The sequence below is a fragment of the Talpa occidentalis genome, unplaced genomic scaffold, assembly GCF_014898055.3.
Source record: "Talpa occidentalis isolate TD23 unplaced genomic scaffold, MPIMG_talOcc4v2.1 talOcc4.9, whole genome shotgun sequence".
Lineage (NCBI taxonomy): Eukaryota > Metazoa > Chordata > Mammalia > Eulipotyphla > Talpidae > Talpa > Talpa occidentalis.
This window is the reverse complement of record NW_023605305.1, coordinates 107,391,539-107,644,057: the sequence shown is the minus strand read 5'-3', so window position 1 is coordinate 107,644,057 and position 252,519 is coordinate 107,391,539. Positions and strand designations below refer to the sequence as shown.

Here is a 252,519-nt window from a genome sequence, read left to right as displayed (position 1 = left end):
AGAAACAAACAATCCAAGCATAATACTTTAGCAAGATGAAAAACCACATATGTATTCCTTATGACAGAAATATCTACAGATAAGTGTCCCCTACTAAAACTCAAGTATTTATCAGCTCCCACTGAAATCCCAGACCCTGCCACTGTGGAGCTGGGCTCATTTCCCCTGAGTGATTACAGTGGAAACCCTGGGCTGCCTCCTGCTCTGACTCCCTCCCTCCAGCACTTTGGATGCTTGCCTCCTTGTTACCGTCTTTTCAACTAAGCCTAGAAGCCTCTCTCAAGTTCTTTGAGAACAGAACTGATATAGAAGGTCTGTAGCTCGGTTTTCAAAAACAGGTTATGATTCTGGTCTGAAATGCTCCTTCTGTATTTTAGAATGTACCCCACCAGCTGCCAATACTTGGTACAACTGGCCAGTGGCACCCAGAAGCAACGGTTGGGTTTCTGGCGGGTCAAGGTGGAGAAAGCGGTGGCGAGGATGGTAACGGAGGAATTGGAGGTGGTGGAAGTGATGGAGGGGTCTGCTCCCGCAAAGCAGATGACCTCTACAGCAACCCCGAGGACAACACCAAGTTCTATCAGTGTGTGGGAGGCAAGACTTTCCATTCCCATTGTGCCCAAGGCCTGGTTTTTGACCAGAACTGCAAATGTTGCACTTGGCCTTAAATAAAAAGTCAATAAAATTCTTTGTCACAAATTCTCTTCTGCTGTTTATCAAACTACATCTTCCAATATTCCATGTAGTCTATAGATATTAATCAGTCACAAGTCCTACTCTACTAAAACAGCATTATGATAAGATTTTACTGTATTAAAACCAAAAAGAAACTGTCACCCCCTCTTAATCATATATTAAAACCAAAAAGAAACTATCACCCCCTCTTAATCATATCTACTGCATGTTTTATTCTTATATTCACTTGTGTTCTTCCTTAAGTACCTGTGTGTACAGTTTTGCATGTTAAGGGACCCTGAAGGTTAACTGGAGCTATATTAAAAAAATTATTTTTTATCAAATGAGGTTACTATTTTAGAAAAGAAAGTCGCCTTCCATGGAAAAAGCCCAGGGTATAGGTACCAAACAGCAGGGTGAGTCATGTTCTGCTACCTCATTGGTACCCCTTAAAGAAGGGGTCCATGATCCTGGGCCAGAAGAAATACTGAATGCTAAATTATCGCTCTAAAAACCTGAATGCTAAATTATCACTCTAAATTCCATGTGAGTGGAAACAAAGCAGGAAAAAGGGAGGGACATGACAAGTGAAAAGACTTAACCCTGACTTATCTCAGGTCATAAACACTTCTTGACAAAATAACAGAAATCCTTAGATCAACTTCAAAGGAGCATTTGTACTGCGTGAAAGTTCTCAGTCTGAGGTCTTTATCATTAATATTTGAATTTGATTTCTAATACAGACTTTTCCTTCACCATTATTTCTTCAGAAGACTTTGATCATTAAGGAATTAGGCCTCTCAGCATCAACACGCCCAGGGGGGTTTACCTAGTATACCTCCTATAGCCTCTTTCACTAGCTAACCATTTCGCATGGGGTGCCCCTGTGGTTACAGTGGGGTTTGCTTTCCTGCAGTTCCTGGCAGCTCCTCACTCTCTAGTATCCAAACACATGCAGATGTACCACTTTCTGGTAATTGCTAAAATGCCTAAATAGGTACTAAAAGGCCATCCATTAAAAGACATGAGGTAGACCACACTTAATGCCCTTCTTGAAGGAACTAGCCTTGAGTTTTTTTTTTTTTTTTTTTTTTCAGTTAGTGTTAGCAAGGGGTCTATTTCCCAGGCCAGAGGGTTTGGGTTCATATTTTCAATGTGGCTACTGTGAGTTCTGACCTTATACTCCTAGCTTAACTTATAAGGTTTCAGGGGGTCATTCAGATGGGGAAGGCCAAATGCAATCCACCAGCCACCTAAGAGAATTCTCCTTATACTTTAGGCCAGACCCCAGGAATCAGCACATGAGTTTATCTGGATTCCTGTTGTATCCCCAGTGCTTGTTGCTCTGGCTGACTCATGGCAAAATCTCAATATATAAAACACGATGACATGCAGACTACATAGGTGTAATGGAAAAGGGGAATTTTTGATTCTGTGAGTTTGATATCAATCTGAGGAAAGCAACCAAATCAGGACCTTCCCACTCCAAGCTGGGAACTTAGAAACTTGGCAGAGTTTCCAGAACATGCCTTACCTGCCTGTAAATATCCTCTGTATGTGGCAAGTCCAAATACAAATCAAAGCAGTCCCAAATCCCATCCATATCCTGTATATGTCTAGGAAACAGCCCATTCCTAGCGCTCGTGGTAGAATAAATAAAACTGATACCTGATCATTAAAGCTGGGTACCCATCAGAATTTTAGTGAAATGGAGCCACCCCAATGGACAGTCAGTAGGAACTCCCATCCATGTGTGGAGACAATAAAACAGCAGAGAGATAGAATACTCTGAGCTAGATTTTATGTGCTCATGAACCACTTGCCCTCTCCCGGGGCCCATGCTGGAAGACAAGAGGATCTCAGCAGTGCAGAGGGAGACTTCTTATCTCAATCCTGGAGATACTGTGGTCAGGAAGAGCTCGTGGCAGTCACAGCTCCTCAATCATAATACAAGCTTAGATAGGCCACACGGTTCCGATGCTTTTTAAAGTCTTTGTCTGTGGACAACTGCCATGAAAGAATATTGTCAAGGTCAATATTCTAGTAAGAGCTCTCTGCCTGTCTTCCTCTCTGTGCAAAATAGAATTATATAGTGTAGCTGTGTGGTTTAGCTAAACCCCAGCCCCATGATAATCTAGTCTTAGTAACTCAACATCTGTGTTGTGTTGTGACAAATGTTGTGACTCAACATTTGCACATCAACTCCTTGTATACTGTGGTGTATACCATGCTAGGAATTACCTTCCACTTGGTCAATCCTCAAAATCAAAGATTATATATATTATTTCCTGAATGCTACCAAAGGCCGAAGCCCAATATTATAATTATCGATACATTAGGCATTTAACCCATATCTGTAGAATTAATACATAGTTCCACTAGGAAAAAAGAAGGCATTTCTAGAATAATGATGGTTAACATGGATTAAACATTTATAATGTTATAAACACTGTTAAATGCTTTTCTGCACTTATCTCAATCTTTACAACCACGTTAGATTGGTCTGTTATATCTATTTTGCATCAAGAAAACCAAGATTTTGAAAAATTAAGGATCTTGCCCCAAATTACAGCACAAAAACACTGAACCTAAGAGGTCTGCCCCCAGAATCTAAGCTCTTCCCAAAATGCTCTCCGTCCCCCAGTGAGCAAATGCTTAAGTGCTACAATGGAAAGAGACTGACTTAGGATTCAAGCTGAGCAACCTGTATAATTCAGTCCACCAGGGCCCGATTCCCTCCTCCACTATGGGGGTTGAGGGGGTGTAATTCTCCCGTATCTACCATAGAAGATTATCTAAGGATTAAATGAGAAAATGTGACTTGTTCATATGCATCTTTAAAAATCTAATAAAATCGTGTAACTCTTCAAACAGATCCCCATCTGCACAGAGACATCAAACTGTGCATATATTTTCAAGTGACAAGTCTCCCTGAAGTCCATTTATAACTAGTGGTTAAGGATGCTCGATACACGTGAAAGTACTACATGGAATGGTCCACAGATGTCCAATATTACCTCAGCTTTTAGAGTCCTTTTCTGTAGACATGGAACCTGAGCCCAGTCTGGGGATCCAAATTTCATTGGCCAGGTAACTTTTGGGGGTGACTTTTTCTCTGGGTTGTACATACCAGGGCTAGAATCAAAACCACAAAACATCACGTCAAATGAGTCAGTGACTATGCATGAGTCCACCAGCAACACAGCAGTCCCTGAACTCAGACTAGCTCTTTGGGAAAAGGTAACAGACTGACTAGCTTTTTAATGTAGGGAAGCATGGGGTTCCTCTGCCTGGTAATGTACTTCTAACTAGATGTTAGTATGGTAAAAATAGCTAGACTTGACATCCAGCTATTATAAAAATTGATTCTAGTTTAAAAATATTTCTGTAACTCAATGCAGATAATAAAAGAGATATACCACAGCCATGAATCAGTACTGTCCAAGATTTGAAAATGGGGATAAAAATACAGTGGCAATTTAATATACCTACTATCTAGGGACAGTAAAGCAGAACCAATTAAATTTTCTTGACAATGGAAATATATCAATTGCTTTTGTTCATAACACTTTTTCTTTGGTTGTAGACTCTTGGCTGTGGTGGAAATAATAGAATGGACTTAGGGTTGGAGTTCCACACTTCTACTTTCTTATTGCAACCCTTGAGAAAGTTACGTTCACTCTGACCCTTGGATTTCTCATCAGTGAAAGGAAGACCTTGACTTTTTGCCCTGCATTTCCCTATACCCTGATGGCTTCCTAAAGAACTTAGAATATCCCCTTGGTCTACAAGGTTTAAACTCTAGCCCTGCCCAGCTCCTCCTCTGTACTCACTTCTACTTTGCTCACCACACTCTATTATCACTGACTTAATTTTTTCCCTTGCACCAAATTCCTTCCCAACATGCCTGGTTTGCCCACTGTAGCCCTAGCTCATTATGACTACTGTCTTGGTGTAATTAAGAAAGACACCTTTTATTTTCAGAGGCATCATGGTCTAATAAGTGACTTGGCTACTCTTCTTATTACCATTGATATTTTCCTATTTATTTGCTTCTCATTTGCCTGGACTCTAGAATGTAAGCTCCAAGAAGGTAAACTGCTATGCTAAGTTTAATGCAAACTCTCTTGAACCTATATAACCACCTTGCATGTTTGCAAATATTTTTTGAATGAACCACTAAGATTTAAAATTCTATAATGCCTGAGATCTGGAAGGCAAGAAATCAAATCTTTTAAGATAGGTGGTTTCTTTTTTAGCCTCCATGGATTGCATGTAAACACTTCTTTTTCTTTCCTATTATTTTGTATTCAAGTGTACCAAAAAGAGACGTACCAGAGATAACCAGAGTCCTTAGAGTATGTCCTAAATCGAGGCAATAAGGTATTAAATGGAGCAAAATTTTGTTTGTGTTTTTGTTCCCGAGGATAGACTGTCTGGTACATGCCTGGGTAAGGAGTCACATCCTACTTACAAGAAAAAGATCAGTTATAATACAAGGTGATACACACACACACACACACAGAGAACCCTCTAAGTAAAAAGAACAAGCCTCTTCCTATTCTTTTATCAGCTGTGGTTAAACCACCTCAAGCTATAGAAATAGTTCTACAGTAGGTGAAAAACCTAGATAAGGGCACAGTTCCTTTACCTAAAGATACAAATGCTTAGAAATAGAAACAGACCTAGAGTTGTTGGAGAACCATGCTAACTTGTTATAGCTGCTTCGCCCAACTTCCCACTCAGATTTTTAGAGCCAATGTCCCCAGTCCTGATCTTAAGTGTCAGCAAAATGCCCAACAAGAGATTAGGCTGGACTGTACTGAAGATGTTTAGATTTGACACTCAATCATTTAAAAGGATGGAAAAGTTTCTTAGGCTGCGTCTTAACCCCTTGGGCCACCAGGGAGGCCCAAGTTCACATTTTTTTTAGCCAGCAAGGTAATGTTGATGCATATCCACAAAGTTTCTAGCAGGTTAACATCAGGTGTGTCAGGCCTAAAGTCCTGCCTTGCTACCATTTCCTCTGAGAATTGTTTTCCATTGTCCCAAGAAACACATACACACACATTTGCATTAACTCCCAAACTTTCTGGATCAGTTTTTTAATAGTTAAATATCGAGTTTTCTTCAATTTTAGGGCCTATTCCTTAGGCAACCTCCCGCTTCCTGTCCTTTGCTCTGCAATGCACAGCAACTGAATCACATTAAAATCTAAGGACATTCAGTCATTTCTAACCTTGAAAATTGGCTTAAATCTCACGGCTGTTCTGGCTCCACATGTATATCCTTTTTTACTGGTTGGGATCTTAGCGAGGTTGTATGCCAAGCCATTTTTCTTCCGGTGGTGTATATTAAAAAAAAGAAAGACAAAAAACACATAGAGAACATTATGTGAACTATCAAAGCGAACTTAGGATGTTCCTATCAATCTCGGCAAAATTTTCCCTTTGTTTCTTACATTGACTTGCCCTAGTCAAGACTATACAATTACCTGGGTAACACAAGCACATCTGCAAAGGAATGTGGCCAGAGAGGAGGTTAATCAATGACACTTGTGAGCATTCCAGTTCATTTAGTTACTGAGTCCCACAAAGCTGAATTTGTTCTAATGCAACAGCCATTCTGATTAGATTAGCTCATACACTGAACTGCCAGGCTTTGGACTAGTGTGATTAGCATTGGCTCCTCACAGGTAGAAATGAAATAAAGACTAACCTGGGAACTAGAGAAAGCAAAGGTTTGCATTTGGTGAGGATGCAAAGGGAAGGAAGCAATGTTTTTTTTAAATTTCTGACAGCTGGTTGCAGAGGACCCTGAAGGCCACAAATCATAGTTTTTCTTCCATGAAACTTCGGTATGCTTAGATAACCAGGAAATTGACCCACCTAAAAGGAAGGTGAATACTCACATCCTCTGAAAAGTAGCATCCAGGTCCTCTGTGGGGCGCTCCCCTAACCGGAAGGTACTTGTGCCCCAACAAGCTTAGGGCGTGGCCAGAAGGAAAGATCTTCCTGTGTTGACATGTTCCAAAGGGGTACTTAATCTGCCTTTCTGAAGATCAAGAAAGAGGAGAAACTGCACATGAGTAAAGGCCCCTGCATCTGAGTGAGCGGGTTTGGGGATGGTAAGGCAGAAGGCAAGGTCAGGCGAGCTCCTAAAGGAAATCAGATCCATCTCCAAGGAGGGGAGCGCTTGTATCCCGTCCCAGCCCCCTCTTCTCTCCCAAACTCCCTACTCTTCCTTCTGCCCTCTCTTCTCCACTCCTTTTCTGCAGCAACCCTCCTCACTCTTTTTCTTGAAGCACATCTCACACGAACCACTCGGCCTAGCCTTTGTGTATCGCGTTGCCTAGGAAACGGCTGCGCGTGTCCAGAGGCAAAGCTCCGGGAGGGGAGTGGCTCCAGGTGCCCAGGTCAGCAAAGGGGGGTGCTCTAGGAGCCACCAACAGGGCAAGAATCTGCACCTCCCAGGGAGCAAACCCAGGGGAGTGTGGACTCTGCAGGAGGGGCAGAGGAGGCTGGGTAGGTTTGATGCACTTTATGGGGGTGACGGAGTTGGGCAGAAAATACTGCTGCGGACAGAGAGACACGGTTCAAAATGCTTCCAAATCTGGCAGCTGGGGTCTGGGAAGTGGGGAAACTCAGCTGCTGTAAAGATCTCCTGTGGGGATGGGTTCCTGGGCAATGCCCCTAGTCAGAGAATTGGTAAACAAATAGAACCCACATAATACTGCTTGAGGTGTTATGCCGCAGACCAGCACAGCAGTGAACGATGAGGCCGTCTCAGGGTTGAGAGACTGCGCAGGGTGGTCAGGGATGCGGCTAAAGAAATGACAAACAGACACACTTCAAGAGAGAGTGTAAATCTGGGTGTAATTTTTTTTGAGTTTGTGACCAGTATATATATGTTTTCTAAAAGCATAGGAACAGTGAATATCAATGAAATTAGCTTGCTCGTGGGTTTAGCTTATCACTGACAGGGCAGTGATTTACATCTGGACCTAGCCTCATTCCTAAGTAGACAGACCATTAGTTTTGTTTTTAAACTATATAATTGCATTTTTTTGTTTTACTAACTACTTTTCACCTAAACTATATTTTAATTATTACAGGGTTAGTAATGTTTTATTTGAGTCAGCCTTGTGTTAAGGATTTTATATGATTTTTTAATTAACAACCAATGACCTTTATAGAAGAAAGAAGGAAGTTTAGAAAGACAATAAGGGAATAAAGTTTGTAGTTCTAGAAAGACGAGATAAGGTTTTTTGTAGTAGCATTCTTGTAGTGGTTCCTGGTGGTCCTTATCTTTTGATAAGCATCTGTCTTATCTATGTTTTTAGGGAACTTTGTTGTACTCCCCTGTGCGCTGGTTTCTTGCCCAGCCGGACCTAGGGACCGTGGCGAAAGTCATTAGCCCTAAAGGTCACTGCAGGGGGAGGTGCAGCAGTGTTAGGCCCCGCTTAGACCCATTTTGCCTTTCCTTAACTCCTTCCAGTCAGCTCCTGCCCTCTTCTCGTAAGCCACAGCCACGTGGCTTTAGGAGGGCTGAACAGAGAGATGTCACTAATACTTCAAAATTTTTGAGCAGTCTCTCAAATATAATAGCCCCACTTCCTCATCTCTAAATTGGAAATAATAGTTCTTTCTATAGTTGTTGAGAGGATTAAATAGCAGAATTAAAGCATCCAGTGCTCAGTACTTGGTAGGTAACACTACAAGGGATTATTAACACGTCTAAAGTATTGGAAGATAATAACCAGCTGGCGCAGGCCCTCTGGTTTGAAATCTCTTCTTTACCTTTGCTCTGGATATGAACACACACACGTTTTCACTTGATTTGGAGTTATTTTTAGGAGTTAGGTGTGCAAGGCAACAGAACACACAGTGTGACTAGTTCATGTTACCCTCAGATGCTGAGGATGACCTGGGGAGACACATAGAGCCTGGGCGAGCTCTGTTCAGGGATGATTATTTTACTCCAGTTTTATTGACTTGCCAATCATTTACACAACTATGTAATTTGGGGATTACAACTTCCTATGTGCACAAGTTTCAGCCTCCATCAAAACTGTGGTGCCAATATCTCATCACTTTGCCTGCCCCTCCCTGGCCTGTCCTCCCTACCGCTCTATCCCCTGCCATGACCCTTATTTTTTCAGAGCCTAAGAATTATTTCTGTTGTGTTTTCCTTTGGTTATTTATATTCTACAAATAAGTGATATCTGGTAACTGTCTTTCATGTTCTGCCTTACTCCACTTAGCATAGTCGCCTCGAAAGCCATCCATTTTGCCCCTAAAGACACTATTTCCTCTTTTTCAATAGCTGAGTGATATTCCATGGAGTATATTCCACAATTTCTTTATCTAGTCACCTTTTGATGGGCATTTGGGTTGGTTCCATGACTTGGCTGTAGTAAAAATGCTGCTATGAACACAGTCGTGCATTAATCTTTTCATTGTAGTGTCTTCACATTCTCTGAGTAAATAGCTAGCAGTGGTATTGTTGTAGAGCAGCCCCGATACAAAACGGGGTGCCTGACTGTGGGTCCTCACCCGCGCGCTTAAAAGGACTTATCAATGCTCCCCCTAACAGTATTGCTGTGCCATGTGGTATTTAATTTTTTTTTTTTTTGAGAAACCTCTATACCTTTTTTTCCACAGAGGCTGCTCCAATTGACATTCCCACCAATAGAAGATTGAGTGTTCTTTTCTCCACATCCTCACCAACACTTGTTTCGAGACACTTTTTTAAAAAAAAAAAAATTATTTTATTTATACAAGAGCCGGGATATAGGCTAGAGTCACGGGAGGGTGAGAGGATTCACCAGAGACAGAGCAGGGAGCAGAACAGACAGACGGACCAAAAACACTGCTGAGGGGTGTAGTGGACGAGACAGTCTTGCCACGTGGGCTGCTCCCTGGCTGGCCAGGAATTGAACTGGCACTGCAGAGGCTGAGGACAGCCTCACAGCACTGCGCTCAACCTGCCATGCCACCCGGGAGGCCTCCAGCCTTTTTGATAAAAGCCATTTTCACAGGGGTGAAGTGGTATCTCGTTTTTTTTTTATAATAAATTTTATTTTTATATTCCCCATACAATTGCAACTCCCTTATTTTGACCCCAATCCCTCCCCTCCCACCCCCCACCCCCCCATAGAGTGTCTCTGGTTCATAGTTTTTTTGTTGATTTTGATTTTCACTTTCTTATAGTTATTCATTTTCCCAGTCCCTTATTTAAGTTTTCTAGATTCCTGCTATGAGTGAGACCATCCGGTATTTTTCTTTTTCTTTCTGGCTTATTTCGCTGAGCATGATCCCTTCCAGCGCCATCCATGTTGCTGCAAATTGCATGTGTTTATCTTTTTTGAATGCTGAGTAATATTCCATGGTGTATATGGACCACATCTTCTTGATCCAGTCATCTATTTTTGGGCATTTGGGCTGTTTCCAAAGCTTAGCTATTGTAAATAGTGCTGCTATAAACATAGGGGTGCAGGTGCTCTTTGGAATGGATGTTTCTGTGTCCTCTGGGTAAATACCTAGGAGTGGAGTTGCTGGATCATATGTAAGCTCTATGTTTAGTATGTCCAGAAATCTCCACACAGCTCTCCATAGTGGTTGGACCAGTTTGCACTCCCACCAACAGTGCAGAAGAGTTCCTTTTTCTCCACATCCTCGCCAACATTTGTTGTTGCTAGTTTTTTTAATATGTGCCATTCTCACTGGTGTAAGATGGTATCTCATGGTAGTTTTGATTTGCATTTCCCTGATTACAAGTGATGTTGAACATTTTTTCATATGCCTGTTGGCCATTTGCATTTCCTCTTCAGAGAAGTTTCTTTTTAGCTCTTCTGCTCATTTTTTGACTGGATTATTTTCTTTATTTTTGTTGAGTCTCATCAGCTCTTTGCAGATTTTTGTGATCAGTCCTTTATCATTAGTGTTGTGTGCAAAAATGTTCTCCCAGTTGGTGGGGTTTCTCTTTGTTTTAGTTATTGTCTCTTTTGCTGTACAGAAGCTCTTTAATTTGATGTAGTCCCAGCTGTTTATCTTTGCTTTCACTATCACTGCTTTGGGTGATGTGTCTGTAAAGATGTCTTTGATGTGAGTATCACGTAGTGTTTTGCCTATATTTCCTTTTATGTATTTTATGGTTTCAGGTCTTATGTCTAGTTCTTTAATCCATTTTGAGTTGATTTTTGTGTATGGTGTGAGGTAGTGGTCAAGCTTCATTCTTTTGCATGTAGCGACCCAGTTTTCCCAGCGTGCTGGGAAAACTGGGTCATTGTGATTTTGATTTGCATTTCCCTTATAAATGATGTTGAGCATTTTTTTCATTTGCCCGTAGGGCATCTGAATATCTTCTTTGGAGAAGTGTTTTATGTTTTTTGCCCATTTCTTAGATTGGGCTGGTTTTGTTGTTGCTGACTTGTGTAGAAAGCTGTGTGGAGGACCCTTAAAACACTAAAAATGGACATACCATATGACTCAGCAATTTCATTCCTAGGTGTCTACCAAGGACTATAAAAATGAATTCAAAGACTTGAACATTTACACACTGTATGAATAAATTTGAAAAAAAATAGGCAAAACTTATCTGATTGTTAGAAGTCAGAATGGGGACACCTTGTAAAAGTGGGAAGGGTAACTGAGGAGAGATGGGGGGTTCTTAGGAAATTATGTGTGGTAGGTTATTTATCCACGATTGGAATAATAAAGGAGATATTACAAAATAATTTGCTTTTCAAAGTACTTGGATCTGAACAGGATTGAGAATGCATGATCCAGAGAATAGAGATTCTACTGAAGAATTGATATGTGTAGAAAATGGTGAGGAAAATATATTTTCTGAATCCCACTTTCCGGACTATCTCAAATTCCGTCTTTCTCATCTGGTGATAGAGGAATGAAAGCAGTCTTTGAAGTCCATCATAACTGGTTTCAAACATTGGTACTGCTGTCATTTACCAGCTACATGACCTTATGGAAGTTATTTAAACATCCTATACCCCAGTTCATCTACATTTTTGCCTCTTAGGATTGACATGAGAACTTATGAGCTAATGGGATAAATCTAGCATAACAAATGACTAACCTATAACTGGCATTTAATAAATCTTAATGAACTTCCAATCTGCCACCTCTGTTCCCAGGAAGCAGCCACTCCAAGGGTACCTGAGTGCAATTAATTAAAAAATAAAAATAAAAAGGTGCTCTTTCATCTGGATGGGTGTGAACCATAGGCTCATGACTTGGTGAACAAAGCTCTGCTCCTGGGGCCTCCCTGGTGGCGCAAGGGGTTAAGACACAGCCTGTGAAGCTGTCCACAGCCTCTGCAGCATGAATTCGATCCCTGGCTGGCCAGGGAGCTACCCACATGGAGCAGCAGACCTCTCCTGTCTCGCCTGCTGCTCCCCTCAGCAGTGTATTTCAGTCAGTCTGCCTGTTCTGTTCCCCACTCTGTCTCTGGTGGATCCTCCCACCTCCCACAACTCTGGCCTGTACCCCAGCTCTTGTTTATGCATAAATAAATTTTTTTTAAAAAAAGTGCTTCTCCCACCCCTACTTGGAGGAGGGCCCTGATATCATGCCCCACCTGTTTCCAATTAGACTCAAATATTGAAGGAATGAATTTTCACATATGTAATAGAGCCCCAGAACATGATTACCATTATTAAAGTGCCAAAAGACTGGCTGGGTAGTCCAAGATGGGGTGATCTTCGAGCCACGAGATAAGACCTCTGAATTTCTCCAAGGAGCTTGGTAAATGGGTGGACTCTCAGCGGAACTTTCAGAACTACTCTCTCTCTCATTTGTTATCTCCATGAGTCACCACTCTCATAAGCTGACTTTAACTAAGAAAATGAAAAGTGTAACTAAAATTGGCACCTAAGCAACAGCCCCACCCTTGGTGTCGTTCATCAAGTCATTGTGACACATGTTTCTGTAGGGCAGTATAGAGGGAATCAGGGTTAACTGTGCTTTCTTTTTAGAGTACACATTGCATGTTTTTGTTTATATGAAATTTTTAGAAAAGGCAAAATGAGAGATGTAGAAGGCAGTATAGTGGTTTCCTAGAGTTAGGGATGGGTACAGATACTGGCTACAAGAGGACACAGAGGAATTTTCAGGTGATGGGAGTGTAATAAAATACTTCAATGATGTCTACACGATGATAAAAGTTTACTGAAACTCAAGCTATATGCACAAGACACATGAATTTTATGGAATTTAAATTATACCTCAGTAAAGTCACTTTAAAAAACTCATCAAAGTGACCACTCAAAATTAGTGAATTTTGATAGGTTTTATCCATTGAGCTGATTTTGAAAGAAAATAAAATTCTCAAATTATATACATAAAATTGTATCTTATTCACATAAATTATATCTCAACAAAACCAACTTCTAAATAAACCACTGTGTATTCCAAGAACAAGTCATATACTGATATCACACACAAAAAAAAACATTTACTCAATGAATTTTAGTTAAACTCAATGCCTGCATAAGTTTTCATTTCCAACAATGAATGACCCACACATCATCTTCACAGAAAAGGAACTTAGCTATTGTTGAAACTAAGCAAATACAAGTCAAAAATGAAATATACTTGAGCTAGTAGTGCAAGTTATTTCTAGCTCTGAAATTGTTACTTTGTAAAGATAACTTAAACAAAACTACATATTTCCCAGAGATTATTTGAAAGCATTTAGAATTATTTTTTATAGAGAACTAAGAAGCCATTTTTAAAATAAAAATTGTATTTAAAGTAACGCAACTTGTTTAAATAGGTGCTATGTAAAATAATTTTTAAAGCTATTACACAAATTTCTAGTACTGACAAATCAAGTGTCTTAAGAAAGAGACTGAGTGCAAATATCCTGGGTTTGTTTATTTTTCTGTCCACCACATGGTTTGCTGAAAATTTTAAGCCCACTGTTGAGAACTACCACTCAGAAAAAAGGTCCTTTCAAAATACTGCTGCTCATTGACAATGCAACTGGTCACCTGAGAGTTCTGATGGACATGTACAAAAACATGTACGATGCTTTCAAGTCTGCTGTGACAACATCCCTCTGTAACTCGCAGATCAGGTCTTATTATTTAAGAGATATATTTCCTAAGGCTATAGCTGCCAGAGATTGTGATTTCTTCAATGGATCTGGACAAAGTTAAATGGAAACCTCCTAGAAAAAAATTCACCAATCTAAGTGCCATGCAGAACATGCAGGATTCATGGGATAAGGTTACAATATGATGACTTTGAGGGGTGCAACACCTCAGAGGAGAAAGCCACTGCCGATGTGGGGGAAACAGCAAAAGAACCAAGATCAGAGGTGGAGCCTGGAGATGTGAAACTTGAATGGATGAGGAGCTGCACTTATGCCCTCGTGTCCCCTCCTCAGTGCTATTTGCTTTAGTAGTAACCAAAATAGGAAACATCCTCCAAAAAAAAAAAAAAAAAAAAAACTCCCCCGAATTCCTATGTTCCATTTTACTCCAAACTTTATCATTCTTTGGCTAGAAATACAATTATTTTAATGACAATATGTAACTTTACTCACTCTTGCCTTCACTTCCACAATGAGAACACGTGTGTCCACATCTGTCTTCTAGCTCCAAGAAAGGTCTCAAAAGTGCCCAGAAGTCAATACATCAGCTACCACCACCAGGGTCCTATTTCCCCATGTCCTTTAACCCTATTCCAGCCCCATCTCATCAACATGGACATTAGATCATGTCAGCCTTCCTCTGTCCCTGCTAAATTCTTCCAATGATTTCACAGCTCACTTAGTAAAATCCATTTTTAAAATTGTTTTAGGATATGATCTGACTCCTGCCTATTTCTTCCCAGTGTGCACTAATTCACTACACCACTGGTCTTTTTTTTTAACATGTTGTTGCACCAACAAGCACAGGGCATGTTCTTTGTTGATTATGATGGACAGATAAAGGAGAGTCCTGGAGCTGTCAGAGGCTTTTTCAGGCTTTAATGCTCTTTCAGGGGCAAGCCTGTAGGCTGGTGTGATGGCAGGAATGTCAGAGTGCAGGTTTTCTATGATCCACGCAGACGGCGTAAGGAGGAGTCCTGGAGCCCTCCGTGTTTTTTGCAGGCTTTTATTGGGATTTACCAGGCACACGGCACACAGGGGTGCCTCCCTGCCAGCCTCCCGGCCCCCAGAAAATCTTCACTCTTTCTGGGCTCTCTGGCGGCCTTGTTCTCTGCTCCTCTCTCGGTTCTGCTTCTCGGCTTCTCCTGGTGTCCCCGTGATGCTGCCCTTATAAGCACAGCCTTAGCCCAGGTGTACCCGCTTATGCATGCCCACACCCTACTCCAGGTGCCCGCCATCAGGCATGCATTCAGGACCACAAGGATCCATCCTCAATCCTAATGGCGGGAGGGTAGAAAAGCCTGATACTTTTTCACTTACCCTTACAGCTGGCAAGGCAGGGAGGTTGGGGTGTTCAGGAGGCTGGCAGGGCTCCCAGCCCCTAGGGAGTCTGCACACTTTCCTGTTTGGGTTCTCTCTGGCATCTGCTCGTGGTCCTGCCTCTCTGTAGTCACTCATCCTCCTGTAGCGATTCCACCATAGCCTTCTTCACTACACATGTTCTCTGTGTGATGCCGCCCTTATAGCCTCAGCCTCCAGGCTCAGGTGTGCACACTTATGCATGCCCACATCACACTCCAGGTGTTCACAATCAGGCATGTGTGCCTCTGCATTCAAGGCCACAGGTGATAGCCACAGAGGCCAGCAGCGTAAAAGCCTGACCATTTCATTTACCCTACCCTTGCCATGTTCATTTTTAACTTCAAGGACTTTGAACTTGCTGTACCTCTACCTAGAATGCACTTTTTCCAGATCTGAAAACCACAGGCTATTTTTGGATGTTAAAACTCATGGGGTCCTCCTCACAGAGACCTCCCTGGACTCCCGAGACAGAGGAATTGTCACTAGAGACCATTGAGATTAAGATAACAAAACGTCGACTGGTTTGCAAATGGCATGCTTCTCTTGGAAATTTGAGATAAGAATGAAAAAGCATGGAGATGTAGTGTGAGGACTGCTTCATGGCTGCAAGATCCAGAGAGAAAAAGAAATCAAGCAAGAGGAGGGCTCCATCTCTGATTATAGACTAACCTGTAAGGACAATAGGCTTTGCCATGATTGCCATCAGTACTGGTCCAACAGAACCTGCATTTGCATGTTATACCCTCTGAGTTCCTGGTTATCATGAAAAGTAGCATTTAACCCAGCTAATCAGTTAAATTAAAGCTAATCAGTTAAATCAGCACATCTCCTCATGTAAAAACACTCTTTTGACCTGCAAACTATAGGTTCCTACCACCACTACCACCGCCAGCCCCTCCTTGATCGGCAGCAACAAAACAGTATTTTATTTGTGTGTGTGCATTCCCCAGAAAATTCCCACCACCAGTTCACCCGTGAACCTTCACCATAGTCCCGTGTGCTCTTCCCTCCCATTTTGATCCCTTGTCTTTCCTCTCCCTCCAGAATGTCTCTTACTTATGGTTGCCTGCTAGTTTTTTTTTTTTTAATTGTTATTTTCCCCCTGATCTCTTATTTGGTTCCCCTATATTCCTCCTATAAGTGAAACCATTCCATATTGTGATGTTTCTTAATGGGGTGGTTGAGCCCATCACCATATTTACTAAGAGCTGAATAGCCCTTTTGGCAGTTCCCAGGGTTGATAAGCATCTGTTTAAATGTTGTGATTATTTCTTTTGTGTTGTAAACATTTCGTGCCTGGCAACAAAACATGTCTTTATTGAAAAGTAAATAATGAGAATCCTTGGGAAATATTGGTGTTCTTAAGTTTATTTTCTTCATGGAATTATTTGTATGTAATTAGTGCAAATCAGTGCCTTAGGAACTTTCCCTGTTTAGGGGTACTCGCTGAACATTTTACCGGCACCTGTTCTTTGGAATGACTGGAAGTCATGATTATGTGATCATTTTATTTAAGGACATATGGTTTCCCAAATGTCCCCTTTGAAGTCCACCTCTAGTGTTCCGAAGTTCTAACTTACATCCAGAAGATTCTAAAAAGTATTTTGTATTGCTGATGGACAAAGATGGTGAATTATTGAAGAGAGCCTTTTATAGAAACACTTGCAACTTGTAGAATTTTATGTTTAAAATTAATTTCAGTTCATCTTTCTAAGCATTATCCACTACTAATATCCTACAACTAATTTCTGCTTCAACCAAAACAGCCTATTCACTGTCCTCAAACATGTCTTATCTACCTTTGGTCACACTCTCTCTCCACCCCTTGTGTGAATATCCTTCCTTTCTTAGCACTACCTACAAGCCCAGCTCAAATCCTCTCTTAAATTATTTCCATTCACATCATGATAATTAGGTCCTGAGTATTTGGGTCTCACTTATAAGACCAGAGAAAGTCTGGCAGATGTGTTGTCAGGCAGAGTTTCAATTGTGGGGGAAAAATCCACAAACACTGCAAGCACCTACTGTGTGCCAGAGAGTATATACATGGTGTTTCTATCATTTAGAATTTATTTTTGCAAATGACTAAAGTCAACTCTAGTAAGCTCAAATCAACATATTGAAAAAATATAAAGGAAGCTTACAGAATCAAAGATAAGAATATAGGACTGCCTCTGATAGGACAGAAACCAGGCATTTCCCAGAGCAGCAGAGAGGGAGGCAGGATTAAGATGAATAAAGCACAGTTTTATTTTTCACCCATGGATCACTCACACAAGAACCAAAGTCCTGGGAGAAAATGTCTGGTTGTGTAGCTTTGAGCTTTCCCCAGATCCTTGGATTGACATGCCCATCAGTAGCCATCCTAAAATGAAATTCTACAAGGGAGAGTGAAGACTGAGTGAAAAACAATGAAAGTTCATTAGCAAGACTTACTTCGTTATTTCATTAATCTTTGAAAGAGAGTTGCTACTGTCACTGCAGCTATGCAGAGGAGAAAGTTGAGCAAGCGGCTCTTAAGTACCAGAACCAAGATTCAGTGCCAAAACTGGCTGCCTCCAAAATGGAAATCCAATATTTACACTGTCCTATGTCCTTATTTTAAGTGGACTGGCTTGTGGTTCAGGTTGAACTGAGACATTTCCCTGAGGTACCCCAGAGAATATGATTAGAACGAAGAGCCAGAATTGTGTCAAATCAAGGTGAAGTCGAGGATTTGCAAAAACGAGCAGCCAGGCAATAGTCCCATGTTTATCCTACTAGCACGATCTGGTCTTAATGCTGTTTAGACTTAGGAAAGTATTTTGTATTGAAGTTGGCACTCCTGATCCTAAACAAACTTCAGATTAGTCATTCCTCTTTAATAGCTCCTTAGAGCTCCAGGTGAGTCCCCACCCAACTTGCTTTCCAACTGGGCCCTTGGGAATTGGAGAGACTTACTGCTATCACAAGAACCATGGAGTAAATAAAGTTTTGAAAGAGTTGGCATTATGTCTCTTTTAATAATGTTCTATTTTTTTCAATATGTATTTTTATTCTCCATTGCGTCGGGCAACACCACACTGATAAAGACCCGGGAGTCGTGGAGCAAGCTGCACAAGGCAGGATGATGCTAAGAGCAAGACCCTGGCTGTTTTGATTGATAGAATAATCACAGAGCATCAGCTACATGCGGTAGGAGGACAAGGAGAAAAGGATGGATGACACTCAGGAATGTCATCTACGGCTTGGTGGGACATGAGTCTGCTGACCATGTTATCAGCTTGATGACCAAGAGTTGTCATCTAAACTAGACCCCAGACCCCAGGCCACAGTCCGATCAACAAGGCTTTCCATAGATCAGCTCCTGCGGTCCCTTGGCATACATCAGTCCTAGGTCCCCTGGGTGTTCCCAGAGTGATCAAGCATTCTGCTCTTGATTGATATGAAAGGCACATTGCAAGGTTTGGCTCCTATGACTGACTGGACAATTCTGACCTTTGTATAGGAATGCAGAACTGCAGGAAACCACAATGGTGGCTGAACAGGCAGCTTAAGACTAGCAGCCGCTTAAGTCCAGCAGACCCACAATTCTCTTTCAACTTTCTGGTACACTATACCATACATGAGTTTAGATTTACATTTGAAGAAAATTATTAAAATAAGAACCTCTGTCCCACCGCCCCATTTAAATAAGATAGTGTTTTCTTTGAATATCATCATATATATCCTTCCCCAGTTAGATGTTCCTCACCGGCCTGGAGGGAGCAACTCTCCCAAATTTAATGCTAACCATTTCCTTGCTTTGTTTATAATTTTATCACTTTTGCCTGTATCACAAAATAATTGGTTTCAGAGTAGTTTACAGTAATTAATTAAATTGCTTTTAATATGTTGATAGTTTTGACTTTATATAAGTAAAGTAATACTTTATATAAGTAAAGTATTACTTTATAAAGTATATAAAGTAATACTTTATATTCTCCCATTTCTTGCTTTTTTAGCTCAGCATTAATTTTTTGAGGATTGTACTTGTGGCAACTTAGCAACTGCTCACTTATTTTCACATAAGTGAAGTTATACAATATGAACAGGCAGCAATTCTTATCCTTTCTGCATAGAACATGTTCATTCCCAGCTTTTCTCTGTCCTGTGCTGCTATAAGCCTTCCTGTACATGTCTCCTGATGTACATTTGCAGATTTTGCCAGTGTTTACACCTCCTAGGATTTCTGGGAGAACCAGCATATGCATCTCAGCGTCACTCTGCAATGCCAACAGCAACGTTAGGAGAATTCCTACTACTCCCCATTTTTGTCACACTTGGTATCATCAGACTTTAAAATTTCTGTCTTTGTGGTGGGTAGTTTTAGTTTATATCTCTGAGGTTACAAACAGTGTTGAACATTTTTTAACATTTACTGGCACTTTTGTTTCCTCTTCTGTGAAGTGTCCATGGCTTTGCCCACTTTTTTTTTCTATTGAGTTGTTCAAAAATTTATTCATCCTTAACAAGATACTTTACATGTTCTGTATTGTAGATATATCTTTCTCCTGGATGGCCTACTAAACTGTGGAATGTAGGATTCTTCACTGACAGTCAGTTATATTGATAGATACTGGGTGGTGTAACGTGATAGAATATTCTAGAAAGATTGTGACATTAGAAGACACCAGGACGGTCACTGACTTTCCATGATTGCACCCAATTCTAGATGGTAGATTTAATATCATGAAGGTTAGTAGGAAAGTCTACTGCCTACAAGCTTTGCATCAAAGAATATGGGGAAATTGGGGTGCTAGTTCTCCTGGGAGGATCTAGTGTCAGATAGTGAGACTGTATTACTGTATTACCACCCTATATCCCATGGTTTCAAATGTTTCCTTCCAGCCTAGAAAAGATTTTTTTCTTCTTCCATAAATATCCATGGCATTTTGCCTGGGATCATCATCTCAGTGGGAGTCCTACATCAACCATTCCTATTCCTACATACATGTAATAGAGTACCTCCTTGGTACCAGCACTACATTAAGAATGGCTGTTCCGATCAACACAGTTGATTATTGCACAGCCGACATTGCACAGCTTTGGGCTCACATCAGGGTAAAATTGAGGGTGTAGTTACAGTGGGTAGCCCACTAACAGCCAGGTAGAGATAGCAGTGACTCAGATTAGTCTCTACCCATTTCTTAGCACAGGATGTAGTCCCGATTTCACAGTTGCCAAGAGAGTGAGTGTTGGAAGAATAAAAAAATAAGATTAGGAAGGAATACCTGGATTGGTTCCCCAAGTCACAGTTGTTCAGCTCCAGAAAGCTTCCTGTCTTCAGGCTCCTAGGTTTACAACAGATGGTTTAGAACAGATGGCCTTGTTGGGAATGGCTCTACTTAGGATATTTTTAGCACTGGGCAAGCAATCTAGTTAACCTACCAGTTGGAAGTGATCAGGCTTAAGCAACTTGTCTTGGAGCCAATTTTTCTGCATTCTCTTGTTCTCATCCTCTGTGGGTAATAGGAGACATGAAATAGTCATCAGATTAGGTTAAGACATTGTCTTAATCTGTTTGGGATTCCACAACAAAAATACCGTAGGCCGAGTGACTTAAACAAAAATTTATTTTGTCACAGTCCTGGAACCTGGAAAGCCCTAGATCAAGGCTCCAAGAGGTTTGGTTTCTGGTTGGAACCCTCTCCCTGGCTTGCAGATAGCTGCCTTCTGACTGTTTTCTCCTATGGCAGAAGCAGAGAAACAGGTGATGTCGCTTCCTCTTTAATAGGGGCACTAGTTCTGTTGAATCAGGGATCCAACCTAGTGACCTCATTTAACCTTAATTAACTCCTTAAAGGCCCTGTCTTCAATTTAGTCCTATGGTGGGGGCGGGAGGTTTAAAGCTTCAACACATGAATTTTGGGAGATATGGTTCTGTCCACAGTAGGCAGTGCAATAATAAATGGAAGTATCCTTTCCATGCTTGACATGGGTGTAGGTTTTCTCCTGTTAGAAAGCTAATGCCTCTAATTCATCAAGGCAAGAGGTGCCTGGGAGTGATGGACTACAACAACCCCTAGCACTGCCCCATGGTTTTGAGTCCTCACAACTGTATGTTCTGGACATGTTGTCCCTTAATCTTCCCTTTGTCTTACTAAGTGACCAGTCCAGTTGCACCTGTCACTTGGCAGTCACCTGAAGGTCCCCCATGAACAAGGGGGGACTTTTCCCATGTTCTTTTCCCATGAACAAGGATAGGAACCATCATTGCTTTCATTATGTTTGAGCTCTTTATCTAAAAACCACAATCACATAAATTTCTAAGATCAGACACCAGCGGGAATCCACACAGCAGTTCTGCTGGTGGGGTCCTACTTGGGGTCATTCTCTTCACCTATTGTGGGGAACTCATTATACAGATCTCATGGCTTTAATTCTTTCCTCTCTGTGCACCATTTAACAGGGCCATGTAGCACGCTAACATCTTAATAACCTGTGCTGTCTTAACTGACCTCACTGGTCTCAGAAAGAGAGTAAGTGGTCAATTTGCTTGATCCTGTTTACATGAGGTTTGTAGGGGCAGGAATGGCAGAGAGCAGGTTTTCTGATCCAGCAGACGGGTGAAGGAGGATAGAGTCCTGGAGCCCTCGGTGGCTTTTGCAGGCTTTTATTGGGATTTACCAGGTACACAGCATGCAGGGGTGCTGGGGGGCCGGGAGGCTGGCAGGCCTCCCAGCCCCCAGCAAGTCTTCACTCTGTCTGGGCTCTCTGGCCTTCTCTTGCATTCTCTCTGCTTCTCTCGTGGTTCTCTGCTTCTCTGCTCTCTGCTCTTCCATTTGTTCACCTTCTTGTGGTTCTTCTCCTGTGGTTCTCCTCCTGCTGGCATCCGTGACGCTGCCCTTAAAAGTACAGTCTTAGCCTAGGTGAATCCCATCTACATATGCCCACCCCTACTCCAGGTGCCTGCCATCAGGCATGCATTCAGGACTGCAAGGATCCATCATCAGTCCTAATGGTGGGAGGGCAGAAAAGCCTGATGCTTTTTCACTTACCCTACAAGGTTATATAAAATTACATCATTTCACATTCAATCAATGAGAGTTTTCAAATTGTAATTTCATCAGAGATACTTATTCAAACTTCTCCTTTGGCAACATCCTCTCAGGTCATTAAGAACAGCCCAGGAATATTAGGTTGTGTGATTTTAACCACCAATCTCTTTTCACCACTTTGGCCTTTCAGGAATTTGGGGAACCCCCATTACTGCCATAACAATTTTTGCAGGCAGTTGACCTCAACATTTCAAGAGGACTTTAGTGCAGCCATCACAGAGTGGGTAGGCTCACTGTGGATTTGGGCAGATGGGTTAAGGAATCTTGGAGCCCTTGGTGGATTTTTACAGGCCTTTAATGTTGGAGCAGAGAACAAGGTCCATGGGCATGCCAGGCAGGGAGGTTGGCATGAAAGAAGGCAAGCAGGGACTTAGGGCTGGAGGACCAGGCAGGAGGGCCAGGCAGCCCCCCAGCCCCCAGAAATCTCCACACTTTCTCTTGCCTTTCCCTGGCATTCTCCCTGGCATTCTCCCTCAGTCTTCTGTCGTGTCACCTCGTTTCGCCTCACCTAGTAATCTCATGATCTCACCTCAGAGTGAAGCCATCCTTTTATCCCACCCTTCTACACTTCAGTGCTAGTCTAAAACAAAATATTAAATATTGACTTAACAAAAATAAAAACATAAAATCAGGAGATAAAAGATACCGAGTGTTAGGTACTTATTTTTCATACCTCTAAAGTTGAAGTATTGGCTTAGCTAAGATAATTATGAAGGTGATTACACTGAAAAACTTATTTGCAATGTAGACAGAACAGACTTCTATTAGAAGACAATGCCATCTAGGATTTTCATAGCTAGAGAGGAGAAGTCAATGACAGGTTTCAAAGCTTCAAAGGGCAAGCTGACTCTTAATCCTAAATCCTGCTTAAAACCACTTTCTTATTTTCACGCTTAGAGACCTCCCAGTCTCCACTCCTGCACCCCTTGAACACGTAGAGGTGTTTCTCCAATAGAATGAACTTGATACTTTTTATAATGGATCTTTATCTGAGTCTTACCTCCTTTCTCCTCCTGCCCTCATCTGAGTATATGTTTTGAGAATAAAAGGAACAAACATCTCTGAATCCCTCTGAGCCTGCCACCTACACCCAGGATAGGGCTGTGCACGCTGCTGCAGGTGGTCCATAGAAACCAGGTGGACTGATGGAGCCCAAGTGTGTTGTTGGGAGTCTGGGATTAATTACATTGAAGACCTCAGTAAAGAAGCAGTAGTCAGTACATGCAATGCTCAACCCTTTATTGTACAATTTCTGGGACGGAATGAGTGAGGTGGTATCTGGGAAACATATCACCAGTTGCAGCAGGAACAGGAAGGATCAAAGACAAGGCCAGCCTGGCAGTGCTGACTGTAGGTCTGCCCATTCAAGCAGTTGTAGAAGGCATTTTTGTTGGTGGGGTCAGGGTACAGGCCGTTGGACTTGCCAGCACAGAATCCGCTGCCACCGGCGCTCCCTCCAGAGCTGCTCCCCCCGGAGCTGCTCCCAGAGCCACCACTGCCACTGCCTGAGCTGGGGGTATCTGGGACGGGATCAATGGGCTGGCTTGGGGCTTTGCAACCTGAAAGAAAACATTAGATCCTGAATCCCTTGCTTTTAATCAGTGATGCCTTACATGTGAGAAGTAATACCCTAGATTTTGTTCTAAGTTCTTCCTTCCATGTCTCTGTGTGTTTCAGCCTCTTCATGCAGTAAGCCTTCCCACCACCCCGCTCTTCTTTGCTCATCAACTCCCTCTTTATCCTTCAAGGCACAGTTCAGTATTTTCTCCTTCCTAGCTCAACCTGATACTTTGATTCTTCTCATTGCCATGAATTTGAACACAAGAAAGCTTATTATTCCTTATCTGGTACTTAATTATACAATATCTTCTGTGTTGTTATCTGACTTTGTAATTGCATCAATCCTCTGTAAGTCGATTGTAAGTTTCTATGGAGTAGAGACTGTAAGTTATGTATTTGGGGTCCCCTGGGTTACCTGCAGAGAGCTGCGTACATAATGGATGCACAAAAAGGCTCTTTTAAATTATGAAGTAAATGAATAGATTCATTTGTTTGTTCTCTCCACCATTAGGGAGTCATTGCCAAACATGAATGGAGCAAAAGCCATAAAATCACTTGTACAATGGTTCTTTGACTTCCAAAAAAGTCTGAAATTTCTCACAAGTTTGAGGCTCAGGGTTCCTTCTCACCCCCTAACTCACTTGCACTCTGCAGACCAAGGGCATTCTTCAGGGTACTGATCAGGGGGTATCGGCCCTGGTTGCAGAAAGAGCCTGTGAAGTCATCCAAGTCAATGGCCCAGACCATGGCACCTCCAAAGTTGTTCTTCTTCAGCCAATCAGCCTGGGGTAATTAGAGAGAAATTCAGTCAAGTTCAAACATCAAGGTCAACCTGTGGCTCCGGGTTACAAATGGGAACAAACTCACAGGCAACAACAGCCTGTTGAACACATTCTACCTTGATTTGGAAGCTCTTGGTGTTGTCATATCCAATCCACTCATTGCCTTTGTAAGTATAGGGAACTTCCTCACTGGCCTCCCACACTTCAGTGGCCCCATTCTTCAGGAAGGTACAGATCTAAAAAGATATTAGGACGCAGTCAGAGGTAAGCAAATAGTCTACATAGCAAGGGGAAAAGTGTATGGGGTGGGGAAATAGATGACAGATGTGTAAAAGCTACTTGAAAAGAAGACTGAGAGTTCTAGAGTTCTTGATTTATTTCGGATTCTGTTTCTTTGTTATATTTGGGTCATTTATTTTCAATGTGAAAAAAAAAAAAAAAACAACTTAAAAATGGGCCTCCCTGGTGGTTCAGGGGTTGAGCACAGCCCTGAGAAGATGTCTGCAGCCTTTGCTGTGCGAGTTTGAGGCCCGGGCGGCCGGGAGCAACCCACTTGGCACAGCAGACCTCTCCTGTCTCTTCTGCTGCTCTCCTAAGCAGTGTATTTTGGTACATCTGCCTGTTCTGCTCCCTGTTCTCTCTGGTGAATCTTCTCACCCCCCATGACTCTGGCCTGTACCCCATTTCTAAAAAAAAATGGGCCTCCCTGGTGGCACAAGGGATGAAGATGCACCCTATGTAGCTATCCACAGCCACTGCAGCATGAGTTCAATCTCCAGCCAGGGAGCTACCCACATGGTGCAGCAGACCTCTCCTGTCTTGCCCGCTGCTCCCCTCAGCAGTGTATTTTAGTCAGTCTGCCTGTTCTGTTCCCCACTCTCTCTCTGGTGAGTCCTCCAATCCCCCACACCTCTGGTCTGTACCCCAGTTCTTGTGTACATAAATAAATAAATCTTTAAAAAACAAAAACTTATAAATGAGTTAGAAGTGTTTATAAATGAGTATAATCTCATTGATTATACTCTTTCTGTATTTGGAATTCAACCTAAAGGGCCCTAGTGTGGGCCCAACTAAAGTAGCAAACACCAGTGTGTATCTTGCCTCTCTTCCAGAAGCTAAGCGCATCCACTTTTAGCTTCAATTGTTAGTTAAATGAGCCAAGAAGGGGGACTATTGTTAACATTGTTAAATCCAAGGACAAAGGGAAATTTACCTTCCCCCTTTCTAAAATTCCTAGGAACATACCTCATAGTAACTCAAGAACCCAGACTGCCTGGTGTAGGGTCCAGCAGGGCCAGCGCCAGTGGTAGGAGCTCCGATTCCATTGTTGGCGGGGTTGCTTAGGAGGAAAGTGTGTCCATAAGTTGGGAATCCAACAATGAGTTTCTCAGTTGCAGCTCCATTAGCCTTCCAGTAGTTCATGGCGTACTCCTGCAACGGGAGGGAGTTAGCTAGAGCTCCCACCCAGATGACGGTCTAGTAGTTAGTTACTAGCTAGGGTTTTTCGGTTTGGTTGCACCAGCTATCCAAAGTATTTGCAGTGTGTTTCAGAGCATCATTCACATATCTCTGTTGAAGTGGTATGTCCATATTTCAACTCACTTCTTTTTAATAACACACCAGTATGGGACATTAGATATACCCTTCCCTTCAAAAACACATGTGAGGACAAAGTTTTTTGTCCCATGACTTTCTTGGTACGATCCACTGGTGAATGACTGAAATTCTGTGTGGCAGACATGTGCAAGAAATTAGAATAACAGAAAATAGAGTAAACAGAAGGGGAACTGGAAGAAGAGAAAGCTGGGAGAAAGATTTTGTAATTTATTGAAATATGAGTAATGGGATCTTATTTTTTAAAGTCTGAATAATATCTTATTTCTTATCTGATAAATTACTTTTTTGGTGACTTTTTAGTAAACGGAACTAGTTAAATTAGTGATACCAGCCTAATTTCCCTTTTGAGAAAATTTCTACATTTATAATGCTTTCTCCCTCTAATTACTACATTCACGATGCCTTTTCTCCCCAAATCACCCTGTGATTTATAACATCATCTCTGGTCTGCAAATGAGTCTGTGCAGGGACTCACCACGTTGAGGTAAGCATTGCTGCCAGTGTCAGTTGGGTATTTGTAGAGGGGGCTGTTCTCTCCAGTGTAGCCTTCCCAGGAGCCGTGGAGGTCATAGGTCATGACATGGATGAAGTCCAGGTACCTGAGTGGGGTGAGGGATTTGGAAACATTTCTCATGGCCACTTCCCACACCTATGCAGGAAAAGATACCACTTCCAGAGCCTCCTAAACAAGGCCCCTGAACAGCAAGACAGACTAAGGGCGAGACTGTCCTTCAAAAGTGAGGTCTATAGGAGGGTAAGGAAGAGGTGCCTACTCACTGGGACAGCTGGGGAATCTCATAGCCAGACTCGATGTTGGAGATGCCAGCAGCTACGGCAGCGGTGACCAATAGCCTGGGCTTGTTGACCTGCTGGGCCTCCTGCTCAAAAGCTTCCCTCATTTCCTAGAGGAGTAGGAGAAATCATATGCACATCAACTCTACTCTGCCTCCTACTCTTTGGATTAAATTCCTCTTTTCCCTCCTTCACCCTGCAGCACCCTCACTAGAATAGGGTCTCCAGGTGCTTCATCTCCACTGAGACCATAAGGCACTAAGATTTCAGCCTCAGTTATCTTCCATATGAGGTTTGGTTGTGCATCTCCCACACCCAATGCTATGCAAAGCAGCGCACCTGCACCAGGACAGTGAAGAGGTGCTTGTCCTGAGGAGGACTCCCACGAGAGCCGGGGTACTCCCAGTCAAAATCCAGCCCATCAAACCCATACTGGCGCAGGAATTTGATGACCGAGTTGATGAAGGTCTGGCGGTTCTCGGGAGTGGAAACCATGGCAGTGAAGCTGAGAGAGACCCAACAAAGACAGGGTGAGGCTTTGGAGCTCCTGATACCACATAGTGAATTCCCTGTACAAAATCATCTTGAAAAACTTACGGGGCAGTTCCAAAGTTCCAGCCGCCAATAGCAAGGAGAGTTTTCAGTTCACTATTCCTGAGGGAAAAGAAGCAAAGCATTGTGTCAGAAGAGATGGAAAGAAAGGTAGATGGGAAGGTAAGTGGACAAAAGCCATGGTAACATTAACGATCATAGTGACTGAGAAGTCAGAAAAGTCTCTGGCAGCCTGTCAACACTGGTTCTCTTCATTCTTACCTTCATTTCCAAAACAGTAGGTGATCTAAGGTTGGCAGGTTTCAGTGTCTCAATAGATCTGATTACTTCCCTTGGGGTGAAAGGCCTGACTCAGGACCCTGAATGTTTCACCAGTGCCAGCTTTGGGTTGCTCCAAGTGCGAGGCTGTTTTCATCTGCGCTCACAAGTACTGGACTTTTCTAAATTTCCCTTGGCAACTGAACTGGACTCCCACTGACAATCACCTCCTGTGAGCCAGGCATTCCCCTTACAGCACCACTGTACTGACAATAATAAGGAAGCTCAGAATGTTTGTGTGTGCTGCGCATCGACCTGTCCTGAATGTCAGTCTGGAGGTCACAGTAGGTTTTATACAAATGGTTCTTAAGAATGTTTTGAACATCAGTTCTTTCAACACTTACTTGTTTTTAAGACCATTGAAAGCTTGGTAAAGCTCAACATCGTTCCATTCGATGGTGGTGATCTCGTTATTACGCATCCCAGCAAAGGCATAGATCAGGTGAGTACAGAGGCAGGGGTCGATGTCATCAGGCTTGAAGCGTCCCAGGCCAGGACGGTACTGGGCCCAGTTGGTGAAGTAGCATGTCAGGTGGTAGGCAGAACCTGTTAGCAGGAGGGATAGGGTGGAACACTATTACCAAGAACCCTCCTGTAATAGCAGTCATAGATTGTTTAGGAAACCAAGACTTTCCAAACAACTTTCCTATCAAAGTCTCAAAGGGATGGGGAGATTGGAATGAGAACTTTGTGTACTTCAGCGAACTGATAAATAGCAGGCAAATTCAGAGCTGAATTATCTTAGCGGCAGCTCTGTCCCTTCAAGAGAGAATTAAAGAAACTTAGAAATCAGTGCCTTTCGGTGAAATTAAACCTCAAAACTAGTAAGCTCTGATTTATACGTAATCTAGTTCCCTCTACATGCTAATAATAGCAATCACTAAGGCCTATTTATTTATTTATTTTTTTAAAGATTCATCAATTTATGCATACAACAGCTGGGGTACAGGCCAGAGATGCGGGGGATGGGAGGATTCACCAGAGACAGAGTGGGGAACAGAACAGACAGACTGACCTAAACACACTGCTGAGGGGAGTAGCGGGTGAGACAGGAGAGGTCTGCCTTGCACTTGGTTTGCTCCCTGGCTGGCCGGGGATTGAACTCATGCCGCAGAGGCCACCGACTGCTTCACAGTGTGGTGCTTAACCCCTTGTGCCACCAGGGAGGCCCCTTGTTTATTAATTGTCCAGTTACTACACTGATTAATTTACTTAAAGTCACTCATTAATCCTCACCAAAACACTAGAGGTAGGTACAATTGTTTCCATTTTACTCATTTGTAAAGGGAAACACAGAAAGAATGCAACCTAAGTCTGTTCAGCACTTGTAGCTGTCTCCCTGGGTAATAATTGCACTCAGAGGGAAATGAACCATCCACTAGGTGCCTGGGATCCTGGCTTCTGATTAGACTCTGACACGAACTCTCTGTATTTTCTGGAACAAGTCATATCACTCATCTGCCTCAGTTAATTGGTCTGGGGTGGCCAATTAATTAGTTGGGGTGGCCCTGCCTTTCCTCTCCGTCTCTCAGAGGAGACCTGTTTTAAAGACTCATAAGATGACTGATTTTAAAAGGGTTTAACAGAGCAGAATGCATGTAGATGCTTCACCAAGTTATTTTTTTCTTGTTAACATTTATTTTTAAGACCTCTGTCTAGGCAGTTTCTGCTTTGGGATTTTTTTGGTCAATCATCCCTTTGTCAACTTGGTCAGGGATTTTTGAACTCCCTTTAAAAGAAGAAATTAATACTCTTTGCTTGAAGAGGGACAGAGAGCCATACTGAATTTCCACATTGTGAAGAAATAAAGCCAAGGAACAATATGGCGCCCGTGGGAGAGGAATACATACCTATCTCAGCCGTCAGCACGAAGAGCAGACCTTAAAGCAACAGAGAAAATAATGAGCTGGAGAAAGACATCCGTGAACAGGGCAGTGAAGTCTAGCGCTTCACTTAAGCAGCAGGAAATTTTCCTGCCTTTTACTCTGAGTCCTTTGAATACTCTCTGTAGATGCCCAACCTACTGAGGCTGACAAAACCTCAAGATTTCCTTCTGAAGCTCACTTCCCTCTGCTCCCACTCACAAGACCATTAAATTGCCAAGAACCTCTGAGTTTTGGTACAGGAATGGAGACTCCAGGGGACAACAAGAGTCATCACCAGGGAAGGAATTGTGCGCCTCTACTTTTCCCAAAAGCAATCGTCTTGGCGGATTGGGTTGAAATTCATTGGTGAAAGAATGTGTTAAAGGGGCAGGAAAATAACAGGCTGAGAGGGCCTCAGAGGCAGAGTTGCAGGGGTCCTTACCCGTGAGCAGGGTGAGCTTCGTCATCTTGCCTCTGTGGTAGAGTCTCCTTGTCCAGCCTGCTTCTGTCTGGTCTTCCTCCTCTCCTGTCCCCTATAAGAAGCTCCTCTGTCCTGAAAGCCTCCAAAGTAAATGTTGGTATTGGCGGCGCTTTCAAAGCTCAAACCCACTGAAGAACCACCTACTGACAGTAAAACAATATTATCTTGATTTCTTTTTACAAAAACAAAAGATTATGCTTAAGTGCAGGAGTCATACTAAAAAGCCCCATGATGGAGAGGTTTATGCACAGGGCAATGTACTCTGGATAGAGAAACAACTAATTGGCTATTTCATGTTTTTTTCTGTTGTTGTTGTTATTGTTTTCACAAGCAGAAGCATTGAGTAACTTTGTATTTCTTTATTCTTTTAGGTCATTCATTTCTTTTATTGTGAGGAGAAAATTCCCCCCTTAAGCAAAGGACAGAAGGTCATAACCTACTCCATTTCCTTTGCCTCCAAATTCTTTACCTTCTTTTCTTCATTTCCTGCTCCTGTTCCTCCTACTTTGTCTCAACCCTCTGCTCCTGAGGCAGCCTGAGTGTGGTTCCTTACTGCTCTCATTCCTCTCCACTATGAAACTTTCCTGGCTGCAGTCTGGCTTGGCTGTCCCCACATAAGTACCAGGCAACCAGGCCCTGAGCAAAATGGGTGACACTTTCCAGTAGGTTCTTTTCCAGCTGCCAGCACTTTATTCTGTGAATGGTTCCAAACTTCTCTAGATCACTGGGGCTCTGACTCTATGGTCTTCTTGACTTGTCACTTCCCTCTGCTCCCCACAACCCCCTGGTCACTGGCATCTGCAGGGCTCTTCTGCTGCAGTGCTCCTGGGATGCTCCTGCCCTCAGGACTCTTCATTCCCCTCCCCCTCCAGCAGTACTCTTCACGCTTATCGTCTGTAACCATGTACATGACCCTCTTCTTTTCCTTCCATGTCTATTCTATAGACAATCCCAAGTCCCTGAGAGTGGGGCTTTCGTGGCTCCTTTTTTGCCTCATAAAGGGAGTCCTTTCTCCTTCACTTGTGAGCAAGACTAGCCTCCATTGCCTTTCCAGCCTTGCACCCTGCTAGCCCCTCAGTATAAATCTTGTGTTTGAAATTATACCATTTTCCATCATCAAAACCACTCTCATCCTCATACTTTTGCTGCAACCCTTCCTCCCTTCTCATTACAAGTAAAATAGCTAAGCTATGAGTAGTGATAGTATAGGATATGGTATGTTTTGTAGGTGCCTGTGGATCTGGACTTAGTCTTAACTCTGATTTGTTTGGGGCTTGAACTATGTAGAGATCTTGAGGTCTTGATGCAGATAGTATTCCCAGATCTTAAAGATCTCAGATGAGCTCAAGAAAGTTCAAAAAAATTTGTGTTAAGAACAGGTTTCTTTGAAAGTTTCTCAATTCCATTGTAGGCTTCTGGGCAGTCTCAGAATGCATCAATATTCTTTTATCCTAGTTTCTCTTTCAATTGTAAAGCAGGCCATGATCTCAAAGCAGTGCTGGCATATCCTCAAAAAACAAACAAACAAACAAACATCTCTAAGGTCTAGGATCACACAGGAGTGGAGGCAGCGTGGAGGAGGCAGGCAGATACAACCTTCAACTCAACTCCAAGATGTAATGGATGAGCAAACATCTTGGACTTCACAGTGAGGAGACATCTAAATGTGAGCTCTACCACTAGCATGCTGAAGGTCTTTGGAAAGTCAATCTCTGACTTTTTATCTCATGTTATTATAGTAAATGACTTCAATGGTCCCATCCTGACATAGATGAACATGTGTTCTTATTCTGTTTCTTTTCCCCCTGGGCCTTCATGCCTGGTGCTAGAATATATAACATCCCCTTTAATAAAATAAATAACCACATCTCAAATTCCCTATGTACTCTTTGCTAAAATTTATTTGCCTGAAATCTAGTCTGCAGCCTGAAAATTTTCTTTCTTTGCGTCTCCTTTCACAATTGATATTCTCTCCAAAGAGAGAAAACACATGGGTCAAAAAGAATTATAGATGTAGCTCTTTCTCTTCAAGGAAGCAATCAGCCAGCAGATGCAAAGACACAGATATTTTATAAGACTCTGATGGGCAAGACCATTGCCCTTGAGGTTGAGCCCAGGGCCACCATCAAGAATGTCCAAACCAATATTCAAGATGAGAGGGATCCTATTAGCCAGCAGTGCTGGATTTTTGTGTGTTAACAACTGAACACACCTGCTCAGACAATAATGTCTAGAAAAAGTCCATTCTGAATTTGGTGCTTTACCTGTCAGGCAGCATTATTAAGACTTTCCTCCCTTTTTCACCTAAAAACGTAACTTTCACCGGAAGATCTGGCTCAAATGTTTTGGTCACCCACACCCCCATGCTGTCAAATGTTCTAAGTCATGCCAACAAAAAACCAAGTCCTCTTATCCTGAAGGTTGATCTTCTGCACACAAGTCCCATGGCTTTGAGGACCTCAGTTTCCCTTTAATGGACTGGTTTGGTAAAAAAGGGGGAGAAAGGATGGCAGATTTAAACCTAAATATTCCAGTAGCTACATAAAGTATAAAAGGGCTAAATATTCTAGTTTTAAGTCAAAGACTGCCAGTGCTTTTTCTTATTTAACAAGTTATTGAGTATATGTGGCCTGTAAGAGACATATCACAAAGACAGTAATATTGCAGTAAAAAGATGGGAAAAATACGCCATGCAAACATTAACCAAAGGAAGTTGGTGAAACTATTCTGACATCAGATAAAGCAGTTTTTAAGACAAGAAACATTCTTAGAGATTTCTCGGATATTTCATTATAATAAGGAAGTAATCCAATAAGATGGTATCAAAATTTGAAGTCTCTATGATTTTGAAAGTCAGTAAGATGGTATCAAAATTTGAAGTCTCTATAAATTGACAGGGCTGAAAAGAGAAATAGACAAGTCTACAGTCATAATGGAACAGTTTAAAGTCCCTTTCACCATAACAGAATGATTAATATATCTGACCTACTTGACATACATAAAACACTGCTTCCATGGTTACACAATCATTTTATTTCAAGTGTTCATAAAAAAGGCAAGAGGTCAGGGGCCCTTGTTTCCAGAGACCTTTCATCACTTAAAGGACATACAAAGAAGAAATGCTCTAATGAAAAGACAGCATGTGGCAGGTGGTATTCACGGAAAGATGAGAGTGTGACATAGGGATTAGCACATGGGAGGCCAGGTAGGAGCTGTTAAAAGAAGGCATTCTTTCAGTAAAAGGTGAGTCACAAGTTGGAAGGAAGAAAGGGAAAAGGTGCAGTTCCTGTCCCTAATAACCTGGAGTCAGACACTGCTGCTCTGTGATAAATACCATGGCAATGCCTCTGCGTCAAACTATTCATTTGTTAATGTTGATCCACTAATTTAATAATGAGCTGATAAATGCTTGCATTGTGTAGGTACCATGTAGGTGTTGGGCTATATGACTATTCAAGACACAGGGCTTACTGGCTCTGGTGCAGATAGAATAAATGGGAAATTGTGACTGGATGAATTAAGTGCTACAGGACAAGTTAGTCAGTTAGTGCTACAGGACAAAAAGTCTTGACTATTGGAGCTAAGTGGGCAATAATGCATCTGATTCCAAAGAAAATGGTCAGAGGTGGGTGGAGAGAATCAAGAAAATGTTTCTTGGCCTCCCTGGTGGTGCAAAGGTTAAAGTCTCAGCACTATGAAGCTATCACCAGCCCCTGCAGCATGAGTTCAATCCCCTCCAGGGAGTAGCCCACATAGCACAGCAGACCTCTCTTGTCTCGCCCGCTGCTCCCCTCAGCAGAGTATTTCAATCAGTCTGCCTGTTCTGCTCCCCACTCTGTCTCTGCTGAATCCTCTCACCCCCCACACCTGTGGCCTAGAATTTATTTTATAAATAAAAATAAATCTTAAAAAAAAGAAAGCATTTCTGAAGAAAATTGTTTAGTGTTGGGGTAAAGGCATTGGAGAAGTAAGAAGCAACAACATTCCAACAAAATGATAATGCAAAAATTCACCCCAAAGAAGTCTAGAATAGCTCAGGGGTGCTAATGAGATAGAAAGGTATCTAAGAAGGTGAAAAAAATGAAGCACAAAGAGTATGTTTCTATACATACAAAACACAAGAAACAGATAATAATGAATCATTTTTGCAAAGTGGGACTACAGAGCAAGTGTGGACCATTGTAAAAATGGCCACGGAGCTGTCAGGACATGGAATCCCTAACGCCACCCTGGAATATGAATTGCCCTTGTTATTTGCTTTGCTGAACAGAATGCAGCTAGAGTGACTTTGTGTGTGTTATGTATGATCTGGGCCTCTGGGTATGTTGGACCAGAGCAGAACAAAGGGGTGTAGTACGGACACAAGGACCACTCTGCCAGCATTGAAGGGCATTTTCCAGCCTATGACTTTAGGCACTTTCTTGCCTCTTTTTGCTATTTTTCTCTCTGTAAAGTAGAATAATTATCACAACTACTTCATGGGGTCCTTATAAAGATTCATGAGTTGATGTTTACAGAGTGCTGAGGACAGGGTTACCATGTAAGTGCTGGTGAAATAAATAAAGCAGCATGAAGAGATTTGGAGAGAAGACTGGGGGCAAAAATCGAGGGTGAGCCCAACAGGGCTTCCTTCCTGTTCTAGCCAGAGCAAAGAAATGAGGACCCATCTAGGGGTGGGAACACACACAGCAAGACTACAATAAGACACGTGTCCAAGTAGCTAAAGCACAGACCACAGAGATCTGGGGAAACCAGAGCCAGAGAAAATGTCCATTAATTGTGAAAATACGTCAAATCCAAGAAAATCAAATCCAAGGTTTCTTTTGTTGGTAGATCACAAAATGTCTGCACTTTGTGCAAATCTTGGGTCTTTTTTTTCTGCTGACTTATGAGAACATTGAGTACATATGGAATGTTTGATAAACAACTCTGTCCCTTCAAATAACTCATCACTCAAACCCAGATACATTTGAGAGTAAAAGGAGCATTAGAATTATGTATTATTTGAAATATTTATTTCTGATTGGCAAATGTTTTGTTACACAAATGTACTTATCACTAATTCTCTTAAAATTGTTTTCAAAAATACATATTTTTAAAACTAAAAATTTATTTTATCAAAATATATTAAATCAAAATTTAAAATTCTGGATAATTATTCTTGCTACAGCTTCACAAACTTTAATCATTTTCTTAGCTATATTTCTAATACTCTGTCAGTGGAATTTTTATGAATGAATTTTTTCCAGATGGTTTTATTATTTAAATTTTTAATAATATGCCATATCTTCTTTAAAGCTGTTTCCCAGGGTCAATGTAAATATGCCAATGTTTTCTGTATTAGTTTGCTAGAGCTGCTGTAATAAAATATCACAGTGTTAAATTTCTTTGCTTAGCACAGAATTACATAGTTCTGGAGGCTGGAAGAATCAGGGTTGGTTGATTCTGGGTTGGTTCCTTCTGAGGCCTCCCTCCTGGCGTGTAGATGGCCATATTCTGCGTGTCTGATCTCTGCTTAGAAGAATACCTCATTTAGCTTAATTGCCTCTTTAAGTGTCTTATCTAAAACACAGTCACCTTATGAAGTACAAGCATTAACAGTCCAACATAAGATTTTTGGATGTACACGATAACACTTTTATACTTTTATTGATTTCAGTCCATAGACCTTTTTTTTTTTTTTAATTGAGAAAAAACCCATAGATGCTATGAGAAAATTCTGCCACAGAGGGAATAGTCTCAATTCTATTTTTTTCTATTAACATAAATATTTCAACACAAGCATTTTCACAGATGCTAGTTTTTGGCCTCCATCTCTCGCACCTTTCTTTAGCAGATAGCTTTATATGACAAAACCCATCAAGTAAGTTATTTTTTATGACTCTTTTGATGTTCCACCAAATTCAGATGCCACAAGATGAAAGCTCTCTTCAGTTTCTTCCTAATCTAAGCTCAATAAATATACCCGATTGAAATAGTACTCAAAAATGGTAGTTCCATGAAAAGATTTCCCCAAATTGAAATCTTTCCAAATGAGAATTTCAAAAATTTATATTCTAATGTATTTGAGCACTCCCCATTTAATTTGTTTAGTGATTCTGCCAGAGTCTTTCTGTATGATATTAGTGATTTATTCAATAGTAACTTACTAAAGCTTCAAAAATTTAAATGTTCTGGAGCTTCATTTATTGAATACCTTGACCAAAAATTTAGACTAAAGAATATTATTTGGAATAAAATACAATGAAAATTTAGAAGGCTTGTATCCAAAGAAAAGGTTCAATACCATTATGAAATATTTTGAATTAATTAAAAAGTAATTCCAAACATTACTAGAATTAATATATGATTTTCTATCTAAAGGATCTGATCATATTGAGATAAATATGGTATTACTCAAAATCTTGTGAATTTGTTCTGTAAATAGGGTTTGACTTTTGTACATTTCTGGAGAGAAAGAGAGAGAAGCAGACTGGGAAAAGAAATTAATTTGTCACATCCATTACTTGATTTTCATAAATGAAAATTTACACTTTGCGGAGGGATATAAAAAACATCTTTAGCAACTGCCTTTGTCAAATCATCATCTTTAGGTAAAATTCCCTTAGAGAATATTTACTGCTTTTGAAGTAGCTGCTGATGCTGATTCAGCAGTTTCGTGTCATCTGGTTTTACTGAATATCAAAAAACCCCATAGTGGATGGTAGATGTCACGTAACATCCTGCACATTATCTATTCCTTCAGTGTCCTTGGACAATGGAAATGCACACCAAATTTTCATGATGTAGGCACTTCAAACTTAGCTTAGCTCCCTGCTGACAAAAACATTTACTTACAAAATGAAAGTGTTGTTAAACAATAAAATCAGTGATTGCAGATTGAAGCCATATCCCCACCCCCAAAGTGAAAACCATCCTAAACGGAGCATTTAGACTACTCTCCTCAATCTCAATGGTAGGGAGACTTGTCTATTTCCCATCTCACAGTCCATGTACCCCTAACCCATGTGTTCCCGAATCTCCCACTTCCTATACCCTCCTGGGGCCTGCGATCAGAGGAGACAGCTGTACTTAGCCATGCCATCCACGCAAGGTCAGTTCACAGCACACTCCCTCGAATGCTCCCTGACAGAGGCTATAATTTAAGTTTTATAGGACAAAAGTTTTATAGGACACAGCTCTCTTTAGCTCTCTTCAGGGAAAGAGAGCTGTGTCATCACAAGTGATGTTGATGGTTTTAACTAAGGTGTTAAAGTAAGAATTCTATGTGCAGGCCATGGTGGAAGTCATGTGAAAAGTCCATTCCAAATAACTTTCTACAACTGGTAACAAAAATAATTGATGATAAAATTTAAAAACCAGTACAGCTGCCAAAGGAATGGGAGGCTGGAGCGGCAGTTAGCAAGCAGGACTATCCCAGGCAAGCAGACACAAATAGACACCCACTCTTATTCCAGCTGATGAGGTGGGAAGATGCAAGCTTTATACTAATTGGATCTGTTCTATTGTAAAGGACTAATCTAACATCCCCCATTGTGAGCTGACTTGTGTGGAAGGGCTTCCTTGATTGGTGAGCTGCATCCTGCCTCAGTTTCTTCAGCTTGGTTAATGGTTTGAGGAAGAGCAGAGGGCAATCTCCCCTGGAACTGGTAGAACAAGAGACAACCCCCACCGCACCCCTGCCTGGGACATACGTGCCTTTTCCCTTCCTCTGGAATTGAAGGGTGCATCTGACTGTGCTGTGGTAATAAAGATGATAATGAGCTATTTTTTAACAGCTGAGCTAGTTTGACAGCCGTGCTGATGGTCTCTGTTCCTAACCTGACAGGTGTGACGTGGAGAGCACAGGCTGTCTCACAGGCCGTCACGCTCTGTCCTCACACAACAATATGGCTTGTGTGAGGCTGTCCAGCCTGCAGTGAGGAGATGTGTAAAGGCAGTGAAAGAAGAGCTCCTGAAGGAAGTGTGATGCAAGGACTTCAGTGTCCCGTATCCATCCACTATTCTAGGTCCCTCTGCAAGACTCTTTTGAGACATAATATGTGAGAAAGAACAAGGATTTGATCTTTCTTGCTCCCCCAGTTCAGAAAAGTCCCATCCACTTGCCTCTGCTTCTCTTCCAGCCCTGAACTCTGGAGAATGGAAGGCACGGGTTCTCTGCTACATGCGGGGAATGATTTAGAAATCGAAATGGACAACTTGGCATTCTGATGCAAAAGTTCCATGTAACCATTCTTCTCTCCTCCCATCCCCAGTGGGTCCAATAAATAGACAAATTACTTAAGCCCAGTTACAGCAAGAGCAGCTGGGGTCAAAGACCAGGCCTATCTGACAAGCCTCCTCATAGGTGCGCCCATCCACACAGGTGCAGGGGGCGTGCTTGCTGGCAGGCTTGGGGTAGAGCCCCCAGGGCTTCCCAGCAGTGCTGCCTCCACCCAGAGCTGCAGTGCCTATGGGGGCCAGACATGTGCCCAGGGCTGTGGTGGGCGCTAGGCAACCTGAGGAGAGTGAGAGAAGGATCCCCAGAGGCTCTGGAAAGGACTCCTTTGTCAGGAACAGCACCATGTCTGTAGGATTAGAGTGGGTTCTCTTGGCCATGACACATCCTATTTGAACCAGTGGGTAAATGCTCTGAACCTGAACCAATAATATTTAAGTTGACAGCCCCGCTATGCCATAAGCTAAGTGACCACGAGCAAGTCATTAATTTCTCTAAGCTTCAATTTCCTTCCTCTAACTAGGAGACAATAGATGATCTCAGAGTCATTATGTAAAACATTTTCCAATGTGCTTGCCCATGACAAAGTAAGTGCTACTCAATAACCAGCTTTAATTTAATTTAATTTTTAAGGGGAAAATTCTTTTTTTTTTTTGAAGATTTATTTATTTTTATACAAGAACCAGGGTACAGGCCAGATGCGTGGGAAGGTGAGAGGATTCACCAGAGACAGAGCGGGGAACAGAACAGGCAGACTGAAGAAATACACTGCTGAGTGGAGCAGCGGGTGAGACAGGAAAGGTCTGCTGCACCGTCTGGGATTCTCACTGGACAGCTGGGATTGAACCTACACTATAGAGTCTGCAGACAGCTTCATAGTGCAACGCTCAACCACATGAGCCACCAGGGAGGCCCTTAAGGGGAAAAAATCTTATTTATCATCTTCATCACCTAAATGCATGACCAGATGTGATATTCCATAACCACCCCCCCCAAAATCCTACAAAGTTAAGGAATTTGAAAAATCATTTCATTCATGTTAGCTAAGGCAAAAGCTGAAATTCAAAACTAGTTCTGAGTTCCAAGCCTGTGTTTGGAATAAACACTTTAGAGAGGTACAGTTGAGCCATGAAAGGCTGTTCAAGTGCAATGCATGCAACCCCGATTTCCACAATCGACACCATCAACTAGCCAGCACTTCCAAACATCACCAGGCAGAGGTGGGCATTAGCAGGCAGGCATTCTCAGGCCTCTTATTGTTATTGTGTGATAAGCACAATGTAGGGGCAGGAAAGACAGGGCACAGTGCAGGTTTTCTGATCCATCAGACCGGGTAAAGGAGGAGTCAGAGTCCTCAGTGGTTTTTTGCGGGTCTTTTATTGGGATTTACCCGGTACACAGCAGGAAAGTGTGCTGGGGGGGCCGGGAGGCTGGCAGTCCTCCCAGCCCCGAGCAAATCCTTACTCTATCTGGGCTCTCCGGTGATCTCTGCTTCTCTCTTGGCTTCTGCTATCGTCCCCGTGATGCCGCCCTTAAAAACCCAGTCTCAGCTCAGGTGAATCCCATCTACCTATGCCCACACCCTACTCCAGGTGCCCGCCATCAGGCATGCATTCAAGACAGCAAGGATCCATCATCTATCCTGATGGCGGGAGGGCAGAAAAGCCTGATGTTTTTCCTTACCCTACACACATGCACCATAAGTGCTACCCTCTAGCAAGGGTTTAAGTAGACAAGACAGGATTGTCTGCTGTAGGTGCCACACTGTACAGGAGGATTTATTCATCATGTGTAACTGAAACCTCCCCATTTCTCCCTCCTAGTTCTTATTTGTAAAGACAGATACTCCTGCCTCCAGCATACCTGTGAGGTGCATACCTGTGGGGAGAACAGGTGAGCTGGAAGAGCCAGCAGGCCTGGCGTGGAATAAAGCCCAGAGTCTGCACCAGCACACCCCAGGGCTTCCCAGCCCTTTTTACTTTCTGGGCTCACCTGGCCCTTGAGGCTGGGGCAAAACTCTGTGTTGAGACCAGTCGTGACTCTGGTCCTCACTCTGGGGCATGGGCAGGCTGGACTCTTCAGGGTTCTCTTCTCATCACCTTTTTGCCTCCAGCTTTCGAATCCTTCCATTGCTTTGTCTTCTCTGCTCCTCAGAGTTAATAAAGGCTGGAAGTCGGCAGGTGGGAATGGGGGAGCGAGGTGTTCCTGCCGCCTCTCCTCCACAGGCTCCAGGTGCTCAGGTCACCTCACTGAGCAGCTGCCGAGACCCTCGGGAGGGGAGACAGGCCCTTTCTCTCTCACCAGGGCCTTCGCCCATGGCTGCCCCTCAGAAGGCCACTGGGGTTTCTCTTGCCGGGTCGCAAATGCCAGTGCCATGCGGGCATGCCAGTTCAGATGGGAGGCCTGGAGGGGCCTTCCTTGAAGCCAGGTTGGAGGAGCCCTAGACAGCTTTTCGCTGCACTTCACGACTTACTGGGTGTGGAGACACCCAGTGCGGACTTGAGGGCATTCGTGAGCAGGTATTTGCCTTCTCCATAGAACATGCCCGTGAAGCCGTTCAGGTCACCGGCCCAGACCACGGCCTGGCCAGAGCTGTTCTTAGCAGCCACTTGGCCTGTGGGAAAGAATTGGGGGAACGTGGGGTGTCCTTGCACAAGCGCAGGGAGTAACTCTGGCAGGACAACAGGGATCTAGTCATGGGGAAGAGAGAAGGAGGCCACGGCTTGCCCACAGAGACTCTCAGGGACTCATGGATGTATGTGTGTACAAGGAAAGACTCTAGGTCTATCCGTCTGGACAAAGAGGACTGCAGATGGGGAAGGAAGGTGGGGGCCTGGGGTTGGTCAGAAGAAACACGCAGATCCTCTGGCCCACAGATCTCTGGTGTCCTGATTCGGGTTCAGTCTGCACGGATTTGCTATACGCAGAGAGTAGCAGAGAAGAGGCAGAAACGCTGATGCCCACCGTGGCCCTCTTGCAGCAAAGTACACCATCCCAAGGGGCGTGAGTCAGAGAGCTGGATGACCCCCCACAGTGCAAAGAGGCACAGGGTGGCCTCTGTGAGCAGAAAGGACAATAGGGGCAGGAGCCAGGGGAGGAAAGATGTCAGCTACAACTGACCTGGAGCAGAAGGGCTGCTCCAACTGCAGCAGGGCACTGGATCCCCTTGAGACCTCGGGGCGCCCCTCACCTCTCCTGGGTATCTCCTGAGGTTGCAGGCCAGTGCACTTATAGGGAGGTTCCCTCTCTCCTAACGCTGTAGGAGGGAGGGTGTGGAGGGCATTACCTGGAGGGTGAAGCTCTTAGGGCTGTCATACCCTATCCACTGGCTCCCCTTGTAGGCCGGGGCACATCCTGGGGAACATTCCACACCTGGGTGGCCCCTTCCAGGAGGCAGCAGACTTGGGGCAGGTGTAAGAGGAGTGTGAGGACTCAAATGGGCCCTGCCTGCTGGCCCCGCCTCTCCCCCATCCTCTGTCCTTTTTGGGTTACCCTCTTCCCTCTCCCCTTTGCTGGAAATAAGAGTGCCTGGTTCCAGTTTCACCCCAGCTTCCTGTCTTGCTTCCTGCCCAGTGCCACAGTGGAGAAGGCACTGGCTGGAAAGAGCAGACATGAATTCCAGCCCAGTGTGTGCCGACACCCATCTGCGAAACAAGGACAGGGCAGTTTCTTTGTGCCTCATGCCCCAGTTTCCCTGTGAAACGAATTGTTCTGCTTATTTGAGTTTTTGCCACTGAAGAGCCAACGTAGTGAGAGTAGAGCATAATGGCTAGGCTCTGAGATTCAGGAGTGGACGACTTAAGTGTGAATCCCAGCTCCGCTACTTGCTGGTTCTGTGACCTTGAACAAATCTCTTAATCCTTCTGTGCCGCAGTGTCCTCGTGAGGTAACATTGGCACTTCATTGTTACGGTGAGGGTTAGATAAAACAATATATAAAAATCACTTAGAACAGAGCCTTGCTATTCATTTTGCAGTCAGTAAATGCTAACTACTACTAGTATTAAAGATGCACATTTACTTCAAAAGGTTGATATTTGAGATATTTTATCAATTGTTAGCTCTACCCCGCCCTCCCTAGAAATTAGAGTGTGACTTCTCTCTCCATGGAAGTACCTTCAATCCTTTAGAGCAGAGAGTGGATCTTCCTGGCCTCCCAGATCCTCAAAGTGGGCAAGAGTCCCAGACCTCTGAGTGCAGGGTCCAGCAGTCCCCGGCCCAGAGGTGGGGGCATCCAGACCATGATGAGCAGAGTCAGTGAGAGCGAAAGCACAGGCATAAGCCCCAAAGCCCACCATCAGCTTCTCAGCAGAAGCACCTTGACTTCCAGGAGTTCGTTGCATAATCCTGAGGGCAAGGTGAGATATTGACAAGCAACAGCTGAGGACGTCACCAGGAAGTAATAACAGCTGTCATTCAGCACATACAATGTGTCAGGTGCCTCACATGCTTTAATTTATATAATCCTCAAAACATCCTTTGAGGCAGATGCTGTTATTAGCATGTTTTATGGATTAGGAAAACCAAGACACAAGGCAACTAAGTAAACCACCATCAGTCACAATGAGAAGAAGCAGAGACGTAATCCAGGGGAGAGCCTGCCTCTGGGGCCCTGCTACCTTTCACCACCCCACCCAGGGAAATCCTCGCTTGGGATTTGATAGAGCACTCTTAGCCTTAAAAGATTCCCTTCCTGGAGCCTCCCCAGCAGTGCAGCAGTTGAGCGCTGGGCTGTGAAGCTGCCCGCAGCCTCTGCAGCGCTGGTTCAATCCCCGGCCGGTGAGGGTCCCACAAAAAAAAGAAAAAAAAAAAAAAAAAGAAAGAAAGGACTCTGCAGAGTTCAGAGCTTGGAGCAGAGCACACAGACCTTCCATGGGCTCTGAGGTTCCATGCAAGGCCAAGGTCAATGTCAGGCAGCTGTTCAGACTCCATTGCAACAGCAGGATAATTAGGTAATAAACAAACACGAAATCCCATTCATGACGCATCAGGCACTAATCTAAATGCTTTGCAAATATTGGCTAACTTAGCCTCACAGCTCTGGTATGCAGGTACTCTTATTACCCAGCCAGTCTGATGCCAAACTGTGCTTTCTTCTCAAGAATGCAAGGTCCAGGGAAGCAAGGATCTAACCCAGAGGGAGAAAGCCAGAGAGGTACCCCAAATAACACCTCCCTTATAGTAAGAAGGTGTGCACACTGCACTGTTCTCCTAATCTCCAGCAGGGTCTGCCCTGCCACCTGCTTTTCAGTACTTATGTCTGGCATTTGTTTGGTCATATTCAAAACAATAGTTCCACCCTCACTCCCCATTGGACTATGTAGCCTTCTTGAAACCCTTCCTCTGTAGAAATTCTGGTGTTGCCACCACTTATCAAGAACTATCTGAGCTCCAGTTATCCCAACTGCAAACTGGGCTCACAGACCTACTTCCTAAGCCATGGGATTAAATATGTACATAAATGTGTCATTCAAAATTTAGGATAAAAATCATTTTCCTAGAAGGGGAGGATGGAAGAGGTGGGAGAAGGGAGAACACATAGTTTATCCCCCAATTAGGGTGTCTGAACCCTAAAACAACCTCAGATCCTGGCAACTCTAGTCCTGCTTTGAGCACAAATCTTAGAAGAACTGGGCCTCCCCTCGTGGTGCAGCGGTTGAGCGCTGGGCTGCGAAGCTGTCTGCAGCCTCTGCAGCACCAGTTCGATCCTGGCCACTGACGAGGGTCCCACATGGTGCCACAGACCTCTCCTGCCGCGCCCGCTGCTCCCCTCAGCGGTGTACTTCGTCAGTCTGCCTGCTCTGTTCCCCACTCTGGCTCTGGTGAATTCTCTCACCCTCCTGCACTTCTGACTGTACCCAGTGCTTGTATAAATAGATAAATAAATCTTTAAAAAAAAAAAAAGCTTAGAGGAACTGCTAAATTTTCTATCAAAAGCCATAGAGTAAACATTTTAGACTTCACAAGCTACACCATCTCTGTTGTATCTTCAAGACCCCACCATTGTAGGGAGAAAACAGCCATGGCAATATGGGAAAAAATTGACCTGGCTGTGTTAGGACAAATGTTTATTTACAAAACCAGCAGCAAACTCCGCCCCTGCTTTGGAGGGTCGACTGCAGGCCTTGAAACACATCACCTGGAGGTCACCATGACACACGCTCTCTGCACAGTTCTCCACCCACTCCAGGCCTGTCCTGGGCTCTGTTACCTTCATAGGGAGCCAAGGTTTCTCTTAACAGCTTGGACAAAAGGGTAAAAGCCCTGACTGCAGGATTTGCCTTAAAGTCATCAGCCAATAGACCAAGGCCATGACCCCTCCCAGCTTAAATTCTTTAGAAGCTGAACCTGTGAGTGGCACAAACAGACACAGAGAGGTTGGAAGAAATCCTGAAATGTCCATGACCCAAGTCAGGTCCAGAGGTGGGCTTACGTTTAGAATGTATCCTTAGACTACAGGTTATAGAGTCAGGGTTTCCTAAAGGGAAGGGCTGCTCAGGAAGACTTACAAAACAAGAGAGCCGCCCACTATTAACCGCCTCTCAGTCTGGAGCCTGGAGTCACCACACCCCGATCCAGTATTCCAGGGGTTCTGAAGTCTTCCTCAGATGAGGGTAGAAACCAGGAAGACAACAGCAAGATAAGTGATCTGGGAGGGTCAGTTACACCAGTGCCTCCTTCCTGGAAGGCAAGCAGATGTCCTACCAAGATCCAAGTGGGCTCAGAAAACTGGACCCTCTTAGAGAGGTAACCCATGAGTTGTGCTGCAATGCGGGGTGAGGTCGAGAACCCTCTGCTCCCTCTCCCATCACCTTGCTCCTCCTTTCTCTCCACCACCCATTTCTCCCCTTATTCTCAGTTCTTTCTTGTATCCTTTCTACTCCTCCGGCCTGGACCACAGGTGTTCACAGGTGTGGCCCAGAGAACAGAACCACGAGGCACTGTTTACCTTAAGGCGTCCTCAGGAGGAGCCACAAGTTAGAAATCAGATACATCTGAAGTCGAAATCAGATGGCAGCACTGACCAGTAACTTTTTTTTTTTTTTTTTTTTTTTGTGGGTTAGCTTCCTGGCCGGGGATTGAACTCATGCTTTAGTGGTTTGTGATAGCTTGATAACTCCGAGACTTAACCCTTGCGCCACCAGGGAGGCCCCTGGATTTAATTTCTTTAACCTTTCTTTGTACTTGATAGCAAACAGGCTTACTTCTTTTTAAAAAGGTATTATGAATAAGCTCTGATGCATATTTAATATACTCTAACAATTTACTATTTTTTAACTTTTTTCCTAATTTTAAACAGTTTGCAATTTCAAGTGACAAAATTGCTGCACTACAAATGCCACTTTTAAACCTTCATCTAGATTTAAAAGAAAATGATGACGTCAAATCTTATTCTGTTGAAATGAACAAAGAGCTGCAGAATCTAATAAGTTCCTTGGAAGCAGCTAATAAGGTATTTTAATTTTGTCATATGGTTTTAAGTTTTTTTTTACTCAAAATATGGATTTTTTTAATATAATTTTTTTATTTTTATATTCCCCATACAATTGAGACCCCCTTATTTTGACCCCAATCCCTCCCCTCCCCACCCCTCACCCCCCCATAGAGTGTCTCTGGTTCATAGTTGTTTGTTGATTTTGATTTTTACTGCCTTATAGTTATTCTTTTTCCTGGTCCCTTATTTAAGTTTTCTAGATTCCTGCTATGAGTGAGACCATCCGGTATTTTTCTTTTTCTTTCTGGCTTATTTCACGGAGCATGATCCCTTCCAGCACCATCCATGTTGCTGCAAATGGCATGTGTTTATCTTTTTTGATTGCCGAGTAATATTCCATGGTGTATATGTACCACATCTTCTTGATCCAGTCATCTATTTCTGGGCATTTGGGTTGTTTCCAAAGCTTAGCTATTGTAAACAGTGCTGCTATAAACATAGGGGTGCAGGTGCTCTTTGGGATTGATGTTTCTGTGTCCTTTGGGTAAATACCTAGGAGTGGAATTGCTGGATCATATGGAAGCTCTATGTTCAGTAGCTGACCAGTAACTCTTGCCGTGTTTTTCATTTGCGTAATGAAAATAAGGAAAATGATGTCTCCTATATACCCACTTAAAAAATTGTTGTTAATACATGTGTGTTTTTTTAATCTTTGAAAGCAGTAAAGTGCTTTACAAATATACACTTCTGTAGTGGTCATCACACCACTCCCCAGTTTGAAGACCATGTCTACTTCCACCCCATCACTCTGCCTGTGCCCCTTCCTTTCCCGTATGCCCTGTCCTGGGAACCCTCCTTCTGTGATCAGCTATTTCCTCTTCCTGTTAGCATAAGCAAGTTACCAAAAGAAGATTAATAGCCAGTGGAAAAATGCATTTCAAAGTCACATAGAAAATGAATTTTGGATTGCTAACTCTTTGGGAATTATTTGCACTCATGTCTGCCTCAATGAGGGTAGAAAATAGAAAGCTATGTATTTAAGAAAACACCAATTTGTCAAAGTTATAATGACCTGGAGCAATAAACTGAATAAATTAAATTTCCCTTGAGATGAAGGCATCTCTATCCAGCAGTCCATACTAAAAGAGAGATTCTGGGCAGTCCAGCTGAGGGGTCTGGGAACAGCCTGCTGCTGGATCTGTGGGTGGATCTAGTGCAAAAGTCCATTGGGGCCAAACTAGGCCCTGGGTGCACTGGGGCAGGCTGGGCCAGGGCTGTGGCAGAGTTGGGTGCACATTTGATTCTCTTTCTCCCATTGGAGATCTTCTGACTTAAGGGCATCTCTCTTCATACTGCCCAGGCTTGGGAGAGAGGTGATACAGGTACAGTGAAGGTGTCCTTCTTACCCAGGTGTTATAATCTCTTGCCTAGATTCTGGAATCCTCATGAAGGTATTTTTACATGTGGATGTTTGTCAAATTGGTATTTCTGTGTGTGGATGAGGACTAGGATCCCCTGTTCTACCATCTTGGTGACTCATTCATTTTTTTAAACATTTAGCATGGAACTTGATCTACCAAGAGTTCAGTCCTACCTACTCTGGTTCTCATCCTACAAGGCTACTGAACCTGGGTCCGTTACCCAGTTCAACCCACTGACAGTGGGCCAAGGAAATGCTGGTATCCCTGTAGCAGTTAAGGAGACCTAGTGTGACGGATCAGAGTTTGGGGGCCACTAGGAACCAAGAATTGCCAGATAGGTAGGAGGGTGAGGATGTCATTTCATGATGTATAGGATCAGAATTAAATGACAGCTCTGGGTAAATTTGACATGCAGAGAAGTCAAGATCCAGCTCTGATCCAAAGTCCAAGGAGGACCTGAATTCCTACAAGTGGGGACCACTATACTTATTGACCCCAGGATTGTTCAAAAAGAAGCTTCAGGGATTTGTTTGAGAGAAAATTCAGAACCCAGTTCTGCCAAAAGGAGGAAATAAAAATGATAAATGACTTTTGGAAAGATCACAGAAGAAACTGAGGCACTGTCTCTAGTCTAGGCAGAATCTTGGCTCCAGCCCCTTCAGCAAGAGCTTCTGAATCACCTCCTGCCTGGACTGGGGACTTCTCAGCAACAGGTGACCTGAGGACATAGCCCCCTCTGGTGGCTGCTGTAGGAGGCTCAACATCAGGAACGCGGGGGCTCTGCTCCAGGGAAGGGAAGGTCTCCCCTAACTGCGTCTCCTAGGATAGGGACTACCTCAGAAAAGTTGGTGGGATAAAAAGAGAAGGCAGAATGTGTTCATGTCTGGCTCACTGTGGAAATAGTTACGGGCCCAAAAAAGTAGAGTCAGAGGGAGAACTCCAGAGAAAGTGGAAGGGGAAAATGCCGTAAAAGGAAGAAGAAATATCCCATTCTAAAAATATGGTGAAATGGATTTTTTGGTTTGTCCCAACAAGCACAGATTCCTGAGGCTTGGCACCTTGCTTTTTTGGGGCCTGGTTCAGGCCTAAATTTGGTGTGACAGAAAGGAGCCTTTGTTAATATGCCTCTAGCCAGAGGAAGAGAGATTCTTTCAGTGTATCTCAGCTTAGAAAGCAAGGGGTGGTTATGTGCTAAGAGAGACCCATCTGCAAGAAAGACCTCTGGGAGGGAGGTTAGATGAGGTCAAGTATCCTTTGGGGAGAGGAGAGAGAGCAGGTTCAAAGAGATGTACCAGCTCCTTAGAGAGCAGAGTAGGCTCTGGGGTACCCAGAGTACCTAGCTAGAACCAGGGCCTTCCTGGTGGCCGTGGGCCTAAGTCTCAGCTCTATCACCGCTGCAGCCTGAGTTGGATCCCCAGCCAGGGAGCTGACCCATACACGGCACAGCAGACCTCTCCTGTCTCACCGCTGCTCCCCTTAGTGGTATATTTCCATAAATCTACCTGTTCTGCATCCTCCGCCCCCATGCTGTCTATGGTGGATCCTCTCACACCCCACGCACCTCTGGCCTACACCCCAGTTCTTCTTTCTTCGGGGGGAAGAAAACAAACTGGAGGGCACACCCAAATGCCCACCTTGACTGGGAAACTTTCCCATGAGAAATTACTATCAAACCCCCAACTAAAAATGTGAAACTGAACTAAAGTCCAGCAGGTCCTTGAACAGCATCTTTCATCCAATGTCATTTCATGATAACATTGATGACACCATTAAAGCCAATTCCCCGTCAGGGAACTGTCTGTATGACGTTCGCACGGTCTGTGAATTCTGTGTGGGCTTTTCTCCACATACTTGTGTTTTCCCCCCACATCCCAAAGATGTGCAGTTAGGTTCACTGGCATGTCCAGATGGTCCCAGTTGGAGTATGTATGAGTGTGTGAGTGCGTGTGAGTGTGTGTGAGTGAGTGTGCTCTCCCCTGGAAGAGCACCCTGTCCGGGGCTGAGTGCTACCTTGAGCAGACTCCAGCCTGCCCAGCCCCAGCCCCTGGCCCTGAAATGGAATAATTGGGTTGGAAGATGAATGCAAATAGATGATTGTTTCTTGTTAGAAGTGTTTGGGGTCGTTATTTACATGTTTGGTGATTTTTTCCTGACCAGCAGCCTGCCATAGGAACTCCACTCTCGTTTATATCAATTAGCCTATGGTCAAAATTGGTTTCATTATATTTTGTCATTTTGCTTGAAGTTGCAGTTTCCTCATACTTCTCCACAGCATTAAGTAAGATCTTACTGTGGTTTAATAATGGACAATAGCCAGTCTCCCTTCTACAAAGCGGAAGGAGAGGTCGAGACCTTTTCTTGTTCCCCATCCCATCTTTAGAACTTGTGCTTCAACCAAAATAGGATCTCAGCAAACCATTCTTTAAAAAGAAAGTGTGAGAATAAATAAGTAGGTCATTCATCTGTGTGGCTGCAGCCAGTCCTTGCACACGGTGGGACCATCGATGACAGCCTGTCATTGATGAGTGGGTGAATGCATGAGTCACCTGTTCGGAGCCGGATTTGATCATTGCTAGTCTGGCTCTGAGATGAAAGAAATTGCATAAAACTTTGCCTCCGTTAAACCACTGGTGGAAACTTCGCTCAAATACAGGATGTGGCGAGCATCTCATCTTACTTTTGAAGGTGTGGGTTGTGCTTTGCAAGTTTCTCTGATTTGCTAGTGGGGGTTGTGCAGGGACTGCCTCATCTGAAGAATTGAGAATTGGGGGAGGAAGCGGGAACAGGGGAATGCAAGCATGTTCACCCAGTGGGAGATGCGCAGGAAGCTGTGTCCAGGGGCTCATGGTCAAGAGGACCCAGGATCCCGGATGGGCAGGAGATAATCACACAGCGTCTACCTATGGACCTGCCTCTCTTTTTCCTAGACAGAGGTAAAGGAGGCTTTGCCAGAATAGGGATAATAAAGTTACCTTCCCTGTGGAAGATTTGTGGGGGTTAGGTGTGGTCATGCATGTGAAGCAGGCCTGGATCAGAATGTGTGTGTACATATAGGTTAATATTCATGTTAATATTAGTGTTTTCCAGTACTTTCTAGATGTTCATTTCCATTTTCTGACACCTTGATAAAGGGGGTGGAGAATTGTGAACCCAACAGTGATGGTACCAGATAACCTTCCTGTGGAGTCACCACCTACAGCTTGACTTTGAGGCTGCAGAAAACAGAACGGTAAGTAGCTACCAAAGCCTGGTGGTGGTTCTCAGATCAAGTTCTCTGACAACAGATGTGGAGTCAGAATATGGGTAAATCATCACCAGTGTAGGGGTGGGGAAGGAGGCAGGAGTGGGCAGGGGTAAGCTGAGTCGCAGGCAGCCCTGACAAACTTTGGCCAGTCGGGTGAGAAGTTCTAGAATAAGTGGTATCCATGGAAGTTATCCCACCGCAAACTAGCATGTGTGGGTCTTTATATTCCCACCTCATTGAGTCACCAGAGGAGGCTACCCAGGTAAGGGTGTGACCTCTGGAAGGAGGATATTAGCAACTGAGGCAGATCCTGAGAAAATACAGAGCAGGGGCCTCAGGGCAGCCTGCAGCTTAGCAATAGGTCATTAGAATGAGAACATCTTAGAAAAGAGGCCTTTTCTCTATGGCCCTCAGCCCCTCGTGGCCTGATGCAGAGGTCGATGTTCAAGACACTGATGAATCTTCTATACTTAAACCAGCTGTTCATAACACAATTTCACAGACATGGTCTCATCTTGGGGCACGTCACTGCAAGGGGCCGTGGGAGCAAATCTGGGGCAGATGTCAACATGGGGAGAACGAGAAAGCACATCCGACTGGCTTGACGGAGCGGGTCTTAGTTTCACTCCCCCCAGGTAGATGATGGGTGATTACCTCCCGCCCCTCCAGGATCCTGGTTCATCCTCTATAGCCTGAGCCCCTGGGGACTGCTTCCTTCTCATCTCTAGCTGGTCCTTACGTGTCCTGATTCCCTTGGGCCTGAAAGACCTTTCCCAGCTAGTCTAAAAGGGGGTGCGGGGACCTGGCTGTAGAAGTGAGCATCTGAGTATCTGAGGGCAGGAAGCCAGGGGGGCAGAGCTCAGAGGAGCCAGGCTGTGGAGAAAGCCATGTGACTTTAGCACAAAGAAGAGTCTGAGAATGCAAAACACCTGCACTGTCCTGCAGCTCCAACCACTCTTTGTCTCACACAGATGATTTCCCCATTGTGAGTTTCAGTTCCTCTCCGGCTCTACTGACAACTCCAAGTGCTCACGTCTCTCATGGAGGCTGAGACTCACTGCACATTTAAGAGTTTTGCTGCCACTTCTGGTGACAACTGTGTAACCCTCATGCCATGAACTAGAAAACTAGTTTAAGCAGAGGCAACATTGTTTCTAGGCATCAGGCAACAGCACTGCAGGACTGTGATCCGAGAAAAAGAAAGCAAATAAAGTGAACCCCACTGCTCCCCCAGCTTACTGCCTGGGGACAATTTCTAGATGGGGAAACTCTGCCCTGTGACAAGCAGAGCAGAGTCAAATATGGGAGTTAGAAGAGGCCAGGTGTGCGGAAATTGTGCAACAGAATGCCAGCAATGAGAGAGCAATACAGAAAAGGAGCTTCAGGACGGTTGTGTGTTCCCTTAGAGTTTAACGAAATACTAAGTTGTACATACATAGGATGACACTGCAGAAAAATGGCTAAAAGCGATGACCAAGAAGACAGCAGAGAGCTGAAACTGAACAAACACTAGAGCTTGCACAGAACGAGGAGGACTTCATGTAAGAGGCCAGAGTGGGATGTCTTTGTTGAACAGATGGGAAATTTAAGCGGAACCACAGAAGGTTAAAACCTTAGTAAGAGCACCCTGAGCCTAATCACAAGGCTAGAACTTCTCTAAAAAACTTAAACACAAGCCTCAAAATTCTCAAGTCAACAGCAAATAAATTAACCACATGCCAACAAAATACAAATATGTGACAGTGTAACCGCTATAATATGCAGCTCCCAATTAAAAAATTACTGGGTGCACCAAAAAACAGGATTTGTGATTCATAATTGGGAGAAAAGGGTGTCAACAGAAGCAGATCTAGAAATGGCAGCGATTAACATACAGGGCTTTCATGTAGATTCAAGGATTTAAAGGAAAACATGAATATAATAAAAAGAGAAGTAGGAATGGGGGAAAAATGGATCCTCAAGAACCAAAAAATACATTTAAAAAATCTCACTGGATGAGAATAACAGTAGATTATTTTAAAGTTAATTACATGAAGAAAAAAGTGTTGGTGAGCTTAAAAGCAAAGTAACGGAAACTTAACCAAAATGAACAATAACAAAGAGAGAAAGGAACTTACCGTGCAGGGCTTGTGAAGGTCTTTTCAAGGATTTTGGCTTCTACTCTGAGTAACATACACACTGTTGGGGGATTTTGATGAGAGTGTTAGGGGGAAGGATGTCCTGAGCAAACTCCTACGGGTTTTGTGGACTCCACCCCCACTGCAGACCAAAGCCATCAAGACACTGGAAATGACAAATCCCATCATCACCAAAGGGAGGGTTGCTGGGACCTGAGGGTGGGGTTAAGCTGTCAGGTTTGGTATAAAACCAGACACGTGGGCCTTGGGGGGTCTCTCTCTTGGCCTCACGGCTCTTGGCTCTTCCCCAGCTCTTGGCATGCCATTGGGATTCCAGGTCAGCAAAACAGGTAGGATGCATTCATGAGTTTATCGCCCTCTTTTTCTCCCTGAGTTATTCATTTCTTCATTTTTCCCTTTCTTTGGTAAATAAACCTTTATTAACCTTTTGTGTGTGCCTGCAGTTGAGTATTAATAAGTCCCTTTTAAGCGCCGGTGAGGACCCACAGTCGGCAACCCATTTTGTGTTGGGGTTGCTCTGTAACAAGAGGACTCCAGCTACTCTGTTAAGAATAGACTGAAGAGGGGAAAGGGTTAGCCTGTAAAGTGAATGTTACAAAATATCCCAAGTGAGAGATGGTGGTGGCTTAAAACAGGTTAATAGCATGGGGCAAAAATAAGTGATTGAAATATGGGGCGTATTTCAATAGGGGAGATTAGATTCTTTCCTGCACTAGATTTAGAATCAAGAGAGGGCCTCCCCGGTGGCACAGGGGTTAAAGACACAGCGCTATCAAGCTATTGCCAGCCACTGCAACATGAGTTCGATCCCCGGCCAAGGAGCTGACCCGCATGGTGCAGCAGACCTCTCCTGCCTCGCCCGCTGCTCCCCTCAGCAGTATATTTCAGTGGATCCACCTGTTCTGTTTCCCACTCTGTCTCTGGTGAATTCTCTGACCTCCCACACCTCTGGCCTACACCAGTTCTTGTATGCATAAATAAATAAATCTTTACAAATTAAAAAAAAAATAGAATCAAGAGTGATGTTGACATATATATATATATATTTTACATGCCATTAACTGTTAATTGAGAGCAAGAACTGTGTATCGGTTGGGACCACATTTAGATCTACATAACAGAAAACCAGTCACATAAGGAAAAAAGTGGAGGCTTATTTGTTTCACAAAATTGGCTAGACCAAGGCTGGTCAGCTACTCAAGGTTATCATCAGTATCCCAGGCACTTGCTATCATCCTATTAAACCATACTGTAACAATTATTTTATTGTCCTTTTTCTTGTGCCTCGTGGTCTCAAAGTAGCTTCTGTCCCTCTGGCCAAGGGAGACAGAGTGGCCCTGCCAATTTGTCCCTGTCTACTCAAAAAGCCAAAACTTTCCTGGAGACTCCATCCAGCAAGCAGACATCCCCCATAGCTCACTAGGCCTCAGAGCCAACCTCAGAATGAGATAATGTGCATGTTCTCATTGTAATACAGGTGACTTGCAATTCATTCCTTAGAGCCAAAGTAGGGGGTCTTTTCCCCCTAAAGTCTAAGGATTTCTTTTTGTAAAATTTTTTTAAACAATATTTTCTTCCCCCCACCCCTCAGGTTGAGTCTCCATAGAGTTTCCTTCCCCAAGGCACCCGGGCACCATCACCACAGTCCCCTGTGCTTCTACCTCCCTCCCTCTGATCCCTCTCCCTCCTCCGCCCCTGCAGGATGTCTCTGATTTATAATTGCCTGTTTTTGCTTTGCTGTGTTTTGTACTATTATTAATTTTTTCACACTGATGTTTTATTTTGTTCCCCTATATTCTAAGTGAAACCACCTGATATTTTTCTTTTTCCTTCTGGCTTATTTCACTGAGCATAATTCCTTCTAGCTCCATCCACGTTACTGCAAATGGCACCTCCACATGCAAAAAAATGAAACTAGACCACTGCTTCTCACCGTGCACAAAAATCAACTCAAAATGGATAAAAGAACTGGACATAGACCTGAAACCATAAAATATATAGAAGAAAATATAGGGAAAACACTACAAGACATACATCTCAGAAATATCTTTAAAGACTCATCACCCAAAGCAGTGATAGTGAAGGCAAAGATAAACACCTGGGACTACATCAAACTGAAAAACTTCTGTACAGACAAAGAGACATTAACCAAAACAGAGAGACACCCCCCTGACTGGGAAAAAATCTTTGCACTCCATTCAACTGATAAGGGACTGATCACAATGATATACAAAGAACTAAAATAAACAATCCAGTCAAGAAATGGGCAGAACTCAAAAGATATTTCTCCAAAGAGGAAATGCAAATGGCCAACAGGCATATGAAAAAAATGTTCAACATCCCTTATCATCAGGGAAATGCAAATCAAAACCACAATGAGATACCACCTTACACCAGTGAGAATGACACATATCAAAAAACAAGAAATGTTGGCGAGGATGTGGAGAAAAAGGCGCTCTGCTGCACTGCTGGTGGGAGTGCAAACTGGCCCAACCACTGTGGAAAGGTGTCTGGAAGTTCCTCAGTCTACTAAAAATGGGGCTACCTATGACTTGGCAATTCCACTCCTAGGGATCTACCCAAAGGACACAAAAAGTCTAAGGATTTGTAATGGTAACAAGTCAAGGTCCCCTGCAGTGCCAGCAAGCACAGGGCAGGTACTGGGCAGACGGGTAAAGGAGAGCCCTGGAGCTCTCAGTGGCTTTTTCAAGTTTGTAATGATCTTTCTACACCATTTGTAATGAGGCAACCAGGTGCAGGGCAGGCAGGGGGGTAAGAGGGGCTCTCAGCCCCCACTGAATCTTTACCCTCCCTGGGCTCGCTCTGACTGTCACTCGGAGTCTCTCCTCTAGCAGCCAGTCTCTGCCACGCTCTGCTGCAACACGCTCAGCCGCACCCCATCCTCTGTGACGCTGCCCTCCTAGCCTCAGTCTCTCGGCTCAGGTGCACCCACTTAAGCATGCCCACACATACTTCAGGTGCCCACCATCAGGCACGCGTACCCCACGCCCATGCTCCCAAGCGCCTCCGGCTTTCAAGGCCGCGGGTGATAGCCACCGAGGCCAACAGCACAAAAGTCTGAGCAATCTTCATTTACCCTACAGCCCCTTAGCACCGAAGAAGGGAATTGCTTTGGGACGATTGTGAGGTTGGTGATGGACATTTCTGTCATTGCTTCGTTTCTACAATTTTCCTACAAAACAACCCCATCCCCCCTCTCCTCTCCCCTCTGGTGTCTGGCAGTTATCTATAACAACAATCACAGTGGCCTCCCTGGTGGCCTAGGGGTTTAAGTCTCAACACAATCACCGCCACGGCCTGAGTTGGACACCGGACCAGGGAGGTGACCCACATGACAGAACAGACCTCTCCTGTCTCACCCACTGCTCCCCTCCGCAGTGTATTTCAGTGGATCCGTCACATCTCTGGCCTACACCCCAGTTCTTCTATGCAAAAATAAAAAAATAATAATAAAATAACAATTACTGCTACCATGCTGTCGCAGTGGCACAGTGACTTTGGAAGACGTCATAAATACATGGCTTGAAAGAAAGACCTAGAGAAAAGGGGTGGGCCTGGGATTGTGCTGGGAGCCTCTGTGACTGACAGAGTCCGTAGACGATGGCAGGCCCGTTGTCTCTCTCATTTTAGGACACCTTGGGCTATCCTAAGATTTCCCGAGCCAGCAGTGAGGAGAACAGAAGCCAGTTAGAGGAAAACTGGAGAGAGACTTTTGGAGAACTTTGGTTGTGGTGGTTGCTGCTAGCAAAGCATTTGCATAATCAGTCCAGTCTGAAAAGTCAAGCCCCCAGGATCTGGGGTAGAAAGCAGAAAAGAAAAACAAGGAAACCAAATTGCTCTGCAAAATAAAGTAAGAAGAATTTTAGGGTGTCCGCAGAAGAGGGGAGTAGGGGATACAGGTTCCTGGGGAAAAGGGGGAGATTGAAGTGCACGGAAGAGCATGCTGGGGGTCCTCGTGGTAGTGCCTATTACACCCACTTCCGTTTCACAGGGAGGCATCTTGCAACTGTTAAATGACAGAGCCAGGATTTAAAGTTCATAGCCTGGTGCTCATTCTAAGTGCCCCCCCAACCCCATCCCTCCTCGCTATGCACTCTCCCAAACCCCAGTGAGCATGAAGGAGATCAGGTTTGAGCCTGGAGGCCGTGGGTTGGATACAAAACCCTCCAGTCTCCATCTGTGGAGATATTTTGAGTGAAGGTCCACGTAGCAGTGCACTGAAGTATCAATTGCTCTGCCAGGAAATCCCTCAGTGACTTTGGGGGACAGGCTGCTTCCTCTGGGTAGTTCTGTGGGCCACACACACTTCCACCCCTGCCCCTGAAGAACTGGTAAACAACCTTAGCCCCACCTCCTGCCCTCAGATCTCGCCCACTAGGCCTCTGTTGCTCAAACAACGATACTTTCAATTTCCTGATAAGTAGGCCACTGCTGTCTAGGCCTATCAGAATGTACATTTACTCTCCATTGTCGAGTTCAAAAAGAAAGAAAGCAAAAGCAAAACAAAGCAGTTTTTAATTGCACAGCCCCACTCACCCTGGGAACCCGAGGCCCAGGCTTTCTCACGTCCTTACAAGCTGATGCCGCTCAGACCTCACATCCCGCACATGCGCTCAGCTGCAAAGACACAGGGGCCGCCATGGCAGTGGCTCTAGCGTGGACACTCCAGTTATTCAAAGCATTTTCCTGGGCCTCCCTGGTGGCGCAGGTGGTTGAGTGCAGTTCTGTGAAGCTATCCACAGGCTCAGCAGTGTGGGTTAGATCCCCGCTGGCGACAGAGATACCCACATGGCGCTGCAGACCTCTCCTGACTCGCCCGCTGCTCCGCTCAGCAGTGTATTTTGGTCTGTCTGCCTGTTCTGCTCCCCACTTTGTCTCTGGTGAATCCTCTCACCCTCCTGCACTTCTGGCCTGTACCCTGGTTCCTGTATACATGAATAAATAAATCTTAAAAAAAAAAAAAAAAGCATTATCCTAACCAAAGTCTCCCCTGGTCGTCCCAAGACTTATGATAGTTCCGTTGAGTGTGAAGACTCCTCTGAGGGTCTCAGTGCAGCCCTTGGGGCACAGTTCAGGTTTGTGTGGTTCAATCTGCAGCCACTGGCAGTGTGCCGGGGCCCTGGAGACATTCAGGAGGTGATGAGTCCATTAGAGTAAGACGTAAGTGAGCAGAGAAGGGAGAAAAGATGAATAGACTGTGGCTTTTTATGGCTCTTAGAAAGTCTGATCAGGCAAATGGAGGCCAGGCTTCCTTCACTCTGAGGTCAGGTGCAATTTCCAGGGTGCAGTCTCCCCGCCGGCACCATGTTTGAGCTGCTCTATTCAGCAGACCCAGTTTGGGGACAGGTGCCCATTTGGTCCACATAGTGAAAGAGGCACGCAGGCACCTATGTAAGTGTATGTGCACGTGCACACCCCTACGTACATCCATTCTTTAATGATGACCAAGATATGAGGACAAACGCTATTCTCTGTGGCAGCCAAAGGAGAGAGGAGTCTCTGAGACCCAGTGGGCAGCCATGTCTGTGAGAGTGATGCCAGTCCTCTCCAACCTCTCTCTTCCCTCCTGTCCTTGCCACTATGACCTTCCTTTATTCTTCAAGGGCATGTCTTACAAAACCTTTCATTTCCCTAACTTCCCCAATGCAAACACAGCCCTTCCGTTTAGCTAGGCTGTCTAGTCCTTCCTGGGCTGGGCAGGGGCAATAGATGGGATTTGTGGGGTGTGGGTTTCATACCTTCCCTGGGCTTGGTATTAGGGTGAATGTGGTCAGTGCTCTTAATCAATGAAGAGATATTTACTAATCGCTGCATTCCAGGACTGTGCCAGTTGCTCACTGCTCTCAATGGTCTCTGCTCATTAAGAAAAAAAAAACAGGGACAATTATCTATCAGGTCCCTTCGCTGGGCTGAAGATGGGGCTTAGACAGGGCCACCTGCTGGGTTCTGGCCTGACAGCCACTCCCTAGCTGTGTGATATGAGGCTTTACCCTCAGCCAGGGAGGACAGTGTCTGGCAGACTCCAAATTCTTTAGGTGGAAATTTTCCTGTACCGAGAACATGCCAGCAGAGGCTCCAGTGCTACCAGGGACAGCCTGGGCCAGAAGAGTGCCTGACACTCTCCCTTCTGACATCCTACAATTTGAAGTTCTTTAATATCAACAAATGGCCAGAATAGGGTGGCTAATGAGACATATGGGCTGCAGAGAAACAAAGAGGGCATGGAATCCAAGAGGAAATTAAGAGATTTCTTTGACCTTCAGGGATGAAGAGAATTTCTATTCAAACCAGTCAATTAAAGTTCATGGAAGAGATACGTTATAAATGGTTATGTTCAAAATATCGAAATGTTCAATATTACAAGGAAAGGCATAGGGTAGAGCAGATTTTATTACTCTGAGAAGGGTGCAGCTTATTAATTTACAGCTCATCTACTATGACTTGGAGGTAACTCTGTTTCTCATCCAGAGTCTCAGACCAAACCCTGATGCTGAAATTGTCAGTCACCGATGGCATGGGACTGAGCTGGTGTTTAAGTTTCCTTTAGTTGAATGAGAAAAATATGTTGTTCTAGGAAATTGTACAAATAACCAGGAAGGTTGGTAGGTAGGTAGGTAGGTAGGTAGGTAGATAGATAGATAGATAGATAGATAGATAGCAGATAAATAAATACAGAATCAGTACTTTGGAAAACTGAGTTTGTTCAGGTGAAGCACTTTATCTTCATGATGCCAAGTTGGTTATATTTTGTCTGCTTACCACATTCAGCAGGCTGACATATTTGATTTATAAGACTCATTTATATGTTTAAAAAGATTTTGCTTGTTCGATTGATGCCTTCCCTAACTGAAGTTTGGAGAAAACCAGGCATTTTGCATCTCTAATGATAGCTAGAAATGTCTAAGTATCTTTGATGAACTATGACGACCCCCATGATGTTGAGACCCATGCTTTCCTCCTCTGGTGCTGAGTGGTGGGCTTGTTTACCCAGCTTTACAGTAGAACTCTACTCTGCCTTCTCTCGGTGGGGGGGACACTTATATCTCTGAGGTCTTGCTGTACCTGTGAACCTATTATGATGAGTCTCTGTCCCCTGTAGGGAAAAACCACATGCATTTGGGTGGTTCCTCAGGGTGGATGGAAGAGCCTCTTGGGAGCAGCGAGCAGTCTGACCGAATCCCAGAGTGTGTCTGAGGACACCATGGACCACTGGTCAGCTACACAGCAGACTCCAGGACGAGTGCTGCTGGGCTCACCAGCTCTGCCTCAAGAACCCGGAGACAAGGCTTCCCCTCTGAGGGGGAATTAGAGGCTCACTACCCGTGTTGTCACTTCGGGCAAGTTGACAGTCTCTGATCCTGTTTCTTCATCTATAACTCAAAGGATTGTTGACGATGCTGATTTGAAATAATGTTTGTGAAATGCTTGGCATAGTGCCTGAGACTTGGAGAGAATGCAATCCGTGACAGCTGTCTTTTCCTGTTACGGGAATGGCCAGGGAGCAGTGGGAAACTTCTGAGTGTAAGCAAAATGTTAGGACTAGAGTGCAACTTAGCAATTTCATACTGAGCATGTGCTGATGTTGCAGTTTTTGAGGTGGGAGGGGAGCTTAACTCATTCATTTGTTCAACAAATAATTATTAAGCAAGTGCTTGATAAGAAAATTACTTGTACCTACTGGTAGATCAGAGCATTAGAATGCTGAAAAGACCCTTCCACATTCTTACTCTTCATTATTTTTCTTCTGAATGTTTTCTGTATTCAGAGAGATTTTTAAAAACTAAGAAGATAGGCTCAGTGAAAGAAGCCAGTTGAAAGAGCTGCATCCTGTATGATTCCAATTTCATGACTTCCTAGAAAAGGCAGAATAATGGAGACTGTAACAAAGTGGTTGCTAGGAATTCCAAGGGAGGGCCGGAGGGAGGAACAGGTGGAAGAGAGGGGGCTTTTAGGACAGTGAAACTATTCCACATGATACCCTCATGGTAGAGACATGCCATTATACATTTGCCAAAGCCCACAGATCATATGGGGCAAAGAGTGACTATGGGTGTTAATTGATAACAGGATATTCACATTGGTTCAATGTGAATGTGCCAAATGTTGTGCCAAATGTTGTGCCAAATGCAAAATGTTAATAATAAGGAAAACTGCATGTGAGAGTTAGAAGTGAGGGAATATGTAGGAAGTCTCTGTACTTCTCATTTGGTTTATCTATAAATCTAAAATTGCCCTAAAAATTAATCTATTGCTATTTTTCAAGGAGAATTTTCACAACACATTTTTTTTCTCCCTGTTCCACCTCCTGGAAATTAGATTTGAGTCCTCAGACTGGATGCATCTTTCTCCTTCATGTTCCTGCTCTGCTTCGTGTTTTTCTTAATCCCAGTAGCTCCACACTATAAACTATCTTCCCCAAAGAATGTAACCCTGAAAACAGGAACCAGATCTCATTCCTCTTCATGAAGTTCTACCAGCCTTCTTTTCAGATCTCCCAAAGGAGGTTGAACAGAATCACTCAACAGAATCACTCCAGTCCTTTACATGTATTGACTCATTTAATCCCTTAAAAAATCCTATGAGATTGGTGCCATTGTTATTTCTATCAGATGTAAGAAAACTGAATCACAGAGAGGTTAAGAAACTTGTCCACTGTAACAGTGTGAGTGAGGGCAGAGCTGGGCATCCACCCTGAGAATCTGCAGGAAAAGTACCAGAAAGCCCCAAAATGTTTTAAGTTGCAGATCACACACATTTTTGCATTGTGAAATCATTTTAGGTTGCCTTTAATAGGATTTTTTTAAATAATGGAAGAAAAAAAAAGGGGAAATCCTCATACATAGTAGAAGGGATGTTTTGTGAAACTTCTGGTTTTCTATATTACATGTATGTGTGTTTGTGTTGGGATAGCATGTAAAATGCAACGAGAAAGCTCCCTGCCTTAACCTGGAAGGAAAGATATTACCTTGGGCTATAAGAATTACAGAGCTGAGGCAACTCTGGCTGCCAGCCATCCCTGGCTCCAGCCCCCTCACCCAGCATGCCATCCCTGTTCTGCTGCAGGTGCTGGCTCCATCTCAGCATTTCCTGTCATCATATCCAAACCCAGTGAACTCCAGAGGCAGAAAAACACCATCGCTTCCAGGGAAACCTATGCCAAAGTTCCCATCAGATTTTCCCTTGACTAGGAAGGACATCTCCCTACATCTCCCTGGCCAGAGTTGAATCACATGCCCACTATAAATCAATCTCAAGAAAGAAGACTTCCAGGATCAGATTCTGCTCACCTGATACACCTCTGATCAACAAGTTGGCCAGCAAAGATAAAAAGCAGAGTGAGTAGGGCCTCCCCGGTGGCGCAGCGGTTGAGCCCTGGGTTGCGAAGCGCTTGCAGCCTCTGCAGCGCCGGTTCGATCCCCAGCTGCAACCCGGCCACTGGAGGAGGGTCCCACATGGCGCGCAGACCTCTCCTGCCGCCCGCTGCTCCCCTCAGCAGTGTCCTTCGGTCCTTCTGCCTGCTCTGCTCCCTGCTCTGGCTCTGGTGAATTCTCTCACCCTCCCGCCCTTCTGACTGTACCCAGTGCTTGTATAAATAAATAAAAATAAATCTTTAAAAAAAAAAAAAAGCAGAGTGAGTATTAAGCAACCAGCCTTGTGTAAAATCCAAAAAACCAAAACCGTTTCATGGAATTTTCTGTCTCCTTAGAGATGAAAGCTTAAAGCAGACAACCCATTTGTTTATTCATTCATTTATTTACTCAATAAATGGTTACTAGTTACCTAGAGTGGCCTGCCACTTTGCTGGAACACTAGGAACACAGAGATGGCAAGACACACATCCCATGCCTCCTGGTGAACTACGAAATCTCAGAAATAAATACATAACTACAAATCATTTTAAGTACTAAGGAAACAGGAAATGGCGTGACTTGAGTTAGTAACAGGGGGATCTGATTTACATGAACTCAGGTCAAGGTTATCCAAACACAGAGTAGAGACCCTTGTTAAGGAGAGGGATTTGAGAACAGAACTGTTGTCTGTTTCCAGTATTGGGATGTTCTTTCTTTTTTCTTTTTTTTTAAGATTTGTTTTATTTATACAAGAACTGGGGTACAGGCCAGAAGTGCGGGAGGGTGAGAGGATTCACTAGAGACAGAGCAGCGAACAGAACAGGCAGACTGACGAAATACACTGCTGAGGGGAGCAGTGGGCGAGACAGGAGAGGTCTGCTCACCATGTGGGTTGCTCCAAGGCCAGCGGGGATGGAACCAGCACTGTAGAGGCTGCGGACAGCTTCACAGCGCTGCGCTCAACTGCCTGCATCACCAGGGAGGCTTCTGGGATGTTCTTTCTTAATCTCGGCTAGTGTGGCTTGCGCCAGGCACACATGTGGCTTATTGTTCCAGTCATTTCTCCCAAGTGATCAGAAGCCAAGACTCCAAGATGGCTTGAGAGAATGATAGCTGAGTTTCTGTTCACTCAAGTTATTGTTGGTGTGCAGACTGAGGGAGTACCCGGGGGCCTCCAAACTTGCACACTCTAAAGGGATTCTGCCATCTGCCGCATAGAGACAAAGCATACTCTTAGTGCGAAAGATCTTTAATAGAATGATTGTGCATAGAGAGGGGAGAAGAGAAAGGACATAATTTCCCAGTGAAACACCCAAAGTTCCCCATCCCCTCATGGATAAACGCCCAGCCAGAGTTGGCCCAAAGTGGAGCCACTGAGGCCTAAAAGGTTGCCAAAAGTCTAGGGCACTTTCTGGGCCAAAAGGAGAAAAATCAACATAACTGCGTCACTGTCAGCCTCCCCACGTGTCTCTCACCCACGTCTTCAACATTTCCCATTTCCAATACTGCAGTCCAAAACCAAGAAGCAAGTGAACCCTGTTCTCCACATGCCTCAGCCTCACCTGACTCCTCTCCTGCGTGTTCTTCCCCAAGGACTCTCCTCACCTGGCCCTCCGCTCCGCCCCTCTTTAGGTGGGGCAGGGAACATGGAACCGCCCCTTTTTATGGAGATGCCTCTGTTACCTGAAGAGGAGGAATTGTGCCAGACTATCCATCCTGTTACTCTGTGATGGAGGGTTCTTTGGAGTTTTTTGTTCGTCCTGTTGTGCTGTTGTGTTTCCCGCTGTTGTGCTGTTGCATTTGTACCAAAGGACAACATCACTTCCTGTGCTGGGGCAGGGAGCCCCCCACATGGAATATGCATTGCCATTGTCAATCATTCTGGAATACATGGTTACACAGGCAGAGTTGGACTCGAGGGCATTTTCATTGCAGGCATGTCAGCTGGGGCAGGTCTGGGGCAGCCAGAGAAGTGCTTGGGACCCATGAACCATGATGCTTGGCTTTTAAGTTCTCTCTTTTGCAATATCGTTCTCTTAACACAGCGCCCTTGGCAAAGTCTTAACAAACCTTATTTTTTGATCTCAGCGTCACTGTACAGAACTGGAAATAAGGCTAAGTTGGGCAAGATGGCGCAGGAGAGAGCAGCAGTAGCCTGTCTCGAGACAAACAGACATCGCTGCAGGAGGAGCAAGTAACACAATGACTCTCAGATGGATTCTGACAACAAAGAACTACAGGAGTTGTTCTGTGGAGCATGTGGGTGATGGACTCTTACAGAGGGAAAACTTAGAATGGAAGGTCTCACAAGGACAAAGAGAGATGGGGGTAGGGATGACCAATAAATCTTAACTAAGGCAGCTTTGGAAGGTTCCAGGAATCTAAAGTGGGGTCAGAGAAGATTATCAGCCAGAGGTGGTGGCAGAGAGGATTGTCCATCTTAGAAGACCAACCCAATCTGAAGCCAAGGCAATACTATCCACAATAATTCCATCGAAGAATGTTATGAAAGAACACCCCTTGCTCTGGCAAAATGCGGTTCTTGTTCGTTAAGACTGCCTGCCTGTGTCTGTGCAGGCATCTCTCCTTTCTCCTTTTCTCAATAAACAGGCATGTGCTGACGAATGGGAACATCTGCTTCGATTCTTTCTCAGAGGGACCCAAGACCCCACACACCAAACCCCATCATCTGAACTCCAATATCAGCAGCTCTTAAGTGTTTCGCAAAATATCTAGAAACAGCATCCTGGAAAAAGACAGGGCTTCTGCAATAAAAAGAGATCAAGTTGACTAATAGAGTGATTCGGGCATTAAGGGGATGTGTGTCACTTAGACATTTGGATTACAAATACATTCTTTCTCTGGCTCACAACCACCCTGCGGGGTGATTTTATTATCTTAGGAGAGTGAGGCCCAACAAATGCCTAACCGAAGGGTGCAGGGCAAGTAGGTGGCAGAGCAGAGGAGTGTGGGACTAAATCCCTGTGCAAGGTCACTCAGTTATGCCATGCTGCCTCTCTGGATACAACTTACCTGTGGCTTTCCTTTCAAGACCCGCAAGAAGGCAGGCTGGGGTCATTTTCTCCCACAGCCAGACTGGCGGAGAATGGCTCAAGGGGTAGAGAGGAGATGGCAGCTGTAAGAAGAAAAAGGGGGACCTTATCTCTCTACCCATTCACACCCACTTCCCCTATATTCCCTCAAATTTCCCTTTTTTCCATTGGAAGCCAGCCTTACCCAAGCCCCTGCTTCCACCTTCTCCCCTCCTCACACCTGTTCCATCTGCTCCTCTGGGGTCCTTTACATCTCATCCCTGCTGGTGCCTAATTATTCCCACCTTAACTCACCACCTTAAACTCCAATTTTCTTCCAACTATGGATCAGTTAGCTTTTTCCTCTTGTTGTCTTTCTCAAACATATCGATTATTTTTGTTAATTTTTACATCAAAACAATCTCTAAATTCATTCCCAACTCAACTAGCTCATGCCTTCCTTTATGTCAACCTAGCATCCTAATGCATACCTAAAAAAATCTTTTGAAATAAAACTTTTACATGCATATAGAAAAGCACATGGAAGTATACTGTGCAAAAGAATGATCACAGTGAGCACATCTATGTATCTGCTGCTAAATTAAGAAATAGGGTATCACCAGCACCCAGAAACCGTATGGCAATCTGCCAGTCGTGCTTTGAGCTTTCCTCCCTAAAGTCTCTTATCACCCAGATTTCTCATTGTCTGGTTTTAACTTCACATAAGTGGAAACTTACACTACATACTCTTTCATGGCTGACTCTTGCTTGAGATTATGTTTGTGTGATGTACCCATGTTATTGCATGCAGCTGTGATATTTAATTTTATTGCCAGGTAGTACTCCATTATGATAACATACCACAAATCATCCACATTGATGGGAACTTAGGGTAGAAAAATTTAGGATGACAGGTCTCACAAGGACAAACAGCAGAAGTGGGGCTAGGGATGATTAATGAATGTTAAACTAAACTGGCTGTGGAAGTATCCAGGAATCTGATGTGGGTCAGAAAAGATTATCAGCCAGAGGTGGGGGCAGAGAGTTTTACGGCGTGTAGAAGACAGACCCAACCTAATGCAAAGGAACTTAGGAAATGTTGAAGACGTGGGTGAGAGACACGTGGGGAGGCTGACAGTGACGCAGTTATGTTGATTTTTCTCCTTTTGGCCCAGAAAGTGCCCAACCTAATGCCAAGGTGATAATTTCCACAATAATTCCATCAAAGAACATTGTAAAAGAATGCCCCTTACCTGGCAAATGCATTTCTTGTCTTTTAAGACAGCCCGGCCCACCTGTGTCTATGCAAGTGTCTTTCTTTTTTCCTTTTTCTCAATAAACTGGTCACGTGCTGATGAATGGGACATCTGCTTGGATTCTTCCTCAGAGGGTTAGGGTTAGGGTTAGGGTTAGGGTTAGGGTTAGGGTTAGGGTTAGGGTTAGGGTTACGGCCCGTCTGTGTCTCTGCAAGTGTCTTTCTTTTTTCTTTTTCTCAATAAACTGGTCACGTGCTGATGAATGGGACATCTGCTTGGATTCTTTCTCAGAGGGATCCAAGAACCCCACTGAATCCCATCATCTGAACCCCAACACCTAACTGCTCAAAGACATTATGTCCAGTTTGAAGCTCTTTCAAATATCATCACCAAGTATTTATGCACCTGCATAAATGTTGGAGGTGGAGGTGTGCGTGTGTGCACAAACTCACTTGTTTTTAATGGAGGGATCACTATAAAAGGTTGAAAAAATTAAGGCATGATCATATTCAACCGATGGGACAGATTTTTCACAAACAGCTACTGACATAGAAAAGCATAAGACACAGGTACAACCAAAGAGTCCTTGGGCAAGGGGTGAGCGCCGGTGTGGGGAACACACAGAGAATAGGAAACAGAAACACACTGTAATTAAGTACAGAATTGCATGGGCCCAGAGTCGAGCAACTTTTAGAAGTCACAGGCTAAGACTAGACAGTTTAATACTAGGGCTGGATTTCCCACTTCTGCTCAGCCCAACCCCCACCGGAGAGTCCTAGGGCTGCATATGGGCAGAGCGAGGATGCTGTGGGCCATTCCTGCAGATCCCAAACCTTTCTGCAGGAGTCTCTTCTCTCTGCCTCTCACACTTGAAACAGAAGCTAAAGACTCTGAATGGAGAAATTTCAGGACTCTGTCCTCCCTCCACGCGCACCACCCTCCAGATACAGGTCTTGGGAGGAAGTGGGAAGCTAGGGCAGATCCCCCAGGGCCAAGTGGGGCTTATCAGCAAACCGAAGCTTGCAGTCTGGGCAGCCTGGAAGCCAGTGCAGGTGAACAGGGTAGAGGAAGAGCTGAGAGGCTGAGCTGGCATTTGGGCAAGCGAGGGAGTGTGCACAGCGGCGGCCACCATCCCCAGGGTCACCCCACCCCCACCCCAGCAGCAGCAGCAGCCACCACCTTAAATCTGCATCATCTAAGAGTTTACGAAGAACTTTCTAAACGTCCCTATCTATGGGGGGGGGGGTGTACAGCGCCGGCGGGTGGGGGGCGGGTCAGGATCGCAGCCTGCAGCCATCTCGAGGTCCCCCCAGGCCAGGCCGCGGGGTTCCTGTCACTTCCAGTTCCTTGGGGAAGTGAAATGGGGAGAAGAGGCAGACTGGGCTCGTGCCTCGGGGGGTGGCAGCTCATAAAAGCCAAGAATCTGGGACTGTCCAGGGGCTAAAGCAGCTGCGGGGGCCGCGCGCGCGGCGCGGCTGGAAAGGTGCGACCCTGGAAACTCCCCTCCGGGGCGAGTCGGGGGCGCCTGGAAGGGGCGCGGGCGGCGCAGGGCGCTCCCAGCTCCCGCGGTGGAGTCGGAGTCGGCGCGGGCTCTTCGGGGTTCGGAACCTCCGCGCTCCCAGGGCGCCCCACGCGGGGTGGGGGCGAGGCGGCGCCGCCCCGCCCCGGACGCCCGGCGCGCGCCTCTGTCCCCGCGGCCGCCCAGCCCGGCCCAGGCAGGCGCGCCCGCGCAGGTGCGCCCAGGGCCGGCCGGGCCGGAAGGTGCGCGCCCCGCCCCGCGTCCCGGGTCCCCGCGGGAAAGTGAAAGTGTCGGGCCCCGGAGGGCCGGCGCGGGGGGCGGGGCCGGCGCGGACCTGGGCGCGGGCGCCGGGGACTCCAGGGGCCATGGACGGGCTCGGCCGCCGCCTCCGAGCCAGCCTGAGACTGAAGCGCGTCCGCGGGGGTCAGTGCCGGGCCGGGGCGCAGGGCGCGCGGGGCGCCGGGGCCGGGGTGGAGCGGGCGGCGCGGGGGGCCAGGTGAGGGGCGAGGGCGCAGGTGGAGCGGGCCGGGGCAGGTGGGGACGGGGCGGGCGGTCAGAGGAGTGGCCGGGCCTGTGGGGCGAGGGGAGGCGGCGGCTGGCCCTGCGGAAACAGTTGTGGGGCCCCGGGGACACGTGTCCTTTCAACCAGGAAACTTGTGCAATCGCTGGGTGCCTGGGGCGCGCGGGCTGAGCGCCCTGGGGAGACCCCGCCCCGCGCGGCTGCCGCGTCCGGGGATCCTGGGAACTCGCGCTGCGGGGGGCGGCGGGGTGCTAGGAGCCGGTCCTGCCCCACAAATAGCCGCCGGCTCCAAAACTGGCTTGTGGACAGTGTGGCCAGCCCTGCCCGAGGAAGCCTGGGGGCCAGAGATAGAGCCTGCTCACACGCCACAGTGTGAACCCCACGAGTCACACCGCCCCCACCCGAGACCCCTCATCAATGAAGTGACTGATCCCCTCCTTTCTGGGGTTGTGGGAATTAAGTTAGAAGTCAATATAGTTTCCTTTTTTTTTTTTTAAAAGATTTATTTATTTATTTATTTATGCAAGCCCTGGGTACAGTCAGAAGCACGGGAGGGTGAGAGAATTCACCAGAGCCAGAGCGGGGAGCAGAGCAGGCAGAAGGACCGAAGCACACTGCTGAGGGGAGCAGCGGGCGGCAGGAGGGGTCTGCGCGCCATGCGGGACCCTCCTCCGGTGGCCGGGGAGCAGCCGGGGATCGAACCGGCGCTGCAGAGGCCGCGGGCAGCTTCACAACCCAGCGCTCAACCGCTGCGCCACGGGGGAGGCCCTCCCCCCCTTTTTTTTTTAAACAGCGGCGCTGGACTTTGGAAGGAAGGCAATTAGGACTACTTTTTTTTTTTTTTTTAAAGTATTCAGTCAACAAATGCTTATTGCTGTTTCCTAGCCAGTGCCATGACCGAGCTAACACAACCCTTAGATGCTTTGCCCAGAGGTCCCCTTTCTGCGGAGAAAAGAACAGATTGGAAAGTAAAGTCATTTGCAGAACCCCCATTCCTTCTGACATTGGGGTTGAACGAGACCCCCCCAACCCACACGCACATTCTAAGCCCAGATTTGGGGAGCTCAGGTGAGAATAGTGTTCCTTCTGCAGCACCCCCTGCCCCTCCCCCAGCCCTGGCTGTTCTCCCTGAATGCAGGTTTCCAGTATCTGCTCACCCCACCTGCAGGAAGCAGAGAGGTCAGAGGCCTGGAGCTGTGCGGTGGCTGAGAGAAGGCGGGGTGGGCAAGCATCCTTTCTTCTCTGGAGAGCCCTGCCTGGTTTTTCCTGGTCCCCCTCAAACCTCAAAAGCGAGTGTGGATGGACGAGACCTGCTCCCTGTGGCCGCAGGAGACATGGCCCAGGGGAGACATTCCCACCCACCCCAGCCCCCAAGGGAGGAGTGAGACCGTGGAGGAACTGTGTGATGACCAGCAGCCCAAACCAGGACCCTGCGCTCCGGCTGGCGGGCCCAGGAGAGCTGGCGGGCCCAGGAGAACGTGCCTCCTCATAGGTGCCATCCTCCACCCTCCACTTCCTGGGGCTTTGCTTCCTCATCTTGTCCTTTTGCCCCCAGGACAGCTGTGTGATTGGAGGGTGTGTGTGTGTGTGTATCCTGCTGGGGGCAGAGCCAGGGGGGGTGACCCTAGCTTGAGAACAGCTGAGCTGGAAGAGGGAGGGTCACCTTTCCAGATCAAGGTTCAGAACATCTCACCTGTATTCTAGACAGTTCTGGGACTTTCCTCGGGTGATTATGGGAGGCGTTTCCTTGTGGAGGAACAAGTGTAACCAGACTCCTGACTTCCCTGGAAAGGGTGGCTCTGTCTTCAACTAAAAACAAGACAATAATTCTTTTTTAGGGCATTGGCGATTCAGTGAGATGACTTAATTAAAACACATCCCTTTTGTGGACAGTAGTTTTCTGTTTCTCTCTTCTTCCAGAGGGCTGCTACTCTTGACAACTCCCTTGGAAAGATTTGAGAGAACCGTCCTTTGGATTTCTTGGTTCTTAAGTCTAGTGACTGTTTTTGAGTTTGTGAGTTTTGCTATGCTCATGGCTATCTTGATAAAGCAGGAGGAAATAAGCTGAAAATGGAGGATTTGGGGAAAGGAATAATTTCCCGTGGTTCCGGAATGATGAGCAAAAAAATTGGGGGATCTGAAAGTTCTTTGCAAAGAAGAGGCATTGCACACTTGAGGGATTTTGGTGTGTACCACACCCATAAGGCAGGGCCATGGCCTTGGACTGCAGTCATTTCTACTGTGCATTCTGGAAGTCCCTGAATTACTCTGTGCCTCAGTCTCTCCAACTGTATCAGGAAGATGCTTGCTTCTCAGACACGTGCTAAGAATGGTGCAACAAGTCTGTGCAGGCTGTGAGTAAGGCGTGACAGCAATTCCGAATGTTCCAGCTCACTGTTCTCACCGGCACAGCACTCATAACATCCTTATGTACCATGACGGGGCTCTCCCAGGAGTCATAGCTTCGCCACTGAGTGCTAGCTTTTTCTAGTCCCACAAAAGCCAAGTCTGGAGCTCCTACGAGGCAGCTATCTCCCCTGTGCCAGCACCCAGAGCACTGCTAAATCTTGGCAGGAGAGGAAGATACTGGCACAAACCTTTCTGCCTCCCGGTTCTTAGGTCTTCTTTCCTGGCAAAAGTCCTCTTTCACCCTGTGCATTTATTCTTTCCGGGGTTTATGCGAAATCCTAGGTGATTTATTGCTATTCTTTCTCCCCCTGTCTCTAGACACAGGCTCTTAACACCTTGAGAGCCCCAGGGGCCAGCTGCTCTGCCTTTAGCTTGAGCAGAACTGTTGACCTGGCCCAAGAGGGAAAAGAGATTGAGCCGGAATGGGGGTGGGGTGGAGATGCTTTCCACTGCCACCCGGCGACCCCCGGTCTGCTGACTCAACCAGTCTCTTTCTGTAGGCCAGAGAGAATGTCCTGAGTCAGTGCTTCCTACTTGGGAAGAGGGATTCTTGCTGGGGCCTGGATTAGGCCCCAGCAAGAAAAGCCTGTATTAGCCCAGGACATGTTGCAGGAGGCGAGGGATGTGCCACGTGGATAGGCAGGAAGTCTGCCTCTCCCAGCTCAGAGGTGGCCTTTGCTCTGTAATTCAGCAGCTGGTGAAGAGGCTTTTAGGTTCATGTTGATCTGCAGGACTCCTTTTCTTGCTAGAACATCTTCTCCATTTAGATCATGTCTATTTACCCCTTTATTCGGGGAGGTGGCGCGATCCCGACCGTGGGCCTGATGCTCTTGCGGGCAGGCCTGAGTTGCAGAAGTTCTCTTGGGCAGCGGGGGCCTTGCAGGAGCTTTCTGCGCTGTTGAGCAAGTCAAGAAGTGAAAGGTCAGGAATCTGTATCGCAGAGATGTAAGATCCCTGTCTGTGGCCAGCGCCTGCTGTTTCCAGTCATCTGTGTGGTCCCGAGGAAGTTACTAGCCCCCTTGCACAGCCCGCAGCCCAGAAGTCAAAGCCCAAGCTTGCAGGTGTTTGCTGTGACCTTTCTCTCACCACACCCCGAGGCTCTTGGGAGGAGCTGAGGTCTGAGCTGCAGTGCCAGGATGCTGCCTCTGCTGGTGCAGGCGCTAAGCCGCCTTGCTGGGTCACGTCACTCACAATCTTCTTGCTCCAGCAGTGAGTGCACAGCATGGAAACTGCTCTGCGCTTTCTGGAAGATGACGCATGGCTTGGCTTTGTAGCGTTGTGGCGGGAGACTGAGGTGGCAGCCCTTTTCTCGGGCTGCCTTTAGCTGGTCTGTGTTGGAGGAGAAGGGACGACTCCATGCGCCGCAGGCTCGAGAAGATGGAAGGACAAGTGATAGGCGGGATGCTCAGGTTCTTCCGAAAAAAACAGCTGCCTGGACTCCGAGCAGGTCTGGACTGGATCACCTACTTCCTTTCTTCCGGGGTGACCCTCTTAGATGGGGCTGTTCTTCCTCGAAATGTTTCTTCCTCTTCTTCCTTTTGTATCTTGACCTCCACTTGGTCCCCCATGTGACTGGGCTGGAAGTTTCCCCTGGTGGTTTGTAGAGTGGGCCAGACCTCTGTGGGGTTGGTGTGGTCACAGGCCACATGGCCCTTGGGCCTCTTCTCTCAGTGAATACAAGTCTGCTCGGGCATGCAGTTCCGGGTGCTGAGCACCCTTGGGGAGGCAGAGTCTGTGTGTCCTGGGGCTAGCGCCTCCCGGGCGGCCTCCAGTACTTTTCCTTGGCTTCCAAATCAGTGGACTCTTTCTTCCTCTTGGCGCCATGTGGTTTCACGTCTCCCAAGCACAGAAACTGCCTGGTTGGCTCCGATCCTATCTGTGACCCAAGATGCCGGGCAGGCTCCGAGGACCTCAGTGTGTGCAAGGCGGCCTTGAGGGGCAGAAGTTGCCCAGAGTCTCGTAGACCTCACTCGTGAACAATGAGATACCGAATGTGCCTTGTGTCTTGCTTTCAGCACCTTCCCAGGACAATGTGGGGGCAGCTGGAAAGGAACCGGAAAGGACCCAGGAGTACAATCTACCCAACTTTGCTGGAGGACAGCACTTCTTTGAGTACCTTCTCGTGGTTTCCCTCAAAAAAAAGCACTCAGGGAATGATTATGAGCCCACAATCACCTACCAGTTTCCCAAGGTAAGGACTGAAATAGGTTCCAGGGGAGACAGAGCGCTGGGACTTTTGAGAGGTGGAGGGGAGGGTGCCCTCTCCCCACCCTGCGAGGACTTGAATCTAGAAATGCCCTGAGCTGGCTGTTTCCTCCCTAGCCCAGCCCTGTTTTCTCTTATCACCCACAGAATCTAGGTCTGACTTCTTTGAGAAGCCTAGCTGGGAAACTAGGCTAGTGCTTTTGCCCCTGTAGAAACACCTAGTTCCTCCAAATTCCATCCTCAGTCCCCCCTCTTGGTGGATAAGCTTACCTTCTGCCAGAGTCTTGGAGGAACCCCCTCCCTGGGCTGGGCAGGGGAGTCACACAGCTGGGGGGGCAGGCTCAACCCATGGCCACAGCCCAAGTATCAGGTTCCTTCTTGTCTGATCTAGCATGGGGCTGGGGGAGGGCATACTTTTCCTTAGCCCTGAGGGTGTGGCCACCGAGCTGGTGGCTTCTCTTCTCAGATGTGGTATTTCTTTGACGTGGTCCTTCTGGAAAGCCAGGCCATCTCTGGGTCTTTCTGTATTCGTTGTGGCCCTGACCCCATTCCTGACTGTATAGCTTTGCAGGATGGTCAGTCAGCTTCATGCAGTTCTGGCCAGGTAGAGCTGTTTCCGGCCTGGGGTCATTGTGGCCAGACCCAGACCCAATGTGCAGAATGAAGTCTACAGGCAGAGGCTCTCTGAGTCTCAAATCAGCAGAGAAGCTACTCTCAGGCTACTAGAGCCCCAGAAAGCCACCAACCCTCAGCCCTTCCTGCCTCTACCCCCATAATCCACTCATCTCTTTTCCTATTCCCGTAGCGGGAGAACCTGCTTAGGGGCCAACAGGAGGAGGAGGAGCGGCTGCTTGGAGCCATCCCCTTGTTTTGCTTCCCAGATGGGAATGAGTGGGTCCCACTCACTGAGTATCCCAGGTAACTGCTCAGCCCTGGGACAGGAGGCTCGGGGGCTGGGGAGAAGGGACGGTGTGAGCCATGTGGTTCCGGGGCCCCTTCACCTCGTGTGTGTGCTGACTCGCCCCAGCTCCCCTCCTGATGCCGAGGGCTGGAATTGATTCATATATAAATGTCTTGCCTGGGGTTCCTCAATCAAGGCTCTTAGCTTACGGCGTTGGCCAGTCACCTCTGTCCACACATGGGGGAGACTCTCCCGACTGTGAGAGTAACTGTGTTTTGACTCTGCCATGGGCACAAGCTCGTGACCTCAGGTCGGCCCTCTGGCCGGCGCCTTCCAGCACGAGCCCTGGGTTGGACAGCACGAGCCCTGGGTTGGACAGCACGAGCCCTGGGTTGGACTGCCCAAGTTCAGACTTTGGCGTTCCCACTTATGGCCTGATCTTGGGCAAGAAACACCTTCTCAGATCCTCAGTTTCTTCATCTTTAAAGTGGGAATAATCACTGAACCCGGCTCAAAGGGTTGGCTTGACACCAGGAAGCACTTAAGTTACTGGTGTTATTATTGCCCTCGCGATTAGTCAGCAGCTCCCCTTATCCCTCTGACCCGCCCTCCACCCCCACTGCACTCCTCTGGCGCTGACCTTCCTGTTCTAGAATCTAGGGAGACCGTACAAACCAGGTCTTGTCTGCTCTTCCAGGGAGACCTTCTCCTTCGTTCTGACCAACGTGGATGGGAGCAGGAAGATTGGATACTGCAGGCGCCTCTTGGTCTGTGCTGCTCAGAACTGGCCCCTCATCTCTGCAGCCTGCTCTTCTCCGGGCTCGAGCCTCAGCTGCAAAAGCCAAGGCTCCCTGGCAGTGCTGCTTATGGGGACCACTGCCCAGCCCCCACTGCCACGTCAGTGTAAACCCGCAAGAATTGGGAACATGCCCCCTGGCTTCCGTCTTTGCGCACCTTAGCTTTCAACAGCTCCCCTCTGTGGGAGGCTCCCAGCCCCTATCACCTTGGCCCCTGGAATCTGAGAGCACACACTGGGATTTGGACAACTAGGTTCAATTCTTGGGTCTCAGGAGGCTTCTTCAAGCCACTTTTACAGTGTCACCTCCCTAGCCATTCCCTCATCGGTACACACTTGCTCACTCTTTACTGACCCCCGTGGGTGGTGCTGGCACTGATGGTGGTGGTGCTGGCAGTGAGCCCACCCAGTCCCCTCCAGGTCACCTTTTTTTTTTTCACTTTGGTGCCCATAGTGTTGCCTTTCCACTGAATGAGTGGGGCCTCTGACAACCAGGCCTTTCTCCACGAACCCCCTTCCACAACCACCAGCCTCGTGCCCCATCTGTCCCAGTGGGTGAGTCCCCTGGGGAGCTGTGGCACTGAGGGGGCCTCTCTGTCCCTCCGCAGCCGGCCGGCGGTGGCCCTCGCCTCCCTAAGGTCTACTGCATCATCAGCTGCCTCGGCTGCTTCGGCTTGTTCTCCAAGGTAGGGGTGGAGCAGGATTCCTCGGGGCCTGTTCAGCCTGTTTGGCATCAGGTCCACCTGGCAGCCTGCCCGCCTGTGCTTCCTGGGGCCTCTGCAGAGCTGCTGCTTCACAGCTGGGGTCGCTGGGTCACCCTTGGGGAAACTGAGGCAGAGTGCGGCTGTGGCTCAACTTGATCTTAGGGGCAAGTGGAAGCTGAACTTTGGGGACTGTCTCCCTTGCAGAGGGAACGCTGCTCCCACCCTAGTCAGGGGAGAGAGAGCTGGAGAAGGGCAGATGGGAGGAGCCCAGGCTAGAAGGTCGGGAGATGTGTGCCTAGAGGTCTGTTTCCTCATCTGTCAAATGCACAGAATGACCCCTCCTCACCTTCCTCCCTCAAAGGTCGGGGTGCGGCTCAGGGGAGGTGACAGGTGAGAGAGGCAGAGCTCTAACCCAGATGCCCTCCAGCTCCTTGGAGGTGGAAAAGAAGTTGAGGGCACCGGCACTTCTGCCCAAGCTAATCTGAGTGTCTGTCCAGCTGGGGGTTGGGGGGGGGGGCGATCAGCAAGGAATCCTCAGAGAGCTTGGGGCACATCTCGGTGGCCAGGGGAGGGCTCTGTGCCCTCTGCGCTGGGCAGGCCCTTGGAAGATGAAGGGAGGGAGCTCCCCTGGGTGACTGGGGTGGCGCCCATCACGTGCAGGCGCCATCAATAGCAGGCGATTCGTTGTTAGGTTTTTGGGGAGTCAGAAGCTACATGTGGGCTTTTGGCTGGACTTTTGGCTGGGGGTCAGCGCCCTAGTCTTGGGTGTTCAGGGGGCAGCTGTACTCTGGGGTGACTCCCTGGGCAAGGTAGTCACCATGGGAAGACCATGGCTTGGTAGAGGCAGGAAGAAAGGAAGGCCAGAAGAAATGGAGTCTCTGTGCAGGAGATAAACAGCAGATTGTCTGGCGGGAGACCAGTCCCCTGCAGGGAGGGGAGGAACCAGTCGGTGGAGGAGCCCAGAGGATGTGTAGACGTGGCTGGACCAGTGGGGAGCCTCGTGGGAGGTCTCTGCCGCACCCCCGGGAGCCCCTGTGAGCCCTGCCTCCCGTGGGTCCTCTCCCTGCAGATCCTGGATGAAGTGGAGAAGCGGCATCAGATCTCCATGGCCGTCATCTACCCGTTCATGCAGGGCCTCCGAGAGGCCACCTTCCCGGCTCCTGGGAAGACCGTCACCCTCAAGAGCTTCATCCCCGACTCTGGCACCGAGGTGGGTTAGCAGCCTGGGCGGGGCCCTTCCTGCCAGGAGAGGGTGGGCTTCTGAGGCACCAGCTTAGGATGCAGGGGCTGGGGCTTGGTAGAATTATTGGCAGAACTGAAAATTAAACCCACATTTTCTGATCCTGATGCTCACAAGGACCTAGTCTCCATTTAAGCAAACGAAACTTTCACTTGTGATAAATAAAATCCCATCAGCTTGGGTTCCTGGTGCTAGAATGGACTTCGCCCCCCGGGCCCAAACTGCTGCTGGCCCCCAGCCCCACCCTGACCCTCCTGTGTCCCTCCATGACGGCCTCCATCTGTCTCTTATCAGCCCCACCCCTGGCTTCCCACCCTTCCAGCATAGGGATGCCTTTGTTTGAAGGCACTAAGCAGGTAGAACATTCTTTTAAGAATCTCAGTCCTGACCCCTTTTACTCTGGATAATCTCTGTGTCCTTCTGGACCGTGACTTCCCTCTGTAAAAAACAAGGGCTGGAATAGGCTTTTTTGCTTAAAAAAATAAGTGTGGAGTGCCGCTGTGAAGCAAGGTCTGCTGTTTTCTGAAAATATAAGGAACGTGGCCCCTGGCCTTGTGGAGCTGAAAGTCCAGGGGGAGAAACAGACATTAAAGGAACAAAGCATCAAAATGAAATTAAAAATTGTATGATTGTGATGAAAACAACAGGATGCTACATGAGAAAATGAGGGGCAGGGCCTCCCTGGTGGCACAGCCGGTTGAGTGCCGTGCTGTGAAGCTGTCCACAGCCCCTGCAGTGCTGGTTCGATTCCCGGCTGGCCAGGGAGAAACCCACATGGCACAGCAGACCTCTCCTGTCTTGCCCACTGCTCCCCTTAGCTGTGTATTTCGGTCCTTCTGCCTGTTCTGCTCCCTGCTCTGTCTCTGGTGAATTCTCTCACCCTCCTGCACCTCTGGCCTGTACCCCAGCTCTTGTATAAATCTTTAAAAAAAAAAAAAGAAAATGAGGGACAGACATGCACCATATGAGGCGGCCAAGGTGGCTTCTGAGCCTGTAAGGAGTAAAGGGCCGAGGGCCAGAGTGGGCAGGCCTGTGAGGGGCCTGTAGGGGGCAGGAATGGCCACAGTGCAGGTTTTCTGATCCAGCAGATGGACAAAGGAGAAGTCCTAGAGAGAGTCCTGGAGCCCTCAGTGACTTTTGCAGGCTTTTAGTGGGATTCACCATGTACACAGCAGGCAGGGGTGCTGGGGGGCGGGAGGCTGGCAGGCCTCCCAGCCCCCAGCAAGTCTTCACTCTATCTGGGCTCTCCGGCGTTTTCTCGTGGTCTTGTTCTCTGTTGCTCTCGTGGTTTTGCTTCTGTTTGTTCTGTTGGCGTCCCCGTGACGCTGCCCTTATAAATTCCATGTCTCTGCCCAGGTGTACCCACTTAGGCATTCCCACACCCTATTCCAGGTGCCCGCCATCAGGCATGCATTCGGGACCGCAGGGATCCCTCATCAATCCTAATGGCGGGAGGGCAGAAAAGCCTGATATCATTTACTTAACCTACAGGCCTCAGGCAGGTGTTGATGTGGAGAAGCACTGTGAGGAAGGTGGGGTGCACTCAGCAAGGCAGGGCCTTGTGGGCCACACTAGGGATGACACCCCACAGAGCAGAGGGAACCAGAGGTGGGCCTTCAGCAGGGAAGAGACATGGTCATTAATGCCGGTGGGCAGAAAGCAGTGGAGACCGGGAGAGGCCCAGCATCCTACTCTGCTTTCCCCACAGTTCATCTCACTGACACGGCCCCTGGATTCCCACCTAGAACACGTGGATTTCAGATCTCTGTGGAATTGTCTCCATTTCGAGCAGATCCTTCAGATTTTTGCCTCTGCGGTGATGGAGAGAAGAATCATCTTCCTGGCAGAAGATCTCAGGTGGGTCCCGCCTTGGAACGGATCCCCTGAATTGGTGGGCAGCTCTGGGTTCCAGGGAGCAGACCGGCAGGTTTGTGAAGGAAACCAGGCAGCAGGACCTGTACTCACCCTCCTGCTCCTGCTCTTATCCTGCACTCACCCACAGAGACTGTCGCCATTTGTTTTGCCTCCAAACTTGATTGCTGCTTAAGCCTGGAGAATGTCCCTGATTCAGCTCCGAGAAGGCATGAGTGTTCCCGAGATAGCCAGGTGGAGACCAGTTAGAACCGATACAAGTGTAACTCTGCCCTTGAAAGGCGGAGGGAGAGAGAGGCAGGAAGGTAATGGTATGGAGGTCAGCACCCCGCGTCTGTCCATCTGCCCACTCATTCAGCTGGCATTTATTGTGTCACTTGTTGCCAGATGCCAAGCATTGGCAAGGCATAGACAGACCAGGCCATTGACCTTAAGAGGTGTGGAATTCTGTGGCCGAGGGCATCGTGTTGAAATCACCAGAGGGTCAGGTCCTGCTCTTTTACCTTTAGCTACGTAGTTCTCCTGAGGTTGGTTTCTTAACTTTTTGGAGTCATGATGCCCTTATCTGTGAAGTGGAGATAATGGTTGTTCCTACCTTCGAGGTTGCCGGTGGGGATTCACTGCAGCCTGGGGCCCTGCAGGTGTGGTTGTTAAATGCTCACTGTTATTCTTAATAAAGAATTCACAGTTGAGATCATCCCCGCGGGCAAGTCTTGGGCCTTACCTCTTAGGTATTTCAAGTCTGAGAGAGGCCGGAGGAGTCGGGAGAGATTGGGGAAAGAAAAAACAACACAGTCAGATGGGACCTATTCATGTCCAGGGAGGGAGAAAGCCTGCTTCCGTCCTTTAGGGAAGAAGAAGACCGCCGACGAGAAGACTAGAAGGAGCCACATGTTAGGCCAGTGGTCAGGAGGATGTCGTAGGTTTTAGAGGAAAGGAAGTTTGGGCGGGGAGTGAGGTCTGTGGGTTAAAAGTTCATTAAAAATCGGTGCTCACCAAACCGAACTCATTATTGGCTAGTCCTGAAGACAAGTGGCATAAAACCTTTGCTTTAGAAATCGCTCTTGTGCTCTCAGCTCTGCAGGGGACTATTCTTGTGGCTGGAGCGGGGGTTCTGGCCTCGCTCCTGAGAGAAGTGTTTGGGAAGTAAAGGTGACTGAGGTGTCAGTGCCTGGACTTGATGGAGGCCGGCAGGGCTTGCTGCTCAGGCCTCGACACTCCAGGGAGCGCCCTCCACTCCACACTTCCTTCTCACAGCCAGCTTTCCAGCTCTCCAGGCAGGGAGGGGACTTCCAGGCAGCTGAAGTCTTGGCCACACTCTCAGAGATGCCATCTTTCTAGCTCAGGAAGTCCTAGCTGGATACCAAGAATTGAAACGCGGTTTCCGCCTGTGTGTTTTTATTGGCCTTGACTCTGGAGCGTTTTGGAGAAGTGAAGCGCCATGGGGGGCAGTGCAGACAGAGCAGACAGAGCAGACAGAGCAGGGCTGCGCTGTGGAACGGGAAGGGGAGGAGTAGGGCTCCGCTGGGACCTTGGCAGAGACTGCACGGGCAATGCTTTTCTGGCGAGGACAGAGGAGTCTCCTCTGGGGGACTTTCCAGGTAGGAATTGCCAGGAAGAGCTTCCTGGAATGCAGGAATTTCCCAAGCCCATTCAGGCACCAACCTGGTAACTGTAAAAACACCAATATGGCCAGAGGGAGCCATGGGAGGTGAACGAGGGATGGGGATACTGAGACAAGAAGGAAATAAGGCCCAGCTGCTGTTGCACCCCGGTGTTGACAAGTTTTCTCCCTTAGCTACACCGCCAGTTCCTTCAAAGCAGTCACGTCATGCTTCCTGGCACCCGCCTCGTTAGCACAGTGACAAGCACTTGTTTGGGTGAAGACATTTCTTCTTCCCACCTGTAGTGGCAGGAAGACACGGAGCAGGTTCTCTAAGACCGAGCAGATGGGGTAAAGGAGGAGAGAGAGTCCTGGAGCCCTCGGTGGCTTTTGCGGGCTTTTATTGGGATTTACCAGGTACATGGCAGGCAGGGGTGCCAGGGGGCTGGGAGGCTGGCAAGTCTTCACTCTACCTGGGCTCTCTGGTGGTCTCTGCTCCTCGTGGTTCTTCTGCTCGTGGTTCTGGTGGTATCCCCATGACGCCGACCTTATAAGCCCAGTCTTAGCCCAGGTGAACCCACTTACGCATGCCCACACCCTACTCCAGGTGCCCACCATCAGGCATGCATTCGGGACCACAGGGTTCCGTCACCAATCCTAATGGTGGGAGGGCAGAAAAGCCTGATACTCTTCACCTTACCCTACACCACCTCTCTCTCTCTCGAGCCACCTTTATTTTGGGCCAGGAGTGAGTCAGGAAGACTAACTGGGAAAAGAAGTATCAACTCGAGGCGCCATCCCTGATGAGAGGAGCCCAGCCCCTCTTGGTTTCTGCCCCTCCCCTGTAGGGGTGGGCAGTCCTTGTGGGGGGGCCATGTGGGGTTCTAGGGGTGGAGGTGCAGAGTGGCCCCTCTGACTCTCGTTCTCTGCGCCCTGCCCCAGCACCCTGTCTCAGTGCATCCATGCGGCCGCCGCACTGCTCTACCCTTTCAACTGGGCCCACACCTACATCCCGGTTGTCCCTGAGATGCTCCTGGACACTGTCTGCTGCCCCACCCCCTTCATGGTTGGAGTACAGATGCGCTTTCTGCAGGAGGTGATGGACAGCCCCATGGAAGAGGTAGGATGCGCAGGCAGGCAGGCTTTGGAGCTGGACGGCCCTGGCTTCCCACCCCAGCTCAGCTGCCAGTGGCTGTGTGATATGGAGAAAGTTGCTTAACTTTTTTTTTTTTTTAAGATTTATTTATTTATGCATGCAAGAACTGGGGTACAGGCCAGAGGTGCAGGGCGTGAGAGAATTCACTAGTGACAGAGTGGGGAGCAGAACAGGCAGATCTATTGAAATACACTGCTGAGGGGAGCAGTGGGCGAGATAGGAGAGGTCTGCTGTGCCATGTGGGTAGCTCCCTGGCTGGGGATCGAACTTGTGCTGCAGTGGCTGCGTCTAGCTTCATAGGTTGCGTCTCAACCCCTTGTGCCACCAGGGAGGCACTGCTTAACCTGAGCATCCTCATTTGTAAAACGGAGATAACAGTGCTCAGTTCGCAGGGTCATGGAGGGAAATAACTTGCATGAAGTGCCTAGCCTGGTGCCTGGTACATAGTTGATACTCAGTGAGTGTCTGCTCCCCGTTTCTGGATGCTTTGCCTGTGGCTGAAGGGACAAGGCATGTCCAGAGGTCACCCAGCTGTCCTAGGCCAGCCAGCCTGGTCTGCAGGCTCAGAGTCTCGGCTTTCATCTGAATGGAGCACAGCTGTCTGTACAGCATACACCCCCCTGGAATTCACTCAGTTCTGTGGAAGTGAGCTGACAATGCATCTCTCCTGCAAACCATGAGTCTTGAAAATGCAGACTTTTGCAGCAATTCAGTTAATCTCTGATTTTTTCAGTGCTCAGTTGGGTAATGAAGATTAGTTTCCAGCCCCTTTGACTTTGTGAACTTCTCGTTTCTTGGCGATGCCCCAGATACAGCAGAGGCCTCCATGGTGAAACTGGCCATGAATAGCATAAGCCTATCCTGGGGCTGGAAGAATCACACACACATGCGTCCTGAAGGCAGGCTTGTTACTATCATTGCAAGCCAAAATTGCTGACCACCGCCTCCCCTGCAGACAAGCACCTAAGGGGAGATGCAGGGTCAGAGTAAGCTACTTAAGAGGCTTGGAACTAGCCCTAGTGGGAGGACTTGCCTCCATTAACAGGGAGTCCAGAGAACTCAACCCAGAGGCAATGCTGGAACCTACCACAGGCTACACAGTGTTGCTGGAAGCAAAGAAGCAGGCAGACTGCTTTCCTCCCCTGCTTCCCAGCCCTCCCAGGCTCCTCACACACCCTTTGACCGAGTCTTTGCCTTGTAACTAACTGGGCCAGAGGATCAGCCCTGTGTTTAGCAATAAGGCCTAAAGTGTCCCAATGCCAGAAGTTACGAAATTTCCTGATGCTGCGGCTCCTCAGAAGCTGTGGCTCCTCCCTCGGGAAGACACCCCAAAGCCAGCCCCACTGCAGCTCCTGCACTCCAAGGGCTGAGGCCTAGACCAATGCTCGGTAGCTGCCCTGTGAAATGGGCAGGGGATGACTCAGGGCCCCAGTCAGAGTAGGGGGTACCTTGACTCCCCATATAAACTCTCTGGAAGGGGTTACTTGACAGACACTAATAGACCATACTGGAAAGATTTCTGGGAACAATTTCACAAGAAAATTCTTCACACACACGCTTACCTCCCAGCCCCCAAGATGAACAGCCCTCCCTGCGCCTGTATATACAAGTGATTTCAGGCCTGGACTAGTTCAGCTCTTCTCCCCAAGTATGGATAATTGCAGTGCCTGCTCTGTCTTTTGGCACATTTTCCAGCCCCTTTCTATTTGGAAGAAGGGCACAGAGAGGGAACATTTACCCCATTGTCGAGACCAAAGGTCACAAACCGAAATGAGGTTCCAGCAGGAATTTAAATGACCAGAACAAGCTTGGGGAGTGGGGGTGGTTTATGGCAACTGCAGAAAGGGGGTGGCTGCATTCAGTTCCAATTGAATGTTATCCTTCAGAAGCCAGGGGTAGAGCTCCTGACTTTTCAGAAGTCTCAGATCCAAATTTTATGTGAAACTTTGCAGTGTAAAGATTGGAAACAAATTCAATGATTTAAAAGTTCTCTGAGTATCAAAGAAATAGATCTGCAGGTTGGAATCCAACCAAGCGCATGCTTCTTTGTAATCTCGGGTCTAGACCGAAGACCCCTCGAGCAGTGATGGAGCTGATTCCAGAACTCAGGTCTCCAGGTTCCAGTCCTTGCTTGGCTGTCTTGCAGGTGCAGACATAGATCCCCCCTGCCTTTTCTTCCCTCTTCCTGCTGACCCTAGGCTCCTTACCTTCTCTTGCTGTTTCCTGCTGGAAGACACAGAACTCCGAGGAAGTTTTAAAAATAGAACTCTAGGCAATGGTACATAAAGCTTATAGCAAGAGTTAAACAATCAGGGCCTCCCTGGTGACGCAAGGGGTTAAGATGCAGCGCTATGAAGCAATCCGCAGCCACTGCAGCACAAGTTCAATCTCTGGGCAGGGAGCTACCCACATGGCGTGGTAGACTTCTCCTGTCTCGCCCGCTGCTCCCTTCAGCAGTGTATTTCAGTCAGTCTGCCTGTTCTGCTCCCCACTCTGTCTCTGGTGAATCCTCTCACACCCCACACCTCTGGCCTGCACTCCAGCTCTTGTATGCATAAATAAATAAATTTTTTAAAAAAATAAACAATCAAAAAATGCCACACCTGTCCTAAAGCTGACCAGAGGGAGGGAGTTGCAGGAGAAAGCTGCAATCCCAAGGACAGCACGATCTCGGCTTGGGAGTTGGTTTCTACTGTGTGTTAGCAGCAGGACTGCAGGCCATGGAACTTGGGGTCTGCTTCCTCACTGTAAAATAGGGATGAATGGTACCTGCCCCTAAGGGGTGCTGGGAGGATTAAAAGAGAAAACTTGCCAAGCACTTACGTGTGCCAAGGACCGAATAACCCATAGAGAAGCAATTACTGTGACCCCTGTTTTATTCAGGGAGTGACAGACCATGGTTTCCACATGTTTCCCTTCTGCCTGAGCTCTCTCCTCTGGCGCCTCTCCTACACCCTCATCCTCCTTCTCCAGGAAGGAGACTGAGATTTCCAAAGAGAGAAGAGGTGAGGAAGTAGATTGTCAGACAGGAAATGAGAACTGAAGATGTTGATTTTGTTGCTATTTGGGCTGAAAGGCACAGCCGTGGGTAGCAATGGCGATGGTGGAGGCCTCCTGAGGTCTGTGAAGAAAGGGGAAGAGAAAAAGCTGTTCTGTGTTTATTTCAGGTCCTGTTGGTGAATCTTTGTGAAGGAACCTTCTTAAAGTCAGTAAGTATCTGGATTTGATCCCCTTCAGGCCCATCATGAACTCAATCACTCTCGTCTCATCCCTGATCCACTTATTTCATACTTTTGTGGTGTGAGAATCCACGCAGGTAACACCTCTCTTTTCTCAAGGGCCCTGTTGGCAAATGGCTTTCCAACACAATCAGTGTTAGTGCCTTTAGAGCAAGGGTGTAAACCAAGGACCCCAGGATGAAAGAGGAAATTGTTAAAGTTTTGAGTCAAACAGAAGACCGGGAAACAGCTTCTGCTGGGTCTCTGTGTGGCCACTTACTGGGGATGGAGAGGGAGTGTAAATTCATGCCCTCCTCGCGCTCTCTGCCAACACTTCACCCCTGCCTGACCTGAGCTGCCTCTGTCCTCTCCTAGGTTGGTGATGAAAAAGACATCCTACCACCCAAGCTTCAGGATGAAATCTTAGACTGTCTTGGCCAGGGCATCAATGGTTCACAGAGTAAGTTCTAGGCCCCACTTACTTTGGGTTTCTCCGAGGATCTTGAAGCCATGACCCCTAGCCGTGCTTTTCCAGAACAAAGATAAACTCACTCAGCAGTACTGAGCCAGCCCCACAGGGCTAGATTTTAGGGCAAGTCTGAGTATGAGATTTTATCCATCCTGAGCCCCCATAAAGAACCCAGACTCAGCCTGCCATTTCAGTCAGCGCATCCACAGCGACGCGTCCTACCCCAGCCCCTTCCCAGCAGTGTTCAGTCTGCAGCGAAAGGCACTTGAGGTAAGAGCGGGTAGCTTCGTCCGCCTGCTTCCCTGACGCAGCCTGTCCGTGTCGCCTGCAGCTTTAGAACAAACCAACGAGCATGTGTCAGGCCCTTTCGTGAAGTTCTTTGTGAAGACTGTGGGCCACTACACTTCCTACATCAAGAGGGAGGCAGACGGGCAAGGCCACTTCCAAGAACGGGCCTTCTACAAGGCGCTCAACTCCAAGGCCAACCGCCGATTTGTGAAGAAGTTTGTGAAGACGCAGCTCTTCTCCCTCTTCATCCAGGAAGCAGAGAAGAGCAAGAGCCCTCCCGCAGGTAGAGTAACAGCCTCCATCAGTCTCGGCCTGGAGGGGCCTCCTAGTCAGGCGTAGCCCTGGGATGGAGAGGAAGGGAGGGGTGCAGTGGGCTGACACCTTGTAGCTGTTCTACTCATGGTCAGCAGGACTGGGCCCTTTTCTCTTTTAGTCTGAGGCAAATTCCTGCCAATTCTCTTGTTTGTAGGCCCTTACTTTTGAGTCTAAGTGGGTACCCGGCTCTCTAGAGGCCTGTGAGGGCTTGGGAATCCAGGGCGGGAATGTGGGGTGCGGGGGGAGCATGGGGAGCAGAAAAGATTTCTGATCCTCACTCCTGGCCTCTGACATCTGGCCTGGCCACAACATTAGATGCTCTAACGTGCATATCTGAATCTACAGGCTATTTTCAACAGAAAATACTTGAATATGAGGAACAGAAGAAACAGAAGAAATCAAGGGAAAAGACTGTGAAATAAGCTCTGCTTAACAGGACTGACTCGACTTATTGGCCAGTTTTGGACTTGGGCCCCTGCCACCCTGGCAGGATCCACGGCCTTCTTCGGACTCCTGGGAACCAGATCTCTCATCATGCTGGTGTCTGAGTTTGGATCCTGGAGTCAGCTTTCTCAGGTCTTTAGAAGGCTCTGACCTGGTGCACAGACTTGGGTTCGAGGCTGCATTTTCTGCAGAGGTGACATGGAGCGGGCTGTGCAGGTGTCGTAGAGGCTTAGTTAGAAGTTGCTGCAACTGTCCTCTCCCAGGAACCACTACTACAAAATCCTCAACTGAGAAAATAGCTGTGACCTAAAGATTCAGTCTCTTCACATAAAATAAGAGTTCTGTGATCATGTGAGGAGAAGAATAAAGACAAAGCTCTTGTTGCAGCTTTTGTGTGCATCTTTGGATTCCACCCTAGGGTGAGAACCAGGAAGACGAGGCAGTAAACGTGGGAATACATTGGACAAGGAGAGGAAGGCCTGGTCAGCGTGGCCCAGAACTGAGCCCTGGGAGGAGAGGCGGCTAGCCAGGGTACCGTGCCTGCAGGCAGAATCTCAGTAACTGAAGTATTTCCACAAATAGGTCCGTGTGCCCGTCACAGTCAGTTTGGAGCCTTCAGTTAGACATCCTCCTTCCTCTGTGCCTGGTTCAATTCTTTGGGCAAAGGTGGGGCTCCTGCACTGACATTTTTTTCCCTTTAGAAAAGAGAATCACAGTCCTTAGCATCCAAAGGACCTTAGTTGTCCATCTTTCCTCTGTACCTACCTCTGCTGACTGCTTCTGTTTAAACATTGCAAGAGATAGGAAGTTTTTAGAAAGATCTTGACTTAAAAATTTCATCTTTCGTTAATGTGTCTGTGAGTGCTGTGTTCTATACAAAGAGCACAGATGTTTTTGGTCGGTGGGAAAGGAAGCAGGGATGACCAGAAACAAGTTAAAGCCAATGTAATTAGATTTGGGGGGCATAGACATCTACCGCAGGGGGCATAGAGATCTACTGTCTTCACACCACCCCTATATGCTGCTACTCTTTATAGCTTTTTCTTTTTTCATGTGAAATTACAATTCTTTTTTTCACATAAACCTTTTGTTTTAATAAATATATTCATGGCTTAGATTTTGAATCACACTTACAGAAAAGGAAAATATGCCTAAATAGGTAACAGTGAAGCTTCCACTGCTGGAAGGAAAGCCTGCCTCACATGCCTTTTGAGTGTGCAGAGCAGAGATTTAGTGGCTGAACACCACACACATCACCCTCCAGACTAGACAACTGGAACCAGAGAAAGCAGAAGACTCGGCAAAGAGCATGCAACCACCATCTGATCCCTTCAGCTGCAAGCTGCATAACCAAGTAAAAGTTGTCTTACTTTTTGACAAGCTAGAGGTAGCTTTCCTGATCACATGGGGTGAAACTTTCTCCCTTTATTAACAATCAGGCCCAGGGCATCAGCTTACTCTTCATCGCATCTTCTTGGCTTATGGCAGTGGCTCCTAAACCTAGTTGCAATTCAAAAAGTTTTAGAACAAGGGTTAGACTTCCGTCTCCAGACCTCAATTTCCACTGGAGGTAACTGACACATGTTGTGTCTACTAAATTAATCAAGTAAGATGGTAGAGGTGCCCGTGCCAAGTAAGTTGAATCATCCTTCTTTTGCTTATTTTCTCTTACTTTTCAAAACTTAATCTGTCCTCACATTTTTCTGTGTGCCTTTTATAAAACCCCAGATGCTAGAGAATTTGCTAGCAAGCAAAAGTGATTGAGTTCCCTTTCCTGCAACAGAAAAGAAATGCAGTTTCACTGTTGCTGCTAATCCAGATAACATGGGACTGATGGGGTCATCCAAAGTATGAGAGAGTAGAGTTGTGGCTGCCAGGCAAGACAGTACAGTATAATTTACCCATGATTATGGAAACAGGGTCTAAATAAAAATCACTAAAATGCTTCATTGTGGCCAATGGTTGAAGCTTTTCTGCTGTCTCCCTCTCTTCAGTCACACAATTGAACTACCTTCCTTCATGCAATGGAAAGCGATCTGGTTTATAGTTACTGAGGACTCCTGGTTCTGATTTCAAATTGTAGTAAAAATACTGAGTAGCCAGAAAAGGAGTGTGCAAAATTGCAATATAGGTTCAGGCAATTACTGAAATGTCCGGGAGAGCTTACAAAGTCCCAGAAGACTTGTAATTCTCAACGGTGACAACTACGATGAAAAATCTATCTAGAGAGAAAGGGAACAAAGTTCTGTTTTAAATTAAACAGTTTATACAAAGGTCACAGGACACATAATGACAAAGCAGCTGACCTAATTTATTTGTTAGAGAACAGAAAATTCACTTGGATTTTAGAAAATGACATTGAAATTTAGTCATCCAATGAATGAAACTGAGAAAAAGTCTGGCTTTCAGATCATATATTTATTTAAAAAAATAAAATGAATCGACAAAATTACCACATTATTCTGCATGCTAAGAGGATTTCCCAAGCCCACGAGAGATACCATTTCTTGAGCAATTAAAAAAAAAAAAGAAAAAAGACTTCTTCAACAATGTAAAGATAAGAAACCTTTCGATCCAAAATTCAAGGTCTTTATCACTAGTTCCATCTCACAAGCTAGTGGGATACAACAGTGCCACAGCTGAGCTCCTTAGTAAAGAAAGCTTGAGAAGACACTAAATAAGGATGTCACTGAAAGATGATTTGTTAAAATAATAAAGCAACCATCTTTTGGCCTGCAGATATTTTACATTAGAAATCTCCACCATTGGGGATCTGCTCCCCATGACAATTTTCTTCTGAATCCAGAATAATTATAAACTCATGGCATTTTTTCCTGCATGCTTCCCAGGGCCAACCCCTGTACAACACCATGTACGATTTACAGGATGGGACTTGAAACTCCCATTCTCGCACAGGATAATTAAGGAGTGTTACCAATAACAAAGAAGAAAAGTTACACAACATTGATTATTATAAATTATATTTGTTCTTATCCACGCCATCCTCCTTAATATGTTCAGATTCTTCCCAGCAGAAAACGTGACTTTCCTACATGACACCAATTACATCATTAATGGTGATTAGAATGAGCTGCAGAGACCTTGATTCTGAAGACATGTATGTGCAGGTGAGACGCAATCTGATTGCAAACACTGACACAGTAGCGGATCAAATCAAAGAAAGAGAAAACCTGGAAAGAAAAGAGACCATTAGATTCTCAGGACCCGCTCAGGGCTTCCCTAAACTTCTTGAAGTAAAGAGTGCGGCTTCTGACTTTCTCCTCTCTTCACATTCCCCTTCAATTCCATACAATTCAGTAATGCAGTTTCCTCACAAATCTTTTTATTTACACAAATGATCAGCAAACAAAAGACAGTAAATAGGTTAGGCTTGGAGAGCCAAATTGTCATTGGCAAACTGCTCAACTCTGCCACTAGAGGTGAAAGCAGCGCTAAACAATGCATGAATGAATGACCGGCTATGGGCTACACTGGCCCATATGGTGTAGTCAGCTCCAGCTGTATTAGTCAGAAATCTGAAATTATGAGCTCCGGTGAAGGCAGAACTGGTAAGAATAAGGCCAAACATGTGTCAAAGACAAAGCCACGAGGAACTCTCACAGAGTCCCATTGGTGTGTTTTCTGGTACTTCAGATCATTACGTGATGTGCTGCTTGGGACTGGCTCACTGAAACGGGAATACAAGTTGCCGACAAATCATGAAAGAGGACAAAGTACAACACTTACCAAGGCAATCCAAAGCACAATGTATTCATCAATAAAGCTGTTAAAATATTGGTCCAGAAACAAAAGTGCTGGGCCTATGAACGCTGTGTCATGCAGATGCATCTCACTTTTCGTCATGTGTGCCACCTGGGGGTGAAGAGTCCATAGGTCAGCGTTTTCATATTATGTGATTATGTGGTACACAGTAAATTAGCTCTGAGCTCAAACACTAAGTTTCAAGAATTAGCCAGAAGTACTTTCTGAATTTCCAAAACTGAACAACTGGCAGCGTCAAGTGGGTATGAGAACTAGACTCCAAAGGGACATGCCGTCAACGAAGGCCACCAAAGCTGTGTTAGACCGGAGCCCTGATCGAAGCGTGGAGGTGAAGACTGAAGTGTGCAGATAAGCTAAAGACCAGATTAAACTGTGGATTGAAAGGAAAAGAGTTGCAGAAGCTCAAGGAGCTTCTGGGAGCCTCAAGTTGTAGCTTCACAGAAGGGTAAAGACAGTTTTCTTGTTGATGTAAAGAGATTTAACTGAAGGAAAGCCAACTCTAGAACTGCTTAGGAAGTAACAGAATAAAATCTAGGATCATAAAACCAAAATAAGATAAGAGTTAAAAATAGAAAAAATTAAAATTTTTGGTGCTTACCACAAGTTTATTAGTGATTTTAGCAGATACAAAACCAAATGTCAGTATATAAAGACAGGGATGCTTTTCAAAAAGCTGAACTGCTGATTTCTTGTAGATCATCGCAGCTAATGTAATCACTGATCCAATATGGAGGAAGGGCGAAAGGACACTTGTTCCCTGAGCAGAGTAAAGAAGAGAGGAATTAATGGCATTCAATACCCATCAGACACGACATAGACCTGCTGAAAGAAAATTCGACTTAAACCTTAAAGAACATCTTGGTGCCTGGCAGCCAACAGTTTTTATGAAGTAGAATACCAGAACCATTAATGAAGGTCAGTAGCTCTGGATGGGTCAGGCCCAAACTGAGAATTTTATTTCAGAAGTTAAGCTTGTTTTGGGGTCTCCTTGGTGGCATAGGTGTTAAGTCTAAACACTCTCACTGCTAAGGCCTGGGTTCGATCCCTGGCCAGGGAGCTGACCCACACATGGCACAGCTCACCCTAGCAGTGGATTTCAGAAAATCCGTCTGTTCTGCTCTCTACTCTGTCTCTGGTGAATATCAACCCCACCCCACTCTGGCCTACATCCCAGTTCTTCTATGTCAAAAAAGAAGTTAGGCTTGTTTTACAAAGCAGATCATACTTTTAAAAAAATGTGTATAAAAGTGTGTGTATGTGGGCTTCCCCTGGTGGCGCAAGTGGTTGAGCAGAGCGCTGTGAAGCTGTCTACAGCCTCTGTGGCGCCAGTTCGATTCCCGGCCAGCTGGCAAGAGTCCCACATGGCGCGGCAGACCTCTCCTGTCTCGCCCGCTGCTCCCCTCAGCAGTGTATTTCATCAGTCTGCCTGTTCTGTTTCCGGCTCTGTCTCTGGTGAATCCTCTCACCCTCTTGCGCATCTGGTCTGTACCTCGGTTCTTGTATAAATAAATAAATAAATCCTTAAAAGTGTGTGTGCGTCTGTGAAGAGTTTTACTTTAGAGGGTTATACGATGAGATTTGTATTTATAGTGTATTGAAAATGCCTATACAAGCATATAAATGTCTTCATGTATTAAAAACAACTAAGTTTAGGATACCACTTTTTAAAAAAGACTATGCACAAATTCTAAATTAGGTGATTACACTATTTAAATAAAAAAACAAAACAACACAAAACCAAGTTCTAGCACAAACAGTTGCTGGCAGTCTTAAGAAAAACTTACTGCTATTGTTGATCCATTTTTTCCAACACCACCTGTGAAGATTACACGGAAGTAATTTGTACAGGAAAATATGGTCCCTGCCACAGTACAAAGTGCAGGAAAAATTTTCATTTGAATATTCAGCACTGGAATCTTTAATGGGTAGAGAGAAAGAATAATTAAAACCATACGAATTAAAATAAACAGATCAGTATTTGATTCATGTTCCAAATAGTCTTCATTCGCATCAGCTTAGTAAATGCCTTAATTAAAGAAATTTTCCCTCTTCTTCCCACTACAAGATTTATGACAAGTGTCAAGAGATGAGGCTACATAGAGATTAATCTCACTTCTGACACCAATGTTTAAAAAAACAGCTGATCCACCCTCATTAATCTGTGTCCTGAGCTTTAGCAGTTCATCTAATGTATCCCAGAAGCTGGTGACACTAAATCAGGCTCTTCTGGCTGTTTTATAAAAGAAGAATACCCTGCCTTTGTCTTCGTGCATCTTTTGAACTCTACCTCTAACTCAGTAGTTACTAATTGTTATGAGAGAAAAAGTGTGTTGATTAAAGACTAGAAATATTTGCAAGAAGATTTTAAAAATTTGTAAGCTAGAAATGAAAGACAAAACTTCCACTCAGAAAAGTTCCCGACTCCAAATTGTTAGGATACAGACAGCTAGTAAAAGCAGAGGGAGCTAAGAAAGTGTTCAATATGTGTGGGGGGGAAAAACATAAACAAGTTGGCTCACCTCTACAATTGTGTAGAGAATTTCAATATATAAGTTTGCCTTTTAGAAGAAGTAAATAATATATTTTATAATGTACTGAAAGGATACATTTACTTACCTAAAGTAAGGGGGTGCTAAGTGGCTTAAGATTGTGTATCTAACCTTGCAAGTATAATGCCCATCATTTAAAGCGAAATGTACTTGCCCACAATGGTTTAATAAACAATGAGTTCTCATAATAAAAGCATTTCTATTAGGGCTGTTTACACTTTTGGGGGCTACCATCTGCCTACACTTTTCAAATCAAATAGAAAATATGGCATTTCCTAACTTTCTTGTATGTATAAAACCTCAGTAAAATTGGTAGATCTCGGCCTTAATGTTTAGCTGCTCTGTTTCTTTAAGACTCTCAAGAACTCAGTTTGTTTACACAACTCTATGATCTCTTGCAAAACTGCAGCTCTAAAAAGCAGTTGAAATCAACTGTTCAAATTTCAAGTAGTACTGTTGCAGCATTTAATTTTCTTAAATGAACTTGGTCAACTTAAAAAAAATAATCAAGCCCAGAGTCTTATGAAGCATCCTAAATGGTCATCTTCCTTCCCAACTCCTACAGCCCAACTCAAAACTTGTTTTCAACAAAAGGGAAACTCAAACCATGATTGCTTTCAAGGCCAAGAGATTTTTCTGCTCTAGTTCAGAAACTAGGGCTATTACAATCTCAATCTGATGCACCTGGCTGAAATTCAATGCTTGGGCTAGTTTTCTTTCCCTCTAGAGACAAAGAGCTTGTCTGGCAAGGGAGAAATACAACACTTGCTCAGATTTCAAAAGAAGCTAAGAATTAATCCACTGGAGGGGCATCCCTGACTTGGACCTAGGCCCTGAATGAGTGCCAACTCTGGGGCGGCAGCAATCTGTGCCACCTTTGAAAATGAACAGCACCACACCTGTATTTAAAATTTCGTGAAAATGTTTTAGGATCATGGAAACTGTTGCCTGCTGAAAAACGAAAGAGTAAACAGAAACGCTAGAAAAGCAGGCAAGTTAGTAAATGACTCGGAGCACAATCCAAATAAGTGAGCTTCCGACTTCAGAGCAGAGCGCCATAAACATTCCTGGGGCCCTGGTTGCTTCTGTCATAGGGACAAGCCATATTCACCAAAACACTAGCTCCTGAGTGCAGGATATTCTGTGAACTGATTTTTATGTTCTCTCTAGACCCCTGGACTCTACAGGTGCTCGATATCCACTTGTTGAGTAAAGATAAAGATCTTCTCTCTTTCTCTGCTCTCTATGCAGAATTGCTGCTTGAGAGACTGTAAAACACAACTCCTGCCACCCACATGAAAAAGTAAAAAGAGTGAGTCAACTACAAAAATAATCTGAGGTAGTGCAGAAATAGCTGGAATCAGAGAATCCCAAGACTCACCAGGTGACCCCTAAAAAGTGGCAACAACCGAACCACTTATAAAAAAGCATTAAAAGTACTTTTTCACCTCATATCCCAGATCAAGGAGGGTGGGCACAGTCTGTCTTTCCTAATTATTCTCTGTCCTCATCCAAGGTGGCAAAAGTGCACCCACCTTGTAGAAATAGCCAGAAAGCTGTGCACCTGGGTCTCAGGCCTGCCCAGACCTCAGAAATCTTTGAGACTGGGAACAGGAAGAACTCCCGTAAGGTTCATGGACTCTGCCCTAGAGATAGGGGACACTCCTCTGGATTCATGCCAGGATATTATGCATCCAAATGACATTAATGTAACGTAATTCATTTAATGATGGGAAAAATAAAACCTTAAACTGTCAGATTTAGCAGATTTATAACAGGCAGATTTTGTTCTAATAGTTTGGACTAATGTAGAAGACCAGTCACTAAACAGACTAGTTTTATTTTGAGCATAATAAAATGTCCCTATAAGCTTTGTAAATTTCAGCAGAAAATAGAAACATTTTGAGATTAGGTATTAATGTTCTTTCAAAGAATGTGAAAAGCCTGCTTATAAATACTTTTCAATACAAGTGAATTCTATCAAAATACAACACGACAATTATAACAGAGTCCACCTAATGTTTAAAGAAAAATCACTGTGTCTGAATTTAGGTAAAAGTGTACTTCTTAAGCTTTTTATTTTAAAAATGATGTACAAATAAATTACACTACATAGCAAGCCTTCAGCTCTACCTAATTAATTCATCTGTTTTAACATTCATCATTTGCTTTAATGGACTCCAGAAGGTGTTTCATGCTATAATACACATTTATTCAACTACTATATTTAAAATATTCAAACATCAGTGCAAGTAACTGAGAAGATTATATGTGGGTATCTTTCAAAGAGATGTCTTTCTCAATTTTTTTTAAGGTAATATGACAGAAGATAGTTCCAAGATATTCCCCAAAGGAAATATTTTTGTGGGGGAATTAACATCTAAAAAATGTATTGCTTTATTTCTTGCCTCGTATAAACCATGTACTGACTTTTCCACATGAAGAGAATGTCTTTCCTTAAAAAAAAAAAAAACTATTCATAAATAAAAACTATTCATAAAGGAAAGTGACTAATATTAGCTATAAGTCACTTACCTTGGCAAAATAGCTGATCTTCTGGAATCATTTTGAAGATATTTGCACTGCTTTTTACCATAAAACTGCTTTCTAAGTATCAGTAAAAATCTTTCAGTGAGAAACTGGAAATCAATTTCCATTTTGTGGCTTTCACCTCAAAAGATGAAAGTTTCAACTCTGGCCCTATGTATCATTCTGGCACACAGTCAGGTGTGCACATCTCATGTAGTGCTCTTCCCTGAACTGACAGGATGTAAATCAAATAACAATGAAGCCATAGAGTCAAGTAAAAATAAATAAACACAATTCACCTGAGCCAATTGTGGGACTTGCTCAAAGAATGATCACCAGAGAAGTCAACTCCTGCACTTTAGTTTAATGATGGTGACAGGAAGAGCAGCAATGCTACTAAGGCTATGTCAAGGGCAAGGAGTCTGTCCTCGTGCTGTATAATCTAACCTCACTGGGCCTGGTGTGGGACTGCCAGGCCTACGCACTCTGTGTTAGTCTCTGATCTGAGAAGTACTCAGAATACTTTTTGAAACATAACAACAACAACAAAAAATTGCTTTATGTACCAGAAAAGACAAAACATTTGATCCTTTTTAAGGGCTCTGTTAAGTACATGTTATCTGCATGTACAGGTTATGTACGTAATTCCTGGTAAAAACAAGGTAACAAGTATACCCGAAGCATCTCTACTGCCAGACAGCACGTAGAGATTAAGGATATGTGTATGCATCACTTCTCGTGGAATAACCTTACCCTTTTCCATACTGAGAAGGATAATTAGGCACATATACCTGATGCTGACTTGACTCTTGCTGATCAAGCCTGAAGCTCCAGTATTTTTTTGGTTATTGGCATGTTGAAACTCTGTAGGTAATTTATATATATTTCAGATAATCAAAGTAATTTATAAAAGGTAGAGATTTGTGTATAAAACACAGTTTATGAAAATATAGTTGAGATATATAAAAAATTTAATTGGAGACAGACTTCAGGCTTTATGATCTACTTTCAGAAAAAGAAAACCTTTTCTTTTTCTACAACTAATTTATTTTAAAAAATACAGTTATTTTTATATATGTAAAAGTTAGATATATAAATAACTTTTTAAACTATTTGGAAAACAAAAGTAATAGAACTCTTTGTGTCTAACTCTAGATAAATATCTATAAATTCTGTCTATACAGGTACATATCTAAAGAGCTCAGATTTCACTGGAGATTTTCTTGGTTTTTGAGATTAATGTGTAGGAAAGATGTGAGTCAAATATTGTACACAGAATTTTCCTGATTGTCTATAGATTATTTGTATTCTTTCATTAATGTCCTCCACACAATCCTATCCTCTGAACAAGAGATATTAAACACTTTATGATAGTAAATACTTAGGGAAGTGTGTCCATTACACTTCCTTAAGTATCTAATTTACCATCATAAAGTGAATTAGGTAAGGGAAAATCCCAAATTTGCTGTTGAGTATTGCAAAGGACAGAAAAACTGTAAACTCACGTAGTTCTGAATGAGAGCAAAAGGTCTGACTTAATCTTGTCATTGGTTAACGTGCTACACTACCTACCTGCTGTTTCCTAAGCTGTAAAACAGAATGACAAATAATGATTCAAAAATAATAGCCCTGGAATGGATCTAATGTACTGGATAATTCTGAGTAGTAAAATTCACCATGCCCTAAAGGAAAAATCTGTGTTCTACTGTTGTTGTGACTTTTCTTTTTCAGGAAAGAATATAATTTGCTTATACCAACCGTTAATTGGATTATCCTATATTAGAAAACACAAGCAAAGGACAACATGCAGTATATGGGATACACAATTTGAACAAAATTACCATAGATTGCCAAAAAGGTGGTCCTCCAATCACTGCCAGCAAATGCATGATTATTATGAAGATTTGCACTTCAGTCACATCAATTCTGATTAGGTACAAAAAGCCAAAAAAGCAGAGTTACTCAAAACAATATCAAGTTAATTACTTGCAAGCTTAGCAGCATTCCTCTATCATGCACAATAGAAAAAAATCTCAAATATTGAGGAAAGGGGAAAAGGAGGTGTCAAAAATTTGTTATGAGCAAAACCAAATAAAATCCAGAGCTTTTTAATTTAATTTGATGAATTTCACAGAGCAATAAAAACCCCTCCTTTCCAAAGGAAATTTCTGACTCATTGACGTTGGGTTGAAACTACAGCTTAACCTTTCCCACCAAAAAAAAAGGGGGGGGGGCTATGCATTAAATTTTGAATATCAAGTAGAGGATTATATAATATAAAATCCTGAAATAAGTGCTTTGTAGTATCAAATGGAAGAAATGGTGAGCTTTTACTCAAGTAATACAAATCATTGAGACCTTGTAAGACTCTCTGACCTTAGGTATTATTCATTTAATAACTTCCATGTTATGGGTGTGGAAAAAAATTTTCACCCAATTCGCAAATTCTTGTACTTACTAGGTCAACTACCCTAAGAGTTCTTGAAAGAAGATACTGAAAATAGTCAAGAATTAGTTTGAGGTTGCTAAAAATGACTCTATAGTCAAGAAGAGACAAACCTGTTGCAAAAAATGGGGGGGGGGCGGGTATAGATATTAGAAGTCTGAAAGTCTGGAAAAAAGAATATGGGCTAGGAGCAAAGCATAAACCTGTGTTCCTTTCCTACCTTAGGCTAGCACTTTGTAATAATCTCGAGACTGGCATTCTCAGATTATTGGATACAAGTATCTTTTAGTTTTGAGAACTCAAAATCCTACAGATTTTGATATCCTACAGATATGATTGTACAAAATATTTGTGCAAGGTTATCCATTACAGCATCTGTTATAATAGCAAAATTTTAAACATATCTTTCAATGAGGGGGTTGGTTATAGGAATTATGGTACTTTCATATACTGGAATAGTAGTTTTTAAGAGTAGGGCAGTTTCCTACATAGTGATACAGAACAACAGCAAAGATTTATTGGGTGAAAAAAAGTTGGAGAAGGTATATATGCTACTTTTTGGTTAAAAAAGAAAAATAATATTCTACTTTTATTTTTGCCAAGAATTACATAACAAATTTCTGGAAGGATACACCAGGAACTAAGAACAATGGTTATCTATGGAGAGGACAGTGTGGGAACTGGTCAGCTGAGGGGTGAGGATGAGAGGGAGACTATTCACTGCATACCTTTTTTATGATGTTAGTTTCTAAACAAAGTAAACAATTTAGCTATAAAAGAAGGCAAATTTTTTAAAAAGTAAGTAGTCTCAGAAAAATAGATATCAACGGCAGCAAAGGGGTTCAATTCCCAGAGCAGAATAGAGTCCCCATTTCTAAAATTGATACTTAAAGCAGACAATCTAAACTGTGAGCTTAAGGAAGCTCTCATGCGCATTATAAATAAGGAGGCTGAAACCAATTTCTCACAATTGAAAAATACTGATTGAACTTTGTTTGCTCGAGAATGTTTTTTTAAACAGAAGCTTATTAAGCTGCAAACAAATAGTGATGTAATTATCTTGCTACACACATTTATTAGGAAAAAAATTGGACTGAATTAGGCTAAAAAGAATCTGTAGCGCTGACCTGGTGGGTGGTGTTGCCAATAAGGGGAATTACACTCAGTAGCAGATTCAGGAGACTAAGCAGGTGTCAAAGATGATCGACTCTGTCTTGGGTGGAGGAGGGTAGACATCTTACAACATTTTGCTGGATATATGAAGTAGCCTTTTGGGAGGGGAAGGGCCAGAAGTATAGAATTACAAAATAAAAATGGAGGGAACCTCATGCAGTTAATCTTTGTACCTTGGATGAATGTAAAAGGAAACATGAGACAGATTTTCACCAAACCCCAAGCTGGGATTCCTAGGGAAGTGTTATGGATTTGCCTATTGGAAAATATGAAAGATACAATATTCTAAACCATTCAGATATTGTCATTGTGTTTAGATCAACAATGCCTTAAAGTTCAGAGGGAGGGCCAGGGAAAATTTACTTACCAGTTGGTAGTTAGTTAGGACTGTCTTTTCCTGTTTGCTTATCTGATTTAGAAGAAAGTACTCCAGGAGGAGACCCTCCAGCTCTGAATCACAAAAGTGCCTATTACCACTCCGAAGGTATGGCTTTAATCTCCACTATCAGTGGAAAAGGGTGGATAGAAGCCGTCCCACAGAAAGGAAATACCAGGAGGGACAGACAGATGGCAGAAGTGATTAACAATGAACAAGAGTTAATGATTTTGTTTAGAAAAGAGCTGGTTACATGACATTACATTTTCCACCTTTTCAACAAGAAGTCTCTCAGTCTGGGCTGGATTTACTGGAACACATATGGGGGGGGGCTCACTTTATTCTTTTTGGCTCTGCCAGAGAGAAATGGTCCTATTGATATAAGGGACAATATTACATAAAAGCTGGAATTGAGAATTTCTGCAGTCATTTCCCTTTTATTATCTTCAAAATATTCCCAAGTGTTGGGACTATTTCTCAAAACAAAAAACAAACAAGAAAACCAACCTCCAAACTACGCTAAAAACAAGCTCCCATGGACACTAGAGATATGTGGTAGAAGAGCACCCAAAATACCAGAGTGATTTTTTAATAAGGTGTGGGAAAACAAATCGATAGCATTTGATTTCCATAGCCTCAAAATTTCAGAGAGGGCGAAGGAAACAGTATTAAACAATTTTTGTGTAACCATGAAGGTATTTCAATATTTTGACTTAAGTAACTTCCTATTTCTACTGTATTTTAGTATTGGGTGCCAAAAGGGAAAAAGAACTTCCCCAACTGCTGTGGACAATCCATAATGAATATTTTGATCCGGACACATTTAAATAACTATAACAAGCCAGCAACAAACAATGTTCTGATGACTGTCACAGAAGAAAATGGAAAGAAGCAAACCATTTGTGGGAACTACTCTCCCACTCTTTTGACAGGGAGACTCTTCAGTCCACAGTCAAAATAAGCTTTACCACACAAGACAGATTCCTTGGACCTAACACTCCATCCTACTGGAGAGTCCCCTCTCTTCCTCCTTCCTATAGATTTAGAGGTAAAGAGATCAAGGTGTCCTAATGACTAGCAGTAACTTTAATTTCTAAAACAGAGAACAGAGACTCTTGCTAGTTAGACTGAGGGCCTCAGGCTCCTTCATCACCTAAGAGAGGCAGATCAGAAAGTTCCTGCTCAGGGCAGTTACTACATCAGAAGCACAGCTTTTAAAAATGATTATGCGGGCATGATTCCAAACTTAAGTAGGCTTGTGTTTGCTTTGGCAGCACATATACAAACTAAAGCTGGCTAACTATGAAGAAGATTTCTGACTATTTTGAAACTTTCGTTTTTATTTCTGTGTTCAGAGAGCTACCTAACAAATGCATTTGGCTTCATTCCTGCAAGAGTCAGCTTTAATTGAAGGGACCTAACTGACCTTCTTTGAAACTGTTAATAAATTTTTTTCAGAATTTTTTGTCTTTCTTCCTTATTATCAGACATTAGGACAGCTTACTCTACTTTAATATGTGATTTGCATTTCAAAGATTATATTTGCAATTAATTTGTAAACTTTTTTTTGTTTAATTATACATAGTAAATATAACTGTGTTGTAATTTGGATTGGCTACTACCTTGGTCAACACAGAATATGCACTAAATTCAGTGTCAAAGAAGCCCTGATTTGTACAATTTGACTTGCGAACTATTATTTAAAAAGAAGCATTTTGTTTAAAAAGTCATTCATTAAAAGTGTATGAAATACTATTCAAGGATTAGATTTCAACAAACTCCAGACTTTCAATTATTTGTAAATGGACACTAAGTTCTGGAGAACTTATGCAAAACTAGAGCATGGCACTACCAGGAAAACCAAGTGTAGGATGAAGTACTGAAATGAAGATTGGCCTAGAAATTCAACAAACCACTTCCCTATATTTTACTTTCTATTTCTGATTAAAACGGGGCAGAGAAAGATTAAATTAATATTAAATACATCAAGGTGATAGCTGAGTGATGACTGAATATTTTAAATTCAGGTGTTAAATACAAAGTCTAAGCATTTATTTTTTGAGCTATACTGATTTAAACAGTATTACCTACCAAATGAATGACATCTGGATCTTTATATTATCTGAGAAAACTAAAAACAACCCCAACCCCTGACATTGAGTTAAAATAGCAAAATAGCCAAAGGCTAAAATAGAACAAATCCTCTAAGAGAAACTAAAATTTAGGTCTCAAATTTAAGGGGCAGCCCATTGTTACACTCTTCGGAAACAGAAGAATTATTAGGAGAGTCCCCTCTCTTCATTTAGCTATACTCTTGGAGTAAATAACCTCTTCCTCTCAAACATACACAATTGATTTTGGGAGAAATCCGGAGGCTATTAGGTATGACTAACACAGGTCTTAAAATTAATATAATAATGATAATGAGCATGGACTATAAGCCAAGCACTGCAGTTACTATTAATCAGCACATTACATTTTGACTTTCAATCTTCACACCTACTCCAGGAGGTAGGAACTATTACCACCGTACTATAGATGAGGAAATTTAGTCATCTAGGTTAAATAACCTTTTCTAGGTTAAGAGATAGTAAGTGGCAGAGCCTGGAAAGAAATTTAGCATGCAGTGCTAAAATTCTTCTAATTTTTAGTCTACCAATCAACTGAGCAAACATTCGTCAAAAGCTTTTACCTTGCTATCTCTCAGCTACCTATACCGTATCTTTCAGGACGTTGCTTCTCATATTCTGACATAATTTTCCCTAAAAATGGTAGAATACAATAGGCAGTTTAGATGCTGATAAATTCATATGGAAACAAACTAGAAAGAATAATTTTCTGAATCTTAGTTTTTCCCTAAAATTTCAAAAAAAGTACATCTGACAAGTTTCACTTTAATGACCAAACCAGTTAAAGCAACAAATAATAAAAGTAAAAGAAAATCCCTCTAAGTCAGTAACTGGCAAAAGTGAAGACAGCATATGTGGAGAAAAAAAAACGTATTTCTAAAATATTTTTGATGATGGCAAAATTTAAATGCCAAAAAGATTAAAATACGTTAATTTCTAGAAACATTTTAAAAGAAGGGGCGCTATAAAGATAGGGTACACAAACAGGGAGTAAGTAAACTACATAATTAATATCCTCACTGTTAATTTTACTAAGAACACTGGTAGAATAGGCCTTTGGTGAGTACAAATTAATAAAATGATAAATGATCCATCAAAAAAGCTAAATCTAGGGCCTCCCCTGGTGGCGCAGTGGTTGAGTGCTGGCGAGGCTGCCCGCAGTGTCTGCAGCACCAGTTCGTTTCCCGGCTGCTGGCGAGGGTCCCACAAAAAAAAAAAAAAAAAAAAAAAAAAGCTAAATCTAGACAACTGCAGTGAGCATATAAAGCCTCAGGTTTTTGGAGAAAGCACGAGGAGACTCTGAATGGTAAAATGGTACTGAAGGAAGCATCTGGTACCACGCACATTATTCTACCCTGGAGGAGAAATCCACAAGTAATTAGGTAAATCACTATAAATTCAATTGAAAGTGACTTTAGTTTTGCTGCCATTGTACTTTTCAATATTCTTCATATTCCAAATGTATTGTGAAAAAAGATGTAGAATACCCTCACTGTTAAGCTGACTCCAAAGCCATCACCACTGCCATTGAAAAAGTGGATTTACACCCCTGCCAGGAACCTTTCAGAGAGTTCTGCTACCAGACCTATATTTCTGTTACATGAATGAAGCATTTTGGGGTGTGGGGTCTCAAAGGAGAAAACGCAACTGGTCACTGCTAGGATCTGTTGGGTATCCATATGAACACCTGACATAAAATAAACGGAACCTGAAATAAACGGAATCTAAGTTCCATTTTTCTTGTAGATAAACCTTCTCATACTAATATGTAAAAGAGTCTGGACTATTCTATGGGGAATCCATATCCAAATCAAATTTTTTTTTTTTTCACTTTTACGAGTCCTAAGGTCAAAACTACGATTCTAATACAAGAAGGAAGAGACACATTATTTACTTTTATCATTAAGGAGATACGTATTTACTAAAGGAAAAAAATCTGAAAAAGGAGGGTATTTAAGGATGACTACAGTAAAATGAAAAGCTAAGGATACTTAGTTTCAAAAGCATAACTAAGAGAGGAAAATAGTAAACAGAAATGAGAATAGCTTCTAGAATTAATTTTTTAAAAAGAATAAGATCATTGAAAACCCAAGCAAAAGAAACAGAACTAGACTGTTTAAAGGATTTGCAAAAGAAGTTAAGAGAATAAACAGAATCTTTCCTGTATTACTATAGAGTCCTCTCAATTTACCTATGTAAGGAAAACTCTGCTGGCTTTATTTTGCTTTCAAAACATAAAATGCCAAAAAATTTCTACTTAATGGTGGAAAGGTATTTGTTTTAAAAATAGTATACATAGCAAAACTGATATTAGGTACATTGAATAAATGGGAGAGAGAAAAGTTTTCAGCATCAAATGACCAGAAATATTATTTTCCAAAAAATTTTAATAGGGGATTTTTATTGCCCTATTACATATAAAAATGATTTGTTTCTAATGGCCTGTTTGTCTGTGAAATACCACCAGGAGGACTTTTTATTTTTTAATTACTCTGTGCATGACAAAGGTGCTGTTTTTATTGAGTTCACGCCATTGTTCACTGGACAGCATGAATGTTCTAGCAGTTACCGTCAAGTTCCAGAACCAAGGTCCCAGGGTTCCTGTGAGAAGCTGGCATATTATAATTAGGATCTGGGACTCTGTAACATCGAATCTATGCATAAGGAAACAAACATTTCAAAATAACTTTACTCAGAACTTTTGCTAAACAGCCCCACTAAAACAGGTAGCAAATAGATTTAAAAGGCAGCATTCTCTTTATAAAGACATCTAAATTCAGTGATATGATTTAAACAGTACTGTAACTATCCTTATGCATATTTATATTTCTTATCCAAATCAAAATAGAAAAGTTTAAAAATCAAAACTGTCACACTAAATAAAGAACTCATAAATAGGTAGCTGCAAACACTAAGCCTGAAAACGCACGGTCGACTCTCAGTAACCCAGGAGTGGTAAACACTCCCTAGCAAATATGAACAAATCAGGATCTACAACATAGGTCCTTTGGGGGCCAGAACCTATCCAGACTTCCCTGTGGATAGAAATGTTTCCAAAACCCCTAATGGATAGTCACTTATGTGTATGAAAACTCACTGATTTTCTCACACCTGTTCCTTCCCCACATTTCATCCTGCTCCTAACTCTCTCAGTAAAATAAGCTTATCTATGTGCAAGGGCAAGTGGGAAGGGTGACTTCTTTGGATTTGGTTAAAACAAACATCAAATTTGCCATCTTCTTGTCCTGTTTCCTGATAATCTCTAATCAAGAATCTTAACTTTTTCCTCTTTCTCTTCCCTTAATTTCAAATCAGCATTGTAACCATCAACTATATTAATTTATTAGTGGTAAACATAAAGTAAAACATCCAGTTCAACCACTATCGATATTTTGGAATACAGATGGTGTCAGAAAAAAAGCAGCAGTAAACAATAGCCTTCAAATAAAACTACATAATCAAAATTCAGAACTGAGGCATGCTAATGAGATAGAAAGAGGTCCATGATATAAACTGATGATCTGAGAGTCCAAATTGCAATCTGGGTTTTACATTAATACAAAGTGTTTCAGGGTTCTTATCTATTATAACAATTTGATAAAACAAAATGGGCAGAGTCCAAACAAATGAATCATTGCTGAGAAAAAAATACTAGAGAAACTAGAAAACTGAAAGGAAAAATTCTGGTACTTAAAAATTCAAGCAATACATCTTAAACATTTAAAGATATGCAGATCCTATACAGGCATTGGGCAGGAAATTTCCTAATTCTTAATCCACAGAAAGTGGTTTACACATTAACAGACAACACTTTAATTACTAGGAAGCCACCTTCTTTAGTGGTTACTAGATAAGAAAATGAACTGGATTTGTCAGACTACTAGTAAAATACATAGCCAGAAATTATTTTATTTTCATTTACTTATACAAAAGAAAAAGTCAGAAGTATTGATCGACATAGAAACATTTGCTATCAGGGTTTTTAGGTAATACAAATGTAAAATCTTAAAAACATGAATCAAGATGTAATAAAGATAAATATTCTGGGCCTCCCCTGGTGGCACAGCAGTTGAGCGCTGGGCTGCGAAGTTGCCCGCAGCCTCTGCAGCGCTGGTTCGATCCCTGGCCACCGGCGAGGGTCCCACATGGTGCGCAGACCTCTCCTGCCACGCCCGCTGCTCCCCTCAGCAGTGTATTTCGTCACTCTGCCTGTTCTGTTCCCCCCTCTGGCTCTGGTGATTTCTCTCACCCTCCCGTGCTTCTGTCTATACCCAATGCTTGTATAAATAAATAAATAAATATTAAAAAAAAAAAGATAAATATTCTGCCTCCTGTAATTATAAATAAGCACACTAGAAATAACATCGATAAACTTAATAGACTCATAGAAAGAACTTGAGATATCATCAAATCCCAAACTTTTATTTTATGAATTGGGATACTAGGCCCCTGAAAGTACTGGGCCTGCCCAAGTTGATATACAGACAGGGTAACAGATAACACTCGAGGCAAGATATAATGGCCTTAGGTCAAATAATTGTAGTGTCTTTCTTTTTATCTCCTGAAAAGATACACCTAAGAGTTTTGTTTGTTTGCTTTTTGAAATGATAATTACCTTTCACACTGTAGAAGATTTTTTTAAGGACCATATTTTGTGTATACTTTTATTACAATTATTTAGGATTTCTAAGAATTTTTAAAAATTATTTTATCTCCACATCTTAAAGTCACATATTTAATTCTTATCTTCTTTTACAGACCAAATCCATCTATGAAACTCTAGCCTCTCAGTCCATTTCCCTCCCTACATATATAAATTAGTAAAAATCAAGGGCTAAGCTAGGTCTGGAAGAGTCCCAGTTCAGAAGCCACTGTCTGAACGGGATCTATCTAAATGTGACAGGTAAGCAATTCTTTGTGTGAGGCAGTTTTTAGCTGTGATCAGAGCAAAGTGCTGAAAAGACATACATTATAACTTCAGGGAAGATGTATCCAAATCACATTTGCTTTCTCATAACACCTGACTCTGAATGGAAATTATTTGGTTATGGATGAATTACTGTGCCAATTTTTATTCAAGATACTATGAATAAATTTCATAGCAACTAAAAATAGGACATTAGAATACTAAAAAAAGCACACACAATCTTATTTGGCAAACATATTATTTTATACGGTTATTAGATAGATAATAGGGCCTCCCCTGGTGGCACAGCGGTTGAGCACTGGGCTGCGAAGCTGCCCTCAGCCTCTGCAGTTCCGGTTCGATCCCAGGCTGCCAGCGAGGGTCCCACATGGTGCGCAGACCTCTCCTGCCACCTGCTGCTCCCCTCAGCAGTGTATTTCGTCAGTCTGCCTGTTCTGTTCCCTGCTCTGGCTCTGGTGAATTCTCTCACCCTCCCGCACTTCTGACTGTACCCAGTGCTTGTATAAATCTTTAAAAAAAAAATAAATGAAAAGATAATAATGAATCTATTATATACAAAAAAGAAATCTTCATTTTTTTTTTTACTCTGGTAAATATCAAAATAATTCTAAAATGTTTTTAAGAAAAAGCAAATAATTTTAAAAATTGGTTTCTTCAAATTATACCTGAGAACTGACACTGTTCTTTCTTAAACAAAATAAAATTTTGACTTTTCCCTTCACACATACAAACTTTATATTTCAATATATAACTGATTATACATCTGCCTATTCTATGTGCTCTTAAAAAAATGTGTGATATCTAAACACTTTATGATAACTTTAGGACTATCTCTAGCAGTCCACATGCCTCCATTATATTGGTATTTTGATAAATAACTCAAATACAAAGGACTTACAGCATATTTCTATGAATGCTATAACTTGCTTTTAATTAAAAAAAAATAAACTCAGTTTCTTAGGATGAATGCATGATGTCAGAAAACTGTGTATTATTTTCCCAAATCAAAATCAATCTCTTATAATACTAGTATTTAAGTTGAGAAATGAAATTCAATCTGACCTCAATAGTTATAGACGTTTTTTCCTACCATTATAAGGAAGCACTGCAGTCTGGGTGGGAGAGTGACTGCCTATCTAGTACCTCTGTCATTTTAAATTCGGTCCTGCATATTCAGCAATCATCCTCTCTTCTCTCTCTTTTTCTCCCAGGTATCTTTAATTTTTTCTGTGGTGAATTTCTTAAACCTTTCCTATTAAAATTTACTAAAGCCTTCTTCCTTTGAGCTATTTTCTCCTCCGTGATGGAGGCCTTGCTCCTTCCCATTACAGCCACACATTTTATAAGTAACCTGTACTAGCTGTGTACTTATTCACCCCCTTCATTTCTCATTCCTTGTGATCTGGCTTCTACCCCTCCACAGTAGAGAAGCTACTCTGGATAGCCTCGTACTGCCAAATCCAAAGTACAATTTTCTGTCCTCATATTGAATTTTGGCAGCATTTAGCATTCTCTTTTGGCTTTTTTGTTCTAGTGTGCCTCCTCCTATCTGGTGCTCAATGATTTTCATGGGCTTCTTTCTAGGTTTGCTTTCTAAGTTTCCTGCTTTTTGGATGTCTAAAATTCCCCACATACATGTTCTAGATACAACTCTTCCAATAGGTTCCTCTTCCTGCAGTGCCTTTCTCTACCTTCCTCCCAACTACCCAAGGAGAAGAACTGGAGTTATTCCAGTGTGCTTGGTCAGTGATTCCTCACACCAAAGTAGAGACTTCATCCTACAGTGTTTACCTATTAAGTCCCTCTCAAAACCCACCCCTTTCTCTTCAGCAGCCCTGTCACTGTGCCAGTTTAGGCCTCATCATTCCTCATGTTAATTATGCAGATGCTTCTTCTGGGTCACCTTACGTTTGTCACAGTCTCCTCTAGCCAACTCTGAAATGTTATGAAACAGATCTTTTCAAAAGGCACTTCTGTCATTTCCCTGCTGCAGGCTCTCCACAGAATCAGGAGAATAGCCCATGTTTACTGGCAGGACGCAGCAAGTCCCTGATTTTCTGGATGTCTTCCAGCTTCTCTCCTGTCATTCCCCTACAGGCATCTTCTGATACAATATGAACTTTTGCAATTCTCCATGCACATGTTTCATCAAAGGACTACACCACGAGAGAAATTCTGAGACTGACACATATAAGCTACAACAGCAAATCACTTCTAAAAACACTGTTTACTCGCCCCCTATTTCCTTCAGTTCTCACACCACAAGGTTAGTGTTGCTCTACTACTTGAAAGAGAATGAGAATCAACTAGGGTTGGATGATAAATAAGCTTTCAAAATAAGGGCTTGAAAGTTAACTGTAGATAATAACCAATGAAACATAAACTGTAAAATCCAGACATTACAAATCCTGCTATTTTCGAAAATACTGTCAGTAAAAATTAAGACTGAATTAGGGCAAACCAAATGATCTTAGATGTCCATTGTATTTTGTGGTTTTACCTTATGCAGAAAAGTCTATGAAAACATTACTGAGATAAAAGAGCTATGAAAACAATTTGAAAAAAAACATCTGCATGTATTTCAATCACTGTTTTTTTTTTTAATATCAGAAGTCTTTAATATTTTCTGAGTATTGACCACCTTATAAACTGCTGATGAACAGGCATATAGTTTTCAACTGAACACTCATGTCTACTAGGGGCACTTAGAATAAGTTGGGTTCTAAGATGAGCCTTAAAGCTTAAAATGAGTCTTAAGTGTGCTCTCTAAATCCCTTCATTTTCAAATTCCTAAAGACATGTCTTTTAGTTAACATGCAAAATATTAGCAATAATTCAGCTAATATCACAAATTAGAAACATCTTAAAATCTATTTACAAAGTTTAATGAAAACCATCTGAACCAAAGTTGTAGAGACAAGACCAGATAAATTTCTGTGCATTCTGTCTTGTTCAAAGTCTAAAAAGTTGTTAGCAGAAATCTAAAATTTCAAGAATCTATTAATGTGTCATTTTAGAGACTAGATTAAGATGTTCTCCTATCATTTGCCATCAGATTTTGTTTGACATCCCATGAAGTACTCAGAGTCTTCTCAAATTCTTTCTCTCTTAATCCTACACCGTGTGAACAGGATCTGTGATATTTAATTAAACACCAGTTCATGAATTCCATCCTTTGCCTGTTCCAAGATTGGTTTACTGATTAATATTCATGGAAAAGTGCTGTTCACCAGGTAGGAACAATTCATTTTAGAGTTTGAATGGAGTTTGTATTTCATTTTTAAAATGCTTAAGCATTTTGTTGTTGGTAATAATCTATATTACTAACATGTCAGTTCATGTCAACTGATTATCAAGAGCTTAAATTTTTATAAATCCCTGAATGAAACAGTATGAAAAGAATAAAATTATTTAAGCTATGGTTATAGAGATGAAAATTGCTCTTTGCTTTCATAAACTAGCTTATCTTTCCTGAAAATGCATGTGTTTATGTCACAATAAAACAGTTAAAGAAATATTATATTAGTAGAATGAAAAAATGAATTTGTCTAAGAAAAAGACAAGTGGATATGACCGAGGAGCAGCCATTGCTTTTCAGATTATTTTAGAAATATTGGTTGGGAGGTTCTAATAAATTCTTTTCAAAAGTATGACAGAAAAACACATAACAGAAACATGAGATAATTTCTACAATAATGAGGTTTTTCACTTCTTCTATTTACTAAACTAATTCAGTGATTTTATCAATTGCTAATATGTGAATATCTATCTATAAGCAACATTCACCATATTTGAAAGAGAAAGCAAAATCACTACTAAGTGTTACTTACATCCCAAACCGTAAGGTTCCAGAAACATATGTTTGCCAGTGTGCACAGTAGAACATGAAGGTCCCAGCAAAACAACAAAAAAACATCCAATCAGGATTTGTCCCCAGTTGCACTGCAATACACGTTCCAAGAACCACAAAAACTGCAAAGGAAAGGCCACAGTGTTAATGAACAATGTGAATTATATCAACGAGCTGGAGATAACTGTGGGTGAGGGGAAAGAAGATACACTGTGGATGTATAATCTCTCTGTTCTTTATGGAGACAGGAAGACAGGGTGTCATCTGTTATCTTTTACCCTAATTGCAACCTCTTCTTTCATCACCACTCAGTGGAATCAAACTTCTTGAAAACAAGTATTTTAGAGTATTTTTGAGTGAATTCACCCAACTTAGTGACATTAAATCAGCAGTAAAAAAAAAGATGGAGGGGCCAAAAGAAATCAAAATAAAAGATCAAGATAATTCATAAAGGGACCTACTTGCTTCAGATTGCGAGCTGTCTTTTCTTATTCAGCAGCTATCATTATGGGTGACATATATAGAAAAAGACTTCTTATAAAAGTTTGGAAATCAAACTACAGCACAAAATGACTCGTGCACAATAAAAAACAGTGGCCTATCATTCTGCAGTCACCTAATTAAATTAGAATAAGCTTTCAAGATGCTCCATTAGTTTTTATTAAGTGGAAATTTTGAGCTTTTCTTAAGTTAAAAATTAGAAGCCTTTAGCTGGCCCTCCTGTTCCACTAAGCAGGTGGTTGTCAGATACACTGAAACAAAGACATTAACACCCCAATAACTGTGAGTCTGAATCCAGAAGAAGAAACTATCAAAAGTTTCTGTTTGTTCCTTTAAAAATCTTAAGTGCTATGCTGAATGGAAAGAAGCCACCTGAAGAGGTTAGAGAGGTAGACAGGGAGGGGGTTGGGGGTAGAAAAGGAAGTGGGGGAGAACTTCTTGTCAGGAAGACTTGTTAGAAACTCATTTAGTTTCTAAATCTTTTTTTCCCCTCTTAAAAAGTACTCAATAATTATTTTATTATTTATTTATTTATTTTTAAAGATTTATTTATTTATTTATACAAGCACTGGGTACAGTCAGAAGCGCAGGAGGGTGAGAGAATTCACCAGAGCCAGAGCGGGGAGCAGAGCAGGCAGAAGGACCGAAGTACACTGCTGAGGGGAGCAGCGGGCGGCAGGAGAGGTCTGCGCGCCATGTGGGACCCTCCTCCAGTGGCCGGGGAGCAGCTGGGGATAGAACCAGCGCTGCAGAGGCTGCGGGCAGCTTCGCAACCCGGCGCTTAACCGCTGTGCCACCAGGGAGGCCCTCAATAATTATTTTAAAAGCAGTACAAATAAAGACAAAGCACCTTAAACCTGTAACTCATCTATTGCTTGCATTACAGTGTATTTAATACATTTTTCTAGTTTTTTTATCCAAGTCCATCATCACAGTTACATTCCAAGTTTGCAATAAAATGATAAAAGTCCACATAAAATCCATTTAAATATAAAGACCATGACTTCCCTAGTCTCATTATTGTATTTATATGTGTAAATTATGAGATTTTTGATGATGACAATGTCGTAAAATTTTAAAAACTAAAGGTGCTAAAATGATAATATTTAGGGTTAAAAATAATTTAAGTAGAAATTAATTTAATTTCTAAATTTCCCAATACTCCTAATAATGAACAAATATTAACCAGGTTTACAATCTTTTGAAATACTCAAACTTAAAAAAAAATTACTTATTCCCACAACTGGTACAACACCCTAGGCCTCTTACTTTGACATTGTTTATCACATTCTTTTTATCATTGTTAATTATTAACATTAAAAAAAAAAACCAGCAGTACCTGTTGATAGGGAATCACAACCATGATCAAAAAGTTCTCCCAAAGGAGAACTACTATTGGTTCTTCTTGCTTGTTTCCCGTCTATAGCATCCAAAGACTGGTAAATGAAAAGGCCACATGCACAAGCAATATATGCCCACAGAGGTGCCTGAATAAGACAAGAGGATTGAGACATTAATTAGCTACTATATTTGCTAATATAATTCTACTTGGAGATATTTTATCTTCATTCTTCAAAGAAGTAATAGTGTTTGGAAGTCTATGAGAGAGATGATGCAGGTGCTATCTATTGAAAAACTTCGAAAACAATCAGCATTGTAAAAGGATTAAACTTCCTGCTTTGCAGAGGTGTTGAAACAGATGCTAACAACTATGCTGCAGGGATATTACGGAAATCTCACGTGAGATTAGGTAGCTTCTATAAGATTCCTCGTCACATTTCAATTTTAAGAGTCAATTAGTGAATAATCTAGGATAGCTTTCCCCAGATTGTATCTTTCAAAGACAATTATCGCCCACTGTGGGGAGCAGTGGGCTAAACAATGGTAAACAGATTTCTCTGCTGCAGAGACTCTTGTCAGTCCTTAATAATGCCAGTGCAAAACAAGAAGGGAGACACACTATGCTGGAAACTTTTCAAATCTATTTGAGCATGTAACTTATTTTTAAACACACCTCTTCAATGTTCCATGGAACTAGAGAGAAATGATGATCTAGTACACGGAGTGCTCAGAACATTATTTTTCAAGTATTTATGGTCACATCTTCAAAGAATAGTTTCTCTTTTCCCAGAGAGGAACAACCACTAGTATTGAATTTAAATGTTGGACATTAGAAAAGGAGAGCTTCTAATTGGTTTATTCTCTTTTAGAATGTGGAAGAATGTTTGATATCACTTTTTACTATTTTCTCATGCCCACGCCATGAAAATATCAGGCGATATTGTGATTATTAAATACTTAAGAGTTGCAAATTAAAACTACTCAGAGCCACAAATAATAGTCGGTATATTCTGCATTGCAGAGATGTCGCTCTGATAGAGATATATTTAGTTCTCAGTTAAAGATAATAATCTTCTCTTAAACATCTTCTTGGAGTCTTATATTTTAAACAATGAGGCTGTCAAAAGGACCATAGTATGTCTTCCCCTAAGTCAGAATTACAAACCCTGAGAGCAGTATTCATCTGACCATTCTTGATATGTAAGCAAACTGGCCTATTAAGTATGATTAAGAACCCCTTGTACTAGACCTTGGGTCTATTGCTTTTTGCCACTAAAGCAAGCCAGCAATTTTCTCCAGTTGCACTGCCCCTTTCAGCAGATATTAGCCATATATAGCTATTTTAAATTCATTAACATTAAATTAAAAGTCAGTTACTCTGTTGTACTAGGAACATTTCAACTGTGCAAAAGTCAGATATGGCTATGTTTACCATACTGAACCACAAAGACATTGAACACTGTCAGCAAAGAAACTTCTACCAGACAGTATTGCTTTAATAGACCAGACACTTGGGAGTTTCTGGGTTCTAAACTTAGAATTTTTAATTGAGCAAAGTGTTCCTTTGGAGCAGATACAACTTTAACTATTAGTGAAGACACAATCTTAAAATAGATAGATATTTTATATACATGAGAGTCACATCTGGGCCTCCCTGGTGGCTCAGGGGTTAAAGTCTCAGTGCTATCAAGCTATGGCCAGTCACTGAGGCATTAGTTAGGCCAGGGAGCTGACCCACGTGGTACAACAGAACTCTCCTATCTCGCCTGCTGCTCCCCTCAGCAGTGTATTTCAGGAGATAGTCCTGTTCTGCTCCCCACTCTGTCTCTGATGAATCCTCTCATCCCCCTCACCCTCGCCCTACACCTCAGTTCTTGCATGTATAAATAAATAAAAAATTTTTAAAAAGACACATCTTCCCATTTGAATTTTTCTATGTAATTTCCCCCCATTCCTTTTTAATGTCAATGGAGTTACTTGGCAGTAAGGTCGTGAGCAATACACCACTTTAATTTTCTTTCCATTTTCCTACATTAAAATTTCTTGAAACAAGTTTCTTAGTGAATTAAATAAACAAAAAAACTCTTATGACCAAATCCCAAAAAGCTGTATTTCAACCTGAGAGCTCTTACTGGTAACAGCATGTAGCTTAGTCTGGTTTTCCTGTGTATAAAAAACATAACACCAAATTCTTTTATCTATCTTATATGTAAAGGGATACTCAAGAATATTGAACATATGTCAAGGTAAAAGATAAATCCCAAATAAACTTATACTAAAACCAAACTACCAGCTGAGGTTTAAATACTTAGTATGAAAAATAGATTATGAGAATATTTTAATGTTCCATGTAAAAAAAGTCCACATTCCTCCCTCAGGAATCTGAAAAACATGAACTAATTTTCCTTTCTTGACTACTAGAAAGTTGTTTTTCTTAATGAAAAAGGCAAACTCAGCTGAAATCATTACAATAGTGACACTCTTTTCTACCAGAAAGACTGGACTCTAAAATTTATTAATGCATTAAAAAAATCAGTTAAAAATATATGGAAAGTTCATAATACCTACAGACATGAAATTTAATGTTCACCTACTGGTATAAGGTTCAAAAGAATTAGAGCTACCATGAATAAGAATTTCCCTGGATAATATAACTATGGAAGCCTTTGATAAACACTGATAGAGGAAAAAATATAAGAAATTAAGTAGACTTAGATGAATTCATGAATCCATGTATCACATGTTATTTATTTAAGGAAATCAGAAATGGGAGGAGGGCTGGGGGGGAAATAGTTTTAAGTTATCAACTTAAATCTTTTTGAACAATGAAATAATAGCCATTTGGCAAGCATAATATGCTAGGTTCTCTGAACCTGTGATCTTACTACTTAACCCTCATAACAATAAAAAAAAAAGGTAAAAGGATAAGTAAACTGTGACTTAGAGAATTTATATAACTTACTGAGTATCACAGAGATACTAAGAGCACCCCATGGAAGACAGCCATGACCTATTTTAATGCATTCTGATCTAAGCCTAGCAAAGATTTCTACCACACAGCTATAATCGCACCTCAGCATAGCCTTTGTTGGACACTACCTGCCCTTGCAGAGCATCTAACAGTCACGTTCCGCCGTTCCGCCGTAATTACTCTCAGGAGAGAGTCTGAAAAGTTCTCTGTGATTTCGGAGGTTTCCCCAAAGATTTAATTTATTATAGGATTATGCCAATAATTCCAAATCATTCAAGATTTGGCTGAGGAAAAATATTACAGGGGATCACGATGACTTCTGCAAACTGGGGTGTTTAATAATGACTATTAGTAGCTGAGTTACCTTTGAACCTGAGCCTCACCTAGAATTAGCATAGGGATTCCACTGGACTCAACCTACATGCTGTTGTTGTGCTGTGCTTCTAAGGATGGTACATAATAGGACGAAATTTCTCTAGAAGTAGCTGCAGGTCCCAAGTAAGCCACAGGTAAAATAGCTCATGGGACACATGGTAAAGAATCCCAGGACATGTTTAAACAATTACACTGGCTTTTGTTTTTTAAGATTCCTGATTGATGTAAAGCAAGATAGTTCAGAAAGTGAGGAAAAATCAGAAATATATACAATCTATTTAGACTTCTTCTTTGTATTGTAAAAGAGGAATTAAAAGAGAGGTATTTGAGGATGAGGGGAAAAAGGAGCATCTGGAAGAAGACAAAAATAAAACACCAAATAAACTGTGGTTTATAGGTAACAGGGACCCTCAATAGCTATTTGCATTAGGAACTATATGTAGAAATAATGAACTGATGAAAATGAAAGGTATAGAGGATCAGATGGTGATAATTTTATCTCAAAGTACAAGTTGTCTAAAAAAGACCACTTTTTTGAAAAAGGTTGTTACTTCAAGCTTAAAACAAGACAGGGAATGTAGTGGCCATTATGATTTCATACATTTCAGAGTCACTTTTGACATCTCCTTCTATCTTCTTGGGTAAACTGAAACTGATCATTCTGATTAACAAAGACATAACAAATGTTCCTGATTCACTTTCACTTTCTAACTGCTTGAGTTCATTTTTTGACAGAAATTTTAAAACTAAAAAATTAAAACACCAATTTACTCAGTTTTCATTTTAAGTAATGGGTACCAAGAATAAAAGAGGGAACAGCAGTAGAGAGACCTGTGTTTGAGAAGGTCCCTGACGGCAGTCTTTGTAAGCAATGCCATAGTTTCTCGATGGCAGCCATAGCAGCACACAGTACAGGAATTACATTGTATTGACTTTTGCTTACACTTCCTTTGCCTTGTTGGAATAATAGAGATATATCTGACATTTATCAGTCACCTGTGTTTACAGAAGAGAAAAGGGGTATTCAACCATTCTCACAGGAATGGAGAGGAAAAATATTTTTGATAAGATTGACTTACAGCTGTGCTATCTCCAAAGACTTCTCTCTCTGATTATTTGAAACTTTGCTAAGATTTTATTTGGCCATTTTTAAAAAATGGGATAAAATTCTTTGGCAAAGAATTGACACTTTCTGATTTCAAAAGGAACATTTTGCTAGCAATCCCTGCCAGCATTAATTTACTGACTAGAACCAAAGTCCACCCTTTGCTCCTGGTTTCTCATAAGCCTAGTCTATAAAGTAGTTTGTAGTTATGAACTTTATTACCAGTAAGTGTGATAGGATATTTGAGAGCAGTTGCCAAATAGCTGTCAAATTATCTTATCTTTAGCTAAAATGACCCAAATCCCAATTATAGTGCTGCCGGTATATAATGGTCATATCTGTTGTTAAAATATTTTTCTTACCTGCTCTGTTGCTGTAGGGCAGTAGAAGACTAATAAGACAGTTGTACAGATATTTATTGACAATCCAATGATGGTGATGAGATTTGGGGCAATCCAGGACGGAACTCTTCCAACTAGCCATTCCCAATAACCTTGCATTAAGGGTTCAAGCAAGGACCGTCCTGCACTCTGATATCTGTGTTCTTCCAGCCGCTTTAGTTGATGTCTCGACAATGGAGGTGTAGGCAACTGAAACAATTTATTTAATACACACCCTGGAGTACTCATATGCCCGAAGCCCACAGGGGACTCCGGGTGAGAGTCTCCACATCGTTTTCTTGTTGACCGATGCCCACTCATGGATCTTGGCTTTCTTTTATTTGGAGAGAATAAATGATCTTCTTTTATAGCTTTTTGTGGCTGGTCTTTACTTAAAAAAAAGAGAGAGAAAGATGTATCTGTCAGTCACTAGTTATATCAACATCAGTAAATTAAAAAAACAAAAACAAACTGGTAATGGACTAATACATATTGAATAGGAATCAGAAAATCAAGTATCTGCTTTTAGTTCAAGTTCTTACTGATAGAGTGAGTGAAAAGAAGTCATATAACCTTACTTTTAAGTGAAAAACATTAAGGGATTTTAATAGCTATATGCTTCCTGTGACCTTAAAGTTTGTCCCATGTCAAAGTTCATGCTCTATTTTCCCTATCTTCTCACACCGCCTTCAACAGTATACAGAACAAATCTTAGAAATGAACTGATCATTTCACATATGTGAAAACAGGTGCAAAGGCATACCTAGCTAGCCAATTAATATTAGTATCAGAGGAATGACTTGAGTAAAATGTGTCTAATATTAGATTTTTTTTCTTTAAAGATTTATTTATTTATTTATTTATATATACAAGCAATGGGTACAGTCAGAAGCGCGGGAGGGTAAGAGAATTCACCAGAGCCAGAGCGGGAAGCAGAACAGGCAGACCGATGAAGTACACTGCTGAGGGGAGCAGCGAGTGTGGCAGGAGAGGTCTGCGTACCATGTGGGACCCTCGCAGATGGCTGGGGATCGAACCGGTGCTGCAGAGGCTGCGGGCAGCTTCGCAGCCCAGCACTCAACTGCTATGCCACTGGGGAGGCCCCTAATATTAGACTTTATATGTACTGCTAATAGCTAACATTTATTGCACACTCACTACGTTCTCAACACTTTAAAAGTTTCATATATTAACTCATTTAATCGTCACAATGACCCTACATGCTAAATACTATGAAATTATTCCCATTTTTATAGAAATAGAAACTAAGGCACAGAGAGACCGATGAACTTATCAAAGCTCATACAGCTGGTAAGTAAGTTTCAAACAAACATGGGGCTTCTGTATAAGCTAAATTAAAAGAAAAAAAGTCATTATTGGGAAGGGATACAGAGGGTATCCCAGGTGAAGTTAAAAGGCAATGAAAAAACTAACTTTGACCTGATGAACCGAGGTAGTAAGAAAAAGTATTAAGTGCAATAAGTAAGGACTGTTCATAAAGGACTCTGAATTTAATCACTGAAGCATCTGCACTTGACTGAAAAAGATTAGCAATAACATGATTCTTAGAAGCTATGAAGCAACATAAGATAATAATGACAAAAAAGTATTTTCAAAATTAATAAGTTATATATATATATATAATTCATTGGAATGGAGACAGAGTGAGAACACTTAAAAATAAGTATGATCTCAAAGACTGAAAGTGGTGAGAGCCTAGAGTAGGATGGTAAAAATGGAAATATGAAGGAGAGCCATAGCTGCAAGTAATTTCCAGTTAGAAAGAAGATGCAAGAGAAGGCACTTAGGGATAGATCTGCGGGATCTGAGGGATGAAGGAACAAAGAAAAAAGGCATCAACAGAGACTAGTGGTACCACTGTTGAAATGGAAAATTGGGAAGGAAATCAATTTGTTACTTTGGCTTTTGGTGGAGAGTAAGAGGGAAGACACACAACTTTTAAGCAGAGATGTTTTAGACAAAATCAAATAATTGGAGTTTGAGTAAGAGATAAACACAATGTGGTCTCAACTTAGAAGCTAAAGTCTAATAAAAAACTAGAAAGTAGAAAAGTTCTCAAAGGGACTAATAGGAAAGAAGAAAAAAACCTTGTGGGAAAATCAAGGTTAATGAGCAGGAGGAAGAGAAGCCATAAGAGGATTAAAAAAAAAAAAAAAAGGAATAATCTTACAACTAAAAGGGTAATGGCACTGAACCAAGAAAGGTGAACTTTGATCTTCTGGTAGAAAGCCAGTCAGAATACAATTCAAAATTCCCAGCAATGATCCACTATGGGAAGACAGAATGTGATACAGGGCCTAGGACACCTCTACGATGGACCTACTATCAGAAGATGCCCAGGATTTTGTGCCTTGATTCCCACATCACATTCCAAAATTTCACTGTTACTATTGATCTAAGTGGCATCCAAATCTGGGTCCATAAGGTATCTCAGTAATTAGCTCAGATAATAGATGCTGAGTCATTAAATACTTTAAACGAATTTTCAAAAACCTCAAAAGAATCATCAGTGTCACAATTTACGTAATGGAAGTGCTCTAATACAAAAATATTGGAATAATTTTCAAACCAATGAGGAAAATTAAAATGAATATCCTACTATTTCAAAGAATTCTTTCATACACCCAACTGTATCACGCAGCAACTGATTAACTGCTTTTAAAGAAGTATTTATAATAATGCTAAACAACTGGTGACAAATCATGTTAGATCAAATAACAGACTTGATAACCATCAAAATGCTTATTATAGCAGCCCATTTTTTTACTGTGAAGTTGAATGATGCATTTTCAAATACAGTGCGCTATAATAAATCAGATGTTAGGAATTCCACTTAATAAGGGAATGCAAAGTTTAGTCGACTTGCTTTATACTTTATTATGTAGAATTCCATTTTACTGTAAAAAAAATTGCAATATTGAAGGTGCTGATCTGCTTTTGGCACTTAACAGTACAAGCAACTGATCCTAATGGTTTTAAGTTTGGGCAGCTGGCAGGACTACAGGATAAACTGATACTTTGCTTCTGAGTGTTTTCCCCCTCTGACCTAGATTCTCTTTTAACCTCCTATTTCTCTTTTAGGAAAATTTACATTTTGAGAAACCTTTCTAGATGTAGCCATTAAATAATTAATATTTAAAAAGTCAAATGAATTTTTTGAAGATTTTGTCAACACTGCCAACATTTCTGTCTGGCAACACTGTCCCTGTGAAGCCATTAGCAACAAACTTGCAAATACAAATTCAAACACTTGTAGCTCCTGACCTGTAGTAGCTACTTTGCTTCCCCCCTCCCACCCCCCCCAACACACACACACAGAGGTAGAGGCTGCCTCAGCACTGGGGGTGTCATCTGTACTCTTCCTTCCTCCCATCACACCTGAGAACGGGAAGCTATTACCGTGAAAAGTATTTCAGGGAAAGAAAAACAAAACAAAACCAGGAGTTTCTGAATTTCAGCAAATGAAATGTAAACATCTCTCAAGGAAGAAGGAAGAAGGACAGGGGAGGTGGTCACAATGGGAAGATCATAGTGTTGAGAAAGGGAAAAAGGAAATGGAATAGGAATGTGGAAAGGAAATACAAATACTAGAAAATTACTTTAGCTACTTGAGATTTTTATCTGTAGTCAGGCCCATGTCCAAAAGGGTAAGGAGAAAATGTTCTTTTCTTGACTCACCAGAAGGAAAAATTAATATAAGTAATAAAAATTACTGCTGTCTAGCCTAAAAACCTGACGGTCAGTTATATGTTCTTATGAGAAAACTAAAGTTCCAAAAGTATCGAGCCCATTGACAAGTGCAACAAGCAAGATAGACATGGTTCCAGCTCCATGCTCAATGGGAAAATAGCTTAAAACTCATAAACAAGCAAATAACATTACACACTGTGACAGGCACTACGAGGAAAACAAAGTGTGGGGCCAGAAAATAGGTTGGGGGTGTACATTTTAGCAAACGTGGCTGAAGTATATGAAGAGATAACATTTTTACCAGAGTCAGAGGAAGAGAAAGAGCAAGCCATTCTAAGAGAGGAGTGACCAGGCCCCAAGACAAGAAAAAAGCTTGTCTTAAACAGTTATTTAAGAAATCATGACAGGACAGTAGTAACCCATACAGGAGGTCAGATTAAATAGGGAGGTCAGATTAAATAAAATTTGAAAAGCCAAACAATGCAGCAATTTATAGATCACAGCTGGGAGCTGAGATTTTACTCTGATGTAAAATCAATGAACTTATTTAAGATATGTTAAATTTTGTAGCACAGTCTATTTGTTAACTGAGGATATGTTTTCACAAATCATAATAGTAAAAATGAATAGTCTTTAAACAGTAACAATTCCCATCCTCTGTAATCCATTTACAACAGTATATAGATCACAGCCCCCTAGCTATGGTAACTTTTCCACTTGTAGTCAGCAAATTCCCTTCCTCTGATAGAACCTGGCTCTAGTTAACTGTTCCATTCATAGCATTCAGCATTATTTTGAAAGTTTTCTTGTTTGTTTGTTGTTGTTTTGGTCTTTCCCTCACACTGGTGTGTAAATTCCAAGAGTGCAGGGGCCACACCCATCTTAACATTTTTTCCTGATGCTTACATCATTCAGAACACCATATAGGTAACTATTTGTACTTATTTGTGGAACAACAGTGAACAAATAATGATTCATCTGGTATTTACTGAGCTCTTAGTGGTCTTAGACCCTGAAGGAACAGAAAAATTGAAAGTGACCATGCCCTCAGGAAGTTCAAAGGGGGAAAGGGCTGTTGATGAGGTGTCCTTGCCAACAGCTAAGTTATAACATGTTGCAAATAAACTACTGTGGGAGCCCAGAAGAGGAGACACATATGGTCTAACAAAGAATTTCTCTACGTGGATGCGAATCTTTATATGAAAAGTCAACAAAGGGACAAAAATAAAATCAGAAATATTTAATGAATACCTTTACTAACATTACACATGATTTGTGGACCTTAAATATATGATTTGGAACATCTGGGCTACAGCAGCCAGGGATCATGGCATGCTGCCTATATTATTCCTGTGTTCCGCATTCGGGGACATCTGACAAGTAGCACGTTAAAAAAGAAATCTCCAACTGTTCAGCAAAGCATAAGGTGAGCTTACACAATACCTAACCTGTAGTGTGAAATTCCAGAATTCCCATCATCCCATGTTCACTGCTGCCAAGTTTTGAGCTGCACTGATACAGCACTCTGTCTATAATGCGCTCACAGGAACTGGTGACTACATAGCTCTTTCCAAACTTTATGACACTAATAAAGGAAAATACTTATGATCAGCACTATTTGGGAAAGGGAGTAAATTATAAAAAGGAAAACTAAGAGGATCACAGGATTCCATCCAACATTATTTAACAAGTGATACAGAGAACAAGCCTAGCAAAAACAAAAGCCTTTTCAGCAGACTTGGAAGCAGAAACAATACTGGGTAATACAATTTAGAGCTACGATTCCCTTCAAGTGAACTCTTGCATTCTTTAAAAAAAAAATAACCACTTCCTCTTGAAAACAGAAGCAAAAAGAAGGCATTTTATAGACTTTCCCCCAATCCCTTAAAAATAAGACAGCACAACAGGAACTTGAAGAACACCAGTACTGTGGCCAACTTAAAGAAAAGTCTCCCTCTACCCACAAAATAGATTGACTATGCAATAAAATTTAACTGTTGTTAGAAAAAGTTTAGTGTTATAAATCAAACATTTACTAGTGCTTATAATGTAAACTTAAAGAGAGACTGGGTGTGGGAGAGGAAGGCAAATGAATTCATCAGACCATAGTTGTAAATAGTTATTATTAACTGGATAAGAAATAAAGAAGCTTCTGTCAGAACGGGTTAATACAAGAAGCTGATTTATCTAACTTATTTCTTAAACGGGAGGGCTGTAAAGACAAGTTGTACGAGAGGCTTTGACCTAGTTTTCCTCTGTACAGAACCACCATGTGCTAAAATGCTTTTAGAACGTCGATTTCCAGGATTTTATGTGAACACCAATGATTCTAAAGTAGTAATGCACTAAATGACCTCTCACAGCCTAACTTGTGAGTCGATGTAATAACACACTCCACACATTCCTACTAGTTGGAGAACAAAAACTTAATTCTTTAAGTTAGGGTCCACAAAACCCTACTATTTGGTGAGCCACAACTATGAATTTGCCTGCCACGATAACACGGATAGAGTCCATTAGAGAATGGCCTCTAGGAGGGTTTGAGAAAAATGCTCTCTTCAATACCAATGCTCTAAAACGGCAGCTATGACCCAAAACACCAAACTGCAGAAAACACGGCTAACCCTGAAAACATCCTATTCGTCCAATGTCCCCGGGAACACAAGCCACCACTCACACTCCCCTGTCCTCTCTCCTTCCAAGAACACCTCTGAAATAAACCCTAGCTGGCAATCTTCTGAGTTTGTCAATATACGTTGAAATTTCTAGAAAAGTTGCTGACCAAGAAAGCGTGGCCCTGCCCGAAACGCCAGCACCGCATTCCGAAGGGAGGACAGCCCTGGCACAGGATGCCACCCAGTTTGTGGATTCGGCAGCCCTGGCAGGAGGGTCTGCAGCTGACAGCAAGGTCGGCCCCGCGCCCCCAGCCCACCCCGGCCCAGCCGGGTCCGCCGGGGCTCCGCACCCCGACTCCCGGCGCCCGCCCCGCAGCTCCGGCTCCCGCGCGGCGCCTCGCCACCCCAACCCCCCCTCCCCCCGGCCCCGGGGCGGGCGCCCCCGGCCCGCCCCACACCCCGGCGCGCGAGGCCGCCCCTCCAGGAAGGACGGCGTCCGCGGGGAGTCCCCACAGCGCCCGTCCCGGCGCCCCACCCAGGGCGGGCGGCGCTCCCCACCCCTCCCGGGGCGCGCCCCCAGCTCGTCCTTCGCCCCCCCGGCACTGTTCCCCAGATGGAGCCCCAGAGTCTTACCCGACCCCCCCACGCACACCCCTAGAAATAAGACCTCCGCTTCCAGCCGACTGGGTGACTCTGAGCAGCGGCAGCTCCTTTACGACACTTTCGCGATTGCCGTAAAGCGCGGCCGGGCGGGCGCGCGGCGGCGCGTTCCTGCGTCGGCGCGCGCGCCCGGGCCCGGGCTGGCCTCTCGGGAGCGCGCCCCGCGCGGGGCCCCGCCCCGTCTCCCGCCCTGAGCCGTCCCCCCGCGGGCTCCCGACCCGCGGCCGGCGCTGGCGGGACGTGCAGGCCAGGTAGGCCGAGGGGGGCGGGGGCCCGGCTCCCCGGGCTCTGGAGGCGCGTGGCAGAGGATGGAGCGGGGGGGGGGGGGGGGACGGGGCGCCCCCGGGGCTGACGCTGCGGAGCGCGGGTGCTGGGCGCGTGGGGACCCGGGCCAGGGCGGGCGCCTGGGCCCGGGGGTGTCCAAGCTTCCAGCCTCGCCCTCTCCGCACCCCCACCCCGCGGCCCACCCACACCCCGAGCCCCCCCGGATCGAGCCGGCCCCCGCCCCGCCGTGTAGGCCCTGCCCTTGGCGGAAGTGGGGGTCCGCGCTTGGACCCCCTGCGTCGCGCCCCTGCTTGCTGCAGCGGCCTGCAAGGCCCCCCCGGCTTGTTTTAAGCGGCCACCTCTGCCCCCAGACCCAAAACACTGCTGAGGAGTTTGCCTTGCAGTTGTTACCCCCGAGGACTCAGATTCCTCGGTGGCTGGTAGAGGGGAAGGTTTGAAATTGAGGTGCCGGTGACCTTGTGTTTACACCGTCAGGTCTACACTCGCAGTTCTCACGTGCACGGGAAGGCCCGACTCACCGTGTACATGGCCAGTGCTCTGTGCCCGCCAGCCCGTGCTCTGCGGGAGGACTCGCTTGCAAAACACAGAAAATACAGCAGCAGCGTTTTGAACGCTAGCCCCCCAAATTATCTTTTAACTTTGTATCCAAATGCTGCTCTGTAATTTGCAGTGTATATGCAGATTTATTCCCCTGTGTATTCCTTGTCATTTAATCAAGCTCCTTTAAAAGCTGCTTAATGAAATGCTGGGCTTTTTAGATGTAAGCATGACAAGAGTAGTCCATTTGTCAGGCCAAGTTCAAGTTTAGGAAAACAACCATTTTCTGTTATACTTTGATTCATTCTGTGTAGACTTTCTCTTCACTTGGAATATCCAGGATTTAATTTCTTTTTGTTTCTTAGTCACCTCTTTGGAGAGACAGCTTAAGGAATTCATCTTATTACCAGTGGCATTTAAAAATTTGTGAATTTTAAAAATTGTAACTGCAGTTCTGGTTCATGGATCTTCAGAGAAGCAGAAAAGAAAGATAGGTGAGAGACGCAAGAACATTTTGTTAAGCACTTTTGTTGCTGTGTGAAGGTTGTTTCTGCATATTTTCAAGTATTGAAAGGTTTTTTAAATATTAACTATTAAAATTCAATTTTGCTTGCTTGGCATTCAGCCAGCCTGCTTCCAGCTTTCCAAGGTCACAGTTGTATATAATCAATACATCAGCTTTCATAATATTGTTTGCTTGTTCTGTTGTACTCTAAGAAATAACTGTTTGAAATGGGTACTTTACAAATCATAATACTGCAACTCAAAGAAGTTAAGTAACTTGCCTGAAAAATATAGAGGTGGTGAAGCTAAAATTTCCATTTAAATAAATCTGATCTCACAGTTGTGTTTTCCTCACACAGATTATTGAACACATTATTTTATTTGATAATAAGCTATTATTCTTTGCTGTTTTTTTGTTTGTTTGTTTTGGTCTTCCTTGGGAGGGAACTGTTCTTTGTTTTATTCTTTTTGAGGTCAGGGAAAGGTATCTAGTAAGAGAAAGGATAAGAAAATCGATATCTTGATTTAAAATATTTTTAATTTCAGATGGTACAACATCATTAGAAAACACCAGTTTTAGCTTGTGTTTAGTTCTTTAAAGAAAATAACCTGTTAACAATGTGAGCGCATAGTATCCTACCTATGCATAATATTGGTATTTTGATTTGAAATTATACATATTTAAGCAGGTGAGTTGAAGCAATCTCTTATTTTCTTTGTATATGGATTTCGGGATTTACAAAAGGTGTAAATTTGGACAGATAGGAAAACTGATATTCTGTGAACTTGTAAAACTAATCGTTGGTCTTTTACATTCTAAAAAAGGAACAAACATTTATTGACCACCTATGAAAATATCTAATATATGTTATTTGGTTTATGAATAAATATCTACAAAATGGGTGCTATTTTATATCATTTAATAATTAATCCCCAAATCTATTCTAACATTTATTACATAGCAGCAATGTGTTAGGTGCTTTGCTTCCCATATGTCAGTGCAGTCCCTGCAATAACTGCCCAGCACAGCCCAGTAGAACTTTTCCACAACCCTGGAAATGTTATTTTCCACTGCCCTGTATGATAGTAACTATAATCCTGTGGTTTTTGAACATTTGAAATGTGACTAGTACAACTGAGGAACTGAACTTTTAAATTTTATTTCATTTTCATCAGTTGAAATTTTTATTTAAATAGCCACATGTCACTCATGGCTACTGTAGTGTACAGTACAGCCTTTGTAGATATTATTACCATTTTTCAAAAGAGAAACTAGTTCAGATAAATTCCTGAAGCTTGTAGAACTTCATATAGTTTTATATAGTTTTTGAGCAAAATAGTATTATAGGAATGGTAATTTGTGGTGCATAATGAATAAATGGAGTAAATGGAAGAAAGCAGGTAAGCAGTTACACTGGGAGCTGCCAGGAAGTATGGTTACAAATGACTGGAGATAGGTTTACCATCACTTAGTGACAGAGTGCGAGGACTATGGAAGAGAGAACCCAAGCTTACTGTGAGGTGTGAGAATCTAGGTAACCTGGAAAAAATGATAATAACTATTTACTGAAACAGAAAAATCATGCACCTTGTTGAGGCTTAAGAGGATTTGGTTTTGGCTGTTTATTTTGATCAAAAATATTTATTGAATGATCATTATGAACAAGGCCCTCTGCTATGCTGAAGTAGAGGAATGTACTCATTCAGCAAGGATTTTATCAGTTAAGACACTCTCCTAAGTTTTTATGCAGGTGGAAGGTAATGAGCTGTAAGAGATGTACAATTCAAGTTTTCTCAGAGGAAGGGATACTGCATTCATGATGCAGAGGGATCAGGGCAAGGTGTGTATGGGTAATGATATTTGAGCTTGTTTTTGAAGAATGAGAAAGATTTGGACAAGCTGAAACAATTAAAGGAGGGGGAGGCTGTGCTTTTTTACCAAAACCTCTAAAAGCTGAATATCTTGGTCTCCTAAATATGTGGCAAGTTTTGCATAGTAGGAAAGAAAGGAAGATCTCCAAGTTTAAAAGTCAGAGAAGTCTGTTATTAGAGTAGTAAAGTGTCGATTATGTCTTCTTTGGGGCATTTGGCTGATAGAAGTGTTAATACATGACTGTGGGGTACCCAGGGATCCCAAACAGGAATTGCATACTCTCAAAAGGGTCTGACCATCTGCATAGACAAGGGCAAAGGAAGCATACTCTTAGTGTGAAAGATTTTTAATAGAATTGGTGTGCAGAGAGTTGGGGGGCCCAAGATGGGGGAGGACTTCAAATAATGTCCCAAATTACCCAACCTCATATGGGAAAATGCCCCGTGAAACAGGCCCAGCCTGAAGTAGGGCCACTGAGGCCCAAAAGCTTGCCGTAGATCTAAGGTACCTCCTGCCTGGGAATCACAAGACAAGGGCTAGGCAGGTCCCAGAGAGTTGGGGCAGAAGGAGAGACTCAAATTTTAAAATGTACCACATCATCCACTATAAAGTCAAGATAGTGGCTGCCACTGTCTCTGCCAAGGACCAGGAACAGCCTCTACGTTTACCTCACATCTCTTCCAGGTGTCTCTCCACATCTCTTTTTATCCACCTTGCTTCTTCACAGCTTTCCCCCCATCCAGGAAGTCTGCTGGGAAGTATAGTCCAAGGCAAGTGTGTGTCAGTGGTGGTGGGGAAAATGGCATCTGTTCTGTGCATCTCCCCCTTTCATAGAGATCTATAGCAAAAGGAATAAAGCCCAATTAGGGACAGGGCTTTCCCTGCTCTCCACCCAAGGTAATGGCAGTAGAACTCATGTCCCTTTGACCTCCCAGGAGCACAAGTCAGGACACACCATTCACATGGAAGTTTGTGTAAATGAGGCCTGTGTGTCAGGGATGACTTTTTCATAAAAAAATAAAATGCAAATATTTTCCACCTGACATTGTCCAACTCATGGCCTTGGAGAACCACTTCTCCACTTCCCTGCAATTCAGTCAGGACCCTCAAAAAATCTACACACTTAGGAAAAAAAAAATCTCGGGCCTCCCTGGTGGTGTAAGGGGTTAAGCACTGCACTATGAAGAAATCCATAGCCTCTGCAGCAAGAGTTCGATCCCCGGCCAGCTAGGGAGCAACCACATGGCACAGCAGACCTCTCCTGACTCACCTGCTGCTCCCCTCAGCATTGTACTTCGGTCACTCTGCCTGTTCTATTCCCCACTATCTCTGGTGAGTCTTCTCATCCCCTGCATCTTTGGCCTGTACCTCAGCTCTTGTATGCATAACTAAGTAAATCTTAAAAAAAAAAATCTCCTTCCTGGGAAATGGAGATCACAAAGAAATGTGTTCATTTTCACTACAGCTCCAAGCAGGGGAATAAGATACCACCTGAGGACTTGAAACTCTAGGATCTGCCATCATTGAGAGTCAAGCTTCAAATTTACTTATTCTTATGGCTAAAAAATCCTGCAAACAAAGAAATTAAAGTCTGTCCAGGTTGTTTGTGTGCTAGAGTGCCTGACAAAAATAAACACAGACTCTCCCTAAAATGATTCACTCTTAACCAAGCCTTTTAGGACACTACCAGATTAAGATCATGTAAATATTGAGATCAAGGCAAAAGCCATGAAACACATCTGCAGGGGTCAACAGAACCTACACGGGAACTAGAGAACTTTATGTTGCAATCTTCAGAAACAAAGTCAGATTTGAAGAGAGGAAAGATGAAAAGTTAAAGATTTTAGAAATTGAAAATTTGTTAAAAGTGAGAATGATCAGAAAGCACTATTGGAATTTGGCAAGAAATTGTCATGAGTACCTAAATAGAAGAAAAAAGTGTTGATGGAATGTTGTAGACTGACAAAAAAAAAAAGGAAGAAAGGAGACCGTTAAGACAATGCAGGCAGGAAATTGCTTACATCAAGCCTATAATGGTCACTGTAGGGAGGAGGGAGAAGCTTATTTAGCAAGATTTGAATGTACATATTTAGCAACAAGTCAGCTGATGAGAGTTAATGACATGTACAAGTCAGAAATTGCTGAGATTTCATTTGGAAGGTCAGTCTGAGCTGAGGAAGCTGAGTCCATTGGAGGGCTGTAGAGGTAAGAGTTGGGGATTTTTATAAAGTTCTTGGGAAATGCATCGGTCCATCCTATGAGAAGATGTGTCTCCACCAACTATGATTTTCACAGGCATAGCAGATTTCTTGTAATTTGAAAGTATTTCTCTATCCTTAAAAATTAAATGCATGAAGATCGACAAATGTTTTCTAATTTGTATTTTTATTAAATTATTGTGACTCATTATCGCTTACCTGTGTCCTCAGTCTGAACGTGAAGGAACAGAGTACTGAGGTGTGGGGTATACATGTGTATTTAGGCTGTCTTTTTCTTTGACCCCTCATGTAGGAGCTAGAAATGTAATGGTGAACAAAACAGTTGGTTCCTGCTTCACAGAACTACAAGTCCAGTAAGGAAGTAAAACTGAACAAGTAAGTAACTATTAAGTGTGATGAGCATCCTGGCTGGGGAAGTGAGGGCCACAAAGCTGGACACTCCGCTGAAACCAGTAGAGTCAGGACTCGCAAATGCGGGGAGCTGGCTAGTGGTGGTGGGGCAGCCAGGGTGTTGGCTATAGTCTAGCCCTTGCACAGAATGGTGTGCCTGAAGGGTAAAGTGGGCAAGGCAGCATGACAGTGGTTTGGTTAGAGTGGAACTGCTGAGTTTGAATCCTCTCTTCAAGTTCCAACCCTATGACCTTGGGCAGTTTTTTCAACCTCTATAATTCTCTTAAGAGGAGTAAATGAAATTATGTACTTAAGGTGTTTAGTAACATTGTTGACAGGATACAAACACTGTGTTTTTATGATGATGAAGATGGTGATAAGTAGAGCCAAGAATTAGAAACAGAGTGGCCAGGGATGAACATACAGAGGTCAGCAGAGATCAGACAACACAAGGACCTTATAACCATATGAAGATGGAAAGACAATTTGTAAGGGTATAGGGGCGTCTTCGTAGATACCAGTGGTCCGATTGTTACTTTAGAATTAGAAGCATCACTCTGCTTTTAGGGTGGCGTCTAGATTGGTTGTAGTACAAACGAGAGGAAGACCGTTTAGAAGGTTACAATTATAGTGTGGCCATGAGATGATGGTGGTTCCGATAGGGTGGTGCAGTGAAGACGGAGAGATGGGTAGATGTGAATGAAGTTTAGGAGGTGGAATAAACAGTACTGGGTACTTGATAATGTGTGGAAAGATGGGGAAGAGAAGTTCTGGGTATGGCAAGTGAGTGAGTCTTGGTTCCGCTTACTGAGAAAGGAAAGGGGAGCAGTTAGTCCATGCTGTGTGGGGGATGATTTCAGAAGCTCAGGGTGATCAGTAGAAGGTTGTGGGAGAGGATATCTAAAGTAGAATAGATGAGCTCTTATGAATAAATGTTTCAACTTGTCTTTTTATGCGTGAGAAGACCTGTTTGAGATGTGGTGGTTTCAGCAAGGCCTCAGTTTTCTCCCTTCAGCCCTTGTCATTTGGACAGCTGCCGCTTTCATATTTTCTTACATCACTGCTGTCATCCTCCACCACGTTGATCCCGCTTTGCCTTATATCAGGTCAGTGAAATGTCTACTTTTTATAGGCCAATCTTTATGTCTCATTTATATTTTAACATGGAAGCCAACATCTAATGTTCATATCTTTAGTTCATATTTTATCCTTGGCATTATATGCATAAAAGAAACATTAAAAGGAAGTTGTGTGGAGCTCTTTCTATGTGAGAGAGTAATGTGGAGAGAGGGGGTATGATTCAGTACTGAACTGATGAGTGAACTATGACACTTCAGTGCCTTGTCTTCCAAATCAGTATTTGAGGTCTCAGAACACAGCACTGAAATTATTCTCTCCTTAAAATTCAAAGCTGCTGCAAACAACAATTATGATATTAAAAGGTAATGACAATCTTACTGATCTGCTTACTGTGTACGAGGTTGTGTTCTAAGCATTCCACAGTTCTTAAATAATTGAATTCTTAAAATCATCCTTTGAAGTAGAAATGAGATCGGGAGATTGAACTATTTTTTCAATAGCAGCACAGTAAGTGATGGATCCAGGATTCCATTTGGTCATTTAGTTTCACTCTAAAGGCCATGTTCTTACCCTTTACGACACGTTGTCTAGATTTTCCTGCCCGTTAAGTATCAAAATTGATTGGTTATATTTTTGAGATTTCAAAATTACTAATAATGCAAAGCACAGCTACTCCATTGCAAGTTCTCTATCTATAATCCTCTCTTTAAAAAAAGTTATAAAGGCAGTGTGTGCTTATAACAGATTTTAAACACCACTAAAGTATTACAAAAATAAAAAGTGAAAGTCTTTTCCAGTCCCCCTCAGTTCCTGACCCCTCTCCTGGGGGTGACTCATGGTTTAGTTCATTTCCTTCCAGCATTTGGTTTGGTTTGTCATCCTGTTTATACAAAACTCTCTTCCTTTTCTTTCCCTCCTTCCTTCCTTGCATCTCACTTTTGAAGTTTTTTTTTGGGAAATTTTGATTTTGTCTGCTTCGTTTATAAAAAGTGATAAAGCTTGTTGCTAAACAAATTGCTTGTTTCCTTTCTTCTTTCCATTGCTGAAGGATGACCCTGTAATGTATGACTTTACACACGTGTAAAGATGAGGGAAATTCCTAGAGGGCGGGATGGACAGATGGGTATAGTGCATCAGCAATTTTTGTTTTTGACTCTGTCAGCTCTCCCTGTATAATACTCTAACGGTAGTGTATCAATTTGTGGGTACACAGAGAGTATGAAAAAAATTCTAATCATGACTATTTCTGCAGCTTTTAAGTTTTCAACTTTTATATAAAGAAGTTAAAAGAATTACATAAGGAGGGAGTAAAGAAAAAATAATTATTGAAATAACAGTATTAAATATTATTTAGCAATTACCAGTGTTCTAACCTAAATCTGTCTGTTCCACACTGGATATGATCAAGTTTTTAAAAAGTTCAGCTTTTATATGATGCCTTTGAAACATCTCGCCGTGGAGATGTCATACTTCTTTTTTTTTTTTTAAATTGTGGTAGTTGTCTCATTTATTTGCTTGCTTACCTTCTGAAAAATGACCTTTCCAACACAGAAAATAGTAAACTTTAAACGATGATAAAGTAGGAAGTTAAATTTATCTTTTTAAGATGTTAAGTTCAGAGTACTACACTCTCCATTTGTCACCACCTGGTGTGGCATGATACAAAGAATATAAACAAATTGGGTACATTTTAGCAAGACTTACAAAACTCAAAGATATTTTAGAATTTAAGGTGTCAATTCTAGGAATAACTTAATGACTAGTCCCACGGTTCAGAGCTGTGGTGAGCAAACATGTAGCTCAAGGAACCACTTCATTCTTTAGTAGCGCCAAGAGGCTGCCTATATGATTCACAAGGGTGCTTTAGCTTTTTTATTTTCCTTCCTGAGAACTTCTGGGCTTTCATTTTGAAGAGTTTTTAATAATTTAAGAGGCCATTGAGTTCTTATTCAGAGTTTCATTATTCTGATGGTTCTGCATGTGATTTTCTGGTCATGCCCTAGATACTTCTGCTTCTGTCCCTGTCCTCTGCCTTACATTCCTGCTAATAAGCTTAGTATTATTCTGGGATCTTTCTCCAACACTCTAATATATTTCAACTCAATGGTACTATTTTTTTCTCACCCTTTTCTGAGGATTATTTCCTTCATCTGGAAAAATGGTTAAGTAAAACAAGGTATTTTGCAAGCTTCCTCTTAGCTCATAGGCCCTATCTAAAAGGTTTAATTGTTACCGCCCAGAGGACATAGCCAGATGTAAATTTCACTTCAAAGACAATTCCTCTGCAGTTATGTTTCAGGTGTCCTCTTAGTTGGTTCTGTAGTGGGTACCGAAATAGGGTGTGTGAGAGTAGCCCCTGGGGTATGAGAATACTTGATAAGGACAATAAAATTTTAAATTTATATGAAATATCTAGAATAAAATATGATTGCATCTGTTTTGAAGTTGAATGATCAGACCTTTTTTATAGTGGGATAAATACAGTGTGATGACCCCTGGGTTGAAGCGCTGTGCTGATGAGGTGGTGGGAATGGCCAGTGCTGTCCTTCTGTTCCAAAGCAGAGGAAGGCGCACACTGAGCAGCTATCGTGAAAGCACGTGCTTTCGTTGACTTACAGGGTAATCCAAAACTGAAGCATCTTTTGGATTACATCTATTGAAATGGTGAATTTTTTTTTTTTATCTAACTATGAGAATAATACACAGGCGTTGTAGAAAACTTCAAAGGTAGCAGGCACAACAACAAAACCCAGTAAGCCCACTTCCTGAAGATGATATGAGTAACAAAATCTTTCGTATCTGAAGATACATTTTAGAGTCAGAAGGAGCAACCTTACAGTGCCTGTTTTTTCTGAAACTTTTCTGAGACCTCCTACTCCAAATATTCACCACACCCAGGGATTCCTCACCAGACATGCCACTCTTTATTCTCATTATGTTAGCTTAGTTGAGATCCTTATTATCTCCTTCTTATGGTACTCCAGTTGCAGGTCAAAAAACTTTGTCATTTTAATTTTCATAGTAGTTTGAGGGGAGGGAAAGGAACGAGCACTTACTGGGTGTCACCCATGGTAGTTACTTCACACGCATCATCACATGTTTTATTTCATCACATTGATCCAGTGAGACTGGAAGAGAAGGAACAGCTTCATTTTGCAGATGAGGAAACATTCTTAGGGAGATACAGAGAATCCACTCACGATTCTAGTTAGCAATTACTGGCCTGAATCTGGGATCTCTCTCATCCACAGTGGACTGAAAGAGCCGTGTAAGCAGGTAATTGCAGTACAGGCCAGTGAGTGATTCCTGCAGGAGCTGGGACAGGATGCTGTGAGTCAGCGCTCTGCTGAGGGGGTGGCCAGGACTGTGGAGAGGCAGGGTCTTAAAACAGGTCTTGAATGGAAGTTCCAGGAGGGCAAGGACTTGTCTCACTCACCACACTGTATTCATGTCCTTAAAATAGGGTCTGGCATGTAGAAATGCTTGGTAAATATTTCTTAATTAATCAGGAAATGATTAGGTGTTAATTGAATTACAGGCAGAGTCAACAACAGATGCCAAAAGACTGGTTGTACAAGGACCTGTGATTATTTAGGGAATATTCAGGTGAAACGGATGAACATGTCTGCCTGACAGATTAGACAGTAACTGAGACTTACTATGTTGGGATAGCTTCTGTTTTAAAAACCAATTTATATTGATTTCTATCAGGTAAAAAAAAAATTTTAATGATGCGAGAAAAAAATGAATGAGGTTAATATTGTGCCAGTTGTTGTGTTCTTATAAAATTAAGGGTTGGGCCTCCCTGAAGTCATAAGGGATTAAGTCTCAGCACAATGAAGCTGTCTGTGCCACTGCAGCATGAGTTCAATCCCCGGTCAGGAGCTAACCCACACGGCACAGCAGACCTCTCCTGTGTCACTCACTGTTCCCCTCAGCAGTGTATTTCAGTAGATACACCTGTTCTGTTACTCACTCTGTCTCTGGTGAATCCTCTCACCTCCCCACACCTCTGGCCTATACCCTAGTTCTTGGATGCATAAATAAATCTATAAAAAGAAAATAAGTATATATGTGTGTGTGTGTGTGTGTGTGTGTGTGTGTATATATATATATATATGGGTTGGTTTCATAGGCTTATGAAAAGATAGAGGATTTGAAGTAACCCATTATTTCTATTCTCCATAAGAAATACACTTGTATACCTGGTGTGACAAACCACATACCTTCTTCTTTTCTTTCAGTGACACTGGTACAGTGGCTCCAGAAAAATGCTTGTTTGGGGCAATGTTAAATGTTGCTGCAGTTTTATGTAAGTAATGGAGTTTTAACCATCAAAATTGATTGCTAAATGACCTTTCCTTTAAAAAACCCTGTTATGTTGCTGCTTTTACCTCCTAGTTCTGCATGAGGGAATGTTATCACTAAATTGCTTATTGCAAATATACTCCTTTAAAAAACACCAATTTCTAGAAATGCTAAATTATGGAAATAACCTTAAAATATCTACAGACCTATTTGACTCATCCAGATAGAAACTGTAAAGTACAGCCAAGTATTCCTCAAGGCCCAAAGTGGATTCCATAAGCATCCAGTCAAGGACAAAGAGCTGTAGACATCTTGACCACAACTAATCCCAACTAAATCCCTTTAGGATAAACAATTTGGAAGCTTGAGAATAGCAGTGAAACCAGGAGTTTGATTTTTGAGCAGTATTCAAATGCCAAAGTAATGCCAAATTTTTACATTCCTGCTCCTTATTTATATTTTGAGCTAAGTTTTTATTAATAGTTTACTAAAATAATACTTTTCCATCAGTTGTTATTGTTTAACCATTTGCAATCTTCTGTATCATAAGTATCATTTGGTGGGGTATCAAATTGAGGTCAGTTTCCCATTTGACTACCACATTTTCTCTTATTCATAGATTTTAGTGGCTATGCTTGTGGGATAGATTAAAATTGCCATGATCTGAAGAGGGGGGATTTATTTGTGTCCTTCTCCTATATGAAATGGCTGAACAGGAAAAAGAAATGAAGTCAGGAAAATGACTCAGTGTAGAAGCTCATCTTATGAACAACTCTTTGGAAGATATGTCTACAAAAGCAGATTTCTATTATGTTTTTTTACATTTCTGCATTCTTTGACAATGTTTTTGTGATGGGAATTGGTCCTTTCTTGACTAATATGGATGGTAAAGTGGGTCTCTTGTCTGTATCATTGACTGCCATATCTGATTGGGCCACATTGTTGTAATTTGAAATAAAATGATACAAGAGTGAGATAGGGAATTTTTGACATTTTTTTGTGTATGCCCATCTTACTCCTGTACTAGAAATAATTATTTTAAACTTTGATGCTAATCATGTAGAATTTTTTCAGTTTAATATTAACACCATCATTAGAGATTTTCAGAAAACATGAAATTTATCTGTTATGTTTTGACCTAAGTATTTGTAAAGATGGAGGTCCACGGAAGGCAAATGACTCAAGTAATCACACAAAAATGTCAGTAGCTCAATAAGGCAGTCTTGAAGTTCTTTAAAATCTATAGCTTTTTTTGTTTTGTTCTGTCTCAGGTTAATATTAAAATGGAAATCTGTGTGTCTCGGTATCAGTGACCTTTGTGAAATCTTCCTTGTCCACTTTCTTTGTTATTTATTGCATTGTTGCTTCTCAATGATCTCTTCCCAGGCATCGCTACCATTTATGTTCGCTATAAGCAAGTTCAAGCTCTGAGTCCTGAAGAGAGTCGGATCATCAAACTAAATAAGGCTGGCCTTGTGATCGGATGGCTGAGCTGTCTAGGACTCTGTCTGGTGGCCAACTTTCAGGTCTGTGTTTTAGGTCAGCGCAGGTATTTGCTGAGGAACATATATGTGCACATTAAAAAAAGGAAACCTGAATCGTTCAATGACATGTTATTTTCTTTTACTTTAACAAGGTTGAAGCCACTGCCTTTTAAAATGTTTTGTTCTTCGTAGAAACAGCTACATTCACAATCAGAATAACTATTTCTCAATAACCTCTTTAACAAATACAAATAATTCTGACATTTTTTAGGACTCACAGGACAATTACTAGATTCTTAGTTGGAGATTACTCCAAGACCAGAGAGAATTTTTTTTTTTTTAAGATTTATTTATTTATACAAGACCCGGGGTACAGGCCAGATGTGTGGGAGGGTGAGAGGATTCACCAGAGACAGAGTGGGGAACAGAACAGGCAGACTGACGGAATACACTGCTGAGGGGGACGGTGGGCAAGACAGAAGAGGTCTGCCGTGGCACATGGGACCCTTGCCGGCTGGCCGGAATCGAACCAACGCTGCAGAGGCTGCGGACAGCTTCCCAGCACTGCGCTCAACTGCCTGCACCACCAGGAGAGGCCCCAGAGAGATTTGTTATACATAGTGTGACAGAAGTACAGATTGAAACTTATTTTTAATATGCCCAACAATTTACACACATTTGCCTGTTTTATATTCTCGTTTAGATGTTGACATTGATTGTCTGCATTCCGAGGTGCCAGACCCTTCCTCATATGAGAGAGTTAAGGGAAACCAGTAACCCTTGCAGCTTTTTTCTCAGGGAATTCTTCATATTAAAGTAGTGATTTCTCTTCACTAAATATTTGCAAACTCTACATTCGTTTTCTGGTAACATTGTTTCAGATGAGTGTTTGGTAATATTGGCTGTATCCTAGGCATGTGGTACTTTTCTCATTAATCTCTCTGCAGGCTCTCTAAAGTTTCAGTGTAGGCATTTGACAACTTACTTAGACATCTGATAACTATTTTGACATGCAAATATTAACTCATATATATATATATAGAGAGAGAGAGAGAGAGAGAGAGAGACAAACCAGACAGACACACACACACACACACACACACACACAACGCAAGTTTACTTTTTACATACATGCTTCAGGAGCAGGTGTTTTGATTGGTAACCAGCTTACCTCCCACAGTGACTGGAGACGTGGGTGCAATCCGTATGGGGGCACTGATGTTCCCAAGTCCTGTTGTCTGCTGTATCGCCACCGGCTGAAATAGTCAAAGAACATGGTCCTTAAAAGCCTTCACCTGGCTGTGAGTCACATCCCACTGGCATCCATTTCTAGATGTTGGGACCAGGGGATAGTCTTTCTGGGTACCAGTTCCCAGGACAGTTCTATACTATGGGAAAAAATGTAAAATTTTTGGTGGAAAGCTTGCTAGCTGTCTTTGCCACAAGTAGGGCCCTGCCTTCCCTAGACATCTTCTATAGCTCAGTTAAAAATATCTTGTTTTGGGGCCTCCCCTGGTGGCACATTGGTTGAGCGCTGGGCTGCAAGGCTGTCCGCAGCCTCTGCAGCACCGGTTCAATTCCCGGCTGCCGGCGAGGGTCCCACGTGGCGCGCAGACCTCTCCTGCTGCGCCCGCTGCTCCCCTCAGCAGTGTATTTCGTCAGTCTGCCTGTTCTTTTCCCCTCTCTGGCTCTGGTGAATTCTCTTACCCTCCCGCGCTTCTGACTGTACCCAGTGCTTGTATAAATAAATAAATCTTTAAAAAAAGGAAGAAAAAAAAAAACAACTGAATTTCTTTCTCTAAAAAAAAAAATCTTGTTCTGAATTTTTAATTTATGGAAAGTGATTCTTTGCTCCAGTTTTCCCTAGATCGATTGACCAATTTAACAGCATCTCTCAGCACTGTTGGACAGAAATGAATCGCAAAGTGACTGCCGCAAACTCCCTGAAGTAACATAGTGTTTACACACACAGTAAATTCTAGCAACAATTCTTGATAACATCTATGCAAGCTGCCTGTTTACCTTTTTCTTTTTTACCTGCTAAGACAGTTTATATCTAATGAATCAGCTTTCATTCTAATTCACCTTCCCCACAGGAATTCTCGCCTTATAACTGTGAATCAAATTACTTTTTCTCTGCGGATTCTGAACTCTAAGAAATGACCCTGAAAGTGTAGTCTTTCTCTCTCTGGATCACATAGTCTTGGACCTGTTGAATGTCTCTACACCTTTCCCTGCCAGCTGCATTGCTGTTTATAGCCAGATCTGATAACATTACCCACATAGCAAGCATTTCCAGTGAAAGTAAGCTTTTACTGTTCTTTGAAGTGGAGAGTGCATTGCCCTCTCTTTTTCCTTCCTCTCCATTACAGAGACAGACTGTAGTTGATTCACATAGAATTACAGGTACTTGATTCGTATAGGGAAAAGGTTTGCACACTAGGCCTATCAGTGGTTTCCAGCTATGTAGCTGGATGTGGAAGAGAGGCTAGCACTGTATTTTAAAGTAGGAACTTGATGGTTTCACCTCTTCAATATTTCTTGAAAGCAGGTGCTCCTCCATTTCTACCTTCACTTCTCTCCCTACTTCTTCCTTCCTTTCCAATTTAGATTTCATCTTTCAGATGAATGACTGCCAGTCTCCTTAGTGGTTCCTCTGAATTTATTCTTGTATCCTTTTAATTTAATTTATCCTTTTAATTTAATTTAACATTGCAGCCAAAATTATCTTTTGGAAATAGACATTCCACTGTACCCCTTTGTAAAGCTCTGCTGGTCCAAAGTTGTTTGAATAGTGATCTAATCAAGAGAGAAAGAGTAATTTGATAAACTGCCAAGATGCTCAATTAACTCAAACATCTTATGTAATCTGGCATCTGTCTAGCTCTCCTGCCTTGTTCTACATCATTCTTTTGGCTGATGTGTCTGTTGTACATTTCTTTGTTCCCTTATTTAACTCCATCTCACATTCTGTTGACTGTCTACAGGTCCAAGCCTCAATGGTTTAGGCATCTTTAAGGTCTCAGAGCAGACTACTTTTTCAGGGAAAGCTCTTGGTTTGCCCAAGGTCCAAGACTATGTTATCCAGAGAGAGAAAGACTACACTTTCAGGTGTCATTTCTTAGAGCTCAGAATCCACAGAGAAAAAGTAATTTGGTTTTTTTTTTTTTCTCAAATGCATTTTATTTTTTTTTTAATTTTATTTTTATATTTCCCATACAATTGCAATCCCCTTATTTTGACCCCAATCCCTCCTTTCCCCGCCCCCCACCCCCCATAGAGTGTCTCTGGTTCATAGTTGTTTGTCTATTTTGATTTTTACTTTCTTATAGTTATTCTTTTTCCTGGTCTCTTATTTAAGTTTTCTAGATTCCTGCTATGAGTGAGACCATCCGGTATTTTACTTTTTCTTTCTGGCTTATTTCGCTGAGCATGATCCCTTCCAGCGCCATCCATGTTGCTGCAAATTGCATGTATTTATCTTTTTTGAATGCTGAGTAATATTCCATGGTGTATATGTACCATATCTTCTTGATCCAGTCATCTATTTTTGGGCATTTGGGTTGTTTCCATAGCTTAGCTATTGTAAACAGTGCTGCTATAAACATAGGGGTGCAGGTACTCTTTGGAATTGATGTTTCTGTGTCTTTTGGGTAAATACCTAGGAGTGGAATTGCTGGATCATATGGAAGCTCTATGTTTAGTAGGTCCAGAAATCTCCACACAGCTCTCCATAGTGGTTGGACCAGTTTGCACTCCCACCAGCAGTGCAGGAGAGTTCCTTTGAGAAAAAGTAATTTGATTCACAGTTACAAGACGAGAATTCCTATGGGGAAGGTGAATTAGAATGAAAGCTCATTCATTCATTCATTCATTATTTCAGTTTTCTTTCTTTGTTTTATCCAAGCCTCTGTAAAACTAATTCTTCATAGCACTGACTATAATTTTATATCTGTGGTTTATTATGTTTATTTAAAAATTTTACTTGATATACTTCTCATTAATTATAAGAACAGTGGTGCTGTTCATAATTGTTATCTCTAGCAGCTAACATAGTACTTAGCATGAACGTGTCTCATTAAATTTTTTAGAAACTTATTGAGAAAGACAAGAGGACTAAACAGGATGGAAAAAAATATTCCCTTGCTGTTACTATGGTTATTTGCATTGAAAAACATGCCTGGTGGTCATAAAATGATTTTGTTCACTTAGAACAGTGTCTGATACACAAGACGTTCCTTAATAAATAAAAATATTAGATGACTAAGTTAATTACTATCATAGTTTCCGTAGTGACCTGTGAGATCATTTAATTTTACAGTAATGCTCAGGACAGTCAGAGAGAAGAGAACTCAAGAAGGATCTGTTAGACCCTCAGAGCTCTTCTACTAGCGAATGTCCTATTTAAAATCTCTGGTTTGTGCTGTTAAATACTGTGTTGGCAATGTGTTTTGAGTGGCTGTTATTTACTAATTTCTTCTTTCTACTCCTCAGAAAACCACCATTTTTGTTGTACACGTGTGTGGAAGTGTGCTCACCTTTGGGATGGGCTCCTTCTATATGTTTGTTCAGACCGTCCTTTCCTATCAAATGCAGCCCAAAATTCACAGCAAACAAGTTTTCTGGGTCAGGCTGCTGATGTGTGTCTGGTGTGGAGTAAGTGCATTTACCAGTATCCTTTGTTGTAAAATGTGGCTATACTTGGAAAGGAATTGAATCACAAAATTTAAGTGAACACTGTTGATACACAGTAGTCAAATTGCTTGCCATATTGTGGCTGAGACTTTTGAATTAGTAACCCCAAATTAAAGGATTTGAAACATGAAATTCAAATTTTTACATAGACCCTTATAATAACTGAGCTAAGAATAAAGATAATGTTTAGCCTGATTATACCCATTACAAGAAAATGAAAGATGAGTTAAGCCCTCCTTGAGAACTGTTCTGTAGCAGAAGCTTATGCTGGAACTGCTAATTTACTGAGCAAAGAGGGATTGACTATGCAAAACAGTCCGTAGTAATTCTGTGCGCACGTTTTAAGTTTCAGGGCTGCCATCTGACAGTAAGCCTCTAGGAAATGGGCATGGACCTTGGCAACAAATGTCTGAGAAATCCTTTTGGATCTTCAGAATTATTTTTGGTTTAAATCTAATTAAAACTCCTAGGTCTTCTCTGAGATTCTTCCTTGACTGACTTTTTTTTATAGTGCTCACTTGCTCCTCGCTTTTGTACAGTGGCAGTTTTGGCACTGACATAGTACAGAAACTCCATTGGAACCCTGAAGACAAAGTAAGAGTTAAAGTCTGTCAAGCTTAGTTTTATGTTAAAGATGAGCATTTTGGTTGATTTTTGAATAGATTTCATTTTATCCTAACAATGAAAGTTTTGGGTCAAATAATCAGATATATTAGGATTATTTTCTAAGTATGACAGGGGTTATGTAGAAATATCCTGTCACTTGTGATCTGTGGACATTTTCAAGATATAAGGAGAATTACATTGAGTTTTTGCAGAAATTGACTCTTCTTTATGTAGATATTGTATACAATGTACCATACTGAGATATTTTATTATTGGAACACATATTTTCTGAATTAAAAATATGTTATCTCCCACTTTTTGTTACATACAAGTTGATTATTATGGACTCTGCTTGGGTTCAGCAATAAGATATCAGAGTGGAGATGGCATCTTTGATTGAGAAAATAAGAGGGATATATTCTAAATGGATAATAAATGAGTTCATTCATTTTTACAAAACACTCAGTTGCAATTGAAATTATTTTTAGAGAAGCACCCCTATGTAGATGTTTGTGAGAATGAATGAATTGAATAACCTAGTAGATTCTCTGATTACAATTTGTATATTAGTGCACTAAAATATAAGATGTATTAAGTTTACCATGTGCAGTTGGCTTAAACTTTTTTAAGGGTATTTTAAGGATGTTTGATAACTCTTACAAGTTTTGAGAAAGGCTAACTTCTTGATTGTAATTGTCTTGTTTGCTCTAAAAGAAACTAAGGAGCTAGATCATTTAGGAGGCTGTTCCTATTGTCTGCCTTTATCAAGATATGTTGAGTAAATCAGTGGTTGGTGATCAGAAGTCATTAATATAGAATTGTGGTTTTATTTGAGAGAAATTATAGATCACATGGATGAATTTTAAAGAATGATCCTTTTTCCATTGCTATTCAGGGTTATGCGCTCCACATGATCACTACTGCGGCAGAATGGTCTATGTCATTTTCTTTCTTTGGTTTTTTCCTGACTTATATCCGTGATTTTCAGGTAAGAAAACACAGAGTTAGATTTATGCAGTCAAACTTCCTTGAGGAGTAATAAAGAGCACTTATCCGTAAGCAAGTCTCCATGTGCGGAAATCATCCTTAGTGTTTAATTTTACTGATCCTTATGGAAACCAAGGAAAACAGGAAACTTCTGAGTAGAGAAGTTGGATTCCCCATTTTACTGGTACAGTGGATGATATTGCTGACAGTAGAGCAGCTGTCTTATCTGTGTTACTCAGAATTGATTTGCATCCCTAATCACAGAAGGTAGGCTGCAGAAGACATTGAAGATATGACCTGTCTTTATGGAGCCAACTTCTATGTATAATTTTCTTTTTTGTTCTAGAAAATTTCTATACGAGTGGAAACAGACTTAGGTGGATTAACGCTCTATGACACTGCTTCTTGCCCTGTTATCAATGAACAAACAGGACTGCTCTCCAGAGATTTATGACAGAAGGATAAATTCTATATGTGATGATTATGATTCTCAGGGATTCAGGAAACTATCATGAAAGTTACTTATTCTGCTCTGAAATTTTCAACCAAGTATTCAAGGCTGACAGTAACAACCACAAATGCTGGTAATCAAGAGATGCGAAATAAGCCATGGAAAGGATGTCATCAAGAGGAGCATATAAATACATGTATCATGTATGCCTATACTTTTTTTTAATCCAGGAAATAATACCAAAGGATTACAACACTAAGTTTTTTCTACCTTAAGAGAAACAACTAGAAGTCCACCAACCAGTCTGCAAAACCTGGTCTTCCACATTTTGTAAATCATGGTAAAGTATACAGAATGTTTGTTTGGAGCACTTTTATGAGAGACATTTTCCAGGACCCCCAAATCATCAGCATTGCTCCATTGCTCTTTTAGAAATGAGTTTTGAATTAATAACTATCATTTTAATACCTTTTGTATAACCATTATACATTTTTTTTTCCTTCTGGACTCCACTTATAAAGGGAAGCAGATGTGCATTCATGATAAGCGCTTTCATTGCTTAAGCTTTGCACAAGAGATTCTGAAGTATTGATTTGACTCCTGCCTAAGGCTAGACACTACACTAACTCATCTGTCAGATGTGCTTGCAATCGTTTCGTGCAGCTTAATCTCGGGTATGAGTTTTTAATCACTAATCAATGAGAGAAATAGCTGTAGGTTAATTTACTCCAATCATGTTTTACATAAAACAAGGCTGAGTATTTGTACTTAAGACTAAGAGGTTTGTAAATAAAAGGATATGTGATTAATGTTATACAAAAGTCGCTCCAGACTGTAGTGAAAACTGTCTTAGATTTTCATTACATCAAATTACAATTATGAAACCTATTTCTCTCAGCAAATATTGAATCTTTTTAATCGGATATGATCTTATGAAATCCAAATTCTAAAAGGGCAAGATTAACAATTAAAAAAAAAAGCTAGATACAAAATAGTTGTGATACATAGATACAAACTGTGATACATAAACATGTTAAAACACTTTTCTATCTGGTGATGTAAATGATTGGAGACCTTCTCCTTGGATCCCTTTCTGTGCAGATAAAGGATGTTTTACAGATCTCAAATAAAGTTCAAAAGAAAAATACTGATCTGGAAGGTACCCAGGGGAAAATTGGTTTGCAAAAGAATCTCTGAAGATTAAGATTTCATCTTTTAGAAGAAATAATTCCATAGCCAGAATAAAAGATGGTGAGAACACAAGTTAAAAGTGTAAGAAGGAACAATTTAAGGGAAAATGTTTATATAGTGGAACCAGAGATCTCAATTATGAATAAGTTGCTAGATATGACTCTATAAATAATATTTCTGAAAACATCTGGACTAATAAGCAGAAAATGGGATAAAATACTGTTTACCTGTATCAAGGGATAGTGAACATGGGAAACATTCTAATAAACTCTAATTGAGATTTGGTGTCACTAGAAAAAAAAATTGTGCTTCTGAATATCATGGGTGCACCCATACTTGAAAACAGTATCTTCTCCTGATTGCTATACATCAGAGAAGCTGTGTGCAAGTTATGAAGGATCACAGTATGGGCAGAAAGAACTTGATAGGATCAGAATTTACAAAATTATAGAATGTGTAGGGAAGACAGCACAGAGAAGAATGTGGACTTGCATGTCATACTTAGAATACTTGGCTTAGAAATATGTGCTAATACATTAAAGAAAATATTTCAAGAAGAAAATCAGATATACTTGAATTTATTACTTTACTTTTAGAAATAACATAGGTGGAAAGATATTAATAGGTTCCAAAGGGATTATAAATAGAAATTTTGAATGTGTATTCATCTCTCACCTTAAGGCTGAAATAATAGAAGATAATCACCCTCTCTCAAAAATATGCCTTTCATCATCTGATAGAGTTGTTTGGATAAACAGCTAAGGTATTTCTCTTTAATTCAATCACCAATTTTGTATTGAATGTTAAGCTTTAAGAGGTTCTAAGCTGACACATGGAGATACTCTTAACTGTTAGTGAAAAGTCTGTCCTTCTTGTCCAACAAGACTACATTTCCCAGCCTTAAGTATAAGGATGAGACTGAATTTTAGCCAGTGAAATATAAATGGAATGGATATACTTGATATTTTCCTATTAAGGTTTTGAAAAACAGGAATGCTACATCCAAATTTGTTTCCCTGACTTTCACCAATTGGATATTTTAGGAGATGACAGAAACACAAGGTAGGAAGAGCTCAACCACATACCCATTTAATCATATTTTAGAAAGCAAATGAGATATTATTTAGGAACTCCATTTTTATCCATTCCAGTTACTAAGATTGTATTGTATATAGACCAGTGTCGTGTTGTAAATACTCAAATGAATTTATAAAAGAGAAAGACAGCTTTACTTGGTTCTTTTGCAGTGTTTTGTACAGACTGAAATGAAGTTCAGTAAATGGTTTCTTAGTGTCCTTGTAAATCTGTGATGTACATTTTGCCTCTTTTTAGTCAGCCAGAATGCTGATTTTAAAAAGAATGTACTGATTTATTAGAAAGGTAAGGCTATGGTATAGACCTAAAACAAAGGAAAAATCTTTACGGTTAGTGTGAATCTTGACAACATAAGCAACTTATATTGTGAACTGTACCACCCAAAGCCATGGTATTTTGAAAGTGTGAGTTCAGCAGAGGCACAGAAGGATGGCAAAGAACAGAGAGAATGCCTCAGAAACCAGCAAATATGCTATTGGAATGCAGTACAAAGCTCGGCTGAAAAGCAGATTCTATTAGAATGTTAACAGTGCTCAGATCCCAATGTCTGCTGAAAGGAATTCCTGTGCACTTAAAATATTTGGAGCAGAAGGGTGAAATAACTCAAAGTAAAGCAGCAACAAAGCTCATCTCAACTACAGATTAGCACTGAGCCTTGCAATCTAGGAGTGGACTGAAGAAGGGGTTTGCCTTCCCTGAAAGTAACATTTTCATGCCTTCTATTCTTTTCTAAATATATCCAGCATCCAGCAAGCAAAAAAAGATAAGACATGCAAAACAGTAGAAACAATTATCCAGAGGTCGCCAATAGAAGCAAACTCAGTTGTCCAGATGTTGCAGTTATCAGGCGTAGGTAACTATGACAAAAATGCTAAAGGAGCTACTGAAAAGAGTACAAAACATTCATGAAGAGATGGAGAATTTCAAGAGACATACAAACTGAAAAGCAAAATTCTAGAATGTGATATGAGTATACATAGAGATCAATAAACTCGTGATGGCAATTGCAAGAATGAAAATCAAGGATTTGAAAGAAAGGAGTGAACATTCCCAAAGTTGTTGGACATTAACAGAAAATGAAAATTAAAAGTGAGTGGAAATGATTAAGTTGATAAAAACCTAGCAAAACTAATATACTAGTATCAATAGTATTCCCCCAAAGTCATGTTTACCTACAACTTAAGGATATGACCTTATTTGGAAAGAGTGTTTGCAGATGTAGTTAGATAAGGTGAAGTCATACTTAGATTAGGATGAGCCCTAAAATCCAATGACTTGTGTTCTTATAAGAAGGCCCTGTGAAGACAGGAATAGTTTGGAGCAAGCAATGCAGTTGCAAGTATAACATTGCCAACAACCAGAAACTGGGAAGGAGCAAGGGAGGATCCTGCACTACAGCCTGCAGAGGGAGCCTTAGAGGAGGGCCAACATAAACCACTAACAAAAATTGACAAATATGAGAAAGGAAAATCAAAGACTAATATCCTTCATGAATAATGAATACAAAAATACTTAAAATAGTAGAAATTTAGCAATGTTAAAAAAAAGATTATGACCAGGTGGGCTTTATGATTTAAAAATCCCAGTAAAACAATGGAAAAGGATCTTCTCACTTGATAAAGAACATCTTTGAAAACCTAACAGCTAATATACTTAATGGTTTAATACTAATTCCCCTGTATTAGAAAGAGACAAAGATAGCTCTTCTATTTCCTTGTATTCAACAATCCAATAGGAGTCCTAGTCCATAAAATTAAGTCAAGGAAAAGAGGAAAATAGGTTAGGAAAAAGGGAAAGTGTGCTTTTACGAGTACTCTGAAATTTTCAAAACTAATTTTGGACTAATAAGTGAATTTAGCAAGGTCACAGGGTAAAAAGTCAATAAAAATGACAAAAATAACATAAAAGCACAATATCATGAAACTGTCATATACAGTATCATGTAACTGTCATACAATATCATGAAACTGTCATATACATTACAACAAATCTGATAACACTAGAATTTACAGAAGTTACTAGGAAGAATTTTAAAGTAAATGGCAAGGTATATCACATGCATTGGAATACTCAAGAGGCACAATATCTTCATGATGATTTCTGGCTCTAAAGTAAATCCTAACAATTCCAACAGGGTATTTTGAAGAAGTTGACAAGCTGATTCTAAAATGTGAAATTCACGGCATCTATAACAGCCAAAGCAAAAGTTGATGGACTTAACACTATCTAATTGCAAGATTATGTTACAATAAAGAAGACAATGTAGTGTTGACATAAGGATAGGTGAATACACCAGTGGAACAGTGTAGAGTCGTAAAATATAGACTAAACACTAATTCAAGTGATTTTCAATCAGAGTCAAGAAAATACAGTGAAAAAAGGGAAAAGTTTAGCAATCGTGTTCTAACCAAAAAACCCGAATGGAAAACAATGAACCTCAATATTTCACTCTTGTACAGACATTTTGAGTGCATCACATACCTTCAAGAAAGAGCCAAAACTATAACACTTCTAAGTGAAAACCTAGCAAGCTATCTTTGTGATGTTTGAGAAGACAGTTTTCTTAGGAACAAGAAAGGGAAAACTTATAAAAAGGGCTTTTTCGTATTTAAGATTTCTGTTTATCAAAAGATACCCTTAAGAACCTGACTAGGCAAACCAGTTTGGTTTGTGTACAAATGTGTATTTTACAAGGAACTTATGTACAGAATATATGAAGAATTTTAACAAATCAAAGAAGATAATGGATTATCCACTTTACTAAAATGAGCAAACAACAGATACTTCACAAAAGAAGATATATGACTACACAAATTGCTCATGAAAAGATATGCAGCATCAGAATGTTAGCTGCCTCAAGATAACTACTACATACTCACTAGTATGGCTCTAGTACAAAAATAGTGACAACAGCAAATGCTGATGAGAATGTGAGAAACTGGAATTCTTGCCTTGCGGTGAATCATTTTGGAGAACAGTTTGGTAGATTCTGTTAAAGCTAAACATACCTACTTCGTGACCCTGCAGAATCTATTCACAGAAATTTACCTAAGGAATAAAAACATTCACTAGAAGACTATAACAAGAATCTTACCAGCACTCTTACTCATAGAGCCCAAGTAAGACAGTAATCCTAGAAAGACCATCATTAAGAAAATGAATAATCATGTTGAGGTTTATTTATGCAATGGATAACTACTTGGCAAAACAAACTACAGACATGGACAATACATATGAATCACAACAATATTATATTGAGAAAAAGAAACCCCATACAGATGCAAATAACATGCTATATGATTCTATTGGAAGCACAAGAGCAGGCAAAACTATGACAATACAAGTCAGAAAGTTAATGTTTTGGGGGAAACAACCAGAAAGGGGCATGAGGGATTGTTAGGTGTTAAGTTGTAGTCCCCTCTGCCCCATTTATATACTGAAGTGCTACCTCCCAGTACTTCAAAATAAGGCTGTATTTGGAGATAGTATCCTTAAAAAGGTAATTAAGTCAAAACAAGGTCATTAGGATGGATCAATATGACTGATGTTCTTATCAGAAAAGGATATTTGGACATACATATATACAGAGGGAAGGCCATATGATGGGATGAGGGGAGATGGTCATCTGTAAGCCAAGGAGCGAGGCCTCAAGAAATAACCCTGTCAAAATTTTAATCTTGGATGGCTTCAAAACTGAAAAATTTGTTTAAGCCACCAGACTGTTTCTTTGTTATGGCAGTATTAGCAAACTAATACAAAGATCTTACTGGGAATGATGTGAACATTTTCCATTTGGAAGTAGGCAATAATTATATATACAATTGTCAACTCATACTGAACACTTGAGATCTATACTTATTTTAGTTCAATTAAGGAAAGATAAAAAATAAGACAACCTGCTGATGCTTTTGGTAGAAATTGGTGAAATAGATGAAAGTAGCTAACCTATTTTTTTAAAACAGGAAAGCATAAATAAAATGACCATGAAGGAAAATAATTCAAAGAGAAGAAAGTTTAACAGGAGACTTTTGCATAAACTTAAAGAAATTGATATATTCTACCAAACGTCCAGTCTCAGTAAATATAACTTGTCAGAATTGTTCTAATTTGTGGTCAAAAATTTAAACCAACAAATTTTCATGGAATAGAGAACCTCAACATTATATGTAAATTGTTTTGATAGAAAAACAATCAAGATTTTGTGTGGAATATAACATAGAAACAAACTATTCATTTGCTAAGACTGCCATAACAAAATACCACATTGGCTTAAATAGCAAAAATGTATTTTCTTGTGATTCTGGAGTGTCAGCAGGTTTGGGTTTGAAACCTCTATCCTTGCCTTGCAGATGAGTGCCTTCGTGCTGTGTCTTCATACATGTCCTTATAAAGACAGCAGTCAGATTTTTTCAGAGCCCACACTAATGGCCTAATTTTAATTAAATCACCTTGTTAAAGGTCTTATCTCCAAAAAGTCACATTTTGAGGAATTGGGGATTAGAACTCAACATAGAAATTTTACAGGTATACAATTCAGCATATAACACTCCACCCTTTTCTTGAACTACCAAAATTCAAAGAGAATACTCAGGCAAGTCAATGTGATATGAGAACTCAGAAAAGCTACTCAGAACAAAATTCAGAAAAACAAGTCAGAAATAATAAACAGAAGGTAAAAATTGAAGCTTAAAATGACAAAAATTTCAGGGTGTAAGTAGTTGAATAAATGAGATCAAGCACTTAAGGGAAAGCTATGAAAGCAGAATGGAGAATCAAACCAAATTGAAGATCATAATGCACAAAGAACCTAGGTGGAAGAAGAGAGAAATAAGATGAAAAATTAAGGAAGAAGCACTTTGAGAAATATCTGACTCCATTAGGAAAGACAGCAAAAGGATAATGGGCATCCTAAAATAGTAGAAGGGGAAGATATTTTGTGAGGGGTGAGGGGGACAAAGAGTTTATTCAAAGAAATATTAGAGGGAAAATTCCAAACCTGGGGAAGGAACTAAATATAAAAGTCCATGAAATTAAAAGAACACCTGGTTAAATGCACACATAGTGAGACTACCAAGAGTTAGAGACAAAAAATGTCAAAGGTGGCTAGGTTAAAAAAAAAAGTATAAAGATACTCCCATCAAGTCTTCATCACACTTCTCAGGAGACTCTGTAAGCCAGAAAGAAATGGAAACATGACCAAAATACTCAGAGATAAAAATTACCAACCCAAAACACTATAGCCTGCCACACTCTCAAGTATAGGAAATAAAGACCTCAGGAAAACAAAAGCTGAATAAATTTGCCAACACTATACTTCCCCTACAAGAAATGATGAAAATAGTTCTCCAATGTAAATTGAAGAGATGAAAATCCATAAAAATATGAACAATGAAAACTGAAGACAAAATGGAGTAGCAAACCCTCATATCAAAGATCACCTTTAATGTAAATGGACCAATGATGAACAATCAAAATGCACAGAAAGACTGGTTGGTTGAGAAAAGAAAATCCAGTGTACTGTTGTCTCCAGGAGACCAATCTGATCTCCAAAGAGAATCATAGGCTCAAAGTAATAGATTGGGAAACAATCCTAAAATTAAATTGTGATGCTTACAAAGGCATCACAATACATCAGGAAGATATAGCACTCATCAAGATATATGCACAAAATGAAGGCGCAACAAGATATATAAAGCAAGTATTAACAACACAATAACAATAGCAACACAGTAGTAGTAGAGGACTTTAGTACCCCGCTTACAACAATAGAGAGATCAACCAGAGAGAAAATCAACAAGGTAACCACAGCCTTAAAAAGGGAATTAAAATAGATGGGCTCAATAGGCACTTGTTTATAGGGCATTACACCTCAGAAAACCTGAGTATAAATTCTACTCAGTGCACATGGAAACTTTTCAAGGCTGGACAACATGTTGGGACACAAGATAAGTGTCCATAAATTCATGATGATTTATCATACCAAGTATCTTTTCAGATCACACTGGTTTTCTTTTTTTTAATTTTCTTATATTGTTGTTGATTTTTGTACAGTAATTGCTTTCTTCCCTCAGGTGTAGTCCCCATAGCTCTACCGCCATAGCACCTGTGAACAATCACTATATTTCCTTGTGCTCTTCCCTCCCCTGTTTAGACACCCCTACCTTTTCTCCCTTGCTGTATGCCTCAAATCTGGTCAGCTTGCAAGCTTTGTCTTTTTTTTAAAGATTTATTTATTTTATACAAGAACTGGGGTACAAGCCAGAGTTGCGGGACAATGAGAGGATTCACCAGAGACAGAGCAGGGAGCAGAACAGGCAGGCGGACTGACAACTCTGCTGAGGGGAGCAGCGGGCGAGACAGAAGAGGTCTGCCACGCCATGTGGGTATCTCCCTGGCCAGCCGAGAATCGAACCCATGCTACAGAGGCTGCAGACAGCTTCACAGCACTGTGCTCAACCCACTGCACCATTGGGGAGGCCGGCAAGCTTTGTCTTTTTCTTGACCTTTTGTTCAGTTACTCTATATCATGCATATACATGAACCCTTCCAATATTCATCTTTTTCCTTCTGATTTATTTTGGTTAGCATAATCCCTTCAAGCTCCATCTATGTTGCCACAAGTGGTATGTATTTTTCTTTTATGATCATTTAGCATTCCATTGTGTATATATATCAAACTTTTTGATCCATTCACCTATTTTAAGGCATTTGGGTTGTTTCCATATGTTGGGTATTGTAAATAGTGCTACAGTAAACATAGAAGTGCAGGTTTCCTTTCAAATTAGTGTTTTCAGTGTTCTTTAGATAGATTTCTAGCAGTGGATTCACTGGATCATATGGTATACCTATTTTTAGTATTTTGAGGAACCGCCACACGACTTCCCATAGTGGCTGGAACAATTTACATTCCCACCAGCAGTGTAAGAGAATTCCTTTCCCACCACATTCTCACCATTTGTTGTTTCCAGTTTCTTTTTAATAATGAGCCATTCTCACTGGTATATAGTGAGTGGTACCTCACCATGGTTTTGATTTGCATTTCCCTGATAATTAGTGATATTGGCCATTTTTTACATATGCCTGTTGGCCATTTGCATTTCTTCTTTGGAGAAGAGTCTTTTTAATTCTTCTGCCCATTTTTTTGGACTGTGTTGCTTGCTTTGTTTTTGTTGAGTTGTGTAAGTTCTTTTCAGATCTTTGATATCAGTCGCATCTGCTGTATGGTTTGTAAACATTTTCTCCCATTCCGTAGGATGTCTCTTCATTTTGATTACTGTTTCTTTTGCTGAAGCTTTTTTGTTTGATATAGTCCCAGCTGTTTATCTTCTTTGTTTTCCTTGCTTCTGGAGATGAATCCTCAAAGAAGTTTCAGATATTTATGTCATTGAATGTTTTGCTTATGTTCTCTTCTATATATTTTATGGTTTCAGGTCTTATATTCAAGTCTTTTATCCATTTTGTGTTGATTTTTGTGTATGGTGTGAGATAGTAGTTTAATTTCATTCTTTTGCATGTCTTAGTCCCAACACCATTTATTGAAGAGGATTTCTTTGTTCCAGTGTATATGCTTTGCTCTTTTGTCATAGATTAGTTGGCCATGGATAACAGTGGTATTAAACTGGAGATCAAAGATAAAAAGACAGTGGGGAAAAAATGATCAAATATGTGGGGACCAAACATTCAACTACAGAATAAGTATTGAGTTGAATCAAAATAGAAATTTAAAAAATACCAGGAAACAAATGAAAATAAAGATATATGGTACTAGAAACTGGAAGCTATACTAAAAGGAGAGAAGTATGTATAACATAAGTGCCCATCAAGAGACAAGAAAGGTCTCATATAAATAATCTAACCTTAAACTTTAAGGAAGTAGAAAAGAACAAGACCAAAAAACATTGGAAAGAGGTAATAAAAATCAGAGCAGATATAAACCATATCAAAACAGTACAAAAGGTCATTGAAACCAAAAGTTGATTTGTCAAAAAGAAAAAAAAAAATAGCCTCTAGCTAGGCTCACTATGCAAAAAAGGAAGAAAAATTTATTAGCATCAAAACCAAAAGAAGTTACCAGTACCAGTAAATTGGTTAAGCTACAAGAAATGGACAAACTTTTAGAAGTATACAATCTTCTTAGACTGAGTCAGGAAGAAACAGAAAGCCTGAATAGACCATTTAAGGCAATGAAACTGAAACTGACTAAAAAGCTTCCCAAAAAAAACAAAAGTCTAGGACCAGATGGTTTCACTAGTTAGTTCTACCAATCCCTCAGGGACAAATACCTATCCTTCTCAAACTCTTCAAGAAAATAGAATGCTTCCAGATGTAATTAGGAAGTCAAGAAATATACAATGGAGTAAAGAGTCTCTTGAAATCATGTTGGGAAAACCAGACAGTCACATGTAAAATACAAAAGAAAAATTAAGAATGAAACCCATTTACAATAGAATCTAAAAGAATTAAATGCTTACAAATAAATCTAAGGAGGTAAAAACTCATATGCCAAAAAATACAAAATATTGTGAAAAGAAAGATCTTTATAAGTGGAATTGTTTCCCATGTTCATGGATAAGAGAACTTCATATTGTTAAAATGTTACTACACAAACCTTGTACTAAGTACAAAAATTGTACTTAAGTGCAATACAACCCAAAGTAGTCTACAGATACAACACAATCCCTGTCATCTCCCAAGTCATTTTGTTCAGAAACAGAAAAGCCAAGCTCCAAATTCATATGGAATTATAAACGTTCCCAAGTAACAAAAACAATCTCAAAAATGAAGTTTAAAGTTGGAGGTCTCATGCTTTATTACTTTGAAACTTACTACAGCATTATAGTAATTAAAATAATATGGCATTGGCATAAGGACAAGCATCTACACCAATGGAATAAAACAGTCTAGAAACAAACCATCACCTAGGGAGCAATTGATTTTCAAGTAGGATGTCAAGATCATTTAATAGGAAAAGGACAGTCTCTTCAACAAATCATATCTGAAAAGCTGTACAGACCATATGCATAAAAGTGGAGTTGAACCTTTACCGTATCATATACAAAAATTAACTGAAAATTGACTGAGATCTAAATTTCAGCACTTAAACTAGGGACTCCCTGGTGGCACAAGGGGTTAAGCACAGCATTGTGAAGCTATCTGCAGCCTCAGCTGTCAAGTTCAATCCCCAGCTGGCCAGGGAGCTACCCACATGGCACAGCAGTCCTCTCCTGTCTCACCTGCTGGTCCCCTCAGCAGTGTATTTCAGTCAGACTGCCTGTTCTGTTCCCCACTCTGTCTCTGGTGAATCTTCTCACACCTCTGACCTGTATCCCAGTTCTTGTATGCATAAATAAATCTTTAAAAAAAACCCTGAAACTATGAAGTTCTTAGAAAAAAAATGAAGTACTTCATGGCATTTCATATGATGCCAAAAACACAGAAATAAAAGAAAAACAGACAAACTGGATTTCATCAAAATTAAGAAGCTTTGCATCAGAGGATCCTATCAAAAAAGTATATTGTAAACTTTAAACTCGTCTATCCTGCCTCAACATACCAACAAACAAGCTATGAGCACTTCACCCAGATGATCAGAGTCACCATGTGATAAGGTTGCATCTGCCACAAATTTTGCTTACAATTCCCTGTGACCTAGTAATAAATATGCCGATGAAATTGCCTCCGATTTTTGCTTGTGTACTCCACTGGGACTCTTAATAAAGGTATCTAACCACAGATGCTCCCTACCTACATGCTGAGTCCACTTACCTGGTGTTCCTCTCATGTGACTTCTTAGCATGCAATGACTGTTTCTTTAGGATCTGTCTGTACAGTAAACTTTCTTTCCCTGAGCTGCTCCTGTTCCTGCTCTTGTGGCCACAACTCATTGAGCATCACCCAAAACAACACAAAATAAGTGTCAAGAACAGGAAGACTTAATCATCAGGAGATAGCAAAAGAGACTTAAGGGATGCCCCCTGACTACTCTTAGCTTACTAATTCAATATCCCAGTTGGACTCTTCCATCTGGGAAAGCTTGATGTAGTATGGCATCACTGTGTGCTACTTTGCACCTGGCAGTTGGGGGACTGCCAATGCTTCCTGTCCTACATTGTAGACCTCTTTCTCCTAAAATAGCACAGGATTCCAATTTCAGCTAGCCCTGACTTGACGAGAGGGAAAAATATCTTCCCAGCTTTTTCTACTTTACACATAGTGGCACAATTGACTAAAAATATTAAGAGGTCTCCACCAGAATCTAGGATATCAGGCTAGTTATTGATTCATCAGCATATAAAGGTGGCAGCAGTACAGGAGTGCTTCCTGTTGTTCAAGTTTCTTGTCTTTGTGTTCTGCAAGTTCCTCCACATTCCAAAATAGTAAAGGGGCAGCCCCTACAAGAGACCTTCACCAGGCACTCTCTAAGGCTTGATGCTGCTGGCCACCTCTTTTCTACCCCTTTTCTGTTTCATACCTTACTACTGTAGTTTTTTATCTCCTCACCGCAGGAAATATTGAAAGCCCCATCCCTGGCAATTAATGGCTCAGGATCTGATATGGTGGAGATAGGAATGTTTGATTCTGGAAACTCCCACATACCTGGGGAGGTTAGCCAATGACTCAAAAAATGTAAAACTGCTTTGCAGTGTGGCTACGCTCTCAGCATGCCAAGGTAAGGTCTAAGACCTTTTCCCAGACCTGCATCTGCTCTCAGATGCAGACCCCAACCCAGCTGAAATCAATTTGGGCATCCTCGAGATCGGGCGTTAATGAGGCCGATCAAGAGAAGGACTCATCCAAGGTCATTCTGGTCACAACCCAGTGAGTAAAAAGGATGGGGATGCTAAGGAACTAGAAATTGTTACTTACACAGGACTTAGTAGAAATTGTTACTAGCAATTGTTACCTACACAGAAATTCAAAATATTCTCAGAGATGATGTTCAGGGAAACAAAAAGAACAAAGCCAATAGGTTACCCAGAGAGTTTAACCTGGGCTCGGACGGAACTCCTTCCTTTGATCACAGATGAAGCAGCTTGTTGTTCTGTTTGTTATTCATTGTTGCCTAAAATGCAAATTCACTTAAAGACTTTTTGACCCTCTGAACTCTATTTTTACGTAAAATTTTGTGATGTCCCCTTTGAAACAAACCCCAAGGAGTTATTCTTGCAGATTGTTCCTCCTGACTACACCAGTAGTTAACCTTACCTGCATTTCCTGCACTGTATGGAAGACCATAAATGGAATTGACCTTCTGGCACTGCATGAGAGCTCCACCCAGCTTGACTCAAATTCTGACTACTAAGCCCTGCTTTCTGATACAAAAGGAACTCTCCACCTCCCACCTCCTGCACCCCACCTATACCACGTTGCCTACCTTTTCTTGTCCAACTCATTGACTCTCCCTAATGGTCTCTAAGTGACCCCGTTGGCCCTATTCAGGATTAGAAATTGAGAGGCTGTCTTGCATCTGTCCCGGCCTGGGTAGGTTCACCATCTGTTCGGGCAGCTTAAAAGAGAATCTTGGCTCCTTCGGCATCATCCCCACAGGTTTTTTTTTTTTTTTTTTTTTTTTTTTTTAACAGTATGCAGGGGAAACAAGCCAGCAGGGAAACAGCAACTTGGGCCCCCTGTGAATCTTTACACTCTCATTCCTCTGGGCTTCCTCTCTCAGCTGTCGCTCCTCCTTTTTATATTGGTCTTAGAGTAATGCTGCCCTTATAGTCTCAGCTTCCAGGCGCAGGTGTGCATACTTACGCATGCCCCCCTCATACTCGGGGTGGTCTGTTTTATGACTTAAAACTAGTTGCTCTTAAATTGCAACAATTAAAGGAGATTGTATTAAAAGGACCTCATTCCTTTCCCACATATCTGGCGGCTTAGCGTTATCCATCTCACCCGAACCACCTGAGATACATCTAGTCAGTATTCAGACCTCTGAAATTGGCAAGCCCTGCAACCTCTTCAACAGGCATTCTGTTATTCCTGAATCTTGTCCCACTACCTACGGACAGTAGCCCATATACAACTCTAGTGGTTAATCAGAACTCTAAAATTAAATATTTTCTTGCTTTACTATATACGAAATCCCAAATTACCATCACTCAACAGCAACCCATCCAAAGTTAAGGGAAACATCTCAAATTATGGGGTAGTTCCTGTAAAACCATTCATAGCAAACAGATTCCACTAGATGTCGCTGTTGGAACACTAATAAACAATTGCCCTTTGAGGCGCCTCTGGCTTTGAATTCCCTATTACAGGTGCTATTGCATGCTGGCTGCAACACTGAAACGAGCGAAAGTCTTTGGCCTTACTACTTACAAGTGGGATCTGGTGGAGCTGCCCCCAACAGTAAAGATACTAAACCTTCCGCAAAACCCTTGAGATAAAATTATTCAAAATAATTCAAAATAATAACGCTTGAGACATTATTATTCAAAATTTACTAAAATAAATGGGTCATTAGTCCTGTTTTCCTCCTTTCAACAGTCCTATTTGTCAAGTCTTAAAAGATTCCACCAACTAGTCATGCTTAACTATTATTGAAATCTCAGAATTCAAGTTCTCCTCATTAAGGCTCTAATACGTAATTAACATGATCAACTTAATTGAAGAGACTCAATGGTCACCTGGTGACTATTTCATCATAAAGTGTCTGGCCAGTAGGTTTTATTCATTGCCTGTTATCAACTAGTCACACTCTTAGTTTACCTTTATCTTTAAAGAAACACAATGTACATTTGTCCTACTGTCCATGACTTAAACAACAGAGAGATTGCCCACAATTTGTGCCGCCAGGACCTGTTCATACTCTGCTCTAAGACTTCTCCTTGTTGGTACCACATAGATGATATTCTGATACAGGACCCCTTCAAGGAGAATTTGGATGCCCTTACAAATCAGAAACAGGCTGCACACAAAATCCAGGGATCAGTGGATATAATCTGGTCTTCTGATGCTTGCCAAATGCCATATCACAACTAAATATCAGCTTTTACAGCTCAACTCAAACCAGTTCCTCTCTAGGCTCATACCTGTTAGGTTTCTTCAGGTCTGACAATGTCACATTCCAAAACTTTGAATTTTACTTTAGCTTATTTACGAGATGACTCTAAAGGCTATCACCTTCCTTGTGGAGGGAGTAGCAACAACACTCATTGGACAAGCAGGTTATACAACCAGGTCTGGTTCTCCCTGAATCAGTTTTAGACTTGGGGCATTGGTCATTCCTGAATATTCCTCCTGGGGCTTCTGGTCTTAAGCATGATGAAAAGTACCTCCCAATTGGGTTTTGGATCAAGAGGCTGCCATAAGTCACTACCTGTAAAGCATCAAATATTAACTGCCTCCTGGACCCTTATAGAGACAGAGATTTCATTGTCCCAGACAGATTTCCATCCTATGATGGTGAAAGATTTTTCCCAGCACTGGATTAAGCAAAAAAGGAAACTTCTTTGCTTAAGTGGAAATGTAACCTACCATAATGGGTCAAATCTGAGAAATAGGAACTTCCCAAGTTGCAGAAGGATGTGGTATCTCCCATACTCAGCCCTGTGCCCACAGACCTTAGAGACAGTAATGGTGCTCCCATTGCCTCCTCCTGTGATGAAATTGGGACTAAATAAAATTCAGGACTAAATAAAATTCAGCATCCATTTATAATAAAAAGCATTGAAAAATTGGGAGTAAATGGAATGTATCATAACATAATAAAAGTCATATATGACAAACTCACAGCTAGTATCATTCTCAATAGTGAAAAACTGAAAGCCTCTCCACTAAGATCTGGTATACAATGGTGGGTGTCCACTTTCACCACTACTATTCAGCATAGTATTAGAAGTCCTAGTAGAGCAATTAGGCAAGAAAAAACAATAAAAGGAATCCAAATTGAGAGAGAAGAAGTAAAGTATCAATATTTGCAGATGATATGATAATATACGTAGAGAACCCCAAAGGCTCAATGGAAAAATTAATTAAAATAATCAACCAATTCAGCAAAGTGGCAAGTTAAAAAATCAACACAAAAAAATCAGTTGGCTTCTTATATGCAAACAATGAGATTGAAAAAGAAGAAATCAGGAAAGCCATCCAATTTATAATCTCACACAAAAAAATTAAATGCCTGGGAATAAATGTAACAAAGGAGGTGAAGGATCTATACATGGATAACTGTAAAGCTTTGCTAAAAGAACTAGGACAAGACACAAAGAAATGGAAAGATATTCCATACTCATGAATAGGAAGAGTCAGCATTTTCAAAATGGCCATCCTACTCAAAGCAACTCACAGATTCAATGTAATCCCAATAAAAAATCTGAATGACATTCTTCAAAGTAGAAGAACAAACATTATTAAAATTCATATGGAACCACAAAAGAGCCCAAATAGCCAAAGCTTTCCTGAGTCAAAAGAGGAAAAATGGAGGTCTCATACTTCCAAACCTCAAACTATAATGTAAAACCATGATAATTAAAACAGCATGGCACTAGAACAAAAACAGACACACAGATCAATGGAATAAAAGTGATAGTCCAGATGTAAAACCACACATTTTTTTGTACAACTAATTTACGCAAAGCAGTAAAGTGTATACAATGGAATGATGAAAGCCTCTTCAATAAATAGTGCTGGAAAAATTGGATGGTGACATGCAAAAGAAACTAGATCACTATCTTACACCATACACAAAAATCAACTCAGTGGGTAAAAGACTCGGATATAAGTCCAGAAACCATAAAGTACAAAGAAGAAAACATAGGTAAAATACTCCATGACATAAACTTCAGAAACACCTTTGCAGATTCATCTCCAGCAGCAAAGATAATAAAGGATAATATAAACAATCCAGATTACATCAAACTTAAAAGCTTCTGTACAGCCAAAAAGACAGTGATCAAAATGAAGAGCCACCCACTAAATGGGAAAAAATATTTTCACACTATATGTCTGACAAAGGACTGATATTAAAGATATATAAAAAGTTCATGCAACCAAACAAAAAGAAAAGAAAAAAAATCAATTGTAAAATAAGCAGAAGAAACAAGGAATGAGGTACAAACCCACACCTGTGAGAATGGCCCATATTAAAAAAAAAAAAAAAACAACTAAAACAAATGAGTGGTGGTGAGGGTGAAATCTCTCATCCTCTCACTTTATTGGTGGAAATGCAGACTTTGAGATGCAAGTCCCTTTGAAAGAAGTGTGGAAGTTTCTCAAATACTGAAAGTGGATCTTCCATACAACCCAGCAATTCCACTTATAGGTATCTACCGAAAGAACACAAAAACACTAATTCATAAGAAAACCTGCATGTCCATGTTTATAGCAGCATGATTTACAATAGCTCAGATAAGGAAACAACCTAAATGTCCAGAACAGATGAGTCGATCTGATCAAGATGTGGTATGTGTGTGTTTATATATATATATATATATATATGCAATAAGATATTACCATAGCAAACAAAAAAGATAAACTTATGCCATTTGCAGCAACCTGGGTGGAACTGGAAGGGATTATTCAAAGTGAAATAAGCCAGAAGGAGAAAGATAAATGGTAAATAGATTCACTTATATATGGACTATAGAAAAACCAAACAATGTATCAGATAAAGACAAAATTTAGAACCAATCCTTGAAAGCTGACAATTCAGCATATGTGAAGTATCCAATAAGGGAACTAGAGTGGGCAGAGAGGAAGAGGGAAAAAAAGAGGGGGAAATCACAACCGACTATGGGTCAGCATTATGGATGCTTTGGTGGTGGGAGAACTATGGTAACCACACCTGGGGGAAAATCCTATAGTGCAAAGAAAACAAACATGGGTGTAAAATAATGGTAGCTCAATAAAAAATACATTATTGAAATAAATCTTAGTCAATGTCAATTCCTGGAATAAAACATTCATGACGTCATTTTAAAATACATGCATACATACATCTCATTGGGGTTGAGAACAATATAGCCTTTCTGCTATAACAGTTGCTATTCAACCAAACTCTAGAAGTCTTCAGTAATAAAGTAGTTAGCAGATATTTTCCGTATGATTAATAGACACATTGATGTAAATTTTGATATGAAAAACTTTATCAGAAATATGAAATACAAAAAATAAAAAGTTCTAAAACTGAAAAATACTATAATTAAAATTAGGAATTTAATGGATTGGTAAAACAGTTTATTAGATATTATTGTATAGAGGATTAGAGAACTGGAAACTAGAATAGAAGACAATATGCAGAAAACAACAGAGAAAAAAAGGATTGACAATATTCAGTAACGCATAAGGGACATATGGGACATTGATAAAAGGTCTAACACAGGTGTAATTGGAGTACAGAGTGGTCACACTGCAATTTTCCTCTCTGGAAAAATTTATTTGGATATTTAAAAATATCTTCCTTGTCTTTAATTAAATTCTTGAACATGTAGGATACAGTTACATTATTTGCATTAAAATCCTCGTTTGCTGTTTCTAACATTTTGGGTCAGTTTGGGTTGATTGATTACTCTCATTCTGGGTCATATTTCATTGCCTCTGTATGCCTGGTAATCTTAGGTTGAATTCTAATATTGGGGCTATTACCTTGTTGGGTGCTGCATATTTTTGTGTGTTGAACATTTTGTTGAATTTTACTCTGGCATATACTTATTTTATTGGAAAACAGTTTGATTTATTCAGGTCATATTTTTTATGATACATTGCATGGATATGGAGTGTAGCAGTTTCATTCAACCCACATAAAATATGAGGTTTTTCAGTCCATATGTGATAATAGGCACTTCTTCTAGCCTTGTGTGTGTTAGGTATTTCTTCTATTCCTTTTGGATGGTTCTTTCTCCAGCTTTGGATAGTTTTCTCATAAGGGAGAGCTTTCTTCCTTGCTCTACTCTCTACCACATGAGGATACAAGAGGTCAATAGTCTGCAACCCAGAAGAAGTTTTTCACCAGAACCTGGTCATCTTTGCACCCTGATATTGCACTTCCAGGCTCCCTCCCTGTCCCAACACAAACAAAAAAAATGTGTGTTGTTTGTAAGTTACCCAGTTTATGGTATTCTGTTTTGGCAGGCTGAGTGGATTAAGACATTATCCGTCATTGACTGATTCCAAAGTCCTGAAAAGTGTTACTCCATGTTTTCTCATCTGGTTGATATTACTCTTGTCACTTTTGGTAGGAGGGTAAATCCAGTCCCTGTTATTCTATCTTGGCTAGAGTGGCTTTACAGTGGTTTTTAAAATTATCTTTGCACTTATTTCTGATGTAACATTCCTTAAAAATTATCAAACAATGCAAAATTACACAAAACCCATTATACTCATGGGAAAATGAGGTTAGGCACACATCCCCAAAAAATTCTGAAACATTAAATGAAAAGATTAGGACCAAATAAAAATAGAAGTACAATTTTTAACAAGTTAAGTGGTTAACAAATGCATAAGTACTGCAATATACATGGCATTTAATATCATAAAAGAGCTGAAATTTCCTTGAGGAAAAGTATGCCCACACTACTGCCAGACTGTCCAGTTCCCACCCCACCATACTGTAGGTGCAAGAAAGAGAAGAAAAGAAAAAATAAGAAAAAAATGACAGAAAGTGGGAAATAGAGAAAAATAATGAGACTTTAGTGAAAAAGTCAAATTAAACTGACAAGAAAGAGGGGGATATTAGAGAGAATGCACAAGACTGAGCAGCCAAAATTGTCATCTGAACTGCAGCAACTTGTGAATTACTGTGGAAGGAGGGGTTATCTGAAACAGGATTAATAGTTGTAACACCAGATGTGGATGTATGTGGCCCATTACCTATAAGGTATGTGGGAGCATAAGTTTTATGTACTGTACTTCTCCTGGGTACAGTCTTTTGCATTCATCTAGTGTTTCTTAGGTATGAAATTGTGCTTAAGGAAAAACAAAATTCATGTCATAGCAAATTCTTCCATAATACACCAATTGTAGAGGAACAAACATGTTTTTATTATTTTTTAAGTATTTATTTATTTATGCATACAAGAGCTGAGATGCAGGCCAGAGGTGCGGGGGGTGGGTGGGGGTGAGAGGATTCACCAGAGACAGAGTGGGGAGCAGAACAGGTGGATGGACTGAAACACACTGCTGAGGGGAGCAGCAGGCGAGACAGGAGAAATCTGCTGAGCCAGTGGGTTAGCTCCCTGGCTGGGGATCAAACTTGAGCTGCAGTGGCTGTGGATTGATTGCTTCATAGCTCTGAGACTTAACCCGTTGCACCACCAAGGAGGCCCCAAATCATATTTTTAAAAAGCAAGCATTATAGGGTCTCCCCTGATGGCGCAGGCAGTTGAGCGTAGCGCTGTGAAGCTGTCTGCAACCTCTGCAGCGCCGGTTCGATCCCGGTAGGCTGGCGAGGGTCCCACATGGTGCAGGAGACCTCTCCTGCCTCGCCCGCTGCTCCCTTCAGCAGTGTATTTGGTCAGTCTGCCTGTTCTGTTCCCCATTCTGCCTCTGATGAATCCTTTCACCCTCCCGCACATCTGGCCTGTACCCCGGTTCTTGTATAAATAAATAAATAAATCTTTAAAAAAAAAGCAAGCATTATAGAAAAATTAACCATACTTTATTTTTTCAAAATTTTCTGCTTTTGTTATTATTTTACTATTCAATCAAAAATATTTTAATGTATGTTTTAAATGATAATCCTTATAAGAGCTTATGTGTTATAGTAAGTAACAATTTTGCTGCATATACATTTCTTGGTACTTTCAGGAAAATTTGCCAAAATTTTGAAATTGAAAAAGATGATGGGTATTCTGTTAATAGAATACTGGGCACTGCCTAGAAGATCCTTTGTGGTTATCATATTCTGCAGGATTTTCACTTTCCATTATCTTTGGTCAATTGTTCAACTTTTTGATGATTGAAGTTAAATTGTGGAGGGAGGCTGCTGCTGCTGCTGTAAATGGTTCCTGTTCATAGAAATAAAGTTAACTTTGCATGAAAGAGATGCAAATGATTCCATACTTGCTCCCAAACCTTTGTGGCAGAGATGATTCTAAAATTACATTTCATTTAATTGCTCTATTGCCCAACAGGTGTCTACTCTTAGGATTCCATTTTCAATAAGATTTATCATCTTAATGTTTCCCTCATTAATCAATGAGTTGCATATTTTCATTTAATTTTGCTTGAGACTCATAATTTTATCCTTTAACAGCTTAAAATTCTGTTGTATTTTTGCATCTAATATCCTGTTGAGATATCTAAGTATCATTTTTTTCAATGTTTGCTTATTGCAGCAGGTAGACTCTAAGATGGCCGCTCAAAATGCCCACTTCCTAGTATTCACACCCTAGTGTAATCAACTCTTTTTGAGTGTAGGTTAGCCTACTGACCTTTTTTCCCCCTAAATAACAGAATATAGCATATGTAATGGTATATCACGTTGACATTTAGATTACACAAGATTGTGACCCCTATCTTGCTACTAGACTCTCTTCTTTGTTGGCTCTTACAAAGCAAGCTGCCAAATTATGCGAAATGCGAAACTTTTGACACATAAAGGCTTGCTCCAAACCTTTGCACTAAGAGATAACCAGAGTTCAGCATGACTTCCAGCAACATAAGTCTGGGTCCCTGAGATGATCCTAATACCCCATTAAAATGCCTTCTGGAAATGCATACATTGTGCAAAAATGAAAAATGATGTAAAAAATATATAAAATTAAATAAAATTTAAAAAATTAATTAAAAAATAAAATAATAAAAAAGAAAATGCATACATTGTGCAAAAATGAAAGATGATGTAAAAATATATAAAATTAAAAACAAAAACAAAAATGCCTTCTGGAGAGAACTCAGTGCTCAAAGATTAATGCTGCCTGGAGAATTTACTGTTTATTTTAACGAACACCAACTTTCCTATTTTATTTTCTTAAGAAGGGTTTTGCAATTATGACTCCTTCCTCTGTCCCTTTGACATGTATAGTGTCTTTTACAACCCAGACTTCGTCTTTCTCAGGAAACTGCAATCACTGCTTTGAAGTGTGATCATCTGGAAGGACAGCTTGGTCTTTATGGGAGGATGGAATCCTAACTTTGATAGTTTCAGTTGCTGGCACCAAGGTCTAACTGCATTAACCTGGACCAACCCTTTGGAATTTTTTTGTTTCCCCTGCCTACTCCTCTCTATTCTCCCTTTAAAATAGCCAAAGACTTCTGCTCAAATTGAAATGGAGCTCAGCCCTTTCTCCTACTGTTAGGACTTACTGAATAAAATCTATTTTCACCATTTCCTGTAGTCCTACTGTTTGTTTTTTAATAGTCCACACAGGAGGAAACTGGAAGCAACCTCTGGCAAAAGAACCAGCCACCGAAGGAAACAAACTCTCCATCCAACAGTTGCAAACACCTGGATTCTGGCAGCAACATGAAGAGTTTGGATTTGGATCCTCCCCTAGTTGGGCCTTCAGGCAAGACCCCAGCCCTGCCCAACACATTAATTTGTGACCTTGTAAAATACTTTACGCAGATGACTCAACTAAATATGCCTAGACCTCTGACTCAGAACAACTGGGAGATAATGTGTAGATAATGTGTAGTGTTTTTTTTAGCAGCTACATTTGTGATTTTTTGTAACTATATAACTAGACTGCCTCTCTGAAAGTTTAAATTATTTTTCATATTCTTAATTTTTATTTCTTTTTAGGCATGGAAATTTATTTTCCCGATTTGATTCTTGTTTTTTTTTTTTAATTCATACAAGCACTGGGTACAGTCAGAAGCGCGGAAGGATGAGAGAATTCACCAGAGCCAGAGCGGGGAACAGAACAGGCAGACTGATGAAATACACTGCTGAGAGGAGCAGTGGGCGTGGCAGGAGAGGTCTGTCGCACCATGCGGGACCCTCGCCAGTGGCCGGGGATCGATCCGGCACTGCAGAGGCTGTGGGCAGCTTCACAGCCCAGCGCTCAACCTCTGCACCACCAGGGGAGGCCCCCGACTTCATTCTTTATGGTCCTTTTCATCTGCTATCTTTGCACTTTCTTAAATTTAGGACAAACAGTCTCTCTCTGTGTGTGTGTGTGTGTGTGTGTGTAATATATATATATACATTTCTAGATATATATTTGTTTTAATTTTTCTCTTCTGCAACTCCTATTATCCAGAGGTTGACACTTCTACTTCTAACTTACACAAATGTCACCTTTTCTTTTGATATTTGCTTTCTTTTTATCATTTTTCCTACGGCCTTCCAACCTTTTCCTTAATCTGTCTCATCAGCTTTTATCTGGATATGTTCTACTTATCTCACCTACTGTGCTTTTTTTAAACATGTATATTTTAGGCCTAATGTGTTCATTTTCTAAATTGTTGTGATTTCATTGATATGGATTCCTACTATCTTAATTTTCCTTATAACATAATTTTTAAGTTGCATTATATTTATTGAGGTAATTTTGGTTTACAACACTCTATGTGATTCAGAGGTACAGATTAACTCCTCTTCAGATATATGTTACTGCACCACCACCTAAATTTGATTGATATGCATATTTAAAATTTTCATTATTTTAGTAACTCTTTTTCAGATTGCATTGTCTCAGTTATCCCATTTGTTTTCTTTTAAGACAGGTGGACTAAGTTTTACTTTGATTTATAATATTATATTCTCTTGTTGGTTTTCAATGTTTTGGGGCAGGGATCAAAGAATCCACCCTTCTCTATGTCATTTTCCATTAAAATGAAAGGGGTGGGTGTTAAACTTTGGGACGGTGATCTTCAGGTATTATCAGATCACTTCATCATTCCCACTTGCTGCCTCTCCACAGATTAGTTCCTCAGGTTATAATTTCATGGATTTGAAGAAGTTGGAATTTTGGAGGAGGCTATATGCATTAGGATTTTGGGGAGGAGAGAGATGGCAAAATGAATGTTTATGTCCCTAAAACTAACTAATTTTATTGATCTCCTCACCTCACCAGTGCTGTTTTGCTGACCTAATATTACAATCATGACCACTTACATCAGGAAACTGGACTGTTTCCTTAAATTTCTTTTGATTAGACCCTTGGTTGTCCCAAGGCAATGTGGGAGACAACAAAAATAACTTTATTTATTTATTTAGTTTTTTTTAAAGATTTATTTATTTATGCATACAAGAACTGGGGTGTAGGCCAGAGAGGTGAGGGGGAGGTGAGAGGATTCACCAGAGACAGAGTGGGGAGCAGAACAGGCAGATCGACTGAAATATACTGCTGAGGGGAGGAGCAGGTGAGACAGGAGAAGTCTGCAGCGGCATGTGGGCAGCTCCTTGGCTGGGGATCGAACTCGTGCTGCAGTGGCTGCTGATAGCTTCATAGGTTGCGTCTTAACCCCTTGTGCCACCAGGGAGGCTCAACTTTATTTTGTAATGTGCTTCCCCCCCCCCCTCAAAATTTTATTAATTTCTCAATCATTCACATAACTAGATAATTTTGGCAGTACAAATTCACATAACCATATGTGCACATGATTCTCACACCTTCACAAAAGCTACTTTGCCAATGTCCTATCACCTTTCCTCCCTAACAACTTTACCCTCCTCCTCTTCTGAAAACCAGTATGTTTTTTACAGAATCTGATCATCATTTTGCTGTTCTTTGCTTTGATTATTTATAGTTTGCAAATGAGTGGAACCATCCAGTAATTGTCTTTTACTTTCTGCCTTATTTCACTTAGCACAATCATCTCAAGGTCTCTTCATTTTGTCCCAGAAGGCACTATTCCATCTTTTAAAAAATTATTAAAAGATTAAATTATTTTTTATTGTTTTATGTGCTTGTTAATATTTTGACAGTGTAGGATTTCTCCCCTCAGGTATGGTGACCGTGGCTCTCCCACCACCAAAACACCCAGAGTCCTTCTTCTCAGTCGATTGTGTTTCCCCTCCTCCACCCCCTTTCTCACCCTTCCCCCTTTCTCTCCGCCTCTCCTTCTCCTCTTTGATGCCTCACATCTCTGTGCAACTTTCAAGGGTTGGTTTTAAAGTTTGTCTTAGGCTGACCCTGTCTTTGGCTTTCTTTACTCCACCTGTAAGTGAGAGCATCTGTTATTTATCTTTCTCCTTTGGTTTTCTTCATCCAGCTCTATCCATGTTGATGCAAATGGCATGAATTTATCTTATTTTGATCACTGTGTGGTATTCTATTGTGTATATCTACCGTCTTTTTGATCTGCGCATCTATTTTGGGTCACTTAGGTTATCTCCATCCTTGGCTATTGTAAATAATGCTGCTATAAATATGGCAGTCCAGATTTCTCTTTGAATTAGTGTTTTTGTATATTTGTGGTATACACCTAGGAGTGAGATTGCTGGGTCATACAGCAGATCCACATTCAGTCTTTTGAAAGACTTCTACGTTGCTTTCCATAGACACTAAGCCAGTTTACAGCCCCACAAACAAGGTATAAAGATTCCTTTTCCTCCACACTCTTAGGGACGCTTGTTTCTGGTCATTCTGATATGAGTCATTCTCACTGGTGTGAGGTGGTATCTTATTGTGGTTTTGATTTGCATTTCCCTGATAGTAAATGATGATGAATATTTCTTCAAGTGCCTGTTGAACATCTGTTTGTCTTTGGAAAATTGCCTGTTTTAAATCCTCTGTCCATTTTTGATTGGATTATTTTCTTTTTCTTGATTTCTCTGAGTGCTTTGTAGATCTTCAACACCAGCTTTTTGTCTGATGCTCGATATGCAAATGTTTTCTCCCATTCAGTGGGGTATCTTTTCATTTTGGTTACTGTCTCTTTCACTGTACATAAGCTTTCAGGTTTAATGTAGTCCCAGTTGTTTATATATTTTTTTAAATAAATTTTATTTTTGTATTCCCCATACAATTGCAACCCCTTTATTTTGACCCCAATCCCTCCCCTCCCCGCCCCCTACTCCCCATAGAGTGTCTTTGGTTCATAGTTTTTTGTTGATTTTGATTTTCACTTTCTTATAGTTATTCATTTTCCTGGTCCCAGTTGTTTATATTAGTCTCTGTTCTCCTTGCTGCTGGGAATGAATCCACAAAGATATTTCTGAAGTTTATGTCGTGAAATTTTTTTCTATGTGTTTCATGGTTTCAGGTCTTACATCCAACTCTCTTATCCAGCGTGAGTTGATTTTTGTGTATGGTGTGAGATAGTGATCTGGTTTCATTATTTTGCATGTGGCAGTTAAGTTTTCTTGACTTATATTTTGTTCCAGTGTATATTCTTTATTCCTTTTTTTTTTTTAAATCTTTTTTTTTTTAATTTTTTTATAGATTTATTATTTATTTACACACACAAGCACTGGGTACAGTCAGAAGCGCGGGAGGGTGAGAGAATTCACCAGAGCCAGAGCGGGGAGCAGAGCAGGCAGAAGGACCGAAGTACACTGCTGAGGGGAGCAGCGGGCGGCAGGAGAGGTCTGCGCGCCATGTGGACCCTCCTCCGGTGGCCGGGGAGCAGCCGGGGATCGAACCGGCACTGCAGAGGCTGCGGGCAGCTTCGCAACCCAGCACTCAACCGCTGCGCCACCGGGGAGGCCCTCTTTATTCCTTTTTCATCAACTAGTTGTTCATGTATATGTGGATTTATTTCTGGGCTCACAATTCAAATCCATCAGTCTGTGTGTTTGTTTTTGTTCCAGTACCATGCTGTCTTATTTATTATGGCTTTATAGTATATCTTGAGATTGGGATGTGTGATGCCTCCACTCCCTTCTTTGTCGAGATTGCTTTTGCTATTCAGGGTCTTTTGTGATTCCCATATGAATTTCAATAATGTTTGTTCCACTTCTTTGAAATATGCCATTGATATTTTTATTGGAATTGCATTGAATCTGTATATTGCTTTGGGTAAAATGGCCATTTGGCAATGTTGCTTCTTCCAATCCATGAGCAAGGAATATTTTCCATTTCTTTGTGTCTTCTTATATTTCTTTAAACAATGTCTTATAGTTTTCTTTGTGTAGCTCTTTTACCTCCCTTGTTAGGTTGATATAAATTTTTATTTTGGTGTAATTGTAAATGGGATAACTTCTTAATTTTTTCTTCTTCTATCTCATTGTGTATAGGAAGGCAACTGATTGTGTGTGTTGATTTTATACCCTGCTACTTTGCTGAACTGATTGTTTCAATGGAATCTTGTGGGTTCTCTATGAATATTGTCATCTGAAAATAATGATAACTTTACTTCTTCTTACCCAACTTGGATACCTTTTATGTCTTTCTCTTGTCTAATTGCTCTACCTAGAACTTCCAATACTAAGTTCAATAGCCATGGTGAGAATTGACACCCTTATCTTGTACCAAATATTAGTGGAAAAGCTTTCAGTTCTTCACTATTGAGAATGATACTAGCTATGGGTTTGTTATAAATGGCTTTTATTATGTCAAGGAATGTTCCATTTGTCCCCAGTTTTTTGAAGGTTTTCAACGTAAATGAATGTTGGATCTTATCAAAAGTTTTCTTAGCATCTATTGATATGATCACATGGTTTTCATCTTTCTTTTTGTTGATGTGTTGGGGTATGTTGATTGATTTTCAGATGTTGAGCCATTCTCATGTTCCTGATTTGAATCTCACCTACTAATGGCATATGATACTTTGAAATTCATTGTAGGATTCAGTTGGCTAGGATTTTTATTAAGGATTTTTGCATCTGTGTACAAATTGGTCTGTAGTTTTCTTCCTTTTTGTCTTTGTTTGGCTTTGGTATTAGAGTAATGTTGGCCACATAAAAAGTATTTTGAAGCATTCCCTCTTTTTGGACAATTTGAGTAAGATTGTATTAGTTCATCTTTGAAGGTTTCGTAGAATTTATTTGTGAAGCCATCTGGTCCTGAACTCTTGTTTGTGGGGTTTTTTTTGGAAAGTTTTTTTTTTTTTAAAGATTTATTTATACAAGCACTGGGTATAGTCAGAAGCGCGGGAGGGTGAGAGAATTCACCAGAGCAGGGAGCAGAGCAGGCAGAAGGACAGAAGCACACTGCTGAGGGGAGCAGCGGGCGGCAGGAGAGGTCTGTGTGCCATGTGGGACCCTCCTCCAGTGGCCGGGGAGCAGCTGGGGATTGAACTGGCGCCGCAGAGGCTGCTGGCAGCTTCGCAACCCAGCGCTCATCCGCTGCACCAGCGGGAGGCCCTGGAAAGTTTTGATTACTGTTTCAATCTCCTTGTGATTGGTTTGTTCAGGATCTCTATTTCTTCACTATTCAGTCTCAGATGATTGCATAATTCCAAGAATTTGTCCATCTCTTCTAGGTTATTGAATTTGCTAGCATATAGATGTTGATAATAGTCTCTACCTTGAATTCCTGTAGTGTCTGTTGTTGTAGTCTGTTGTAGTGTCTGTTGATTTCATTTTTTATTCTATTTATTTGAGATTTCTCTCTTATTTTCTTGGTGAGCCTTGATTTTGTTTATTTTTTCAACAATCATCTTTTGGTTTCATATATATTTTGGGATGTCTTTTAAATTTCTATTTACTTCTGCTTTGATTTTTATTATTATTTATTTTTTATTTATACAAGAACTGGAGTACAGGCCAGAGGTACGGGAGGGTGAGAGGATTTATTAGAGACAGAGTGGGGAGCAGAACAGGCAGACTGACTGAAAACACTGCTGAGGGTAGCAGCAAGTGAGGCAGTAGTGGTGTGCTGCTCCATTCCTGGCCGGCCAGGAATCGATCCCGCACTGCAGAGGCTGTGGATAGCTTCACAGTACTGCACTCAACCCGCTGTGCCACTGGGGAGGCCCTGATTTTTATTATTACAAAATGTTCTTTTACTGGTTTTTGGATTTGTCTCTTCTTTTACTATTTCCTCAGGTTGACAGAGGTTATTTATTTGAACTCTTTCTTCTTGATGTGTGGTCTCTATTGTTATGATGTATTTCCCCCTTAGTACTGCTCTTGTTGTGAACCATAGGTTTTGGATAGTTGTGTGTTCATTTTTGTTTATCTTGAGGTATTTTTAAATTTCTTCTTTGATTTCCTCATTAACTCCATGACCTTTCAATAGTGTGTTATTCAGTTTCTATGTATTAAAAGATTTCCCTGCTATCTTTTGATAGTTGATTTCTTGTTTGATACCTTTATGTTCTGGGAAGATGCTGGGTATGATTTCAATTTTTGTGAAATTATTGATATTTGTTTTGTGTCCAAGAATGTGATCTATTCTGGATAAGGTTCCATATGTGCTTGAGAAAAATGTGTATTTGGCTTTTGGTGATGTAATTCCCTGTATATATCTACAAGATCCAAGAGGTCTAATTGTCTATTTAAAGCTATTGTATCCCCGTTTATTTTTTGTCTAGTTGATATATCCATTTTCAAGAGTGGGGTATTGAAATATCCTACCACAAATGTGTCTTTCCAATATTTGATTTTCAGAGTTGATAGTAGTTTCCTAATGGTTTTTTAAAAAATATTTATTTATTTATGCATACTAGAACCAGAGATGCAGGGGTGTGTGTGTGAAAGTATTCACCAGAGACAGAGCGGGGAACAGAACAGGCAGACTGACTGAAATACACTGTTGAGGGGTGAGATGGGCAAGACAGGTCTGCTGTGCCATGCAGGTAGCTCTCTGGCCAGCCGTAGAGAGAATTCCTGCTGCAGAGGCTGTGGATAGCTTCACAGTGCTGTACTTAACCCCTTGTGCCACTAGGGAGGCCCCTGCCTGATGGTTTTGATGCCCCTTCATATGGTGTATATGCATTGATGAGTGTTATATCTTGTTGATGTATCATTACCTTTATCGTTATATAGTTTCCCTCCCTGTATCTTGTTACCTTTTTTAACTGGAAATCTATTTTGTCTGATATAAGTATGGCTGCCCCTGACTTCTTTATTTAGTGTCCCATTTGCTTATAGGATTGTTTTCTAACCCTTTTCTTTGAGCCTTTATTTCTTTAGAGTTTAGGTGAGTCACCTAGAGCTAGCATAAGGTTGGATTCTCTCCTTACCCAATTAGATGCTCTGTGTCTTTTAATTAGTGAATTATTTCTAATTGTATTTACAGTGATTATTGATAAGCGATAGTCTGTTGCTACCATTTTATTCTTAATTTTTGTGGATCGATCTATTTCCTTATTTACTTTTTTCTGTATGTTCCTCATTTAAGTTTCAACATGTAAGTTTTGATATTTCTTGGAGGGGTGGTTTAATGTTTGCAAACTCCTTCAGCTTCTCTATGTCTGAAAAGACCTTTATTCCTCCCTCATATCTGAAGGAGAGTCTTGTAGGATAGAGTATTCATCGCTGGTAGTTTTTCTCTTTTAATATATGAATATATGAACACACCATTCTATACTCTCCTTGCTTGCAGTGTTTCTTCAAGGAAGTCTGATGTTAGCCTGATCAGGGTATCTTAATATATTATCTGCTGCTTCTCCCTTGCCAGCTTCAATATTCCTTCTTTGTCCTGAATTTTTTTGAAAATTCACTATGTCCTGATGTCAATCTTGTTTCATGGTGATCTATAATCATTGATCTTTGGTGTTACTATTGTAAATTATTTTGGGCTGCTGCCGCAAACTACATCCATAAAAGATGATTGGCTGATGGCTCAGATGACGTTAGCATTTATAAACAATGAGGTACTTTAAATGAAGGTATATGCATTTTAAAAGACACAATGGGGCCTCCCCTGGTGGCCCAAGCGGTTGAGCATTGAGCAGCTGAGCATTGAGCGGTTGAGCGCAGAGCTGTGAAGCTGCCTGCAGCCTCTGCAGCACTGGTTCTATCTCGGCTGGCCAGCGAGTGTCTCACATGGCACGGCAGACCTTTCCTGTCTGCTCCCCTCAGCAATTCCCCCCTCTGTCTCTGGTGAATCCTCTCACCCTCCCGCGCATCTCGACTTAGATTTAAATAAATCTTTTAAAAAAATACACAATGCTGTATTAGATTTAATAGACCATGTAAGAGTGTAAGTATAACATTTATATGCACTGGGAAACCAAAAAATTTGTGTGATTTGCTTTATTGTGATACTCATTTTTTGGAGTGATCTAGAATTTAATCCACAATATCTGTGAGTTGTGTCTGCACCATACATGCTGTGATGCCTCCCCTAGAGCTCCCTTAAGGAGTGAAGACCTGGAGTGCTGCCAGCTTTTAGCTGTCAGCCATCTTGAGCAATTTCCTTGGTTAAAGAAATCCTCCTTGCTTCAGGTCATATCCCCTTCCTTGGCAAAGACTGCACCCCCCACTGTGGGGGAAAATATCTTTAAAATTTCTACTAATTTTGAGCAATATAAGGGATGTCCTATGACCTTTATTGATACTGGGCATCACAACCTACTTTTTCCCAAGTCTGCTTCCTTTCTTCTCTTCCATAGATATTACTCCCTAATGATCTTCCTGCATACCAAAATCCATCACAAGTCTGCTTCCCAGTGAACCCAAACTGAAGCATTTCATTTATAGGAAGTGGTAATAAACATGAGAAGTAACATGGCATAAGGTAAGAAATGAATAATTAGAAATGGACAGAGAGATTCGGCAGCTCCTTTACGGAATTTTACTTTCACAGCTAGGATGACCAAAATCAAGTTTTAAGGGCTCATCACCCTACTCCTTCTTTAGTATGGGAGATAATCAGTTAAAATATAAATTCCAGTCACATGTACAGAATTCTGTATCTTTGAAATTAACCTTTTAAAAAAAAATAAGCCGTAGGGCCTCCACTGGTGGCGCAACAGTTGAGCGCTGGGCTGCAAAACTGCCCACACCCTCTGCAGCGCCGGAGGGCCCCACATGGCCGCAGACCTCTCCTGCCCCGCCCGCAGCGCCCCTCAGCAGTGTATTTCGTCAGTCTGCCTGTTCTGTTCCCTGCTCTGTCTCTGGTGAATTCTCTCACCCTCCAGTGCTTCTGACTGTACCCAGTGCTTGTATAAATAAATAAATAAATCTTTAAAAAAATAAACAGTAGCCACAAACTTAACATTTTCTGACAGTGGATCAGAATATTTTCTTTTATCACCTCGTTAAGAACTCATGGCAATGAGTAACTGGCAGTTTTAAAGACCAAAAGAAACCTTTAAATTGGCTATCTTCTGTTGAGCTCTTAAATATGAACAACATGAAGCAATTTACACAGGCACCGTCTATACCTGATAAAACTCGGTTTTCTAAGTCACCTGCCCCACACTTGACTTCAATCCCTTGCTGAACTAGGTCTACTGCTTGGCAGAGACTGAAGCCTTCCTCATATAAAAGATTTAACAACAGGAATTAAGAGACTTTTGAAATTATTTCCCCTGGATATATAATTAAAAATGCCAAAAAACACCACCACCACAAAACCCATCAATAGGGGGAGGAAACTTAGAAAATGAATGATTAAGTAAGAATGAATGGAAGTTTTGGTCGAGGCTCGACGGTGGGGCGGTGGGGGGCAGCGCCAGCTCTGGTTACATCTAGACGCAACGCTTCGGTAGACAAGAAAACGGAGAAAACGCCTCAGGAAGCAGCAATTACGCAGCGCTGGCTGCTGGTAGGCACCGAGAATTGCCCCACGCCGTGAACGCAGGACGACTCCAAAGGAGCCTCCTCTCGTCTTTCAAAGCACTGACGGGAGAGAAAAACTCAACAGCGGCGACAACAAAAGGCAGAAAATTTACGATTGACCCCGGAAATATTTTATTTTGCGTAGATATCTGCAGAATCTCCTTTTGCGATTCGCTACTTGATCCGGAAGAAGAGAGCGCCACTCTCCCTCACGATTGGTCGGCGTCATCAAGGCGGGGCTTCAGCGAGCCAGTCACCTTGGCCGCCGGATGTGACGCTGCGGAAGTCGCTGGCTGAGCGCCGTTCGGCCGGCGGCTGCGGTGGGTGGGGTCGCTGATTCCTTCTTGCTGTCTTCCCCACAGGCCCCGCTGAGGGGGTGGCGCCACCGAGAGCCCCGCCCCCCGCGCCGAGCGCGGCGGCTCCGGCGTGGTGAGGTAAGCGCTGGGGGCGGGGCGGGGACTCGGGCCGATTCTTTGAGCGCTCGGAGCCGGGCGCTCGGCGTCACCCTCTCCGAGTCTTCCGGTTTCAGGGCGCGGAGCCGCCTCCCCCTCAGCCCGAGGTTACGCCCCATCGGGAGCCGCCGTCGCCGTCCTTTCAGCACCGCGCCCCTCAGAGCCGCCCCGGGCCGCGCCCGCCCAGCCTCCCCTCTGGTTCTTGCCCCTGCGGGGGGACCCCGGCCCCACACTGCCCACCCGGCTGGATGCGCCGGCCCCTTCCGCCCCCCTAAAATGTCTCATAACCTGCAGAGGGTCTTCCTGAACCCCGCAAAGGAAAAGTCGGGCGACTCCTCGCACTGGTAAGTACCGGTTTCGAACTCCCCTGGACCAGCCGGCCCCGCCGTCTCTCAGCAGGTGGCGGACGGGCCGGCGTCCGGGACGCGCCGCCGCGCGGAGGAGCTGACGCCGCGGGGGCGTCGCCCGGGCCCGCCGCACCCCGGGGGCGCCGGCGCGTCCCCCGCGAGACGTGGACCCCACCCCGGCGCCGGCGCTGCCAGCGCCCGCCGGACTCCGCGGGACTCCCGCGTCTCCCGTCCTTAGGCCTGCGGCGCGGAGCTCCACGGGCGAGGAAGAGCAATATGGCCGACGCTCCTGTGTGCCCCAGACCTTCTGGAAGATTCGCGCGCGCTCGCAGAAAGACACGCAGAGACGGGCGCGGAGCAGGAGCGCCGCCCGGGTGGCGCTGGACCTTCCGCGCGGAGACGGCCCTGGCTGGGGTTAGGGACGAGGACGGACGGCTGCCCTGTGGTGAGGGAGAGTGAGCACCTAGGGGCAACCTGTGTCCAGGACAAAGGTGTTGGAATTTTTTTTTTTTAATTTTAAATAATAGCTTTCTGTGAAGAAAAAGAAAAGTCAAATTAAGGGAAATGGTGTAAAACCCTGTGGAAGAGCAGAGCTGCAGGGGCCGCGAAGAGGGCGCCGTCGCTGACCAGTGTCCAGGCGGAGAAACGCTGTGAGGCGGGCAAGGCCCGCGTGTCTCAGAAAGGCACGCTTGTGTGTAAATTTAGGAAACGGTTTATCTGGAGCTTTAGAAACACCTGACACGCCCCAGTATGATGCCTAACGGGACCCGAACGGCTGGCGAGGGCGCCGTGTTCTCGGTTGTGCCCTCCACAGTGCAGCCCTGTCGTGAGGGTGAGGAAGGATTTTATTGGTTTTTGCAGAAAGTAAGTGGGAAGACGGGATCGTGGAAATTAAGGTGTAAAATACATGGAAGAACATTTACGTTTAAAGAAAACCAAGCTACTGCGGCCTCAATCTGGCTGTGCCACGTTTCTGTTGGTGAGACTCGGCGCCCCCTCCCAGCCTGGGCCCAGACGTGCTTCGGGACTCAGTCCCTGGCCCTGGCCTTGTAATTCTTAGTTCCCGAAAGTGTAACAGGGTGGTCCCCAGGAAAGGGGGAGGTTCCAGGTTCCCTCCCTACCCAAGGGGCATGGAACCTGGAACCTCCCCCTTTCCTGGGGACCACCCTGTTACAAAAGTAGAGACTGAGGGAGTGGATTTCCTTTAGTTACAAACAACTACAAAGCGTAATTGTAATAAAGACTTTTTTAAAAAGGCGAACCCGTTATTTTAAAGTAAATGCAGTAGTGAAGAACTGCCAAGAGCTGTGCCATTGCCAGTGGTAAAGCGCCAGCTTAATGCATGTATTTGTTGTTTTATTTTTGGTGCAAGTTGGGGGAGCAGAGCTAGTGCCCTGTATAGATGTGTAAAAGTGGGATTACTTTAAAATGACTGTTCATTTCTTCTGTCTTGTTTTAGTGTGTTGGTATTTAACGATGTTTGACTTAACTCTAACATGCAGAGTTTATTTCAGGATTGCGTTCTTTTTCAGTATCGGAAATAGGAATAAGAAATTTACATTTTAATTCATTGTGTACTCTAACTTTCATCCTTTTGACGACATATTTAAACATTACAAGGAATCATGTTTTGCTTACTCCAGATAAGTCATTTTGATTTCATTGACACATTGGTTTAGTGTTGTTTTCATCAACTTTGGAATGTGTTTTTCAAATTACTGAAGCTTTACATCACATATTTGAGATGGATGCCTCTCTGAACCAAATTGACACTTATTTTCATGACTGGTTACGTACTTGTTTCTGTTGTTTTGTAAGTGACATCGGCATGATGTCCCAACATAATTTTGTAAGTAACTATTAGTTTATTTGGAAGCTTAGTTTTCTTATTTTCTGATAATATTTTTGATGGTACTTAATCATTAATTTTCTTCATAAAATTAAAATAACTATACAGTTGTCTCATTTTCTGTAGATACTTGAATTTTTTTTTGAATTACTGCTATCCTTTTGTAGAAATTTCCAGTAATGTGATACAGAATGTTTATTGTTAAAAACTTAATTTTGAATTCATCAGGGGATGAAATGTAACCGAGTTTAATTATGTATTATGAAGGGACGATATGGAAGATATTTATGGTGATAGCTATTACCTTTATTTAGATTTGGGCTTTATTAGCAAAGAACAAAGTGGGAGTGAGAATGTCATAGTGAATTAAAGGTAAACTACAAAGTACGAAGACCTGGATTCATATCCTAGTTCACCACTTCATATCAGACATTTGGTTAAAAAACATTCACTAGTGCCTACTGTGTGATGGACTATGCTAAATGGAGAGACTGACTAAAGAACAGAATATGAGCAGTGTCCTTGAAAAACCTCATTGTCTACAGGGGTGATCGCCTAATACGTTTTTTAATAGCGTCATGTTCAAGATACTCTGCATCTTAGGGAATTGTAGGAAAGGTTTCTGGAGCTTTGGGGGAAAGTATCAGCTGGGTACTTTAAGGTGAATTCAGGGTGTACCTAGGCAGGGGGAATTGGGAAATAAATTTAAAGTGCTGGTATGATGTAACACTAGAAGTACGTATGGTATAATTCCATACTACTGGAAGGATACATGGCTCTTAAGGGTTTGATTTGCACTGCTAAAAGATTACAACTCATTCACTGGAGATCGTTCAGAGGATTTTAGGGAAAGGACTGTTAGATTGAGATGTGCAAAAATCTGATGACTGTGGCTTTTGGAGGAGTGGCGTCAGGCCTACGAGGGTTCTGTTTCAGTTCTCCTTGCAGTGATTCTTAGGACCTGAACTAGCTGAGATATAGAGTAAGGGTTGGATTCAAGAACTATAGAAGGGGGAAATGAGCAGACCTCGTAATAAATTGGCACAAAGAAAAGGGAATCAATTAAATTAATTGAGATGAGGAGCTCACCAAAAAAAACAATCGAGCTATTTGAATCTGAACTTTAAGAGTCAGACTTGAAAATAGAGACTTGTGAGTCATCAGTTTAGAGATATTATAATAAAAGCCTGTGCTAATGCATCCCATAATAATAGGAATTAGGATGACATGTGATTGGCAGTTGGCGTCTATCTGCTTTTAACTCTTAGTTCTCAAATAGGGAGCTAAAAATGAATGTCCTCTAAGAGGCTTGATTTGGTTAAAAAGATAGCGTTTCTCAGTTCAGCGTCCATTTAGTTTTGTGCAGTGCGTTATTACCTGTGTGTGTGTGTAATATGGAAAAAGCTAACTGAAATGTCTCATTAACCACTCCTTTTATGCAAATGAGGTTTTTGGACCCTGTAAAAATTGGGGTTGTGCTAAAGTAAATACCACAAAGTGGATAGACTTGCTGAAGAGAGCATGTAATTCTGAGTAAAGCAGATCATATTTCTAAACTGCCATTTTCTCTATGTAATCGCTGGGCTCTTTATTAGGATTAGCTTTACTGACAACTATTTATAATAACGTGTACGTGATATTATATGTTATATATTATTACATTATGTATTTATGTACATTATATGTGTAAGATGGAAAAATATTTTCTAGCAATTGAAAAAATATATTTTGTAAATATATCTTTCTGCACTTCTACAGTGTTCATTAGTCTGAAAATGTCATTCCATTTCTGATGTGAATGCTTCATATCAATGTTAGAACAGTCAAAAATGTAAGAAGTTTTTAAGTGTTTTACTATACCTTTTATTTACGTTCTCATAACTTTTTACTAAAATGCTCACATGTTCAAGACTTTACCTGATTCATTTATTTTTGGATACGAATTGCATATTTAAATGAAGCTCGTAACTAGCATATACTGGGAACTTACCATAATCCCAGGTAGTTATTTCATCTACTTCTCATAGCAAGTCTTATTGTCCACATTTTAAAAATGAAGAACTAGATATTCAAAGAGGTCAAGTAATCTCTAAAGTGTAAGTTCTCTTCTAGATACGGAAAAATGTATATTGATTAACGAATGACTTGCACCCTGATTTATCATGTCTTTCTTTAGCATTCTGTATTTTAGTTTTATTTTTAGAATTCAGTAGCATTCTGATGTTGGGAAATTATGGGTTTTTTTTCCTTATAGTATATAGGAGTCAGTTCAGCTAACATTACTGTCAGCAATGTGCCAGTCCTTTCAGGTCTAGATGGCATAGATATGACTAGATTAACTCACCCCTTAAGGATTGCATGGTCTTTGGGACATTATGTGAATCTCTGTTGATATGTTGACTTGGAAAAAGCTGTATTTTCCTTCAATTTTTGGAGGGGAAATGATGGAGAAGTGGGGGTGGGGGCAGGGAAATGATTAGATTTGAAAATGGCTTGTGTGATGAGTGTCTTTTGTGAAGCAGAAATAATAGAGGCCATATAATGAAGTAAGTAGGTGACTAAAGTATCAGCAGCCTGTGATTTGTTTAAATCCCATGACTATTAAAACACACTTGTCCCATATAAATATAAAATCATGGATTCTGCTCTGTGAAGCTCTAATCTGCTAGTCAGATGTTACGGACAAGTCAAGTAAATAGGTAAATGAGACTAGAGACATTTACTTGAAATGGGGACTTGAAAAAGCTGCATTATTTTCTGTAGAATTTTTTTGAGGGCTTAATGATCTTGGTATTGGAAGACCTGTTATAAAATAAATGATGTAGTCTCTGAATAAAAACTTTAACTCTCATTAAGGAAAATGATACCTTATTTATTTTTTAAAATTAGCAAATAGATGAAAGACAATGTAAAAGACTTTGTATACATCTAAGTTGGAAGAAATCAGTGTGGTTTGTCTGACTAGATTGAATTTGAACCTCAGCTATGTTTTATGTTGTTGAAGAAGAGAAAACCTGAAGACTATTCAGAGTAAATAAATACATGGAATATTCCAGAATAGCAAAAAGATCTCCTAGTAACATGGAAGATGTTATGTTGAAAAATTATAGGTGGTGGTATTATAGAAGTTAGATGGTACTAGTTTGTAGATGATTTTCATGTCAAGTTGAATTGACAATGATGAATTATTGAAATTTTGGACACAGAGTTAACAGGATGAAAGCAATGCTTTACTATGCCAGAGATACGTAATAATAGTGGCTGCATTCAGAAAAACTAGTTTAAATGTCAGAGTAAAATACTGGGATGAAATAATGAAATCTAGACACAAGGTGATGATGCACATGTGATCTAGGTGCTTGAAGTGGCAATGATGAAGGAAGAGAAGAGGAGTAAGCTATAAAAAGGAAAAAAAAAACTATAAACTTGGTGAATCATTGATTATATGTTTATTAAATGTTTGCTATTTGTAAGCATCATAAATGGTGGTGCGCATGAATCAGATGAGTAAGAGGGGCAATAAAAATAAATCAAAGTCACCTTAAAACCTGGGTCACTTTGAAAATAGTTTTGCCACATGATTGAATGGTAGACTAGAGTGCTCATTTTCAGTAGAGTAATTTTAACATTAAATAGTATTAAAAATGAAAATGTTTGGTAAGACATAACAATATGAAATTGAGGTCTGTTCTAGGGCGTAGGAATAAAGGGATATAGCTGTGATGATTATTGCAGAGGAGATAGTTGAAGTCATGAAAATTGGTACAGGAGTAAATGAAAGATAAACAGTCAAGAACTATTATGAGAATATGCTTTGTTGAATGCTTAAAATGCAGGAAATGAATAAGAAAGACAAAAGAAACAAATTGTACATGATGGGAATCATGCTAGGAAAACGTTCAAGATGGAGGGATAATTAGCACTGTCAATTTCAGTAGAGCACCTAGGGAAAGGGGATAGTGTAAAAACAAATTTAATAGGGCCTCCCTGGTGGCGCAGCGGTTGAACGCTGGGTTGCGAAGCTGCCCGCAGCCTCTGCGGTGCTGATTCAATCCCCAGCTGCTCCCCGGCCACCGGAGGAGGGTCCCGCATGGCGCGCAGACCTCTCCTGCCGCCCGCCGCTCCCCTCAGCAGTGTACTTCGTCAATCTGCCTGCTCTGCTCCCCCGCTCTGGCTCTGGTAAATTCTCTCACCCTCCCGCGCTTCTGGCTGTACCCAGTGCTTGTATAAATAAATAAATAAATCTTAAAAAAAAAAATTTAACAGTGAGGGCATATTTGGTAATCTTTGAAGAAGAGGTACAGCAGAATAGTGAGACATGAAATAGACTGCTTTGACACAACTTTTTTGGTATGTCTGTGAAGTTGGTAGATAGTATTAATTGTGGTTCATTAACACCATCTACCAACCTTCCATCACTGGACTGACAAGTAGATCAAAACCTTCTCTCTAATCCTACGTGATTGCAGCATCTATATAGATATCAGCTTTATCTCCTGGTCTTGCAGTGATCTTCTTCCCTATTTTATACATAGCCGTCCACTTCTGTAATGCTAGTTATCCGATGAAATTTCTGCTTCTACAAAGTTTATGATTTAGGCATCCTGCTTTCTAAACACCAGTTCCTGTATTTTCTAGCATACTCGTTTCAGTATTTCCATTCCGACTTCCCATCTGGTCCTCCAGTTCAATAATCCATTTGTTTTCTCTCTATACTGTAGCCTTTACGTACTTATTTCCTTCTCGTACATTGGAAATTTCATCAGTTTAATAATTTTTTATCAGTAACAAACTTTTTGTTCCTCTGATTTTCATTGTACCCTTTTTCTGAAGCTACCCCAAGAAAACTCCGATTTGCTTTCTCTTTGCCTATACCTGGTGAGCAAGGAAAAAATCTCAAAACAGCACAGATTGGTATCACTATACATTCATAATCATTATCTTCTTCACCATCAGCACTGCTTGAGGATTTTTTTTAAGATTTATTTTTATTTATACCAGAACTGGGGTACAGGCAAGTGGCGTGGGAGGGTGAGAGGATTCACCAGAGACAGAGCGGGGAGCAGAACAGGCAGACTGATTGAAATACACTGCTGAGGGGAGCAGCAGGCGGGGACATGAGAGGTCTGCTCACCATGCGGGACTCTCCCTGGCCAGCCGGGAATCGAACCCACGCTGCAGAGGCTGCAGACAGCTCCACAACGCTGCACTCAACCCACTGCGCCACTGGGGAGGCTCGGTTTCCTCCTCGTGATGGCTTATACAGCATTAGCGTGTGCGCTGGTTCTTTAAAAAAGAAAGCTCTCCTTTTGGCCTGTCTCCCACCAGCTGCCAGTCTAGCCCTTTAAGTCAAGCTTCATGAAAAAGATGTCTTTGCTTGGTCTCCTCCTCAACTTGTCTCGTGTTCATTCCTTAGCGACGTCTTCCAAGCCAGGCTGCTTTTCCTCCAGCCATTCCTAAGCCTCATGCCAGTAATTTCAGTGTACATTTTTAGTCTCCATCCTGCTTGCCTCTTAAACTTTCAGTCAAATTTTCCAGTTTCCTTAAGACTCTCTCTTTGGCTTCTGTGCATCAAAATCTCTTGGTTTATCTTTAGCACTCAAAGCATAACTGAAAGCCGCGGTGGTGTTTCCGCCATGCGCTGACTGAGTTGGCGGGGAGAGGATGTGCCGAAGAAAAGGCCAGTTACAAGTTAATGTGAATTTAAGCCAGAGTGATGTTGGCTTCACTATATTGGACTGGTAGCGATTTTAGGAGATAATATCAACAGAATTTTGTGATAGATGGACTGTAAAGGGCGAGGAAGCAGAAATTACTTGCTCTGATCAAGGCTTCTGTGATCAATGGAATGCCATTTATTAAAAAAAAAAAAACTAGAGAAGGAATTTGGGGGGTAGGTGGGCAGAGATTTTCTGGTCACATTGGTGCGTTTGAGATTCTGAATAGAAATGTGAAGTGGAAAGTTAGATATACAAGCCCAGATCTCAAAAGAACTAAGATATTGGGTTGTCGGAAAAGTCATGATGTATTTTTTTTCTGTTTTCAAGCAAAAATGCGTCATGTACCGACAACCCAGGATGTTTGAATGTTGATCTGTAACTGGGTAATTTAATTGACAAGAATCATCTAGGGAAAGAGTACAGAGGGGGAAGAGAAGAATTCAGACTACACTTTGATGAATTCCAGCATCTGAATGTAGATTCAGGTAGGATGAGTTAGTTAAGAAAGAAGACTGAGGAATCACTCCAGAGGTAGAAGAATGTCATATCTAGGAAAGCTTAAGAGAATAAAATAGGAAGAAGCATTTTCGTCTTCATCCAAAGGAGAAGGTGTGGGTCAGGTTGAAGAAATTAGGCCCAAGAAGGGTTAAGTATGGCCCAAACTCTGCAGGCCATAGTGAGCAATAGATCTCACTTCTGTCTGCAAAGGTCATGGCCCTAAATAGGGAATCTCTTCCCTGGGCATGCAGAGCCATCTTGAACATCCCTGTTGAGAGCCCCTTGGCCTCTCCTATCCACCTCTCATTTATCTCCCTTAATGAAAATTGCCTGTTTACATGTCCACGTACCCAGTAGTTTAAGTTCTTGTACGGGCTGTGGGTTGAACTAGTCTGAGTATGAGCAAACATTTTCTGTAAAGGGCATATACTAAATATTTTAGGCTTTGTGGGACAGGTGATCTCTTTTGCAGCCAGTCAAGCTATTCTTGTAGCATGAGAACACATATATACAACATATTAAAAATGAGTGTGACTGTGGCTAATAAAACTATGGATACTAAAATTTAATAACATTTTCATATATCACAAATACTAATGTGTTTTTACAAATAACTTAAAATAAAAACTGTTCTTAGCTTGTGGGCTACATAGAAATAGGAAGGGGGGACCAGATTTGGCCCACAGGCTATAGTTTACTGATCCTTTCCCGCTAACTGAGCTTTGTTCTGAACCATAACAAACTCAGTAAATTTTTGTTTAATGAATTCAGGTTGAGTAAGTTCTGATTCAATTTATTTGTGCTTTTGGGGATTGAGGAGGTGATGAAGGTGGGTTTTCGTCTTCAAGCCCTGAAAACAAGAATTCATACTTTTCATTATAACTTTTTAAAAAGGTTTAATTTATTAAAAGTATAACATTTTGAAGCATTACCAAGTGGCCAGAAAATCTGTAAAACTAAATATTTGTAAGGACAGAATTACATTGTCTTGGGTTGTCAGAAGGTAAACCTGAGTTTCTGTGATTCCTAGATTGCATAGAATTTTTAGCATTATTAATACCTGAGGCTTTAAAAAAAAAAAAAAACACCTATAGTTAGTAAAACATAGCTTTACATTGTTGATAATTATAATTATTATTTTTTTGTCCTTAAGTTGTTTGTTTGGTCTTAGCCATATAAAGCCATGCTGGTTCTATAGGACATGTATTCTGCATTCATGCATGTTAATAGATTTAGCATGAGACATCATCTATACACAAGCAAACAGATTAATATATGATAGCAATTTAACATGAAGGGAATTAACAGGTGTGATATACATTATTTATGAAGGAGAGGCCAGAGGTAGTCAGAGAATGTTTATCTTACAAAGTATTCTAGGTATAAATATCCTGAGGTGTCTGCATTGCAGAAGTCCACAAAGAATTAATTATAGGAACAGAGATTGGTATTTATTGGTGTTTCTTGAAATCAGGTACTCTGTACTAATAGCTGATAAGTTGGCTAGAGAAAAAGTTAAAAATAGTGACTTCCAGTGTATTCCATGACCACTGAAAATCATTCCGCTGAAGTGGCGATGCTTTTATATATCTTAGATTTACAGACAATTGGAATAAATGAGTTATTTTTGCCATTCCTGGGACTGTTTAGCACCAAATTTCAAATGTGCCGAAATAAATGAAAGGAGAAAATAGTTACTGATGTGTTACTCTGTCTGAAAAAACATGGCACACTAAGTTATCCCCAAGGCGACAGTAGAACTTGTGAGTCATTGTCAGTGGGACGAAAGAATGCAGAACAGATGGGGGAAACAAAATAAGCATAAGTGGAGGTGAAATGAGAAGCCTGGTAAGAACAAAGGAGAGGATAACAGGAAAAAATTCAAGGGAAAAAAGAAGAAAGGATGCTAATAGTTTAAGGAGCGCTTGTTCTGGTAGCCATGATTTTATATAGGTAGAGCCTTAGACAAGTCTGTTTTTAGTTTTAGGAATAAATGTTAATATCTCATACCCATTGCCTAATCATGTGAAAAGATCTCTAACCATATCTTCACTTAGCACATCTACTTCAAAATCTGTTTTGCAGTATTTCACTTTGAGGACTCAAAGTGAGAAATTATATACTTTTATTATATTTTATAAATTTTTATATTTTAACATAATATTTGAAAATATGTATTTAAATAAAATGTATATACCATGTAGTATGTTGGATTATTTACTCATAATGTTCTTTTAAGTGTTTCAGGCTGCATGTACCAAGTAGTTCAGACGATTGGCTCGGATGGAAAAAATCTTCTGCAATTACTTCCAATTCCTAATTCCTCTGGAAATCTTATACCAGTAGTTCAATCTTCAGTCATGTCTGATGCTTTGAAAGGGAATACAGGAAACTCAGTTCAAGTTACTTTTCAGACTCAGATTTCCAGCACTTCCACAACTGCATCAGTTCAATTGCCCATTTTTCAGCCACCCAGTTCTTCAAACTATTTTCTTACAAGAAAAGTAGATACAGCAGAAAAAGTTAGAGTTACCTCTGTGGGAACTGAAAATGTTACCTCATCAGTTTCTAAAGTTCAGAGTCATGGTGTGAAAATTGATGGACTCACCATGCAAACATTTGCTGTTTCTCCCACCTCAGCACAAAATGATTCATCTTTTTTTATAGTAAATACTCAGAGTCTTCCAGTGACTGTGAAGTCTCCAGTTTTGCCTTCTGGGCATCATTTACAGATTCCAGCCCATGCTGAAGTGAAATCTGTACCAGCGTCATCATTGCCTCCTTCAGTTCAGCAAAAGATACTTGCATCTCCAACCACAAGTACCTCAGGAACAGTTGAGGCCTCCCAAATACCAACCGTTATTTACGTATCTCCTGTAAATACAGTGAAAAATGTAGTTACCAAGAACTTTCAAAACATTTACCCAAAACCTGTTACAGAAATAGCAAAGCCAGTGATACTAAATACCACACAAATTCCAAAGAATGTTGCTAAAGAGACACAATTAAAAGGAAGTCAGCATTCTCAAACTGCTCCAGTGAAATGGATATTTCAAGAAAATCTACAGCCTTGCACTCCATCTATTGTTCCTGTTAAGTCTTCAAATAATGTGGCTTCAAAGATTTTAAAAACTTTTGTAGATAGGAAAAGTTTGGGAGATAACACAGTAAATATGCCACCTTTGAGTACCGTCGGTCCTAATGGGACACAGACCAAAAGTATACTTATTAAAGATAATGCTTTGGTTATGTTTAATGGGAAAGTCTATCTATTGGCTAAAAAGGGGACAGATGCTTTGCCATCACAAATTGACCAGCAGACCTCTGTTTCTCCTGATACTCTACCAAGAAAAGATACATCACAGATAGTGAGTTCAAGTCCAGTCACAGAAATATCCAGAAAGGTTGTAAATATTGTTTTGGCTAAAAGTAAATCTTCCCTGATGGAGACAAACTCACTTCCAGATACCCAGCTTGCTTCCATGGCCAATCTAAGGGAAGAGAAGAATAAAAAAGTGGAGACACCATCTCTTTCCACCCCAAACCCACATAACATGAACCAACCCATTAACTTCTTAAAGCAGAGTAAGACTTTATTAACAAAGCCAGTCTTTCCAGATGGATTTAGTACAGGACAGAATGCCCCCAGAAAAGAAAATATGCAGACCATAGAGAAAATAAGTTCCTCTGTTGATGCAACAACTGTTACTTCACAACAGTGTGTTTTCAGAGACCAAGAACCAAAGGTAATTTTCCCATGTTAGGGTGTTCTTTTGTATCTATCTATATAGAAAATTTTTCTTTCTTAATTCTCAAAGTTAGTTATCTGTGATACTTCTTTCTCCCCTCCTCTGCCATTCTCCACTCCATTACATACATACCATGTAGGCATGAATGCTTAATTGAGTCAAAGCTTTTATCTGAAGGAAATGTTTGAGGAGTATCATTGAGCCACTAGGCCAAGCAGTATCTTTCTCTTGAATCATTTGGCTTGCCGAGTCTTTAAAGCAAAATCCAGCAAACAAACCACAGAGTAACATGGTTTAGAAGAGTTGGAGTAGGATAATGCAAACTCAAAGCTTAGAAAGTATGTAGACATGCATATATACATCTATACATAATATATTTCGTAGCCACTTTTAATGTATGAAGGAATTGATACGCATGTAGAAGAATTGGGGTTTTTGCTTTGTGGTGGTAGGAAGATAATCTAGAATTTTTCTAGGTAGGTGCTAGATGGGGTAAGATAGGAAATAGTACCTTTCAGTCGGCAGTCGCTTGTGGAAATAGTATTAACATCTTTAAAATTTTTTTTTTAGTAGACAAATTTCCTTTTCCTTTTTTTAAGCCCTTATTTCTGACTCCTCATCTAGTTACCCAACATCTCCACATAGTTAACCTTTCTCTTCTACTTAAGATATGTATGTCTGTGCCCGCTAAATATTTGTACCTACCTTTTCCTTTTTTAAAAATCTACTTAGTAATGTGTTTCTCCCCTTCAGTACAGAAGTATTGAACTCCAGAAATGTAAGGAGGTAAATTTTGTTAAATATAAGGTTGATTAAAGGCATAAGACTTTTTCAGAAACCTACAATTTCCAAATGATGTCATAGATTATTTTTAACTTGTGATTAGTCTGTATTCTCATTTCAGTTGTTTGAGAATTGACTACTTGTTACCTTAGTGCAAAAAAGTAAAGTAAATGAGAAATTGTAGGGAATCATTTTATGTTTGTACTCAGTTAAATTCAGTATTTTAAGTATGGATGGTAAGACAAGTGTAATGCAAATCAACCATTTAGTACTTTAAAGCATGATAAGTACAATAAGGTAATCATTTAGTTGCTAGAGTGATAAAAATTGCTTAAATAATTGACAAAGTTGTTTGTGTGTTTTCCTAATTCCAGATCCAGAATGAGATGGCATCAACATTAGAAAAAGTTACTCAAGAAAGAAATGACAAGAAAAATTCTGAAGGGAGAAATGATAAGGCATTATGTTTGAAGAATGAGGCTGAATTAAAAAAGATATTTGGTCTCACTAAAGATGTGAGAGTGTGCCTTACTCGGATTCCTGTCAATTTGGGCTCTGGAGAAGGCTTGGAGTCCTTTAGCAAATTGATGAAGTGTGATGCTTACAAAGCGACAGAGTTTATTGTAAAGGAGGAAGAGAGAAAAAAGGTAATAGATTTTTAAAGTGTTATTTGTAGGTACTCCAAAGAAATACAGTATATTCATTTTCTTGTTTTTTTAAGTCCTGTGCACTGATATGAAGAATTGTTACCAATTTGCATATATATGTATTATACTAAACCAGTGTTGAAAAGAACTCTACATGCACAGGTGAAATTGCATCCACAGCTAATTAAAGATGTTTTAAATATTTTTATTTACCTACCATGTATTGATTCATCACAAAGTTGCATGAAAATGGCCACAACTTTTTAACTGGTTGTCCTACTTTGAAGAATCTCATATAAATAATCTGAAATAGAAGCATGTAGTTGTTCACTGTGAAATTATTCAATATAAACATCTTAAATCTACATCCTCAATAACAATGACAGGAAACATCCCTGTAGCTTTGCCTACTCTCATTATACTTGTAAATACATCATTTTTAATGTTGTTTAATATCCTGAACGTCAAATCAGTCAAAATTTCCTTATGAAAACCTCCCATATATGTCTATGGGAAAGAAAAGAAGAAGAAATTAAATCAATTCTTTTCTCAGGCTCATCAAAAGTGACTGCAATATTTGGATGGTAGGTCAGAGTGACTTCTAGTACTTGAACTGATCCAGGAAAATGAATTAAACTGTTTATTGTCAGTGAATAGCATTAGGACCTTACTATTCATTTTGTTGCTATACAGTGGCACTCAATATATCACTGTAGTTCTTAGTAAATTTTATTGAATTTAATTGCTAAGTATCTGTATCTGTAAACTTTGTTAAACTTGAGAGCACGCTGTACATATGTCCTTAATATTTTATTTTTCTTTTGAAATCTTAATATTGCCACAGAATTTTGATAAGAAAAGAAAAGCGAAAACCTCTAAGATGTTGGTGGATCACACAAAGCGGAAAAAAACTGAGAGTGCACAAGACACAGCAGTAAATGGAGGAACTAGCATCACCAGTCCCCAACTCGATAGCAGTGTTTTGCCAACTTCTGATGTGTCACACCATAACATTCTCACAAGCCACGGCAAAATCAGAGAAGAGAAGAGAACTGAGCTAGAACCCTGTACCCAAGAGGAGGAAGGTGCATTAAGTTCAAATGCAACTTTTGAACAAAGTCATTCCTTTAATAAAAACTATACTGAAGATTTATTCCCTATGACACCTCCAGAGTTAGAAGAAACCATTCGAGATGAAAAAATAAGAAGACTTAAGCAGGTGCTGAGAGAGAAAGAAGAAGCTCTTGAAGAAATGCGTAAGAAGATGCACCAAAAATAATGAAATGTAGCTGTGCTAGACGCCACTGAAATAGTTGTGTTTTTTTGTGTACTTTCATATTAAGTTAATTCTAGGTGCATTCTGAAAATGTTTTTGAATATGAAACTTGCTTTTTCATTGCTTAATTTTAACACTTTATTTAAGGAATACTAACAAGGTTGATTTGTGTATGACTTGAGAATAGTCTACATGGGGTATTGGAACCTCTGTCCAGATACATTTTTTTGGAAGGAAAAGTTTTCTATTTTTCTATTAGCCAGAATTCCCCAAGTTTGAATATTTGTGCAGAGTTTTTGTTACTGTTTGTATTTTTAGCTAAATTGCTCAGGTGTTATTCCAACAATAGACGATTACTGTGTACTGTAAAGGTACACAATCCAAGGGAGGATGTGAGCTCTAAACTTAACATTGCCAATAGGCTTGTCTATGTACTCACTTAGTCCCTTTACCCACAAAGGGATACTTTCTACTTACTATTGTAAATTTTCAAATTTCATGAAAGAAAATGTATTATAGCAACATTATTTAAATACTCAAACATTTCTCGAGAATGAGGGACACTTGTTTTATAACTTTTACAAAGTAGTTTCATATAACCCAAAACAGTTTTTAGAATTCAGACCATATTATGTATTGTTTGTTTAAAGTGATATGTTGTAGTTCTAAGACAAGTGCTGCTGCCTATTTTTTTTTTTAACGTACACATGTGACTTGGATTGTATGAACAGCAAATCTGAACAATGGCCATACTTAATATTTTTAAAAAATTGTATAGCTTTTTAAAAATAGAGGCAAGCATATGTTATGTGATTATCTTCGATTGGGAGAGTTTGGGAGCGGAGTGGAAACAGGGATTAAAGGGAAGGTGTAGGAGTTTATTTAAAAAAAAAAAGATTAACAAATCCCTGAAAGTAAGATTACAAAACTCAATGTCGGCAGCAAAATAAAAAACAGTAAATCAGAAAATACTGAAAAGGAGGAACAAAGCCTCAACTACATCCTCCTGCCTCTTTTTGTAGCAGCTTAATTGAGATTGTATATTATAAAACTTACCCTTTTAAAATGTGGTTTTTATTCACAAAATTGTTCAGCTATCAACCTGATCTAATTTTAGAAAATGTTCATTGTCCCCCCAAAACTCCTACCCATTAGCAGTCATTCTCCATACCCTCCTCACTCCAGCCCTAGGCAATCACTGATATACTTTCTGTCACTGTAGATTTGCCTGTTGTGGACACTGACGTGCATAGAATGAGGCATTCAATATGTTTTCTTTCGACTGATTTCTTTCATTTAATGTTTTATCTATGCTGTAGCATGTATTAAAACAATTGTTTTTTAAGTTGTTAAATAATAGTCCATTGTATGGATATACCACGCTTTGTTTATCCCCTCGTTTGTTTATGGACATTTGGATTGTTAAGGATGTCATGTTGCTATGATGTAGGATGTTATGTTGCTAATGTTGCTATGACTGTCTGGATACAAGTTATTGTGTGGACATAATGTTTTTCAGTTCTCTTGGTTATATGTTTAGGGGAGTGATTGCTGGATCCTAACTCTTTAACATTTGAGGAACTGAAGACTATTCCAGTCAGGTTTTGCTTCCTCGGCTACACTAGAATGAATATTGTCAACACCACAGTGACTTCCATGTTGCTAGATCAATTATTGGTCTTTTTTATCGGTGGGAACATGGTATTGTGAATCATTATTTCCTTTGAAAAATGTTTAAATATTATTAAAGAAGCATTATGCATCCATTGTAGAAAATTTTAAATACAGCAAGCTAAAATACTAAGGCTTCATATTCCTATCATCCAGAGTTCACCCTTGTTAGCACCTTGTGTATATCTTACCTTTCTCTGTGTCCCATATATACTTGCATATTTTTAACAAAACATTTTTAACAAAATGTGCTCATACTAACTGTTCTGAAACATACTTTTAAAATCATCAATCTTGAGTTTTCTTCTTCTGTTAAGTCAAATTTAGATATCCCTGCTTGACCTCAGAATATCTTTTACAGCTTGCCTTCCCAAGCCGTGTTAAATCTAGGACTACACATTTTATTGCATTTTGTAGAATTCTTTTTATTTAGCTTCGTTTTTTAAAATAACTTTGATTTATTAAAAGCCGGTCAGTTGTCCTGATTCTTTTGTCCTTGATATACTTTCATTTCATTGTTAGAACACATTTCTACCTCGTTCTCCTCCTTGCACATTTTTTCTCAACATTTATATACCTTCAATTTCAGTTCCCGGTTTGTTTCTCTGCTTATACTAATTTTCTTGCTGATACTCAATTTGATGACCTTAAAATACTATATATATTAACTTGTGGATTTTTATCTTTGTTCCCAGACACCTCTCTTGGATTTCACACTTGTGTAGCCAGCTGCCTATTTGATGTCACTATTAGTTTTCTAAATAAACATATCAGATCGTCCAAAACTGAAATCCTGTTCTTGTTCTGAAGTGGCTTCACCTACCATTTTCCTCATTTTAGCTGATGAGAGCTCCGTCCTTCTAATGTGCTCAAACCAAAAGAAACTTGTAATCATAATTGATTTCTTCTTTCAAACCCACACCTAATACAAATTTTGACTCAGCTTTCAAAATATCCCAGATCTGACCACTTTTCATATTAATCGGAATGGCTTGTTGGTAGCGTCGTAAGCAGTCTTGAGTCTTCCTTTGTGCCCCTGTATTCTGCCAGAGTGATGCTTTTAAACATGATTCAAAGCAAGTTCTTTAGTTACCTCCAATGACTCCTCACTTAACTTGAGTAAAATCCTCTGTACAGATAAGTAGAGGTGTTTTTGTCTCCCTAAATCCTACTAGGCCTAGTACATTTCTGTTTAGAGTGGCAAAAAAATTTTTCCTCAAAATTTAGGTTGAACCGAAATTTGAATTAAGCAAGGGCGTAGGAATGGAAGAACTTTCCGGGCAGAGGAAGCAGTTAAGTTCAAAGGTTACTGGGCAGGAGAGAGCATGGCATATGTGAAGAACTAAAAGACCATACAACAATGCAGAGCAAGAGCATAGTTGTTAACCCTGAAAGGATAGGTTTACTTGCTGAAGAGTATAATTTTGTTGGATGTCATTGCTTCAGATTTATTATTCAGGGACAGGATTTACCCACGTTCCAGCTCTCTGATCTCCATTCTCTTGTCAAAAAACTATTTGCATCATTCTATTTTTGGTAGCATTCATTCTATTTTTTATTTCCTCTACTGCAATTTCAGTCCTGCTACTGCTTGTTTGCTCTCCATTATTGGTATGTACTTGGTGGTCCTCTCCACTTTAGGTGGGATTGAACCCATTCTCAACTCTAAGGGCAGCGCCTCATTTGTCTAAAGCACAGGTTCCCAAACATCCTCAGTTCAGGGTACTTCAGGGTCTAGAAATTGATTCATGGCACTGCTAGGTGAGAAGGAATATTTATGAAGCAGCTAGGTCCGCATAACCTGATGAGTTTTATGTCTTGATTTAGTTTTCTGTTGCTGCATAGCACATTACCACAAACTTGGCGGCTTAAAACATCTGTAATCTTTCAGTTATGTAGGACAGAAGCCCAAGTGGGCTTGGCTGGATTCTCAAAATTGAAATCAAAGTCTTAGCTGGACTAGGTTCTTATCTGGATGCTGTGGGCAAGAGTCTGCTTTCAAGTTCATTCTGACTGACAAGAGTCCAATTCCTGTGGCTATAGGTTAGGTTTTCATTTTCTTTCAGATGTTGGGGGGGCAGGGCTCATACTCAGCCCCTGGCAATTGCTCTTTTGCCATTTCATACATTCCTTCAGACCTGTATGTTACATCAAATTCTTACACTTGACCTCTGCCACCGGTCATAGAAAAAACTTTTAAAAGGTTCATATGGAGGAAGTTTGTTCTTTGTGTGACTGTGAAGTTTATAACCTACTGGGACAGGTGGGGGTTTGGTGGAGCAGGCGTCCGCCTGAAATGAAGTGCAAACTGCAGCCTGCGTCCTGCCACAACCCAGGAGTAACATCAGTAACAGGTGAGAATGGCCTCTTTAACTCACTGGCCCATCACGCTTAAGTAGACAAGAACTATGAAAAGAAGGTGGCAAGTGAAGCAGATGCTAATCAAGACAGGAGTTCAGAGAACAAAGACTGGAGACTAAGGATATCACCATCACCCTTTGGGAAGAAGTATTGCTCCTGGGACTACTACTAAAAGATACAGAAGGTTACATGTCTTTCTGGAAAGATTGCATATCATTTGGTCTTTGAGGGGGGCATCTTGATAGAGCTGCTGATGCAGGTTTAATCTATCTGGACACCCTCAACAACCATATGTAAAAAGCTAATATCTGTTGAACAGGTGATATTTACTGGATGAAACTTAAACACATCAAAAACTACCCACAGAAACCATCCAAACATAGATTGAGCTTCTCACCAGTAAGATCCAGAACTCCTTCATAATCAGAATTTTCTCCTTGGCATGACCAGTATGACAGAAACAGTGACTGTTGAAAAAACTTGTAGACAGTGTACTGGAGCAGTGGGTAGATGACCCTCAGCCTTTGGAGAAACAAATGGACTCCATGTATGAACTTGTGCTAGCCCACTCCTCTGACATGCTAGAAAATGTTTTCTTCTTTCTGTCAGATGACAACTATGTGGCAATGGATTGTGCCAGGACCTAGTAGAACTGGATCCTGAGGTGGAAAGAACAAAGCACAGTGCCTCAGAGATGGTCTGAGCAGAGTAGCAGGCTTCATTCATTACATTCTAAAACCAGGAGGTGGGGTTCTCCCACTCTGCCCCCCCCCAATAATTAGTGATAGAAACACCATCACTAATTTTTGTGTGATGAAATATTTTCATCTGTTTTCCCCCTCTTGAATCAGACTTACAATATGGGAGAGCAACTTCTAGTCTTCTCAATAGACTTTGACTGTTATAAACACTATTTCTCCCTATTCTTCCACTCCAGACATAAATAAACTGGGTGAACTGATGAAATAAACCCTTTTCTCTTATTTTAAAGTAGGGTTCATGTGACTAAATTAGACCCACTTAGGTAATCTGACATATGACGTAATTGCAAGAGAGGTATATTCCAGGTCTTATCTACACTGAAAGAAAAAGGGTAAGGGTCATTGTGTGGGAGTTCTTGGAATTCTGCCTAAGACATGTTTTAACATCTTAGTAGTCACTGAAAGTAATATACAGAATTAAAGGGAAATATTTTTATTTCATTCTTTAAAAAACCTATTAGAATGACATGACTTGGGTACTGCATAATTTAGACTCGAACAACTTGAAATTAACTTAGGCACTGTTACCTTCAATTCTTATCCCACATTAATTGGAATGCAGTATTTGCTTTTTACCTCAGCAATTATAAAAAACTAGCTTCGCGAAGATGTGACATGTAGCAAGATCTAATGTTGAATCCATGGACTGTTTGATCTTGTAGTTTACTAGTTGTCCAACAGATACCGAGTATCACTCTCAAAATTTGAAAATATCTCACGCACCTTCAGAAGTTTCTTCTGTGTCTTGGGGAATGGCAATCCACAGTTTGGGGACTGCAGATCTAGACCATCTAATGTGCAATAATTCCTTTCCAGGTTGTTCTAACTCATGGCATTCAAGAATGATTCATAAATGTTTTTAACTTGAAGGACTTAGTAGTGCTCTTAAGATAAAGAAGACTGAAGAAGGAGCTAATTTACATAGGAATCATGAATTTAGCTTTAGACACTAAAGTAGGAATTTAAGAAAGAGATTAAATATGGTAGACTGGAGCTCAGGAACTGTTGGGATTAGGGATAGATAACTGAAGATTCAGTAAATACATATTTTTAGTCATATGTCTAGATAACATCACCTAGGGAGATAGTGTAAACAGAGAAGAAGCTAAATTTATTGTCTGCTCAGTCCATTTAAAGGTTGGAAAAATGGACAATCTTAAATAAATTTTGAGGTTTGGAAGAAGAGAATATTCAATGAGTTATATTTACAAACTCTTAAATAGTACCTGATACATAAATTCAACTAAAATGATCCTGATAATCATTTGCATTCACTTTCTATATCACTTCATTTTCATTTCAGAGTTTGGTCTTTAATTCATACTGATTTTTATGTGTATTGAGTGAATAAGGAATCCAATTTTCATTTCTTTCCATAGAAATTCATCCAGCCTTCTTATTGGGTTAATCATTGGCCCAGCATTCTTATTTAAAAAGTCCATCCTCTCTCAGCTGACAAGTAATACCAATTATGTGATATAGGAAGTGTCCATACATATGTGTGTATTTATTTTCTAGTCTCCCTCTTAGGTTCCATTGGCATATGTCTCAGTGACTACTGTGTCTTTTTTTTTTTTTTTTTTTTTTTTGTGGGACCCTCACCAGCAGCCGGGGAACGAACCGGCGCGCAGAGGCTGTGGGCAGCCTCTCAGCCCAGCGCTCAACCACTACGCCACCAGGGGAGGCCCTGACTACTGTGTCTTAATTACAATTGCTATAATATAAATCCTGGCAAGTATCCTTACTCTTCATCAAAAGTATGTTGGCATTTTTCATCCTTTGCACTTTTACATAAATTTTAGAGTTGTCTTGTTACATTCATTTTTTAATTCAGTTAATACTGATTTACACTACTGTTTACATTATAGAAGTATAGCGCCCTCCCCTTCCAGGGACTGGTGCCATAGTGTGCCCACCACCAAAGACCCCATAGTTCACCAGATAGACTCCTGTGAGTTTCCTCCCCTACTCCCTCGCCATCCTCCTCGGGATGCCCCCATTCCTCAGTCAGCTTTCAAGAGCTGGCTTTTTAGTTTGGCTTTGACGCTTTGTTTTTCCATATTCCACATATAAGTGACATGATCCTGTATTGTCTTTCTCCTTTGGACTGATTTTGCTTAGCATTATTCTTCCAGCTCTATCGTTTTGCTGAAAATCTTGTCTAATTTTATATATACATATATAAAATTATGTATATTTTACATAATTTGCTTAATTATATATATATAATATGTGTATTTTATATATATATTGCATCTTAAACCAGTCATCTGATTTTAAGCATTTAGGCTATTTCCATAACTTGGCTATTGTAAATAGTACTAAAATGAACATGGAAGTACAAGTTTCCTTTTAAGTTAGTGTTTTTATATTCTTTGGGTAGATACCTAGGAGCGGAATTGCTAGGTCATATGGCAGCTCCATTTGTAGTCTTGAGAAAACTTAATTCATATTGTTTTCCATAGGGGTTGGACTGGTTTACATTCCTACCAACAGTGTAGTAGGATCCTTTTTCTTTACATTCTCATCAGCATTTTTTGCTTCTGGTCTTTTAGATATGCACCATTTTTTATAGGTGTGAGATGGTATCTCACTGTGGTTTTGATTTGCATTTATCTGATGAGTAGTGATGATTTGCATTTATCTGATGAGTGAAAATGATGAACATTTTTTCATGTGTCTGTTGGTCATATGTGTCTTCTTTGGGGAAGTGCCTGTTTATTTCTTCTGCCCATTTTTTAATTGGGTTGTTTTCTTTTTGTAGAGGTGTATGAGTTCTTTGTAAATCTTTGATATCCGTCTCCTGTCAGATGTATAGTGTGAAAATATATTTTACCATTCAATGGGGCATCATTTTTGTTTTGGTTACAATTTCTTTTGCTGTATGTAATTTTTTTTTTATTTGAGGTAGTCCTTATTGCTCATATTTTCTTTTTGTTTTTCTTGATGTTGAAGACAATTCCACAAAGACATCTCTGAAGCCTATGAGGTAGAGGGTTTTACCTATGATTTCTTCTATGTATTTTATGGTTTCAGGTCTTACCTCAAAATCTTTTATCCATTCTGAATTGATTTTAGTGTGTGGTGTGAAATAGGAGTCAAATTTCATTCCTTTGCATGTGACTATATGATTTTCTCAACTTCATTTATAGAAGAGACTATATAAATTTGTTAGAGTCCTTTATTTACTTCTTTGTTGTAAATTTATTAACCACATGGGCATGGATTTATATCTGGACTCTGTTCTGTTCAATGCCATACTGTTTGGATTAGCACTTTTTTGGAATGTAGGTCAAAATCAAGAAACATAATGTCGCCAGCTTTGTTGGCCTCAAGATCACTTTGGCTATTTGAGGTCTGTTGTGATTCCATACAAAATTTGAATTGTTTTTCCTATTTCTGAGAGAATAATGCTTTTTTGAATAGGGATTGCATTTAATCTATAGGTTTCTTTAGGTAACATGGACATTTTAAAAATATTAATTTTTCTAATATTTGAGTATGTAATATCTTTCTGTTTTCTTGGGTCTTCAATGTTACATAGTTTTCCATGTATAAGTCTTACAGTTCCTTGGCTAAATTTATTTCTATGCATTTTATTCTCTGTGATATTATTGTAAATGAGATTGTTTTCTTAACATTGATATCCTGATAGTTTATTGTTGGTGTATAGAAACACAATTCATTTGGTACATTGATTTTGTATCCTGCAACTCTACTGAATTCTTTTTTTTTTTTGGTGTAATGTTTAGGGTTTTCTAAAGATACCCTTTCTTTATAACATCATGTCATTTGCAAATGCAGATAATTTTATACCTTTTCTTAGATTCATTTTCTTTTTTTTTCTTGCCTAATTACTCTGTTTAGGACTTACAGGACTATGCTGAATAAAAGTGATGAATGTTCATTCTTTTCTTGTGCCTGATATTAGAGGAAAAATTTCCAGCATTTCACTGTTGAGTGTGATGTTAGCTGTTGGTTTATAACAAATGACTTCTATTATGGTGAGATACATTTCCTCTATTCTCAGTTTGTTCAGAGTTTCTATATGTGAGTCTTTATCTTACGAATTTCCCTCTTAGATCTGTCTTTGCTACATCCCATAAGTTTTGTTAGGTGTGTTTCTATGTGTTACTCTATAAATTTCCTGGAACTGCTATAACAAATTACCACAAATTTTGATGACTTCAAACAAGAACAGTTTATTCTCTCACAATTCTGAAGGCTAGATGTCCAAAAATCAAAGTGGTGTCTTTAAGGTTGATTCTTTCTGAATGTTCTGAGGAATAATTATTCCATATCGCTTTTCTACCTTCTGGTGATTGCCATCAATTCTTGGTGTTCTTTAGCATTTAGACACATCATTTCAATCTCTGCCTCTGTCTTCACATGGCTTTTCCCCGTGGGTCTTCTGTGTCTGTGTTTCAAATGTTCCTTTTTTTCTTATAGGGACCCCCAGACACTGAATTAAGGTCCCAATCTAATCTGAGATGATCTTATCTCAAGATCATTAACTTAATCACATCCACAAAGACAGACTCTATTTTAAATAAGATCATATTCATAGATACTAGGATTAGGATTTATACAGATCTTTTGGGGGACAAAAATCAACCCTACAGCTACATTCTGATTATGCCCACATATGAATCTTCTTGTTTATTAAGCTCTTTAGTTGTATTAAATCTGCATTAGATCTGTATTAATCATGTTTAACTCTCATTACTAGACTTCTTTCCAGCTAATCATTGCTCTTAACAAAATAAATTAAAGCTTTTTAATCTTGTATTTTAGTGGTTTATAGCATGAATTTTAGTCTGTAACACTGCCCCCCATCTTGTCAAAAACAGAACTGCTCTTCATTTTTAAAACAATTTGCATTGTTAACAATTTGCATTGTTAACATTATTTGTAAAAATTATATGAAGTACCTTATTCAGCTATTTTTTTAAATCATATGCTCTCACAGGCTTTAAAATCTTAACTTTAACTGTGGTTATCACCCTACTTTTATTTATGATTAATTTGTACCTTTTTCTCATTTTATAACTTGATAAGTTAAAAAAGTATAAAATATTACTACTTCTAAGGAATATAACATGGCAAGACTGATGTGATGGTACTTCTGAGTTAAGTTGTAAAAGAAATATGACTTATTTTGGGTGTTATATCTCATGCTTTCTCTTGGATGTCTTGCTCTGGGATAAACAAGTTACCATGTCATAAAGCAGCCCCATGGGAAAGCACATGTGGCAAAGACCTGAGGTTTATTAAAAGCCACATGAGAGAACTTGGAAGCTGATTTTCTGAGTCCTAACAACTACCACGTGACAATTGAAAGTAGGTCCTTTTCTTTTTTTTTTTAAATACACCTTTTTTTAAAAAAAAAAGATTTGTTTATTTATGCATACAAGAACTGGGGTACAGGCCAGATGTGCGGGAGGGTGAGAGGATTCACCAGAGACAGAGTGGGGAACAGAACAGGCAGACTGACTGAAATACACTGCTGAGGGGAGCAGTGGACGAGACAGGAGAGGTCTGCCACGCCATGTGGTTATCTCCCTGGCCGGCCAGGATCGAACCTGTGCTGTAGAGGCTGCGGACAGCTTCACAGCTCTGCGCTCAACTGCCTGTGCCACCAGGGGAGGCCCCTAGGTCCATTTTCAGTCAAACTTTGAGATAACTGCAACCCTGGATGACATCTCAATTGTCATCATGTGGAAGACTGTGACCAGAATCTGTCAAGCAACAATCAGATTCATGAATAACCAGATTCATATACTCACAAGATATCTTCATTCAAGATAAAAATATATTTATTGAAGTTAAAATAGAATATTAACAAAACCTTATCTTACATTCAGAATTGTCCTGAATGTAATTATCACTTAAAACATCAGAGTTATGGTTCCATTGAGTTGCTCCACATCTGTGTAAAACATAAGCTAAGAGTGTGATTGAAGTCAAGGTATGGACTACTGGACAGTTTCTTCTGGAATAACTTAAAATGAATCAATAAGGCCTTTATTTATTTTAATATTTATTTATTTATTTATACAAGAACCGGGGTACAGGATGGATTCGCGGGAGGGTGAGAGGATTCACTAGAGACAGAGAAGGGAACAGAACAGGTAGGCTGACGAAATACACTGCTGACAGGAGCAGTGGCAAGACAGGAGAGGTCTGCCATGCCAAGAGGGATCCTCGCCAGCGGGGATCGATCGGGCGCTGCAGAGGCTGCGGACAGCTTCACAGCACTGCGCTCAACTGTCTGCGCCACCAGGGGAGCCCCAATAAGGCTTTTAATAAGGAAACTGAAATGAAATCTCACCCTTTGGAGAAAGAGACTGTCATTCCTGGATCTAAGACCTCTAGTCAAAAGGAAATACACTAGGGTTATAAAAATGATTCAGTGAATCTGGCCCCAGAGCTCAGTTTTTCTCTTGCTTGATTTGGAGAGTGAACTGGGCATGACTTAAAGGCTAGAGATGTGTTTGACAATGGGACAATGCATACATTAAAGTCCCTGACTAACCCTTTGATCTTGAGCCATTCTTCACACAAGTTCTCTTAGTCTCTCATGTCTGAAAAATGCATGGGTATTAGTGTCACCAAATTGGGGGATATGGCTGCTTCTATGAGTTAATGAAAATGATCTTGTTGCTTGAGAGAAGTTGCTGACTAATGCCTTCTTTGCTGGTTGTATGAAAGAGGAATTAAAACATGGAAGAAATGGAAGGGGACAAAGACTCCATGCCAGGTAGTAATCATTTCAGGTTTTGGATTTCCAGAGATGAAACAAGTCTCTCTAGCATAAGGCAACAGAAGATCACAGTCCCAGGGCCTGGCTGGTTTTATCAATCTGGCAGTTCAGGGTCAGTGCAAAGGACATCCCCAATACCTGAGAAAAGATTTGGGAAAATGTGAGGTCTTCATAGGAGGAAGCCACCTGTCTCACAAGTTCTGTGATCAACACCAGGGGAAGAGAAAGTGTCTATCACACTGAGACCAACCTTCCTACCATTACTTCGAATTCCTTATAAGAAATCCTTTTTTTATCTTTAGAATGGCAATGGGAATGTGAGTGGGGACGATGATGGAAAGAAAACAGAGTATAAAGTATTGGGACATATTTTGACTACCTAAGTATAAAAGTCCTGCTCTTGGTATATTTGTATGAATCATTTTTATCCACACTCTAGGTCTCATTGGTTTTTAGGCAGAGGAAAATTGTTTCTCTTTGAGCATCTTGATTATGTCTTAACTAATCTGTGATATACTCAAAGCACTTGGGTATAGATGGGATAGGAATATAATGTAATAAGAAAGAACACAAAACTTAACATCCCTAACTCCTTAGACTAAACAAATATAAAAATATAAGATTATATTTTCATCACACACTCTTTATTGACATAAAAGGCCAATTTTTCAAATGGGATGTTTTATTCATCATAAATTTTCCCAGATCAGTGAGGGACCAAGCATTCTACTTGGTGGCTTTAAATTAATAGTGAAACACTAATCTCTTCAGGATAGTTTGCTGAGATCTTACAGCATATTTTATGTACACTTTGAGTTAAATGCATGCTTTAAATTACAGACCTAAATAAAATCATTTGATGCTTGAGGAAAAGAGCTCATACATATTGAGCACATACTATGTACTTGGTATTGTTCTAAAACCATGCATAACTCGCTTAATCCTCACAATAGTCCTCTGGTTAAACTCTTACCTGGATCACACATACACAGATAGTGATGATTCCAATATATAGGAAATTGGAATGAAACCACTCTTCTGCTTTCACATAGCAACCCTAGAAAAAAATTACAAACAAAAATAACATTGATATACTTTTCAATTTAATTAGGAAACTTATTGAAAACATATTTTGTATTGTTTGGTTTTTGCCTATTGCTTGGAGACATAGACCTGGATTCATTTTTATTTTTTATATGGATGAAGAAGCAGGTTTAAGGTAGAGAACATTCAACTAGAGACTTATATGATATTGTTATCATATAGTGTTACTTAGTATAAAAGTCCTGTATTCATACACACATAGTCAAACTAGTTCCCAAGAGGGATGTCAATAATAGATGTCCTTATATTCTTTGAACACTCATTGCTGACCTGGGGTTAGCAAGCAGGAATGTAGTATATGCTAGGATTTGCATTTCAGACGAGATCGGGTGCATTCAGGGTGGTATGGCCGTAGACAGGATTTGCATTTCAGATTCAACAACCAGTGCCCACCAGGTCTCTATCTAGCTCAAGGGAATTGTTGAGTTGGGTGCCCCAATTTTTCTTTAAAGACCTAAAAAATTCTGGAGTTTTCAAGAAAACTCAAGGGCAGGTTACATGGGATAAGGAAAGGATCTTTGAGACTTGCTCTCATTAGATGATCTTGCCTTATTCTCTGGGTTTAGTATAGATGTTCAAATTAGTGGGTAGTTGTTGCAGTAGTTATATCAACTCTCCCCAGCTCCTCATTGCTTCACTTATGAGTCATTTCATTAAGAGATTAGATTTGCCCATCTACAAGGAAGAGGGGGGAAAAAAAACCAGAAAGAGCAGCTTTCCTAACTCAATCTTACAAATTTCACTCTTAATCATAAGGAGATCTACTTCTTGTTCAAGAAAGAGCTGCCAGGATCGAACCTGTGCTGTAGAGACATAATCCTCCACCACTGTCACATAAACTTTCCCCTGCTAATGTAATAGTTTAGATTCAACAACCAGTGTTGATAAACAGTCTTGCAACACAAGATAATCAATGACATCTATAGTCTAAATGAACTTGTTCTTATTTTTTTTTCCTAATCTGTTTACTTACCCAAGTTGTCTCCTTGGTCTCTCTTTTGTTCAAGGTTTCCTTTTTTCTGGTTGGGGAGACTGGGTCTTGTATGATTATGGTTTCTAGGTAATTAAAAGTCTAACTAGAGAGGCCAGTGACAGAAAAGTTATAAACAAAGTTACCTTAACTTGTGGATCTGTGGGACAAGATGGCGGTGGTTTTTCACCCCAATCGCTGGTGCCATTTACACCACAACATTGCAACTAAAAGCCAAACACCAAAAAAAATGTGGTTAGAAAGTCATCGAAAAAACTATGGATAGGAAGAAGAAGGTGGACCTTTTAGATCTGATTCTAGAGCAGAAAATCCAGAATGAGCCCCTTATAACAAAAAACTGTCAAATCTTTTATCCTATTTTATTCACATAAGACTCCTTAGAGTTGACAGGAAATGTTTGATTTATTCACATTGTACAGATCAACAATTAGGTACCCACAGGATTTTATAATGGAAGAATCAGGTTAAAAACGCTTAGACTCACTAACCATTCTTAGACCCACTAACCATTCTTAAGATACCATAAAGTAGAACAATCAGATTTTGTGTGTCTATATAATACAATAGGAAATATCAACTATCTTAGTATCATCCCAAGATAGAATCTGCATCTGGTCTCTATTTTTGGGGGGACTTATGGAAGAGACAGTAACCTTGATACTAAAATAACTTGGGAAAACAAATAGCTGTATCTAGAAATTGGGAAATTTTATAGGACAAATGACAATTTATTTCCATAATAAGTAGCATGAACAAAGAGAGGTACTATTGTAGATTCAAAGAGATGCCATGCACATATAAAATGTGGACTTTGTTTGGATCTATATCTGGAAAACCAATAAAAACAAATTTTGTGAGTTAAGTAGGGAAATTTTATCATAGATAATTTACTAGTAATAGTAAGAAATTATTGTAAAATAAGAATATTAAAAATAAGCTATTTTACATGGAGATTAAAAACATGTCAGCCAAAGAAGAAATCACAAGAGATTTTAAAATTTTTTGAAGTAGATAAAAACTAATGTACATCTCATTAAAATTGTGGGGTGCAGCAAAAATAATGCTTAGAGAGAAATTTATAGCATTGAGTGCAAATATTAGGAAAGAAGAAAGATCTAAAATCAATAACCTAAGTGTCTACCTTAGGAAACCAGAAAAAGCAAGAGCAAATTAAATCCAAAGTAAAGATAAGGAAGAAAAAAAGAACTAGAGCATAAATCAAAGAAAATTAAAAATAGGAAATTGATAGAGAAAATCAACTAAACCAAAAGTTGTTTCATCGAGAAGATCAGTAAAAGTCAACAAATCTCTAGCCAATCTAATTAAGAAAAAAGAGACTACACATTACTAATATCAGAAATGAAAGCAGAGATATCACTACAGATCTCATGAAAATTAAAAGGTTAATTAAAATACTATGAACAACTGTATTCCCACATTTTTGATGTCCTAGATGAAATGGAGCAATTTCTTGAAAGATACCATATGCCAAAACTCACACAAGAAGAAACAAATGATTTGAAGATACTTATATCCACTAAAGAACAACCAACAATAAATAACCTTCCAAAATAGAAGACACCAGGCCCAGATGGGTTCACTGAGCATTTAAGCAAGAAATTATATCCATTCTCTACAGTCTCTTTCAGAGAATAGAAGCAAAGGTAATATTTCTTAACTCATTCTATAAAGCCAGAATTATTTTAATATCCAACCCAGCCAAAGAGATTACAAGAAAATTACAGATCCGTTCTCCCATGAATGTAAATACGAAAATCCTCAGCTGAACATTAACAAATTGAATCCCAATAAGTATATACGGCATTATAATTCATGACCAAGTGGGAATTATCCCAAGCATGTGAGACTGGTTAAACATTTGAAAATCAATTAATGTAATCTATCAACAAATTTTAAGAAGAAAGATAATATGCTCAATATATGCAGAGAAAATATTTGACAAAATCCAATGCCCAGTATGGTATGTTTGGGTCGTCTTCAAATTTTAGCAGGTCTTACATAATGAACCTATCTGGATTTGTGAAGAAAGAGAGTAGAAAACTTTATACTCACCCAACTGATTCTTGTGCTGTGACAGTCAAAAAATCATTCTAGACCTCAGGACTATGGATCCATATCAGATTCAGAAGCTTACAGGAAAGAAACTCCCTCTTCACCCCCAGGGATTAAGGGTGGGAATGAAGGCTGGGCTGAGTTGAGGAGCATTCCACCTGTACTTACAAATGTCTGGATGGAGTCCCACGCTGCCTTGGTGCTGTTGTCCTTTTTGTAACGCTGGAAACTGTCATTCAGACCTTTATTCACGTAATTATTCAGCTAGGCAGGGCACATTCCAGCAGAGGAGACATGGTAAAAAGCAGGTGAGTGTAAGAAATAAGAAATGTCTAGTATAGGCTACTGCTAGTGGTCTCACGTGTGCTTCTCTTCCAAATGGTTTCCTTAGAACTAAAGAGAGGAAGGAAGGGAGTTTATATATAGGAAGAAGCACTGAGGGTGAAGGCACTAAAGGAAATATAGAGTAGATTCATGCCTTCCAGAACCCTGGGTTTACAAAGGAGGAAAGGGAAAATTAAATCATGGGCTCTTCTTGGGCGCTGACACAGACTTTATCTACTATACCTCTTTCACCCTTTAAGGCACCACTCAAATACAATTTCTTTCATGAAATGTTTTTCTCTCCTCAGTTACAATGAATTGATGTCTTTATCCCACCCTTCCACTTTGCTTCTGCCTCTGCTATGGGACTTATTTTGTGTCAACATCTTCTCTGCCCCACACTCCCCATTCTCAGCAATACAACAATGCAGTTTGTGCTTTATAGCTTACCTTCTGTTCATACAGAAAGAGCAGGACGGCTAATGTCACTTCAGCAAGGAGAATAATCAGCAGCAGGGCGAAGAACTGGGACAAAGTAGAGACATGCTTACAGCACTGATCCCACCCCACCCTGGGGCACTTATGTATTCTCCCCACAGGTACTAAGCTTCCTACTCCTGCCTGCTCAGGTCTCTAGAAGCCTCCTCTTGTTTTAGGAGACTAAAACAAGACACTGTTTGCTGAGTGACACAGTGACACTGTTATACCAAGCTCTGCTCTGGGCACATTACGGAAATGAGGAATTCTTCTTTCATAGAGCTTACCTATGAAAGCTAAGCCTAAAGGTGCTCCTCAAGATAGTTAACTAATAGGAAACAGTTGAAGATTTCTAGTCTTTCTCACATTAGACCTCAGTGGCTGCAGCCTAGGCCTTCACCTAAGTTGGGTCACTCATACTAAAGAGTCTCTTGTTCATAGGGAACATTCTGTGCCATTTAATGAGCTTCAAATTACTCCAAAGAGTCCTGAGAATGGATTAGCCACCAACTTAAAGTTAGTGACTTTAAGTCAAATCCTGAAAACACATAGAATGTGTGGAGAACTTAGGCAGATGGATGACACTTGATTTCAACCAGATATGAAGAAATAAAATGCTCTATGAAGGAAAATTATAACGACCAAGGACATTATTCACGGTTTAAAAAGACTGCCAAGGAGGATAGCAATGCCCTTTGACCTATCCATAGTATCCCAGTCAGAAACAAAATACTATTTATCTAGACAGACTTAGCTCACTGAGGTACCAATCCTGTTTTCCCATGAAGTCCCTCCACCCACAGATGAGCTACTAAGAAACATCTACTTGGGACTTAAGGCCTCACATCCACCCACTTAAGACACCCATGTGCTGCTAAGAACTCACCGACATAAGCAGACATTTGTTCTCCTTGATGGAGCCCATGCAGCCCAGGAAGGCGACCACCATGATAATGGAGCCCACGATGATGAGCACATTGCCCAGTGTGAGGGAGGGGTGGTTATGGAAGAGCACTCCGAAGCTGTTATGGACCAGAAAGTAGATCCCAAAGCCCAATATGCAGCAGCCACAGAGCTGAAGGGAAGAATTACACAACATTGTGAGATAAAACATGGTTCTGATTTTCTCACTTAGTTGAGATCAGAATTATTACCTACCGCCATTGGCTCTCTCAATGCCCTTTTAAATAATCTTCTTACCCTGTTCTCTTTACCCCACAATCTCTTTGGGACCTTATGGGAGCTTCCCCCCATAAGGTCCGACTCACCTCATCCTACCTATAACAGATAGCAGAGGAAGTTAATTCCTGTGAGGAATACAGTATCTTCATACTTAAGACCGCCAACTCCTTGTTCCCTCAGTTATTTACAGATAGTCTTCTTTGGAAAGTCACGCTATGTAGAAGAAATAGACTAGGAGAGAGATACTGGTTCAAGAAGTTCATCTTGCTAGGATTAAAACTAGGAAAGCCAACCATTTAAGAATCTTCTCCTAGACACACGATGACCAACCCATCCTGTATTTGAAATTCAATGACTGAATTTGTCACAGTGAAACCTCGCCAGAACATGTGACTTCCTTTTCAGTCAACTATTCCTCCAGGAGGGAGTAAAGTGAGGGGAAAATGAGGAACTCTATGTACAGAATGTACAGTCAGGTTTCTCAACCCTAGATGGCAGCACTGATCAGTAGTAGCTAAAAACACCCAGCGGAGGTGGGTGGGGGGAAATACAGCATCTCCATAAAGATCTGTGTTGCCACTTTTTAGTTTTGCAGCTTTATTCTCTAGCAGGATGGGGAAGGGAGAAATTGTTATGTCATTAGGTTGGATATGCTGCACATGATCCAGACACACATGGGTTGCTCTCCACACCTGGCTTTTTGGCAAGATAGAGAAGTAGAGCAGAACTGAGAGGAGTAGAGCTCAGCTGCGGTCAGAACACACTTACCCAGAAAAGCAAGTTGAAGAAAAACAGGACATACTTCAGTAATTTCAAGATACTCATGCCCATACTGGAATATTGTTGCTCTAAAATGTAGAAGAAGAGAAGTAAGTGACCTTATTCTGTAAGGTGGTGGCAGAGATCAGAGGGCGCAAGTCTTCTGGGTTCAAGAATTTCTACTAAGATTAATAATAAAAATTTGTTGACTACTTAAAAAAAAAAAAGAATTTCTAGCACCGCCCCCACCTTGTGTTTGAGATGTGCCCCTCCTCTGGAATGTGTTCCTAAACTCCCTAATCTCTTAGTCTCTGAGCTGACGTACAAATTGGCTCATCTTGGACACTCATTTTTGCTTCAATTCAGGAAGTCAAGGATACTTAATATATTGAACTAACATTGTAGAGAGCAATCAAGCAGGAAAGTGTCAATCAAGTGTCAGTGGTGAAAAATCAACCTAAATTTCTAGAAGAGGGTGGGTCACAGTGACACACAGCAGACCAGCAGTGCACAGGTCTGGATGAGCCTCTGGGTAAGAAGGCATCCCTGGGGCAGAAGTAGACCCATCAATCAGCTCTGAGGAATGCCAGTGTCTTGATCAATCAGTTTCTTAAATTCCCCCACGGGTACAAACATGCGACATTTGGTCCATAAACCTCTCCATATGAAAGTAGGGGAAACTCACCCACACCTTATTCATTCTTAACTGAAGAAATTCCTAAGTTGCTTTCTGTTCTAGAAGCCATGGGAAATGCAACTATGTGTATTTAAGCAGCAGCTATCACCCAGAAGAAGTCAATGTGACAGTACAGAGAAGACTGGCCAACAAATAGTTAATGGAAAAATGAAAATAAAGGAGAATGAGAGCTTGGGGATTTTACCCTCATCTACATTGTATTGATTTGCTGTTTATCTGTCAGAATGGGTTATATCAGAAGGACTGGAAACAACAAAATGTTGAAGAGGGTATGGAGAAAAAGGAACACCCATCCACTGTAAAGTGGCGCAGCAGCCATGGAAAATGGTATGGAGATTCATTAAAAAATTAAAGCTGGAAATGTCCTGTGATCCAGCAAGACCACCATTAGGTAATTATTCAAAGAAAATGAAAACATTAATATGAAAAGACTTATGCACCCCAATGTTCATAATAGTCCAGACATGGGATCAACCTAAATGTCCATCAGTGGATTACTGGACAAAGAAATTGTGGTAAATATTCTCAGTGGACTACTCAGCTATTAAAAAAGATAAAGTCTTGCCTTTTGCAACAACGTGGATGGAACTTGAGATGACTATGCTAAATGAAATAAGTCAGAAAGTGAAAGACAATCACCAGATAGTTTCATTTATTTGTAGAATATAAATAAGCAAAAGAAACAAACCAGCCAAACACAAGGGGAAAAAAATCTAAGACTGTGAGAATTATGGCAGTTATCAGAGGGGGGGTATGTATGTAGTGGTTGGAGCTTTGAGGTGAGTGAGTGCAACATGTACACACATCAAGGGGTAGAGCTGTACTCCAGGAATTAAACGGTTATGGAAATGAGTGAAAAATCAATAAAAACTGATTGAAAAAAATGGAAAAATAAATGAAACATAAAGCTATAGTTTTTTTAAGGAATGACTTGAGAGACATTTTATAAGCTAATGTACATTGTAGGTCTTTAAGAGAAAAGCACTTTCAACTATACATCTATTCTTATACTGAAGTTTACTTATTAACAGCTCAGAAAACACAGAACACAGTTTGATAAACACTAGTAATGGAATCGAGCTGGGATTCTGGCAGTGCTGTATGACAGAAGTGTGGCATTGGGCTACTTTCTTGACCTTTCTAAACTTGTTAAAATTTCTTCACTTTTAAAATGGTGATATTAATGTCCATCTTATATATTATTCTGAGAATTAAAAGAGGTACTATTTCCTGGATGGCTCAGAACCAGTCTTCTGGTTTAGTGAAAGCCAACTGGAAGAGCAAATCCAGAACTTTGCTCTGAAGTACATCTACCAACTTATTCCTAAGTTTCACCACGTTTCCTGTTAGATTTTCAGGAATAAAATATATCAGGGGCCAGAGGTACTTAATAATCTTTTGCCTGTTTCGTTTTTTCATTTTTAAATACCTTTTGTGTGCTATTAGTAAAAAAAAATTCTAACAATAAAGAAAGTACAGAGAAGAAAGCATAAAATCTCTGGAAACCCCACCTCCCAGAATCACCAGCATCACCATTGGGGCACATCCTTGGAGACATTTCTCTACGGGCACGATGTGAGATCTATTTTGCCAGTTTACACAAACTGTAAGCAGTTTACACAGTTTACACAAAAGATCTATTTTGCCATAATTATATTTGGCAATATAATTATGGGTTTCCTATGGCTCTCTATACAAAGTATTTGGCTAGTCAGTGAAGAATATCAGTGGCTTGATGGACAGAATTTTGTTATAAATAAGAAGAAAATCTATTCTCCATGTGGCCCCTCAAGTTAAGGTCTTCTTCTCCCTCCCACCCCATTGAGATACATTATAGAAAGTTTTCTGAATCCTGAAAAATGCCATGTTCTTCAAAAACCTATTTCCATAAACATATCTTAGAATCCTCAGATCAGTCCTTCAATTCATTATCAATAGCCCCACTTTGTAAACAGAGAATCCAAGGCTCAGACTACAGCACAGGCACAAATAATACAGCCACTGAGCGGGTGAGGTGAGGCACACGCTTTCTGCCTCCAAACCCTGTATTCCTTCCACTGTCTCAGGCTCCCTCCCATGCTCCCTACTTTTCAACTCGACTTATTTGCTGGAATGGGATAAGCCTCAGGAGGACCCTTCCCATCTTGCGCAGGTTGAACCCCTGTGAACTGAGAGGCAATGGGAGTTAACATGGATGTCTCTTTGAGGGAGCAATTAGCAAGTGTAGGGAGAGAGGTGATAGTAAAATATAATCAAACGTAAAGCATGCTTCCATCACTTTGTCAAAGGGATGTGTCTATCATTTTATTTCTCCCTGAAATCGTGGTCTGATGAAAAATTTTTCCCTTCAATGCTGCTCTCAAAGGAGTGGAACTGATGATTTGTAGAAGTGAACAAACAGGAAGAAGCAAAGTAGAGAGAAATGTGTTATGACAAACCCAAATGATCTTGGGGTTTCATTTAACAAAATTACATTGCTCAACTGAAAAATTATAGCTCAGCTGAGCTAGACCTTTAATAAAAAAGGTCAATTTTGAAATAGGAAAGTTACCGAAAAAGTTACCACGTTACAGAGTCAGGAGACTAGAATTTTCTGCCCTTATTCTAAAAAGATATAGAACTTTGCAGTGGAGGGTCTCTGTCTGTGGTATTCCTCTCCAAAATTTGGTAACCCGAATCTACTGATAAGGACAAGACAAAACCCAAGTCAAAGGATATTCTAGAAAATAAGTTGCTATTGTTCTTCAAGGATATCAATATCATGTAATACAAAGACAGACTCAGGGGGCCTCCCTGGTGGTGCAGGGGGTTAAGTCTCAGCACTATGAAGCTATCCGTGGCCACTGCAGCACGATTTAGATCCCAGGCCAGGCAGATGACCCACATGGCGCAGCAGACCTCTCCTGCTTTGCCTGCTGCTCCCCTCAGCAGTGTATTTCAGTCAATCCACCTGTTCTATTCCCCACTATCTCTGATGAATCCTCTTACCTCCCCGCACCTCTGGCATGTACCCCAGTTCTTATATGTGTAAATAAATAATCTTAAAAAAAAAACCAGACAGACTCAGGCATTGTTCCAGATAAAAGGAGACTAGGGAGAAATGACTAAAAGCAATATATAATCAGAGATTTCTTTTTGTTATAAAGAACATTCTTGGGGCAATTGTGGAATCTGAATAAAACCTATAGATTTTAATAATATTATACTAGTGTGAATTTCTTGATTTTGATCATTGTAAAGTATTAATCTAAGAGAATGCTTGTTGAAAATACACACTGAAGGTCTTAGGGATAGAGGATACCCTGTCAGCCATTACTCTTAAATGAAATGTCAGTGTTAGGGAAGTTTGGGTGAAGGGGCTCAGAAAGACCTTGAATCAGAGGAACTATTTTTGCAACTTTTCTATGTCTGAATTTTTGTCAAAACAAAAATATTTTTGAAGCATTGCCCATAAGTAAATGATCTAAGTAATTTTGTTGCAAAAATCATTACAACTTAAATCTCCGATTATTTCCATACTGATAAGCTACAATGGCTCTACTTAGTACAACACACCATGGGATAATTATTCTCTCCTAATATAAATTCTAAGCCATCAGCTCAAATTTACTTGAACAAATTTTAAGAGATATGATATCAAAATCATTTCTAAGCCTTATTCCTCAATTTAGATCTCCCAAAATATGAAGTGTCAAACAAAGTTCTGACATTTGGATTTATAATGATGTTGTATTTTTATGTTTGTTTATATTAAAATGCACTGGAAATTTCTTTATGTGAACAAAGAACAGTTTATGCCTATTTAATAAGCCTATAAGGAAAGGTAGTATAGTGTGGGGGAAAGATTATTCCATAGAGAATCAGGACACATTCTAAATAACGACTAATTAAGTAACTTCATGACTTTGGATAGGTCACCATAACTGAAAAGCAAGCAGATAGAAGTATTATAATAATAAATATTTATTGGGTTGTCACTATGCATTAGGCAATTTATTTGAACCTAGACTCTTTTAAGCTTCCTTTAGAGAAGTAACAACATTCTAACACGCAGAATATAGCATTGTTATTTAAATGATCATAGAAATGTATCTTTGTGGCATCTTCTTTTTAAGAAGTTCTTGGTCACTATATAGGATGCAGTGATGCTATTGCTTGGGGAGGAACTTGCTGTGTGCTGGTGAAATGAATAGAGGACTTGCCTCTATATCCCAACACAGAGCTCATGGCCTCTACTGTGAGTGTTCACCCACTAGCTTTGGGCACGAATCATCTCCCTCTTCCCCAAGACCTGCTTCCAACTGCATGCAAGGTCCACTCTGGACAGCTGTCTAGTCTTTCTGTGTTGCTGTGCATTGCAATGGTGTGTCCCGAGGACAGGTGACCTGCCTTTACGATCACATTGGATGTTCACTGGGTACACGAAGCGCTGTGGGCTGACTAATATAAGAACAAGACCAAACCACTGTAATTAAATCAACATAACATTTCCTGGAACAGAAGCTGAAAGAAAGAAAATGTATGTAACTTCCAAAAAGCTCCACCCTTCACTAGAACCTAGGGGAAAGTCTAAGCTGAGGATGAAGAAATTTTCCTTTTCATCCTTGTTTCAAGTCACATAGCATCAAAACTGTTGCATGGACATCTCAAGAGTCCCATCCAGGGCTGGACTCAGGACCCACCTGGATCATGACCTTGCCTTCCACTTTTAGGTCTTCCTTCTAGAACCAAGGAGCAGAAATAGATTCCCACTCCCCATGTCCCACAACCATGGCTGATTACACTCCAGTCTCACTTGCTGAGTCTCATTTCAGACATCCCCTGGGGCAGCAAGGGGGCCGTCATCACACTTCTTTGAGTTCATTACCTACAGTCTCCACAACAAACTCAGACTTCTCTGAAAGTGAAGCCAAACAGTTACTTCCCCTCCCAGGAAGTCCCTGGCACCCTCCCAAACCCCTCCTACATTTTGTGTGCTCCCTCCATCATAGAAAAGATCATATCATATTTGTGTATTGCCCTGTCTGTCCGCCATGCCGGATTCTACAAATGCTTTGAGATTGATAACCATGAAGTTATCCTTGTGTCCAGCACTTAGCATACTATCAACCTCATGCTAGAATGTTGTGGGATGGGGGTGGTGAAGAACAGTCCTCATATTGGAGTCTGCAGTCCTCTGGGCTTCACCTAAGGACTTGTGAAACTAAAAACCAAGAGTTGGAAATTTCCAGTTCATGCCTCTCATCAGTGACCAAAGCTGAAGGTGGGGATAACAGTAGTTATAACAGGGGCCCAGCCCCTTCATGAAAGACTAACTATTCACACAGGAAACATCACAGGAAATCTTGTTTGAGCTCAGTCTCTGCTCCAATTTAACCACAGTTTCAAAATAGTGCAGATGATGGAGGAGATTGAGAAAGCAAAACTTCTTTGTTCGGCCAGCGGTTAAGATTCTGCTTTTGCTCAAACCTCTTCCAAACCATTTGCATACATATCTGATTTTTTTTATTGCCTCCCTCAGGAGTTCTTTTTTTCCCATTTCAAAATTAAAACTTTTTAAAGACCCAAAACTTTAAAAAAAACAGGTAAAGGGTGTCAGTTGGATGGAATTAGAGAGAAACTGGATTACAATGCTGTATACTTGAAATGTGTAAACTAATTTCACCTCAACATTTTTTTTAAATATTAAAATTTGTAATTAATGGTGGAAAATGTTAGAATTATGTTGGTGGGAACCGGGTGGTATATACACATGTCAAGGTGAGAAACTTCTCCCAACACTTATAGAGTATTGTACACAAATGATAGATCAATAAAAATGTTATTTAAAAGAATCAACCAGGGCCTCCCCGGTGGCGCAGCAGGTTGAGTGCAGCTCTGTGAAGCTGTACGCAGCCTCTGCAGCACGGGTTTGATTCCTGGCCGGCCAGGGAGATTCCTACGTGGTGCAGGAGGCCTCTCCTTTCTCACCCACTGCTCCCCTCAGCAGTGTATTTCGTCAGTCTGCCTGTTCATCAGTGTATTTTGTCAGAGCTATTCCCTGCTCTGTCTCTGGTGAATCCTCTCATCCTCCCACGCATCTGGCCTGTACCCCGGTTCTTGTATAAATAAATAAATCTTCAAAAAAAAAAAAAAGAATCAACCAACCCTGGTCTCCTGCCTCTACGTCTTTCCACAGAAACAGATGTCTGTTTATTCTAGCAATGCCTGCAATGGTCCAAATATCTCTCTGCCCCCTGTCAAGACTTACGTTGGGCCCCAAACAAATCTCGGAACAGTGTTAATAGCCACGTCTTGGTTTTTCCTCTAACTAGCATCTTATCTTTGATTCCTCAGCTTCTTCAAATTTGTCTTTCTAGAAATGAAATCCATGTTCAACACACAAGTTCTGCTGTCATGGAGACTGTCACAGACCGGGCCCCCTGCCTGGAGTGTTCTCACCTGGCTTACTTGGTTGGCACTAGGTAAGACGTGAGGCACGGAAGGAAGAAACAAAATAACGGTTCCATGTGCGTTAAGATCAAGACTATTTCCTGGACAAATACTCACTTCTGTCTCCTATCTTGCCGTTCTCCCTCTCCACTAAATCATAGTGACTGGCCTCAGGAGACACTTAGCACCCATTTATTAAATGGATTCTTTTAAAAAGCCTAGTCTTTAGTTTTTCATTCAAGGATCACTAGCCCCTTGTGGTGCTCTGGGAATCTACAGTCTTTTGCTCCACTCCTGCTCTGCATTGTCAAGTGGGTGGGTGTAATCCTTGGGGACTTTCCTTCTCCCCCAGGGTGTACTCAGGTGAGACACTTATAGGTCTAAGAAGGAGAAAGCTCTGTTGGTTTTTTGTGATGACGTGACCTCCAGTAACTATGGTGGTCACAGAAAGCTAAATCTAACTATCACTTTCTGAGTTCAGGAGATCTCAGCCATTCGTTATGAGACATGAGTTGGGAAACATTGAAGTAGCGGGTTTTGTTGGTTGGCGCATGCCATATTATATTTATCAATATCAGGTTTTGTATATCAAGGTTATGTTTATTTGAGAGAACCCTGACGATCACAATGCTCTTCCTAGCCTTTGAAAATAACCAAGTCAGGCATCCCTTTTAAGTGTTGGCTCTTTCACCTCGCAAAATACAGGTACCGACCGTGTCCTGTGTTGCTGACTCTGAGCTGGGTCTTGTGATTTGTAGCTGCCCTTCTAATTAGGGGGAGTCACAATGGCAGTCACAAGCTTGAGATCTGAACATTTCCCCAATGAAGACGACCTGCGTTTCCCAGCTGCTTTTCTAAATGTCTCTGGCTGTTGGTTCTCTCCTCATTTAAAAATAGCAAGACCAGAGCTTTTGGAAAATGTATCCAACATTATCAGGCACAGAAGATTCTAGGCATCAGAAATGACCACACACAGAAATTCGAGTTCCAAAGCAATTTGAGTACGTGAACGTCCTGACCCAAAGTGACACCAGATAATGGGAGACTGGTGAATTAAAAATCTTTCTGCCCTGGTAGCACTTTGAGAGTTAGTAGGAACTTGCTAATTTTTTACTTCCTGGACTAAATATTTGTGAAACAGTGTCGTGGTAGACCTTAGGGTTCCTAGCGAGGGATGTGGAGACTCCTAAGAAGATACTCCATACTACATGAGATGGTTCCAGTCTATGCTCTCAACCAAAATTAAAATGTCATCAGTCTTACCTTTTGCAGGCACTTTTCCTCAGTCCTTCAGGCAGAATTGGTGATTATCCTTGAGGGGCTGTGACAAGTCTGGTAACAAAGATATCCGGGGCTATATGTGTAAAAGGAGAAGTGACGGGTATAAATATGTCACTGATGACAGGAAACTCAGAGAGGAGGGAGGAAGTAGGGCTGGGCCACCCTCGCTAGCCTCAGAGATATACTTCTTCCTCTCTGGCATTTTAGAAACCCACCTCCATAATTCACCCAAATAACCAAACTAGCTTCTGTGAAATATGGGAAAACTCAAAGACCAGTTTGGTTCAGGCAGTAATCTGTGAGCACTGGTGTCCTCTGGGTATTGATTTTGTCTGTAACTGGACAGTGCTTCCCAACTAAGGTGGCATTTCAGAATTATCTATGGATCTGTTCAAGAGCAAGTGTAACTGGTCCCATCATGAGAGTTTCCCACTCAGGCAGACAAACTGAAGTGAACCCAAGAATCAATATTTTAAAAGATTTTCTAAGACAGACACTTAAGAATGTCTCTGAAGTCACTCCACCTTCTGCCCACTTTCTCCCCACGCTTCCCTCAGCAGACTTCCAGAAGATCCCTACTCTTCAGTTTGGTTGGGTCATCAGTTTTAGATTTTTTTTTGTCTCAGGAGCTAGACCATACTTAAATAAAGGTATTGGCAGGTGACAAATCAAGGTAAAATCCAGGGGGCACTGGTAGAAGTGATTTAATTAGTAGAGGAAGCCCCAGACTTAGAGCCCCCAAATTTGAGTTTTCGTCCCAGCTTTATCTCCATTAATTGAGATACACTGAGCGCATCTTAACTTCTCAGCTTCAGTTTATCAATGGTTACATCTAATAATAAAATCCCACTAGACAGTTAGTGCTATGCCCACATTTACAGATAAGAAAAAAGAGTCAAGTATTTGCCCAAGATCATACAATTAAGAGATGGCAGAGATGGGATTCAAATTCAGGATCATGGGAAATGCTATCTTAGGCACATGACCAGTAGATTTTGAAAAAGATATTTTTAGTTCTCACTCCACTGTGTCTACTGGGATTTTTCTAGAAAGGGTGAATTGGTTGGTAAGAACCACAATACTTCCTGAGCCAGCTGTGACACTTGAAACCAATCACTGGGCCCCATTTTTCACATCTAACAAATGAGGAGATGGACATTGTCCCCCGCTTGACTTAGAAACATGCAGTTGGGATAGCTAACTGTCTCTTTCCCTTTACCCTGAGACATTCAGGTTCTGGAATAATCTCTGACCAGAACTGGCTCCTGGGGAAAGAAGCAAAGTTCTTTATTGCAGAACTTGTTAGTCCTTCATAGTCTCTTAAGAGTCTCTAAATTTAGATGTAGAGAACCCAAATCTAAAATTTTTCAGATTTTCCCAAACTCATTTCGTCATGGGACAATGCGTTTTCTCTCCTGACATCAGTCTAAGGTATCAACGCCCTTCAGTGGGGGTTGCTGTTATGCTGATGGCCCCTGCAGTGGAGGAGCTGAGGACAGACCTCCCTGACTCATATTTCCTGTTATCTCACTGAGCCTGTAGATTCACAAAGCTCTGTGCACAACCCAATTGATCACTGATCTCCACGCAGACACCTAATCCAGCAAATGAAATTCACTTTAGTGAACTCAAGCCTGATCCTTCAGTATTCACCACCCCAGGGAAAGGCCTAGCCCTTCACCTTCTCCTACCAAGACCAGGTTTGCTCACTAAAAGCCAGGTCTCCTCTTAGGCTTCTCTCTCTCCCACAGTGTCACCAAGTCTTATAAATTATATCTTTGCCTAAATATTTCTCAAATTAGGCCACTTCTCTCCAACTCCAGAGTGATTACACGAATCCTTCTCTCTCACTTGGGTTACCTACTATATTCCAGCCTCCTCAAAATCAGCTTGGATATTTTCTCACTCCATTCAAAGGAAGAGTCTCCTAAAATTTAATCACGTCATTCCTCAGCTAAAAACTATTTTAAGGCTCCCCATAGTTTTTAAGCAGCTCCTGTTAACTCCTAATAATATCAGCTGGCCACTCCATCCCCATCCCACACCTTTGGTCCCAAAACAGTGGACACAGAATTCCTTTGAGTTTGAACAAGTCAGTTAGTTTCTCTTGTTCTCTCTCACCCTGTCACCTAGTCACCTAACTTCTATTTATTTTGCACATTTCAATTCTTCAGGAAAGTCCTCCAAGCAGGATGAGATAATCCAGCTTTCTGCTACTGCTGCCTCCTGTCATCATTGCTTTTGTAATTGTCTGTTTTCCCTTCTAGATTTAAAACTCTGCAGATAGGTTGTGTGTGTATCGAATGATTATATCTGGCCTGTAAGAGGTGTTCATAAATATTGGAATAACTTTAGCTAGAGTGAATTCTATAGGTTAAGGAAACTACAGATTTGGGAAGGGAAGGGAGAGCAAGAGAAAGAGATGGGGGGAAGAGAAGCACTTATCAGAGTGGGGGCTCAGTGTTTAACCTTACGAATAATACCACGACGGACATGACTTTGCATAAATATGGAGACATCATTGGGTTCCCATTTAGGTCTTTTCTAGTTGATTGAGTCTGTTTTTATTCTTTGAAATAGTGGCTATCACAATATAAGAAGAATTCTCAAGTTTTTTCAACAAGTTATTCAGGTCTGCAAGAATGCTAGAGTTTGGGAGGCACAGATGCATGTATATGAGAATTACAAGATTGGAAACTTCAAGGGGAGATTAAATTTACACATTTGATTTTGCTTATGATCTGTAGAGTTTTGAAGATAGTTTAATAGATGTTTTTTAAACAGGGAATTCTTCATGCAATTTGATTGCTATTAGAAATTATATATTAGAAATTAATATATAAAAAAGATGGAAATTATATGTGCTTAAAATTCTCACATTTGGCTTTATATCAATTGGATATTTCTGGAGTTCCAAAAATACATTCATACTGAAAAATAACTTTAAAAAATCTGGGTTTCAGAAGTTGTTTACATGTTGTCTAGAGCTCATTTCCCTAGTTCTAAATCAAGTAGTTATAATAAATCATAGACATGATGTTGAAAAACGCCAACTTTTATAGCAGTGTGGCCTCTGGGACAATGGTGGTACCTTGAATGGAAGGTTGCCAAACCATGTCACGTTGGGTTAAATCCCAAAGGCAAGGCAGTATCATGTTTCATTATCATAGTTAAAATGAAAAGCATCATCCACTGAGGTTTCTGTAACAAAAATTCCATGGACTAGATAGTTCTTAAATGACCAAATTCATTTCTCACAGTGCCGGAGGCTGGAAAGTCCAACATCACGTGCACAGCAGATTCAGTGTCTGGTGAGCCACTAGGAAGTAGATTCAGTGACCGCTTCCTGGTTCATGAACAATCATCTTCTGCTGTTTCCTTACTTGGCAGAAGGGGGGATGGAAGCTCTCTGGGTCTCTTGGCTCCACCCTCAGGTCCTAGTTATTCCCAATGGTCCCACAAACTAGTACTATCACTTTGGGGATTAGGTTTCAACATATGAATTTGAGGATAGACCTCCCTGACTCATATTTCTTGTTATCTCACTGAGCCTGATAGATTCACAAACATTCAGTCTGTGTCACATACCCAGAAATGGAACCCTGAATTTTGGACTCTCAGGGCTGGGAGTATGGGGCAGTGGAAACAGTAGGGAGTTGGAAACCACAAGTAATTCACAGAGGTCCGTTGAGGAAGTCATTTAACTCTCTGAGTCTTAGTTTCTTCATCTGTGCTGTGGGGCTAATTTTTCCTTTATAGCCAAATGAGGACCAAGTGAGACGTTTTGTGGAAAAGCTTTATAAAATTTAAAGACAGACATGGGGCCTCCCCGGTGGTGCAGCGGGTGAGCGCTGGGCTGCGAAGCTGCCCGCGGCCTCTGCGGTGCCGGTTCGATCCCCGGCTGCTCCTCGGCCAGCGGAGGAGGGTCCCACATGGCGCGCAGACCTCTCCTGCCGCCCACTGCTCCCCTCAGCAGTGTACCTCGGTCCTTCTGCCTGCTCTGCTCCCCGCTCTGGCTCTGGTGAATTCTCTCACCCTCCCACGCTTCTGACTCTACCCAGTGCATGTATAAACAAAAAACAAACAAACAAATAAATAAAACATGCCTCTATAAAAAAAATTATTAAAAAAATAAATAAAGACAGACATGTATATTAATTATTCATAGTAGTATGTTCCTTAGAAAAGACCTAGCCAATGCTCAGAGTTTTCAGATTTCAAAGCCTGAGACATGATGTGGTTAAGAGACCTGCCTCAGGTTTCTTGGCTGGATAAGAAATAAGCCATCGCAAGCTTTGGCTCACTCATGGGTTAGGGGGATGGTCAGCCACAAGGGGATGCACAAGGGCTTATCTCCTATGCTGCAAACTCTTGATTTCCGCAAAAAAAAAGTTGTAAGACTATTTCTTATTAGTCATTTTCTTTCAGCTCAAGTCGGTGTTAGTCACTGAAAAGATTTTGTGACGGGAAGCCCAGACTAAATAAGCTTTTTCACCTTCCTGCCTGAGCTCAAAGAGAACAGGTGACAGTCCTTTTACAAAAAATGCTGCTTCCTGTGTTGACAAGTGTGGCTGTGATCTCTTGTCTATACCCACCATCCAACTTGACTCCACATCAACTTCCCCTCCCACCCATCAGCAAAGGACATGGCCCTGAGACAAGGATCAGGATGTATTATAGGTCATCATATAATGTGAATTCCTTATAGGTCATCATAGTTTTCCATTCACTTCTCTTCAAAAGAAATCTAAGTCTATGTGTGACAAGAATCTCCCTTTGCAGGTCAACCTACTTCTCGCCTCAAAGGACATATTAACTGGGGGTGTCCAGTGCCCCAAAACTATAGACTATGGAGAAATCATCTCAAGTGTTGATTTGAGATGCAATTTATAAGGGAAGTTGTAATGAGGGCTAAAAAGAAGTTTATGCACATATATAGCAGCAAAATTTTTTATTCAAATGAAGTTTTAAGTGGAACAGCAATAAATAAAATAGAAAAAAGCAGAATTGCTCAGAGAGCATGGGGGTGGGGCTGAGTGCTTTTTCTCTTCCCCCATGAGGACTTCTTAGGCATCTTTGCCCAACTCTAAGGATAAGAGGTGGTCAGCCCCGGGTTCCCTGCCAGTGTTGGAGATTATTTTCAACTATGGAACCAGGAAGAAGGAGACTCTGAAGCTTCATGCTTCATTGCCATGACTCTATGGAAATAGGAAGCCAGTACTTCAGCCAACATCTGCCCTTCCCCATTTGTTCCCACAGAAGGAATAGCGGGGAAATATTCCCCAATTGACAGCTATTGTGCTGGCCACAAACATCCGAAGGGTTTGCTTCTTGGTTGGAGACTGTGACTTTGCATGTGATGCAATGTGGGACTTGGGGCTGGAGGGAAGTCGGTTACTCTGGTGCACGCTGTCCTGCCTGACACTCTTCTCTCCGGTCAAGGATAACTTGATCCTATGGCCTTTCTGTCATATGCAAGCAGAGTTCCTCATGTGTCCCTGTGTAAGGAGAAAAGCCACTGTGTGGCAGGTGGTGTGGCACAGGGGAGCGAGAGCGGGACTCAGAAACAGAAGTGCCCTCGTCTGTGTTCTAGATTTACCAGGGAAAGTCCATTTAGTCTCCAGGGGTGCAGGGTGGGGGGAATCACTTCTCTAACTGCAGAAGAAAATGGAGTCTCTGAATATTTATTACTTGTAGTATAAAAAAATGAATTCCTCCTACACAGTAGTTTTAGTTGGGATTTGATGCAGAAGGTGGAGCCCAGAGCATTAACAAGAGCTACCATTGACTGAGTTCTCTGGGCCAGATAGTATATGGCACACATTCTTATTCGAAGTATGAGACCAGCATGGATGGAATTTCCTCTTACAGATGAGAAAGGCTAAGATCAATGAGTTGAAGTAACTTTCCCATGGCACACTGCTAGAAAGTGACAAAGCCTACATTAAAAACTTCCCCTTGACGCAGAAGCCTGCTTCCCTGTCCAGCTCCCCAGAGTTAATCTGCATAAACACTAGCTACAGCTGAACCCCTACCCATAATGGAAGGCTGACAACATTTTCTTTCACCAGGAATACCCTAAAACAGTCTCCCATATTTTCCTAGTTTACAAGAGGCGCAGGAAGAGGGTAATAATCTTTATAAGCAAAACCTGAGCATGTTTACAACTCCAGGCATGTCTTATAAGTGTCGTTTTCCAGCCTGGTTTTTGAGTATCCCCCGTGGATGGTGAACGCAATCTCTTTGCTTAACTGAAAAAAGAAGAACGCTTCAAGGAAAAATTTAAGTGAGAGAAACTCCTCCGTCAGCACTGGGAGAGCAGGATCTGAGGAGCCAGACGGGAGGTAGGCAGCCCTTGTGTGCAGTGCTGACCTCGGCTTTTCTACCGAAAGTCAACTCAGCTCTTTTGAGTTGCATAGAGCAAGGAACAAACCCATAGCCACCACACCCTACGTACTAACTACTGAAAGCATGTGCCAGCAGGAGGCGGGGTAAGTGCAGGCAAGGGTGTAAGGGCAGGAAGGGGCACTGAGCAGGTTTTCTGATCCAGCAGACCTGGTAAAGGAGGAGTCCTGGAGCCCTCAGTGGCTTTTGCAGGCTTTTATTGGGATTTACTGGGTACACAGCAGGCAGGGGTGCTGGGGGGCCGGGAGGCTGGCAGGCCTCCTAGTCCCCAGCAAGTCTTCACTCTTTCTGGGCTCTCCGGCCTTCTCTGGCATTCTCTCTGGTTCTCTTCCACTCTCCTGGTGTCCCGGTGATGCCACCCTTATAAGCCCAGCCTTAGCCCAGGTGTTTCCTATCTACATAGGCCCACACCCTACTCCAGGTGCCCACCATCAGGCATGATTCGGGACCACAGGGTTCCGTCATCTATCCTAGTTGTGGGAGGGCAGAAAAGCCTGATACTTTTTTCCTTACCCTGCAAAGGGCTTGGCACAATGCCTGGCAGGAGGAGGCGACACTCAATACATACAATACATGGAAGTTCCACTTCCAAGGGAGCCTGCAGCTGTAGCAGCAGGGGAGATGAACCCTGCAGATACTGCAGGGGTCCTTTGCCTCATCTCTCCAAATCTTCATTCCCCACTTCTAAGTCCCAGACTGCAAAGAATTAGAGAATGCTTTCCCTAAGCCAAATCCACTGCAGAGAAAGGGAACTACACGGTACAGTTGTAGTACCATATTCTTGACCCATAATTAATATCCTGTAATTATCATTACTATTACTTTCACTTTTAAATAGGTGTATTTGTTGGAGTGATTTTAGGTTCTTAGCAAAATTAAGTAGTAAGTACAGAGATTTCCATATATTCCCACCCAGCTTTGCACAGCCCCCCTCACTATCAACAAACCACACCAGAGGGATACATTTGTCATAATCAATGAACCTACACTGACATGTTATGATCACCAAAATTCTGTAATTTACATTAGGGTTCACTCTGGCTTGGTGTTGTGTATTTTATTAGTTTTGACAACTGTGTAATGACATTACAGTATTTATACAGAATAGTTCACAAGCCTAAAAATCTCTCTGTTCTCTGCTTATTTATCCCTCCCCCAAGCTAGCAACCACTGAACTTTACCCTATTTCATAGACTTTTCCAGAATGCTATGTAGTTGGGATCACAGCATGCAGTCTTTACAAACTAGCTTCTTTCACTTGCATTTAAGATTTCTCCATGTCTTTCATGATATCGCTAGCATTTAATAATAGTCCATTGTCTGCATGCATCACAGTCTTGTTTTTCCGTTCATCTATAAAAGGACTCTTGATTACTTCCAAGTTTTGGCAATTATGAATAAAGCTGCTGGAAATATTCTTATGCCAGATACAAGTTTTCAATTCCTTTGGGTAAATACCAAGGAGTGTGACTATTGAATCATATGATAAAAATGTTTAGTTTTGTAAGAAACTTCCAAACTGCCTCCCAAAGTAACTACACTATTTTGTATTCTGAACAACATTGAATGAGAATTTCCATTGCTTCACATTTGGTGTTGCCAGTATTCTGGATTTTGATCATTTTACTAGGTAAAATGATGGTAATCTTACTATTTTTAATTTTGAATCACACTGTAATTATATATACAATATATGTATCATTTACATTCATTATTTGATTAATGTCTGTCTTTCCTCTATAGATTATGAATTCTGTGAGAGCAGAGATTTATTTTTTTTTATTTCATAACTTCTATCTAGTACAATGCCTTGGACATAGTAGATTTCAATGAACATTTCTGTGTATATGTGGCCAGCCTTACCAGTTTATTTTGGATGTGAACTTTCCCAGAAGGAGTCAAGTTTGATGGACATATGGAGTAGGATCTGAGCTTGTGTAGACCATTCCAGAACAGCAGTTCACCCAAGGCTGTCAGCACTCAACAGAGTCCACAGTCATACTCAGAGGCAACTAGTTACCCGGAGTTGGTATCCCCTTGTTTAAGTAGTTGGTTTTTAGGTAGAATTCATATGCCTTTAACTGGTTCATCAACCCTTCATCCAACATAGTTCTTTTCCTTTTTCTTTCATCTGAGGAAACCTGGCTTCTTACTTAGGCACTTCTTCAGGGCTTCATGGATGTCTCTGTTTCTCAGGCTGTAGATGATGGGATTGAACATGGGTGTCAGGATAGTGTAAAGTAGAGAGAACCCTTTGCGCAAGAGCTGGGAAGAGTTGGCTGAAGGCACAAGGTATGTAGCAATCAGTGTCCCATAAAAGATGGTGACCACAGTGAGGTGGGAAGAACAGGTGGAGAAAGCCTTTTGCCGTCCTGTGCCAGATGGAATTCTTAGGACGGTAGCAAGAATGCAGGAGTAGGAGGCTGCGATGAGAAGAAATGGGATCAGAGTCACTGCAGAAGAGGTGGCAAAGGCTATGGTCTCAGTCAGGGAGGTGTCGATGCAGGAGAGATGGACCAGAGGGGTGAAATCACAAAAGAAGTGATCAATTTGGTTGGGCCCACAGAAGGTTACTCTAGACAGTAAAACCATGGTTATTGCTGTCAGGAGGAAGCAGCAGAGCCAAGAGCTAGCAGCCAGTCTAATGCAAAAGGAGCCTGTCATGAGAATAGGGTAGTGGAGAGGTTGGCAGATGGCAAGGTAGCGGTCAAAGGACATCACAGCAAGTAAGAGACACTCTGTTGCAGCCAGGGATCCAAAGAAGTAGAACTGTGCCAGGCAGCCAGCCACAGAAATAGTCTTCTGTTCGACTAGGATAATCAGCAACATCTTGGGGACAATGTTGGAGGTATACCAGATCTCCAGAAAGGATAAATTCACCAGGAAAAAGTACATGGGGGTGTGGAGGTGATGGCTGAATAAAACTAGCAAAATAATAAGGATGTTTCCAGAAACAATTAAGATATAGAAAACTAAAAATATTATAAAGAGGAAAATATTAAGCTGTCGGATAGATGAGAATCCCTTAAGCACAAATTCCACTACCGTTGTTTGGTTTTCCCAGGATGGGATCACCATGCCGTGGCTCACCTAGAACATCCAGGAAAGGGCATGCAAAAGGCAGAAAGTTCGATCTCACCCATGGAGCACAGACTGACAGTGAATGATTTTAATTCCCCACTCAGGCTTTTGGAAGTTTTTTCATTTGGGTGGGTGCACATTTTTTTCCTCCTCCAGGCCTGAAATGGAAAGAAAAGAACTTGTAATAAGAATTTAAATCTTCTTTAGTCCCTCATTCTTCTCCCACCTCTATCTTCGTGAAGAGCAATGCCAGGTTTTGGAAGAAGCAAGAAACAGAAGAAAGAAGAGGAATGCATAAGGGAGAGAGGACAAGGTGAAAAAATAAAAGCAAAGACAATGGCCTGCTCTGCATTCTCCTGGTTGGACTGTTGTAGTTTGGGGCGTGAAGGAGAGAAAGAAGCAAGATCTAAAAGGACAGTGAGCACATTCCAGAGGGTTGTGAGCCCTTGACAGAACCTAGACAATCAAAGAACCCTCCTCTTCCACCTCAAGGTTTTTGATCTTTCGGGAAATGGTCCCTATCATTTGTTGTGTATTCTTCTCCTTTCAGCTTCTTTGTGAGTTGAAAATTAAGTATCTTATTTCTGTTTTGCTTTCCATAGTATGAGCAAGAGAAAATCATTTGAGTGTGAGGTTCATGATTCTCTGATTTGGAGTCAGTGCCCATTCGGGAGTAACCCAAGGCCAGGAGTGCTTTCTCTTGTACATTTTAATATATTTTTATTGTGGTGACACTGGTTCACAACACTGTTTATGTTTCAGGGGTATAGGCTGAAACATAATTATCTTCAAATGCCCATCACCACTGCACCCATAATCCTCCACCAGTGGGGTCCCTCCTTCTTTTGCTCCCCACTTCTCATCTTCCCCCTCTGTTAGCTTCAGTTCTGCAGTCAGATTTCAAAGCCTTGCTTAGGGTTGGTTTGCAGTTTTAAATAGATACGATATATCAGATCATTATAAAGATTTTAGTTAGGGTTACAGGAAATGGGAACAAAAGATTCAGAACTAGATGACTTAATGCATGGTTCCTCAACAAACCAGTTGAATAAAGGGTACCTCAGTTTCTTTGGAGTGAGAGATAAGGAAGCCCAAGTCTCAATCTTGTACCAGTCATACACCCCAGCACAAAGTCCAGGCCAGGCAGAGAACACACCCCAAAGCATTGCTGTCACAGTCAGAAGTGAAACCACTTTACTGTTCTCCTTAACATAGTTATGAACGGGCCTTGTTGCTATGAACGGGTTTTTAATTTTCAGGTGGAGCTAGCAGAACCCATGTGCAGGGACAGAAGCACGGCGTCCACAGAGTAATGAGCTAACAATCAGGAGAAACCAGAGAGCCCTAAACAAAGCCAGGGCTCTGCTTCCTAAGAGTTAGATTTTGAACAAGTTGCGTCCTCTCCGAGACACAGTTTCTCATCTGTAAAATGGGATATAGAATTGGAGAAGAGCTTAACATGTGCTTAGCATGGGCCAAATGCATATAAATACAAAGACTGAGAAATCACTGCCTATTCGGAGCTGCCAAATTACTTAAGTTGACTGAAGAATTGCCCTTACTTTGAAGGGGACATCGTCAACAAATCCCAATTTATTTTGCCTCATGCTACAGTGTGTGTGCATGTATAATGCAAATAAACTCTTTCTGCTCTTATCATACTAACAGCCATTGACAATACATTCATCCCATTTAAAAAACTGGCCCAATGTCCTGCATACCGTTCTGGGGAGCACCAGTCCCAGCTTTCCAAGTGACTTGCTGAATGAGCCTGAAATCTGTGCTGATGAACGGTCATGGTGTCCAAAGGTTGCCAGCAACCCGTGATTCAGATTCTGACTCATTGAATGGAGCAGGGGAGACTTCGTTCCCTCTACTGCAAAGCATGAATAAGGATTTGAGCTCCTAGAGAAAGTGTTTCTGTTCTGAAAAAACACAGGCTCCTGGATTTTGCTGCTGGGGCTGCTAATGATGATACTCCTCTAGCCCAGTGCTGAAAATATGCAACTATTCCTATATGCTAGGTGTTCTTATTATCCTTACTTTCCAAATGGAATCGCTGAGAGATTAGATGATGTGCCTGTACTCATCAGCTAAGAAGTAGAGAAAATGGGATTCAGACTAGGGACTTGTACCACTGGCCTCACCTAGCAAAGGACTCAACACAGGCAAGACTGAAATCTACACCAACAGAATAGATGAGCTTTACCTGCTAGTGCCTCAAAAAGGTCCTCTCTTACTCTAGGGAGCCAGGTCACAGAGGTAATGTCATGTCCATCTTCTTTGCCTTCAGAGAACGGGGTTAGACATCTGGAATGCATTTTTATTCAGAAAAACACCCCCATGCGCCTTTGACAAAAACTAAATTGGAGCTGTCAATCCCCAGGAACCTAGGAAGCCAGCTGAGTTTTGGTTCCACTTCTCAGCCTCCTAAGTATGTGTAACCTCAAGTTCCTGTGTGAGCAAAACTATCCCCTCCCCTGATGCTGGAGCTCATGGGCATTTCCCATGACTCTGGTGGGGAACTGTTGTTTATACTGTAAATTATATGAATCAAGGTGTTTTCACCTCAGAGGAAATCTTTTATTTTCCTTAGTTTTGTGTTTAGTTTCTACTTTAACAAAGACTCTTTGCATTTCTATGACCTTAATACAGAGTTTTAACTTAATGGTTGAAAATGGGTGATTATGTAATGCTTTGAGGGCTTGGAATAAAATAAAATTTTGAAGGAAGTATTTTTATTCTCTGGAAGAAAAATTGCATTTCCTGTGTGGTCTGTTGGGGAACTGAAACAAGTATCAACAAACAAGTATAACAGACATTTCTTGTCAAGGCCATTAATTAGGATTCTAGAAAACTTGTATCCTCCTGGATTCTTGCCAATGATTTCACTGAATGTCGTCCTGTTCTAGGAAGTGTAATTTGTGAACGGTGACCTCATGGAATTCAAGTTAACATTTACTAACAGGCATTAACAAACTATAGAGATATTTGCTCAAACTCACAAATTTATACAACTCTCCAATAAATGTAATAAGTTAAACTATGATAAAATAATCAAACAATTAGAGCAACCTCATTTGTTCGTTAGAACAGAAGCATTTTCTTTATGATCTAGTTCCCAGACTTCCTGACATGGTAATTCCCACTATTTGAAGTCACAAGCAATATATGGATACAGGCGGTCCCTGGGTTCAATGTCCTTGTTGATAGCTTCTAAGCAACCACTGTATGCCATGCATTGTGCTAAGTCTATATTCTGTAGTCATACAACATTTCTATACTGGCTGTTTTGCAAATGAGGAAATCCAGACTCAGAGATAGTGTCTTATTCCTACCTCAGAGCCTGACGCATGGTAAGATTTTAATAAATATTTGTAAATCAAGCACATTAATAAAAACAAGAACAAATGTCTAACCTTAAGCCCAATGTTCTTTCCATTTTATCAAATCTATCCTTCAGCCTACATGAAATGGTATAGTTACCCTCTCAAGTTAAAGAAAAGGCTTTAAAACCTGAATTGAGGCTTAGTAGGTGGTAGAAGTGGTGACTGATGCTACATTTTTTGAATGGAAAATTATATTTAAAACACCAAATAACCATTGATTAAAATAACAAAAGTTTATTTTATTTAGAGGAAGACCATTTAGAGAAACCTGCTTCAGTGCTTCAGATTTTCTTCTATTTTGCAGAAAGTTTACTTTGCAGGTTCTTTTTTTAAAGATTTATTTATTTATGCATACAAGAGCTGGGGTACAGGCCAGAGGTGTACCAGAGACAGAGCAGGGCACAGAACAGGCAGATTGACCAAAGTACACTGCTGACGGTAGCAGCAGGTGAGACAGGAGAGGACCGCTGCACCATGTGGGTTGTTCCCTGGCTGGCTGGGGGATTGAACTCATGCTGCAGAGGCTGCGGACAGCCTCATAGGCTGCGTGTTAACCCCTGTTTCTAAGAGGTCATGGTACTATTTTCTACTTTCAAAAAGAAAAAATATTTTATTTTTAGAAATCAAGTCACTAGTACAAATTTATACAAAAATACAATCCTCAGATATGTCCTGCAATTGGTTCAGATTCAGCAATTATAACTCTGATCCTTTTCCTTTAAGATGGATTTATATGACAATCTCTATATATTCACTGTAAGTCTTAAACAGTAAAAAATTCTAAAAAGAAAATAAAATGGGCTAAAATAATATTTGAACATAATGTGTTCATATCAGTTTTTCAATGTGATTGGAAATGTGATTGTAAATATAATGGGAAGTTTACTGCATAGTTGGTTGCCGACTACTTCCCCCTCTTCCATTAACAACACCAACCCCACTTTCTACCTCAGAGACTTTGTAATTGTTGACTTTGTCTAGACAATGCCCTGGTTTTATTTCTGTGTGCCAGGAATATTTCTTTTCATTTAATTTGCTTACTTGGTCATTGCCTATCTCCCCGCATAAGACTGTAATTCTATAAGAACAGGAAACTCTTCTGTCTTTTCTACTACTGCATCCCAGTGTAGATGGCTCCCAGTAGTTGAGAGTGTGCCAAAAGGGGCATTTCAAAGGGGAAGATCACATTCAGTTATTAGCTGTAAACTGATTGGAATTCAGATGTTTAGACAGCACCTGGGAGCATGTGTATTGCACATAATAAATAAAAATTAGCAGAGTAGAAAATAACTATGGGAAACAAAGAAAACAAAAATCTATAGTATTATCATAAAATTTGCAGGGATCCTCAATTCTGTCCTCTGAGGAATGGTTATTTTCTTTAAGGATTTTGTTGTCAGGGGAGAAAAAGATACTTGTATGACTTTTGTAACCTTGTCAGATTAACAGTTGTTAAGTATAATCCAGTTTCAGCCATGGTTCAGCAAAAGGCCACAAAGGAATTGAAACAGAGAAGTCCATATCCACAGGTCCCAGAGGAGGTACACAGTATGCCTTAAGGGCCTCATCCGAGGAGGGATGCCAAGCTATGGTACAGACGAGAACAGGGCAGAGAGCAGGTTCAGTGTCTTTATTAGGGTTAATGAGTGGAGTGGTTTGGGGTTCTCAGACTAAGGAAAGATTGATCAGGTCAAACCAAAATGAGCAAGATTTTGTTGGGCTTCCCAAGGGTCTTATCTTAGAACTATACAAAGAAAAGGTCCTGGTGTGTGGTGGAGAGTCCTTATCATTGGGCTGTTTGGAAGGTCATATCATTTACTTGGTATCACTGCAGGTTATCTAGAGTATGCACTGGTGCTGGTGGGAATTTCAAGGCCCCTGAAAGCCACTTAGTCACACAAAATGGATGCTGAGCCAGCACTATTACGAAGTAGTTTAGCTAAACTCTCAACAACAACCAACCAACCAGGCACAGATCTCAGGTGGAGGGATTGTGGATCACAACTCCTTAACCTTTCTAAAAATATTAATTTAAAATAAACAGGTGAAAATAAATAAATAAATAAAATAAAATAAACAGGTGAATATTAAAGAAGCAAAGTACTTATATAAGATTTAATGAAGATAAAGATTTTTTTTTTAAATATATAAGCACCAGCTACTAAATAGTTCCCCATGGGTTATTTTACATATCCTTAGGGCCCGAGTAGTGAAATTAACCTGAATCTTTGCTTGAGGCCACAGTGCTGTGAAGAAAGTGGATCGCTCTAGCACTTGGGTTTAGCCTCTGTTTATAGATGACTTTGGTCTAATTTCACTTCCCTGTTCATAAGTAATGACTGAGAAAAGAAAGTACTAATTTACTTCTTTAGTACTTTTAATTGACTAAGTTAAAAAAAAGGTGAGGAAACCTCTCTTTTCATGTTCTAAAACTTCATTTAAACGTTTATCTTCATTTTCGTTTTTTGATTTTTCTTTTGTGATGCGGAAGATGGAACAGAATTATTTCTCAAGGTGACTCTGGGAGACTACATAAATTGTTTGGTGGTTTCCTTTGCAAAGAGGTTTTTTTGGTAATCATAGCTCTAACTCATTACAAATTTATCTTGCTAAACTCTTCTTGTGCTTGACAGTTTAAAGGGAAAAAACCTACTTACATATATAATTACAGGCTTCCTGGTTCCATTTGGTTTGCACCTTTATTCATTTATTCACTATGTATGGTCTGCTAATTTGGTGCTGCAAACAGAAAATTTGGAAGGTGACATCCTAATCTCATGATATTTATAATCTAATTAAGGAAGTTGACGTAAAAGCAGATGATCTCAATAAAATAAAATATGAGTGCAACTATGTTTAAGGAAGACTGAAAAACAGAAAGGGGTTAACCAAGGCAGGACACATGAGGGTCCTGCATTCCTCTCCTCCCACTGACATACTGAATGTACAGTTACACATGGAGCAATTATCTCTGTAGCCAAATCCAAAAATGTACTGAACAACTACTCTACATTGGATGAATGAGAAGATATGCACTTCAAAACTAGTAGGAAGTTCTGATACTCACATTTGCTATAAAATCCATCCCCAACATAGCACATACATTTGGGAGGGAAGCCCAGACTCCCAAATCTTCCTGAGAGGTGAAAGGTTTGGACTCACATTTAGAAGTAGGATTCCTTAGAATCCCACATAAGGGACCAGCCCCTAAAACACATAGCTCTGAAAGGCAATGAGGCTTGCTTGTACAAGACTGTAGAAAACAAATAAAGTTATTCATAGGTGCAATCACTTGTCCCTCCAATCTACCCAGAACTCAGGTCAAAGGGAAAAGTCAAAATCATCCATCTCTCAGTCTTTCCCTGAAAGAATTCTATAAAAGTTGTTGCTTGAGGTCAGGCATGTAATTTAGCATACATGCAGGAGTTGGTTATGATAAACCAGCAAGATAAATTTGGAATGAATGAATTAGAGCTATGAAAACTGGGGAAGTTGGTGGACACCACTTTTGTCTTCCCCTTCTAGCCCACTCCAAGTCAACAGTGACTACATGGAAAGAACGTGGATACACATCTGGAACCTCAATTTTTGTGACTTTTTGCCAAAGGATGGGCCTATAAATCACCTGATGCTGATAGAAAAAAAGGGGGGGGGGCTTTCATTTAGAAGTTCCTCAGTACTGTAATTAAGAAGCAGTTCCTGGCAGATGCAGGGACACTCCTCCAAAGTTATATACCTGGACCCATGGCAGAAGAGCAAACAAGAAACACTCATTTCCCAGTTTCTCTCTGAAAATGGTTAATCTACATATGCTCCCAGGTGCTGTCTAAACCTCTGAATTCCAATCAGCCTACAGCTAATAACTGAATGTGAACTTCCTCTTTGAAATGCCCCTTTTGGCACACTCTCAACTACTGGGAATCATTAAACACAAAGATGGTGGTGTGGACAATTATAGCAGTTTGAGAGACAATCAGGAACACTAATTGGACTGATTGACAAGATTCACCCAACAAAAGATTCACCCACTCTGTCAAGACTGGGAGAGGCTGGCTTCTCAGTAACATACACAGAAACCAACATAGAGAATCAAGTAAAATGAAGAAATGGAGAAACACATGCCCAGCAAAAGAACAAGATAAATATCTAGAAACATATCTTAACGAAATAGAAATGAGTGATTTACCTGGTAGAGTTCAAAATAATGGTCATGAAGATGTTCACTGAGGTCTGGAGAGTAATGCATGAACAAAGGAAGGATTTTAGCAAACAGAAAATATTTAAAAATATGAAAATCACAGGGCTGAAGAATACAATGACCAAAATGAAAATTTCAATGAAAGTGTTGAATATCAGACTAGATCAAGTAGAATAAAGTATCAGTGAACTTAGAGACAGTGCATTGGAATTATTCAATCAGAGGAGGAGAAAGAAAAAACAATGAAGAATAGTGAAGAGAACTTAAGAATAGTGAAGAGAACGTAAGACACTGGCAAGAAGACACTATAAGGATCCAAAAAAGGAGAAGAGAGAGAAAGGGGTAGAAAGTTTATTGAATGCTATAAAGACTTAAAACTTCCCTAACTGTGGAGAAAAAAGTATCTTGGATGAAGGAATTCTAAAGAGAATTCCAAATAAGGTAAATCCAAAGAAACTCACACTATGGCACATAATAATAATAATAATAAAAACCTGGGAAAGAAACTGACTATACAAGTCCACAAAGATAAAAGAACACCTGGTGCTGCCAACCGGCGCAGTGGCAGATTAACAAGGCTGACCCAGGGATGAGAGACTGAGCTAGGTGGTCAAGGATTCGGCGCAGAAATGACAGACAGACACACTTCAAGAGTGAAGATCTGAATGTAATGTGCTCAAAATCATCACACACTTTTATACCTTTTTTAAACAATGGATGATTTCATACAAGTTAATTTTTTCTCAGCATGAGATGTTTAGTCATACAAAAGACATTTACTTTATCATTCAGGTACATGTGATTGATGTTCCATGGCATGGAACAGTAAACAATCGCAAGGTTCTGATTACAGGAATGTATTTCTACACAATTATTTTTGATTACACAGAACAGCATTTCTTAAGTTAGTTTTTCTTGTTTCTTTCCCAATACCACTAATAATCAGAAAGTATTAATATTTAACTACTGTTATATTTTACATTTAGTGATCACGAACAATATTGTTTCTACATAAGCATTTAATTTTTATGGTGTTGTCTCATGTGATAAGTATTCTGATTATTTTAAAACTACTATTGCCACACACTATTTTCTTTATCATGCATTTCCTGAAACTGATTTTACACATATATAGAAAAAGTAAAGTAGGTAAGAAAAGAGTATAATTATAGACTGGTTGCTATGGTACTTCTTGTGCAGGAACAATGACCAACTGGTTAATAGTTAAACCATTTTGTTGGTGACTCCATCAGGCTTGTTTGAAGGCGACGCTCTGCAGCAGCCAAGTTCTCAGCCAAAAGAAGGGGTTTTTTACTGTGGGCTTAATGCCTGAATTAGGCTTACAGGCCTTTAGCCATTTATCTGATTTGAACGCCAAAGATTATTATAATGAAGCCCCTCGGGGACTGCGCCTGTCTTAGGTTGTCAGGAGTCGCAGATATGCGGCTAGGCAGTGCCTTCTTTAGTCTGCCCCTGATCTTACCCGTCATTGACTGTCCAGTCCAGCGCACAGGGGAAGGGGGTCTTATTCACTCGGATGTACTATGTGTCTTAGTGAAAGCCTCCCTCTTTCAAGTAAGGTCACTGGTGTTCAGCGGCAGGGGCTGCCGCAACCTGGTTATCTAAATTTAATGGGACCAACACCAAGACACATAGTAATGTGTCAAGAGAAGGCTATTGAAAATCACAATCTCAAGAGAAGGCTATAGAAGGCAGCTGGGGAAAGAAGCAGGAAATTATAATGGTACTCCCATCAGACTTATATCAACTTTCTCAAAAGAAAAGCTATAAACAAGGAGATAGTGAAATGACATATTCAAAATACTCACAGAAAAAAATTGCTGGCCAAAACACTTTATCTTGCAAGATCCCCTTTTCAACAATGAGAGAAATAAAGGCTTTCTTAGATAAACAGAAAGAGAAGGCACTTGCAAACATTAAACCTCCACTACAAGAAATGTTGAAAGGAGCGTTTCATTTTAAGGTCACATACAAGCATGCCCCCACACACAGAATTGGGATTTTTGTTGAGTTTTATGAATTATAGGTATGCCGTATCTCCATTTTTCAGGTCTTCATTCATTTCTTCACTGATATTTTCTAGTTTTATGCATAGAAACATTGTACATTTTTTAAAGATTTATTCCTAGGAAGTTGATATATCTATGCATTTCAAGGTTAAATTTGTTTGCTGCCAATATATAGGTGTAGAGTTGGTTTTGTGTACTTATATATCCAGAAATCTTGCTTAGCTCATTTTAAAATTCTAATAATTTATCTGTAGATACTTTTGAATTCTTTATAATGACAATAGTATAACCTATAAATAATGGCAGACTTATTCTTTTATTTCTCAACATACACTACAACCCTAGATTTATTATTTTTACCTTTTTGTAATGGTTAGACTTTCTGGCACAAAATAGAAACTACTGGTGTTAGCAGGCATTTGTCTTACTCCAAATCTCAAATGGAAAAAATTTTATATTTTCCCATTAATGGTGATTGCCATAGATGTAACATTTCCTTACTCCCTGACAGAGTACAGTATGAATTTATTTTATGAATTTATTTTAAACTACTATCATAAATGCCAATTTAATTTTATAATTTTTCTTCACCTACTGAGATAGTCATATTTTTTCCTGTTTTAAATTGGTAATGTGTTGTACATATTTATTGATTTTTCCAATGTTAAACCAGCTTTCCATTACTGAAATAAACTCATCTTGATTGTTACCTACTATTCTCTTTTACACTACTGTACTTGGATTGCTAATATCTTTAAAAGATTTTTCCATCCTTATTCATAAACAAGATTGTCCTTTAATTTTTCTGTCATATCTTCTAAAGAAGAAATGGTAATAGAAGCTAGCCTAAAATCTATAACTCCTCTGGATTTTGTACACTCTACCCTGGGTTGAATCATGCCAGCAAAACATTGTTTATCTTCAGAGTATAATATTGGCCCTACAATGCATTTTTGGTGTTGTCATTGATCTCTCATACGTAACACACTTTGACATTTTTCCTTGTGTTTGTTATAAGGATAATATCAAAGACATGTTTCATTATGTTAGCTTTTATTCTCCCTTTGGAAATCCTCATTAGAAACTTCTCTAATACCTTAATGCCAGAATGCTGTTGCTTTTCTCCAACTGTTTGCTTTTTCTAAAGGTGGCAATGAATCATGTAATTTATCAAGTTTTTCAGGTTTAAGTTTGTCATTTCTCTCGGCAAATGACTCCATGAAATGCACCTTCACTTCTCTATCCTAAACAATTCTAAAGGTTGACATTGAAAAAGTATTTAGCACAAAGCTATTTATTACAGTCTAAAAATAATATTTTAAATAAAAATATTAAATTACATAGGATGATTCAGTTAATTATGGAACAGAAAATGATAGAATGCTTTGCATCTGCTTAAAAACCATATATTCAAGAGCCTATGATAACAAGAAATATATGTACCACTATGAAAAAAAATCTACAAAATTTTATTGTATATTTAGAATGTTTTCAAATATGCAGAACTATATGGAGAAAGAAAGTCTAGAGAGAAGTTAAAGTAAATATTGTTCATAGTTGCTTGGAGCTGGGCTTATGGGTGAGTTTTCCTTTTCTTCTTTTCTCTTATAATCAAATAATTCAATGGAAACAAAATGTGACTTTTTTTTTTACAAAAAAATAGAATTCAATACTCTATTTATAGTGTAAGTAGGACAGGCACAAAGACAGATTTTGTTTCACTGAGCAAAGAAAATTAAAACAGAGGAAGTTCAGTACTCTGGACAGCTCACTACTCATGCAGCTGTTCTGTCAGTATGGAAAACAGTTTTAATCCTAAGACTATGACTTTTATGTAGTTAACTTTATCTAACTAAAAAAAAAAAAAATCACCATTAGAACATCCTTGCCTATTTTTTTTGCCAACTTTCCTTCTTGGAATTATGGAATCAACCTCATATGTTCAAGCTTTTCTTTGAAAGAGGGAGAAAGTGGTTTTTTTTAGACTAAAGGTCAATGGCAAGAATATTAACTCAAAGGAAGATATTGGTAAACATTAATTAGCATCCTAGGGAATAGGGAAGTTATTCAGAACTTACCATACTCGCACTAGCCCAAACACAGTGTAAAGATTTTCTGTTTCTAATCAGAGACTATTCTAGATGTCATTAACTTACTGTGTTTAACCACTTGGTAAATATGATCCTAGAGTGTGATTCAGACTTCAGTAGCAATCTTGATAACAAACAATTTTATTTCTTAATTTCTTTCTTTTTCTTATAAAGTCCTTTTCCTCTTTCTGAGATCACTGAAAAAGATACTGATGAAGCAGAGGAAGCTGAACTTTTTATGGATTTGAATTAGAACTGCAAAATGGTAGTTGTTATGTTACAATAGTATTAAAAGAGGCCAAGGTAAAGAAAAATGGAGTTTTCTACTAATTAGAACTTTAAAATATTAAAACTCTTTCAAGAACAAGAAGGCCATTTAAATGGCTTCTCCTAAAATAAGTTGACTAATCATAATTAAAAAGGGAGAAATATAAATTCTCAGTGAATCTAGAAAAAATCTATAATAGACTACATCCCCTCAAATCATGCTATAATGAGAACAATCTCATGATTTTTTCCATGGTATTATCTTTGGATCGCTTACCTCTGGACTTCTCAGCATTTTAGGGAAAATAAAACTAGTATTTTTCATCAAATATTGGTTTATATTATATAGACGTCAGTTGTACTACCTTTTAAATCAACACCTGTATATATTACTGTATGTTTTCCACCAGAATTCTAGTCTCCATTCCTCCTCTTACAATTGCCCTCATTTCCCAATTTATCCCTCTTTTGCCTTCCCTTTTGGTGACCACTATTCTGATCTTATAGTCTAACAGTTTGGCTTTTGTTTTATTTAATTCATCCTTTAATTTTATTTCCTTATGTACCACATATGAGTAAAATTATATGGTATTTGTAGTTCTCCTTCTGACTCATTTCACTAAGCATAAGACACTCAAGTTCCATCCAGGTAATTCAAATAGCAGGGTGTCATCATTTTTATAGCTGAATAATATTCCAGAGTGTGTATGCATTACAACTTCCTTATCAACTTACCTGTCCATGGGTACTTAGGTGGCTTACAGCTCTTGGTTATTGTGAAGAGTGCTGTCGTAAACATAGGAAGGGGTGTTACAGGGCAGGGAGAGGGGCAGCCCAAACCCCACACACCTGTCTATTCTAAATGGGTTCTGCCATCCGCCGCATCAACACAAAACATATGAGACTTTAATGGGAAGGAACTTCAATACAACTAGGAAACAATACAGGTAAGGCAAAGAGTCTAGTTTCTAAATGAAGCACCCAAAGTGACCCGTCCCCTTGTGGGTAAAAGTCCATCCAAATGGGATTGGCCCAGAGCAAGGCCCCAAAGCCTGCCACAAATCTAAAGCACCTTCCATTGGGAACCCACAGAAAAGGGTCAGAAACAACCAGACAAGCCTGGAAGGAAAAGAGCAAAATCAACATCAAGACAAAAGCTGCCATTTTCACCTCCCCACGGGTCTCACCCACATCTGTGTCACCCCGTCCACGACCAAAAGACAAGCTCAGTTTCTTCTCGTGTCTCTAGGCTCCATGCGCCTCCTCCAGGTCTCCTTTTGGCTCCATCCTGCTTCCTTCCTTCCTCAGTCTCGGCAGCCTCTTCTCTTCCTGCTCAGCTCCACCCTCCATTTGGGTGGGGCAGGGAACCTGGAACCTCCCCCTTTCCTGGGGACCACCCTGTTACAGGGGGACATATATCTCTGAATTAGTGTTTTTATATTCTTCAGGAAAATACCAGAGGTGGGATAGAGGTATCATGTAGTATTTCTATTTCTAACATTTAGAGTAATCGCCATACTCTTTTTTCCATAATGACTGTACCAATTTACATCTCCACTGACAATGTTATGAGTATTTCCTTTTCTCCATACCCCCACTTGTTGTTTCTTGTCTTTGTGATTATGATATTCTCATGGTATGAAGAGGTATCTCATTAGGATTTTTATTTGCATTTTCTTATAATAAGAGAGGATGAACATCTTTTCATGTGCCTGTTGACCATCTGTAGTTTTCTTCGGAGCAGAATTTTTAAGGTGCTTTAGAGTGTTCGTCTCATTCACAGCTAAATGCATTCTTCTTAAGAATTTAAGATACGCTATTATAGAACATTATTCTTTCTTAAATAATATCTGAACTGGGTTCATTAAGTGCTTAGTATTTATTATGTACTTTCTACATGGTAGGCACTACTGCAGATACAGAGATGGTTGCTCTGAGTTTTCTGATGTGTGCTTGCCTCTTATTTAATTTTTGTGAGACTGTGATAGAGTAACTGTTCCTAAGTCTTACCAGTTCTGTTAAGTTGTGGGGCAACAACTGAGTATTACAAATAATTTTAAAAAGAGAATATTGATTCTGATCACAGAGATTCTTTAGTCTAATAGCAAGGAATTGATAGAGCATAGTGGGTAAGAATGTGGACTCCAGAATCAGAATTTGAGGTTCAAATTACAAATTATGAGACCTTGAGTCAACAAGTTGACCTAATAACCTATTTACTTATCTGTAAAATTGGAATAACAAAAGAACCTACTTCACAGAAATTTTGTGTGGATTAAATGATCTAATGTACATAAAATCTTTAACACTATCCCTAACATGATTTATGTGTTCAAAGTGTGAGGTGTTATCATTTAAGTATGATAGAAATATAAAAATATAGTTATTGACTACACACATTAGGGGAAAAGATGACTCACGGGTTGTTCTAGAAGAGAAGGGGACAGATTACGGAGGATCATTGACTAGCCATATTTTAACAGCACCAATCTGATGTTGGGCCAATGTAAAGTCAGTTTCCCCCTAAATGACTGTCAATATCAAGGATCTAAACAAAAACCTGTTTAGCCACATTCCATTCTAGACATAAACTAAGTTATTTGTTAGAGTGAGTGATGCATGCCCTAGGGGATTGGAAGCCAACTCTGAGATTCAGAATGCAGTGACCTCATTATCATCTGGCATCAGCATCAAAGGAATCACAGGGCCTGCTGCCACGTGTCTAAGCTTTGTGCTCCCTGAGGGTTTCGATTTGAAATATGAATAATACGCTGTCTCTTTAAAGAAGAAAGACCCTTAACCAGAACTGTTCCACCATTCACACTCCCCCAAGGATCCATATTCTTGTAATTTTAAGGACCTGACTGTGGTTATATTTAAATGGGTTATTTATATGTGGGTTATATTTAGCAACTCTAGTAGTTTATAGGAGAGAAACTTATTCCTAATCTTAATTATACATACAATCATTGGGCCATTTGCTCATTAAAATTAGATATGTCTAAACAATTCTACATTCCCTTGGTATTTAACCCTCTTAACTTTTAATGAAGTCCCCCAGGCTTTAAGGTCAACGTAAGCAAAGAGAAAAGTATAGAACTTTTAAACAATGATTCATAGTATTCATAATATAATTAGCGATTTTTCTTCTTTTACCAGTTTATTCTAAGATCATTAGTCCTTATAACTTGTTGATTCTTTTATCTTCTTATGTCAGGTTATCCCTTATAGTGGGATAAAGATGTCTGGAAAAGATTCTCACCCCTGCTCTACTCTCTGTCCTCCTTTTATCAAGCTTCCCTCTCATTCATGGGGTATGAAAGTTCTGGATGGCTATCTGAGTTATACTCTTAAATGTCAGAGGCAGGAGTTGCAGGATTTCTTCAGTAGTTCAACCACATCAGAGCTCTGAGATGTCAACTCAGCGATTTTTTTGATCTTTCTGTAATGGTTACACGATTGCTGCCACATCTCTGAGCATTAAAAAAAAAAACAAAAAAAAACAAAAAACAAACGGGGCCTCCCTGGTGGCGCAAGGGGTTAAGACACAAACTATGAAGCTATCTGAGCTACTGCAGCACAAATTCAATCCCCAGCCATGGAGGTGACCCACATGGCACAGTGGGCCTCTCCTGTCTCTCCTGCTGCTCCCCTCAGCAGTGTATTTCAGTACATCTGCCTGTTCTGCTCCCTACTCTGTCTCTGGTGAATCCTCTTACCCCCTGCATCTCTGGCTTGCACCCCAGCTCTTGTATGCGTACATAAATCTTTAAAAAAAACCCAAAAGCTAAAAACAGAAATACCTTGTGATCCTGTAACACCACTCTTACATATGTCTCAAAATATATGAAAACACTAATTTGAAAATATATCTGTACCCCTATGTTCATAGCAGCAGTGTTCACAATAGCTAAGACATGGATACAACCTAAATGCCCAGCAGCTGAAGAGTGGATAGAGTACTGTGGTCTATATATTTAATGGAATATTACTCAACTTTTAAAAAGGTGAAATCTACTACAACAAAAAATATAGAAAAAAAAATATTGTGTTCCTCCAAAAAGTTCCTTTGACTCTTTTGGCAGTGAATTCACTCCTGCACAAACACCCCCACCTCACACTTGGCAACATTACATCTTATTTCTGTGTCTACAGTTTTGCTTTCTCCAGAGTATCCCTTGAATGGAATGAAGCCATTCGTGGCCTCTTGCGACTGGCTTCTTTCACTTAGCTTTATGCTTTCCAGATTCACCCATGTGGTAGCGAGTTACCAATAGTTTCTTTTGACTGCTGAGCTACATTCCATTATAAGAATATACCACAATTTATCTCTTCCACATTTTGATAAACATTTGTTTTTCCCCACTTTTGGTTACTATCAGTAAAGTTATAAATGTTTGTGTGCAGGCCTTTGTGTGGACAATGTTTTCATTCCAGATGAGTAAACGCTTAAAAATGGAATTGCTAGGTCCTGTGTAAATACATAGCTAACTTATCTCTGAAAATTTCTGATCACATGGCGCTGGAAGGGATCATGCTCAGTGAAATAAGCCAGAAAGAAAAAGAAAAATACCGGATGGTCTCACTCATAGCAGGAATCTAGAAAACTTAAATAAGGGACCAGGAAAAAGAATAACTGTAAGAAAGAAAATATCAATATCAACAAACAACTATGAACAAGAGACACTCTATGGGGGGTGGGGGTGGGGAGGGGAGGGATTGGGGTCAAAATAAGGGGATTGCAATTGTATGGGGAATATAAAAATAAAATTTATTAAAAAAATAAAATAAAATATAAAAAAAAATTTCTGATCACATTCCTGAAAAATCTCAAGTCAAAAGCTTTGACATTGGGCCAGATGCTTAAGGTCTCTGAGCCTCAGTTTCCTCACCTGCAACATGGTGACAATACTGTTGATAATGTAATTGATAAAACAGTTAAATAAATGTTAGTGAACTACACGTACTTGGGAGGGAGATAACATGATCACGAAGGGCAAGGCTCATTCACAGCGCTCTGGGTGTGCAGACCCCTACAAATTCCCCAAATGTGGGAAACTCAACTGCACAATTTGTAGTAGTGGGGGACTGAAAAATAAAACATCTCTGAACTAATATGTGAAGGATTCATGAGCTAACCCTCTGTACAATGACTAACATAGCACACACAATTTGCTACATGCACATCATAGCTCACTGACTTTCTATCTCCATCTGGTGGCAGCATATAGCATTTTTTTAGAATTAGGTTCTACATGAAGAACTAGAACCCATTTAAGAAAGAAATATCACTGCTCTCCGAGATTGTTGAATGACAGGTGGCTAGAAGCCCAAAGTGCTGTATTTCAGAAGCCTTCAGCAGTATCTGAACCACTCCCCCTGGAAGAGAAGGGGAAACCACCCATAAGGACCCACTGGCATGGCCAGCAGGGGAGCAAAGGCCCTCCAGGGTATGTTCTGTATTTTCTACATGAATTTTCTAAGAAGTCATCTCAACATATTTGGAGTATCATATTGGGCCAACTTTGTGCTTTTGTGATTATTCCAACTCGGACTTGAAGATCCAGGTCCAGTAGATGGCTAGAAGGTAAATTTGAATATAGGAATGTGATTTTGCAAGACAAATTCCTTAGTGGTGAAGGGTAGGTGATAAACTGCAATATGATCACTACTCCGAATTGCATGAGCTTAGGGGCAGAAGGTCAAGAATTATGGACACTCAGAGTTAGGTGTGCAGTACAGTCCAAGATCCATCAATTTATTCATTGAACAAGTATTTATTGAATACCTATTGTGAAGGCCGGATAAATGGGATAAATGGGCAATGGAATACATCTTGGGTCTGGAAGTGAATACTCAACAGTCTGGCTTCCTGAACTTGACTCATATGTGAAGCTAAGAAAAGATGACCTCAGAATTCCAGGAGTAGCACCCCGAAGCCACCCAAGCAAATCCCCCAGTCAATACTCTGCTAGCTATTTCCCCTTCAGCTGGATTTGTCTGTTGTGATGCATTCCAATCAGGATGCCCTAGGGCCTGGTGGCACTCAGAGAGTGCCAAATCCTATCTGAAAATGAGGACTTTAATGAAGACTAGGGAGTCAAAGTCTGTTCTGGAGGATGCCTTGAAGCAGTGTGGAGAGTGGATGTGGCTAAGACCATGAGGGACCCCTGGGCTAGTAGCCAGCAATCAACCCAATTCTTGTAATACTTTTCTTCACCCAACAGCCTCAGTGTTCTTTCGAAGGATAGAACCCACCACCATCCCCCAAACACACACTTCCTTGGGCTCCATTTCTAGATTTTAGGGAAGACAAGAATCACAATAGACAGACATGTAACTGTTGCCTCTATGACTAGACCTCTGTGACATGCATTGGGAATTTGTGACAGACAATGACAAAATGTTCTCCCTGGAGATCATACCAATTCACATTCCTACTTGCAATATACAAGAATGCCTGTTTCTCTGACCCCTCATCAATGCATATCAAACTTTTATATCCGTGTCCATCTTTGAGATAAATGAAACGTATCTTATCATGTATTTTTCAAATTTCATTGATTTGCTATTCATTTACATCACTATAATGTGGGGATTACAACTTCACACCTCAACATGAGCTCATACTTCACTCACACTTTACCAAAGCGCTGAAGCCAATGTCCTGTCTTTCCCCTCCTTCTTTCCCTTCCTGCTGCTCCAGTGCCAAGTCCTATTGTTATAGGACAGCCCCGATATTGAACGGGTTGCCTGGCCCAGCTAGCTCAGTCGGTAGAGCATGAGACTCTTAATCTCAGGGTCGTGGGTTCGAGCCCCACGTTGGGCGCCAGCTGTTATAGGACAGCCCTGATATTGAACGGGTTGCCTGGCTGTGGGTCCTCACCCACACGCTTAAAAGGGACTTATGAATACTCCACTACAGGCACACACAAAAGGTTAATAAAAGGTTTATTTACAAGGGAAAAGGAAATAAGGAAAATGTACAACTCAGGGAGAAAATAGGGAAATCAAGTCTTTAATGCGTCCTACCCGATCCGCCCACCTGGAAACCAAAAGGCACTCTCCGAGCTGGCCGGACACTGCGAGCTGGTGGAGAGCCAAAATGGGGGAACCCCCCCCCAAAGCCCACGTGTCTGGCTTTATCCCAACCTGGCTGCTTAACCCCACCCTCATGTCCCAGCCACCTTCCCTTTGGTGATGATGGGATTTGGAGTTCCCAGTGTCTTTGGCTTTGGCCTGGGGTGGGGGTGGAGTCCACAAAGCCTGTATGGAATTAGCTTTAGGACATTCTTTCCCCCTAACACTATCACCTCCCCTCCCCACCCCCTCCTCCCTGCCTACATCACCTCTAGTAATGAGTCTAAGAGTCATTCTTGTTATGTTTTGCCAATTTGCTTTCTTTGGTTATTTATATCATATCCCACAGAAGAGTGAAACCATCTGGCAATTGTCTTTCACATTCTTATTTTACTTAGCATAATTACCTCAAGCTCCATCCCTTTAGTCCCTAAAGGTACTATTTCATCATTTTAACGGCTGAGTTATTATATTTTTATCTTCTTGTACATATACTGGGAGAGAGTATAAAAGAGTAGTAGTGTTGATGGTGGGGCTGCCCGAGTGAGAATCCTCATTATACTGTTACTAGCTATATGAATTTGGGAAAACTTAATTCCTACATGCATCAGTTTGTGCAACAATAGAATGGAGACACCAACAGCGACACTTCAAACAAAGGCTGTTGCAAGGATGGAAAACACAGAACCCGTGGCATAAGAAGTGCTTAATAAACACAAGCGATTGTGAGTGAAATTCAACGTCTTTTAATTTGTGTAAGGGCCATTTAATTTCCTTTTCTGTTAACTTCTTTTTATCTCCATTATCTATTTTCTTCCCCGGGCTATTAGCATCTTGATGTATCTCAGAAATTAGTCCATTGTATATCCTATGAATTATAAAAACATTTCCCAGGCTTATCACTTATTTGCCTTTCTGTGGGTAGGTTTATTTAATGACTTCTGAATTACGGTTTTGTTACGGGGCAGCCCCGATATAAAACGGGGTGCCTGACTGCGGGCCCTCACCCACGTGATTAAAAGGGACTTAATACTCCGCTGCAGGCACACACAAAAGGTTAATAAAAGGTTTATTCACAAGGGAAGGGGAAATGAGGAAATGTACAGCTCAGGGAGAAAAGTGGGAGACAAAGTTTAAATGCGCCCTACCCGATCCGCTGACCTGGAATCCCAAATGGTGCTCTGAGAGCTGGCCGTGAGCCAGGAGCCGTGAAGCCAGGAGGCGAGCGACAGACCGAGAGACCCCCAAGGCCCACGTGTTTGGTTTTTATAACCAACCTGGCTGCTTAACTCCACCCTCAGGTCCCAGCCACCCTCCCTTGGGTGGTGATGGGATTTGTCTTTCCCAATGTCCTGATGGCTTTAGTCTGGAGTGGGGGTGGGGTCCACAAAGCCTGTATGGGATTAGCTCAGGACAGCCTTTCCCCCAATAGTTTGAAATTCCCACTTCACTCTAAGATTACAAATATATATCTATATCTATATCTATATATCTATATCTATATCTATATCTATCTATCTCTATATATATATATCTATCTCCTGGGTCTGTCATGAGATGCGTGCCTGTGCTCCTCATTCTGTCTTTTTCCTTCCCATATCTTCCTCTCTGCTGCTTTGTCAGTCATTTCTTCAACTAAAGTTCCCCCCAATTCTCTCTTCAGCTTTATCAGTCTTTTAACCCAAACATTTCATTCTAAATTTAATAACATATATTTTTTCATTTCTAGAACTTATCTTTATTTCTTTTTCTTCAATTTACTGATCTTTTTCCCCACTATGTCTTGTCTTGCTCAGAGAAGTTAAAAAACATGCCCCCTGACATACAGGTATTAAATAGCATATTAAAAATTCAAACCCAGATTTTCTGGCCCTTCATTTCCTTAAATAACTTGCATTCCATCTTTTACTGGCCTCATTATAATTAAGGTAGATGAAACAGATTTTCCTTCTGAATAGTGGAATTTGAGAGCCTCTGGAAGTCATCCCTATCAACCTGTCTCCTCCCAAAGAACTGATAACATTTTCATTAAGTTTATCATTATGTTTTACTTAACAAGGATCCATGCAAATGGCCCTTGGTAAGGGGAATACAATGACTGCTCCCAGTTAGCCAGGTTTCCAAATTTTTATTTTTAGCTCTTCAGCCCGACTCCCAAGGCCCTACACATTTTTGCTGCAGCTTATCCACGCAGCTGTGTGTCCCGTCAGTCTGCTCCTTGCTCCTGGGGCTGCTTGCTGACTCTTTACACATGTGTGTCTTCATGTCTTTGTCCTCATCCACGCCTGTGTCTGCTCGTTGTCCCTGCTTTCTTTTTCTGGCCCAGCTGCTCAGAATTCAGGAAGACAGTTCAAGTCCTCTTTTGTTCATGAAAAGTTCCCCCAGGACCAGTTGATTCTTATTCCTCTGAGTATTGACTGCACTTTGTAACAATTCAGTTGAGATTTACTAGTTCACACCTAATTTTCACCCAGCAGCAGAACCCAAGTCCTAAGGCAGGGGCTAAAGCTTATTCATGGTTGTGCTCTAAAGAAGTAGCAGATAATGAGTAAATATTTAATGAAGACATTCTTCCAAGAGAGTTTCCAAGGGGGCAGAGAGAAAGGGGTGGGAGGGAGTTGAGGGAGGGGGAGACTGGCAGGGGAAGAGGGAGGGAAAATTCTGCTCAAAGGTTTATGGGAAAAGGTTGTTCCAGGGCTATAAATAGATACCAGGAATATTCCAGAAGAACAGTCCCTTTTCCGCCTTTGAAATGTGATGTGTGATGTTGTGATGCCTGGAGCTGCCATACCTTCCTGTGCTGGTGAGAGGAGCTCTTCAACAAGTTGAGAGCGTAGAGGAAACAAGCTGGTTCTTGTTAGCATCATGAGCTGAAGGATAATCCAACTCTGAATCACTTTTTTGGAACTCCGTGTGATGCGAAATGATGAATCCCCTTTTAAAATCATCTTGAATTAGACTTTCATTTTCTCTCAGCCTAAAGCATCCCAAATCTCTGTACTGAGAAAACTGTTTTGTTAAGAAAGCCTGGCAGCTCTCCTGCCAGCCTGGGGATATGCAGCTACCTTCTCCACCCCACCCCCACCTTTTCCTAATAAACATATCCTTTTAAAATGTGAAGAAAAAAAAAGAAAGCCTGGTTTTGCGCTCTAAGCCTCTAGAACAATGATTGACAAGTGAAAACCTCGAGTTTTCAGTCTTCTGTACTGTAAGGATAATACAGAATAATACAGTGATAATACAGATAATACAGGGTAATACAGATAATACAGTACTTACTCCTCCTAGGATTGTCAAGATGATAAAAATTAGATAATAAATGCAAAAATTTAGAAATCACCACACAGATGCAGGGGATTTGCCAACCCTGAGTGGACTAACCCCGATGAAAGATATTTGTATTGGTCATCCCCAGCCATCCACAACTGACTCACCAAGGACACAGTCCCAAAATTTCAAGATCATTAGATACACAAAAATAGTGCCTCGCCAGGAGGCTGAGATCCTTATAAAACAGGGAATCAGCAGCTTGGTGAGTGCCTAATTAGGATTGTGCCTTTCAAAACTGTGGATGGGTTCCATTTTCCTTGTAGTCAGAATTTAACAAGCAAAAGAAAACACTCTACCCCAGACTCTGAGTCTCCTGCACGTGACCTAGAAGACTGTGTGAAGCCATCCGCAGAGAAGGCAGCAAGGAATGCGATGCCAAGAAATAATGAAAATGGACTTGGAAGCAACACAGTCCTTCGCTGGAGAATCACCCTCATCACTTGCCTCACTGGGTCACTGAGAGCATGTCCCTGTTTGCAGAGGAAGAAGATCCTAAGGGCCACCAGATTCCATCCCTGTGTCTGGATCGCCAGCTCTTTGCCTTCAGGTCAAACCTCAGCCTGCAATGATCAAAGCAGAAATGTGACTGAACTGCCCCGGCAGGCGCCACACGAGGCCAAAGGAGGGAAACCTGGCCAAGAAGCAGCAGAGAAAAGGGCTTCTGGGACCTGACAGTGAACACTGCGTAAGGCGGGTTGTTCCACAGGCTCATTCAGCTGCTCTGTTCTTTTCTTGTTCTCCAGGACCTGGACAAAGTGTCCTCCACGCTGATTCTGGGCTAGAAATATACCTTTCCTGTTTCAAATTTATCCATAAAATAATGAGGTATGGCCTAGATGCTTAGAGTAAAACCTAAGTTTTGATATTGCAAAAAAAGCAGAAAAGGCCTAACTTCTCTCCAAGAGTATCTAGAATAATAGTCTAGATATCTGTGGAATGTTGGCCTTCTTTTTGACTTAACAGGAACTCCAGACAGTAGATCTCAGAGGTGAAGACCCCAGACCACCTGGATTCAAATTCCTGTGCTACCACTTATTAGTTGTCTGAGTTGGATACATGAATTAACCTCCCTGTTTCTTAGTTTTCTCTACCAATAAAAAGGCAATAGGATTAGTACTTACCCCATAAGGGAGGTCTGAGGCTTAAAACCAGGTTCAACGGCTGCAAGCACGTTCAGTTATTTGCTATTATTACATCTTTCTCCCCAGACCCTCCTCAAATCCCAGAATGCCACCAATGGTCCCCTAGGGAAGAATGGCTGGCCCACAGTGAGCACCCTGAAGATTTTTTAAAATTTCTGTTGTCTTACTCCATCTTCTCCTTCTGACCCAGAAAATCAGCAAGCCTGGTGGCTGGGGGATCGGGCAGTGGCGACACATCACCTGGGTTAAAATCCTCCCTCTAACTTCTCTGTGAGCAGAGGAAAGTCACTTGATCTTCAATGGCTTGGTTTCCTTACTGATGAACTGAGGATGGTCAAGACAACACGGTGCCTCATGGGGATATTGTGAATGTCACACAAGATATTCATCATAGGGCCTCCCTGGTGGCATGGCGGGTTGAGCACTGCACTGTGAAGATGTCTCCGCAGCCTCTGCAGTGCGGTGTTCGATTCCTGCCTGCCAGGGAGAAACCCACGTGGCACAGCAGACCTCTTCTGCCTTGCCTGTTCTGCTCCCCTCTCTGTCTCTGGTGAATCCTCTCACCCTCCCGCACCTCTGACCTATACCCCAGCTCTTGTATAAATAAATAAATCTTTAAAAAAAAAAGATACTCCACCTAATGTCTTAGAAGACTGCCTGGTGTGTTGCTGTTGCTCATTCCACATTACTAATCTGATTGCAAAAAAAGCAGAAAAGGCCTAACTTCTCTCCAAGAGTGTCTAGAATAATAGTCTAGATATCTGTGGAAATGTTGGCCTTTACCTTTTAAGTCATGTTGAACTTGAAAACAAAGGTGAGAGTGGAGTCTGGGTTGGAGGGTGACAAGCCCAGTGCTTCTGTAGGGATTGAATAGGCTTGATCACGTAGAGAAGACCCAAAGTGGTCTGCACATGTCTGATGGAACTTTCTGGCTCCCCCATCACCTGAGTCAGTCCATTCCACATCCTGCAGACACTGACTCTGCACTTACCATGTGTAAAACACTGCTAGACACTGGCCACAATTACAATCAGTCACAACTACACTATTATAACAAGGAGCTTAAGAGTTTCCAAGTCAAAATGTGCCAATCCTTGATTTTTCTTCTGGAAACTATTGCTATTATGATCTGATTTGGAAACAGGTGCTCAGGGGGACACTCACTTTCCCTGCAGAATCCGTTTCAGACAGGCCTTGGACTTCTTCCCTCTGTGGAACCCCTGTCTCCTGGAGGCGGGGGGGACTCCTGCCTTGGAGTGCTTGTCTGCAAGCTCCACTGATCTGCTATTTTGAGTCAGAAGAAATAATAGAAGTTAGATAGTAAAGAGGTGTTCTAGGTCAAACCCAGCTCTGCTGCTTCTGCCTGACTAGTTATTTCATCTCTCGGAGCCTGTCCCCTCGTCTGTAAAATGGCGGTAAAGCAGTAGGTACCTCTTTCCATGCAAGCACCAACTGTGTAAACACAGAGCTTAGGCATGTTGCCTGCCACAGAGTAGCCGTTATAGAGCAATTGGCTGTTGTGGTTACTATTAATTTTAAAGAGGATAAACAGCATGAAATCTCCCTGACCAATCTGGCACATTCTTCTCACAAACGTGGCCCATTGATTGTGTTCTTCCAGTCCACAAGTATCCTCTCTGGCAGCATCCTGGCAACTGCTGGTCTTGGGAGACAGAAGGCGAGAAACCTAGAGGACTGGGAGTATGT

The 252,519-nt window shown here is 41.2% G+C and overlaps 8 protein-coding genes, 1 long non-coding RNA gene and 2 other non-coding genes across 26 annotated transcripts; 5 read left to right on the top strand and 6 right to left on the bottom strand.

The window, feature by feature from the left end:
- Nucleotides 1-2,434: 2,434 nt before the first annotated feature.
- PIFO (primary cilia formation) lies at nt 2,435-12,558 on the bottom strand. 2 transcript variants are annotated; one of them, XM_037499246.2, is made up of 6 exons: nt 12,347-12,558; nt 6,587-6,729; nt 5,915-6,013; nt 5,011-5,141; nt 3,693-3,810; nt 2,435-2,682 (listed from the first exon to the last, which is right to left on the bottom strand). In XM_037499246.2, the coding sequence occupies exons 1-6, from the start codon at nt 12,501-12,503 to the stop codon at nt 2,614-2,616; spliced, it is 717 nt and encodes a 238-aa protein (XP_037355143.1). In that variant the 5' UTR covers nt 12,504-12,558; the 3' UTR covers nt 2,435-2,613. The 2 variants fall into 2 exon arrangements, with proteins under 2 accessions (XP_037355143.1, XP_037355144.1); XM_037499247.2 differs by lacking the exon at nt 12,347-12,558 and adding an exon at nt 6,966-7,036.
- A 10,904-nt stretch (nt 12,559-23,462) lies between these two features.
- LOC119235354 (acidic mammalian chitinase) lies at nt 23,463-52,695 on the bottom strand. 4 transcript variants are annotated; one of them, XM_054691422.1, is made up of 12 exons: nt 52,634-52,695; nt 30,161-30,342; nt 29,704-29,733; nt 28,198-28,399; nt 27,581-27,637; nt 27,323-27,488; nt 26,969-27,093; nt 26,667-26,790; nt 25,820-26,005; nt 24,691-24,810; nt 24,434-24,575; nt 23,463-23,791 (listed from the first exon to the last, which is right to left on the bottom strand). In XM_054691422.1, exons 2-12 carry the CDS (start codon nt 30,183-30,185, stop codon nt 23,523-23,525), a joined length of 1,446 nt encoding a protein of 481 aa, XP_054547397.1. In that variant the 5' UTR covers nt 30,186-30,342; nt 52,634-52,695; the 3' UTR covers nt 23,463-23,522. The 4 variants fall into 4 exon arrangements, with proteins under 4 accessions (XP_054547397.1, XP_037354546.1, XP_054547398.1 ...); XM_037498649.2 differs by having other exon boundaries at nt 30,161-30,339; XM_054691423.1 differs by lacking the exon at nt 52,634-52,695 and adding an exon at nt 42,533-42,565 and having other exon boundaries at nt 30,161-30,279.
- A 15,455-nt stretch (nt 52,696-68,150) lies between these two features.
- DENND2D (DENN domain containing 2D) lies at nt 68,151-88,021 on the top strand. Of its 2 annotated transcripts, none has more exons than XM_037500186.2 (12): nt 68,151-68,255; nt 72,777-72,952; nt 73,772-73,884; nt 74,565-74,634; nt 75,272-75,349; nt 76,437-76,577; nt 78,316-78,464; nt 81,025-81,202; nt 84,406-84,447; nt 84,832-84,916; nt 85,257-85,496; nt 85,874-88,021. In XM_037500186.2, the coding sequence occupies exons 1-12, from the start codon at nt 68,198-68,200 to the stop codon at nt 85,948-85,950; spliced, it is 1,407 nt and encodes a 468-aa protein (XP_037356083.1). In that variant the 5' UTR covers nt 68,151-68,197; the 3' UTR covers nt 85,951-88,021. The 2 variants fall into 2 exon arrangements, with proteins under 2 accessions (XP_037356083.1, XP_037356082.1); XM_037500185.2 differs by lacking the exon at nt 68,151-68,255 and adding an exon at nt 72,059-72,208.
- Nucleotides 88,022-88,544: 523 nt separating this feature from the next.
- CEPT1 (choline/ethanolamine phosphotransferase 1) lies at nt 88,545-123,462 on the bottom strand. Of its 5 annotated transcripts, none has more exons than XM_054691424.1 (9): nt 123,367-123,462; nt 116,390-116,798; nt 111,575-111,722; nt 109,715-109,856; nt 103,527-103,611; nt 91,540-91,671; nt 90,354-90,512; nt 89,720-89,845; nt 88,545-89,163 (listed from the first exon to the last, which is right to left on the bottom strand). In XM_054691424.1, exons 2-9 carry the CDS (start codon nt 116,726-116,728, stop codon nt 89,044-89,046), a joined length of 1,251 nt encoding a protein of 416 aa, XP_054547399.1. In that variant the 5' UTR covers nt 116,729-116,798; nt 123,367-123,462; the 3' UTR covers nt 88,545-89,043. The 5 variants fall into 5 exon arrangements, with proteins under 5 accessions (XP_054547399.1, XP_037354128.1, XP_037354127.1 ...); XM_037498231.1 differs by lacking the exon at nt 103,527-103,611 and adding an exon at nt 96,675-96,759; XM_037498230.1 differs by lacking the exon at nt 103,527-103,611 and adding an exon at nt 96,675-96,759 and having other exon boundaries at nt 116,390-116,793.
- A 116-nt stretch (nt 123,463-123,578) lies between these two features.
- DRAM2 (DNA damage regulated autophagy modulator 2) lies at nt 123,579-154,813 on the top strand. 5 transcript variants are annotated; one of them, XM_037500957.2, is made up of 10 exons: nt 123,579-123,644; nt 124,581-124,709; nt 129,104-129,186; nt 130,166-130,307; nt 134,526-134,593; nt 135,976-136,115; nt 140,568-140,745; nt 141,280-141,362; nt 142,270-142,362; nt 142,708-154,813. In XM_037500957.2, the coding sequence occupies exons 4-10, from the start codon at nt 130,177-130,179 to the stop codon at nt 142,813-142,815; spliced, it is 801 nt and encodes a 266-aa protein (XP_037356854.1). In that variant the 5' UTR covers nt 123,579-123,644; nt 124,581-124,709; nt 129,104-129,186; nt 130,166-130,176; the 3' UTR covers nt 142,816-154,813. The 5 variants fall into 5 exon arrangements, with proteins under 5 accessions (XP_037356854.1, XP_054547400.1, XP_037356858.1 ...); XM_054691425.1 differs by having other exon boundaries at nt 129,104-129,187; nt 130,157-130,307; XM_037500961.2 differs by lacking the exon at nt 124,581-124,709.
- On the top strand, nt 135,172-135,311 carry LOC119237360 (small nucleolar RNA SNORA29). Its single transcript, XR_005123297.1, has one exon. It is a non-coding gene; the product is annotated as a small nucleolar RNA SNORA29 (small nucleolar RNA).
- LOC119237010 (uncharacterized) lies at nt 135,842-176,477 on the bottom strand. 2 transcript variants are annotated; one of them, XR_005123172.2, is made up of 3 exons: nt 176,344-176,477; nt 137,245-137,329; nt 135,842-136,145 (listed from the first exon to the last, which is right to left on the bottom strand). It is a non-coding gene; the product is annotated as an uncharacterized LOC119237010 (long non-coding RNA). The 2 variants fall into 2 exon arrangements; XR_008550328.1 differs by lacking the exon at nt 135,842-136,145 and adding an exon at nt 136,456-136,651.
- On the top strand, nt 176,071-196,545 carry LRIF1 (ligand dependent nuclear receptor interacting factor 1). 2 transcript variants are annotated; one of them, XM_037500963.2, is made up of 4 exons: nt 176,071-176,399; nt 186,709-188,215; nt 189,376-189,648; nt 190,493-196,545. In XM_037500963.2, exons 1-4 carry the CDS (start codon nt 176,332-176,334, stop codon nt 190,925-190,927), a joined length of 2,283 nt encoding a protein of 760 aa, XP_037356860.1. In that variant the 5' UTR covers nt 176,071-176,331; the 3' UTR covers nt 190,928-196,545. The 2 variants fall into 2 exon arrangements, with proteins under 2 accessions (XP_037356860.1, XP_054547396.1); XM_054691421.1 differs by lacking the exon at nt 176,071-176,399 and adding an exon at nt 182,351-186,317.
- Nucleotides 196,546-201,770: 5,225 nt separating this feature from the next.
- Nucleotides 201,771-217,881, bottom strand: CD53 (CD53 molecule). The gene is made up of 8 exons (XM_037498859.2): nt 217,783-217,881; nt 209,400-209,479; nt 208,336-208,524; nt 207,423-207,497; nt 206,817-206,912; nt 204,701-204,781; nt 203,454-203,537; nt 201,771-202,618 (listed from the first exon to the last, which is right to left on the bottom strand). Exons 2-8 carry the CDS (start codon nt 209,460-209,462, stop codon nt 202,547-202,549), a joined length of 660 nt encoding a protein of 219 aa, XP_037354756.1. The 5' UTR covers nt 209,463-209,479; nt 217,783-217,881; the 3' UTR covers nt 201,771-202,546.
- Nucleotides 217,882-226,332: 8,451 nt separating this feature from the next.
- On the bottom strand, nt 226,333-227,283 carry LOC119236901 (olfactory receptor 11A1-like). Its single transcript, XM_037500833.1, has one exon. The coding sequence runs from the start codon at nt 227,281-227,283 to the stop codon at nt 226,333-226,335; it is 951 nt and encodes a 316-aa protein (XP_037356730.1).
- An 18,733-nt stretch (nt 227,284-246,016) lies between these two features.
- On the top strand, nt 246,017-246,089 carry TRNAK-CUU (transfer RNA lysine (anticodon CUU)). Its single transcript has one exon. It is a non-coding gene; the product is annotated as a tRNA-Lys (tRNA).
- The last annotated feature ends 6,430 nt before the right edge of the window (nt 246,090-252,519 follow it).

What these genes read in the sequence shown, in the direction of transcription:
- PIFO (XM_037499246.2), bottom strand. Translation starts at nt 12,503, where the DNA reads ATGGAGATAACAAATGAGAGAGAGAGTAGTTCTGAAAGTTCCGCTGAG. An exon ending in CTTTTGGCACTTTAATAATG is followed by an intron (nt 6,730 to 12,346) that starts GTAATCATGTTC and finishes CTTGATCTTCAG; the next exon opens with AAAGGCAGATTAAGTACCCC. An exon ending in GATGCTACTTTTCAGAGGAT is followed by an intron (nt 6,014 to 6,586) that starts GTGAGTATTCAC and finishes CACCACCGGAAG; the next exon opens with AAAAATGGCTTGGCATACAA.
- LOC119235354 (XM_054691422.1), bottom strand. Translation starts at nt 30,185, where the DNA reads ATGACGAAGCTCACCCTGCTCACGG. An exon ending in TGGAACTTTGGAACTGCCCC is followed by an intron (nt 27,489 to 27,580) that starts GTAAGTTTTTCA and finishes GGTCTCTCTCAG; the next exon opens with CTTCACTGCCATGGTTTCCA. An exon ending in TCTTCACTGTCCTGGTGCAG is followed by an intron (nt 27,094 to 27,322) that starts GTGCGCTGCTTT and finishes CTACTCCTCTAG; the next exon opens with GAAATGAGGGAAGCTTTTGA.
- DENND2D (XM_037500185.2), top strand. Translation starts at nt 72,118, where the DNA reads ATGCGCCGCAGGCTCGAGAAGATGGAAGGACAAGTGATAGGCGGGATG. An exon ending in GATACTGCAGGCGCCTCTTG is followed by an intron (nt 74,635 to 75,271) that starts GTCTGTGCTGCT and finishes GTCCCTCCGCAG; the next exon opens with CCGGCCGGCGGTGGCCCTCG. An exon ending in GGGCATCAATGGTTCACAGA is followed by an intron (nt 84,917 to 85,256) that starts GTAAGTTCTAGG and finishes TGTCGCCTGCAG; the next exon opens with CTTTAGAACAAACCAACGAG.
- CEPT1 (XM_054691424.1), bottom strand. Translation starts at nt 116,728, where the DNA reads ATGAGTGGGCATCGGTCAACAAGAAAACGATGTGGAGACTCTCACCCG. An exon ending in GCCCTACAGCAACAGAGCAG is followed by an intron (nt 111,723 to 116,389) that starts GTAAGAAAAATA and finishes TGTCTTATTCAG; the next exon opens with GCACCTCTGTGGGCATATAT. An exon ending in GGAACCTTACGGTTTGGGAT is followed by an intron (nt 103,612 to 109,714) that starts GTAAGTAACACT and finishes CCTTATGCATAG; the next exon opens with ATTCGATGTTACAGAGTCCC.
- DRAM2 (XM_037500961.2), top strand. Translation starts at nt 130,177, where the DNA reads ATGTGGTGGTTTCAGCAAGGCCTCAGTTTTCTCCCTTCAGCCCTTGTC. An exon ending in AAATGTTGCTGCAGTTTTAT is followed by an intron (nt 134,594 to 135,975) that starts GTAAGTAATGGA and finishes ATCTCTTCCCAG; the next exon opens with GCATCGCTACCATTTATGTT. An exon ending in CTTATATCCGTGATTTTCAG is followed by an intron (nt 142,363 to 142,707) that starts GTAAGAAAACAC and finishes TTTTTGTTCTAG; the next exon opens with AAAATTTCTATACGAGTGGA.
- LRIF1 (XM_037500963.2), top strand. Translation starts at nt 176,332, where the DNA reads ATGTCTCATAACCTGCAGAGGGTCTTCCTGAACCCCGCAAAGGAAAAG. An exon ending in TCGGGCGACTCCTCGCACTG is followed by an intron (nt 176,400 to 186,708) that starts GTAAGTACCGGT and finishes TGTTCTTTTAAG; the next exon opens with TGTTTCAGGCTGCATGTACC. An exon ending in TCAGAGACCAAGAACCAAAG is followed by an intron (nt 188,216 to 189,375) that starts GTAATTTTCCCA and finishes TCCTAATTCCAG; the next exon opens with ATCCAGAATGAGATGGCATC.
- CD53 (XM_037498859.2), bottom strand. Translation starts at nt 209,462, where the DNA reads ATGGGCATGAGTATCTTGAAATTACTGAAGTATGTCCTGTTTTTCTTC. An exon ending in ACAAATGTCTGCTTATGTCG is followed by an intron (nt 207,498 to 208,335) that starts GTGAGTTCTTAG and finishes ACTTTGTCCCAG; the next exon opens with TTCTTCGCCCTGCTGCTGAT. An exon ending in TCTGTGTATGTGTGATCCAG is followed by an intron (nt 202,619 to 203,453) that starts GTAAGAGTTTAA and finishes ATCTTTTCTCAG; the next exon opens with GTATTGGGGATGTCCTTTGC.
- LOC119236901 (XM_037500833.1), bottom strand. Translation starts at nt 227,283, where the DNA reads ATGGTGATCCCATCCTGGGAAAACCAAACAACGGTAGTGGAATTTGTG.